Source organism: Eumetopias jubatus, unplaced genomic scaffold (assembly GCF_037043125.1).
Source record: "Eumetopias jubatus isolate StellerSeaLion01/CBP00866 unplaced genomic scaffold, mEumJub1_p1.0 scaffold_17, whole genome shotgun sequence".
Classification (NCBI taxonomy): domain Eukaryota; kingdom Metazoa; phylum Chordata; class Mammalia; order Carnivora; family Otariidae; genus Eumetopias; species Eumetopias jubatus.
This window is the reverse complement of record NW_028274823.1, coordinates 14,363,698-14,607,490: the sequence shown is the minus strand read 5'-3', so window position 1 is coordinate 14,607,490 and position 243,793 is coordinate 14,363,698. Positions and strand designations below refer to the sequence as shown.

Sequence of the window (243,793 nt, the reverse complement as noted above, 5' to 3'; positions counted from 1 at the left end):
AACATATATTCTTTCCGATTTTATTCTAAGCATATGTACACACACACATCTAACACAAAACTCTCTGCCTTAGACATCAGGATTGGGACTGTTTTCTTTCTTCCCAAAGCCCTTTTTGCTTATTGCCTATTATAGCACCTTACCCTCCTCCTATGTCCTAAATATATTCCTTCCTCAACATTTAGGTCCTTGCTTCAAGAGGATATTTTTTCCCCTTTTCCCTCCAGAGGATTCATCTATTCTTATTTCAACTCTAAGTTCCATGTGGATGGGTGATCGCTGTATCATCGGTCCTCCCTTTTCTCTGAGATACGAGTGCTCCACAAGTTCCACACATCTAAAACCAAATGCACCATGTCCCTTCCACCAAAACCACATCACTCACTCATCTATCCCATTTCTATCAACTGTAAAAGAACTCTACAAGCCATCCTCAATGGCATCATCTTTGGTCCCCCAATCACACATCCAATCACTCACAATGATTTCCATCCTTCTTCCTATTAAATGTCACCCATCTCTTGCCATTGCTAGCAGTGTGGTTCAGGCCCTTACATCAACATGATTTTCTACCTGTGTCTCCTGCCTTTCTCTACCACTAAACACCCACCAAGCTTACCCACTGCTGCCAGCTAACTTCCTAAAACACCACTTCCATCTTGGCCACCCTACTTTTCCATCCTGATGTCTCATTATTCCTGAAAACAAATCCTTTGCTCCAGCCAGCCTGGTGTATTCATTATTCATTCAAATCCAAATCATTTCGAGTTAAGTATTTATTAAGCATTCTTTATGTGTAAAATCCTTTCATTCATTCAACATATATTTATCGAGCAATGATTCTGTAAGGTAATATACTGGGGACACAATGGTGAACAAGACTGACCAAGTATCTCTCCTCAAGGAACCTGGAGGCCAGTGGGTTATAGATGGGAGACTCCAAAATGTGGTGGTCCCAGCCCAGGATACTTCCAACCTTCCATTAAAGTGTCAAATGAGTCAAGACATCCCTGAGGGCTGAGCTTTGTGGCCCAGGCTGCAAGCGGGGAAGGAGTTCTGAAGAAAGGAAGGGCTGAGTGAGGAGAGCTGGTGCAGAGCACAGCTTCTCTGCAGGTGTGGGACCCAGCCTGGCATTGAAGAATGGGCATCCCAGAGAAGGGGGTGCCTTCCATCCACCGGGACAGGAGGAAAGGCGCACACGTGGAATGGGCACAAGGGCAGCAACAGCCCTGGCTTATTTTGTATGAAGGTTCCTTCAACTAGTCAGCAGAGCACATGCCCTGTCCCTGCGGGCCCGGCCTGGACGGTTATGTGAAGGTGACTCAGCCTGGGCTCCTACCATGGAGGGATTTTCAGCTAGCAAGGAGGGTAAGGCAGGCCCATGAGGATCTGTCACACCCCAGAAAATGAGGTGTTCCATTAGAGATTCAGAGACAACACTGACGGAGTTCAGAAAGGGGTACGTGTCTGGGTTCCTATAAGAGTATTTATTGAATCACATATTGCTATACATCTACATGCATCTATTGAAAATAACCATCCTGTTTTAAAGTGTTTTCTCATTCACTTTCTCATCTTATCCTAAGTGACTTGTGAAGCAGGCAGAATAGATTGGATTGCTTTCCAGATGAGCAAAATACAGCACAGATGTTTTAAGTGATCTGCTTAAGTCAGGAACACAAACAGGCAAGAGTAGAACAAGAACACCCTGTCCATCTCGGCCCATTCCTGCAGAAGTATCTAGAGCAAAGGGCACAAGAAGCTCTATAATCGCGCATGACGCCTAACAGGTGTAATGAAGCCAAGTAGACAGCTGGATTTGAAAGGGTAGGACTGAGGCAGCCTCTGAAGGTACAAGAGAAGGGATATGACCCAATAAAGTCTTACATTCCCGCTTTTCCTTCTCAAGTCTTGCCTGTATCATTCCCCGCCCCTAGGCCTGTCCAAGCCATAACCATTCGTGGGGTTCACCCCGAATTTTTCGGGCCACACTGGTTTTCCCTCCCACTGATCGCCCAAGGTGGGGGTGGGGGGTCGCGTAGCCGGTTCTCTCCCGCACACCACAGTGTGCCCAGACAGCACACTGCTAGGCTCAGGGCAGGGGGCTAAATATAGGCGAATGAATGAATTCCTGGTACCTCCACGGCCCAGTGAGGGTATATCGGTCCCCATGAGTGGGCCAGCATGGGACACCCTCGCCACCCGGAAGAGCTCACCGACCGCGAGCAACGAGGGGGTTGGAGGGGAGGGGGAGGCAAGATGGCCCGGGGCCGTGGGGACCACGATGCGCCACCAGAGGTTCCGGTCCCCCGCTGGAGGCCGGGGCTAACGCTCCCACGCTTCCGCAGAAAGCATTTCCTGAGAGCGTGAATTCTATTGTCGGGGAAAGTGGTAGAAAATGACACCGGCAGAGCAAAAGCGTAGGGACTAAAGGAGCCCAAGCCCCGGGGCCATTCCCTCAAGCAGAGGAGGGAGGAGAGCCCAGGAGCCATGCGCAGCTCCGGCCACGGCAAGAACCCGGGCTGGAAGCCTCGCGAGATCGGGGGGGGGGGGGGGGTCGGGATTCTCGTTACGTTGCCTAGCGACGGGCAGGACGCTCGCAGGCCCCCAGGCTAACCCCAGCTGTAGCCTTAAATCTCCTACCATGGGAGAAGAAGGCGGCGGCCGTAGCTGTGGGACCACTAGGGAGCTGCAGAGGCTGAAGCAGCAGGCGATGGAGTACTACCGGGAGAACGACGTCCCACGCAGGCTGGAAGAGCTGCTCAACTCCACCTTCTACCTCCAGCCTGCCGACGTCTACGGGCACCTGGTAGGGACCTGGCACAAACACCCTCTTCCCTCCAGCCCCTCTCCCCCCGCCCCACGCTGCGGCAACGCCATGCGCCTGCGCCATAGAGTCGCGCACGCGCGCCGCCGCCGCGGGCTCGGGATCCGTGGTCTTGCGGGGAGGCGACCCTGAAGGAAGAAGCGGTGTGGAAACTTGGGCGGGAGGAATCGAGAGAGAGAGAGAGAGAGAGTGGTGGACAGGAAGCCGCTAGAGGAAAGCGGGGTCTAGGCGCGTTCGGGGCCGAGCAGGCTCCCTCGCTACCTCTGAGCCGGTCCGCCTGGTTGCCAGTTCTTCTTAAACACCTTAATACCGCGTAGCTCAGCTTACCAACCTGCAGCGGCCTCCGTTTGACCACGGATAAGTGCCCTGGCATTTGCCTCAGCTTGGCCTCAGCCCACCCTAGGCTTCATGCCCAGCCCGCTCTCATTGCTTCCAAGTCTCACTTTCAAGCCTATGCTCTCCTTGCAGTGTGCACCCATCTCATCCTGAATCCCTGTCCCCACCCGACCAGCTGCCACCCAAACTCCAAATTCACATCAGTCTTGCCCGTTTCGCCTGAACTATTTGTCCTCGAGTGTTCCTAAATCATTTCCTGCACGTGATGAGACCCTCCCTAGGCTTGCGAGCTTCATGGAGAGCAGGGGCCTTTTCCTACCACCTGCCTAGCCCCTGTGCTCCGCACAAGATCAGGCACATACTTTAGCCTTAGGCAGTGAGCAGTTGAAACAAACAAGCGTGTTCTCATTCCCAGATCCGTTAAGTACTAGCCAACACCTTCCTTCTGGAAGGCAGTGTGGTTGGGACAGCAGAGTATGTAAATGCAGTGAAGAAGCACGGTGTGTTTACAAGGGTCAAAACCAAGCCTTCTTGAGGCAGTTGATATGGAGAATGTTCCATGAATGTTTATTTTCCTTAGTCATGGCCTATAAGTGAAAGTTGTAGGTTGGGGCGGGGTGGGGAGGGATGTGCTGAGCTCCCAGTGCTATGTGATTTATGTTATTTCACTTAATCTTTAGGACCACTGGGAGGTAAAAATTATGATTTCCGTTTTACAAATAAGGAAACTGTGGCCCAGTGAATTTAGATGATTTTCCCAAGGGACACAGTGAATGACAGTGACAAATCAAACCAGGTCTGTGTCCCTAGTACCAAGGAGATTGCATGGTACATAGTGGACACTCAAGCACTTATTTGTGGTACAAATGAATGAATGCGACTCTGACTTCCATTCTCTTTCCACTGTCTCTTACTAGATGAATTCTTTTAAGTTAACTAGTCTAACTTCTTCATTTCACAAAGACACCAAGACCTTGTCTCACAGCTACCTAGTGCAAAAGTTAAGACTAGAAACTTGGACTCGGGTCCCTCAGTGTAATGTTCTTCCCAGTCTACTAGGCGGCCAGGACTTTGGTTTGTACAGCTCTCTGGGAGCTTGGTAAGGGACAAAAACCACTGTTACATAAAATAACTGGAGTAGTAGATAAGGTGATATGTGATTGTGCTAGACTGAGGGACAGATCACTGTATGCCTGTCAAAGGAATTCAGGGGTAGGGAAGATCCCTGTAGGCTGTAACATCTGAGAAAGTTTTGGCTTGGACTTTGAAAGATGTTCAGGAATTGGACTGGCAAAAAGACAATGTCCTTTTCATTTTGTCACTGTGTGGGTTTTGGCCATCAGTATTTTCATTTAGTTTCTCCCTCTATCAAGCCCAACCTGAATCGTGCTGCCAGAGCAGGATTCCTAATCTGACCATCATTCCTTTGCTCAGAAACCTCTTGTGGCTCCTTACTATTCCCTAAAGCCTGAAGTTCCTCCCTTCCCTCCCCCTGGCTTATCATATTCCTTTGTATCTGCCCTTGACTTCTCCCCCTTGTCTGCCCAGTGAAATACTACATATTCTCCAATGTTCAGCTCAAATGCCATTTCTTCTCTGCTTCTGTTACATACTAGAGGAACTGAGGTAATGAGGAAGATCCTTGGGGGCAGTAGCAATACGATTTAGTCCCTCATCATAGAAGTTATGGTTGAAAGAGTTTGAGATTGGGAGTCAGGCAGACCTGATTCTATTCTTAGCCCTGTCACTTAGTAGCTGTAGTAGACGATTATACTGATGTTCCCCAATGAACCACACCATCAGGGGGACTGGTCTTATGTAAATCTCTCCTACACTGACTTGGGACTTGGCCCTATGACTTGCTTTGATCAAGAGCACCTCTCCAAGCATGATGCAGACAAAGGCATGGTAAGTGCTGCCATATTGAGGTTTGTAGTATTGAAACACTCCCTCCTGGGAGCCAGTCGTCATGTTGCCAGGAAGTCCAATTACCCTACTGGAGAGAGAGATCAAGGTATAGAGGCTCTGGCAGATGTAACAGCTCCAGAAAATCCTGTGAGAAAGACATGCCCAGCCAGCCCCTAGAATGTTCTAACCTTCCTGGCTGAGACACTAAGACACATGAGTTAAGTCATCCTGGATACTCTGGACCCAGTCAAGTCTCCAGATCGCGGAGTCTGAATCAGAGACCCCAGGCAAGACCAGCCAAAAGAATTACTCAGTTGAGGCCAGATTGTAGAATCATGAGTGAATAAATGGCTTCAGCCACTAAGTTTTGGAGTGGTCTGTTACTAAGCAGTGAATAATTAAAACATTGGTTATTTTACCTTGTACAATTTTTCTGGAACTCAGTTTGCTCGTCTGTGGAATGGAGATGATACGATTTACCTTACAGAGTTGTTTTGAGAATTTTATGACATAATGTATACAAAGTTCCCAGGGATGTGTCTGACACATATTAGTTTATACAAGATTTAATTTATGGAATCCTAAATATGCCAGGCACTGTAGTCTGTGATACAGCGATAAACAAGACACAGTCACTCCTTCAAGGCACATATTAGACACTTAAAAAATGTTAGTTCCTTTCTCTTCCTAACATAATATTGTACATTGTGGATACTCATTGCTAGTTATTTCAAATTCACTATAATACACAGCATGTAAGCTAGATAATATTTTTCTCTCCTGATTCTATCTAAATTCATTGAGGTACTTACTCTGTAACATATAAACCATCATCCTTAAAATATATGGATGGTTTGTGGTGCCTGGGTGGCTCAGTGGTTGAGCCTCCCACTCTTGGTTTCAGCTACGGTCATGATTTCAAGGTGCTGGGATAGAGCCCAAGTCTGGGGGCCCTGCACTCAGCGGGGAGTCGGCTTCCCCTCTCCCTCTGCCCCTCCCCCTGCCCACACACACTCTAAAAAAAATAAATAAAATCTCCATATATATGTATGGATGGCTTGAAAATTGACTTTTGCTTTAGTTGTGCGAGGGCACCACCTGTGAGCTGATGAGTAGTAGATGACCTATTATGTAGGTTGAGGTCATTGGATTTTGAACTCAAAGATCAGAGACCTGGTCTGTAACGAATGCAGATAAAGAGCCCAATACAATCTGGCGATAAAAAGGTCAAGGGTGTGCCTTCACCTTCCCTTCCTCCGCCTACTCTCCCAGTTCCTGCTCCTCTGTGTAGAAACGCCATCTTGAATCTTTTTACCCAGGCTTTTTGAGTGGGCTTTGTGCTTCAGTTTCATTCTCTTCCCTCTCTTTCTTGGATCACTTCCAAATGGCTTCTGCTTTCCCACATCAGTGAAACTGCTATTACCAATGTTCCAACAACCCTCTTTGAACATGTTCTGGGAGTGAACTGCTGGTGAGTGAAATATGGCCTCTGCAGAAGCCTTCACCATTAAACTATCAGATGCCTTGCGGGGAGGACTAAAAACGGGCCCCCAGAAGGTTTCCAGAGTTTGCATCACAGCGTTCTAGAGACCAGCTGACTTCCGTATCTTGGACAGCAGAATGGGTTAGGGCCCGCTAAAAAGTGACATGGGGTCTCTAAGAAATGTATGTGAAAACATTCCCAAATGTGTCATGTTTGATGGACAGTTTGCTTCCAGATAGGAGTTTTTTCAGAGAAACTAAGTAATAATTTTCAAACAACTATGCTCCTCCATTGGGTAGCTGGAATCATCTAATTAAATCAAAGGTGTTTGTTTCAAAGTAAATTAATATGGCTAAGACTCCAATCCTGAGTTATTTTTGTTTGTTTGTTTCTCCTCCCTTAAATTCATATGTACTACAAATTTCACTCTGAGGCACCATCACCAAAACAGAAATGGAAGACAACATGGCAGATGGAAGATTATCTGCTTCTGGAATAGCCCAAGTTAGTGTGGGCCTCATATTCCTGACTTATAAAAACAGGGAGTATAACCACATTCCTCATGCTTATTTTTCTTCCTAAAATGCTATGGATTTGAAGGTAGACTTCATGCTATGAATGCTATGGATTTGAAGGTAGACTTCTCCCTTTCCCCCATCAATTGATAGCAGTTGACATGGGTTCTGGAGTCAGCCTGCCTAGAGGTGAATCCCAGCTCAGCCAGTTATCTTGCAATCTTGGACAAACTATTTCATCTCTCTATACTCAGTTTCCTCATTTGTAGAGTGGAGCTTTTTAAAAATACTACTGATCCCATAGGGTTGTTATAAGGCATAAATAATGTGGGTAATACACTTAAAACAGTGGCCAATATAATGATATATTCTTTAAAAAAAAACTTTAAATATATGTTTTAGATGCTTTACAGTTTTATATTTTGTTAGATACTATTCTGTAAAATGGAGAAGTTTATTTGATTTCTAAAATTATATTGTGGGTTTATGTCATTTAAAACTTTTTAAAATAAATCTATAAGAATAAAAGACTTTTGTTTTCCTTTTTTATAACTTCATTCAAATGTTTCATTTGGCTTATAAATAAATTCACATTTTATAATAATAAAAAGAAAGAAATGTATTTGAGTTTCTGCTGAGAGTTCAAAAGAGAACAGATTGTTCCATATCCTGGAGACTCCACATCAGGTTAATCCAAATCTCAGCATGTGAGGGCAGGACAGTTCCCACAGAGTTGCTAGCCTAAAGCACCCCTCCCTTCCCGCATGAGGAGGACACTCAGGGAGAGGTTTAGTAGAAACTAGAGTAAATGTGAATGACCTTTTAAAGATAAATTAGTCATGGTATTGTAATTTTTGTTTTTTTGTGCATGTTGAAGGCAAACTGCTTTTCTAAACTTGCAAAGCCTCCCACCATATGCAAAGTAGTGGGGAAAAACGTATTGGATGGACTGGGGCTTCCAACCCTACAAGTGGAAATATTCTGCACCATTCAAAATTTTCCCAAGGTACGAAGCAGCTTAAATGTGTTCTTTATTGTGTCCTGCTTCCATTGCATTTATTAGCATTTATTGTCTAAAGTGTAGAAAATTAATGTTTTGAAATTCAGCATTTGTGAAATATACACATACACACAAGTTGTAGGTAGTTGTGTACATAAAGCATGAACCATAGAAGCAAGCATATTGCTTTATTAGGTTTAAGTGCAATATTGGTAAGACATGACATGCCAGCCTGAAGATGATCCAAGATGGAGAAGTAGGGCAAAAATAGTTTTAAAACTCGGACATCATTAATGTGATGAGTTCTATAAATCTATAGGTATGTTTATAGATTCATATGTTTATATATAGACTTATATAGATTTATAGATATGTGGGCTGATCTACACAAAGAAAAATTCATTTTCATAATTGTAATAATTCACTTTAATTGCTACATATTTGTTAGAAATAATTTTGCTACAGTCTCTGAGAGGCAAATAATTATGATTAAGTCTGTATCCTTTTAGCTATTTATTGGAGAGGTAGTGATAAAAATGAAGTTCAATGTAAGATTTTTTTAAGTGTATTTTAACAAGGTGATAATTTTAAATGTTCCCTGAAGTTAGGTTCCATACAGTTTCAGCAGTTATAAAAATATCTCAAAGAAAATTATATATTCTCATTTTCCCTTTGAAATTGGTGATAAAATATCATGTGCCTTAAAAGCTGGATACATTCAATTTCTTCCTTTCTGTAAGAGGGAGGGGAAAATGCAGAACACGTTTATATTATTTTTAGAACATATGTTCAGTGGTGATCTCAACGCACTTTGAAGTCCACGAGAACACTCCGCCCGAGCTGGCGGACGCGGAGCAAGCAGAAAGGTCCAATGCGGTGAGCACGGCTGTGCAGTGGGTCAATGAAACCATCACCGAGGAGCTGCGGGGCCTGGCGCCCTCCAACCAGGCTGAGGTGGACCAGGTGCTCAGGTAGATCTTGAGCTTGCAAATGAGAGTGTCCAGTACAAATAGTAGCTCTTTTCTTTTTATTTCACCCACCAATAAAACAGGTCTGTCATATCTAGAAGTTACAGTCAGGAAGTTGAGTAAGAAGCCTATGTGAAAGCAGTAAAATGCACTCTTCTGAAAACCTTGTTTTTAAAATGTTCCTGTGTGAGGCCACGTCAGGCCCCTCCGCCTCTTTTCCATGCGTAGGATTCAGTAAATGTTTCAATAGTTTCTCAGGAAAAGCATTAAGTTACGAATCCAGATGGTGTCCTTTCTGTCCCCCAACTTCATATGCCACCTTTGAGGGCTTCATACTCTTTCACGAAGTCCCCGTAGGTGATGCTTATGGTCAGTCCTCCAACCACAAACTGGTTTTCCATGCTTTGCCCACAGGTTGACTTTAATACGTGAAAACCAAGGAAGTGGTTGCTAGGGCTGTGTCGGGACTGTTCAGCGCCCAGCCAAGGAAGGGTTAGCATTACTGTTCCTTTTGTGCAAGTCCAGTGCCACAAGCCTCTTGGCCAAACAAAAGTCAACTGGATTCTCTCTTTCCCTAAGCTCCACCACTTGCTTAATTATACAGAACATCACATTTTAGTTTGCTTCAGAGTTGGATCATAACCTTTATAAAAACACTTTTTCAAATTGTTTTTGGTTTTCTGGTTTTTTTTTTCTTCTCATCTGCTGTGATCATATTCCTAATTTTATTTCCCAACGTAGTTTTTCCAGACCTTCTATTTTATTATATTCCTTTTCTCCTGGAATTTCTCTTCCTCAAACCTCCCATCTGGACTGGTTCCTCCCTAGCCTACTACAGAGATGCTTTATTGCCCTCCTACTTCCTCAATCCTCTATCTTCCTCTTTCTTGACTTGCTGGATTACATCCTTTAATTATTTTTTAAATTTTTTCTTCAAATTCAATTTAGCTAACATACACTGTATTATTAGTTTCAGGGATAGAATTTAGTGATTCCTCAGTTGCATATAACACCCAGTGCTCATCACATCCCGTGCCCTCCTTAATGCCCATCACCCAGTTACCCCATCCCTGCATCCACCTCCCCTCTGGCAACCCTAAGTTTTTTTCTAGAGGTAAGAGTCTCTTATGGTTTGCCTCCCTCTCTATTTTCATCTTATTTTATTTTTCCTTCCCTTCCTCTATGCTCCTCTGTTTTGTTTTTTTAAATTCCACATGAGTGAAATCATATGGTATTTGTCTTTGTCTGACTCACTTATTTCACTTAACATAATACCCTCCTCTAGTTCTATCCATGTTGTAGCAAATGGCAGGATTTCATTCTTTCTGATGGCTGAGCAGTATTCCATTGTATATATAAACCACATCTTCATCCATTCATCTGTCGATGGACAACTGGGCTCTTTCCATAGTTTGGCTAGTGTGGACATGGCTGCTATAAACATCAGGGTGCAGGTGTCCCTTCAAATCACTATGTTTGTATCCTTTGGATAAACACCTAGTTGTGCGATTGCTGGGTCATAGGATACTTTTATTTTTAACTTTTTGGGGAACCTCTGTATTGTTTTCCAGAGGGGCTGCTCCAGTTTGCATTCCCACCAACAGTGTAGGAGGGTTCCCCTTTGTATCCTTGCCAAGACCTGTTGTTTCCTGAGTTGTTCATTTTAGCCATTCTGACTGGTGTGAGGTGGTATTTCGTTGAGGTTTTGATTGGTATTTCCCTGATGCCGAGTGATGTTGAGCACTTTTTCATGTGTCTGTTGGCCATTTGTATGCCTTCTTGGGAGAAATGTCTGTTCATGTCTTCTGCCCATTTCTATTAGATTATTTGTTCTTTGGGTGTTGAGTTTGATAAGTTCTTTGTAGATTGTGGATACTAGTCCTTTATCTGATAAGTCATTTGCAAATATCTTCTCCCATTCCAGGTTGCCTTTTAGTCTTGTTGACTGTTTCCTTTGCTGTGCAAACGTTTTTTATCTTGTTGAAGTCCCAATAGTTCATTTTTGCCTTTGTTTCCCTTGTCTTTGGCGATGTGTCTAGCAAGAAGTTGCTGCAGCCAAGGTCAAAGAGGTTGCTGCCTGTGTTCTCTAGGATTTGGATGGATTCCTATTTCACATTTAGGTCTTTCATCCATTTTGAGTTTATTTTTGTGTGTCCCTTTTGGGACTTCTCAAAGGTTTTTTTTTTTCTTTTTTTTTTTTTCAACTATGCATTTTAAGGCTTCCTTCCCACCAAAAAAAAAAAGGGAAAATGAATTCTTGCCCATTATACTATATATTTCACTGTCTATTCCTGACTCATTTTTCTTTTGATGGTCATTTATTCAAAAAGAAAATCCAGTAGCCCTTAATCAAATTATATATTCAAAGTTTCCTTTAAATATATAAACAAATAAGCTCAAATAATTAAAAAAAAAAAAACAAGCACCTAAAATCTTTAAAGCTTTATTTCCAGGCCAAAATTAATTTCAGCTCTTGAACACAGTTTTGTAACAGCATCATTATTTTGGGACCCTGGAAAGTTAAGCTGATTTGTTTTTAAGTAGCTAAAAAAGCAGAGTTAATTGTTGAAACATATTGAATGGAAGTCAGCACTGAAACTGACCAAAATTATGAGTGATATTCACTGTAAAGCCATTATTTTCTTGCCATGAAGGACATTCTTTGAAAATAAAGTACGAGAAGACAAAGAGAGGAGAGACCTGGAAAGGGGCCTGGAAGACCCAGCAGTGCTCACCCCTTCGCCTCTACCAGCGCCACCACCTCCTCCTCCCCCAGCCAGAAAAAGGGGACAAAAGCAAGGTCAGTGGCTCCTTGCAGAACTTTTGATAACCAGCGGGTAAGGAAGAAAGGCTGAAGCTCGGACTATCTTTCCAGTTAGAGTCTTTTTGCTGCAGACCTAGGTTAGGCTCCCCCCCCGCCCCGCCCACCCCACCCCCCCCCCCCCCCCCCCCCCGCCGCCCCGGGTACCGTCCACCCTCCAGGCCACTTCCTTGCTCGACGCTGCCATGTTGGGCAGGCAGGGTTTTACTCCATCCCACCCTCCCTTTTGTTTGTAAGGAAAAACTATTGCTTACCCAGAGGTGAGCACTTACTGAGCAAAGTGCACTGAACAGTGGCAATGCTGGGGACAGGGAAAAGGAAAGTGGCGTGGGGGACCTTTAACTGCCCCCCAAAATATTCATTAGCTCATCAAAAGCCACTCCATATTATAAAGATTAACGATATCCTTTGGTATGAATAACCAACCTTTTCTCAGTCCTATTAATAACATATTAATAAAAGTTTTCTTGGGGCGCCTAGGTGGCTCCGTCTGTTAAGCATCTGCCTCCGGCTCAGGTCAGGATTTCGGGGTCCTGGGATTGGAGCTGTGCATCAGCTCCCTGCTTCTCCCTCTGCCCCTCGCCCCTGCTCCTGCTCTCTCTCTCTCTCTCTCTCTCGCTCACTTTCTCTCTCTCAAATAAAATCTTTAAAAAAAAAAAGTTTTCATTGGAAGATTTTGCTCTTTTAAAGCAAATAATCAAAGTTATCGTGGCCCTTTGTTCCATGCTTTCCAACATATTGTGAACTTCAGCCCCTCTAGTATGTTAATTCTGGAGCTGCTGCTAGTATTGTAAATAGAGTTTTATGTCTTTCCAACAGGCTTCTTGAGGGCATGAATCATGTCTCATTCAATTTAGCGCCACCAGTGCCCAGCATGATGCCGAAGCACAAAGTAAACACCCAATAAATGTGGGTTCCCTTGAATAAGAAAGCACCAGAACCAGGAAGGGGATCAAAGAGACCATGGAGACATGGTTTCTTATTTCCTAGATTCAGATGCTGAGGCCCAGAAAGGGAAGGAGAGTCTCCCAAGGCAAAAGAATCGTGTAAGACCAATCTCCATGAACGGGGGGATAGCCACTGCTGAGTTACAGCTAGAGATCTGCAGAAGGTATCCGTTTGGCGGTGGCTGCTGCCTAACAGACCTTGGAGCGTAAGAGAAGGGACGAAGGAGGAGGGGACAGTTTACGACGTGTGATGGGGTTCCGTGCCTATTCCACTTGGCTTACCTGCCTGACGCAGGCCAGCAGCTGGGGGAGGGGCACTAGCCATTGACAATGGATGGCGTGGCACCTGAGCAGGCTGGGTGGCTGGGAACAAATGAGTGTGAAAGGTGGGTGAGGCTGAGGGTGGATGGCCGGATCTGGAAGCCATTTCTAATACAACGATGCATCTGTTTGGGGCTGGCCAGCAAGGTTACTAGTCAGACACACACGCATGAAGAGACGTGTTCAACAGAAAGCTGGGTACACAGGCGCTATGGTGGGTGTAGAAAACAAAGGACTTGGAATTCAGACTCCAGATCCTCTTCATTCACTTTCTGTTGGATATCGGGCAAGTCTTTTGATCCCTCTAAGCCCTAGTTTACTTCTATGTGAATGTGGGATAACAGTACCTGCCCTATATGATTGTCTAAGGAGTTAATATTGAATGTCTGAAAAGTTCTTGGAGTGGCAAAATCCATGGCTACAAATGATTTGAACATTTGGGAGTCGTAAGCGAGGTCACACAGAAACTTCTTCGGGGGTTGAGGTGGAGAACATGTTCTCCCCAGCCTCAGTTTCCCCCCTTTCTTTACTCTGGGCCTTCACATCTGTAAGCAAAGCATCAAAAAATATAGTTTTATCACAGTCAAACGTCCTCGAAAGGAATCTTTTATCCCTGTTTTTCCCTCCAGGGAGAAATGATACTTTTACAGAGAAACCCACTGTGCCTCCAGAATCCGATGAACCTGTACTGAATGGCAGCATGGCCATAGGGGCCGTGTCACTTGCCGTGGCCAAAACCAGTGCCATCCTGGACAATAACCCCCTCTACTTAAATATTGCATTACTGAAGCACCGTCAGGTCAGTATCCATTGCATTCCATTACAAGGATCCGTGAGTATCTCAACACCAATGAACTGTGTTTCTTGTTTGTCTTGCTTTTCCCTCTTCCAGGAACAGCCCACAAAGCTAACTGTACCTTTGCCCATGGTGTCTCTGGTCAGCTGCGGGAAGTCATCACCTGGGAAGCTGAATTTAATGAAAGAAGTGATTTGTATACCCCATCCTGGATTAACAGCTAAACAAGTACCTTCTATTATCTCACACCACTTTTTCTTTTCTTTTTTTTTAAGATTTTATTTATTTATTTAGAGAGAGAGCAGGAGCAGGGGGATGGGGAGAGGGAAAGAGAGAATCTCAAGCAGACTCCCGGCTGAGCATGGAGCCCAACGTGGGGCTCGATCCTAGGACCCTGAGATCACGACCTGAGCCGAAATCAAAAGTCAGACACCCAACCGACTGAGGCACCCGGGTGCCCCTCACACTATTTTTTCTAAAAAATAAAAAAGTTAATAATAATAATAATATTCCATCATCGAAGAGTCTTTAGTGTAGGTCCCCAAGGCTATGACACCAAGGGAGGGAGAATTAAACATAAAATGAAAAAAAATATTTTAGGAAATCAGAGAAGCAGGAAAAAAGCAAGACCTCAAATACAAGGGGCACATTTAAGCCACCTTCGATCTCTGGTTCCCTTCAGTACTGACTCGTGCCGGTGACTCACCAAGGGGCCCTGGGTGACTTGGCAGGCTTGATAGTGCTGGAAAGCTGTTATCTGGGGGAGTCGAGGCATCTTTATTTACTGGCCAAGACACTGTGGTGGCAGCAAGAGGAAGCTGGCTCTTTCCTAAAAGCCAGTTCTGTTCAGGAAGAGCTCCAGGACCAACCAGACTGCCTGGCACGGAAGAGAGGTTCAGCGCATGCTTCTAGAATGAAGGAATCCTAAGTTGCCTCTTTATACTTAGGGTGTGCTAGTGTGTATATTGTTCTTCACTGGCCTGAATGAGCCCATATGCCTCTTTAAATCTTCATGAAATATTCTACCAATTAGGCGTTAGGAAGAACTTATGTTCATGTTCTGTAGTGGATGTTTTCAGAAAAAAGTACAGGAAGTTCCATCCCCTCTGGTAATACATTGAGTGATATTTTTAACCTAAGCTAGAGAGAATCATTTTTTTTTCTTAAATCTCAAGATAATTTCTTCATGATAGGAATTCTTTTTTAAAGAAAATAACCATTCCCTCACGATGTACTGATTGTGGAACACTAGCAATTCATAGCCGGCTCACCATCTGTCAGATCATGTTCAGACCCTAGCACCGGCATCTTTCCTGCAGTTACTTTCTGTTGTGCTATTCGGGTACCAGAGTAGTTGGCATGCCATCCTTTATTTGTCTCCATATGCAGATCCCACAATCATCAGAATATACTTTCCTGTTTTTTTTAAGTGACAGCAGCTTTATACTGATTCAAACACTGTCATGCAGAATCCCTTGGTGACCGATGACATGTATTGCAAAAGGGTTGGTCAAGAGACTATGAAAGACAGTGAAGCTGACTTGATCCAACCAACTGAACCAGTCAGTCCTGAACAGTGAAGAAAGGATACTGAGAAGAGCCTCGTTCATATACAACCAAATAAAAATTGAGGGCTGAAGATTAACATTTAATCTTCTGATTTTGTAGACCACATCTAATCTACTAACCAGAATACCTTATCAGGGACCCTATAAATATTCAGTTAGAAATAGCCAGTGTGTGCTGTAAGTTTTTATATTTAAAGTTTCTAGACTACACTTGTGGAAGATCATCGTTATTTTACTAGATCACGGTTATTTTACTTACAGGGCGTGGAGATGCTTCTGGAAATTCAGAAACAAATTAACAGAACAATTGAAACGGTATGTAAAGGGAATCTATGGTATCTAATTGCTGATACTGACACCTCCTAGTATACAAATTATACTTCATTATGAAACTAACTCAATATTGTTGTTATTGATATGTAAAATGTATTCATTTGCCTTAGGTTTTTCATATGAGCTAAGCATATACGTTCCTTCATTGGCCATGGATCCAGTTTCTGATGGCACTTAACAATCTCATCAGCTGGCTCTATGCTAAGATCATCCCTTAGGATTTGCAAAGAAAGGATTCGGTCCCTAGGATGTGCGAGGCAGTTTAGTGTAATAGTTAAGGCACAGGCTCTGGTGTCTACTTAGAATCCCGGTCGGGCAAACGGGAGCCTTTGGCCAGGCAGCCCTCGATGGGGGAAGCCACAGCAGCAGGACGATGACAGTATGAGTCCCTGGTTGTGCCCGTGTTTGTCTTGTTCACCACTATATGTCTCCTGCCTTGCACATTGATTTGCTTCCCAAGCGTGATATTTTTACCAGGGGATAGAAAGTTCAGCTGACTCCACAGTGCAAAAAAGCAGGAGAACTGTATTTGCAGGTAGTCAAGTGTGAGCCCTGCTGATTCTTGACAAACATGCCCCAGTTTACAGAGCCAGGAAATGCTGGGTATTAAAATGCATCCTTTAAAGGCTGAATCTTTGCTCCAGAATGCTGTCAACACCCCACATTGTGGGTACTGAAAATGACCAATCATCTTTGGAAAGTATCTTTGCTTTTCATCTCAAATGACATTACACATACCAGATTCATCAGATTTAATGACCTTTGGTTGTTTTCAGAAGTCAAATCCACCCTGCGGAGAAAGTGTTTGTACCTTAACAATATTTAAAACAATATTCAAAACAGTCTAAAGGCAGATCCCACAGTGGTGTTGCTCCCTAAGGGCAAGGAGGGAATGTCATAGGAGTGAAAAATACTTTATTTATATGAGTAGAAATGCATTTATATGAATGGAGGCAGAATATAAGGATGAACTAAAGGGAACACGTACCTGAGTATGAGAAACAGTTTGGAGTTTTTCAAAATCGGGAGGGGCTGGTATGGTCCCTACGTGTTGGGGCGGGGGGGTTGGGGGGCGGTGTGTGGTGTGTGTGCGATTCACAGTGTGACTGGTCAGGCCCCAGAGCAGTGGACAGGCCCCAGGACCTGAAGCTCTGCTCGCTGCTGCAGGCATGTCTGAAAATGGCAAGTGATTTCTCTCTCTCTTTTCTGTCCTGCAGCCCCCTCCAAAAACAGAGACCAAAAAAGGGCATAATGGAAGCAAGAGAGGTCAAGTAAGTTTATGTATTTCTTGACCACACTTCAATATGACACAATTCATTTATGTACTCCCTGCCCCTGTTCCAACCCCAGTCACGGTGCTCCAGGAGCAGGGCTAATGCACTCGGAAACTACGCAGTGATGCTCCTCCAGGAACACTAAACCCGATGACCCCAGAGCTGGAATGTCATTCTGCGCCACCCCCCCCCTCCCCCGGCCACAGGTTGCTGGGCCAGCAGTTGTCTCTCCAACGGACAGCTCAGAGGGTGTGCAGAAGCATTTATGAATCCACTATAATAGATTATAGTTGAAACTTGATAGGTGAAGTGTTGGGGAAGGTGAATCTCTGCTAACCAGCTGAAAGTCATATTGATTTTAATCTTACCCCTACCAAGTAAGAGAGAAACAAAAGGCACAAAGTGATAGCCATTTCTTTCTTCGGGTCCTGAAAAGGCACCCAAGCACCATTTCAGATGAACCATTCCTGGAGCTCAGATTTGGTCGGTAGCCTCAGACAAACAGTTATTGTCCAAATTGGCCAGGGTGGCTTCAAGAGCCTTAGGAAACCACCTCTACCTGATCAGACAACAGCTTTGGTGACTGTGGGTGCTCAGGCAGATACACCTCTTAGATGCCTGAACTTTCAACAATATAGTTGGAATAACCAGTAAGAATCGTGGAGACAATGCAAGTGGCGACGGGGCTAGTAGAGATGAAAAGTTAAACTCCTCCTCAACACTGGGAGAGAGAAACGTGTGAAAAAATACACCAGAAAGTTAAGTACCTGACGGTTGTATCTGTTGGGATGAGCACAGGCTCTAAAGTTAGACCCTGCAAGAGAGTCAGGGCACGATGACCGAGCAACCAAGTGTCAGCGACGTCTGCCTCATTCCAGCAGGTTGTCCTGTGTGTTCTGAGAAACTCAGACCAGGATCAGCCCTTCCCATGATCAGCTTTCCTACTTTTTTTTTTTTTTTTTCCTGTTAGAAACAGGTTAAATGGTAGATTCTAGGGAGGCAGCCACTACCAGTTAAGAGGCATGAACTCTGGAGCTAAACTTCCTGGATTAAAATCTGTTCCAAGTTACTTACCGCTCTGTAAAGTGGGATAATAATAGTACCTGCTTCAGGGGGTTGATGTAAGGAGTAAATGTATTTATGGAAAGCGTTTAGAACAGTAACTGGCATTTAATAAGCTCTAAATAAGTGATGCTTTTATAGTTTAGAAGACTCTCACAAAACTCAATTGATACACAGCAGTTTCCCCACCTATTCCTTTGCCAAATAAAGGGTTCCTGTCTCTGACATTAAGAATGTCAGATGGTTCTTATAATTAACTAGTGTGATCAGCAGAGAAATGGGATATTTCTACCTAGGTTCGTGTTTGCCCTCAAGTTTGGCGTGCATGCACACACACACCCTTCAGAATCACTGATACTGCTTCAAATGTGTTATAATTCATAGTGGTAACTTATGAGGAGGGCACGTCAGGGCTGACCTTGCACCAGAAACACGTGGCTGCCTTTCCCTGGGCTGCTCTGGGTGCCAAACCTTCTTCCGCTGAAATCTATCCGCAGTGCTGCATTGTTTTAGCAGAGATCTTCTACCCTTATTCAAATAAAACCTTTCCTGAAGGAGGGTTCCCTGTTCACACTTAGATTCTTCAAAAGGAAAATAGAACACAGGAAAGAGCAGGTTTGGAAGTGGATGGAGGAGGACAGAGGTAAGGACAGGCCGGACAGACATTTACAAGGACAGCCTGGAGTTCCGCCCACTTCGGGGTTGCGGCTCAGGGCAGCCTGTGTACAGTGACACAGCTGACCAAGACATTATACAGCACACCAGAGAGACAAGAGTGTTCCCAGGTCAAGCCTGAAACCGTGGAGGTAGGAAAATTACTCCAGACACTTTGGGCAATCATATGCCCAAAGGTCATGCAGAGATGAGGGACACCTGGACATAAGGGTAAGGCAGACTCAGAGGACCACATGTTTAGAGCGCTGTGTCGGGTTATCAGCAGTGCCTAGTTTATAACCAGGAAGCTCCAAGACCTTCACTGCTCTATATTTATATGCATCATTTGCTTTCGGTCTTATAGCAGCCCATCATTGGCAAGATGTCCCATCTTGGCTGTTTGACCATTAATTACGACACCATAGAGCAGCCGCTGATCCTAATACAAGGCATCTGTGCGAACCTGGGGCTGGACATGGGCACAAACCTGCACCTAGCCATCAACTGTGCTGCACATGAGCTGATGGATTATGTAAGTTTCTGCTCCAGGACACTTACTTTTTTGTTCGGTCCTATCATTTTTAAATTAGAACTTGAAAGAAACATGTATCTGAATATTTTCCAAACAGATCCTATTGCTTTTATTAATATTGTGTGAGGGTTCCACATATAAATGGAGTCGAGAAAGCCCGGTTAGCTAATGACCAGAAAATAACATAACCATGTAAATTTTAAAAATTAACAGAAAATGTCAAAATAATTACATACAGAAATTCTGTAACAAAAATTGCTAAAATGGGTTGCTTACATTGCAACTGTGAGAGCGATTGAAAAATAACAAACTGGTATGTTCCGCTGAGTTCACTCATTTGGTTGGTAGATGCTGAATTTGTCAAGCATGGAAAATGGATCCGTTGTAACTGGAACTTGGTAAGCCCTTCTGGCCAAGTAAGTGGTTCTGAGTTTCTGCTGTGACTCACTTTTTAAATATAAAAATATTTCCAAGTTGTTGACATTTGTGGAGAATATATTTTTATCCAGTTAAGCCCATCCACAGTGTTAACCACAGCCTGGGTTAGGAGGACAGAGCTTTAGCGATTAAACTTCACCCAGAGACGACACCACGTGGGGGCAATTACTTAAAAAAGAATGGAAAACGGGTTCATTTCTTAAAAGCTGCAGTCCTCACCTCCTTAGGATAACAGAGCGGCAGTTAACCTTTCAACCTGGGAAGCTGGCATATTCGCAAAACTGATAAAAGTTGTCTGTCTTCTACACATACTTCCCTTTTTCGAATACACAAATGCGGAGCCTGTGTTGTATACAATGCCCAGCGTGTTGACAGACATTGTGGTGACTTGGTAATCAATGTCAAATTCAGGGGACATGGCCAAAGACAACTCCGCTTTAATTTGCAATTCTTTTAACTTCAAAGGAAAACTTGAACAGCATATAAGAACCCTAAGTTTCAGCTGACTTCTAAGCCCTTTTAACTTTTCTAAAGATACTACACGCATGAAGGCATGTTTAATGTAATTTCCTATTCTCCACATAATGATTGGTTCCTAGACATACTATTACGAAAAATAATTGCATGTTTTCATCAGCAACGTATACCAAGAACTATGAATATACTGACTGCTAGTGCTGGCTGGAATGGGTATTTTTTGCTTATATTCAGTGAAATGTATTAGCTTGATATCAGATAATTCTTACAATGTTAATTCAACGTCATTAGCATTTCTTTACTGACAAGATAGGATTTTCAAGGTTTTGCAGTAAAGAAACAAAGTTCTGGCTGCTTTTTAATCTGAGAAAAGTATAAAATCCTTTCAAGTATGGATTTCTTTGGAACCTGCTCAATTCCAATGGGATCCATTCCATTGGTAGCCATAGCAGGAAGGCGTTAGCAAACCAGTCGTTCTGTTCCCTCCTGCCTCCTTCCCGGTACCTGAATAACCCAGGGGCCATCCCCCGACACAGACTTGGAAATCCGTGCTAGGTTTTGCAGAGACGACACTCGATCCTTTAGCCCCGTTTACTTCCATTCTTGATGACGGGGGTGCTTTCCAGACTTCAAATGAATGGAGTTGAACTAGAACTCCTTCGGAACCACATGGGTGCTGGTAGAGCATGCACACTACCTGAGAAGGAGATGCCTTCACATGGGTCACCGGGCAGTTCAGAGTGGCTGTTCGTATCTCCAAAGCTTCGCCCTACTTTCAAATTTTAGGATATTCGCCGTACAGGAGACCAGCTGTTTGTTTACTGTGAGCGGAATGGTAGTGGGTTCTGGTGAGTGGGAAGCTAGGCACTGCTGTCCTGCTTTATAAATTCATGTTACTGCCCGAGGACCCCAGCAGCCAGGTAGCTGGCCCGTCGCAAGCCTAAGTAAGAAATTAGTGCCCCGCTACTGTGTACCTGGTCTTTTGCGTAGAAGGCTTCATCTGAAGTCCGTGGGAGGAGCTCCATGGGGCATGAAGAGGAATGGTGACTTCATTTCCCCAGGCTAATATTTAACAGATATTTAAACAAAAGTACACAGATGTCTCATAGGAATACGGCCCAAAAAGAACATGTACAATCTTTCGTAGGCAATGAATAAACACGAATGGGAATCCAGCCTTTCGCCTTTGAGGAATTCCTCATTTATCTTTATTTTGTTATTGTTGTATTGTTTGTATTCCGCTTGCCAGAGTAGAGGGAAGTATGAAGTGATGCTGGGAATACACAAAAACGCAGCGGAGATGGTTGACCTGTACATGGATCTGATCGACAGGTTCCCTTCAATTATCGCCTTAATCGATCCTTTCAGGAAGGAGGTAACGGGATTCACCTTGAATTTTATAACAGCACAGAGCAAAATCTCATTCTTTTGGCTTGGTCGCTCGAAACACTGCCATCTGGGCTGGGGCGGAGGGGCTTTTCTTCAGCATAGGTGAGGGCGGCACGCAGTAAGCAAACACAGAGCCCAAGCACGACGGCCTGGGAGTGTGCCTGTGTGCAGAATGAACAAGCTCTTCCCGGGCACTGGGGCGGGGCGGGGGGGGGGGGGGGCGGCCCCCGTGTTTTCACGAGCAGCCCGGGGACAGCCAGCCAGCCACTTGCCAGTGGGCCCGTCCCACACCTGTGCTAATACGACCAGAAACTTGACCTCGGCTAGGCCCCGTGTGCCCAACCTCCACCCACTTACCACATATGCAGGAAAGTTGCAAAGCCGGATTTTTAAAAAAGGTTCCAGATGGTGAGGTTCTTCCATCTCTTGGAGCTACAGCATCCCATGCTGTAGTTGTTCGCATGCCGCAGCAGGCCATCGCTCTCCCTAACGCACGGAGACTCCAAAACTTAAATTCTTGGCAGTACGGCGTGGAGAGAACCACTAGATACACTGAACAGACCCGCCCTCTCGGAGACCAGGCCCGGATTCGAGGGTGGGGCCCGAGAAGAGAGCTGCCGTGCTCGGGGTCCCAGCGCTTCGCTGCGCCGCGGCCCCGCCACCGCTGCGCCCCGGCCCCGCGCCCGCAGAGCCGCCGCCGAGCTCCTTATCCTGTCGGCCTCCGTCTTCCAGGCCTTGTCCCCGGGCTCTGGCCTCAGCTGGTTTTCCTTTGGCAAGATGGCCCGTGTTTGGGCTAGGCTCTAGTGGGATAGGTCCGAATCTGGTACAGAGGCGTGGGAGACTTCGTAGATCATCAGTTAAAAAACACTGAGTATTTCATTTCATGGGATGGTCTCACCAGGAAAAACGAGAGTGCTGAGAAGGAGAGCCCAGAGCCCTCCCAGGCTCATTTCCTTCTGTTGTCTGTTCACCAGAAAGAACAGTAGAATCTTCTGGCCCGCCAGTTGTTAGTGGTGTTATGGATAATTCAGTGGGTAGGAATAGCTTGGGTTCAAAGGACTTCCGAATCAATGTGGAGCATTTACTGTGTGTTAAACATTTTATCCATCAGATCTTTAAGCTCAAATTTAATCATTTGAAGTTTCTGTTGAATGAAGCTAGTTAATTCGTGTGGCTGTGGTTCAGGCATCATTCAGCCGCAGAAACAACAGAAAACTGTTTTGTGGATCTCAGAAAGGTGTTTAACTCCGAGGAGGAGCTGTAGGTTTCCTGTTGTTTTGTGACATGCTTAATCCATTGTAACGATCGGCTCTTAAATATTTACCCAGGACTCTGAACAGTGGGACAGCATCTGCAATGCTCTTGGTTCCAGGTGTTACATCATTGCAGGAGCTGCATCCAAAAGCATTTCGAAACTTCTAGAGGGTGGTGACATCAGCACCCCCAAATCCAGCGGGCTGATCATCAAACATACCAACCAAACTACGATGTCTGACTTGGTGGAAATAACCAATCTTCTTGACAGTGAGTAGAAGTATAGGTCTACAAGACTCATAAGGAACTTAGCTTGGTTACACAAGGAGCCAAAAAGATGCAGTTTGTCAGTTAATAAAAAGCATGGTGTGAATCTTGGAAGAAAAGCAGATTTCCAGCCGTTTGTGAGAGCTCTACTACTGGGAGACAATTTGCAGCTATAGCTCACCGATCGACTTCCCAGTGGTCCCAACAGCAGTCCCAGTCCGGGAGCGCCCCCCTCAGGGGGAGCTGCCTCACAGGTGTGGCTGAGGACAGTGCCCTATCAGCTTCACACCACAGGACAGCGACCCCACTCTCCCACCCTGAGCTTTTAAAAATTCCTCACAAGTTTCAAACTCTTTGCCAGTGTGAGGTCTGTGAACATGCTTTGCCCTGTACCATTTACTCAGCTAACTACTCCTGATCCTTCACGTCTTTCCTTAAAGGAAACCTTTTCAGATATATGTGACTTTCCTGGCTTCCCCCACCCCTACCTGCTTGCTCTGAAAAGCCCTCATAGCTCCCTGTACTTTCTCTTTGTAGTACTGGCCACAATTACATGTACGAATATTTAATGTCTGGTGCCCCCCCCCACTGGACTATAAAGTCCGAGTTCACAGGAGTCTTTTTCAGTGCCTGAAACGTGAGTAGGTCTCAGGAACTAGGCAGAAGGCTTGTCTAAGACCTGGAGCAGGGCTCAGAGCCAGGCTGGCGGCCAGGGGCCTGAGCTGGTGCCAGAGAATGTCATGGAGTGTGCCTGTGTCCCTTGTGCTGCAGACGGCCCAGGTGAGGGCCCAGGGAGGGCGTTCCTGTAGGTGATAGATGGGAGGCCCCAGCCCTGGCCTTTCCTCCAGGGGCCACCACTCAGCAGGCATGCTGTCACTCACCTTGGATTGCTACTATAGCCCCTGCCTCAAAAACACCAAACACCGTCTCTGGAGAAAGAACCTTGGGGCTGGCATTCTTTGTAGACGTGGCAAACTTCAAGGGGTTCTGAGCTCCTCAAATTTGGATTAAGGACCATCAACACTGCTCTTCTAATAAGTTAACATTCAGAACGACAGATTCTTTTGAATCTAATTCTACATGATGAATTGCGAAATCCAATAAGGCTTATCAGCTCCCCAAATGATGCCCTTGCACCTCTCATAGGTGCACACTTTTCTACAGTGAATATGGACAAGATGGAGTCATGTCTTACAGCTGTGGTCCTAGAAACAGGTCAATCTAATCTGAGCATTTTCCCCCTTTAGTGGTCCTAAAGGTCTTACAATTTCTGGTATCTTAAATTTGATGAAATTTGGCATTCGTGTAGTATTTAGCATCTGAGCTACTGGAAAGAGATAAACAGATAAAACCAGGGTAGTAAAAATACAAATGTTTAGGTCAGAATTCTCTGGTGGTCAAATCATTGACTCTTCACAGGAAAGTTATAAATCTTGGCAAGTTTTAAATTTTGGTTCCAGAGGCTCATATGTGTGTGTGTGTGTATTTGTATTTATATGCACATAAACACACACACATATATACGTGTGTGTGTGTGTGTGTGTGTATACATACATATGCCCTTATGCTCACTGTTTCTATGCCATCTAAATCTGAAAAGAATTCCTCTGCTCACAGGTAAGAAGCACATCGCCGTCTTTGGAAGTACAGAAGGAGAGTCGTCTGATGACAGCCTAGTCGATTTGGTAAGTACTGAAAGCTGGTCAATTGCAGAATTGCCAAAACACTGCTTTTATCATGAATTGGTATTTCAGAGAAATGCAGTCTTTGGTGGAGAAAGTCATGTAACCTTTTATGAAATAGACTTGCTTCCTCCCAGACAGCTACCTTTTGCAAAGAGCTAATCTTTGAACTTTTAAAAAGAAGAAAAATTGAAGTCCTGGGAAAATGATGAGCACACTTAAACGGCTGGGGTGTGCACTTGCAATCTTACCGCCTAAAATGAAGCAAGAAAGGCCAGACCATTCTCAGATAAAATCAGCATGCTCACATGACTAGTAAAGCATCTGATATGTAGTCATGCTGTTTACCTTTTGCCACTCTCAGTTTGCAAGCAGGCCACCTTACCTACATAAAGATAGAATACTAAGTTGTAAGAGAAAAACCAAAACAGCACAGTGCCAGTGCCCTTTCTCCCTAAAGAACTGTTTGTATTTTAGCAAAATGTTGAGTTCTTGTTTAATATCAATTTTGTCCCCCCACTCCTACCCCCCGAAGGCAATCGGACTTGGTGTCCAGTTTATCAAGTTGGGAGGTCTTTCTCGTGGCGAGCGGGTGACTAAGTACAACCGCCTTTTTACTATAGAGGAAGAACTTGTCCAGAATGGAACACTGGGTACGTGCTGCTTCCTTGTTTTGTTTTCACTTAGCCATGAATAAGAGAACAAAGATTGGAAGAAGGGGAATAGGAGACCCTCGGCAGGAGGGCAGGGGAATCCAAAGACCATAACTAAGTGCTGACAAAACTAGGCTGGCATTTGCCGCAATGTGCATTGTTTTCTTAATGGATTATCTATTTACCTGGATGTTTCAAACTCTCGCCCTTCTTCTTGATGAATAAGCTGCATGGTGCTTTTCAATAGAATTAATTGATTGGAATCTCCAAGCCTACCTTTTGTTATGGTCCAAATTATAGCTAAGGTCTCTCTGACAGCCCCTGAAAAGCTAAAGGCAGATGTTATCCTGACGATTCTTGAAAACAACTCCTTGTACTTAAGCAGACGGCATGTTAAGTTTAACGTCATAATAAGGCTGTGGTCTCAAGAGAAACGAACCAATCATTTAGGAAGTCAAACCTCTGCAAATTTGCATGCATAGAAGGCAACTTGTGTACTGGGTAATTGGAGAAAAATACCCCAAAGATGCATTTTTACCCTTCACAGTACTGTGATGGCCAAAGGCAGGTGCATAGCACACAGAGATATTTAAAGAGACCAAGTTATTGTCTTTGTAATTCTAAAAATAGTTTGCATTTTAGGATAAACAAATCACTACGCTGGGAAAAAAGTGTTTAAGTAGTGTTGGCAAAGTATGAAATTTTCTTGGATGCTATACATGAAATCTATTAAATGATAAACGTATTAGGGCCTGTAGTGTAGGGCAAACCCGTTCTTGCATATGACAGCAAGGAAGTAGTCCTGTGTTGGGCCTCAGGATATACATTGAAAAAATAAAGAAGCCAATAGAAATTGTAATTAGGAATTTGTCATGTTTAACGTATGTTATGACCTTGAAACACACCCTAAGCTTCATAGAAAATAAAAATATAATTGAGAGATCCTTCAGGAGCAATCAATAGTTAGTTTGTGTTGTTTAGTGTGTGACACAGGGCTTGTTTTTTCAAATAGGTAAAATCATATTGTTCCTACGTATTACCTGGTGGTTTTTTGTTTTTTTTTTTATGTCATCCTGACTTGTGAAAGCCTTAAATTCCTAAATGGCCCATCACATTTCCAGCCAGACTTCACCACAAGAGAAACAGCTGCTTCCACGCATGAGAAAGGACAGTGACCCGCAGGCCCAGACCCTCCCTCGGGGCCAGGGCCAAGCCTTGGGCATTCTGGACTAGATTAACAGATTACAGGCATGCCTCATTTTATTGCACTTTGCTTTACTACTCAGACACTGCATTTTTTACAGAATGAAGGTTTGTGACAACCCTGCGTCGAGCAAATTGCTGGGCACCATTTTTCCAACGCATTTGCTCATTCCACGTCTCTGTGTCTTGTTTTATTCATTCTTGCAAAAAATGATGATCAGTGGTTCGCTGAGAGCTCAGATGATGGTTAGCATTTTTTAGCAATAAAGTATTTTTATTTAAGGTAGGCACATTGGTTTTTTTAGACATAATGCTATTTACAGCACACTTCACAGACTACAGCATAGTGTGAACATAACTTTTATATACATTGGGAAACCAAAAAATTCTCAAGACTCACTTTACTGCAGTGGTCCAGAACCACACCGATGGGATCTCGGAGGTGTGCCTGTGATGAGAATTTCTCTGTCATTGGCCTGTGGTCAATACACCCTACTGACAGTGGTCGATAAATGGGAAGGGGACCAAGAACTGGAAAGACAGATCTCCCCACTGAGAGAAGTAGGAAATCCTGTAAAAGCTCAGCTATTAACTGAGCACTGTCACTGCCCACATGGACCCGACTGGAACTGAGTCTGCAGTCGTCTGCGTGGGAATGCTTAGTTGGCGATGGTTTGTACTCACGTAGTGGACTGGCCGCTCCTCTTCCGCTAAGCCTCTGCCCAAAGTCCACTGCACACCAAATGTTCCAGAAGGGCACCATGCAGACTGAGCAAAACAAGTGTACTGTACAGTTAACGTCTGAACAAAGTCAGGCCCAGTTTTAAATGGTCCCGGGACCTTTTCTAATGGTGAGGGGACGCCTCTGGGCAGTTCTGAAGATAGTCTCCTTTACATCACAGAACAAAAAACATCAAACTTCGCACCACTGGATTTTACACTAAACTTTATTGTTGTTGTTGTTGAGTAGGTTTCAATGGAGAACACACTTTTCCCTTGAATGACGAAGCTGAAAAGGGGACCAAGGCACCCGAGGCTGTGGCCACCGTGGCTGGTGAGCTGCCCGAGCTCCTGGAGCCCGTCTTCCCCACAGAAGTGATGGAGTCATCGGCCAAAGCATGAGCGTCTTCTGGACAGACCGGCTTTCGGCCACACCACTAACAGGAGACCCGCAGAACCCGTGTGTGTCCTCACGTTGGCTTTGCCCGACAACATCCCTAACCAATGTACTCTTTTTATTCTTGTGATTTCACTGTTTGGTAACATCGATATGTCGTATTTCTGCCCGAAATTACACCTGTGACCTGGGTCTTCCAGACATCCCATTTCCATGGGGATTTCGTTTGTGTACCAGCTCTCCTGTCCACTTGGGGGGCCACGACCTAGTAAAAGAGTCCAGTACCTCTGCTGCTGAGCGCACACTCGGCGCAGCTGAGTACTGGTGCCCGAAAGCACAGGCACATTTTTGTGGCCAGCCTCATACAGGAAGAAGTGTGAGAACTTCAGTTTTTTTAACAGCCAAACAGCTTCTTACTTCCTTACCCTTAATTCCCTTTTCCCTGATTCCCTCCTCTTTCTAAATTTTCATCTTTATTATATTACTTACATGCTTATGGGTGTCCTAAGATCCTTTTTGGAAAAAGAAGGTAGTATAAATGAATAAACCCATCAGTAAATGGATACATATTCTTAAGGTAATTAACTGCTCAATTATTTATGCAACAGCATCTAACAGGGGACTAAAAACGATCTATCATACAGGCTGACGAAGTGCCTCTCTTGTTAAGCCAGTATCAGGGTTATAGAAGAAAAGTACCAGAAATAAATTTATTCGAACACATACCTATAGATATAATAATGTCCTACCGCTTTATATATTTTAGCTTCTCTGTTTAAAAGTTACCATTTGCTTTCCTCCAGAATTATAAAAATTGTTATATACTGACCTGTAGGAGAGTTGCCTAAGTTGAGATTCCTGATATATTCTGTAAGTTTTTACTAAGTACACTGAGAACTTTTCCTTTTGAAGAGTACCCAGAGGGAAACTTAATGGCCTCATGGTAAAGCCAGGGCCTTATGCTCATAGCAGTGATTTGAAATTGGCTCAGGGGCACATTCTCTCACAGCCCAGGGCAGGAGGACTGGTTGGTATCTAAGTTGCGAGAACTGTGTCTCAGTTTGTGGTTGCTACTGCCTGTCCTGGTGCTTAGCAACATGTAATGGGGTATGAGAAACAGGAAGGATAATTCATTTGTTTTTGTTTTTGTTTTTAAGAGAGAGAAAGGGAAAGAGAGTGTGGGGGGAGGGACAGAAGAAGAGGGAGAGAGAGAATCTCAAGCAGATATGGGGCTCGATCTCACAACCCTGAGATCATGACCTGAGCCAAAATCAAGAGTCAGGTGCTTAACCGACTGAGCCACCCAGGCGCCCCTGGAAAATCCATTTTAAAGGCAGGAGGGACATGACTGGGTGTTCCCGTAGCCTTTGCACACGTCCACACACACACGGAACAGGGGAGATCATTGGAGAGTCTGCCCTGGAACCATAACATGAATTATAATTAAATGAATGGAACCAGAGCAAAAATATACAAACTAAGTCAGTAACAAAATTAATATTAACCAAAGAGGTCATTTATTATCTCAACCAGGTCAGGGCTTTCATTTCAACACAGGGCACAGCCCATCCACCTTTTCCTCACTCGAGGACTGGGGTCACCAACGGAGAGGGAACATTCTAATTTCTCAAAGTGATGAACACAGTTTCTACTTCTATCTTCTCTCTCTCTCTCCATACATGTATGTTAATACGTCATCGGTATAAAACATGTAACATACACTACATAGAAATTATTATCTATAAAAGAAGTAAAAGAGACTACTCATACCCCATGTACATCAATGACGGTAGGACTGGGGAATGTTAGTGCCAGGAAGAAACTTCCAAACCAATCGAATCTGTTACATAAAGGCTGTCTGATGATCCTTCTAAGGTTAGTGATGACGACGGACAGCTGTCCCCTCTCCACAGAGTACTGCCAAATAAGCTGACGTTGTTCCATGATGAAAGCAATTCAACACACACAGAAAAATCATCCAGGATTCTGTAATATGGACTAGCCTTCACCTAACCTACAACCTTACGGTGGTCTGGAAAGATAACGAACCACCATTTGTACCTACACTATTCCATTTCCAACACATCATGTGTTAACAAAGAAGGTGAGGAAAGAGGAGTTGCTGGTGAGTGACCAGAGCCACGCCACCCTTCCTTTTCACTCATTTACAATTTTTTTGTGCAAATAGCTAAGAATGTACCCTGCAGATACGAGCCCTAGTCTTCCTGTGTCTTCCCGTTCTGGACTGTTTGCTGACAAGGGCACCCCAGCAGGGGCAAAACCTCCTCAAAACTGATGTGAAAAGTAATACTGCTGGCAGAACAAGGGGAGTAAAATCCTCTACCAGATACCTTGCTGTCAAACTAATTCTCAACGCTTTGTGATCACCGTGAAGTAAGAAAGCAACTTGGAAAAGGCAAGCACACTTTCGAACACCAGGTACTAAGTGTTGCCTGGCCCAGCCAACACATCTCACCAAGCGGTTACCTCCTCACCCTGGAAACGACAGTGTTTTCATAAGTGCGTCATCCTGTTGACGTGTGGGATGAAATATGGAATGACGAGTCTGTGTGCGTCTTTATATTCCTAAGTGTATGTAAAACACGTTGCCAGCAGGCTCATGACAGACCCAGGAAGGAGAGCATGAAGAAACACGGGATAAAATTCCTCAGAATAAACCACGGTGCAAAGTACTAACAATTACTAAAATTATCGACTCTTAGGCAATTTTTTTTTTACTAAAGAGTGACCAGTTTGGGGAACTCAACCAAAACCGTCAATAACCACAGTGGACCTTTAGTGGGAAATTGTCAGTGCTTTTTAATAAGTGTGGCGAGGAGAGTTCAAATCACAGCCTAACAGAACTTGTTTAAGAGTTAATGCAGTCTGTAGTTAGTATATCATATAGCTGTATTATTCGATTAGGAAAATTACAATTGGAAAACATTACAGTTTAATTCCCCATGAGTAAACCGATAAGTAACTGTAAAATCATCACTGGAAGAACATGGAAACAGTCAAGCATAACAAACCTACGGAAGGATAATTATCTCCAAATTTAGGAAGTATACTGATTTACCTGCCTACCCGCCTCTTCAAGCCTACGCTTAGCACACGTGCAAAAAGAAAACAGAACTGCCGTTATTACTATCATTTTCTTTTGCCCTTAGGTGAGAAACACCTGACAGCTACATGCTGAGCCACGCTAACAAAACTAAACCTTTCACTTTCTTTAATAGTAAAATTACCATTACTGAATCATTGTCATAAAAAAATGCATTCAAGTACATTACTACTTATTTTAAATCAACACCAATTTGGAAACAATCAACTTGGAAAAAGCTGTGTAAGTTTTTTTTTTTTTTTTTAATCCCTGATTACATTTCTATTTATTCACTGTGGTAGACTGAAACACTGTATTTTTAGAGACTAACTACCACTTAATTTCTTTAAGAAAAAACACACACACAACAAACCTGTGTAATGTAGAACAGCAGTGAAGCAAGAAAACTGTGTGCTTGTCACTTCTTGTCACTGTACAGAAGAATCGCGATAAACCACGGTACTGGTGCTACTCAGTACGGGAGAAAACACAACAAGCTCGGAGCACAGAGCACATGTTTTACTAAGATAATACTCTATGAAACCCAAGGTTGGGACTTTCCCCTCCATTCTGCATTTGAGCCACCAGCGCATTCCCACTGGAGTCCTTGGGAGGCTTTGGACACAGTCACTGGTGCACATTCCCCGTTCCACAGCTGACAAAGCGTGCTATTAGCCTGGACTCTGGGAGGGCTGGTTTGATGTCCGCAGCTCCTGAATTTGAAGTTCAGCTCGGTATATCCTAGAGGAATCTGTACGCCACAGCGCCTCACCATTTCCACACTATTGTAGTTTCTCTCTCCAACAAAGATCAGACCTAAAACAGAAGCTGCTGTGGGGGGGGGGGGGCTCTTAAATCACCTTAAGTTGGTCAGTTCTGTTTATCCACTTATCCACAATGCTGCAAACTTTCAGCATTACACTTGATGAGTGGTATGCATGTTACCTAAAAAGATAAGACATCTGAATTTTCTGTAACCTTCTAAAAGAAGTCACAATACAGTAATTCGAGAAAAAACATCTTATCCCTAGGAAGAAAAACAAAACCTACATAGGATGTGTATTTTGCTGAACTTACTTATGTTTATAGGCAAATTACTTACAAAAGTGACACCAGAAAAGAGCCTGCATTCTGAGTACAGTGACAAGAACAGAATGTCTATGGCGCTTGCCAATACGCCAGAACTGATCGCGTACTCGTCGGAAAGGGCTTGTACACCTGTCAGCCTTCCAGTGTACGGATCAGCAGTGGGAGCTGTCTGTGTCTCTCATTTTGTCAATGCCGTCTTCTTTGTGTTCTGGTTTCATTTCATCTTCGCCATCCTTGCACTGAGTGGAATCTTTTTCAGTGACCTGGTCTTTGGTTTGGGGTTTGTGTGTGGAAACAGGATCTAAAACTACAACGGGTCCAGCTTGTTGCTCACGGCCAAAGCACTCGCTCCTGCATCCGGCGTTACTGAGAGGCCTGGAGGAAGAACAGTTACACAAAACAGTAAAAAGCAGAGACAGAAAATATTTGGCTTTCATATTCCTGGATTCAGACCAACAAAAAAACCCCAAATGCTCTAAGTCTAATTAACATGCACAAAGTGGTCTTTGAGGTGCCAGCCATTAAAAGAAAAAGGAGCTATTAGATGACATTAGGAGCACGAGGCCAGAAGAAAGAAGGCGGAAAAAGTCAGAGCAATTAGCTATGGAAGTGTTAAAAAGCCAAATGCACCTACCTGCTTAATTACACACTCTTCTCAAGAAGTGCAAAGCTCCTGGGTGCCGCGTGCAGGCCTCCCCGCCGCCTGCCGCCCAGACTCCTGTCCCACCTTCACTTCGCCAGAAGGAGCCATTTAACCCCCACCCCCACCCCACCTCCGCCTGTCCCTGGGGACATCTGAGGAGACCGCACTGCTGAGGGAAGCAAGCCACCCCCCATCACAGAGGGCCAGCTGCAAGGCGCGCCCGCTCCTGCCATTACTGACAAGAAGAAAGCTGGTCCGACCGGGGAGGGGTGAGGGAGGAGCTAGGGCAGACGGAAGAATCCAGAGAATAAGCTAAAACGCTGAGTGACCGTAAACTTTTTCTAAAACGGAGATTCACGTTTCTTGAGAAATTTCTTAAGGAATTTCAGAAGCAGTTTCTTTCTCCACGGATACCTCCTTTCTTTCTTTCTATTCTGATGCAAGAAGATACTGCTTCTCAAGCTACGTGACAGTCTCCTTGTAAAACACAGAGATGTCCATGTGTTCTCTTGCCATGTGTCAGGAAATTAGGCTGCTGGCACCTACTCCTCTCAGGAGTCCTGGTCAGAGGCCACCATCTGAAGGTACTGGGCTACTGACCTGGGGCCTGAAGGTTGAGGGGTGTGCAGCAAGCAGGACAAGGGCTCTTCAGATGCATCTGGTCTTCTTGGCAAATGCTAAAATGTTAAGCACGAACCAGCACACCCCCGTCCCACCTCTGGACATCAGGACATGTAGTGGGGAGCCCACTGCTCGACCCACCCCCTGCAGTTGGTGCTACTGTTCCCTGAGCCCTGGAGCAGGCCAGAACCGCCAGTCTGACACTCCCTTACCACCTGCTCTTTCTCCCTTCTTGGACTCAGCACAGTCATTAAGGAATACCGTGTAATTAGCTGTTTAACGTCTGTCTCTTCAAATAAAAGGTCAGCATCCACGAAACAGGGCCTGTGTAGCTTTGTTCACACTTCGACCCCAGCACCTAGCATGGATCCACTTGTGGCATAACCGAGTGGATACTAATCAAGTGTGAGAGGCTCGGAAACCCAGGCTTTGGTGTGAATAGGTCTGGAGGTCTCTCTTATGAGACAAAAACAGCAGAACAAATGTTCATCTACTGAGAAAAAGCAGCCTGCAGGATCCAGCCGCAGGTACCAAACACTCAAACCCCACCCACGACCAGGGTCTTCTCACTTTCTGACCAGCACTATGAAATGTGTCCAAAAGCCTAGAAACCACTCCCCCTGGCTGCCTGGTTATACTGTCACTTGTTGATGATGAGCAGGTCACAAACGCACAGCTGTCTTCTGTGGCAGTGGTGAAAGGGCTGGGATGGCCAGGAGCCCGAGAGGGAGGCCGGACCCATGCTCTGGGAACCAACAGGGGATGCGGTTTCCCCAGTGGTACCTGGTTTGGCCTTCTCGGACCCAGGCAATACCTGGAAGACAGTGTCCACTAGGGTACAGGCAGAGGAGCAGAACCACCGTGAGAGAGACATGGGCTCTACGGTTGGAATTAGTCATCAGGCAAGGGAGAGAGCTAATGAGGCAGTCAGGGAAGTCAGGGGCCTCTGCGTCAGAGGCTGGGCCTGAAGTCCACAGTTCTGGCAAGGAACAGGAAGATGGGCGAGAAGTGGCAAGAGATCGAAGACAAATCAGAGGTGCATCTGTCCTTCCCAGTCTCCAACCCCCACGATGAAGACAGCCTGCAGGACACACTGGAGCCCCTCACAGGGAACTGCACACGTCCCTGGTCTAAAATTTGGAAAAGCTGGAGTAGCTGGGGGGATCTGGGAAAACTGTGGGCCAACTAGGTGATACCTCCCATGAACCGTAGCAGCACCTGCCCTACCTGGACCTTCCAAGCCTTTAGAACAAAACAAAACAGAAATGACCACTATGTCACTTCTACCTTCTAAATCTCATGTAAAGTTCTCTTGTGGTCAACCCTAACCTGGAAACAAAGGGGCAAGGGGATTTTAGGAAATGAAGCGCCAGCCTAGTGAGTTGTTCCAGTCAAAGCCACAACCAGTGGCAGTTACCAGTCCGCCTCTACCATCTTGTGGTGGAGCCCACCGCTAACTAAGTCAGCTGGTCTGCTCTAAGCACACAGAGGAAGCTTCACCTCATTGAAGATGAGCAACTTCCATCAACCCATACTGACCTTCATCCCTTCTGCAGAACTACCACGGATGTTTTCATGCCCGTGTGTGTCTGCAAGTGAAGGGGGGATGAACATATCCTAAAAAAGCTTTCTGCCTCAGCTGGAGGTGAAAACTTCCAGGAGATGTTCTCAGGGCACAGGTACAAAAAGACAACTGGATATCGACTGAACTGAAAACTCAGAAACCTTGTGTAGTCAGGATGAAATTGGCCTCAAATTGTCTCTGTCCAGAGAATTGTTCTTCTTTCCTGAAGTAAGTTTCTCAACTGCAGATTAATCTATCATTAAGTCACCCATAGGCTACAATTTGAGAACTCCTTTGTTGATTATTGCTGAACTTGGCACGGTGGGCACTTTCTCTGAATCTCTGCGCTGAGAGTAAGAGGAACAGATTTCTCCAGGATAACAAACACTGACTTGGAATCCCAAAGGGTTAAGGCTAAAAGGGGCTACAGCAATGTTTGAGTCCAACTGGTCCTTTAACAGATGAGAAAAATGGGGTTTGGAGGGGAGAACCTGGCCTAGATCATGCAGCTCATCAGTGGCAGAATCAGAACAAGAATTAGGAGCCATCTCCTAATTCTTACCCAAAGTGGCTTCTTCTAGAAACAGGATAATGATGCCACAGGTTAATTTTGGCATGTTTGCTGATTTAGGTCTTTCTGAATCTGTTTTCAGATGCATCTTTCAGAGTCTGTCCCTTCAAGCTATCCCTTGCCCTTTTTCCCTCTGTGATTGGTAACTCCTCTGGATTTGACACATTAGGCCTATTCCTGGTTCCCATGGGGAGCTGCCCAGGACTCCTGGAACGAGAGACCTTCCTCTGCAGCCTCACTCTTGCTCCATCCCTATCTCACGGGAAGAGCCAGAGAGTGCCATCAGTGACGGTGCCAAGAACCCTTGCTTTGGGGAGCCACAGTGGTAGATTCTAGCAGGTTAAAGCTTCTCCCCCAACGTAAAGTCCCAGGTGCTCAAATGCAACAATTCAATAGGAATTATAGTAGACTATCATTCCGTTCCATTTTTCTGCTTTAATTCTTCATCTAAGGGCAGTGACCACAAATAAGGAATTAATATTTAGTACTCATGAAGAGTATGGCAGATCTTCTCCTGTGTGCTACAAAATCTCCAAGTAAAACTTAAATGTCATAGGTGTTACATAAAGTAAGACTAAACTCTTGTGTTATTCAGGTTGAAAGGCATTACGGACATGAACTAGTCCAACCTTCCCATCTGTCAGATGAAGACACCAAAGAATAGTGAGTTAACTGATCTGCCCAAGGGCACACACCTTGTTAAGAGCAGACACAGGACTAAAATCTTAGAGTCTGGATTTCCTGTTTTTTTTTTTTTTTCTTATCACAACATACTGGTAGTCATTTATGATCCATTCAAAATATTTTCATAGATCATTTTAGACGGTTTGCTCAAGAGCTATTTCAAGACAAAAAGAAAAACCAAAAAGCAAAATAAAAGCTAAGAGACAATGCAGCGATCTGTGCCACTTTAGGAAGCCAGATGGGTGCCCTTTTAGAAAGCAGCTACTCTTCCCCAGCTGCAAGGGAGTGGAATGTGGGGCTGGGGCATGTGGGGCCACTTGCCAGTGGGAGGAAGGACCTGACTCCAAAGAACAGGGGTACCAGAAGCTCCCGAACAACTGTAAACAGCACTGCCAAAGCCGAACTTTCAGAAAGGGACTCCGTGATTTCTCAGACTGTGTTACAAGAGACGGAAGAGCAGCATTCTAATTTTTGAAAAAGCACATCATTGTTTGCATTCAGTGAAACTCCTTTCAAAATCAACTTTCCACATTCCAATTATATTCAACAACATTCTAGCTAACATTTCGGCTGCAATTCAAATTAACTAATGCCCAAAAGAGCCCTAATAGACGTGGTTCTAAGCTCAATTGAATACAATCAAAGCTCATGAAATGAAGGGGGAAATGCTTATTTCATGCAAATTCTGCATATCACTCAAGCTTAATTTTACTGATAATATAAAGGTGGGACATTTTGAACATTACAGTGAATGAAACTTTTAAGCGGTGAGAGTTATTTTATAAAATGCTACCTCTGAAAAGCTGATTGCCCAACAGTATAAAAATGGTTTGAGGCATAAATGCCAAGTTCATTTCTACTTCACTTCTGAGGTAACTATCTTTCAAATCGCAACAGCTGGACTATTTAACACAATCTGGTGAATCAAAGTATAGTTCTTCTCCGGTCTCCCAGTGGGACGTCTGCATTAGTCGGTGGCAGCCATCCAGCAAATGACGCACAGCCGGACGGTCTGAACTCTGTTTCATTTACCATAAAAATGAATAAAGCCGCAATCATATTTACCACCTCCAAGGACAGAAAACGGAAAGATTTAAATTCGTCTTTATAAAATAGTTTCCTGGGAAAACTCCAAAGAGGAAGTCAGTTTTTATATTTTTCCCCCTGGTGTAAAAATAAGTCTGACTTTGTTTCCGAAGCCCTTTATGCAGTTGCTAGACAGCAGCTCTATAGCAGAGGTGGTGTTCATTGTTTCCCTCAGACACCCTCTTTTTCGGGAGATTTTAATACACTTGTCCAAAATCTCCCAGAAGAGTTTCAAATATAAGGTGCAACTGTCTGTATGATTTCCAATTCTTTCAAATATAATGAAGGTAGAACGAAGCTAGATTCTTTGGGCTTTGTGTATACTTTTCAAAACTCCACTTTAGGTCAAAGAATAGTTTTTCGATTTGGGTCAGCTTCCATCTGGTGAAAAAATAGATATAATTTTAAATTATGAAGAAAAAAAAAAACCCACCATTGTTAAAACAACAGATTAGCACCGTGGTTTGAAAATCTGACATCAGCTATCAGATGCTGCTTTGCCCTAAAGAATAATAACAAGAATTCCTTCTTAACGGGAGTAACAATGGCTGGGCAAAGATGTCTGGGTCCACATGGAGCCTTACTGTCTTTAGTGGAGTTACTGGAGCAAAGGGGTCTCGGTGCACGGGGTCCGGCTCAGACTGCTGTGCGCGCCCCGAAGACTTGTCCCACTTCCTGTGATCCTGGCGTGCGCTGGACCGTGGACATTCACAGATCCCGAAATCCCCTGGCCCCGGGGAGGCTCAGGAACCCAGGGCCGTTCTCACCAGCAAAATCAACACCGATAAAGCGGGAACTAAGATGGATTTCAGCTCAGGCAAAGATTCTGAAATGTGTGTGATACTCTCCTGGGCTACCTTTTAAGCTTTCTGTAATTTTCCACAACTTTAAGTCACCATGAAAAAAAATCCATCCAGATCACAGCTATTAAAAAGCGAATGTTATTTAAAAGAAGCATTTTAAGAGACATGGTCTTCTACAAAATTTACCATCCAAACCACTGGCTCCTCAAAAGAGCTGCCATGTGTAAAATGTTGCATTTTCATTTTTAGGCTTTCAGAACAATATAATTTTTAAAATACTTTTCTTTAAATTTATACTTTAAACTCTCTTTTTAAGACGGGAAGTCACAGAGAATTCAGTGTGCCACTTTTCATAGAGGGGACAAAGTATATTTCAAATGAAATGTGTTTATTGGCTTCTAGAAGTGAAGTCAATTTATTCTTAGCTCTGAAATTGCATTTAAGTTTTAGTCAGCGACTTCTCTTTGAATAAATTAAAAACCTCCCTTCGACACCACCATACACAACTAAAAGCAAACACAAACACTGCAGAGACTACTGAAAGATGCTAAAAAAAAAAAAAATTGCAAAGTAGCAAAGGCAATTTGGTTCTCTCTGCAGAAATGATACATTTTATGCTAAGCCTCTTAAAATCATAGGTGTTTGCAACTGGAGGCAAATGTTAGGAGGCAATTAATCCTTTGAGAGACTGGAGGATGACTCAGTAGCATTTTTCACAGTCGTTTTGGGATTTACTCAACAGAATGTTAACACTAGATGTCATACAGCCTCAACAATTAACCTGGAAGAAGGTGTCCGTACAGCGACTCAGAACACTTGTCAGACAATACTGACAGGCGGACCTCTTGGCCAGTCCCCAGGATAACTCCTGGGGTGGGGGTGGGGGGGAGAAAAAAAAAGACGAAGTGAGGGGATCTCAACTTCCAGAACATCCAGTTGTTCTGCTAATTTTGTTGTTAAGACTTAATTATCCATGGACAGGCACACAAGGAGAACCTTTGTAGCGGGGCTTTGCCGAGCAGAGCTGCTTCCTGCGGTGTGAGTACACAATTCGACAGCACTAAGATTACAGTGGAGGGCACAGCAAATCCTTTAATTGTATAAGAGCATCAGATTAAGCAGTAACTTCCATGCGGTTCATTCTGCTGGCTAGTAGTCTCTTCTCAGAAGCAAATGTTTACTAAGGACAGGGAAGGGGCCCTCCATTCTCCCTTCCACACCATGCGCGCGCGCGCGCGCGCGCGCACACACACACACACACACACACACACACACACACACAAAGAGAAGGAGGAGGGGTTGATGAGGCAATGGTGTGCGACGAAAGAACAGGAAGAAAACCCACCCCTCCCACCACAGGGACTAAAAGAACTCTGTTTTCCATTTGAACAAAATGTTGACCCCACCTCTCTCAAGGAATAGGTATATGACCAGCCAAATTCATTTCCAGCTGAGGTCAATGTTTGGGAGAAGAATTTTATGCCAAGTTTCCCTAAAAATAAGTTAAGAATTTCAATTTCTATTTGAAACCTATTTCAAAAGCTCAGATTCTCCAGCTCCCAACACAAAAAAAGCAGTACTTTTCAATTTCATTTTTCTACATTAGTTTTACACTGGAAATAATGACATAAAACTGAAGAGACCAGTTAGAGGTCAAACGATGATAAAATCAATCTTACTTTTAATTCAAAACCTGAAAGGCAATTAGGTTTTTTTCTTTCATAGAAATGTCTGACTGATCACAGTAACCGAGAGACATCTAAAATTTGTCTTTTATCAACTACCCTTTGCTATTCAGTTAATGGCTCAAACAAGATGAACTCTTACAAAAATAAATCTGTATGGGGACAAAAGACACACATATTTAGAGACACCATAGATCTAGAAATTAAGTGCAAATTATAATAAAAATGGTTTCATCAGAAATGGACATTTTTCTACTGAAACTGAATTCCGGTCAATGATACCTGGGCTTTTGTTTTTAAAATTCTCGTAGGGCACAGTGTGGCCTGTTTTGACCTCCCGAACAAAAAAAGGCAAGCTAGCTGCCTGTCTCATGGCTAAAAAGTACAAGTTTGATAAAGCTCAGAGTTCTGGGGGAGATCTGGGGTTGAAAAGAAGCATGAGTGAGAGAAGCATTCACTGGAAGAGACTCTGGCAAGTGCAGCTTTACCCTGTCTCTGAGAATGAGAGCCAAGAGATGAAGACCCAGCTGTGAAATCACTGAGAGGTACACCAGTGATGACGGAACCTGAGTCCACTTTCAAATGGGTTCTCTCCCCTCTTGAAGCAAGGTGTGATAGAAGTAACTAGATGAAATGAACATCATCTTTGAGGCTGACTGCCCTGTTTAGCTATGATTGTCAGGACATTTACCCTCCTGGAAGTGTTAATAGGAAAAGTGAGCACAGATGAATAAAGCTCAATAGGGATGAGTAAGACCCACCTGTTTGTACATGACACTCTTCAGAGACAGAGAAGCAAGAGGCAAGAGCACGAGGTCCCACCTTGGGCCTCTGCCCAACTGTGATGCCTGACTCTCTGAAGATCTGCTCACCTGTTTCTCTATGCTGAAGGCCCACCTGTCCTGCCTCTGTTTACAGCCTAAAAACATGATGACCAATGGACACGTATGCACAAACTCAAAGGAGCTAATGGGTGAATGACCCAAGATGGAGGTGTCTCAAAAAGTTACAGCATAGGGGCACTTGGGTGGCTCAGTCGTTAAGCGTCTGCCTTCGGCTTAGGTCACGATCCCAGGGTCCTGGGATCGAGCCCTGCGTCGGGCTCCCTGCTCTGCGGGGAGCCTGCTTCTCCCTCTCCTACTCCCCCTGCTTGTGTTCCCTCTCTTGCTGTGTCTCTGTCAAATAAATAAAATCTTTAAAAAAAAAAAAGAAGGTACAGCATAAAGTTGATATGACAAAATTATTTTGGGCTATAGAAGGTATGTTTTTGAAACAACTGGATTCACAGTGCTTCACCTCTCTATTATCATATTATATTACGATTTAGTAAAAAGCCCCTTTTGAACCCAACGATTAGTCAGATATTTTCAAGATTTTTGACTCCTGGGAAATAAATTCTTCTTCAAAATGTTGGAAAATGTCAAAAAAATAAAAAGTGTGTAAATGAAACGTATGCCCACAGATTCTAAAGTCACTGAGGCTGCTTTGGTGATACAGTAATTTGCAAAATTTGTGAGGCTTTTGCCTCTTTTACTGGACGTTTGACACAAAAAACACGAAAATGACTTCTTTTCGCCTACTCTTTAAGTCTTTGTGCTAATTCAGATTGGCTCCCCTTTTCAGAATTGTTTTACCGACTAACACTTTCTTCCCTTGGCAAGACATACTGCAACTGGTGAGGTCAGCCTCAGGAACGGGAGGGGCAAAGGGATGAACTACCTATGAGTGGACAAGGTCAGAGGAGCAGGGTGTGAGGATCACGGTGGGGGCGGGGGGGGGGCGCTGGAGGGATTTAACTGCAGCATCATTGCTTCTAACAGAAGACAATATTTCAGTCATTTTCTTCCCTCCATTCCTCAAGCTCTCAATATGCTCAACGCAGTAGGCTGTAGTTGAGAAGCATGGGCTCTGGAGGTAGAATGAAATAGGCTCAAATGAAATCTGACCCGACTCTTGATGAGGAATAGAATTGTGGGCTGAGTGTTTGCCTCACCAAGCCTCAGTTTTCACATCTGTAAAATGGAGCTTTGTCCAATCTGTACATTTAGAAGAATTAAATAACACATGAATGTACAGGGCTTAATAAATGTTAGTGAGATAGAGTAACAACAGTAAAACATTGTGGAAGCGAGTTCCAAGCCCAGAGCTTCCAAAGCAGAAAATGGTGCCATTACCCATCGTCTCATCTATAATCAACATATATATCCTGCCTGGAGCAATTAAAGTACTTCTCCTCTTGGACAGATATTGTTATAATATGAATATATTTTAACATATAATATAGGTTGTAAAGAATAAAAAATATTAACTAAAAAAAGAGAAAACCCAAATACAGTGGAATGTTGTAGGCTTTTTCCCCCAAAATGTTTTCTGTTTCCTTCACCTGTATCCACTGAGAACATCAGACTCCTGCATTCTGCTGATAACACAGCTAACATGTTTCAGGCTTAAATGGAAGACAACTTCACTTGTATCTACGTATACTATTCACATTAAAAAATCTGTATCTGCAATTGTGGCAAACTGATGGCTATTTTTAAAAACCGAATTCACTTTCAAAAGCCAAAGTCATTTGGAAATACACACTGAACATACAGGGGAGATCAAAATGGCCCATATCATTTTTTACCAAAATAAATGCTGACACACAGGACACCTGGGCGGCTCAGTTGGTTAAGCGTCTGACTTCAGCTCAGGTCATGATCTCAGGGTCCTGGGATCGAGCCCCGTGTGGGGCTCACCGCTCAGCAGGGAGTATGCTTCTTCTTCTCCCTCCTGTTCTGTCCCTCCCCCTGCCTGTGCTCTGACTCTCACATAAATAAAATGTAAATACATACATACATACATACTGGCACCAATTCTCCTGTAGGACCAGCTGTCCATCTGTGTGATCAGATACCTCTAATCCAGGCAGGTCTGAGAGCATTTGGAACAACAGTGACAGGGCTGGAATAAGTATCCTGACCACCAAGAGTACTTTTCTGAAGGATAACAATCATTTTGATTTGGATTTGTAAACTCTCGTAACGTAGTTTAAACATTATTTTACAATCCTGGGTTGGTTTGTGTGTGTTTTACCATCAATCTGCACTGAGAGGCACATTGCAGGCAGAAAATATGGGCCTGCCTTTTGTGGCTTAACTGTGAACTTCTTCACCAAGCAACTACGTTCGTGAGGAATTACTGAGGTTGTAGAGCTCTCGGGGGAGTCTGGACAGTGCCTCATCTACTTGCCCCGATCTTAGATAAGAAAAAAACACACAAAAAAGAAAACAGAACAGAGAGGTTGCATGACCTTCCCAAGGAAACCTGGCCCGGTCAATAACACAGGTGTCCAGTGTCTAAACTCTGAACTCAGCTCTGGCCCTGGATGAGGCAGCCATGGCCTCACATTACGATTTTAATGTAAGACGGGAAAGGAATTTACTGAAATACTTCTCGTATGTTCTCTAGCCCGCCTGGCGACTCTCCAAGGCAGGTGTTATCTCCCTCATTTTACACACGAGGAAAGAGAATCCGGGGCTCAGTAACTTGCCTAAGGGCATAATGGCCACAAACGGCAAACCCGAGATCAGGACGCTCGTTTACCCGATACAGGGTGAGCTCCCGTGCCGGCAGCAGCCCCATGCCCCAGCCGCCCTGTGCACACACGAGGAGGCTCAGGCCTGTCTCCCCACCACACCGCGCCCTGCTCTGCAGGCTTTTACAGGTGAATACACCAAACCATCCTCGTCCTTCTGACCCTGTGCTCTCCGAAAGTAATAAAACAACTATCTTTAAAAAAAAAATCTACAATTTGGAATTTTCTCTATTTTACATTGACCATCCCACCCATGGATTAACTTGGATCATTGAGTCTTCAATATTTTAACAAGGTCAGATTTTTTACTCTCAATCAACAGGAAAAAGCATGAAAGCAAAAATCAGGTTAGTTGGTTATGTGTGGGTATACGTATTCTTGATTTATTTATTTTGCTTGGCCGAACTCTTCATCTCTCATAGCATAGAAGGGACATTATTACTATCATTCCTGTCTGAATTATAACTAATTAGAATTAATGGAATTCAAGTTCGCTATTAGATTTAAGATATTATTACTAGATAATATACTTACTAGAAATAATTAACAGGACACAAATATTTCTAAAGCTATTATTAAAATGGAAATAACTGGGCTTCTCCAAGTCTTGATTACCTTTCCCTTTTTCTTAAGAAAAAGAAATAAATAAAACCCTTGCTTTGCTTAGGCTGGTGACAAGAATGTTAATTTTAATTAATCCTTACAATTAAGTATTAAAGATAACTCCTGCCATCTCATGAGTCCCTAGGAAATAAATCCATGTATTTCTGGCTCTATAATTTACCAGACTAGAGTTACTCAATTATTTGGAACACATATATATGCTGTTTTCTGGAATTTATTAAAAGGAAAAAAACTTTCCAGGAATAGCTTGGTGTTATAATTTTCTCATTAAGTGAAGATCTTATGCAGAAAACACCTTTGTTTCTACTCTTTTAAAACCCTTCTTAGTAGGTTTCCAATTTTTCCTATGTACCTGAGGCCATACAAGTGAGCAGAGCTGAATCTTTCCTTTAAAACTGGGCATGCTATTGTCTCTGATAACTTTATCTTGTGTTGGTACAAAGATGCAGAAGTTATACAAAACTGAACTGACTGGAAATGACCCCTGAGCATTAAAACAAAAAAAGTTACAAAACCAAAGAAGCCAACCATAGAACACAGGAAAACCTCCAATATTTAGCCTGTGCATATGTGGAACTGTTGAATAACAGGGGAAATGCAGGCTAACTGGGTATTCTAATACACTGACATTCTGCTGTTTTAGTGATACTGAAAATGTACTCATTCATTCATTTATTCACCAAGTATTTACAGAATTTCCAGGATTTTCCCAGGCATCTGAGATACACCAGTGGGCAGACAAAAAAAATCTCCTACCCTCATGGAGCTTACATTCTAGCAGGGGAAGAGGGTGAGGAGAATCAGAGCTTAGAGGAAGAGGAATTACAGCTTTAAACAGGGTGGTCAGGGAAGGCCTTATTGAAAAGATGACATTTGAGCAAAGAAAGGATGGAGATGAGATAAATCAGGGGGTCACCGGGGAGGACACAGGAGGCAGAAGTGACAGCAAAAGCAAAGGGCTAGGGTGGAGTGATACCTGGCCACGGGGGGCCAAAGTAGGAAGATGGAGGGTGGGTCAGGGTGGTAGGGACTGGGGTGTGTGTGTGTGTGTGTGTGTAGAGAGAGAGAGAGAGAGAGAGAGAGAAATGAATGTATGTACTAGAGGGTACTGTGACTGTTACCCTCCCTTGACCTTGATTTCCCGTCAAGAGCCAAAAATGCCACTGGGCTGAAACACCACGGTGGTGCAGCCACACATCAAAACAAGGATGAGATCATTAGAGTAGAGACGGTTTTAAAAAAGCAAAGGTAACCGCTTCTCGGCCTTTTGGCTAAGATCAAGTGTAAAAAGCAAAGGTAACATTTTGCTTTACGATCGCTGATCTGATTTCCAAGTGCTTTGACCATCCGGGTCTCTGAGATAAGACAATGTAGTTGCCTCCACCTTACGGCTGGTCTAACAGAGTGAACTTCTTAGAGCCAGCCAGAAACAGCCTCCAAAATAACCCTTCTTGTTCAGGGCAGCCAGACCAGTTTTCAGGGAATCCTGATACATCAGAGGATTTTTAATTTTCAAAGCTTTCATGTAACTATGTTAAGTTAAACTTCTTTTACTCATTAAAAAAAAACTAGGTTTAATCATAAATGAACGAAGTGTGGGTGCCTGTCTGGGAAGTGAATAATTACCAGGTACATACACAAAATAACGGGATTCATTTGGATAGTCTAATTATGCGTAAAAACAGATTTTTCAGAAAGGCACTCTTCTTTGCTAAATGACTGTCAATATGAAAATACATGGCATTAGTTATTTCAGCTAAAGAATGTCAAGAACCGAATAATCAAGCATTGGGTTACAAAGTTTAAAAGTTAATAAAGCGGCACCGAGTATTTGTATTAGTGCTTTAAGTAGCTAAATTAAACTGAAATGTGTCTCTTAAGCAGTCATTGAACAAGCAAGACGAGAAATAAATTGAGCTTCACTTAGGCCTTTATGGCATCTAACAACTGTGTCTGTCAACACACGGATCCTTTTCACTGTCAATTCAACACACATTTTGCAGACCTTGGGCCTGCAATTATTTCATTTCCTTTCTTGGAAATGTAATTTCCACTTACTTTTGGAGAATAAAAGACAGACAAAAGGAGGAAGGAGTTGCAGTATTTTCTGATTAAGATTATCTGTATAAAATGGTAAAGGGAAAAAAATCTATACGCGCACACTGAAGCATTTCTCAGCAACTAACCTGTCTCAGCCAAATTGCTTTTGTGTCTGGATATTGGTTCAGATGTAGCCAGACTGTTGATGTCAAATTAGGTGTTAAACAAATTTAATAGGAAAGATGAAGAATGAATATAGATCATCTTTCTGTTAGAATTGTTCAAATGACTCCAGTCAAAAGAAAGGAAACACATGACCACAGGGGAAGTGTGCTTTTAATTAAACACAATGAAATGAGATAAAACTGTAAATCAAGAAAGAAGGCCATTCATTCCAAAAGAGGGGGAGAAAAAGTTAATAGGGCCAGGGAGAGAAATGCAAGAGCGGAAGAAAATACCAGTTGGCAAAAATAGATCTAAATTGAATTGCAACTTCGTTTGTCCAGGCTTCACCTTTTAAACTAAGACAGATAGAGCTACAAAAAAAAAGGGGGGGGGTTCTTTCTCTCCTGAGAGAACAGGAAGTCAGAGGTTTTAATTAACCATGATTACAATATTCGGCTGACCTGATTTGTCTCACCTCTTCCTTTTCTTCAAGCGGCAAACCAGCTGACACCCTGGCAAGAGAACTTCAGTAAAACTAGACTAATTTCAAAAAGAGCTTGCCTCTGTTATAAAACAAATTGACCCTCCACCAGATCTGTCTGAAACACATTCAACAGCAAGATTAACTCTTGGACAAAGTGCCACTTTCCCAAAGCAAGTCTTCGACGAGAACTGTTTTTAAGTAGCATCTCTTCACTCTCAAGAGAGAGCAGTATTAAGGCACATCTTTCACTGAGGATCAGGAAGCAAGGTTCTAAAAATGTCCCCTTCAAAGTACGTTGGAAGATCTAGCATCTTCTGGAAGATCTGGCATCTTCCTTGACTGCTCATAAATCATTAAGAGGGATGATCCAAGCATTTAATCCTGAAAGAATGATTAAGTGTCTTGTGATGCTGAGTAATTATCATCCAGGTGAATTCTGTGTGTGGAAGAAGAACCTGATTACCAAACCAATTTAGGGGAAGGAATTCTCTTTACCTGTATCTGCTTTGGATCAGAATAAGACCTCTAAACTAGGAGCCCAGAATCACAAGTTGGCTCATAAAACAAAGGAAGAAGAATAGTTATTGGCTAACCCGATCAAAATCTCTCTAAAGAGGAATAAAGCAAAGCAACACACAGTTTAGTCATCACAGATTCTTCTACACACTTACTTAGTAAAGAGCATCATTACTTACTGAAATGTAACCTTGGAACTTGTGCATCCTTCCAATTTACACGACCCTTCACCTGGCTCAGGTGTTGGGGGGGACGGGCTGTTGAATTCTGCCTCCAGAGTTTTCTTGTTCAAGGCTGTTTTTGTTACACTGGATACAGAACCCAACACTGGCATGGATTTGGACTCTGAGGTGGCTAATATCCCGGTTGGACCTTAAAACCAAACACATACCTCAAGTTTAATAATTCTGTGCAATGCTTATTAATATGGTACTGAAAAACAGATTAGCCGAAAATCTCTCAGGAAGTGAGAAGGCCAGGTTTTGTTAAAATTTCGAGAGCATGCTAGAAAATGTTCCTGTTAGAAATATGCTCCGTTTGGGGGGTACTACTGCTTTTCAGTGCACCAGGACCAAGCTGAGAAATTATGTACAGACCTTTAAGAAAGCACAAAAACCCAAGCCATGGCTCCCTCGCTGACCAGAGTCCTTATTAATACCGGAATTGTGAAAACTTTTCTTCTCAGAGCATGGCTTTCTGACAGCCCTACTTAAACCATTTGGCCTCTCAAGAGTTAATTCTTCCCAAAACTCAGCTCTGCGTTTTAAACAGCAAATGGAACAATGTCAAAAGGCTCTTTTTAAAAAGGCTCCTGAAGGCTTCTTAAGCATTTAACGGCTTTTATGAACATTTTCATTTTAATGTGATTGAGAAGTAAGTGGATTTATTTCCTGTTAAAATACAGACACAGGATTCTAAAAATTAAGTGGCAAAGAGTTTGGCTGTTTATCTTTTGGACCTTTCTGCTCTTTGGGATCGGACTAAATGACTGTAATAGGGCTCATTACTGAAATTATTGGCGTACCAATCCAAAACTCCCAGGCCCTGAAGCAAAGTTCTTCCGTTACTTGTTTTCTATCTTTAGTCAGAAAGACCCTACCCTAGCCAGCTTTTTCCAAAGCAAGATTCCAATATGTCTTCCTTGAAACCTCAGAAGAAATTTTTGTAAAACGTATTTATGTACTAAGTCGTAAATGTGTATGGATAAAATTAAGCTGGAGAACAACCTTGAGAGGTACCACTGTAAAGAGGACATAACTTGGGAGTCTTATTCCTTCACAAGTGTCAGATCATCTCCTAAAACGGAGGGCAGTAGGGGGCACAATCCAAAATGCTAGCTGATCCTTGGTCGTTAATGTTAAACTCTGCCATGTTTTCCTCACATCTGCATGTGAATGTGTCTGACGTATCCCAACAGTATAACCTATCAGCTCCCAAACTGAAGTTCTGTGATGTTCAAAACCTCCGGAAAGAGGGGCTGGGCAACCGTTCTGCCGCTCTGTGTTCCCACCTCCCACGGCCTCCCTCCCTGGGGGAGACACAGACCCCCCGCCCCTCTGGATCCAGCGGGAAGCAACAGCTCCCAAAACGTCAGTCAGTTGCCTTCCTCCTTTATTTCACTTCTAGCAGCTGGGCGAGGAGCCTGTGACATCACTGAATATCCTGATGCAAAAGACCTTTCCCCTCCCACCTAGGACAAGCCTCCTGGTGCATGGGATGTGGGAGTGAAGAGAGAAGAGCTGGAAGATCAAGAAAGATCCTGAAAAAATACGAAGTTGAATTCAAGATTTGCTTCTGAGCCGCTCTATTCTGCCCTTGGGCAGTTGCTGACTACAAAGCTAGACAGCTTTATGCAATCTGTCCTTGTACGAAAGCAGATCTGCTTCTGAAAACACCAACGCCCACTTCCTCTTCTGTAAACGAGGCCCTCTACAAAGGACAGGGAGTGGGTGAGCTGAGCCGAGCTCTGATTTTTCTTACATACCAAAAGAAACAGGGGCGCCTGGGTGGCTCAGTCGTTAAGCGGCTGCCTTCCGCTCAGGCCATGATCCCAGGGTCCTGGGATCGAGCCCCGCATCGGGCTCCCTGCTCCGCAGGAAGCCTGCTTCTCCCTCTCCCACTCCCTCTGCTTGTGTTCCCTCTCTGGCTGTGTCTCTCTCTGTCAAATAAATAAATAAAAACTTTAAAAAATAAATAAATAAAAATACATAATATTTAAGATTATTATTATTATTGCATCCTGTTTAAGCTGTCCAGTGTTTTCCAAGAGGTACTTGCTGCTCTTTGAAATGTCAGCTCGGTAGGCCAGGAGCCCCAAGTATCAGATAGGTCTGATAAGAGAAACTAAAGAGAAAGGTACTTCACTGGCCCTGGAGGGAGATAGCAACTATCCTGGGATTGGCTGTCTGCAAAGCTTAGGCTGTCCCCACCTCTCTCACCATGCTTCCTTTCTCCACTCTTGTGACCTTCCATTAGCTTCCCCATAGGCCTTTGTGTGCAGAAGGAAAAAAATCTCAAGAGATTCAAGTGTACCTGAGGCCATAAACCTATCAAATTCATCTCTGTAATCTGCTCCCACCATGCAGGGTGCAGCTGTGCTAACTTTAGCTTCTTACTCCCTTCCCCCTACCCCACCCACCCCCCCACCTCTCCTGGATTTTCACTTTGTCATTCCATGACCCTTATAAAAAGGTTTATTTGGCAAATACCTCTAATAGTTCGATGCTAGAAAAACAGTGGTACCATCTAAAAAAAAAAAAAAGTATGATTTCTTTTTCTAGATGATAGAGTTTGTAAGTTTGTTTCCTCCTCTCACCCCCCCCCCTTTTTTTTTTTTGCTTTGGCTACTAGGGAGCTCAAAAGAAAATTTCTACTCAGTTACAAGTCACTCTCCCCAAGATGGTTCCTCTAAACTCTGTCAGAGTTCTTGTTTCTCTATCCAAATACCTATGATTCTATTGACTATATACCTTATTGTAATATCCCTCAAACGATACATTGAATATTTATATATTGTGAGGTATAATAAATAAAATGAAAGATTCTCAACCATGCCTGTACAGTGTGTTCCTTTCTTTCTCCATTCTCTGAAATATTCAAATTCCCATCTTGACTAAAATGAAAATGTTTCCTGGTTTCTCCCATTGAATACTAACTCTGAAATAGCGCTGTACATCTGACCGAGTTCACGAGTGAAGTCAGAATGCTTCCACAGGAACAAAATACAAAATGTAAATGACAGAGAACAAAAATGGGATCCACCAAGTCCTAAACAATAATGATGGCTATATGAATACTCCAAGGATGAAATGTTGCAAGAAGTGATTGTCACAACAGGAACAATGGCTCATTGTGGAGGCTGGTAAATGCTTATAAAGCAATTCTAAGAAAAAAAAAATCTCTTACAGCACAGCTTAATTTTCCTGAGAGGTGGTTATTTTTTGGGGGAAGGAATTCTTCTATGATACTAACAGCAGAATTTCCAGACCAAACTAAAACCTGAATGGCTGATTTTTTTTAAAGAAGAAAACAGAAGTTTCAACTTTTTATAATAAAGGTTTGGCTGCTATTCTGCTGCTTCCAGTACAAAGAACCAATTTACTAAATTGTCTCAGTAAAATCCCTACATGGAAACTAGAGCTTGATTAACAAAAACCCAAATCCCTCCTATTCTAGCAACTTAAACTTGGTAAACATGACTCAGTGCAAATTTAAACTGTTAAAACGGACCAACTGGAGTTGACTGAACCGAGTCTAAAAGATTCAGCTAAATCTAAAAGATTTAGCTACGGCTGCTGGTTAATTTTACTTTGGAGTAGTTTTTCAAAGCCAGCCTCCTGGCCACAAGGGAAAAAGCTCATATGGGTTTTTGCTAATTCCCGTGACCAAGCGGATGGGAAAAAAAAACAAAAAACAAAACGGAAGACATACAAAGTTAGTTCTGAGGTCTCATACCTGCACATCATGACCCAGTCTCTGAGCTCCAGACTTGCTCAGATAGTTGTTTCCAGCTGGTAACAGAGCTGCCATTTCTCGTATGCAGAGACAATGAACAGAGTACACATGAAGGATAAAGACGATGCCTCTGCATTCGTAAATGATACGTGATTCCCACTCTGACTACTAATCCCTGTGCACTGACTTGGTGCCATGCACACTACTAAGCACTTTCCATACACTGACTTACTCAATCTTTAGAATAATCTGATGAGCCAGTGCTTTTATTACCCTCATTTCACAGATAAAGACACTGAGGCACAGAGAGGTTGAGCAATTGAAGGGCAAGCCGCTCGTAAATGGCAGAGCAAGGATTCAAACTCACACGGTCTGGATCCAGAGCCTGTTCTCATTGCTACACTATTGTCAGAGCCCATTCTAAGTATCTGTACATGGGGGCATCTTGCCTCAAGCAAGCCCAATCTCTAAAACCTTGATTAACTGCAAATAAATAAACAAACATATGAATAAGCAAAAATACGTAATTTCTAATGAGATATCTATCCATAAGTGCCTTTGCTAATCCAATACTTCTCACTCACATTAAAAAAATTAATAATTATAAAAGATCACTTCATGTTAGAAAGGGACTTAAGGGCAGATGTTTCAGAGAGGAAGAGGAGAACCGCGGAGAATTCAAACCAGCTTACTACTGCTATCTGCTTCTGCTGTCACCTTTCTGCGACGCAAAATCCTTTCTAACTCAGTTTCACTGTTTTCAGTGTCAAGGGATTTTAAGCTTCTTGAACTAGTGGATTTGTTAAGTGTCCCCTAAAGTGAAAACAAAACAAAAACAAAAACAAAAAGGTTAATGTCTTAATACAATATACAAAAGAATATAAAAATCAAACCAGCAAAACATTACCAGAATTTGAATGGAATTAGGAAACAGAATGAATCTGCTGTGTATCTATATATAGATTATTTTTTAATGTGTGTACCTTCAACAACACAGTGTTGGATCTTTTAAGAAGATGCTACTGAGGGTGTCAGATGTTAGCTTTCACATCCAGAGAACAGTACAAGAACCCGTCTCGATGAGCTAACTGTGAAACTCAGTGGTGGGAAGGTACCTGCTAGTTGACGGTGAAGATTCGGATATATGTTGATCGATCGTGGGGAGAAGAGAAGCATACAGTGAACTCACCTTCGAAGGTTTTCTTGACACAGCAGCCAAGAGCTACTGAACCCAAATCCTCGCGGCACTGAAAGTGTGTGGCTGAGTCTTCAGAATGACCCTAGCTCCACACCTGGTGGCATGGTGTGGCAGGTGCCACAGGAGACACAGGACACTCTCCTGCAGCCTGGCCAAAGAAGGGCTGCCCTGAGCACCCCCTGACTTCATTGTGAAGGAGGAAGGGTTACAATGACCCAGGGCACCAAGGAAGGGCCGGCATCGTAATTCCATATTCCTAACAGAGGAGGCAGTGAATGTATTATCCAGGGCCCAGAAGATACTGATGGAAACAAGAGATGGCATACAGCCGTGCACCTGCTGAACTTGGTACTGACTTTCAAGACAACGGAGGAAGACCCAGGCGGTGGCTCCCGGCCCTGGCTCCTCTGGGAAGCCTGTTATGGAGGGAGAACTATGGCTTTCTATCTCCCAGGACCCGTCAAGTGCCTGTACAGAACGCTGGGTGACACACTTCTCATCCGGTATGTAAGGATTCAGCACTGCACCATTACCAGGGGTCCAGTTTTCTTTCATAAGAAATGCCCACTATTGGCGCCTGGGTGGCTCAGTTGGTTAAGCAACTGCCTTCGGCTCAGGTCATGATCCTGGAGTCCCAGGATCGAGTCCCACATCGGGCTCCCTGCTCAGCAGGGAGTCTGCTTCTCCCTCTGACCCTCTTCCCTCTCGTGCTCTCTGCCTCTCATTCTCTCTCTCTCTCAAATAAATAAATAAAAATCTTTAAAAAAAAAAAAAAAAGAAATGCCCACTATTTCTTTGAAATGGCCTTCCTTAGCTGGGCTACGTGCTTGGGGAGGGGGGAAGCCAGGAGATCCACAATCTCTGGATGTCAGCAAGTCAGAACCTCAAGTCTGGCATAACTTGCCAGACTTCATGCCACAATCAGAGGCAGCTTCTGTCCCCCAAGGCTAACAACCAGGCCAGCCTTCTCACCTCAGCTCCCTTTGGGTTTGCCTTAACCCTGCTCCTGCCTCCCCTGCCAACTTCCTGAAGGACTCTAAGAATTCTACTGGCTAAAAATGGTAACTCATGTTTCTTCTTTAGCCTATAAAACAAAAACAATAGCTTGTAATATTAGGTAGTTACAAATCTCACATGATACAGGTTATTATGTTTTGTTTAGAAAGGCTTCTTCCCTAACTGGGTAAAGGCTCTGAGAAACAGCCTGTGGGGATGGGGCAGGGGAGGGGGCTGACTAACAAGATGAGGAGATGGTACTCTTTTGCTATCAGCTGCCCAGCTAAGATCAGTGTGTAAATAAAACACGCAGATAGGGCTCATACTGTAACCAAGCATACGATATTCCACCCCCCAAGGATCTCTTCCTGCTTTTCATTTATTGCAAAAATTCATAAAATATATTCAAAGGAAAATCACATTACATGTAACATATGTAACAGCTTATTTTATAACTTAAAAAATGGGATGATGTGGTTTATGTGACAGTTAATGCAGATCCGTACCTGCTCATCAAGGACTTAAATACTAAAATAGGATCAAGACTGATAAGATAAAGAAAACAGAACTAAGCCAATTAAGACAAATTTGAAAAAATGTATTGGAAAAACTATCCCCAAATCATGTTTGCAATTTTTAAAACTTACCAGCTGTATCATTTGTAAACAGATATTTGAAAAATGTAAGGCCGTTGCTATTACAGGAAACTATTACACTGTTTGAATGTCAAGAACATTCTTTGATTTTTCCCAACAGCTGGAGTCAATTCAAGAAAGAGGTCTGTGTCTGTGTACACGAGCATACACATACGCCTTGCACCTTTTGAGGAAGAATTTCTCTCTCACCATAATCTCAACTTTTCACTTGAATAACAGCATTAATTCCCCCATATTCTGATGGTGCTGAGCCACCCTCTCATCACACCTGATACTGAAAGATTCCGTCTTCCAAGTTCTCATCTTTGAATCTCAAACTTTTTTTCTCCATCCATTGACTGATGTGACCGATTCAGCTAACACAGGAGTAAACTTTAAATATGCAGGCACTTACGGAGAAAAGAAAGATTTCTACATGACTCTCAGTTGAAATGATCAAGGAGCTCAGCTGATAAAGTACCAAGACTGTCTAAATTGTCTATTTATGTATTAGTCATAAGGTCTGAGAATCAGAAATTCACTTAGAAGGCATGCGGTACACAGAATTCCTTCACTTTACAGAGAAGAGAATTCAAACTCAGTGAGCCTTGGGGTTTCGGCTGGGCCCCACAGTAAGTCAGTGACAGGGCTGGACTTGAACGTAGCTCTTCTGATTCCCAAACCACTGTTCAATCTTAGTCCCCATGTTGGCTGAATGTTTGTAACACCAACTGATCTAATCGTCGGTGGCAAAACCAACTACTGGATGATTCCCTCTGAAAAACTGAGGATGTTCGGGAAAAACCTAAAGAGAATTTCTTAGAGGTTGTTTTTATTTGATTTAGAGGCAACTGAACTTTAAAGAGACTTTTAGATTAATTTGTATGGATTTATTCTTCAGAAATCGCTGTTCCCACTTAGAGTGACTTTTACATGACTGGGGTGATTGGGAAGTCTCCAAAACCTCCAAAAAAAACCTTGTGTGACCATGAGAAATAAACTGTAAGTTTGTTAAATCTACAAAACATACAGCTTCTAAAAATTCAGTGTACACAGGGTTGGAAAATTAAGTTCAGTTGACGCTGGAACTACAGCAATTGGCTTGGAAAGTGTCCACATCCAAACAGAGTGAGATTTTCCAAATCCCAAACCAGAGACGTGTTTCTACTTGTGGGCTAACTTTCAGCAAAAAGCCCAGTTTCTGCTGGTTTTCCTGGTTTCTGTTCTACAGTCGAACTGAACATGAGGTTTCTTAGGTTTCTTGGCCTCTCTCAGCGCAGGTGCTGGCTCTCGACCACAGTGCACCTCTGGGAGGCTTTCCACGCTCCTGTGCTTTGCTGGGACTAACTCTGACAACCCTAACAGTCTGCAGGACAGCAAGAAGCACCAATAAAGCCCCACCAAAGAGGGGCTTCCTTTCTCTCTCTCTCTTACAAGGAGTTGTATGGCTTCTTGGCCCCAAGTGACTGGGGGGTTCCAAATGACCCATCATCCCTCAAAGGGAACTTCTACGGGGGTACTGGAGAGTTGCCATTTGGCAAAGAAGAGTAGGGGACAGCACCCTCAGTTCCACTTTTTAAAAAACTTAATGCAAAGCTATAATATTGCCAGATTAATAGCTATTAGGAATACCTTAATGCCAGACAAGGCACAGAAATCTAATGATAAATCCAGAGGGAGGAGGATGGGGGCAATTTGCAGAAAAGAAAGAAATTCTGACAATTTTTTAAATTTGTAAATTATTTCCCAAAAATCTATGCTGCAAATTTCTCTCCTTGAAGTGGCACAAAATTATACTGAATATGACTGGATAGTGAACGTGATCTTTAAGAACAACACTATAATTCAGTAAACTTGTTACCACCCAGCATCATCAGGGAGTAGGATTATCTTGGCTAATCAAGTACCCTCTGTATCTCAGACAGACGTCCGACTGTTCAAGTAAACCTAATTTTTAAAGAGTCAACCTCAGTGTACTCTTTCACTAATGATCAGAACTCTACTCTGGGGCATCTTCATGAAGAGGAATTAGCATTCTGATGTGCAGACAACGAAAGAACCCCGCATAGGGAGTTCTCACTGGAGAACAAGGTTTTCTCTTCAAAGAATCCATTAGATAATAACCACATACTTTTTCAATGGTCATCATCCTTTATTCCATAGGTGGACCACCACTGTGAGCCAGGCTATATCTCTCTTTAGGACTAATTCCACTCACCTAAACCTAAAGCAAACTAATTAAGCCATTCTGAGTTCAGTCTGCTGTTCCATGCTTGATGAAAATAATTTTGTTTACCACAATTATGTGGATGTCTACATGCAATGCATAATTAGCACCGTTAACAACAAACACGAGGATACTAGTTCTGTACCTCCGCCCCCACATTTGGTGACTTACTGTGCATAATAACTGGTATTGAGACTGTAACAGGATCTAAGAATAGAGCTCTTAGTACCCGAAACATTTTATAAGTGAGGCACTTGTCTCTGATGGCAACTGTCGGACAGGCCAGGACTCACTCATTCTGTCGGCAAAAGCTCATAGTTTGCAAGAAGAAAAAATAGCTGGAGATGGGCATTAGGCCTGTTCTCCAATGGATAGGAGTTACCTTTAGAAAATGAAATGAGTAATGGGGTGCCTGGGTGGTGCCGTCAGCTGAGCACTCGACTCTTAGTTTTGGCTCTGGTCCGTGATCTCAGGGTCATGAGATGGAGCCCCACCTTGCGCTCCGTGCTCAGCAGGGAGCATGCTTGACATTCTCTCTCTCTCCTTCTCCCTCTGCTCCTCCCCCTCCCCATGCTCGCTCCCTCTCTCTAAAATAAATGAATAAATCTTAAAAAAAAAAGAAAGAAAATGAAATCAGTAACATAAGGACAGGGACTTTTATCTTATTCTCCAATTTATCATCAAATAATTTTTTAAACTACGAGGAAAAGCAGACTGTGACCTTGATTCCTGATACTAACATATCTGGGTAGGAGCTCAGATTGACATTTTGGCACCAAGAGTTCTACTTCTGCGCCCCCAAATCAAGCACTATCCCTATAATAGACTCTACTGTGTTTCCATTCTGGCCAAGCATGCCCTCATCCTCAGATCTGGTCACTCTGTCTTGAAGCTGTCAGGCAAGGACTGGAGGGCAAGAACAGGAAATAACAAATTTTGTGAAGATGTAACCATTCTTCTAGAATAGAAACAGCAGAGTATTGATGCATAACACATATTAACATGCCCGATGGAGGAGTCCATGGCACAATCAAGAGGAACTATCCTAAGAATTAAGGATTATTGTGAACAAAAATAAAACACATCAAAACCAATTATTCTTAAAATAGATTTAAAAATATTCTTTCAGTTTCCCATAAACTAAATAATAAAACCAAGATCCATTCTTACCAGTATGCCTTTGAGCTCATTCACGGCACTCTCAGAGCCTTTTGAAGATTCTGGCTACAATTTTAAAAAGAAAGCACAATTAATAATTCAGTTTAAAAATACCAAACAGAGATATTTACATGGCAAAGTACTGGCAGCTTCTATTGACTATTTTTTTTTAAAAATTAGGCCTATGTCTTACAGTTAGGAAAAAAGATTAGACAGGTTAGTGCTCCTAAGTAACGGCGAAACAGAAAATTAGGGGAAGTAGTCAAAGCAAGAGGAATCAAGCTCCCATCTTCTAAATGCCATTTTGTCACTTCTTGTCATCATCATACAGAGAAAAGGTTTGGTAAACACCAGACTTCAAGGATTCATCAAATATTCAGAACTTTTTACAATAAGCGTAGCTGGACGGGTGCCCACAAGCGAGGGGCAGGAGGGAAGGCAGCAGCGCAGGGCAGGCAGCAAGCGACCGGGAAGAAACGTCTCTCAGCTCCGGTAGCTCCAGGGGACTGGCATGTCTGGTTTCAGGCATTTCATAACAGCACTGAGTCAGGAGCAGGGGTCAGCAAAGAGCCTGGCTTCACAGGAGAATGTTAGCATCACTGGCCACCGAAGCAGTAAGAGAGGCCTTAGAGGGTGCACATGCAATCCCTCCGTCTTACTTGTGAGGAAAGGTGCACCTTGAGAAAGGTTGTATTTGAGTCTTGATGACAAGCCCAGTTGGAATCTGGCGTCTGGCTATGCCATGAACAAAATAACTTGAAATGAAGCTCTGGGGAACACTCGCCCACCCCACAATACCTGAGAGTCTCTGTGGATCCCTTGGCTAACTTAGTGAAGGGAAAATCTGGCACGAGGTTCTCAAAGACCTCTGATCTACCCTGTACCACCTCCTTTCACAAAGGACAGAGATGGAGAGAGACCCTACAGGGAACTCCCTGGCCTCTCATTCCTGGAAGAGGTAAAGCTAATTTCTCTCTCATCGAGATGGGAAGTGATCAATAGCGACCTATAACCCGTTCCTCTCAAAAGCTAATAAAAGAATAAGATCCTGTTCCCATTTTTTTTTTAATGGACGTGAGAGAAAGAGGGAGAAAGGGAGCAAGAGAGGGAGAGAGGCAGAGAGAGAGAGAGAGAGAGAGAGAGAGAGAGAGGGAGAGAGGTCTGCTGCTCAGGTACAAATTGGACGGAGACATTCCACTGTCATGGTCTACGCTTTCTGGGAAACACACGTGTCATCTGCGCCAGTCACAGGTGCCTGTCACAGGTGCCAGTCCAAAGCTCCAAGACACTAATCACAACCACAACAGTATCCACGACGACATCCAGGAATTTAGAAAATATGCGGTTAAATTAGTGTTCACCAGGCAGGCCTGACTTGTGCAAGTACGCTGTGCAGGGGACAAGCTGTGATGTTTGAGCAAGCGCCCAGGCTCCAGGCCACTCAGTGCTGCCACACCACCACCTCCGGACTGCAGGCGCCTCCTACAGGCCGGAGCCTGTGACCTGGGCAGGAAAGCACGGCCGTCCTGTGCCGGGGAGTCTGGTAGCGCATGCAGTGACCACTTGTTCCAAGGTTACTGAGCGGGTCATTCAGCACTACCTCTACATGGTTGCATGGTTACCCGTGAAACACCCAGTAGTCCAGTGCTCCTTGTTCAGCTGTTCTCCAGCTCTGAACTGACATTAAATAATGTGTAACTGTTGGAAGAGTCATGGCAAGAAGGAAGAAGGACAAAGTGATCCTCTGAAAAGGAAAGTACATACAGAACACTGATCGCTTAGGATTTAACAGGTTTTCAACACTTTTCTCTCTAAACTAATTTTGCTTCTCTGTGACATTGCATTTTTCTCTAGTCTGTTTGGTTTGGCTGATTCATTCCGAAACAGTTGTGACACGAAAGTCTTAAAAATGTATTTACGTCAAAGATTCCACTGAGATCCCCCGTTTTCAAGCGTTCTCACACTACTGTCCACTTGAACCTGACAACCCTGTGAGTGGGAGAGGGCCGGCACTCTGCCCATTCTTGGGAGAGAAGAGCCTGGGAAGCGGGGGAGTGGGGGGGTGGTAGCGTCTGGCCCCAGCTCCATCAGCCGTGAACTTCAGGCGCCAGACACCGGCAACACGTGGGCCGGACTGAGGGCACTCCGTCCCTCCCCTGGAAAACTGCTCTCCGAGCACTCGCGCCGACCAGCACTCCATGCAGCCGCGAGAGCTTCCATTTCACTGTACATCAATCTACTCTTGCAGCTGGGTATTCTTTCCCTCTTTCCAACCCCCTTTCCACGGGCAGCCCCCCAACACAACTCCTGCCCTGCCTGGCCACCTTGCCTGCTGGTGACCAAGTGGTGACTTCTAAAGTCCAGCAGAATTTGTACTTAATAGTCATGATACTTGGGGCCCCTGAAGCAGGTGAAGAGGAGCATCCATGAGTGTAAGAAAGAACATTAAAATTTGGTTCAGAAAAAGAAGAAGAAAGAGGACCCATCCGTTGACGCTTTATGACAGGGAGAAAACAAACAAAAAAAAAACATTTTTCAAGACAAATATCAAAAACCCTATTGTTGGTCTATTTCGATGCGACACACCTACGAGAGAAGGGAGAACTAGGCTCTAGGCGCTTTGCTAGATCTTGGCGCTCACTGCGGCAGCAGCTGATGTATATATATAAAACGTTCTCCTTGAAGCGGCCTGGACCAGGTTTGCAAAGATAATGAGATCATACGAACCTATTTTTCAAAAGTTGTCTTAAGTCTGTTCTGACACTATCATGCGATGCCACCTGCCCACCCGGCCCCCCTCCCCTCACACGGAAACAGAAGCCTCAGGAAGGGCAAGGATTTTTGTCTTTTTTGTTTCCTGCTTTATCCCCAGGGCCTAATACAGTACCAGGCACACAGGAGATACTCAATCCATACTTGTTGAATTACACAAAAGGAACTAAAGAAAAGAAAGGGTATGATCATTATTTGTTCGGTGTAGCAGTTCATATCAAGCAGAGGACAGCACCTGCAACAACAGGACTTTCTTTCTATAGGGATTTAGGTTAACTACGGCTCAAACAGGAGTCCTGAAACATGCCTGTATAAGAGTAGAGGCTTTTATGACACATTAGCCTTATCCTAAGATTTCACAGTCAGCCCTGATGTCGCTTTCATCAAATTTCAAACTTTTACACTTGAAAAAGGAAGCATCACAGGAGGGGGAACATTTAGTCATTCCATACCTTTGCCTTCGGTCTAGCTGTCTGATTAACGGGTCTAAGATGAACTCCCTTTTTAATTCTATCCATCATCTCTTCAACTGCTTGCCTCTTCAGATCCGTGACTTCTTCAGCTATCAAAGAACACACACAGAAATCATCTTATGTTACAAGAAAACAGCTACTTTCTATTCCGATGCACTTTGTAATTAAGCACAGCCGCTTTTCAGACAGAATCGTAAGACATCACAAAACAATTTCCTGAGGTTAACAGCTACCAGGTAGCCACAATTTTTTTTTATTAAAAGAATCTTTTAATAAAAGACCTGTTTTTTTAAAAACTTAGAGTTATAGGGGTGCCTAGGTGGCTCAGTCAGTGAAGTGTCCGACTCTCGATTTCAGCTCAGGTCCTGAGTTTAAGCTCCACGTTAGGCTCCACTTAAATAAAATAAAAATGAAAATAAAATAAAAATTAGAGTCATAAAATTTAAGGTCTAATAATTTGTAGCCTGGAAATCAATACTGGCTCATCTCTGTTAAACAATTAAAGTGGATTCGGTTCCATTTGTCGGCATAATGATAAGACCTGAATTTCTCCAGCTTTCTAGCTAACTCCAAATATTCATTCGTCTTTGCCTCAGAGATATTTTTATAACATCCTATGTCAAAGAAATCATCCCAAAGAAGGAATAACTATCAAAAAGCCCATTTGAAAGTAAAAGATAAAAAAGATCTGTTAACATGTTGGAAGAAATACACAGACAGAAGATGAACAGCAGATACGTAAAATCTATTTTTAAATTGCCATCCCTTGTTTAGGAATCACAATGGAAGGAAACATTTAAGCAAACCTTTTTCAAGTCTTTTTAAATTGTCAATGTTAAAAGAAAACATACACCCAGAAATGATTGCAATTAAGTAATTAAATTTGATTAAAAAATTTCAACTGTCTATTGTTTAACCTTTGCGCTATTTTGCCGCAAAACAATAATGCTGTTGAAATATACATGAATTAGATGAATGTAGCTGAGGTGGGCTTAAAGCTATTCATCATAATAATGAAATTTGTCTATTGCACAACAGCTTGACCAAAGGCCCTCAATCGTTTCTGGAACGTTTATCACCATTAATGCCATTCTAGATCTCATGTTTATATCCGTCTCATTCACTGCAACCAATATATTTAAGTTTAAATACCTCATGAAGACCTTCCTTTTAGGCCGTTTAGCCTAATTTAGCCTCTACAACATGGGGCATATGGTAGGCACTCAGCAAGTATCCACCTGCTGACTGACTTTTTAAACTTTTGGTTTTATATGGCTGTTAATATTTTTGCTATTTGAGCAGAAATAGCCAAAGTCCAAAAGGACAGTTTCTAAATGGAGGCCATCACAACAATGTCCCCAAGCCAAGGGACAGGAGTGTCAGGCTTTGCACTAATGAGGCTTATTACATCGTGGCTTCTTTTCTACGACGTGGACTTCACGCTAACACTGAGTAGCTATTCGTCTTACGTTACGCCTCAGGGAGCAACCAGAAGAATCCAGAAGGTTCCACCATCCTCACCTTGACAACACCACAGTGATGGGATCACTACTACACCCACCGTACAACCCAAGTCTTCCAATACAGTCCTAACTTCAGATAGAGTCCTGTCATCTTCATGGGCCATTAAAATGTGGGGAATGAAAAGTTCTCAATACCCAAACAGGATTTTTCAGATCCAGATGGCAAGAAAGCATCTTTTGCCAGGCAACATGGGAAACATGGCACTGAAGTCAGAACTCACCCACCAGTAAATGAAAGAAAGCAAAACTGTGGGTTGATCAACTCTGTGCCCTTAAGTAGCATTTTCTTGGGCAGCTTCTGCAGATGGCTCCCAAACATCAACAAGGAGACAGACAAGAAAATTACTATGGAGAGAAATTCATTCATTCATTCATTCACTCACTCACTCATTCAATTTATCTGAATACCTATTATGCACAACATGGTGCTTGTGCTGACCCTACTCAAAGTCAGGGGAGATAAAACCCAGATCTGCAATGTGCAGGTATGGTAAGGGTATGGAATTTATTCCTGAGAATTTTTTTTTTTTAAATCCTAAAAAAAAATTTGATTTTTCAGAAAGCCTGCCATTTTGAGTGAGACTTGAGAAGAGCTGCATGGCAACAGGAACAAGGCCGACAAACAGATTAGCGCTCTGTAAGGAAGGACTGAAACCCAATTAAATGCACCATACAAAAACTAATTAAGGCAGACAGATGGAGAATTATGGTCGACACTATTCAAATCTGCTGCAACATCTAACATAACAGGAATTTAAAGTAGTTTCTTATTTTTGCTTGCCAGAATCATAGTGATAATTCAGAGAAGTGCCACTATCTGTATTGTGTACAGATTATAAACCAGGCTTTAATTTCTTAGTCTTTTCCAAATGTAAAGGCTTAATTGGTCTTAAGGAAAAGAAATCACTCTTATCAGATTCCCTACGTGGGCACAATACAAGGGCAATGCTAGGTTAGCTACACAAGCTTTCGCTCTCACCGACCCTGTTTTTTAACTAGCAAAAAGCAATCTATGTGAACTTCTAAACTATTAAGTGGTTCTAATAAATCTGCAAGGATCACCTACAGAGAGCTCATGGCATGTTTTGTAATTCTTTTTGCGATCATGCAGTTAGTAATTGTCTCACAAAAGCCTGTAATCAGAAGGACAATGGAAATATGCAGGATACTGGAGATTAAAGAAAAGAGACAAATGAAGACAACAGGTCCAATGTCACTGAACTGCCACAGGAAAATCAAATCAAATGTTCTTTGAGTTAGTGCTTCAAGGTCAGTCTTAGATCAGAAAGCTACATGTAATTAATTGAGGCTTAAATTTTAAGACCCACTTGAAAAGTAAGTTCGTTCCTCAAAGAAAAGACCCACAGACAAAACCATCACCTTGTTGCTCAATAAAGCCTTTTTTTATTACCTAGAAGAAACGAAAATGAATTTCTAAGTTCCACAGGATTACTTTTCTCTTTCATTAACATTTTTAAAAAGGCGTTTAAAAAGAATCTTATGCCACCATGATGTACAAAAATTTCTAAAGAACACATCATGGTTGAATAAGTTTGAATTGGACCTAAGGTCATAAAGTTAAGGATATTTCCTTAACTACAATGATCACAAGAGCCTGCTGAATGAGGACTTCTGCCCCTCAAAGGGTGGTTGGAACCCTGTCTTTCTTTTTTTTAGCTAACATTTTGAGTATCTGAGTATATGCTGGCTACTAAGCTAAATACTTCACATGTTAGGAGACTCATTAATTCTCACAACCACCCTATGAAATACGGATTATGATTATCCCCACTCAGCAGGTTAGCAAACTGAGGTAAGAAAATGTCAACATATCAATGACCTAAATATTCGATAAACAGCAAGCATATCTCTAAAATCTCAGAACTTGTCCAATACATGCATGCTTATCAAAATTAGAGTTGTTAATTCAAAATTTGTCAATTATTTCTTACATTTAGACCTTAAAACTACGTCTAAAATATTCCACAGACCTTCCCCTACAATTACACTTTTTAAGAGCCATACCCTAGCAATAAAAGTTTCTTCATTCATCAGCTCTGAGAAGCATACCAACTAGCTAGTGAAAGCCATCATAAGATGCTAACAAAAAATAATACTGTGATAGCAAGACTGGTCCCTACTTATAAATGTGAAGTCTAAAGTGTCACAGACAACCCCAATGTTTGATGCTCTGCATTCATTCATCATGCATTTAATCATTGTTGATTTATTCATTCAACAACTATTTGTAGTGTGAACTGTTAATAAGACACTATAAATAACTACCCTGCCAGACAGAGAGAGGCTGCAACCATGTCTGTCTACGGTCCATATCATTTAAGGCGGTACAGTTTTAGGGTGGCTTCAGTTCGAAGTCTCATGAGTGACTTCTGTACCAGTAACTCTACTTAAATATCCCAGGTAACAACCCAACAGCTCAGGAATGAGGGAGAGAACACTGCCCCATATCATGAATCATAAATGAAACATCACTTTCATGAAGAAAACTATATGGTTTCTAACACTGGGGTTAATAAGCTTAGAATACTTTTTTTTTTTTAAACTTAAGGGTGCTGTTGAGGTTGACAAGCTAATAATGTCATTTACTTAGAAGGGGATATCATTTTATTCTGACTGCCCTCCTGACCCTCTAAGCTTTACCAATTGTCCCAAAACAAGATTGAAACAAACAAAACTTTAAGTTTAATTAGAGTGTCAGGAAGGCTTATAAGCCAGTAACACAGGCTCAGGGCTACCCTGCAAATCGCCAAAGACAAGACTTCTGAATCCTGCAATGCCTGTGGCAAGCAGAATGTCCCTTTCAGCAGGACTATGAGAGGAATAGGTTCCAAAGGGTTGTAGGAGGCAGGCACCAAAAGTCAATTTATACAGATGAAATCAACTAGCTTTCATCTGTAATGGTGCTGTGCGTTTTTGGCAAAGAAGGATAGGGCTAGGTCTAAACTTGGATTCATTGAAGGTGCATGCAAGCTGCAAGAGACTTGCAGGCAGGAGCAAGCCCTCAAAGAGCTCGCAATCAGTTCCAGGGGAGAGACGTGGAAATAACCCCAAACACATCAGAGGCTGGGGGTGGGGGGGAACATTAAAAAATCTGAAGCAAAATGCTACCGCAACGCACAGCAATGAGCCAATACTAAGGAGCTAACCCTCAGAAACAAGAGGAAGTGGAGGGCAGAGCCTGGAACCTACACAGGAGCCGTGGAATCAGAGCCCCCTGCCCGGAAAGCTCTGAACAGAGGAAAGGCAGCAGAGCAATTCTGGAATGAGGACACACAGAGCAAGGGCATAGGGGGCTTTGAGGTCACGGTCCAGCCACAAGGTAGAGCAGACGTACAGAACTGAGGCTGAAGTAACATCAGAAAACCACTGCTAAGCAGCCTACAGGGTTTGGACTCTACTGTGATGCAGTGAGAACACAGCAATGTCACAGGATGTGGGACATCGATCTGAGAACGTCACCCTGCCAATGGTAGGAAAGTGGCTGGACTGCATCGATGAACCTGGGGGCAGGAAAAGGGGGCCAAGAAGTCCACACCAGACTGGGCTTGAACCAGGCAAATCCGCCATGCTTTGTAACTAACAGGTGCTGAGCAAACATGCTGAGTTGAATGTGGGTTCTACTGGTCTACCCGCAGCTCTGTGAGCCAGCCCTACTCCTGGCTGCCAATGCCTCTGCTCAGCAGGAAGACCTTCTCCCTCCACTTCCATCAGTTCACGTTATCCTCGACTTCTCCCCTCTCCAGCGAGTCAGACTCCTGTGAATTGCACCTTCCGGAGCTGCTCCTGGATTTAAACACTTTTTTCTGTCTCCACCCTCGTCTGAGCCGTGTGCATCTGAATGACGGACAGCCACCCCCATCCTCTCTCATTCCTCTGCAGTCTGCTCCCTGTCCTCTCGCTGCAAACAGTGTGACTGCTTTAAAAAGACAAACCTCACCATGTCACACCCCTACTTAAAACTCCTCCTGTCCTTAGGATACATTTCAAAATCTTGACCACAGCCTTCAGAATCTGGCTCAGACTTCCTCTCTTGCACCCCATGTTCCAGTAAATACCAACCTTTGTTCCGTTTCCTAATGTGCCAAGCTCCTTCCCCACTCTGGACCTTTGATTCAGTTGCCCCACTATGGGAACTACTTTTATTCTGAATACCCCCATCCTGACTTCCTAAATCCAAACTACTCGGCTTAAGCATCTCTTCCTGATACCAGCAGTCCCTCTCCTTCCTCTCTTAGAAACATGTGCTCTTCCTCCAGGTAATCGTCCTTATTTACTTCCTGCCTCCCCCTCTCATGTCACTTCTATGTCTTCTGTCTCCAGCACGCAGCACGAGACCAGTACATAGCAGGTGCTTGATCAAGTCTCAGTTCACTTGCTATCAACTCTAAAAAGTCTTTCCCCAAACCCCTCACCTGGAATCACTCCCTCTCTTTCCTTTATACCTCCTCCTGGAGAGAACCTCATCCTGTAAAGAAGACATATCCCAGTAGATCGCACATTACAGGTGACCTGCTGTAGACAAGGAGCCACATGAAGGCAGGGACCATCACCTTGTTCCTTCTTATCAGCTGCTAGGTTCACATTTCTCCCCAGATAATCTGTTCACAGTCAAAGAACTCAAAGACTGTGTGTGTTGTTGAAAACCTGGGCTGAAACCACTGAAAGTAAACCAAAGGGGTTGAGAATTACTTGTTTCTGGTTGAGCTGCCTTTTCTTTCTTAGCACCACTGCCGCTGGGATGGGATCGCTTCCGGATCATGGACATGAGGGATCTTTGGGAGAAAGAAAAAGAACGACAGAAGATTACTGGACGCCTGACGATTCAAGAAATAAAATGTACTGATGCAAAATAATCAGTAAAAATCCAATTCTTCTCTAGGTGCATAAATGGATAGCTAGAATTTAGGAGTCTACTTTCCACTTTTAATAAATTACTGAACTTTTCAGCACTTTAAGGAAGAGAAAGAGGTCTCATCCCTTTCTGCGTGGAACCAAACTCATTACTCTAAGAAGGGAGCCACTATAATTACCATTACAATACTGGGCAAGGTAAAACAGAAAAAATAGCCAATATCCATACCTACAATTCAGAAAGAGCTATCTATGTAATACGTTTGAGGGAGAGGGAAAAATCAAAGAATTAGGGGATGTTTTCAGTAAACATTTACCTGTGAAATATGGGCATAAAACATCTGAATCTGAGTGACACAGAACAGATACTTAAGGGATAAAATACATTTAGACCACAGTCTCTCTGGTCCATGTTTACAAAATCTATATAAAATCCAAATCATGAAAAATTTGACCACATTAAAATTTTAAGACCTCCACATATTAAAAGACACCATAAAGAATAAAAAGAAGTCAGAGGAGCATGTGACTCTTGATCTCAGAGTTGTGATTTTGAGCCCCACGTTGGGTGTAGAAACTACTTAACTTAAAAAAAACTTTTTAAAAAAGAACTTAAAAAAAGAATAAAAAGAAACTCAAAGAACAACAAGAAAAAGCATACAACCAACAGAAAAAATGGACAAAAGCCTTGAAACTCCATAAAAGAGTAGTCCAAATCTCCAAAACATGTACCAAAAAGAGTGCTTGACTTCACTAGCTACTAGAAAAACACAAATGAAACCCACATTGAGATATTACTACACAGTCACCATCAAACAGGCAAGAAATTGCAAGTATGATAATATCAAGTGTCGGTAGGTCTGTAGAATAACAAGAAGACAATGGATGAACTTCAAACTGAAGACGGTAGATGAGCCGATGGTGCCACTTTGGAAAACCCGTCTGGCATTATCCAGTGGAGCTGAAGACAGACAGATCCTAGGAGCCAGGGATTTCACTTCTATCTTACAGAAATGCAAGCCCTTGTGCACCAGGATTCATTTGCCAGAATGTTTGTGTAGAATTTCCAGAACTTCCCTGAACTGGTAATAACTCAAATGTACAAGGGCCATAATGGATAAACACATTTTCAGATGTTTATAAAATAGATTATGGGGACGCCTGGGTGGCTCAGTTGGTTAAGCGGCTGCCTTCGGCTCAGGTCGTGATCCCAGGGTCCTGGGATCGAGTCCCGTCAGGGAGCCCGCTTCTCCCTCTCCCTCTGCCTGCCTCTCTGCCTACTTGTGCTCTCGCTCTCTCTAATAAATAAATAAAATCTTTAACAAATAGATTATGTATCCATGAATGTGGATGAATTTCAGCTACCCAACAGAACATGGATGAACCTTACAAAATAACGTAGAGTAAAAAGAACAAGACCCAAATGAATACAGTAAAATTCCAATTATATAGTTAGGGAAAAAAATGTATATTTATAGGAGTTCAGGGATATATATGTAGGAAAAATCTGTTTCTTTAAAAACAGGCTACCAGTATTTTTATTTCTTGATTTGGATGGCAAACACATGATGTTCACTTCATATTACTTTTAAACTGTATGTAAGTTGGTGTATGTTCCTACATATATGTTATCAGTCTCCCCTCAAAAAAGTTTACAAAAAAAACAAATGAACCAAGGATTCTTGAACTATATTATAAAAATGTTCATTATAAATATTCTCGGTGTGGTAAACCGGATTTGACAAAATTCAGTCATGAGGAAGCCAAGCTGGGAATGCTACGTCTAGAAAAAGGGGCACCTGGATGCACATGGCAATACCTGGCTGAGGACAGAACAACTCCGTGTTTCTTAATCACCATAATTTTTAGATTTTTTTTTAATTTCTTAGTTCTGCCTTGAGATCTATTATTAATCCCCTCTCTAACTACCTTTTCTTAAAATTCCCAAACACATTGAACAATCTCTTGCAAAGCACAGGGAAAAGAAAGCACTACACTCAGCTCTACCCTGTGAGGTTTCTAGAACTTACCAACAAGCATACTTTATTCCTGAAGTTGGGAGAAATGAAATCATGCAAACTTTATTTGTGCATGTTCCCCATTCCGTCACTGCAGGCAGGACTACTCAATGTCTACAGGCTAACATTCCATGGTAGCGTGGGGCTTGGAGAGGGTTCTCCCCAGGCAGGGCCTCATCTTATCCTCTCCCAACACTGCAGTGAACCCACCGCTGACTCTGAAATTTTCAAGATTACAAAGCAGGAAGATATTTGTACTGCTTAGACTATTTGTATATGTTGGGCGCCTGGGTGGCTCAGTCGTTAAGCGTCTGCCTTCGGCTCAGGTCATGATTCCAGGGTCCTGGGATCGAGCCCCGCATCGGGCTCCCTGCTCGGCGGGAAGCCTGCTTCTCCCTCTCCCACTCCCCCTGCTTGTGTTCCCTCTCTTGCTGTGTCTCTCTCTGTCAAATAAATAAATAAAATCTTTAAAAAAAAAAAAAAAGAGTATTTGTATATGTTTACATAAATGAAGTCAAAATCGATGTTCATCACTGTGAACCACCTAAATAGATGAGAGAAAGTGTTAACTTCCACTGTTCGGAATTAAAGTATAAGCTGGAACCTCCTACATGCCCAGAGGAGAATCATCTGTAATATTTTTAAAAAGAGCCCTCTGTCAAGATGGGGCTTAGATTACAATAAAGCAGGTCTCACAGGACAGATGAGAAGATCAGGATAAGACATCTGGGACCTAAAATCCAACCTCTGGCTAAAATTGCCCCATTTCACAGTCAGTTCAATTGAATGCATAAAAGCAAGAGCCCCCAAAGATGGCACAGTTTGGTGGAAAATATTTACTTTGAAATTCTTTAATCAGTGTTTCTCATGCCACTGTGATGGTTACCCCCCTGGCTGGGTCATGTGATACTCAGATATGTGGTCCAACATTATTCTGGGTATTTCTGTGAGGGTTTTGGATAAGATTAACATTTAAATTGGTAGCCTGAGTAAAGCAGACTACTCCCTAATGTGGGTGGGCCTCACACAATCAGTGGAAGGCCTGAATAAAACAAAAGGATGACCCTTCCCTAAGTAAAACAGAATTCCTCCTGCCTGACTACCCTGACATAAGGACATCTGCTTTCCCTGCTTCCAGACTTGAAACACTGCCTCTTCCTGGGTCTGGAGCCTGCTGACCTGCAGACTGAGACCACACCATAGGCTCTCCTTTGGCTCCAGGTTTTCGACTCACCCTGCAACTTGCCAGAGTCCATAATCATGGGAATTAATTCCTTAGAATAAACCTTGTATGTGAATGGACATGATGTATACACATGTATGTATACATGTACATACACACCCCTACTGGTTCTGTTTCTCTGGAGAACACTGACTAATACACCAATAAACCTACCCTTCCCCCTTAAGCCACACCTGCCCAGGACCTCTCCTGTGTTCACTACTGCTGGTACAACATGACCAAGGTCTACTTTCTTCCTCGACTTCCTCTCGCCCACCTGTCCCCTGGGTCAAATGAGCAGGCCCTAGTCTTTTTTTTTTTTTTTTTTTCCCCCGCTTTCATTTCTATCTATGATCTCTGTCAGGGTGAAATAAATGAGGCTCAGGAACAAAGTTAGAAAACCTTAACTGGTGGATTTAAAGTCCATTGAAACTCAATACATATGCAAATATATTTCTTTGACAAGAAAGTACTCCTTACCAAAAAAAAAAAAAAAAATCTTTCTACTGAGAAATTACATCTTCTACTACTTAAATTCATCTTAAAATAAAAATCATTCATGTTATTCAATGAAAATTTTCTTTAAAGGGCCTTATAAAAGAGTTCATGCTTTAGACATACATAGTCTGAATCCTACATTCATTTCTCAGTAAAACTGTAAAGTGCTCTTCGGGAAAATATTCTATTTAGGTTATACTTTACTTTTAATTCCAAGGGCTTCCAGATTTGTGAGACTAAAAATTAAAGGCCAACAAAGCAAGACTATAATCATGTTTTTAATATTCTCCCTCCTCATAGACAGAAGTGACCTTTCTTATCAGCTCAAAATTCTATACCTTAGAGAAAGATCAAAGTGATGAATCTCCTATTTTAAGTGTCAAATTCAGGATATCTCCAACAGATTTTAGCTACCCAGGACAGAAAGAATTTAAAATACCTGAAATTCTTTCAATGGACTCTTGGATCAATCATGTGTAAAAATTATTCTGCCTTGGCTACTTCACTGGCTCAAAGTAGATTATGTCATACCCTCCTCAGTAAGAAAAACTAATGAGAATCTTTTTAAAAGGCAGTTTCATTTTCATTGTCGTGTGGGGGGAACAGGCTACACATTCTATTCACACAGATCAGCAAAGGTGCAAAGTAGGAATAAATGGCCTCTCTGTGTGAAAGGATTAAACAAATCACATGAGTTAATGAAAGGTAAAAAATCTAGGAAAAGTTTAAATTCCATTTGTTCAAGAATAAGTTATACAGAAACAGCCATGACAAGGAAGTTGTGTCCTGAGTAACTTTGGGTGGTGGAATGAAGAACCACGAAGGAGGAAAACTTGCCTCTAGGTTTCCTGGGGTGTACCGTGCTTAATTCAGGCACTCAATACCACCAAGTCACCTCAGGCTCCAGAAAAAGTGAATTCTTGTCTGCATATATGATTCCCTGTCACAAGAACGTAAACCCAATTTCTTCTTCTTATGGAAGGTTCCTCTCTCGGTATTATTAAAGGTTTAAATATGAGGTTAGGGATAAAACATAATTAGCACTCCGAGCTTAATTACCAATGTGTAACAATTAGTACTGATAAGTTTTTGTTTTGTTTAGTACTTTTATTTTTTAAAGTAAATGAACAAACCAGAGCTTTTCAAATTCAAATTAGGGCAAGAAAAGATTAAAAAAAAAAAAAAAACATTTGGGGAAAAGCTCAAAATTCCTTGGTCTTCCAGTTAAAGGAAATCCTAACGTCATGGGCTGAAATCTTAACACTGAAGTATCAAACTTCTTAAATGAATGTCCAGCTCCGGGGTTTGGAACATCCACATGGGATCTGAACATCTATAGCAGAGGAAAGTGGCAGGCCACAAGAATGTTTCTGCCAGGTGTTTCTTAGGGCCCTTTCTATAAATACGACAAAAGAAGGGAGTGATAGTTTGGTCTTTAGAAAAATTTTCTGAGAGGGGCGCCTGGGTGGCTCGGTGAGCTGAGCGGCTGCCTTGGGCTCAGGTCATGATCTCAGGGTCCTGGGATGGAGCCCCACATCGGACTCCCTGCTCAGCAGGGAACCTGCTTCTCCCTCTCCTCCCTGCTTGTGCTGTCTCTCATGATCTTTCTCTCAAATAAGTAAAATCTTAGAAAAATAAAAATTTAAAATTTAAAAAAAAAAAAAAAAAAAAGAAAGAAAGAAAATTTTCTGAGAGAAATACCAGCCAGTTTGTTTCAGAGTTTCTAGCGCCCACCCCTCCGAGGACAAGGATGCAATCTAAGACAGTAGTCCTGGGTTCTGTTTTTAAGGAAGGGATCCCACTAGCACACACTTCAGGTTCTCTGACGAGGAACGACTCAATGCAGAGCAGTCTCCCTGCGCAGGCTTACCGGATGGGATTGGGGGGAGGCGGGGGGAGCGGCGGTGGAGGTGGAGGTGGTGGAGGTACGCAATTCTCAGACTGGTTCACCCGTTTCTGGAGTTCATCAACTGCACAGAGAACAAGCATTCAGAAAGGAGCCGAAACAAGCCACTAAGCACCTTTTACACACATAAAGGAAAAAAAAAAAGTAACCTCTCTCAAAATCAAATTCATGGTATTAAGGCAAAGTTAGAAATCTCAGGATGAAACTGCAAAACATCTTAGCCTTTTCATCATCCAGGCTGCGACCACTAATACAAGAGGGGCCTGACGTAGGTTACAAGAAAACATTACTGTCTTATGGCCGTATGTACAACTATGGAAAAGAAAAATAATTCAGGACAACGGCTGGATGGGTGGGAGGTAAGGACTGAGTAGGCTGAAGAAATATTTGTTAACAATGGCATGTATTACTCAAAACACTAAGAAATTGTGAATACTTGACTTTTAAAGGGTATAGACCAGGAACTAATTTTTAAAGATGACATTTAGTAATGAATTTTAATAACATACTTTCCTCCTCCACCTAATTTCCTTCCAAAGTTGCAAATCCTGGAGTTCTTGGTTTTAACCAGACTCAGACTCTCAAATGTCTGTAACTTCAGAAACTTTTTGCTCTTCTGAAGGAGCATTCTGGAAATAGAATTTATACACTCAATTCATTCACGTCCTTAATGAAGCAGGTATTTTGGCACCAATAATGTGAAAGGGTCTATGCTTGGTGCTGTTCAAGACACAGTTTATGAGTTCAAGGAGCTCGATTTCAATGTTCATTGCAGATGCGAATACCTCTAAGACGGGCTCCAGTAGGCTCTAGGTACAGAATACTGTGTGCACTCAGGAATGGCTCCCTCTGTCCGCAGCCATTCCTCTCTCCATGAACGACTGCACCCCCAATGATCTGCCTGTTTATTTCTACTCTCAACACTTAAATAAGCAGTGTGGGCTATCTCTCTGAGGGCTAAGAGTCCTCTAGTTATTCATATGCATGTGTCTGTCTCTCCAAAGAGAGTTTGAGTTCCTCAAGGACAAAAGGCATGGTTTCTTTTCTTCTAGATTTCTTATAGTATCCTAGGGTATGGCTGGCTATACACACAGCAGATACTAAATAAAACATACTCAACACTAAATCTCAGGTTCTCTTTTGTGTCTGCCCCCTCCATAAATAAAAAAGATGGCTTTGGCCACAGGCTGCCTGGATATTCACTTAAAAAGAATGGAACACTTCTTAATTTTAGATCAGTTTTTTAAAAAGTAAATTGCAAGTCATTTTCATTGTGGGTTAGAAAGCACTGGATGTTTTTTTAAAGGGGAAAAAAAGCCGACTTGGTTCTTCTATACGGATTTCAAAATTCTAGTATAAAATTAACCAAAAATACCTCAAGTGAATATTGAAGCTGTTATAAAAGGGAACAACCTGCCTCCTTAAATCACCTACCTTCCAACAGAAACTTATTACTTATCCCTGTGTAATAATCCAATTCACACATTCCTGTCAAGCCTTCTGGAACTGAATGAATAAATCCTTTGATTTAAATATCCCCTGGTGTTTTAAAAGTTTTTCCATTTAATATACATATTGTTGCCCATTTTATTGTTAGGTGTGACATTGAAAGTATTAGTTCATGGGTATAATTAGACCACAGATGAGGGTTGTATGAACCTTAAAAGTTTCTTTTTAAAAACGCACCCTAAGGGTCGCCTGGGTGGCTCAGTCGGGCAAGCATCGGACTCTTAATTTTGGCTCAGGTCATGATCTCAGGGTCATGAGATCGAGCCCCACATCAGGCTCAGCATTGGGTGTGGAGCCTGCTTGGGATTCTCTCTCTCTCCCTCTGCCCCTCCCCTACAACCCTGCTGGTTCCCATGCTCTCTCTAAAAAAGGAAAGGGGAAAAAAAAAAACCCTCCCTAAAATGAACAAAATAAATACTCAATGAATACACCTATCTGTCCTATCGGAAGCCCTGAGAAATGCTGAAATGTTGGTCTTCCCAGATTAGCTGTATCTTTGTCTCTTCATTCTGTATGGGAAGCTCACACATGCTCTGACTCCACAGAGAAGTCGAAGTGCTTGTGAATTCCTGGACTACGGTGGCCGTTCTACTGAACCAATCTTGCTATTTCTGTGTAGCATTCAGCAAGTGTTCTGGACTAGCTACGGGCCGGGGTTTGTGCTGGGCGCGCGGAATTCACAGACTACTCAGACACAGCAGCCCACTGGACACTTACTGGAATGCTTTAAATCTCTGGCTTTCTCCTCCGAATTCTGGTATTTCAATTCCAATTCTCTTTTATCCTCCTCCAGAAGCCCTAACTGCTGTTTGAGGCTGCGAATCTCTCTGTGGAGTGCTGCATTTTCTAGCTGCTCTTCTAAGTCTTTCACCTGTAATTCACAAACAGACTTTTGTAGCTCTTCCTTTGTCAAGAAAAAATAAAGCGGGGAAAATCAGTTTCCCTTTACTTTGCATTTCGTAGCAAAGAGACACCAATCCATCTTAAAAACCACACAAATTCTGGAGTATAGACGATACTAAAATACCAGCTATTGAAGTCAATATATATTGCAGACTTAATGTCTCAGATAATTAGGTGTTGAAACATGGGTCAAAAAGGTAAAATATCTAAGAAATTCATGTAAAACTGATTATTAGCTTCGTACCCGTTTTTTTAATTTTTTATTGTTATGTTAATCACCATACATTACATCATTAGTTTTTGATGTAGTGTTCCATGATTCATTGTTTGTGCATAACACCCAGTGCTCCACGCAGAATGTGCCCTCTTTAATACCCATCACCAGGCTAACCCGTCCCCCTACCCTCCTCCCCTCTAGAACCCTCAGTTTGCTTTTCAGAGTCCATCGTCTCTCATGGTTCGTCTCCCCCTAGGACTTACTCCCCTTCATTCTTCCCCTCCTGCTATCTTCTTCTTTTTCTTTTTTCTTAACATATGTTGCATTATTTGTTTCAGAAGTACAGATCTGTGATTCGACAGTCTTGCACAATTCACAGCGCTCACCATAGCACATACCCTCCCCAGTGTCTATCACCCAGCCACCCCATCCCTCCCTTCGTACCCGTTTTTAAGAGAAAATTCAGGTAGCATGATAAAGAACCCTTGGGGAGGGCAATTTGGTAACAAGTCAAAAACCTTAAAAACAGGAAAGAAGAAAGAAAAGGGAAAGAAAAAGGAAAGGAAAGACCGCTTGATTTAGAAATACTACTTTTAGAACTTGCTTTAAAGAAATAGTAAAGGGGTGCCTGGGTGGCTCAGTTAGTTAAGCAACCGATGCTTCTTGATTTCATCTCAGGGTCGTGAGATCGAGCCTGTATGGAGCCTGCTTAAGATTCTCGCTTTCCCTCACCCTCTGCCCCTCCTCCACTATGCTCAAACACTTGCTCTCTCAAAAAAAAGAAGGAAATAGTAAGACAAGTATTCACATGTGTTCATACAGTATTCTTCATAACAGGAAAGAACTGAAAATAACTTAAATATTCACCAATATTATGTATTTAATAAATCATGCTGTGTTCACTAACTGAAATACTATACAACCATTTAAAATCACATAGTTGGGATGCCTGGGTGGTGTAGTTGGTTGAGAATTCGACTCAGTTCATGATCTCAGGGTTGTGAGACTGAGCCCCACATAGGGCTTCAGGCTCAGCATGGAGTCTGCTTGAGATTCTCTCTCCCTCTGCTCCTCCACCCATGCTCTCTTCCTCTAAAATAAATAAGTCTTTAAAAAAAAAATAAAATCACAAAGCTTACTACATGCTGACATGGAACAAGATATTACCAACTGAAAACAAATCAGGCATGGTATGATCCCATTTAAACTACATTCATAAAATTATCCATTTGTGTGAAGTTTGCATAGGTACGAAGATACGGAATTCTTGGATAATCTTAATTTCTTCTTTAACTTGTACTGTATTTTAAACATTTGTTTATTAGAAGAAGCAAATGTTGCTTTTATCACCATGGAAACAACACAGTGTTTATTTATTTATTTTTTAAAGATTTTATTTACTTATTTGAGAGAGAGGTTGAGAGAAAGAGCACAAGAGGGGGTAGGGTCAGAGGGAGAAGCAGACTCCCTGCTGAGCAGGGAGCCCGATGCGGGACTCGATCCCGGGACTCCGGGATCATGACCTGAGCCGAAGGCAGTCGCTCAACCAACTCAGCCACCAGGTGCCCCCACGCAGTGTTTAAAAGACAGAGAATCTGCAGGGGAATTTACAGACAGGTAAGAACTATTTAGGACCATACACATGAAAGATTACACAGAACAACTGTATAGTACAGTAGAACAGTATTAGAAGTACTGAGTAGCAATTGGTGAATTTTAGCTAATCTTCAGTATCAGCTTCTCTCTCCTCCTACCCCAACAAGGTCCATATCCAATGACTGAGTCCCACACCTCAGTGCAATTCAGTAGGTTCTAGGCCTGTGTTATTTACTAAATGGGTTAACTACAACTAATAAGACTTTTCAGAACTGAAAAATTCTAGCACGAGCTAAATAAAAATAAATATTCCTTTATTCTCTTTTTTGAAATGGTAATTCAAAACGTACACCAGCATTTCTTACTGAGGGTAAAAAAAAAAAAAAAAAATCAGCTCTGCCTCAGGACCAACTTTGTAAAAACTTCAGAAACTTCCAAGGACTAAATGTCAATATTATTGTTTAAAGAGACTTTGACAGGTGATAATAAATAGCAGCTAACAGCTTTTTCTTCACAAATGAGGTACACTGTAAGCAGTATAAATATTGATGTAATTTTTCTTAAGTGGTTTCTTTACCTTCAAAGCCTTTGTTAAACGTCTTTGCCTCCCCTCCCCTCCCGCCTCCTCTCTCTCACCTACTGGGATGACTATCTTTTCTGCCTGGCACACAAAGGTGGGCTGTGTCAGCTGGAATAGCTCCACTCAAACAAAATAAAATAACCACGTGGGAAGTCTTTAAACACATACATTTGTGCCAGTTTACAAAATGAGAAATTTTCTCTAAGCAAACAATTACTACTAACATGGACTTTTCCTCCCTCTTTGAATAAAACTTGTGCCTTCCAGTAAGTTCTCCGAGACTAACGTACTCTCCCAGTGTATGCGGTCTCCAAAAATACAATCAATTCACAGGTGTTCCCCCTGCGCACTATGTGCACTATACAAGCTCTTTTTGAGTTCTTGCTCTTACCTTTGCTTTTTCAGACCTTTGGACAGGTTAAAGATCACTTCTACGATAGTGCGCTGTAAATTTTACTTGGGAACTAAATTAAGTTCATTCAGTAGTTACTTTTTACTAAAAAGTAGAAAGACAGGAAAGACTTACTAAGGCCAACTAGGGAGCTGTAAGTGACCGGATTGAGCCCTCTCATGTTTGTGCGTATGTATTAAGATGCCAGAAGAAAATCCGTTACCTTTTTCTGATGCTGAATTCTCTCTTCTTCAAGTTGCTGGATGAGTTTTGCATTTTCTTCTAAAGCTTTCAAAAGCTGCTGGTCAGGAGCAGAGCTCTGCAGCAGAAGGTGGCTTTGTCTCTTTAGCTTGTTCTGTTCAATGAACATCTGCAAGAGTTAATTACAAAAATGTACATACCAATCAATCTCACGTATCTCCTCAACTGAAAGTGGAGCAACAGGAAAGTACATGGAATTTTTATTGAAAAGTTAAGGGCAATTTCCGAATTGTACAGTATTACAGTTTTAGAAGTAATGATTGCTATGATTTCATCCGTAACTTTCATGCACTCTTCAAGAATCTTCACCCTTCCCCTAACGAGGTATATATGCAATAATTGAGTCCTATACCTCAGTTTTTAATGTTTTATTATTGTTTTAAAATACATGAATACTAATAGTACTAGATAATATTGATCAAGAACTTATCTTATGCCAGGTACTCTACTAAATATTTTATACGTATTATTTTAATCCATACATCAATCCTGTGAATTCTTCTGCTTTGAATAGCTAAAATTGACTAACACTATGTGATAAGATACGGTGATGATTTTCCATATATCACATCATCTAATCCCTAGAATAACACTGTCAAGTAGATATTATTATTATCCCATTTTTACTAATAAGGTAAGTGAGGTTCAAAGTGGCTCAACTTTCCCAAGAACACATGAAAGTGGCAAAACCAGGATTTAAACCAAGATCTGTCTGATTTAGAAGCCCAAGCTCTTAACCACCTGGCTAATCTCCTTCCTCTGGTATTTACTAAACCTAGTGTTTTGTTTTATACCAATTAGCTTTTCCCCAGTGATGAAAGCAGTTAACGGTCAGGAGGGTAAAGAAGAGATGGGAAAAGGTATATCAATATTTATTGGCCACTTTATTCAGCAACTTACATATATTATTCATTTAGTCTTTACAAGTTCACATTTTTTAATACAACATTATTTTCTATTAACCTATTACTTCTTTTCCTTAATACCCTACACAAGTTAGCCAGTGGGTGATTCTACACATGAAATGTTTTATAAACTCTGACATTAGGCCCATTTTATATTAGACCTTCACAGTTTCAGATTCTTAACAGCATTTTAAAGGAATATTTACATTCTTCGTCCACCTGACAGCTCATTTTGTATAAGAATGAAAGGTGCTGCGAAGGCACGAGGGAATGAGTGTGTGTGTGCGTGCATAGGTGCTGAGCTCGAGGACAGTGAGAATGCAAGCATCAACATGCTAGAGAAGAGTCATCCATATCTCACCCATATTTCATCTAGTCTCTGACATCTGAAACCAATGATATAACTGAAAGGAGCTATTTCGAGTTACTATTATTATTATTAGTCATTTTTTAAATACCTTTTCCCCCTCTTACAACTTAACTTGGTTGAGGTCCCTTGTCAGTGTCTTAGCAAATGCCTTAGGGAGCCAACAAGAAGAAGACCTGCAAATAGCAGCTGGACTCAGTGAGTCCTTTGGCTTCCTGGCAAGTGAGCCTTTCCCCAAGAGCGCTCGGAAGCCAGGAGCAGGGAGAGAGGCAGCCGTCGGTGTGGCCACCAGGCCAGACTGTGAATTCAGCGGTCAAACAGTGTGGGGCACAGGCCACCATCAGTCAGGGTGCGGCTGTGTCCCTCACTGCACTGCCTCTCCGAGCTTCGGTTCGCTCTTGGGAAAAAGCAACAGTTCTCCTTCTCTACAAAGCACTCGGGAAAACTTGTTCAAATTTACATGATTATGAATTATCTCAACTTGGTTATTTTATAAAGAAAAAGAGTGAAGATTATGTCTTGGGGATGTTAATCATGTGAATTTCTTTTGTAAAACCTTGTAACGATTCCTAAATAGTAATAGTATAAGATGAAAAGAACATATAGGAAAGGAATTCCTCTAGATAACCATGGTAACTTGAAAAACTTATTCATTAGACTACATTCTCTAGGCCTTAAGACACTAACATGAAATATTCTATATAGTGCCTTCTAAAGATGTGCTTAAAAGAAAATTTAGTGACCAAACACTGATGAATTTGGCTTTGAACTATGATAAGAACCTGACAGCTAGGGTTAGGGAGGTAGTCTCTTATCACACAAATGACATCATGGGTGTCAGAATTTCCAAGGATTATCATAAATCTTTTCAAAGAATGAAAAAGAGAAGAAAAGCTTATGTCACTTCTATAGGATTCATTCTTTCCAAAAGAATATTAAAATGTCATCTGTGTTGTCTGGGAAGAAAACAGAACTCATTACAAAACAGTCTCACAGTATATCCAGACTACACGTTGAATGAGGTAGCCACGCCTTTGAACAAAGAACTACACTGACCAACAAGAAAAATATATTCTAAAAGTACAGGAAAATTTGTCATTGAAAATTGAAGTTACATTGAAGAACTACAAGAACTTAACACAGGAAGACAACTGGCTGTTTCCTCCTTATTGAGGGGGGAGGGGCACAGTTTTTGTTTTGTTTTTCATGGTGCCTTTTTTTTCACCCGTATTTCCCATCCCCTTACCCTCCCCTCTACTCCCCTCTGGCAACCACCAGTTTGTTTTCCGTTTTGGTGGGTCTGTTTCTGCTTTTTATTTGTTTGATCTAGTTTGTTTTTTTAGATTCCACAGAAAGGCAAAATCATATGGTATTTGTCTTTCTCTGACTTATTTCACTTAGCCTAATACCCTCTAGGTCTACCCATGCTATCGCAAAAAGGAAAGGTCTCATTTTTCTTTATGGCTGAGTAATATTCCTGTGTGTGTGTGTGTGTGTGTGTGTGTGTATACTTGTGTATGCACATGTTTTTGCTTTTTATTTTTTTTTTTATTTATTTGACAGAGAGAGACACAGCAAGAGAGGGAACACAAGCAGGGGGAGTGGGAGAGGGAGAAGCAGGCTTCCCGCGCAGCAGGGAGCCCGATGCGGGGCTCGATCCCAGGACCCTGGGATCATGACCCGAGCCGAAGGCAGACGCTTAACGACTGAGCCACCCAGGCGCCCCACGTTTTTGCTTTTTAAATGGACAAGTGGAAGCAGGAGTGTGGGAGAAACTTTCCATGTTTCCCTTTACACATTTGAGAACTGTTTGTATTTTTTTACAAGGTATAAACATTCCTTTTGTAATTAAAAATATAAAGTAAATTAACTTTATTGAATTCTAAGGCTCCAGACTCTAAGCTCCAAAGAGGCAGGGATCATGGTTGCATTCTTCACCATTATATTCCCACCAAGAGCACAGTGTCTGGCTAACGAAGATGTTTGCTGAACACGTGAAAAACCAAAATGCAGAAGACTGGCACTTCTCTTGTTAAACCAAGACCTACACCTTCAAGCAGTAGTTATCTGTTGAAAAGCTGAGAGTCGGGGCACCTGGGCGGCTCAGACGGTTAAGCACCTGACTCTTCTTGGTTTCCACTCAGGTCATGATCGCATCTGCCCGGAGGCTGCGGGAGTTTCCCTGTGCCCCTGCCCCCACTCACGCGCATGCGCTCTCTCTCTCAAATAAATAAATCTTAAAAAGAAGCTAAGAATCTGTAAACCATGCAAAGGGGAAGGTATATGGGTTCTAATCTAATTTTATCCTCAAGAACAGTTTCTGGGGTGCCTGGCTGGCTCAGTCTGTAGAATATGCAACTCCAGATCTTGGGGTTGTAGGTTCAAGCTCCACATTGACTGTAGAGATTACTTAAAAAAAAAAAAAAAAAAAAAAAAAAATCTTAAAAAAAACCCAAGCCAACACTTTTCTTCTCACTATTGAGTATTTGGCCTCTAGATACTGTAAAACCATCCAGCACGGCTGCAAACCCCGATGCTCCCGGTAGGAGGAGTGCGAGCGGCTGCCCTGGCTTTCCCTCCTCACGCCTCTTCCGTCGCCTCAGGCGGGGTCACGTGTCTGCATCGCCGTTTCCGCCGAGCACTACCAGGTGGGTAGAGTAAGTCACTCATTTTCAGATTCTTAGCGGAATCCTGCTTCTTCGGTCAATCTTGTCTGCTACCGCATGGCCCTCCAAGTTTTCTTCCAGCTGTTTTGTATTCTAACATCATTCCACGAACAGATGGAAAACTGAAAATGTCTCTCAAAATAAGACCCTGGCATTCGAGTCAAAACAAGCCCACCTTTTCAGTTTTACAGCGGAAGCATCTTCACATTATCCCCAGTCTCCCTCCCCCTCGACTGTTTATATCGCTGCAGCTTTTCCAAGTGGCTGTGACACACTTCAATTGTTTTTCTTTCTTCCAAGTAATAAGATAACAATTTTTACTCACCTTTCATTAAAATCTCTGAATAAAATGAATCAGAATATTTCAAATCACATCTTCTTGGACTAAATCTTTCACAGAGTTCATTGCTAGCACAGTTACATTCACGCGCAGAAGGATTTCTGCACAAAACCGTAATCTGATTTTCAAATGTCATTCCCGTAACCCCATGCTTTGTCTTCCTTCAGCACCTTGGATACTTCTGCCTACGAATGTTCTACATTTCCTTAACTACTTTCCTTCACAACCTACAGTGTGCACCCAGATTCAAAATACTGAGACATGATGGAAATCTCAGGCAGACCAGCAGCCCGTCATGAGCTGTTAACAGCTTGGCCAACTGGTACCTCATCATTTTGCTGTAAACCAGCCCTGGGGCCACGGAATACCCAGCGACAACATGTCAGCAAAGGGAAGCCAGAACATGAGAAGCTCAAAGCTTATCTCTTGACATGTGATTTGGTGAAAGGCTACAATGATGGATGTACAACATGGCAATGTTCCACAGCTAGTGGAAAAATCAACTCACGTAATGAGATCACCGTCTAGCAGGTGAAGAGAAATACTAACAGCATGATACTGTTATTTGAGATGGTATTTGGAGATGTAACCTGGATTCCTAAGGCTACTGAAACAGAAATCCTGTACTTGAGCTGGACTTTCCATCACAAGTGACAGGTATCCCTAAATATAATTTGTTTTCCCTGTAACAGCATTTTATAGTACAAAATCCTTTTGCAGAATTGTGCCATTGGATTTCAAAATCTACTTGGTTGGGCTCGTAGTATCACCCATTTTACAGGTGGTGAAAGTGAAGCCCCAAGGAGGCTAAGGGGCTGCTCTCAGGTCATACAATGAGTGAGTAACTGACGGACATGGCCAAAATTTGAACCCAGATCTTTTAACACCTGTTTTAGTGAACTTGACACTATTCCATAGCTGGCCTCCCTTAATTCTAAGTGGTAAGTTCTTATTCAACTTCAAAACATATTTTGACATGTCATCTGTAAAGTTCTTTAAGAAATACAAATTTAAAACCAGGTCTCTGTGGATACTTACCTCTTGTGCAAATGACTCTGCCTTCTTTCGAAGGTCCTTCTCCAATTCCAAGTTTACCTGCATTTCCTCATACTCTTCTACCGCTAACATGGACACTTAGGAAGACAAGGAAAAGAAATGGACAAAGTGCCACACGGTCGGTCACGAATACGGATGAAAAACAGTGTTGAAAAGATTCTTTGTACCGGCATACAAGCACCCTCAGCCATTGCTGGTTGAAATATAAATGGATCGAACCTTTTTGGAGGGCAGCTCAGCAATGTGAATCAAAAATCTAAAACCATTCATACCCTCTGACTCCACAATTCTGCTTTTAGGAATGTACCGATTCCCCCAAGAGAATAAATCATGAACACATCCAGCAATAAAGCTGCAGAACACTCTCAGCATCACTGCTGAAAACAGTGAAATGATCCAGATGGTCTCACATGGCAGACCCAGGGAAGTACGGTATATACAAGAAACATGATTCTGCTGTCGAAATGACATTGTAGAAGCATATTTATGGAACCAAAAGATATATTTTTTAAACGACTTCATTTCTATTTTTTACAAGCTGCATACAAAACACATCACCGAGGTACTTCACAGAAGAGGAAACGTGTGAAAGGCCAGTGGATGTGTGGAAAGATACTCTTCTTCATTAGTAATCAGAGAAATGGAAAGTAAAAACACAGGCACCTTTTTAGACTCAGCAAAGAGGGAACTGGCAAAAATCAAGAAGCAGAGTTACACCAAGTGTGGAGAGGATACAGAACAATGGAACAAACACACTGCTAACAGGAGCTGAAATCTACCTAAAAAGTAATCTGGCATTATGTACTGACGTTGAAGATAAACTTTTACATTTGGCATGTTAACTTAGGGCACATGCACCAGGAGACGCATAATAACAATTTTCATAACTGCAGGACTTGGAAGAGCAAAAAACTGGAAAAAACTCAAACAGCCACCGACACCATACTGGATCAGTGAATTCTGGGACAGACACTGAATGACATACTACCCAGCGGTGAAAGTCAACATACCAGAGCAAAGCCCTTTAACAGGGATAGACCTCACAAACAAAAAATTGCACAGGGACATTATGCAAGGCTGATGGAATTAATATAAAGTTCAAAAACATACAAAATGAAACAACATGCTATTTAGAGATATATACATACTTGGTAGAACTAGAAATAAAAGCAATGATAAAAATCCAAGGGAGGGGATACAAGTGGAGACTGATATTCAGGGGCTTGTAAGGTATCAATGGGTAAAGAGGTATTTCTTTCGCTGATATTTTTTTAGCTTCCACAAATGTTATAAACACATTTAACAAACAATTTAATGTATATATATGGTTTTCTTAAGGTTGGAAGAATATACACGATGTTAATAGTGCTTATCTTTGGACTGTAAAGATTGAGATTTTTTTTTTCCTTTTCCTATTTGAATCTATGTGCTCCACCAAAAAAGTATATTACCTGAACAAAAAGAAAATATATATATACATACAAGCTGCATACAAAACACATCGACGAGGCATTTCACAGAAAAGGAAACATGTGAAAGGTTATATATAGATGTTATTTTTAGGCGTCCTCCACGTTTACAAAGAGAAATAGCCTTAGAGCCATTCAGGCCCAGACTCAGAGCTCTGAATTAAAGAATCAGGACAGAAATCTTTAAAGGGAAGGTCCTGTCAAATAGTAGCAACACAAAATCTTTGCTACTTTTTGACATTCTGTGGCCTGTTTTCTTAAATAATGATATAGACAGGACCAAGGGAGTGATGACGCCATTAGAAATTAGGCACAACATAGGTAGGTATCACACTGGTCTCTCCACCTGCTTCTACAGAAGCACTTTCAATCCTGAGCTGAGTCATATCAATAAAGTCTTTAAAAAGGCACTCTTAATGGCTGCTTTCACACAATGTTCCGCCAGGACACTTCAGTCCTAACTGACTAAGGACTGGTTTGCTGTGTAATGACATAGAATTTCAAGCTCTGTACTCTGTAAATCTACTGCCTTCTCAGAGGAAAGACGAATAGTCTTACTCCAGTAAAGCAATATAAGTGGTGGTTTGTGATGTGAATTATAGGTCCCTGAGAGCCAAATGATTTTCAAACCTATTTAAAAAAGAAATTTCGCGGAGAAAACAAAGACGACTATGACTCTCTGAAGGCCCTGGGCAACATAACTGACTCTCTTTTCTAAGTCCAGAACAGCATAATAAAAAGTGAGTTTTCACATGTCCTGGCCCTTTTGACTTGGATTCTGAAAGAAATTAGATTGGTCCTCATCATGCATTTATTTATATGATCTCCCTCTTCCTAGAGAGAGGGTTCTCTGAAGGCAAGATCCACGTGATTAACCTTTGTAGAACCCTCTGTTTCTAGCACAGTACATCAAGACCATTTCCATCTTCTTACATGTGGAAGGAGCTGAGAAATGTCACAATCTACCGTATCTCCCACACTGAACCACGAGGTCCTTTATTTATTCAAAAATCTCAATTTGTCACCCAAAGGTGGAGAACTACCACCAATGACAACAGGGAAGGCTTGGAGATTTCCTGCACTCTGGCATCACTCCCTTGTCCTGAACCAGGGGACGCAAAAACAGCCCCCATGGGACTTGATGCTGTGTTTTACAACAAGGATTCCATTTTCTCTAGAGGTAGCCTTTGGAGAAATTTCCTTCTCACCATGAGACCAGGTCTGCCTCTCGTGACCAAGAGGATCATTTTCATATGATTCATATAAATGATCGTGAATCTCTCATCACGCTGGCCGCTAGACAGCTCAGAGCCAGAACTTGACTGCACACGGACAGGAATGCACAAGACCTGACAGCAAGCATGCAACCTTGTATAGCAGTATTTAATTTTACTTTTGCTTTGCCCCATTTTCTATATTCTCTTAAAATTTTTTCATATCATGTTGCATGTATCTGTGTAGATATCCTCTCTTCTGGATTAAAAATAACCTACCAAATACACAAATACTGAGGGGAGAGCCAATATGACCTTTGTCCTAGGATATATGTAGTCAGAAAAGTGTTTTGGTTTGAAGTGGGTCAGAAGTTCCTCAAGTGAAAGCACTTTTAGAAGTCCCAAGACTCTAAGGTGAATGATAAAATAACCGGGAAGAGAGAGACTTGTGGTTAGAAATCAGGAAAACCAAGATAGGATATTCTTGCTTACAAGACTCTTTAGGCGCAGCTATAAAACAATACACAAAATGTATGCAAACCAAATAAATTACATATGTACCTGAGAAGAAAGACTGGAAACACCTACCTCTATTGCATTTTTCTAAGACTCTCCTCTGTTCAAGAACTTCTGAGTTTAAAAGATCTTTTTCTTGTTTAACTTTATTTACCTAAAAATGTGAGATTGTGAGAGAAGAAAACACACAACACTGTAAAACATGACATAAGGTGACGTGTGATACGCAAACTGCTGTTCAACATTCAACATGAAGTTATAATTTAAGCAGTAACTGGCTTTACTGTGTTGGGATTTTATTAAAGTCGTTCTTAAGGCCTCAAAGGTAGCTATTTAAGTTAGGATATACCTTTATAGAGAACTTCTTTACAAATTCCAAATAGCACTGGTCCCTACCCATGTAAATGATTGATATTTTTAAGGCAAAAATCCAACTAGAAAACACCCAGACAACAGACAAATCATATAGTCAGAGAACTTTGATGACATTTAAATTAAGGAAAAAATACTTGAATTTTTTAAATAAAAAATACTTTAAACTTTGATGACTTCTGCCTTAAATAAAACACACATGAAAATCTTCCCCAAAAACTTACATTTCTGAGATAATTTTGACATCAATCAATTGGAAGAGAGAGAGAACGCAAAGTTACATATATCAAAGTGGATAAATCTCAAATGCACTATGCTGAATTTTAAAAAGCAGGTACAGGGGTGCCTGGCTGGCTCAGTCAGTGGACTATGATCTCAGATTGTGAGTTCAAGCCCCATGTTGGGCACGGAGCCTACTTAAAAATTAAAAAAAAAAATAAAAGCAGGTACATTTACATCATTTAAAAACACTCAAAATACTATGTATTGTAGCAAAAAATATAAATACATGCATTGGAATGATAAAAGCCAAATTCAGAATAATGGTTGTGCAGGAAAATGGGGCAGAGAGTGAGGGGAATGCAGTTAGGGACACACTGGGGTTTTCAGGACTATGTATTAAGCCAGGTAGTAGACATATGGGTGTTTTTTTACTTTTCACATGTCTGAAATAGTCTAAAAGTAACTTCTGAAAGGGCTTCTAATACCACCTCTAAGTGGGAGGGGAACAGGATCATCAGTAAATAATCATAATGGAGGAAGAGAGTGCATCAAAATGTGCTTATCTCTCTACAACGGTTACAGTCAAGAAACAAACTAAGGGGCACCTGGGTGGCTCAGTTGGTTAAGCGACTGCCTTCGGCTCAGGTCATGATCCTGGAGTCCCTGGACTGAGTCCCCCATCAGGATCCCTGCTCAGCAGGGAGTCTGCTTCTCCCTCTGACCCTCTCCCCTCTCATGTGCTCTCTTTCATTCTCTCTCTCTCTCTCAAAATAAATAAATGAAATCTTAAAAAAAAAAAAAAGAAAAGAAACAAACTAAGATAATGGTCCTGGAAAAGGACTCTGAATCCATCGGCATGCCAGAGAGCCTGTGAACTGGATGCTTTTAGGATAAGCTCTATTTTTGGTTTCGGTTTGAATTAGTAACTGGTATTCACTCTCCAAAAGGAATGTCGCTTCCAAAATAGCATCATCCTTCTTCCCATTCATCAGTATGTTCTGCCACGGTAAGTAAATGTGAACAAGGCTGTAACTGGTGGACACCATAAGTAAATGTGAGCAAGGCTGTAACTGGTGAACACCATCTCCCAACCTTTTTCGCATTCTGGCCCTTATGAAAACTGTTAAGATAGGTATGCAAACTGAGGTAGCTGGGTAAGGCTGCCCACTGAAGGGACCAACGCCTTGATTCCTCAGCATTATTCGTAAGCCACCTGAGGGACGGGTCTAGAAGCTTGAGCTGCAGAATCTGGGAACCACTGACACAAGTTAAATCACGATTGCAAAGGCAGTTCCTCAAAGTGTCATGCACAGAAAGGCAATTATGTGCTCCTGTTCTTAAAGACCATTCAAAAGGAAAAATAAAAAGATTCTCGAAACACCCACTTGAACCCATTCTGCCATCTATCACATACACTTAGGTTGGAAGTATACAAGAGGACAGCCATTCCCAACTAAGCCAAACTGTCTGATAGAGAAGCCAAATACTTCTTCACCAGCAACAATAAAGCAGATGACTTAAACTGCAGATATCATTCTTACAAATCTGCCTCCCGTAGTGAAATATGGGAGACAACAGGGACACTTCATTGCTATTTTGGTGCTTTACTTAGTGAGCTAGGTATTGAGTATACAAATGTTCACGATCTTATGTTCTACACCTTTTTGTATATTTGAAACAGAGGGTAGAAGAGAAGATAAAAATTGGTACATGGTTCTCACGCCTGAAATCAACTTCCAACAGCAAGTTTTTAATGTAGCCAGTCTCCAAACACCCTGAAAACACCAGAAGTCTTGCCTTTCAGGCCTAAGATACATACTTCTTCAATTACTTCTGCAAGTTTGCTCTTGAGATTTTCCAATTCAATCGCTAATATCTTCTTCTCCTCCTGAACAGATACAATTTGATCTCGAAGTTCTGCATTTTTAAAGAAAAGATAAGGGGAGGGAAACAATCTAAACAAACATTTCTTTAATCTAAATTCAATTAGTGAACTTATAGTACATCATCAGTTTCACATGTAGTAACTTTTTTAAACTTATTTTTTTAAAAGAAGCAATCAATCTTGTCAAAAGAACTGAAATATGCCAGTCCATGTGTAGCTTACGGTCAAGATTATTTAACAGCTAAAATGAAAATAAAGAAGCAGAGAATGATGGAAATCTCACTTCTGTGCCCCTGTATACAGCCACAGTTATTAATAATTTTATATCATGCAATCTCACTGTGTTATTAAATGTACCAGATCATGTTTTCTTTGCACGCTATCAAACCCATATTTTAGAAAACTATCTGGGATTTTAGAAGTAAAATTTTTTAAGATTTCAGCAAAACAAATTAAGGCATAGTATCAATTTCCTCTTTCTTTTAAAATGACCATGGGCTCTTGTCACAATAAAATATAACAAACAAATGGGGCAGTTGATAATTTGCAGATTTTGCTTTGCAGAAAAAAAATCCTGACCTGCTGCCAACTTATAGCCCTCAAACATTATTTGAATGGACTCAAAATATAACCTATTTGAAAAAGGTTAATTCTAGTAATTTTCTCTACCGAGTTGTTGTTTTGTTTCTTAATTTATTTCATATTTCTTATTATCGGAATTTAATGAAAACTGTATTACCAAAATGAAAATATTAGCAACCATTAAATGCAAAAGCTTCTGGTGATAGATGAAAGTTACTTCCACCACTCAAACAGTAAAAAGAAATATATTTTTTTATAAAAATATATTTTTATATTTTAAATATAAAATATATTTTATATATTTTATATATATAAAGGGGCAACTGGGTGGCTCAGTCGGTGGACTGTCCAACTCTTGATTTCGCCTGGAGATCAGGTCATGATCTCAGGGTCCTGGGATTGCACCAAGTCAGGTTCCACACACAGCTAGGAGTCTGCTTAAGGATTCTCCCTCTCTCTCACCCTCTGCCTCTGCTCACTCTCTCTCCATCTCTCTCTCTCAAATAAATAAATAAATCTTTTTAAAAATATATATACGCAGATTAGCACAGAGTCCTAAAATTGATAACCAAGATCTCCAGTTTTGCTACTTAGGTTTTAATTGCATTTTTTTTTAAGATTTTATTTAATTAGTTGACACAGAGGGAGAGAGAGAGCGAGCACAAGCAGGGTGAGCGGCAGGCAGAAGGAGAGGGAGAAGCAGGCTCCCTGCCAAGCAAGGAGCCCGATGCGGGGCTCGATCCCAGGACCCTGGGATCATGACCTGAGCTGAAGGCAGATGCTTAACCGACTGCGCCACCCGGGAACCCCAGGTTTTTACTGCTTTTAATTAAAAACCTTCTCTGGAGTTATTTATAAATTGAATCAAGCTTTTACAGGAACCCAGCCTGGAAAAGTTCTCAGATGCTTATTTCAAAATCTCTTTCTCCACTGGCTGGCTAATCCTGAAGGAGGAACGAGAGACAATACCATCTGAACCTAAGAGGAGGGGAGAATCATGAACAAAAGAAAATCCTGTAAACTTCTTCTCCCTCCCCACCGACACAAATATTATTTTGTCTTAGGTCAAGGGGGTGGAGAGTCAGTTAACGATGGCTTTCTTTATACTTCCTTCCCTCTCCTTCCAACTGCAGTTTTATCCAAACCAACAGGCTAGCGAGTGTTGTTTCTGGCATGTGCCTAATGCTAAAATGCCCTAAAAGTTATTGAGCCCCTTTCCTCCATCTGTAACATAAACAATGTGTACATATAATCACGTGTATATATAATCGTGAATAAAATTAAAGTATATTTAACAGAGGTACCGTGCAATATTCCACTTCCCACTGACCCACACAGTGAGGTCTAACAGCGTTGAAGTTGAACACCCGCATATTGCTTACAGCTCAGTGCCTGAATCAGATGAGAAGTCCTTTGAGGGCAGAGACTTAAGCACTCTGGGGAGGAATCCTCCCCAAAGATTCCAAAAAAGAACCAGACAAACGAGAGGCATTGGCTAAATATATTTGTATACGTTCTTTCTTTTGCTTAACAAAAATATCTCAATGCATAGTCCACATTTTTAAGAATTTTTACACACTGGTTGTTTCCATCAAGACAACGCTTTCAAAAGTGCCTAATCCCAAATGAGAAAGTAATTCATAATGCACCAAAGTTACGTCCTATCGTGATTCTCAACCGGGCTACTCCCTGGGACATTTAAATTCGAAATTTTTTGAAGCAGGACCCAAGTTCTAAAGTTTTCAGGTCATTCCAATGGGCAACCAGGCCTGAGAAACATTATCCAAAATATGCTCAGTGACGAAGCCCAGAGTCCCACCTTTGATCTGCTTCTGACACTGCACAGAGACACAGGTCTCTGGGGTGCCTTCTGGGTCTGTGCTAACATCTTCGTCATCGATGTTGATCTCCTCTGTGATTACATCTGGTCCCAGCTTGGCCATGTACAACATGCTGATTCTTTTCAATGTTTTATTTTCTTTATTTAGCTAAGGCAAAATATAAAAACAGTTATTTTAACAGCAGTCAAATGAGTGTCTTGGATTTTTAAACAATAGACAGATTAAGTGTACTTCTGTCTTACATATTCATCAACACCCACAGCATGAACTAACAATTAGAAGATTCATGAAGTAAGGTTTTATTTACACTTTTTAGCATTAAACTTATTAAAGTAAGACCTGATGCCTGGATTACAGCCAGCAGCATGGGAAAATGCTAGTTATAACTGATAACATAAGAAGAATTAAGATAAGACACCAGTATAGATTAAATCAAATTTCAACTTATTCCATCCTTAATAGTCTTAATTAAGGCATTTTTAAGAAAGTGTTTTCTTTGCTGCTGGGCACACCCTTTAAATGTTTGTTAGCCCAGCCCTCCCTCTTCTCTGAACACCTGCTACTCTTCTTCATTGTTCCACAGGATTCCTGTGGAAACAACAGTGTTCCCCCAAAGCATACCCCATCCCTTTGACTGCAGCTAATCAGTCCAAGGAATCAGGCACATGAGCCCAAGCTTGGCCAGTCAAATCCCTTCTCTAGAAATTTGGAGGCTGAACAGAGAGATGAGGTTCCTTCCATGTGCCTAGATGTACAGAAGCTGTTGGCAACCACAATCCACTAGTGAATTGAGGAACAGAGGAAGGCAGTCTGTAGCAGAGCCCAAAATGGAGCTGACGTGTAGAGACAGGCAGAGAAAAATAATGGAGATGGATTTCCCAAAGGACTCTGGTCCATTCTCAAAATGCTCCTTGCCTATGGGTTCCATGGGATTCTCCAACATCCCTTACTAACAAATTCCTACTTTTTTTTTCTTTTGACAGTGGAAGAAAGTACAAGATATGTTTCTGTTCTCTCTATAAAAAGAGTTCTAGTTCATAGCAAAGAAAAGAAATACTAATACATTAATGTATTTGTTATTCCCTTTGCAGAAATGAATTGTTTAGTTTCAGTTACTCAACTGTCATTGCCTTCTTTGGTTCACGTGTTTGTGTGCCTATCAATATTAGTACAAAGCACACACAAAGACTAACTTGGTCCAAAGCCCATAGGAGGAAAAGTATGGTCTCCTTATGTTTTCTCTTCTCAAGACTAAAAAATAAAAGGTCTCCTCTGAACACATGCACATACAGAAATGCAACCTCTGGGGTGCCGGAGTGGCTCAGTCGGTTAAGCATCTGCCTTCGGCTCAGGTCATGATCCCGGGGTCCTGGAATCGAGCCCCACATCGGGCTCCCTGCTCCACGGGAAGCCTGCTTCTCTCTCTCCCTCTGCCTGCTGCTCTGCCTACTTGTGCCCTCTCTGTCAATAAATAAATAAAATCTTAAAAAAAAAGCAACTTTTTTTCTTTTACTAAGGGCTAATGGCCAGCAAGACAAGTTCTGAATTAAATAACTGACACTGGAAATAAATAGAAACAGAAACCTAATTCATTGGAAAGCTAACTACCTTCTCTACTATAAACCTTACATCAGAGTAAGACATGTTGGCAACCTGTCCGACTTTGGTCCTTCATTTGTGATAATTAGGACCCTAGAGGGTTTCCCTCAGGGAAAAGCCCAGGCCATTTCAAACTGGGAGATCTGACTCTCACCCCAGTAACACTGACTCTAACTATATCTAAAGTAGCCTGATCTGGAGCACAAGTGGTTTCCCTGACCTCTCTGGGGAATCAGGAAGAATCTATTAGAAATGGCTATGAACCCTTCCCCAGATTCCCCCTGGGAAGCCTCGTAAGCTCTACTCAGGGAATCCAACACAGCCCCTTTCTTCCCTGTCCCCAGCGCACAGCTCCAGCTTCTAGCTCCCCACAGTACATTAGAGGATCAGGGATGAGAGATAAGCCCATGATCCCCAAGCCCCTCTCCCTTAAGATGAAACATTCATGTAAAGCCTGTTGTGGGTTCTTGACACCATGGATGCTACAGTGGGGCACTGGAGGCTCAAGGATCCTGGCTGGTAAGATGCCACATCTTTTCTGAATGGCAGGAGAAAACCACAACTGACGGAAAAAGTAAAAACACTCAAGCCTTCATTTGTAATTCTGCTTCCTAATACTTAAACTAATGGTTTCCATCTTAGCACATTAGAATCTGTAGAGAGCTTTTAAAAAAATCCCAGTGCACAGGCTCTCACCAGATCCAAATCTCTGGCAGTGGAACCCAGCAGAGTACTCTCTCTGAGGTCCCAGGTGATTCTAATGCACATCAATACGAAGACTCTTTGATATAGAGAAAGGCAATGTTTCCGTATCCGTTTCTATAAAATCAGAGTTAAGAATCCTGCTCTATAATCCAACGACTCTGCCTCTAGAATAACCTCATCTTTCAGAGTGGTAGCCTCTTCATCAGCGAACTAAGGATAAAAATAGCCTCTGCCTGGGTGGCTCAGTTGGTTAAGCGACTGCCTTCAGCTCAGGTCATGATCCTGGAGTCCCGGGATCGAGTCCCACGGCGGGCTCCCTGCTCAGCAGGGAGTCTGCTTCTCCCTCTGACCTTCTTCCCTCCCATGCTCTCTCTCTACCATTCTCTCTCTCTCTCAATAAATAAATAAAAATCTTTAAAAAAAAAAAAAGCCTCTGCCCCATAACGTGAGGATTGAGTGAGATATTACACAGAAAGTATTCAATACAGTGACGGACATGCAGGAAAAATTCAGTGTCTGCTCCTAATAGTAACAAAAGAGGTTCAGGTTGTGCATTTGGGAATACTTTATCAGCTAGTTTTCTTCCATCAAGATATACATCCAATGCAACTTTTTCTTCCTCCAGGATATTCACAAAAGCACAAAAATACTAATTTTTGCCATCTGGTGCTTAATAGGCTCATCCCTGGGCCACTGTCACAATAATACTTAATAACTTGTTCATTAACAGTTCTACCCTCAAAAGAGTTTAATGCCTCTATCAAGCCAGGCACCAAAATCCACCAGCACTATCTGGCTATAATACAACTACTCTCATTAACAAAGTTACTAACTCAAGAAAAAAGCTACACATGGGGCGCCTGGCAGGCGGTAGAGCATGCGACTCTTGATCTCAGGGTCATGAGTTCAAGCCCCACAATGGGTGAGGAGCCTACTCTTAAAGAAAAAAAAAGCCACACGGCAATTTCTCTGAAACACCATTCTCACATTTTGAAGGAAGAAACATAAGATTTATGTACATAAAGATCTCATAACCATACTACCTGGATATTTTTGAAAACTCTGAATTCACAAATTTTGGCTAAGCAATTTCATTGAAGTTATTATTCATCAAGTGATATACGTTAATGGCATGCTAATTGTTTTTTGGAACCATTCTAAGTCACAAAGCAAAAATAAATCTTTTATAACCCTACAGTAACAGAATCTTCTACTACATTCAAATTTAAATAGTTTTTATATTGGGTGCAGCTTAATGAATATTTAAAGATACAAAATAAGCAAGTTTAAGCAGATCTGAACCATACGGTTTAAATAATTGGTCTACATTTATCAGTTCAACCTACACATTTTAGCAAAGTAGCCACCCTTGCTCTTAAGAAAATTATACAAATTGCATCTTAAGAATTAAACATTCCATTTGTCATTCACTTGAGAGCAAAGATTTAGAAAAATAAGAATAAATTTATAGAAACGTTGCTGCTTTAAAAATGGAGTCTACTTTCGAAAATGACAGTTGGGGTACCTAAATCAGGATGTGCTACTTATTGATCATGCATATAATGGAGCTTCCAAACTTTGCATTCAAAGCTGTAGTATCTTCCAAATCCAATGAGCACAACTATAGGCTTTCTGACCTGTTTTTATTCCAAGTCCCACGAGGTCACATTGTATCCTCAAAAACCCACCATACAGCCATTTCCGGAAGATTTCATGAATAGAAGACAAACCGTGTAAGTGAACGATCCCACTGTCAGACTAAATTATAAAACTGACCTTTTGAGATTAGTAACACAGTGGTTCATAACCAGGGATGAAGACAACGGTCCCCTGGCAGCTTTCTCAGCACACAGCTGGCCTGGGCTGCACTCCCAGCGCCAGTGGGTCTAGGATATTCTTAAGAAATCAATGCTGGTCCACCCTGACACTTAGGACAAGGCAACTGTAGCTCAGAGAGGTGCATTCTCTTGCTCCAAGTCACCTGTTAGCTAAAAAAAGGAAGGGGCGGGGATCAAATCTTTTTTTTAAAGGGGACTGTACAGACCCATGAGTGGAGTGCATCGTGAAAAAAGGAAAAGTCTGTCCCATTCTCCCTGCCGTCCTAACGCTAGTCCATCCTGACATTTGAGATGAGACTATGGCAGTCCGGAGACCAGAACTAATAACTTGCCCAAGGTCACATATAACCAAAATGACATGACTGGGAATAAAACCTGTATATACTGCCTCCCAAACTGTTGCTTTCCATTAACTCTGCCAGTCCTGCAAGGTAGTCCCTGTTCTCATTTTGCATGTACTATTGGCAACAGAGATACTTAACGATAGCAAGAGAAAATACAAGGACTGGACTTCGCCACTGCAAGATTCAGAGCAGCTAGTATGCTCCACAGATATTTTTTTCTACCTGTTGCCAAAGAAAGGATAAAGGATACGAAAAGAGAATTCACCCAGTTCTGTGAACCAGTGAACACTTAATGAAGGGTAGCGCAGGAGAAATGATGGGAAAGCACCCACACAATCACTGTTTTTAAAGCAACGGTCTGTATTGCTGTGTATTCTTCAAATGAATAACAGAAGAGGAGTTGCATGCACATGTTTATATTCTTAGGTTCTGACTGCATTATCTTATGAATTCTAATGTAGTGTCATTACCCAAACAATTAAGCAAATACCTCTAGCAAGCACACTGCTAATGCATCCAAATTAAATAGAGAGAGATACAGGCAGATTGGCTGATTGATTTGCAGACTTTCAGTCACATCCAAAGACATACTTTGGAGGGAGGTGATGGGGAAGAGAGAAAGACACACAACCGGCATTACTGATGATATTTGGTTAAAAACTGCTGTAATCCATTTTCTGATGAAGTGGTTCAGATGCGTTTTACCCAACCCAAAATACGTAAGACAGAGATAAAAACATTCTTTAATAATAATAATGTACTTCTGATGAGACAGAATATAGAAAATTACACTCTTGGTAAATTCATCAGCGAGAAGCAATCAGTGAAGCACTGGAGGTCACCTTCAGCATGCCCTCACTCTGCTTTCACAAATAATCACCTGAAATGTATGGCTGGAGGCTGACTTTTTCATCTAAATCAAACATGAAACACTCACTGCACCCCTTTATGTCACACCAGGTTCGTTTTAAGCTGTTCACCCAAGGCATAGACACTTAGAAAGTCCAGCTGGACGAACGACTCTGGGGCCATTTTCCAGAGGCAAAAGCACCAATGCTGAAATGCACACATACAAATGCCCCTTTTACAATGGAAAGAACCTAGGCATTAAGATATTTACATAATCCTATTCTAGAACTCTGAGAATTTGCAACACTTTAGACACTTTCCCTCCTCAGCAGAGCAGAGGCAATGGATTAGAAAAGCAAAAGCGGATAGGAGACCACTCTTCAGAAAAGCAAGTTGAAATTTTTTTAAAAAGCGCAGGTAGATTTCCCTTATTTGAAGAGTCTCACCTTTGTCGCCAGAGCTTCGGCACTTTCTCGACAAGTCTTCTCTATTTCAAGATGGTTCTGCATAAAATTGACTTCCTCTATAACCATGTGAGAAACTAGGAATGAGAGGGAAAAAGTCTCAGCATTCAGAAATTAGTCAGCGATTCCAGAAGCCCACACATTGTGTCCCATGATTCAGAATACTTCACTTCTTTAACTCGCCAGACCTTTAGCTAGCATGGAGCAAAAAGAAAAAAAAAGTCTTGGAAGACGCTGCCCTGATTAAATCTTAGCCAATATTTGGACGTGGGGGGGGGGGGGGAAGAACGCAACAAAGAGCCTTCACTGCTAGAGCACACAGTTTTAAGAAAGCTAGTTAGGATTTTTTTAAGTGTCTTTTCTATGCAGCTGTACACGGAGACATAGACACGTCCACTAACTTAGATGAAAGTATCTCTCCTAAATAAAAAGTGGCAAACATGATTTCCTTTTCTTAGGGGGACAGAACACATGGATCTAATAAGGAAAATTAGCGAGTGAGAAATTTTTAAAATTAAATCTCCACACGATCTCCTTAACCGGAATAACAATGTGGCAGTTTAGCTCAGGTCAGTAAGCAACAGCCCTCTTTATGAGTGATAAAGTAGTTACTGTGATTTAATAAACTCCAGGGCAGAAAAGTATAGCAATGAGAGTTATGGACTCTATGTGACAATGAAAGTGGATGCTTCTTGCATCACAGACTGTCAGGACGATTGGAAGAAAAATACAATTTTACTGGACACTTTACCAATGCTTGAAAAATAGTAATTTTCAGGTTCTTTTAGTAGCTGGTTTATACAAACTGAGATTCAGAGGTACAAAGTAATTTAGAACCTGAATTATACTTCGAAAATCAAGGAAGAGCAAAGTGCCAATTCCTTTCACCCACATTTCTAGTTAAAGGAAAATGCTCAGAATCTTAAACTTCACTGTAGACGTGTATGCTTATTGACATTTGTTTGGCTTAAAAAAAAAAATGAAGTACACCCAAGTGCGAAACCCAACAAAGTTAAGCAAAAAGCACTGGGCTCACGTAACACAAAGAGAGATTACTTTTGCTTCATTTAAGCTTAATTAACCTGCAATTATGATTAAACTCAGGGGAAAAAAATTTCTCTCCAAATTAAATACAAAAATGTATTACTTCCTAAGTCTGTCCAAAGTTCTTATTATGTTAATATTCAAATTCATAAAGCAGCACTCAATGGCCAGAAACATCTCTAACCTTGACATTTTTTCAGGGGTAATAATAATCTGCAGCAAATGCAGGCCAACCAAAAACCACTTAACTAATTAGTAGTTGCAGTCACCGAGAAAAACATGAATCAACACTGTTATTACAAGTGGCACATTTGAGTGGCATCTAATTATGACTTGATGAGCACGATACTTGCATTATCAACATTACTACTGCATCCCATCAGGGCCTAAAAGCTGCTGATGGCATTGACTTCGAGAAACTCCCACTCAATGGTACAGCAGCACCCAACAATCGGCTTGGCAGGGGCCCCCCTCACTAAATGACACGTTAAGCGTAATTACTGGTAGACATGGTAAATAAACAGGATTGGAAGTGAAAATTGTACCAAGTGCATAAGACACAATCTGACACATTGGAAGTGGCAGCCTTAATTGAGAGTTTCTTTGACTGCTCAAGATCATTTCAACTGCATTTCTCCGAGGACAGTGATTATAACTGTGGAGACAGACGGCATAATGGTATCAGCGGCGCTGACAGAGCTGTGAATTAAATTGTATCTGCTGTTGTGTGAGCCTTGATGAGAGGTACAGATGCCTTAGTGGTCTTATCATTATAACACAATGGTCATGTTGTCATCAACCTTTCTGGCTCCAATTGAAAAGAAATGATTGTGTGTGGAGGCTCTGCCCCCCCCTTCCACACCACCCCCCTCTCCTCTTCTATCTCTTGTTCTGAATAGAACCAATTTTCAGAGAGCTATGAAATCACGCAATAGGTCCTAAAATGCAGCTGCTTGGCATACAAACGGGTCCCCATTAAACTGGAATCACACACAATATGTGTTTATGCCAGAAGAACAAATAGAAGCTGAACACAGGCCAAGTTTATTCACACACACAAAGCCCATGTAGCTCTTCATCAATATAATTGCCTTTTATATTGTAGTTTAAATAATAGGCTCTATTATTTCCTTAAAATCCTAATATTCTTGGCATTTTATCACTATGTTTACAAGGTAGGTTCTTCAAAAATGTGAAGGAAAGAGAAAAGAAACCTATACAATTTTTACAACATCAAATATTACTTTGAATTTTTAGCCTTAACTACTTGACTTCTTCTGCCACAATCTGGTATTTCCACCATCATAACAAAAACATAAACACTCTGCATGTTTCATAGGAATTTGACTTTTTATTCAGTAACATTCTTGCTCAGGGAAGAGTAAGGAAAAATCATTCCACATAGCAAGGTTTAGGCCCAGCAAAAAGAAACACACACACACACACATTTATTTTCTGAATATTTTGTAAAAAGCTGCCCTGTAATTTAACTTGATAAAACTTACATAGGCAGCACTAGCCCACATTTTTCTCCAATTCTCATACAGCAGGCCCCATCTAATACGTTTTTTTTTAATCTCTTCCTCTAAGAGGGAACAGTAGAAATCAAAAGTTGTGCTTTGATTTCTAGTTTAAAAAAATTATCTCAACGCTAAATAGGGAGCAAGGAAACCTATCGACTTTCTAGATTTAAAAGAAAAGAACATGTTTCAGAAGGCATTTATATCTTTAAAAAGCACGACCCCATTGCTAAAACCACAAGTCAGGTTACATGACACAAAACAGAAATTTTTGTAACATATAATTTTATTTGCACCTTTCAAAGGATGAAAGTTTTTTTAAAAAACCTTTAATTTGTTCATTTAGTTTTTGGTCCTATGGTGCTAAATTCAGGCTTATCTCATAATATCCACAGACCATGAGTGATAACACCTAAAATATCTGTAATTTGGATGACATGGAGCCTTAAAACAGAAGAAAGATGAATCCTGGTCTTTTAGAAACACATATTGAAATATTTATATTCATTTATGATGAAATTATCATTAAATGATATGACAACTGGAATTCATTTCCAAATAATCTGAGGTCAGTGAGAATGGATGTATGGACAGAGATGAAAGTGGACTGGCCAGGAGCTGGTAACTGTTGAAGCTGAATGATGGATACATGGGGGTTCGTTGCATTATTTTCTCTTTTGTATAATAAGCTTGATATTTTCCGTAAGAGTTGTTTTTAATGACTCTGACAACTCAGAAGCATAAGCTAAAAGTACACCAATGATTGCTTCCACCAGTCTAGTTGAATCAGCAAAATTTTTTTATCCTCTTCATGACCCCAAAACACTCTAACATACTTGCCATCATGGAATGGAGGGCAACTGGGTTTTTCCTTTTTACTTGTTTTTGTCTTTTATTAACTACAAGCATTACAGCAGCGATTTTGCTTTACTCACATCTGACTCTCTTGCACCTGGCACACTGCTAGGTATAAACTAGGCAGTCACGTCTGTGTTTGCTTGAATGCCTGGAAAAATCTATCGGGCCTAGATCTGTCTGTGGACACCCCTTTATAAGAATGTTCTCTCTAGAACAGAACTACTTAGGACACAACCACCATCACCCACTATTGGGCCAACTGTGTGTTCAGCCTGTGCTAAACCCTTTCCACGTGCTCTGTGGTGAGTCCTCACAACAGGCTTAGGAGGTAGGTATCATCACAGCAATTTTCTATTTGAGAACATCAAAGCCCAGAAAAGTCAAGTAGCATATATCCCAAAATACAGTTCTAACTAGTAAAGCCCAGCTAAACTAATTTCTAGGCCATTCCAATTTTCTAGGCTTCTTTCTAACTTGTATTCAAATGTGACACCACCCATGGGACTGCCCTGAGCAAAACTCCTCTCCATCCAGCGAACCCTCAGCAAGGTGCAGGATGTCTCTGCAGCATACATGGTGAACACGCTGTACGTTCTCCTGCAACATCAGATCCCTTGAGAGGTCTTCACAGTGTGGAAACAGCGACGCGCTGGCAGGTGTGTGGGAAAACAGGTATGTCCTAACACACAGCAAAGGCTCTCATGTTCTGGCTGAAGGACATGAGAGGCCGTTAGTTACTTCTCACACATGAATCTGTCTCCCTAGGGAACGTGGCTTTGCTCTGCAGTGGTGCTCTTTGTGCAGGAAGACAGGAGAAGAGGCTCGGGAAGAGCTGGGGGAGGGCGGAAAATGGCAGGGAGATACGGACGAAACCAGCTAAGAAGAGCATGGTCACCTAGGTGAGTAGAGCCCGCCGACCTGAGGGAGCTCTTCCTGAGGCTCTTCCCTCACTGAGATCTGGGCCTAGTCGGTCAACATGACGGTCAGGCAGCATTCAACTTAGCGCCTGAAGATACTTTTCCCCCAGGGCTGTCCAAGTGTCAAGACCAGGGTCTGAAAACTCACTCGTGAACGGACTCGTGGACTCTTCACGCTGAAGGGCACTCAGGCTCGGGATGGGACAGTAAATGAGATGGTGGTAGCAGCAGCTAACATTTATCGAGCACTTAAACTATAATGCCAGGTACTGTGTTCAGCACTTTTTACATGAATTATCTCATTTATTCCTTGAACAGCCTATGAGGCAGGGTCATTTATCCCAATCTGACTAATGCAGAAATTGCTCAGGACTACGTGGGTGCACATCAAACGGTGCTTTTTACTGGTGGTAACCGCTGCAATCCCTTCCAAATCGGAAATTCTGCTCTCTGTTCAAAAGTCAGCAACATTTACCCCAGACACAATGTTTTAACAAATATTTCGAGTCTTCGTCGTCCCCATTTTCTGTTCTTTTGAGACGGAGTCAAGAGTCAGCATTCTGTACCCCTAAGTTAATACATTAACTTTAAATTAATCAAGCTGACTTAGAAAAGCCAAAAATTCAATGCATACAACAATAAGGGTCGTTGTACTAACCTTTCAATCGATTCTTTCACAGGCTTTGAGTTGCTCATAAGGAAAAATGTGAATTTTTATTAAACTATCAAAGATATTTAGAGGAAGAAACAAAGGGAAAAAGGAAGTGGGAGAAGAAAGCAGTTTACTTGTTACTCTAAAGGTAGGCTGATTTGGGGAGAAGCTCCTTCCATTTCTGCAGAACGCAAGAGGCAACATGCATACTACCTGCCCAACCAAAGCATTTTATAAGTCCGACCCTAAGAACTTGAACTACTCCTACTACACAAAGCATGCCAATCCACTATCAATAATTAATTTGAGAACATGAATTGGTAACAATGTCGATGGTATAACTCACTGTGACCCAGTGTCAGCAAAAGTGTAAGAACATCAAATTAATCCTGCATTAGAGAAGAAGAAAGTCCTACGCAATTGCAATTCATACATTCACAAATAAAAGATATTTCTGTCATAGCATATTGGCCTCCAAAGAAAAGTAACATCAACAATATTCCCCTGAGGTTTTGTTACAGCCAGACACCTGAAATAAACTGGCTATTGAAATGAACTATAATGTTCCATTTTCATGGCTGTTTAACCTTCAACAAGAATAAAATGTTCTGTTGTGTAGTTACCAAGTCAACACTTTACGATATAATCAAACAGCCTGATATAGCATCTGCAGAAAGCTGGAGAAAGACCCAGCTTCCAAGGGGGAGGGCCATCTTTTCCTGCTAAGGTCTGGTCCTTTTCCCATGACCTATTTCCTTCTGATCCTTCTGAGTGTGATCAGATACATTCTGTCTTAGGGAATAAGGTAATGACAGATTTGCATGACACACAAAAATACCACAGCAAAAATTTAGAAGATTATTACAGCTTTTGTGGGAATACAACATTCCTTGGTGAGAGGGCCATCTCAAACATTCAGACTCTTAAGAATATGTAAGTTCTGTTAACTAGAATTCCTTTTCTATGAATTAATGTAAGAAACAAATCAGACCACTGTAAAGATGTGTAAGAACACTTGACATGGCATTACTTAGAATATCTAAAACTCAGAAATAATCCATCTATCACTGAATGTTTAAATAAATTAGGGTATTGTCATGTAATAGGATACAGGAAAAAATATACATCCCTACTAACATGCAAAGATGACCATAATATAACACTCACTGAAAAAAAGCAGGCTGCAAAACCGAATGCAAAGCATGACTTTATTTTCTGTAGACATAAATATTGGCCACAGATAAAAGACCAAGAAAGAAAGACTATAAAATGCTAACACTGCCTTTTCTCAAAGAGTCAAGACAACAAGCAATTTTTGTTCTCCTTTAACTGTCCTGCATAGTAAAATTTTTTTATAACAAGTGTAAACTGTCTTTTATAATAACATACTCATGAAATAATAATGGTCATTCCATTTGTTTGAAAATCACAGTAATGTCAGGACATTTTTTGGGGGGCAAATGGGAAGACAATTCTTGCTTTCTCGGATGCCCAATGCAGCAGCAATTAAACATAGGGGACGTGTCTACCCACATAATTCCCAAACACAGTTATGTGTGTTATAATAATTCCAACGAAATGCTTACATACTTTTCTGAAATTCCTCCAGTTTTTTAACAGCTTCGTCTCGTTCTTGCCTAATTTTGTCACACTGAAAGGAGAAAACACAGAAATGTTAAATTTGTGTCACAAGTTTGGGAAGGCAAGAAAGAGCAAAAGTATAAACAGTAACAGTTTTATGAAAAGAAAACAAAAATTAAAAACCTTTAAAAAGCATTAATGGTCACATGGTACTTACACTACTCAACGAGCACGGTCTTTGTACCATCTGTGTCTGGCCACTTGCCTTGGACCTTCCAAGATAATGAGTCATCTTAGTGCTCATTATCTCCTCAGGAACAGACCAATTTAACATCCTTGAGTTCAAATTACTCATTCTTTTAAGAGAATATACGTGCCGATTTTTAAGTAGCTATTTTGCTAATACGGTGAACACCCCACGCATCTGCAGGTCAGATTCCCTGAAACTGGGTAGCGACGAACTCTCCAGAACTATCCAGAACACTGGTGCACAGCCGGAAGTGGCACCTACTTGAAGACAAACTGCTGCCGTGCGCCCCCTTGAAATCTTCAGTTAAGGAAAAATATCCTCATATCCTTAAAATTCCAAATAGAAGGTAGCAAATTAAGATAAGAAAAAAATAAAATATTCCCAAATAAGCATATATCATTTACATAAACTAATTTTTAGTTTTTAAAAGGTGGGCGGACTCACTGAAAACACGAGGAGGAGGTAAGACTATAAAAGCCAAAAGTAACTATTAAGGCATGAGGACCTTTCAGGGTATCTAGTATAGAAACAAGGATCCATTATTTTAACAGGTCCTCAAAGTATTAATGAATTTTATAAACACCTCATGTTCATTATGAGGACTGATTCAACTTATTGTGAATTTCACAAAACAGGTTAAGTGTAACACATTTTAGAAAGATTTTCATCAAAAAGGTCTAAAATTTCAAAAAGTGATTTTTAACTATTAAGAGCAATAATTAAAAACTGAATTTTCTGGGAATACTATAATACTGTAACAAGATGGTCATGTGAGCAAAACACAACTTTTTTTTTTTTTTAAAGATTTTATTTATTTGAGAGAAAGAGTGAGCAAGCGAGAAAGCATGAGCAGGGGCAGAGGGAGAAGCAGGCTCCCTGAAGAGCAAGGAACCCGACATGGGGCTCAATCCTGGGACTCCAGGATCATGACCTGAGCAAAAGGCAGATGCTTAACCGACTGAGCCACCCAGGAGCCTCAGTAAAACAAAACCTTAAATTATATTTTATTCCTACTGTGCCAGATAAATATATTGGGATTTCATGCTTTTGGATATTTATTTCAAATTTCAATGGCTAAAAAATTATGATACCACTGATAATTTGGAAAACCCAAATTAAGACAGTGAGACAGTCTCATCTAATAGACTGGCAAAAACTGAAAAAGTTTGCTATCAGGAGTTGAAAACTGTCATATACTGCTGGTGGGAATGTCAAGAGACATAACTAGTTTGGAAATAAACTATCAAAATTGAAAATGCATACGCCCTATGACTCAGCAATACCACTTCTACTTTTTTTTTTTGAATTTTTATTTTTAAGTAATCTCTATACCCAGCGTGGGGCCCAAACTCACCACCCCCGAGATCAAGGGTCACCTGCTCTTCTGACTGAGCCAGCCGGGCACCCCTGCAATTCCACTTCTAGAGTCTATTACTGGAATCTCTAGTAATGTTCCACATACACATTCAGCACATATCATGGTATATTCCTATAACACGTTAGAGAACAGTGAATGAATGAACATAAGCTGTATGTGTCAACCTATACCTCAAAAGCCATAATAGTGAATAAGAGGAGCTGGAGAATCCATGGTAATACATACCTTAAGCAAATAAAATCACTTTATAGACTTAGACTATAAATGTATGTTTCATGATACATATGGCATATATAAAAATATAAAAAGACAAAATAGAAGGATACATACAAAATTTATCACATTAGTTATCTCTTTTTAAAATAGAGGGAAGGGGACCAGGGCTGGGTGACACAGAGGATCTTCAATTATATCTGTAGCATTTTTTTAAGTTTAAAAAAAAATAAAAGTTAATTCTTTTTTTTTTAAGATTTATTTATTTATTTGAGAAAGAGGGAGAGAGGGCACGAGAGTGGGGTGAAGGGGACAGGGAGAGAGAATCTCAAGCAGACCCCCTGCTGAGCGTGGAGCCTGATGTGGGGCTCCATCTCAGGACCCTGAGATCATGACCTGAGCCAAAACCAAGACTCAGATGCTTAACTGACTGAGCCACCCAGCCACCCCAAAATAACAGTTAATTCTGTGGGTTACATATTTGTTGTTATTCTCTGCCCTTCTCTGTGCTTTAAAATATTTTTTTTAATTTAAAAAAATTAAGTCAACAGTTCGGTCTTCCCCTTTAATGTCTCAAGAACTGAAACCTGAAAAGTCTGTATCTTCATTTATATGGGTAAATCCATTCTGGCAAGAGTACATGAAACAAGTCCTAATGCTAAATGAGCAAGGCTGTTTACCAAACCCTGACTTAGGAGGGGTCAGGCTGGGCCATTTCCTTAAGGAGGATGCATATTTTTTCATTAAGGTTTTCTTGAGGAATCTCTCCTCTGTAAAAAAAAGTAATGCTGTCTAATACAGTTTCTACTTCCAACTTAACAAGTAAACTGTCTTTATTAATTTTTGGTGTTTAAAATTCTAAACACTAGAGTTCTGGATTCTCAAACAAGCTTTCTGAGATCCTTCCCCCACCAGACAGAGACTGCTGGCCTGCTGTTTCAGGAATGTTCTTGTTTTCTAGAAAGCGGCTTGTCTATGCGGTGCTTCCCCACCCCCCTGCCAGTCTGCACACTCACCTCCAACAATGCACAGTTTAGTCTAAAGCACAAAAGAAACAATTTCTGACTAGACTCACTCTCCTGAGTGATGACTGCCAAATCAAACAAATCTGCTGTTTTACCTTTTTTTTTTTTTTAAAGATTTTTATTATTTGTCAGAGAGAGAGAGAACAAGCAGGGGGAGCAGCAGAGGGAGAGGGAGAAGCAGGCTCCTCACTGAGCAAGGATCCCGATGTGGGACTTGATCCCAGGACCCTGGGATCATGACCTGAGCCGAAGGCAGACGCTTAATGACTGAGCCACCCAGGCGTCCCTCTGCTGTTTTACTTTCAAATTAACTTCATGTTTCTTCATCTGGCATTTCTGAAGGTGTAAGACGCCCTGTGAAGAACTGTCTTTACCTAAGATTTGGTGCTTGGGAGCGCTGCCCCTGACTTAATACCACTTGGATTCTTCTATATACCTCTCAAAGCTCCACTTGAATTGTTACTTAAATCAAAAGTCAGAGTTTTCACTGACATTTTGCATGACAAGAGCATTAAACTGGATGGCACTCTACCTACTCAGATCTGAAAAAGCCCGCCAACTGACATCACACAAGATCCACCATGCAGTTCCCGCGTACTGGTCATGAACAACACATGGCAATTTTACGGAGGCTTACACCAGCTTCCGAGAAGGAAAGCGTTATGCCCCTGCTCTCTGCTCCTAAGGCCCAGGTAGACGGGCTCTCGTTAATAACAGGTCTCAACATCACGGTCCTCTTCCATTATGCCAGTAGCCAGTTTCCAGCATCCAGCCGTATGTTTTTACAGGAACCCTACAGACATCACCAGAGAATTCAGACGCTGTCACCCAACCCCAGCTGTACTCTATCAGGGGTCTTCATTTTGCTTTGCTTTCTATTTTCTGCAACCACATTATGATAAAACTGGCAGCCACAGAATTTACCATCTGCTACGGATACTGAAAGGGGTGTGCGTTGGGGGGAGGGGGGACCTACACGTACGGCAAGTGCAGCTGACTTATCCCCAAACCAGAGCTGAACAAAATATGAAGGATGCACCCGTTTACTAAGCAGAAATCCAGGCATCCGCTTATTTCATCATTTTAGGTGAACCCAGCAAAATAGCTCGCAACCTTTCTCTCCTTCTACCAACAGGGAAGTCAGCAAGGATTCTGGGCCTCTACGGGAGAGGGTTATGTCTCTGTGTCCTGCAGAAGCCCCTCACCCATCCTGCCCCTTCCTCTACCCTGCCCAGGCAGCTGCAGCATTTGTAGAAACGGCCTCTTTTTGTGTGAGAATTGCTCATGAAGACTTTGCAATAGCAACAGATGTGAGGGCCCACATCACTGAATTAGGATGCCCAGCGACTCTCTGGAGAGCTTGTGGCCGGGGCAGAACCCGGCAGCTTGTGCATGGCTACTTTCCACAAGCTGGATAACATGAGGTCTCTTCTAGAGTCCAGGGTGGCTCATTATGAAGTGGTGCACTGACCAGAGGTTGGCCTTGCCGGTTTCGAACAGGAGAGGCCCTAGTCTCAATATGAAAAGCCCTGGCCATGTTCCGTATCTGTTCTGTGAGCTTCATCCAGGCAGATACCTGGCTTCCGAGACTCAACTGGCATTTCAAAGCACTGGCAGAATGATTGGCAGAGGTGAGTGTCTCCAGTGGGAACTGGCAGCATTGAACCTCCCCCACTGAAATGGGCAGCTCCCTTCCTTCTCCCCCACACATCAACTACCGTTTAGACCAAAGTGTCTGCCTCACAGGCTCAGCAGAGAGCCAGAGAAGTTGTAGATACTAAGATGTCTTTATATGCTGCCGGGCGTATAGTTAATGCAAGGAAAACCCCAATATTCTGAACTGTGTCTAGCCTCCACTAATATAAACATTCATTTTGATCTTTAAGGTGCACGAATGCAGTGGAGGGCTGCCAACCTATAAAAAGTCCTGTTTGGGGACCAAGAAGTGCACACATGGCTGCACACACACACCATCGACAAAGCAGACAATGTACACCAGGCAAGGGCCTTCGTCGAGGGAATCTACCATAATCACTGAATGCCTCGATCTCCTTCCTCCGAGCCCTGAACAACCTATTGACACAGCACCCACACAGACCAGGCACTGTGTTAAGTCCTGGGGTCGGGGGAGGCCAGGGGGAACCTAACATCGTGCTCTCACAAGGCTTATGATCTACCAAAAAGGTCAACAATGAAGCAAGCAATTTATAAGAACACTTGCTCTGAGGGGGGAAATGCTGCACTACAGGGACACGGTGCAGAGGCTCTAACACCAGATCTGAAAAGGTCTCAGCGTGCCACCATTTCTACTGCTTTTTCTTGAAGTTCACTCCCTTTGTGTCCAGTTACAAGATTTAAAAATGTAAACATGCACAGCATCAGATCTGCACATAGTTACCTATTTTAGGTTCTTTGGTGATGCATGTAGAGGACCATCAAAATCATTTCTAATAATACTGGACAATCCTATTGTTCCACCTATGGAAGTTTGGCTAGAACTCAACTGTGCTTGTCCTTAAAGAACACAATAAAAGAAATCATTCCCACTTAGATGGAATTCCTTTCACTCTCTTTCTCTTTTGGTAGTGTTCTTTCTTCCAATTCAAAGTTCTTTCCCTCCAATTTTCAGTAGCTGCCCCCTGAAGCTGTCTTGCAGCATTCTCCAAATTCTAGGTATTGTGTGTTAGATGGAAACACATGTCATCAGAACAGAGATCCTTGCTCTTTGTTTCTGGATAGATTGCTGTTAATAAGAGACTCATTTTCACTTTCAAACTGCTAAGTAATTACTTTTTCTCTGGCACAACCACTTGCCACTCTGTTCTAAAGAAACTGCATGTATGTGGATGTATTATGCATGAACAGTTAGCATAATGGATGCATATCTTGCTCTTTAAAGTAGCTTCTTTGCTGATTTTTTTTTTTAAATAAAATACTTTGCGACCTTCACCTCTGAAATTGACACAAGAGAAAGAAATCCTAACAATAGACAATGCAGCCAAGATGCAAACAGTATCATATATCTTGCTTCTTGAAACATAAGTCTTGGAAAGTGTCTGCCTCATTCCCTTTCATTCATTGTTCCTGGCAAGCTGACAGATCCGCCTGATGCACTGTTACAGTAGCTCATCCAAACGACTTCTAATCAGCCACTTAAACATGTATTCATTTCAAAACTCAATCTCAAGACATAATATTAAATATAAATACTTACTGTTTAAAGGCAGATATTCTTCTATTATACACATTCCCTTCTTTTTACGCACACTCCACACACACCCCAGCCACCCTGAGAAATGTGAAAGCTATTCCCTTAAAAGCTCAGTGAGGCTTTGCCCCCCATACAGGAAAAAGCCCCAAACAATTATGACAAAGACCCTGAGTGAGTCATAAGGGGAATGCCCTTCAATTGTAGGAGCATGACTAACGTATGAATATGGGGACTGCTTCACAAGCAATCACATTTTATTTGGTTGATTCCAAAATATACAGTCTTCTATTTTTCCATACCTCAAAAAACAGATTTGAAAGTCTTGTTGACTTTCATGTGATAGGCTTTCTTATTTTTTAACATACTGCTGATAATGTCACTTAGGAACTAGGCAAAAAATAACAAAAAGTAGCACCCTTTCCATAATCTCCACTTACCCTGACATTAAAAAAAAAAAAAACTGAACGTTTTACATTATAATCCAACCCCATACAATTTACTCGTACCCTATATAATATTTTGATAATAATTTTGGTTGATAAAAGGTGATAAGTAAATAAGAAATACACAGATGTTTTATGACAAAGAAGTAAACAATTCTGCTTGAGAAAAAGTTGGAGAAGACTTAAAAAAAAAAATAAGGGACATTTAAGCCAAGCATTAACAGCTAATAAGACTTTGTCACATGGTCTAGGGTAGGATCATTAGCTTTTTGTCCCTTTCCCATCCCACCTCCAAACCCCAGACATTCACTTACAATAGTATAATTTATCATTTGTCCACGTGCCTATGTCCCTCATTAGAGTGGTTTTACTCAAGAGTGGGACCTTCATCAATTTTTCTTTGTACTCCAGTACTCAAAAGGCATTCAGCAAATGGTCTTCCCTTCAAAAAAGCTTTCCTTATAAATTCAAACAGACTTTGATTCCATCCTCAAAGACAATGAGAAAAACCAGAAAATGATCAACATTACATTTTTCTTAAATAGGGATAACTGCAAAGGAAAAGATCATTGACACATTGGCCCACCCTTCCAAGTCTACTCCTCCCCCTGGCACACGTATATTAGAATCTGCATGCGCATGCACTCACACACGTGATGTTTCTGACATCAGACTGATTTCATATTTAAGTTTCGGTTTTTAAGTACAAACCTACAGATGGTCAAGACAAGTCCTGAGTCTGATAATCTGCTATGGAAAATTCATGAGCTAACAACAAAGAACGAAGAATAACACCAAGACCTTGGTGGAAAAAGTCAATCAGCTCCCATGAGTTTACCAGCTTCAAAAAGAACATCTGTGGTCAGAAGACCCGTGTATGAATCTCGACTCTGTGAAGCCCCGAGGTTCTGTTCTCTGTGCACTAGAGCCGACACGGGGCTATCTGGAGCATCAGAAGAGGAACATAAGTGAGTGTATGTGACCCATGGTAGCTTCTTAATAATAAACACAGCCCCTTAAGCATAAACTCATGTCCTACCACTTGTCTCACCAGAGGAGATTCCAAACAGAGCATCAAAAGCTCTTATCCAGAGAAATCAAACCCTTTGTCTCTTCTTATTGATCAGGTTCATCATCTAGCAACAAAGATAGACTTAATGTGGACGTGTAGAAGGGAGAGAGAACGTGCAGTGAATTTATTCTGGTCCCTTCCACTCATGCAAAATTCCCCCAGATCAAATTAACTATGGCAAAACGACCTCTACTTTAGATTCACTTTAGATCCTGACTAATTTTAAACTCTGGTTTCGGGCTACAAGGGAAGGATGGCCATGTATATTTGCAGATATGGCCTGGACAAAGCTCACTTGGCCAGGCACAAGGAAGTGCTTTGCCAGAGAAAATAGTGTTCTCCGTTTACTACCTCCAGAACTAAAGCTGCTTTTACTCATTCTATGCTGTATAAAAGGCTTTTATTATATACTTCCATCCTTTGTAATATAGCCGCCCCCTTTTTTGGGAAAAAATCTGCAATAGTAAGCCTGTTAGTCCTTTAACAGAAGATAAACAGAATGCAGTGAACTTAACACCACTCTATTTTGTTTTACCCAACCACAGCATTCCATACTGAATTCATTTCTTTTCTCCCCATTTCTGTTAACAGTTATTTTTAAAGAATTAGCATAGAAGAAGGTCAGTAATGCATACAGATGTTACAGAAGTATTAGGCCATATTCCATGTAGAGAAACATGTAAATAGTTAATGGGCAAAAGTAATTTATAGTCCTCCTTTTGCCAAATGCATTTTACCTATAATTCCACTTGTGTAACAGATGGTTCACTTAAGAACCTCACTGCAGAAAGTGGCTCTCAGTTTAATAACCATCAACACCACCAGCAACAGATGTTTATAGAACAAACATGACTCTGTGAAGCCCCGAGGTTCTGTTCGCTGTGCACTATTTTTAGGGCAATGTGAGGTCTATACGTAAGGAAGAATTAGAGGAGGGAAGAAAGAAAAAAAAATTTACTCTTCTGCCTCTCATGTTTCTCATATTCTTCTATATCCTTCCTTCATCACATGAAGACACTTGTTTGCTTTCTCCCCTTCTATCTTCTCCTTCTCGGTTAAGTCAAAGAGTTCTCCTGAATTAACCCTTCCAACTTGTCTCGCTCTTTCCTCCTAGGCCAGGACACCTACAGAAAAGACTCAACTGGTATCTTCTTGGCTCTCTTTCCTAGAGCTGGAAGATGGTTGTGCATCTGGGCAAAGAGGTTCAAGCTAACTGGCCTGAGCATCCCCCACTGGGTCCACTCTGAGGTTATGGGGCATCAGGGAACCAGGATCTAATCCCAAACTCCCCGCTTGTTGGCATCCTCAGGACATCTATGATTTGGGGTCATTACTGTGTTAGAATTAGGAATCTTGTCAAACTATTTTTCTGGGACTTTCTTACCACATTAGAGATGCATGTACCAACCACTTTTTATCACAGAGATCTTCATCATCCCCACCTACTTACCATTCCCTAAATCACCTGATGGAAAGAAGAGAAGAAACTGAAAGATTTCACAGAACATCAAGGATTTATTTGCAAATGAGCAAAGGAGCCTTAAAACTGGGTGAAAAAAGTCTGTTTGTGGGGGCGGACCAAGATGGCGGAGGAGTAGGAGACCTGGATTTTGTCTGGTCTCAGGAATTCAGCTGAATAGGAATCAAACCATTCTGAACACCTACAAACTCAGCAGGAGATCGAAGAGGAGAGTAGCAACAACTCTCTGAACAGAGAAGTGACCACTTTCTGGAAGGTAGGACGTGCGGAGAAGTGAATCCGAGGCGATATTCAGGAGGAGAGATGGCAGGGGAGGGGCCTCCGACGGCCGCTTCTGGCAAGTGCTAGAGCCGCGGAGCACAAAATCGGAATTTTTAGAAGTTGGCTCCGCGGAGAGGTGTCACTCCAGTGCCTAAGCTAGGGGTGGAAACCTCATGAGACAGTGTGGTCCCAGGACCCTCGGGGTCACAGAAAGACCGGGGGTGCCTGAGTTAGGCAGAGCTCCAGGGTATCAGAGCAGGGAAGCCAGTTGCAGAAACAGAGCCGAGGCACGGGCTCTCAGCTCGGGGTTGCCATAAACTGTGATCAGTGTGACAGTCGGGCCACTGCTCCTCCAGCAGGGACCCAATGAGTGGCAGATCCGGGGAGACTCCCCTTCCTCCCCCCGGGGAGGAGCGGTGCGGAGGGATCTGCTGGGTTTGGAGACTCTACACGGGGTCGGGTGCCAGAGACAGAAACGCTCGGTCACAGGCCGGGCGAGCACAGAGTGCGGCCGGAGACCGGGGAGGCGGGAGTGACTGCTTTTCTCTGGGGGCGCACTGAGGAGCGGGGCCCCGAGTTCTCAGCTCCTCCAAGTGGAGATTGGGAGGCCACCATTTTCACCCTGGTCCTCCAAAGCTGTACCAGAGCTTGCACAGAACAAAAGCTCCTGAGAGCAAAACCCAGCAGCTTGCTTAGCCCGGACCGACAAGGGCGGGGCAATTCCGCCTCCGGCAAAGACATTTGGGAACCACGGCAACAGGCCCCGCCCCCAGATCAGCACGACCAGCCAGCAAGCCAAGACCAAGTTTACCGATCAAGGAGAACGGGAGAACTCCAGCGCTAGGGGAATACTGCACATAGAATTCATGGCTTTTTTTTACCATGATTCATTAGTTTTTCAAAGTTAATTTTTTTAACTGTTTTTTTAATTTTTCGTTTTCCCTTTTTCAACCATCTTATGAATCCCTTTTTTTAAAAAAACATTTTTTATTTTTCATTTTTAGAGTCAAATTTTATCCCTTCATAGTACTTACCCTTATTTTTGGCATATATATATAAGTTGTTCTCTCTTTAAAATTTTGAGATACAGTTTCTTCTAAAAGATCAAAATATACCCTAAATCACTAGTGTATGGCTTTGTTCTAGTCTCCTGCCTGATCACATTCTCTCCTTTTTTTCTTTTTTAAATCTTCTTTCTTTTTTCAAACAACTTCTTATCAATTCCTTTTATAAAATCTTCTATAATTTTGAACTTTACAGTCATCTTCCATCCCTTCATTGTATCAACCATATATAAGTCTTTCTTCCTCTAAAATTTTAGGAGGCACTTTTTTCTAACAGACCAAAATACGCCCCAAATCTAGTGTGTGGCACTGATCTATGCACTAGCCTGATCATATTTGATCACATTCTGGTTTTCTTTTTTGTATTGTTCTGTTTTTGTTTTTATCTTTTTCTTTTTTTTTTCTTTTTCTTTCTTTTCTCTTTCTTTCCCTTTCTTTTCCCCTGGTTTCAGGTCTTTTCTGATTTGTATAGAGTATATTTGCTGGGGACGTTGTTATCCTGTTAGCATTTTGTTCTCTCATTCATCTATTCTCCTCTGGACAAAATGATAAAACGAAAAAAATCACCTCAGCAAAAAGAACAAGAGGTAGTACCGTCTGCCAGGGACCTACTCAATATGGACATTAGTATGATGTCGGACCTAGAGTTCAGAATCATGACTTTAAAGAAACTAGCTGGGCTTGAAAAAAGCATGGAAGTTATTAGAGAATCCCTTTCTGGAGAAATAAAAGAACTAAAATCTAACCAAGTCAAAATCAAAAAGGCTATTAATGAGGTGCAACCAAAAATGGGGGAACTAACTGGTAGGATAAATGAGGCAGAAGAGAGAATCAGCGATATAGAAGACCAAATGATGGAAAATAAAGAGGCTGAGAAAAAGAGAGAGAAACAACTACAGGATCACGAGGGCAGAATTCCAGAGATAAGCGATACCATAAGATGAAACAACATTAGAGTAACTGGGATCCCAGAAGAAGAAGAAAGAGAGAGAGGGGCAGAAGGTATACTGGAGCAAATTATAGCAGAGAACTTCCCTAACGTGGGGAAGGAAACAGGCATCAAAATCCAGGAGGCACAGAGAACCCACCTCAAAATCAATAAAAATAGGCCAACACCCCGACATCTAATAGTAAAACTTAAGAGTCTCAGAGACAAAGAGAAAATACTGAAAGCAGCTCGGGAGACGAGATCTGTAACCTACAATGGTAGAAATATTAGATTGGCAACAGACCTATCCACAGAGACCTGGCAGGCCAGAAAGGACTGCATGATATCTTCAGAGCACTAAACGAGAAAAATATGCAGCCAAGAAGACTATATCCAGCTAGGCTCTCATTGAAAATAGAATGAGATAAAAAGCTTCCAGGACAAACAAAAACTAAATGAATTTGCAAACACGAAACCAGCCCTACAAGAAATACTGAAAGGGGTCCTCTAAGCAAAGAAAGAGCCTAAAAGCAGCATAGACCAGAAAGGAACACAGACAATATACGGTAACAGTCACCTTCCAGGCAATACAATGGCACTAAATTCATATCTTTCAATAGTTACCCTGAATGTAAATGGGCTAAATGCCCCAATCAAAAGACACAGGCTATCAGATTGGTTTAAAAAACAAGACCCATCGATATGCTGTCTGCAAGAGACTCATTTTAGACCCAAAGACACCCCCACATTGAAAGTGAGGGGGTGGAAAACCATTTACCATGCTAATGGACACCAAAAGAAAGCTGGGGTGGCAATCCTTGTATCAGACAAATTAGATTTTAAAACAAGGACTGTAATAAGAGATGAGGAAGGAAACTATATCCTACTTAAAGGGTCTATCCAACAAGAAGATCTAACAATTGTAAATATCTATGCCCCTAACATGGGAGCAGCCAATTATATAAGGCAATTAATAACAAAAGCGAAGGAACACATTGACAACAATACAATAATGGGGGGGGGGCCTTTAACACCCCCCTGAGTGAAATGAACAGATCATCTAAGCAAAAGATCAACAAGGACATAAAGACTTTAAATGACACACTGGACCAAATGGACTTCACAGACATATTCAGAACATTCCATCCCAAAGCAACAGAATACACATTCTTCTCTAGTGCCCATGGAACATTCTCCAGAATCGATCACATCCTAGGTCACAAATCAGGTCTCAACTGGTACCAAAAGATTGGGATTATTCCCTGCATATTTTCAGACCACAATGCTTTGAAACTAAATTAGGTATTAGAAGTCCTAGCCACAGCAATCAGACAACCAAAAGAAATCAAAGGCATCCAAATTGGCAAAGAGGAAGTCAAACTCTCACTCTTTGCAGATGATATGATACTGTATGTGGAAAACCCAAAAGACTCCACCGCAAAACTGCTAGAACTCATACAGGAATTCAGTAAAGTGGCAGGATAGAAAATCAATGCACAGAAATCAGTGGCATTCCTATACACCAACAACAAGACAGAAGAGAGACAAATCAAGGAGTCGATCCCATTACAATTGCACCCAAAACCATAAGATACCTAGGAATAAATTTAACCAAAGAGGCAAAGGATCTGTACTCAGAAAACTATAAAATACTCATGAAAGAAATTGAAGAAGACACAAAGAAATGGAAAAACGTTCCATGCTCATGGATTGGAAGAACAAACATTGTGAAGATGTCAATGCTTCCTAGAGCAATCTACACATTCAATGCAATCCCCATCAAAATACTTTTTTCAAAGAAATGGAACAAATAATCCTAAAATTTGTATGGAACCAGAAGAGAACCCGAATAGCCAGAGGAATATTGAAAAAGAAAAGCAAAGCTGGCGGCATCACAATTCCAGACTTCCAGCTCTATTACAAAGCTGTCATCATCAAGACAGTATGGTACTGGCACAAAAACAGACACATAGATCAATGGAACAGAATAGAGAGCCCAGAAATGGACCCTCAACTCTATGGTCAACTAATCTCTGACAAAGCAGGAAAGAATGTCCACTGGAGAAAAGACAGTCTCTTCAACAAATGTGTTGGGAAAATTGGACAGCCACATGCAGAAGAATGAAACTGGACCATTTCCTTACACCACACACAAAAATGGACTCCAAATGGTTGAAAGACCTAAATGTGAGACAGGAGTCCATCCAAATCCTAAAGGAGAACACAGGTAGCAACCTCTTCAACCTCAGCCGCAGCAAGTTCTTCCTAGAAACATCGCCAAAGGCAAGGGAAGCAAGGGCAAAAATGAACTATTGGAATTTCATCAAGATAAAAAGCTTTTGCACAGCAAAAGAAACAGTCCACAAAACCAAAAGACAACCGACAGAATGGGAGAAAATATTTGCAAATGACATATCAGATAAAGGGCTAGTATCCAAAATCTATAAAGAACTTATCAAACTCAACACCCAAAGAACAAATAATCCAATCAAGAAATGGGCAGAAGACATGAACAGACATTTTTCCAAAGAAGACGTCCAAATGGCCAACAGACACATGAAAAAGTGCTCAACATCGCTCGGCATCAGGGAAATCCAAATCAAAACCTCAGTGAGATACCACCTCACACGAGTCAGAATGGCTAAAATTAACAAGTCAGGAAACGACAGATGTTGGCGAGGATGTGGAGAAAGGGGAACCCTCCTACACTGTCGGTGGGAATGCAAGCTGGTGCAACCACTCTGGAAAACAGTATGGAGGTTCCTCAAACAGTTGAAAATAGGGCTACCATACGATCCAGCAATTGCACTACTGGGTATTAACCCCAAAGATACAAATGTAGGGATCTGAAGGGGTACGTGCACCCCAATGTTTATAGCAGCAGTGTTCACAATAGCCAAACTGTGGAAAGAGCCAAGATGTCCATCGACAGATGAATGGGTAAAGAGGAGGTGGTATATATACACAATGGAATATTATGCAGCCATCAAAAGGAATGAGATCTTGCCATTTGCAACGACGTGGATGGAAGTGGAGGGTGTTATGCTGAGTGAAATAAGTCAATCAGAGAAAGACATGTATCATATGACCTCACTGATATGAGGAATTCTTAATCTCAGGAAACAAACTGAGGGTTGCTGGAGTGGTGGAGGGTGGGAGGGATGGGGTGGCTGGGTGATAGACATTGGGGAGGGTATGTGCTATGGTGAGCGCTGTGAATTGTGCAAGACTGTTGAATCACAGACCTGTACCTCTGAAACAAATAATGCAACATATGTTAAGAAAAAAGAAAAAGAAGAAGATAGCAGGAGGGGAAGAATGAAGGGGAGTAAGTCGGAGGGGGAGAGGAACCATGAGAGATGATGGACTCTGAAAAAGAAACTGAGGGTTCTAGAGGGGAGGGGGGAGGGGGGATGGCTTAGCCTGGTGATGGGTATTAAAGAGGGCACATTCTGTGTGGAGCACTGGGTGTTATGCACAAACAATGAATCATGGAACACTACAGCAAGAACTAATGATGTAATGTATGGTGATTAACATAACAATAAAAAATGTTTAAAAAACTGGGTGAAAAATAATAGTCTCAAAATCCATTTTTATATAACTAGAGTTCATACCATTAATATCACCAACCATGTTACAGCTAATATAGGCAGCCAATTAATATGAGTGAAAAACTTAAATATGATGTTCAAGAACCCAATAAATAGCCTCAAATATGCCAAAGGTTTTACAAATATTCGGCTCACTGCCCATTTTCATTATAGATCTTACTCTCAAATTTTAAATACAAGGTCTCATAATTTATAGCCATGATGACCATCTGCTTCAATAACTACAAAGGACATATTTTATTAATTTCCCACCATGGACATTACGTTTTGAAATATTTAGTCTATCAAGGTAATTTCTAAACACAAATTTTGTTTCTATCTAAAAGCAATAATGGACAGCTCTGCTCTCTCTCTCTCTGTCTCCTACTTTTCAGTTCAATTCAGCACTCTCTTCTTTTTTTAACTTAGAACCCCTTCTGCCCCTCCCTGAATTTGCAGGGGGGGGGAAGATACATAAACAAATATTCACAAATCTTAGATGGACATGTGCAGAGACAAAAAGGTAAGTAGTTTAAAAAGGTAAGTAGAATTCAATGATTTCAGTTTAAAAATAAAACTGCCAGGGCCCCTGAAAACATGCACCAGGCGTTACCATCTTCATAGTGGGTGATTTTCCAACCTCCAGTATATTATTCATATACTTAAGAGGATGTGAACATAAAAAAGGTTTATGAAAGAAGATGGGCTAGACACCAATGACTAATGGCAAAGAGTTCTCTCCAAAATCTACTCTGTCTTAAGCCCCAAAGATAAGTGTCTTCCCTTCAATTCCATCACTAGAATCCCAAATCTGGTTGTCAGGGAAAAAGTACAATTCTTGGGGGCCTGAGTTGCTTGGCCTGGTGCCTTGCTGCACATTTAGCTGAGTAGTTAATCTCCCAGAGCAGTGCCTACTGTGGCATTCCTGCTATTCTTTACCATCTGGAGCCTGGAGTTGATATTAGCTTGAACCACACATGGAGGAGAAAAGAAAAAAGAAAAAAACTCTCATTCGCATTTAACTGAAATTGGTGGCAGAACAATGCACCATGCCGTCCAGGCTTTCACACATGTAAGAAAGGAAAGAAAGCGTAAAGTACAAACCTTCTCCTTTGTTTTCTGGTTCTCTGCTCTGAGGTCTTCATATTCGCCTATGGCTAAAAGAAAAAAAAAAAAGGAAAGCAACGTTATAACACCATCAAAAGTTTACTGTAGGAAAACCCAGAATCCAACTACTCATCTCTATTGTCCCTTTGGTATGTTGGTGGTGGGGTAGAAAAGAGGCCACAGAAGAAGGGCTTCTGCTTTTAAGAGTAAGAAAGAAAAAGAGACCACCAAGCCAAATTTCCAATTCTCCCTGGGTCACAGAAAGACCTCAGAGCCATAAGTGACCTATGACAAGTCACTTCTCCTTGGTGCTCAGCACTTGGGTCCCGTGAAAGGAGACAGGTGGATGCTCCCTGACGTTCCTTCTAGCACCGTTAGTCTGTGGTGCTATAACCAGAGGTTTATTTTTAAATCAGCCTCCAGAAAATAATGTCAGCTTACACATTCAGTTCAGTGTCACACATCTGCTTTATCCACAGAGCAAAAAGTTTACACTATGAGCATTCAGCTAAGAACAACTACTTTCAGGCATTGCAAGATCATCCACCACCAAGCCACGACCGGATACCAGCCAGATTCATTTCACTAAGTTGGAAAAATATGTGAACTGTCTGGAAATATTTCCAACTATGTGAAAAAACAGCAACTTATTATTTAAAACCCTCTATTGCCAGAAAGTGTAGCCTGAACACCCACATTCATCTCTTAGCCAAAGCACCACTCTTAGATAGCCTCACCGTTGAGAATATGATGTTTACAGCATATGATGGGAAGAAAGAGCATGATCCAGCATTAAGAATGGAGCAGAATGTGTAAGGTGGGCCTACTCCCAGACCAGCACCTTGACTGGCACCATAGAGCCAGGCCATTATTAGATTGGATTTTTATACTTGTACCTATAAAAAAACGTAATTGGGATTTATCTACAAAAAGCTCAGTTTTTTTCTTAAAAAAAGAAAAGACAAATAGAGTTTCCTATTTCCATCAATAACTAGATGATAGAAAAAAAGAATCTAAAACCAGTGGCTTCAAGAACATCCCAGATAATCTGGTTATTAATTCTAGAAGTGTAGGATTCTAACCACTGGAACAGAGAAAAACCCAAAAACAAACAATGCACATGGTGAAGTATATCATTTGTGTCCTCCAACAGTGATCCAAAGGATTTAGAATAGCTACGGTGATTGTAGAACCACAACCTTTAAATCCAACCAAATGAACAAATATTTATGGGATTACACCACCAATGCCCATAGGTTTTACTGGCACTCTCTGACCATCTAAATAAGAGTTAATGGACAATTTTATTGAAGCCACACCCAAAAAGAATTCTTGAAAATGAGACAGCCAATAAAATAGCTGAATGTATACAGGTAAAGATAGAGCCTTTTTAAAAATAATTATATTTTCAACAGAAAACATTTGAGTGACCACACGATGAAGTCTTATGCACACCAGCTCCTCATCAGCCACCACCACACAAAGCCCAATCAATGGGTATAAAGCCAATTGTCCTTGGTTATGAAAAAAAAAAAATCAATAAAATGACCCCCTCCTTTTTTAACAGAAAGAAACAAAACTAAGAGATTCTAAAAATATACACTTATGCACTGGGTAGTCTATGGTCATGGTCCTAAGTCTTATTACTATATCTAATATTCTTTCAAAAAATAAATATATATTTTACTGAGAGACTTTAGTTTACTTGACATTTAAAAGTAAAAAAAATAAAAATAAAAAAATAAAAGTATCTGTAGATGAAGTTGAAAAATCAAGATTGACTTACCACTCTATTCTTGATGACCTATTTTACAGACGAACAAACAATAAAGGCTTATAAAACCACGATCTCATATTGACATTAAGAAAATGTTTTTCTATTTAAAACATTAGATAACACCTTTGAAGCTTTTTAAAAATACCGATACTATTCTTCCATTATATTGCCAATAAAATCCAGATGAAACATTGCAGACTCTGAACTATAGGGTCTTCATGAAAAGCATTAATTAAGAACCCTTCACCTATCATGCCTTAATGGAAACCACAGACAGTGTGCTTTCTTGTGACTCTGTGCAACTTAAAAAAATAAAGCCAGGTAAAGGGAACGGAGAGGAAAAGTATGGGCAGAATTCCCAGTGGGAATGTAGCACCTGGGGAACAGGGCATAAATGGAAAGAAAAACATATATTCATATTTTTTTCACTGAAGTTAGAAAACCAAACTCGCTGTCCTAAACAAGATTTACACACACACACACACACACACACACACACACACACACACACACACACACACCATAGTGAATAAACATGTAACCCCATCCTCAGGAAAACTGGCAAAAACTGAAGTGACCTATAGTATTCAGCTACTTCTTTTTTGGCAATGCTAAAGGGTCACAGAGAAAGCCTTCTTCTTGTTTCAGAAGTGGCTCAGAGTTTGGAAATTTTTTAAGTGAGTCACACAACTCAAGTGATTGGATGATACAGATCCTCCAAATCTTGAAGTAACCAATGCAAAAGTAAAGATGAACTGGACCAACGCTCTACCACATGAAAGATACCCACGGCTTGGGAAGACTTCATCTCCTGGGTTTCAGGTACAGAGGATTTCAATGTACGGTAAGGTCACATCGCACAGTAATTAAAAAGTGCAACCAAGGGACTTTGGTGTAGTTGGTTAACCTCTCTAAATCACAGATTCCTCCTCTGGAAAATAAGGACGAAAATTATACGTCTTTCACATGGTATGGTGATTAAGAGTAAGCTAACATGTAAGGTGTAAGAGTGCTTAGGTATGTTATGTGTTCAATACATGTTAGCCATGCTTGTTGTTACTGATACAGCAAAGTACATCAGATCTTGTGTGCATGGTAAGAGATCAGGCTGCTCCCTAATGCCCTCAGTACATGGCCTGAAAGCTGGTAGAGCAGAAAATCTCCGAAACCCTACTACTGCTACCCAAATAAAAGGAGAAAGAGGGCCAACAATCAGTTGTAGTGTGTTGTAGTTTAAAAAAAAAAAAAAAACAGCAAGGAAGTGGAAGCATATCTGGGAGCTGTACTTTTCAATCCTGGCTGCACATCGGAATCACCTGGGGAGCTTTTAAATTATACAGATGTCTAGCCCCCTCGCAGCCCACCCCACCCCAAGATTCTAATTTAACTAGTCTAGGGTGGACCTTGGGCACCATATTTGTTTGAGAAGTGAACACCCCAGGCGATTCTAATGTGCAGCCAGGGAGGGGAATCACTCCGTAAGGGTACAGAATGGAAGAAAAAGGGAGATGTGGAGAAAACAAGGAGAATATCAGGCAGAGCACGTGTTTCAAGAATCATGCTGGTTTTCCATTTTCCAACTCCCTAATGCCAAGAAAGGGAGCTTTCTTTCCAAGCTGCAAATCATGACATAGTCAGCCCAGAAATCAGATGAGTAGACTTGGTCGTTTCAGAAGCATGGCACTTAAAGTTCATCAACACAGGCAATAACACCTCTGGCTGGGATGAGTCACCATCACGGTTTGCCCGGGACTTTCCCAGTTACAGACTAAAGAAGAAGAGAGCCCAGTGCCCTTGGACACCTCTCAGTCCTGAGCAGGTTAATCGCCCTATCCCAAGGATAAGCACCACATCAGTACTTCCCAACTAATACCTTCTAGACCTGCACTGTCGAATACGGAGGCGCTAGCTACAGGTAGCTAACTTACATGTAAATTAATTAAAATTAAAGAAAATTTAAAATTTCGTTCTTCAGTTGCACTAGCCGTACTTCCAGTGTTCCACAGCTACGTGTGGCTAGGGACTCCCGGAGCAGACAGCGGACAAAGAACATTTCCATCACCGCGGGAAGTTCTGCTAGGCAGTACTATTCTGCACATCTCTATCCAGCCAGCCTCCAAGCACCTCAAACTCAACATGTTAGAAAGTGAACTCATCAAACTCCTTTCCACCCAAACCTCCTCCTTCCCATATGCATGATGTCCTTCTGGGGTCATCACCAACCTGGTCCTCAAGCTAGTACCTCAGGATCATCCTTGATTCCCCTCTTTCTCCCACCTTCCAAAGAACTATCAAACTGCTCCCATCTCTTAGAACGTCTCCCCAGTCTGCCCTTCCTCTACAGTATGTCTGCCCTAATTCTAATCTTCAATAATGGTAAAGTCCTCTCATGTAGCCTCTAGCCTCCCTCCATCCCAAGTTCACTCTTCACAAAAGAGATGGTTAGCACAGTAATAAGGCAGCCTGGTTACATCATTCTGGTAGCCCACCGAGATGTTACTTCACAACCTGGGACACCCATCCCCACCCCTGCCATTCAGCCTTAGAGACCATCACTCAGTCCATCATACCTCTAAGACCGTTCACACCCAGGTGCCTTTATAAACATTTTTCCCTTCACCTCCCCATCTTCCCTACCTCCTCCTTGACAATGCAATTCAACTGTCATTTCCTGTAAGAAACCTTCCCCACATACCTAAGGCAAAAATCAACATTTATATTTCTAATATACTACCAGAGTACCCTGTTCATCTATCTCTACTAGAGCATCAACGTGTAACATTATAAACTACCTGAGCACAAGTCTGTTTTCTCGTCTTCTCTCCCATCTGATTCACTGCTATAGATCTTATACCCGGCAGAATACGAAGCAGAGTTGGTACCTATGTTGACTGAATGGCTGATTCATATAAATCTGTGATGTGGAGCAATTAAGCCAAATATCAACAACCCCATTTTAAAAATGAAGATACAAATACATAGAGAAGTCAAATTCCACAGTAAGAAATATTGGAGGCAGGACCAGTCTACTGATTTCCAAAGTCATTCGTGTAAAAAAACATTACTGGGCATTACTGTGAGCAGTGTGCTAAAACACTGGACCAGAAACAATCCTCTAGGGTGAGGACTATGTCTTTATACATACAGCTACCAACATGTAGCACAATGCTTGACGTATAGCAGGCACTGGATAAATGTGTGTTAAATTAAGGAAGAAGGAAGAATGGATCTAGGTCTTCCCATGAACAAATCATGAAAGAGCATGTACTGTCCTCCCCATATTAAAAGGGTCTCTTACATCACGTGTTACAAGATACTTAATAAAAGTGAAGCTTTAAATAGCCATCAAATATAACCAGAAAAACACTGCCTCATAAGATCTTCTAATGTAGATTCTCATCCATTAAGTCTGCATCTTTGAGACTCATGTAGCCTTGAAACACCTCTTACTAATGGGGAACGAGGACATGAGTCATAAGAGATAATGTTCAATTAGGACATTATTCCCTTCTGCACATATGACAATGGGTCCTCTTTTAGAGCCAGAGCAGAAAGAGAAGTCATTTATACCTCCCTTGTTAATTAAAGCATTAGAAAAGCCAGAAAAAAAAAAACACTACTGGAAAACGTGATCAAAAAACAAAGATGACAGATTTCACATCTGAAAAGAAATGATGGCAAACCTGAAATTTACACATTACTTGGTAGAACACACAGTTCGGTGCTAATGAATTAATGATGCTTAAGAAGTACTCCCAACGAACTATAGGAATGACTTCAAATTAACCCACAGAAAGGAAGGAAATGGAGCATGTTGATAAAATTGTATAAGTCTGGTTTCCAGTCGGGCATGGAGCTTTTCTGTCACCACTCCTGTCCTCCTAACAACAGAAAAGTGGAACAAACTGAAAATCAACAATTCTTCTTCGATCCACCAGAGAACTGAGGTCACAGGGCAAACTGCTATTCCAGAATTAGAGAGACAAGCAAGATACAGACAATAATGACTTCCTGAAGCAGAAGGCAAGGTGTGGAACCCACTCGGCAACCAGCGCCAAGAGAGGGAAATCTAAACTGTCGATGGCGAATTGCTGAAGGCTCAGTTCTAACAAGTTTGAGAGTTAAAAACTCCAATGGGTGGGCCAGTCTTAGGAGGGTCCCAACCTTTAGGGAGTTTTATCTCCAGGAGCGCTACCACAGCCTCAGAGGAAGTATCAGAAGAAATTTCCCTACTGCTTCAGGCAGGGGAAGGGGGTGAGGAGCCATGCTGAAATATGCCCAGAGCTTCTGTTCTTCGTTGCAAGGCCGGCCCTCGGGAGAAATTATTTCTCTAGAGCCTGACAGACTTGGCAGAAGGTAATAGCCAACTCCAAGGCCCCTCTAGCCTTCCTGTCTCAACTAAGCAGGAAACACCAAAACAGAGAAGCACAGATGAAAGTCACAGCCCAGGGGCACAGGCTCACCAAGAGACAGAGATCACATCACAGGACCATGGGAGGCTTCCTCTCCCCCATACCTTACCCCCCATGGATGTTTATAGCAGCGTTATGCACCATTGCCAAAACCTGGAGGCAACCATCATGTTCATCAACAGGTGAATGGATAAACAAAATGTGGTACATACATGATACTGAGTATTCTTCAGTGATACAAAGAAATAAATGCACTATCAAGCCACAAAAAGACATGGGGGACCCATACGTGCATATTGCTAAGTGAAAGAAGTCAATATAAAAATGCTACATACCGAGTAATTCCAACTCTATGACACTGTGAAAAAAGCAAAACTACAGAGCCAGTAAAAAGATGAGTGATGCTGCCAGGAGTTCAGAGGTAAGGAGGGAGCAATGAACAAGTAGAGCAGAGGGAATTTTTGGAGCAGTGAAATTATTCTGTATGGTAATGTAATGGTGGGTACGAGTCATACATCTGTCAAAATCCATAGGATGTATATAACACAAAGAATGAGCCCCAATGTAAACTATGGACTTAATTAATAATAATGTATCAGTATGCCTCATCAATTCTAAGGAATGCACCACACTAACTCAAAGTGATAATAATAGAGAAAACAGAGAGTGGGGGAAGATGAGGGGCTATGTGGAAATTCTCTGTACTTTCTGCTCAGTTCTTCTGTAAACCTAAAACTGTGCCCCAAAAGTCTTATTTAAAACAAACGTATACACACACACACACACACACACACACACACACACACGTAACAGAATCATACTCTGATTTGTGCTACAGAGGATTTGAGATAGAATCAAGTAACTGAAAGGATCCTAATACATTACTGTTCTGTGGACATAAAAAAAATTTCAGAACTCATTTTAATATCTAATTTTTACCAGCATGGTAGACAGACAACAACAAAAGCCATGCTCCTTCTATGTTTTAAACCAAAACCTAGTTGTCTAAGAGAATAAAATCTACAGCCTGACCAAGTTTAGAATATTCCCGCTTTCTGGATCCACTTTTGAGAATTTTTCCCACAGCTGCACTTTCAGATAAACGTGTACAAGCATGTAAGCAACATTTTTATTTTAATAAACTTTAATTTTACAAACTTTAAATTTATAGCAAAATTGCAAGGATAATACAGACGGTTCCCATAAGCCCTGCACCCAGTTTCTTCTATTATTAACATCTTATATTAGTATGGTGCGTTTATTACAATCAATGGACCAATACTGACACATTATTATGAACTAAGGTCCACACTTTATTCATATCTCCTTAGTTTTTCCCTAATGTTCCGTTTTCCTTCCAGGATTCCACGCAGGTACCATGCTACATTTAGTTGTCAGGTCTCCTTAGACACCTCCTGGCTATGAGAGTTTCTCACTACATAGACATACATGTATCTATAAATATTTCTGTATGTAATCACCTGTATCTAAGCAAAACATGAATTCATACTGACGTCTCCAACTGTTATCTATTGCCCAAAGCATTATTTTTAATAGCAAAGACATAGAAACACAGAGGTGTCCATCCAGAGGACATTAACTACATTGTGGGAAAACTGTAGAGTAGAACACTATCCAACCAAGTTTTTTAAAGATTTTATTTATTTATTTATTTATCTGAGAGAGTATGTGAGCATGAGCAGGGGGGAGAGGCAGAGGGACAAGGAGACTCCCCTCTAAGTGGGAAGCGTGATGTGGGGCTTGATTGCAGGACCTGAGATCATGACCTGAGCAAAGTCAGACGCTTAACTGACTGAGCCACCCAAGTGCCCCTAACCAATCAATTTTTAAAGATTTAATTCTATATGTACTGATATGAATTCTGTAATATATATTCAGTGATAACTACATATGTACATACAAGTGCACAATTTTCTAAAGGAAATACAACAAAAAGTCAATTTTCTAAAGGAAATACAACAAAAAGTGTAACTCTGAGCAATGGAAAGGGGGTTAGAGCACGCATTATCAGTGGGTGACAATGCCTCAAAGAGGAATACAATCTCAGGTATTATAATGGTTTGCAACCTCCAAAGGATCACAGTATATAAAGGGATATACGGTATATCCGTGATATTAAAATTTCATGGGGAAGCCTGCTTCTCCCTCTCCCTCTGCCACTCCCCCTGCTTGTGCTTGCTCTCTGTCAAATAACTAAATAAAATCTTTAAAAAAAAATTTCATGGGGAGTAGGAACAATTAGGGGAAAAAATGTCTAAAAAGACTCCCTAAGAGAGTATAATGAAATAAAGATTAAGAAATGAGGGAACAGTTCATTGTACTTTTCACTTCCTATGCTTGTTTTCCTATGAGCATACGTTTATTTTTAAATTTAATTTAAAAAAGTCAGATTTATCTAGCCAATGGAAGTGTTAGATGAATCAGGAAATTCTGACTATCAGATGTAGTTCATCAGCCCATGCTGAGGGTCCATCTCATGGAGGGTTGCCCGGTTGGTGTCTCTTGGGCAGGAGCTCACAATCTTTAGGAGGAAGTTGCATTTTTAATCAGTATGTTGGTTTGCAACAAACACCAAGTGTCCCACAAAGCCTAAAATACTATCTGGCCATTTACAGGAAAAGTCAGCTGACTTCTAGTCTACAGTATATTCGCTTAAAAACATTTTTTGGCGTATTCATACAATGGAATACTGTTCAGCAATGCAAATAAATCAACTACAACTACACACAACAGTGCTGATAAATCTCACACATCATGAGTGAAAGAAGACAGAAACAAATACTGCATCCCGCACGATTCCATTTACTTATCTTTCAGAAACTGGCAAAACCTTGGTGACACAGATATTGGGGAAAGGCAGGCGATCGTGATTAGAGGGGTTATGAAGGGGTTTCTGGAGATGTTCTGATTCAAGTGTTGTTAGAAACATTTTTTTCAATAATTCCTTGAGATGTTCATTCACAGTTTGTACACTTTTCTCAACCTACAGTATACTTCGTTGTAAAAGCAAAACACTGCAAATGTCGATTTTACAAAAATATACCCAGATGAAGAAAGATATATTTACGAGGCTTCTTTTTATAAATAATAGGTAAGAAAGTGCATACGTACCCCGGTTTTTCAGAGATGGATGGCCCCCGAACCACACTTGGAAAAATAACGATGTAAAGCCAAGTTTGCACTTGACACCATGGCAACCATTTAATCCCAAACTGCTTTCTACTGACTGACTTTGTATGTATCCAAGACTGACAATGCTTCAGCTTTTCCTGACTGATAAGGTCACCAAGGTGGCCAATCATTTGGCCCCCTTTGTCAAAATAATGCTCTAGCTACTTTCTGGCCTCGCCGTCAAGGGAACACTGGGAGCCTCTTTAATTACTAACTCCGCTCTAAGAATAAGCCTGGCTAAACTTCCAAATGAACCTCAAGCACTATCTCTATAGTCTTGGGGAAAATGATAACCAACTCTAAAGATAAAAGGAGGTTACCTTGCTTCAAAACCCATCATCTCACCATAGGATAGTGTCTTCAGTGTGGTGGTTGTAGCTCTGGTCTCATGTGATAGCATCCTCACTGTTGGGTGGCAATCACTGCCTTCAAAACTTCCTCACCAAGTTCCAAATGACAGGCTATGACTACACTGACCAGTTCAGTGGACAGCTGTTGTCTGTGTCTGCCCAGCCTGCGTCCCCTCTTCTGGTAGTGGTGCGCCATGCTTTTTTGCACAACTATTCCAATCCATTGGTCTTTGTGGGAGCTGCCAATCAAGGTGCCCTGCCCTTCCTGGTCCAAAGGACTTAAACCCATGACCCAAACTAGGCCTCCTAGACACTCTTCCTGGAATTTACATGCCTACCACCATCTCTAGACTAGGAACTCCCCACCAGCAGGGACAAGGTTTTATTCATCACTCTATCTCTGATGCCTAGCACAGTGCCTGGCTATGAATATTCAATGCATGTGCAATGAATACATTACAAAGAAAATTATGTACCTTAAACAAATGCTGAGCTAAGTCGATCATTTCCCAGCAGCATTCTGGAGGGGGAGCAAATTGTATGATGTTTTGTAAGGGAAATGTCCACTTTAGTAGCTAGGAAATATGCATCGGAAATAGTACCCCAAGTTGCCATTTGTCAGTGCATTAAAGACATCAATCAGTCCAATAAAATAAAGCTCCGAAAAGGACAAAAAGAGAATTACCTCATTACCTCAACATCTGCTTGAACATAAGCAATCACACACTGGCTAATTTTTTTAAAGGGACATAATATAACTTTCTAGAAAGACATAATATAGCTAATTATACCATTCACGAGAAGGGAACATACAATGTTTTGAAGTAATTCAGATGTGGGTGTGATTTATAAGACATAGAGCTTAGGGAATGGTAAGTATAAATTAGAGATTGTTCATATTATGACAGACTCCGTCATTACATTTCACAACTTTTGTCAAAAGCAACCTTATTCACCACACCACTGAAGGCTTCACATTAGGGAAGGCTGCTGTCAGCTCTGCCATTCAGAGTAGATAGGAATCTTCTCTCTGAACACCCTCCTGGGGAATGGGTTCCAAGTTTTGACTGAAAATTCACTAAGGAAGAAATGAGATGAGGAAACCTCATGGCCAATAAACACACAGAAAGATTTCAAACCTCATGAGAACCAGGTAATACCATTTTTCTAAAGGTACTATTTTTGTTCATCGGACTGGCAAAAATTAAGAAACTTGTCAGACCGCCAAAATTAGTAAAGACTGCTGTTGGTCAACATTGACAAGTGTGGGGGAAAATGGGCACTGTGAGGGGAATGTGGACTGGTACAGCCATTTTGGGGGGCACTTTGGCGACGCCTGGCAAAACTTTATGGCTACTGGCCCTGTGATCCAACAATTACCTTTCTAAGAATCTAGCCTAAAAAAAAAAAAAAAAAAAAAATTGGTAATTGTACACATCTGTGTGACTATCTGATTCATGACTGTCTACTAGACAATAAACTTGGGGGGAGCACATACTGTCTGTCTGGTTTACTATCTCCACCCCTAGTGCCTACCACATGGGGTTCATGTATGGTAGATATCTGGCTAAGTATTTGTTAAAAGAATAAATGAATATGTTTTAGTCAGTGTTGAAAAAGGAAAAATAAAGTGTTCATCAATATTGGTTCTTCTTGTCCACATTTAACAGGAGTGGTGGAATTACTTTCAATGTTAACAGGTAGTATAAAAAATAAGTCATATACACCATCAGCTTACAAAATTAATTATCATACTGAGAGCCCAAACACCTAGTTGCCTGTCTTTCCACCTCAAATCCCTAGCTTCTGGGTTAGTCCCATGGGTCAAACAGCAATCAAATGCTCTTGAAATAAGTCAACTGTTATCACAGTCTATGATCCAATGACAAATAAATGCCCTGGTTTTGAGATGGGCTGAAAAAATCCCAACACTTGTGTAACCAGACTCAATACTTTAAAAAAGTGCACCTTTTAAGAAACACAAATTTCAAAGTCTGTTCTACTGCCTTTGATATGCCCATAATCAAGGAAATATATCCGCTAAAATTCCAATACCGTGGATAGTCTAGTTTAGGAAGGGAGTTGAAGGTACTGGGAAGGCAAAAGCCATTAACATTTATCCAACACTTTCTAAATGCTAGATACCACAAAGAAATGTGCTCTGTCCATTTCAGTGAGGTAATAATTTCCCCAAGGTAACAGGACTGGTAAACAATCGTGCTGAGATTTGTTTCCAGGAGTGTCAACTCCAGAGAAGTCCACACACCCCAGCAAATGGTATTTGTGGTTTCCAGGAGCAACAGGTCATAGTACCGGACAGGACCTTATAAAATCATCTGGTTCAGCCCGTCTTTAGTCAGGTAAGGCATGATAACCACAAGACCCATGGAAGGGAAGAGATTCTTCAAGGTCACCGAGTTGACAAGTTGAGCCAACAGAAGTGAAAGAGCAAGAGAACAGCAGGATTAGCCACAGAGCAGGACCTCTTCCACTCTGTGGCCATGTCACCAAGTGATTCAGAAAAGCACATGTTCCTACACATTTTTATTTCCTAATTCGGTGCAGTTCCCCTCTCTCTTGACCCATATTCTCAGGCCACCCTTGGCCAGGATAATAACAGTAATTTTAAATGGAAAGAGTGTCGAACTCACATTTGATCGCTAATTTGGCTTTGTTGAGAAGTGCAGTAAGAGATGAAAATGATTGATCAGAACAGTTCTTTAAGAGGAGGTAATCTCCAGTTACCTGGCAGCGTGGAAATGCAAGGACACGGCCTGGCAGTCCTGCAGGCCAGAGCCAAATCGGGTGTTGGCTCACTGACTAACAGACTGTTAAAAATGGTTAAGTGATAAAACACATCACGGCCTGGAATCTGGCTGGGGACGGAAAGAGGAACTAGACCCAAGCGGACTGAAAAGCAGGGAAGGCTGCGAAGCTGCGCGGCAGGCCTCCCGGCGCCACTGTCCAAGGGTGGGGCCGCGGCTGGCAAGCAGGGCCGGCGGGGCTGCCCAAATCGCCTCCTCCCGAGACATCTGGTGCACCCGCTTCTCCCGCGTGTGACGGGGTACCCTGGGCCCTCGTCCGCCCCAAATCTCGGTCCCTTCCCCCAGCCCGCGATCGCCAGCTCAAGCAACCTGCGGGGAGCGCTCCCCGCACTGCCGGGCCCCACGTCCCCGGCACCCGCACGTTACCCGCGGCCCCTGGCTCTCCGAGGCGCGCAGGGCGCGGAGGACGCTCCCACACCGGGGACGGGACTGCGGGGTGAGCTCGGCGGCCGCGACATGCCCCCGCCCCCGCCCGCCCGCCAGCCGCAGCCCAAACCCAGCGCGGGAGAGCCGTCCCCGCCCACGGGCCGCGGCGGCCCGCACCTGGCGGCCGCGCGCCCGCCTACCTTGCTCCTTCAGACTGGTGATGAGCTGCAGCTGCTTCTCCTCGTCCGAGCTGTTCATTTTGGCAGGTGGGGCCGGGAATAAAGGAAAGGAGGGAGAGGCGAGGGGTGCAGCGGGGGGAGGGGGACCAAAAGCAAGATGCCGATGGCGTGCGGCGGCACTACCCGGAAGTTGGGTCGGCTCCCGCTCCTCCTCCTCCTGGCGCCGAGCGCGCGAGTGAGATCATCCCCGCGCACCTACGCCGCGGCTGCACCTGCGGGCGACGCGGTGGCCGGGGGCGGGCCGCGCGGGCAGCCTGGGGCAGTAGGTGGGGCGGCGGGAGGAGCCGCAGCGGCCCGGGGGGTCCGCAGCCCGAGCCCCGCCTGCGGCGGCTGCAGTGCCTCGCCTTCCCCCTCCCCCGCGGAGGCCCGAGCCGAGGGATGCGCGAGGCGGCCTGGGGCGTGGGGCCCGCGGGTGTGCGCCCCGGCTCGCTTCTGCACCCCTCCTCCGCCCCACCCCCTGGCCCCCTGGACGAGCGATCCGGGGGTGGAAAGCCGGCGTTGGGGCTGCGGCGTCCCTGGCGACCGCACTTGGAGCGCTGCCGCGGGCCGCCCTTCGCGAGCCACCAAGGGAGAGCGGGGCGTGGTGGGCAGTAAACACCGAGGTTTTAACCCAGTTCTCAGGTGCCCTCAGGGGCAAGCTCAGTGCACACGTTTTGCGCCTTGGAAAGCCGGCAGGGACTGAAACGGGCCGGCCCGGTAAGTTAACGCCTCCAGAGCAAAGGAGGGCGTGGTAGTGAGTTGACAGTGCCCAGGGCCCCGGCGGCGCGGGGTTTGGAAGGTGGGAAGAACGTGGGCCCTGCAGCACGTGGGTCGCCGGGCCTAGCGGAGCGGCTGCTCTTCCCGGGCAGGACCTTGACCATGGGGCGGCTGCTCCTGCAGGCCGAATGTCCGAGGCAGCAGTGCTGGCGGAGGGAAACCCGCAATTTGTCCCACTTCACGGCCCTCTGCGCTGTTTAAATCCGGCTCTGGATTAGACCCTGACCAGAAGAGGTGTGGCAGGCCTGTCGGATTTCAAAATGGCTCTCCCCAAGCCCCAGTTGGCTGGTTAGTCTTTGGTCAAGCCTCCTGACGCCTTCAAACTTCATCTAAAGAATGGTAATAATACCATACCTACTCTCCAGGAAGATACAAAGCACCAAATCTAGAATTTGACATACTGTAGGTGTTCTTTTTTCTTTTTTACAATTAAGGTTACAGGTCAGGAAAAAGGGGTTGTGGATGCTAATTTTAGGCTAAAACAGGCACAGTTCTTTTGCCCTGATCATTAAGCATCCAAAATAAATCCAAAATGAATTAGACTCACCGCACATCTTGGTTTTTCTCACTAACAAGCCCCTACTGTGATTACTACATCAGCACAGGGCTTCTACTCAATACTCACTTGTAAATGTCCCCCTCCATTTACAAAGTGAGTCTCCTGTGAAAGGTGGGACAGGGGACTGGAATACCGGTAAATGCTGTAACTAGTATCTGTCTGATATTCCTACTAAATTCTAAGTCAAAACTAACTTTGAAAAAAATAATAGCTCTGCTTTCTCCTAAAAAGGTGATGTAATATTTTAGGATGGGTGATTTAGTGGCAGGATGATCTAAAAGAGCAGCACAGTATTTTTAAATTAGAGTGAATTAGAATTTTGAAAATTCAAAACTAGTTTTGATATGGGGTCTTATCCAAACCTTCCCCTAGTTTTTCATGAACTAGTTTAAGATTTGCGGATCAACTGTCATGAAGGTCCACAAGAGATTAACCAAAAGGCTTTTGCCCTGAGATTACCTCTGTTAATCCTCAGAGTTTAAAGAAGTGCCAGGAAACGTGAGACAATTCAGATTCAACTATGACAAAGTATGAATGATACGTGCTGCTGCCAGGGATTTTGTATAAAGAGAAATCATTTCTTTCCAGAAAAAAATCAAGAGATTTGGGCAACAAATCACAGCCACCTGGCTTTTTTGTAAGGCAGCCAGGAAACCTGTTAAACCTGACCAGTCACCCTGACTGCCAAAGGCCTCCTCCAAAACTAACTGATCAGAAATTTTTTCTCATACTCAACCAAATATCAGCACAGTGCCTATTAAATATTTGAGTTAGTTCGCAAAGTTCCATTATTTTAATGGCTGATTTAATCGTCTACTCCAATTATACAGTAATTAGGTATCGCTTTTGGAGTTTAAGAATGAATTAATTATCAAATCTATAATCAAATTGAGTGCTTTGGTCCCATGCTGAATCTGAAGCCCCTTGAAATCAATCCTGTTTACCTTCCTTGAAATTAAAATAGCCTCCTGAAATACAATATGTTATTATCTTCCGGACATGGAATGAATTATTAGGATGGCTGTTAGAGTCAATTATTGGGATTCAGATCTCCCATTACACTATGGTTTATTTATAGGATATGAATATTGATGGAAAAGATAGAAGTGATAATTAGTTTTTGTTCTGTTTAATAATGCACATAGGGATTTCTGTTACAGGCATCACAATGGAATTATTAATCTCCATATAACATGTAATTAAAAAGTATTTTTAAAATGTGCATACACACACACACACACACACACACACAGAGGGACAGAGAGAGGGAGAGGACAGACTTTAAAAAAAAAAATGAATTGGAAGGATATGTACCAAACTCAGGATAATGGCCCAAGCAGTGAGGAGTGGAGTGGGAGAGAGCAGTAGTCAAAAGGATATTCTCTTTAATGCTTATTTTCATTTTCAGAAAATTAAAGTAAATTCACATTATTTATGTAATCTTTTGAAGTATATAGATAAATCAGATGAAAATAGAACATGAAAAAAGGTTCATTTTCTTTGATCTACTAACTCCATTTTAGGAAATTATCTTCAAAGTCTTTATATATAAAGCTATTTATTTTAATATTAATTGATATAAAACTGATAACATTGAATATTATTTAATGATAAAAAGAAACAAAGTATCTATACATGCTACAACATGGATAAACATTGAAAACATTATGCTAAGCGTGAAAAAAGCCAGTAAGAAAACACCAGATACTATATGATTCCATTTACACAGAATGTCCAGAAGAGGCAAAAACCATTGAGAGAGAAAGCTGAACAGTGGTTATTGAAGACTGGGCGACATTGGGGAAAATAGGAAGTGGCTGCTTAAAAGGTATGGAGTTTCTTGTTGGGGTGATGACATTTTATTAAAATTAATTGTGATGTTTGCATAACTCTGAATATGTTAAAAACCATGAGAATTGTATACTTTAAGTGTACACTTTGCATGGGAGAATTTTATGATATGTGAATTACATCTCAAAAGCTATTATAAAAACAGATTTTCAGAGAAGAAATGTTTTACTTCAATACACAACTTACATAACTCTACCAAAGTTTCTTATACAAGTATTTTCCATTTTTCAAATCTCACTATATATAATGGTTTGTTCCAAGTTTTACTAAACATTATTTCAGATATACTTTATCTTATACCAACATAATCTACATATTTATTCAATGCCATTACATTATGTCAATGAACAATTAACCATTCTCAGATTCTTAGATATTTGAGGTGTTAACTAATTTTTGTCTCTTTATAAATAGTGCAGCAGGAATACAAGGGCTATGCCAAGGCATATCATAGTCAAACTGATAAAAAGTAAACATGACACTCAGGTCTTAAAAGCAGCCAAAGAAAAGTACATACTACATTCAGGAGAACAATAATAAGAGTGATGACAGACTTATTATTATTTAATGTTGTAATCATTAAAGGATTACAATAATGTTCAACACTCAACATTGTAAAATTCATAATATCCATCATCTAAAAATTACAGTAAGCAAAGAAGCAGAAAAATATCCACAATGAGAAGCTAGTGAACAGAAACAGTCTCATGTCTCATAGATGACAGAGATGATGAAATTAGTAGACAAGGACCTTATAAGCAATAGTATAAGTCTTATAAATATGTTTAAGATATATCAAAGATATAAAGGGAAACATAAACAAAATGAGGGAGGAAACCAGGAGTTATAGAAAAAAAATATTCTAACGGAACTACAAAAGATAAATACAATATCAGAAATGAAAAAATCCCTATACACATCAGGTAGGATTTACTGCAAATTAGATAATACAGAAGATCAGTGATCTTGAGACAGAACAATAGTAACAATCCAAAATGAAACATGCAGAACAAATTAAACAAGCAGCACAGATCTGAAATACAACATCAGGCAGTTGAGTGCACATGAAACTGATGACCCACAGGGAGATGAAAGAATGGTATATTTAAAAATGTGGTTTTTTGTTTCCTTTTAAAGATTTTATTTATTTATTTTAGAGAGAAAGGGAGAGAGCACAAGTGGGGGGGAAAGGGCAGAGGGAGAAACAGATTCCCACCCCCAGCTGAGTAGGAAGCCTGATGGGAACTCGATCTCAGAACCCTGAGATCATGACCTGAGCTAAAGGCAGACACTTAACCAACTGAGCTGTACAGGCACCCCTGAAAAAAATGTTTTTAAGTGACAAAATATGGCTACAAAGATCCCAAATTTGCTGAAAGATGAATTTATAGGTTCAAGTTCAGTGACTAATTCCATACAGGAATCTTCAGTATGACTAATAACAGAGTTCTCATCAGAAATTGTGGAAACCCAGAGCGCCTGCATGGTGCAGTTGGTTGAGCATCTGACTCTTGGTTTGGGCTTGGGTCCTGACCTCAGGGTCATGAGATGGAGCCCCGCATCAGGTTCTGCACTCAGCGTGGAATCTGCTCGAGATTCTCTCTCCCTCTCCCTTTTCCCCTCCCACTCATGTGTGCACTCTTTCTCTCACTCTCTCTCTCAAGTAAATAAAATCTAAAACAAAAAAGAAAAGAAACTGGAAAGCCAAGGCAATGGGAGGGCATATTTAAAGCCCTAAAACTAATAAAACTGTCAATCAAGAATTCTATATCCAGCAAAACTGTCCTTTAAAAAATGAGGGAGAAGTTAACAAAATTAACAAAAGTTAAAGGAAGTCATTACCACTAGACCTGTCCTACAAGGAATGCTAAAGGGAGTCCTTCAGGTTTAAATGAAAAGGCATTAGACAGTAACTCACACCTATATGAAGAAATAAACATCTCTGGTAAAGGTAAATATATGAACAAATATAAAAGTCATTATTATTATATTCTTGGTTGTAACCTCACTTTTTATTTCCTACATTATTTAAAAGACATATATTAAAAATAATTATAAATCTGTGTTATCAGACATACATTGTATAAAGATGTAATTTCTTTTTTTTATTAAATATTTTTATTTATTCGACAGAGAAAGAGAGTGAATGCACAAGCAGGGGACACAGCAGAGGGAAAGGGAAAAGCAGGCTTTCTGCTGAGCAGGGAGTCCGATGCAGGGCTCAATCCCAGGACCCTGGGATCATGACCTGGGCCAAAGGCAGACGCTTAACCAACTGAGCCACCCAGGTGCCCCTAAAGATGTAATTTCTGACAATAACATAACAGGGGCAGAGCTATATAGGAGCAGAGTTTTTGAAAGTTATTGAAGTTAAGACTGCATTAGTTCAGATTAGAATGTTATAAATTTAGGATGTGAAACATAATCCCCAAAGTAACCACAAAGGTTACTTATCCTATACTTATCCTATATCGATAGGATATATACAAAAGGCAATCAAAATGGTTAACTACACACACACAGAAACCCTAAACACAAAATAAGACAATAATGTAGGAAATGAGGGGCAAAAAAGATATAAGGCATATAAATAACAAGTAGCAAAATGATAGAAGTAAGTCATTTCTTATCAGTAATTACTTTAAATGTAAATGTATAACTTTTGAATCAAAAGTCAGAGATTGGCAGAGTGCAAATACCAAAAAAAAAAAAAAAAGTCCAAGTCTATGCTGTCTACAAGAGACTCACTTTAGATCTGAAGACACACAGGTTGAAAGTAAAATGGTGGGAAAAATATATTTCATGCAAACAGTAACCAAAAGAGAGCTGGGGTGGTTATACTAATATCAGACAAAACAGACTTTAAGTCAAGAACTGTTGCAAGAGACAGAAGAGGACATTTTATACTCACCAAGGGTCAATTCCTCAAGAATATGTAACAATTATAAACATATATGCAGCAAACAACAGACTCCCAAAATATATGAAGCAAACATTTACAGAATTAAAGGGAGAAATAGTTCAACTATAATAGTTGGAGACTACAATACCTCATTTTCAATAGTGAATGTAAAACCCAGATGGAAGATTAATAAGGATTGAGAGGGCTTAAACAACACTATAAACCAAATAAATATAACAGACATATACAGAACACTCCAGCCAACAAAAGCACAATTCACATTCTTCTCAAGTATACACGGCACATTTTCCAGGATAGATATTATGTTAAGCCAAAAATTTAGTCTTAATAAATTTTAAAAGACTGAAATCATAAAAATCATACAAAGTATCTTCTTCAGCCACACTGAAATATTAGAATTCAGTAATAGAAGGAAATCAGGAAAAGTCACATAGATATTAAACAATGCCCTCTTTAATAACCGAAGGTTCAAAGAAGAAATCACAAGGGAAATCAGAAAATACCTAGAGAGGATTAAAAACAAAAATACAACATACCAAAACTTAGGAGATCCATTGAAAGCAGTGCTCAGAGGGAAGTTTCTAGCTATAAATGGCTAACATTGCACCTTGAGAAAATAGAAAAAGAAGAGCAAAATAAACCCCAAGTTAGCAGAAGAAAGGAAATAATGAAGATTAGAGATAAAATAATAGACAAGAGAAAAATAGCAGAATCAATAAAATCAAAAGTTATTTCTTTGAAAATATCAACAAAATTGACAAACTTTAGCTAGAGTAACAAAAAAAGAGAGCCAATGCAAATAACTAAAATCAAAAATGAAATTGGAGACATACTACCAATAATACAAAAATAAAAAGGGTTATAAGAAAATTATATGAACATTTGTATACCAACAAATTAGACAACATAGATGAAATGGACAAATTCCTAGAAACACACAAATTACCTAAACTGACTCAAGAAGAAATGGAAAACTCAACAGACTCATAACAAGTAAAGAGATTGCAATAATTTAAAATGTTACAACAAAGAAAATTCCAGGACCAGATGCTTTCACTGATGAATTCTACCAAACATTTAAAGAACAATTAACACCAATATTTCTCAAACTGTTTCAAAAAATAGAAAGGAAGGAACACTTCCTAACTCATTCTATGGGACTAGCATTACTTGATATCAAAGCCAGATAAAGATATCACAGGAAAAGAAAATTATATACCAGTAACCCTTATGAATACAGATACAAAAATCTACAACAAAATACTAGCAAAGCTAATCCAACAGCGTTATACAACATTACCAGGTGGTTCAATATGAGAAAAAAATCAATGTGATACATCATTAATGAACAATAACAACAACAAAAAACATCCACAAGAAAGCTAATAAAATTAATAAATGAATTCAGCAAAGTTGCAAAGTACAATATCAATGTGCAAGAATCAACTGTGTTTCTGTATGCCATCAATGAACAATTTGAAAAGAAAATTAAAAAAACAATTCCATTTATAATAGCTTCTTAAAAATTAAATACTTAGTAATAACTAACCAAAGAAGTGAAAGATTTGTATGTTGAAAACTACAAACACTGCTAAAAGAAAATAAAGAAGACCTAAATAATGGAAAGATATCCCGTGTTCATGGATGGGAAGACTTAACATTGTTAAGACATCAGTAATTCCCAAAGCAATCTACAGATTCAGTGCAATTTCAACATCCCTTTTTGTAGCAATGGATGAGCTGATCCTGAAATTCATACATACATACATGAATAGCAAGGAGCCCCAAAAGCTAAAACAATCTTGAAAAATAAAAATAAAATTGGAACCTTCCCATTTCAAAATTTACTACAGAGCCAGAGTAAATAAAACAGTATGGAACTGTAATAATGACAAACATATCAACCAATGGGATAGAAAAGAGAGCCCCAAATAAATCCTCACATATGTGGTCAATTGATTTCAACAAGCATTTCAAGACCACTCACTGGGGAAAGGACAGTCTTTTCAACAGATGGTGCTAGGGAAACAATATCCACATGCAAAAGAATGATGTTAGACCCTTATTTTACAACATATAAAAATGAACTCGAAATGGATCAAATCCCGGGATGCCTGGGTGGCTCGGTCGGTTAAGCGTCTGCCTTCAGCTCGGGTCATGATCCCAGGGTCCTGGGATCGAGTCCCGCATTGAGCTCCTTGCTCAGTAGGGAGCCTGCTTCTCCCTCTGCCTTCTGCTCTCCCTGATTGTGCATGCTCTCTCTCTCTCTCTCTCTCTGACAAATAAATAAATAAAATCTTTTAAAAAATGGATCAAACCCAAAGTATAAGAGCTAAACAAGTGTAACTGTATTACTAATGTATGACATTATCTCACTAAAGGGGATGGAAGCAAAAGAAGCTGACCTAAGTACTTTGGATAACAGTATTTTTGACTGGCTTACCATATGCTAAAGATAAAATGAACTGTACACAAAAACTACCTAGTTGACAAATGTGCCTCCCACTGGAATATGGGTTACCAATTCTCAAACTCCTCAATACATATACTCGGGTTGAATAAATAAGTAAATAAATTGTACATAACAGGAGGTAGGTTTCTCACTGTCAGAGAAAGAATTTATAGTCAATTCTGCTACAACATGACATATGTGTTCTTAAAGATCATCACACTGCACAAAATTGCACAATAAAAACCATACATCTTCTGGGGGAAAAACGAGATTGGGCACAACATTCAAAAACTCACAGTGACACATTGTAAAAAAATAGAGGAACCTAACAAAAATGGAAGCATAGTTTTATGCATGTTAAACAATTAGGAAATACAGGATACTGAAATTGATATGATGTCATAAGGGCTGAACTTTGAGTTATTGTGAGTGAGAAAAGAATGATTATCTTAAATCTCCTTTAAACAGAGAAGTTTAGGGGCACCTGGGTGGCTCAGTCAGTTGAACGTCTGACTCTTGATTTTGGCTCAGGTTGTGGTCTCAGGGTCACCAGATCAAACCCCATGTCCGGCTCTGCACTCGGCAGGGAGTCTGCTTAGGATTCTCTCTCCCAATCCCTCTGCCTCTCCGTCCTCACTCTCTCTCTCTCTAAAATAGATGAATAAATCTTGTTTTAAAAAAAATCTGTTTAGGGGCACCTGGGTGGCTCAGTCGGTTGAGCGGCTGCCTTCGGCTCAGTTCATGATCCAGGGGTCTTGGAATTGAGCCCCACATCCGGCTCCCTGCTCAGTGGAGAGCCTGCTTCTCCCTCTCCATCTGCCTGCCACTCTGCCTACTTGTGCTCTCTCTCTCTCTCTCTCTCTCTCTCTCTGTCAAATAAATAAAATCTTTTAAAAAAATAAAAATAAAATATGTTTAAATGGACAAGTTTAAAACCATATATGGATGGATATGGCTTACTGTCCTTGATTCAATGGGTGGCCCTGAACATCACAGTTCTTTCACAGTCTTAAATCCTGGGCATGTTTTTCTTTTTTTTCTTTTTTATTTCAAGTTTTTATTTAAATTCTAGTTTGTTAACATACAGTGTAATACTAGTTTCAGGTATAGAATTTGGTGATTCATGACTTGCATACAACACCCAGTGCTCTTCACAGGTGCCCTCCTTAATGCCCACTGGGCACGTTCTTCTGATACTGAGAGGTAGGTCTTTTAAGGAAAGCATTTATAATAGATACCTGTTTTGTCACAATTAAAATTTTTGATCCAATACATAGCATTCTTCTTCAATTAACTTCTATATCACTGTTAGAAATTCCTTTGCTGGTCTCACCTGTACTTGTCTTTCTCAGCTGGACTCTTTGTAGACACCTGTTGGCTTTGAAAATTGTAAGAATGTTTAAAAGCATGAAAGCAGTTACTACCAGCACTAAAAGGAACCACTTTTACAGGATTTGGTAATTTCCACTTAAGATCTTTGTAAATAGGGCACCTGGGTGGCTCAGTTGGTTAAGCGACTGCCTTCCTTCGGCTCAGGTCATGATCCTGGAGTCCCGGGATTGAGTCCTGCATCGGGCTCCCTGCTCAGCAGGGAGTCTGCTTCTCCCTCTGACCCTCTTCCCTCTCGTGCTCTCTATCTCTCATTCTCTCTCTCAAATAAATAAATAAAAATCTTTTTTAAAAAGAGATCTTTGTAAATAGTGCTTTCTAACTCTGATTATGAGAATAGATGATCCTGAATTTTTCTGTTTGGTCTTCAATTCACACACCCAACAATCTTTCCATTTCTTTTAACTCTTTAGGCTTAGTTCTTATTGACTTCACATCACTTAAAATTGTTCCACCAGGGCGCCTGGGTGGCTCAGTTGGTTGAGCAACTGCCTTCAGCTCAAGTCATGATCCTGGAGTCCCTGGATCGAGTCCTGTATCGGACTCCCTGCTCGGCGGGGAGTCTGCTTCTCCCTCTGACCCTCCCCCGTCTCATGTGCTCTCTCTCTCTCTCATTCTCTCTCTCTCAAATAAATAAATAAATAAAATCTTTAAAAAAAAACTGTTCCACCAGAGAAGTTTCTTTTAACAACATTGTCTGAGATAATCCTCAATGTGGATTCCTTTATGCGTGTTGCTTGAGAGACATCACATGTTCTCTTGTTTCTTTCAAAATACTTCATTATTTCTAGCTTCTCCTCAATAGTTAAAGCTTTCCTTTTCCATTCATTGCTTGGTGTTTTTGAACCAGAACACTTAGATGTGTTTGTGAAATGAATGAATGGATGAATGAATGAATGAATGAATGAATCACAAATGTGAAAGAATAGCAAAACATAACGTTGTCGGATAATACATGCAATGAGTTAAAGTAGCTATAGAAATTTGAGGTGTATGTATGTGTGTGTTTTATGTACTCCAGCATGGCTTGATTCAGCTGGGCCCAGTTTTCTCTGTTCATCTAGTGTTCCTCAGGGATAAAATCATGCAAAAGAAAATGTGAAATGGGGGCGCCTGGGTGGCTCAGTCGTTAAGCATCTGCCTTCGGCTCAGGTCATGATCCCAGGGTCCTGGGATTGAGACCCACATCGGGCTCCCTGCTCAGCGGGGAGCCTGCTTCTCCCTCTCCCACTCCCCCTGCTTGTGTTCCCTCTTTCTGTGTGTCTCTGTCAAATAAATGAATAAAATCTTTTTAAAAAAGATTTTTAAATAAAAAAAGAAAAGAAAATGTGAAATGTACATCATGCTCAAATTATTCCTGAATATATCAGTTGCACTTGAATAAATTCATGTTCAAAAAACAAGCATTATATCAGAATTGACTATACCAATAAGCAAGAAAGGAAGGCTAGAGTGAACCTGTTGATGTTGTAATACAGAGCTCTTTTAATATATATACAGATAATTAGGTATATACATATAGATATGTTTATACCTATAGCTTATACCTATAGATAGGTTAATCTACATAATGTATTTCCTAGCTTTGTCCACTGAAAATCAGGCCTAGAAATCATGACATCCCTGTTATCAAGGAGAGCCAACACCCAAATCTTAGTTTCTAAATACCATTCTAAATACCATTCTCAGGAATTGGGGCTCCTTGGGGAAATGGCTGATTCTTTTTTTTTTTTAAAGATTTTTATTTATTTGACAGAGAGAGACACAGCAAGAGAGGGGACACAAGCAGGGAGAGTGGGAGAGGGAGAAGCAGGCCTCCCGCCGAGCAGGAAACCCAATGCGGGGCTAGATCCCAGGACCCTGGGATCATGACCTGAGCTGAAGGCAGACGCTTAACCATCTGAGCCACCCAGGTGCCCCGAAATGGCTGATTCTAAGACTGAAGCAGAGAGAATGCAAGATGAGCCTCAGGTATCTTGTAGAGTGCCAGGAGAGGGAAAGAAGAGAAGGGATGTGTCAAAAGGACTCAGGAGTCAGCCCAAAATAGCATTTAATGGATACAGCTGAAACTATTTGAGCAATAAGACAAATAATAACATGGGATTCTAACTCAAAGATTAAATAAATATCCATGAGACCATACTAACAAAAATAATTAACTAAATACGTTAATGGGGAATAAGGAAAAAAGACTTCCTTTTAGAATTTGAATTAATGCATGTAAATATTCCCCCCCCAGGAGGTGGAAGTTAATTCCCCTTGAGTGTGCACTGGTCTTAGAGAGTTTCATCTAAAGGATAGAGTATGGAAAAGAAAAAAATAGTAACTACAGAGGAAAAACCTAGTAGACAGCACTTTAACCAAGTGATCAAGGGTGATCAAGGTTAACATCAATAGTGATTAGTCATGTTGGTATCTTATGTCCAATGATAGGATACAATGAGAAAGGCACTTCACATCTGTGGTGTTCTTCATGAAACCCATAATTCCATTCTAATCATGAGACAATGTGAGGCAAACACAAACTGAAGGTCATTTTATTCATTCATTCATTCATTCATTCATTCATTCATTCATACAACATACTTGCCCAGCACTCTATAGTTACTGAAGTCATGGAAACCAAGGAAAGACAGATTGTCACAGATCAGAGAGGATTAAGCCATAAAGTAATGCAGTATCCTGGATTGGATCCTAATACAGAAAAAAAGCACCAGTGGAAAAGCTTGTGAAACCCAAATAAAGTCTGTAGTTCAGTTAAGGGTGTTGTGTCAGTGTTAATCTGTTAGTTTTGACAAATATACTGTGGTTATGTACCCAGCAGGCTATGAATATAAAGGAAAGATACATAGGAACTCTCAGGATACTTGGTACTATCTTTACAACTTTTCTCTAAATCTACAATTATTCCAGCATAAGAAGTTAAAAATCAGTTGGCATTTTAAAAATAAAATCCTGCATGGTCCTCTCAAATAAATTTAGAAAAATAGTATTCAAAACTATTCAGTACTAATTCATGATGACATCTCAGCAAACCAGAAATAGAAGAGAACTTCCTCAACTGAGAAAGGGTCTAGAAATCCTGTATCTAACAATAATGATGAAAGGCAAAATATTTTCACCCCTTAAGATCACATGTCTGCTCTCACCACTTTCATCAAACATCATACTGAATGTCCTAGCCAGTGCAGTAAGGAAAAAATAAATAAGTAAAATGCATACGATCCCGGAAAAAAAAGAAGCTAAACTGTCTTTATTCACAAATGACATGATTATATACACAGAAAAACTGAAGGAATTGTGATAAAAGCTCTTAAAACGAATAAATGAGCTTACCGAAGACATAAGATATGGAGCAATATATAAAATCAATTGTATGTCTATGTAATAGCAACAAACAACTAGGACCTGAAAGTTTAAAATGATTTCATTCACAATAACATTCAAAATAACAAATAATTGAGTAATAGCTTTAACCACCCCTCCAAAAAATGTTTAAGACCTATACACTGAAAAATTTTTTTAAATGCTTAAAAATCAAAAACATAAATAAAGAGACATACCAGGCTTAGGAAGTGGAAGATTTAATATGACTAAAATGTCAAATTTATCTATAGACGTAATTTAATTTGAATAAAAATTTCAGCAGGGTTTTTTGGTTAGAAAATGAAAATCGATTCTAAAATATATGGCAATGCAAAGGACCTAGAATAACCAAGGAAATCTTGAAATAAAACAGAAAATCAATAAGGAAACACTAGACTTGAACTATACTTTAGACCAAATGGACCTAAAAGACAATGTATAGAACATTCCATCCAAGAGCAGCAGAGTACACATTCTTCTCAGAATGTACACATGGAACATTCTCCAGGATAGATCATAGGTTAGCCACAGAACAAGTCTTAACAAATTTAAGATTGTAATCATATCAGGTATCTTTTCCAACTACAGTAGTAGCCATTTTGAAATATGCCCAGAGAATTCTATTGTCCTTAATTAGGCCTGTCTTCAAGAGAAACTATTTTACTAGAGCCTAACCTAATGAGAATTTACCAGAGCCTAACTAACCAGGAGAATGGAAATACCCAACTGTAGCCTTCTCCAATCTCCCACACAGAGGAGGAAAAATATCCAACACCAGTACTTTCTAGCCTTCAATGTGGAGTAAAGGAAATACCCAACCCCAGTTCCCTACAGCTTCCACATGTCTCCAGAGAGGCTCAATGAGAAGTAATTTTTAAGATCACAGCCCAGGGGTACAGGCTCACTACAAGACTGAGATCTAATCATAGGACTAGGGAATGCTTCCTTTCCCCTTTAGCCCTTACCACCACATCCATAGGATTTCTATAAAAACAGGGAAAATTATAATGGAAAGAATTTCACATTGCAGACTTTAAGAAGAAGTCTTTAGGGAAAGCCAAAGACACGGAGGAGACAAAAATAAAAACACCAGAGGAAAATTTAGTCTCTGACACCTACACCTACAGTCAAGAGTAAACACAGCCTAACTCCTAGTCAGATAAACATAACCTCACAGTAAAGGCCTATTTACCTCACTTCTTTTAACCCTGTGGATCTTGTCTAGGTTTAAACAAAAATTACAAAGCATATTAAAGGACAAAAAGCATAGCTTAAAGAAACAGGGTAAGCATCAGAACCAGACTCAAATATGGCAGAATGTTAGATATTTCACACTGGAAATTTACTGTGGTCAGTATGCTAAGGGATCTAATGAAGAGTGGACAACATGCAAGAACAGATGGGCAATGTAGCAGAGAGATAGAAACTGTAAAAAGAATCAAAAAGAAATGCTAGAAATAAAAAATATTGTAACATAAATTAAAAATGCCTTTGATGGACTCATGAACAAACTCAGTATGACTGGGGAAAGAATCAATGAACTTGAAGATACATCAATAGTAATTTCCCAAACTGAAAAGCAAAGGGGAAAGTATGAGAGAAAAAAAAAGAACACTAATATCCAAAAAATACAGGACAATTACAAAAGGTATAATATATATGTAATTGAAATACCAAAAGAGAAAAAAACAATATAAAAATGTTTGAAGTAATCATGACTGAGAATTTTCCAAAATTAATGACAGACATCAAATCATAGATGAGGATCCTGACAAATTACCAAGCAGAATAAATACCAAAAAGTCTATAATTAGGAATATCATATCAAAAATGTCAAGAAAAGAATGGCCAATAAGCACATGAAAAGGGGCACAAAATCATTAATCACTAGGTAAATACAAATCAAAATCACAATGAGAAACCACTTCACACCCTCTAAGATGGCTATACTCAATAAGTCAGATAATAACAAGTGTTGGGGAAAATGTGGAGAAATGGGAACTTTCATATATTCCTAATGGGAATGTAAAATAGTGTAGTCATTTTGGAAAACAATTTGGCAGCTCCTCAAAAAGTGAAACAGAGGGGCACCTGGCTCAGTTGTTAAGCGTCTGCCTTCAGCTCAGGTCATGGTCCGAGGGTCCTGGGATTGAGCCCCATGTAGGGCTCCCTGCTCCGTGGGAAGCCTGCTTCTCCCTCTCCCACTCCCCCTGCTTGTGTTCCCTCTCTCGCTGTCTCTCTCTGTCAAATAAATAAATAGAATCTTTAAATTAAAAAAAAAGTGAAACAGAGAGTTACCATGTAACCAAGAATTTCACTCCTACATATATCCCAAGATAACTGAAAACATTTTTCTAGATATGTTTCCTCAGGCAAGGGAAACAAAAGCAAAATCAAATTGCTGGGACCACACCAAAATAAAAATCTTTTGTACAGTGAAGGAAACCATCAATGAAACAAAAAGGCAACCTACTGAACCGGAGAAGATACTTGCAAATGACATATCCAATAAGGGGTTAATACCCAAAATAAAGAACTTACACAATTCAACACCCAAAAAATAATCCTGTTAAGAATGGGCAGAGAATGGGGCGCCTGGGTGGCTCAGTCATTAAGCGTCTGCCTTCGGCTCAGGTCATGATCCCAGGGTCCTGGGATCGAGCCCCACATCTGGCTACCTGCTCAGCAGGGAGTCTGCTTCTCCCTTTGCCACTCCCCCTGCTTGTGTTCCCTCTCTCGCTGTCTCTCTCTCTCTGTCAAATAAATAAATAAAATCTTTAAAAAAAAAAATAATTACATCTTAAAAAAAAAAAGAATGGGCAGAGAACCTGAATAGGCATTTTTCCAAAGAAAACATATGGCTGGCCAACACGTGAAAAGATGCTCAACATCATTAATCATCAGGGAAATGCAAATTAAAGCCATAATGAGATATATGATACACATGTCAGAATGGCTAAAATCAAAAACAAGAAATAACAAGTGTTGGTGAGGATATGAAAAAAAAAGGAACACTTGTGCACTGTTGGTGGAAATGCAAATTGGTGCAGCCACTGTAGAAGACAGTATGGAGATTCCTCAAAAAATTAAAAATAAAATTACCATATAATCTAGTAATTTCACTATTTACCCAAAGAAAATAAAAACACTAATTCTTCAAAAAGATTTATGCACCCCTATATCTATTGCAGCTTTTACAATAGCTAAGATAGGGAAGCATCCCAAGTGTCCATCCATAGATGAATGGATAAAGATGTGATGTATATATTTACACACACACACTGAAATATTACTTAGCCATAAAAAAGAATAAAATCTTGCCATTTGCAACAGCATGGGTGAAACTGAAGGGTCTAATGCTAAGTAAAATAAGTCAATCAGAGAAAGACAAATACCGTATGATTTCACTCATATGTGGAAATTTAAGAAACAAAACAAACAAAAAGACCAGAAAACAAACTCAAATACAGAGAACAAACTGATGGTTGCCAGAGGGGAGGTGGGTGGGGGGATGGATGAAATAGATAAAGGGAATGAAGAGTACACTCATCTTTTTTTTTTAAGATTTTATTTATTTGACAGAGAGAGACAGCGAGAGAGGGAATACAAGCAGGGCGAGTGGGAGAGGGAGAAGCAGGCTCCCCGCTGAGCAGGCAGCCCAATGCGGGACTCGATCCCAGGACCCCAGGATCATGACCTGAGCCGAAGGCAGAGGCTTAACGACTGAGCCACCCAGGCGTCTCTACACTTATCTTAATGAGCATAGAAATGTATAAAATTGTTGAATTATTATATTGTACACCTGAAACTAGTATAACCCTGTGTTAATTATACTTCAATAAAAATAATTACATAATTACATAAAAATTAAAAATAATAAAATAAAATTTTGTAACTATGTATAGTAATAGATGTTATCTAGATTTGTGGTGATCATTTTGTAACATACACAAATATCAAATCATTATGTTGTATACCTGAAACTAATTAATGTTATGTATGGGTGTGTGTGTGTGTGTGTGTGTGTCAATTATATCTCAATAAAAATAAATCTAGGGCAGGGGTGCCCTAGGGTGGCTCAGTCAGCTGAGCATCCAACTCTTGATTTCTGCTCAGGTCATGATCTCAGGGTTGTGGGATCGAACCCCACATCAGGTTCAATGCTCAGAAGAGTCAGCTTGTTCCTTTCCCTCTGCTCCTCCCCCTGCTCGCGTGCTCTCTCTCTCAAATAAATAAATAAATAAATAAATAAATAAATAAATAAATAAAATATTTTTTTAAAAATCTAGGGCAGTGAGTGATACTGTATGATACTATAATGATGGATACATGTCATTATACATTTGTCCAACCAAACCCATATAATGTACAACACCAAGAGTGAACCATTAAATAAACTATGGACTTTGGGTGATTACGATGCATCAATGTACATTTATCAGTTTTAACAAATATACCACTCTGGTGAAAGATGTTGACAATGAGATGGGGGCAGCTAAGCATGTATTGGGGCAGAGGGTACATGGGAAATCTTTGTAGCTTCTCTCCGTTTTGCTGTGAACCTGAAACTGTTTTTAAAAATAGTCTTTAAATATGAGAGTTTTTAAAAGATTGTGTTTATTTATTAATTTATTAATTTGTTCATTTATTTATTTATTTATTTATTTGAGAGAGAGAGAGAGAGCACAGAGGCAGAGGGAGAAGCAGACTCCCTGCTAAGCAGGGAGCCTGATGTAGGGCTCGATCCCAGGACCCCGGGATCATGACCTGAGCCGAAGGCAGACACTTAACCAACTGAGCCACCCAGGCATCCTGAGAAAGATTTTTTTAAGTATAACATACATCATTCAACACTGAGAAGTTGTTAGGCACTTACTATGTACCAGACACTATCAGGCTTCGGTGATAGGAGAGATGAATACAATTTGGCCTTCACACTCAAACAAACCAATCCATTAAGGAAAGAAAGCAAACAGATGAAAGAACAGTTGCAGTGCAGTGTGGTGGGGTTGTGATGGTATTAATGTTCAGATACAGTAGTGAATGAGATAAAGGAGGCCACGATTGACTCTCCTTGGTAGAATTAGGGTATGATTCCTTGAGGATTAGAAGTTCAAGGCAGGTCTTGAAGAATAAGTAGCGTTTTGCAGGGGATGTACAGAGAAAGAAAAACGCCAGACACTGAAAAAAAAAAATATGCAAACATGTGAAGGCTTATTTGCCTACCAAAAAAAACTACTAAAACTCAGCTCAATGGTATGACCTAAACCAACTCTCTGAAACAGAACTGAGTTGCGGTCCTTGAATTAGACGTCATCAGTGTGAACCAGCTACTGAAGTTCAGGTTTCTCTGATGGAACTGTAAAAGGGACATAGTCCAGAGAGAGAGAGGGGAGCCATATAATCACCACACGTACAAACAAATTCTAACAGTAAACACTGTAAATAAGGGCATGGCAGTAACTCTTGCAGTATATAATTAACATTATGAATAAGACTAAGTGGATCTATGTGCCGAGGTACTGTAAATATCCCCATCAACTCAATCAGACCCAAATAATGACTCTAGAATAACTTATCTGGGTAAATAAAAGCTCTTATTGTTTTCACATTCTGACAACTAACTAATCAACACTCATTCATAAAGAGCACATAACTATGATTAAATATAAATTCCAGACAGGAAAGATTCATTTTACAACTTTCCCAGTTGATTAGCCACATCAGCACAATCTTGTTACCTACCCCCTTCTCTGAGGCAGACTTCATCAATCTGGAAAATGAAGGCAGACCACTGATTGGAGGGCAAACCTGAAAAGGATTAAACACTTAGCATGGCATTCTAAAACACTGTAATTATGGTGCAATTAACCATACTGCATATTAAACGTGCAACTCTGAAATGTGTTCAGACTCCCCAATTATAACTAGTTATTCTTCAAAGAATTTTGCCGCCCACATTGAATTTTCTCTAGTGCTTCTTTGTTATAATTCAGGTGTGACAGTCGCTAATATATCTAAAAGGACAGTTAATAAAAAGTAGGTATTCTTTACTGTAAACCCAACGCATGCATGCCAGGTAATACCCAACCATTACCACTAATAATCATGTTTCAGACAGGCAGATCTATTATACAATTGGACTCTGCCCTCTTTAAAACATATTTAGTGGTCAGCTATGAAGAGGCAGTGAAATTGAGGCAAGAGTAAAAGCGTAGGTAGGAGTCTAGAAACCTGCGTTTGTTTTTTATTTTCCCAACTGAGCAAGTCACTTAAACCTCTCTAAATCTCAATTTCCTCATCTGTCATTTGGGGTTTAAATCTGCCCATGATTTTGATGAAGATCAAAGGCTCAACTAACAGGAGAACACTTAAAAAGTTGATCATTTCACCCAAATTTAAGTTGCTACTCTATTATGGACTCGGACTGTGTTCTAAAAGAATGGTCAATGAAAAGGGACCTATAGAGATGTCTGCAATTATAATTCAGCCAGGCATGATATTGAAAATATTTAACCACAGCCCTAATTAATTAATTGGAAAGAAATCAGCTTTAGGCAATTGGTACAACCTGCAGAGTACAGAGCAGTTTTAGATTATCCTAGATTAAAGACGAGCAGAGAATTTTGAAAATAGGGTAGAAAAGGATACAAAAATACTGATTCAAAGAGATACATGCACCCTGATGTTTTAGCAGCATTATCAACAATAGCCAAATTATGGAAAAAGCCCAAATGTCCATTGACTGATGAATGGATTAAGAAGATGTGGGGGACATATAGATACAGATATGTATATATATAATGGAATGTTACTCAGCCATGAAAAAGAATGAAATCTTGCCATTTGCAATGATATAGATGGAGCTAGATAAGCAAAATAATTCAGTCAGAAAAAGACAAATACCATATCATTTCACTCATGTGAAATTTAAGAAACCAATGAACATGGGGGTAATAAAAGGAGATGAAAACGGGGTAGAAGGGGTAGAAGAGCTAGGTGGCTCAGTCGATTGGGCATCTGCCTTTGGCTCAGGTCATGATCCCAGGGTCCTGGGACTTAGCCCTGCATTGGGCTCCCTGCTCCACGGGGAGCCTGCTTCTCCCTCTCCTTCTGCCTTGCACTCCCCCTGCCTGTGTGTGCGTGCACTCTCTCTCTGTCAAATACATACATACGTACATACATAAATACATAAAGGAAATAAAATGGGGTAGAAAATGATAAATTTCTGGCAGGGGGTAGCCAATGGCATTTCAACCTAGCTTTGTGTTAATGGCGGTAGAATTTCTACAATATAGGAGATAGTGGCAACCCTTGAAATTATTTGTTTTATTATTTGTCTTCTCTGACAGAGAGTAATGAAAAGAGGAAATATGTCTGTCTTAATCATCTCTATATTCCTAGTGAGCACAAAATCTGCTATAGGAATTCGCAAATGTTTGTTGACTGAAGAAATGAGCAAAGGAATGAACAGACATTTCTGCTCTATTCTTCAACGGCCAGACAGGTCCAGAATACTGTGTTCTCAGTGCCATGATTTAAGAGAGCTAGGGATAAAGGAGAGGGTCTACAGTTAAGGAAATGAGGGGCCATTAGATACTAAACATGTCATGATATATCTTAAAATATTTTAGTATAAAAATATAACATATCAAAATACATGGAACAAAGCTGTAATAGTACTAAGAGGGACATTTATACTGCTAAATGCTTACATTAGGAAAAATATCTCAAATCCATAATCTAAGTACCTCAAAAAACCATAAAAAGAAGAGCAAGATAAATCCAAAGCAAGCTGAAGGGAGGAAATAATGACATTAGGAGCAGAAATAAATGAAATTGAAAACAGAAAAGCAGAAGAGAATATCAACAAAACAAAAAGCTGCTTCATTAAAAAAAAACCAATAAGACTGATAAACTTCTAATATGCCCCTGAGAAAGATAAAGAGAGAGAAGACATAAATCACCATTATTAGGAATGAAACAGAGGATATCACTACAGCCATTAAAAATATAATATGGGATTAAACAGCCAATAAGTTAAAGAAGAAATCACAAAGGTAATTGGAAAACTTTGAGATGAATAGAAATGTATGAGATGTAGCAAAAGCAGTGCTCAGAGTGAAATTTAGAGCTATCAATGCCTACATTAGAAAAAGAAGATCTCAAATCAGAATCTTACTGTACATCTTAATGAACTAGAAAAGAAAAGCAAATGGAACCCCAGAACTAGCAAACAAAATAGTAAAGGTTATAGCAGAAAAACAATTAGAAAAACAATAGAAAGAAAAAATAAAACCAAAAGTTAATTCTTTGAAAAAAATCAACAAAATTGACCAACTTTCGCTAGAACAACTAAGAAAAGACGATTCCATGACTAACATCAAAAATTAAAGTGGAGACATTATTACTGAACTTACAGAAATAAAAAGGATTATTCAATGATCTATTTTATACCGAAAAATTAGGCAACCAGGATAAAATGGACAAATTCCTAGAAACACAAACTACCAAAATTAACATAAGAAGGAATAGAAAATCTTAATAAACCTCTAACAAGTAGAAAGATCAGATCAGGAATAAAAAATCATCCAACAAATAAATGCCAAGGATTAGATAACTTCACTGGTATATTCTACCAAACTTTTGAAGATGAATTAACACCGATTTTTTTCAAACTCTTAAAAGAAATAGAATGACCACCTCCTGACTCATTCCATGAGGCCAGTGTTAACTTGATACCAAGCCCTACAAAGACATCACAGGAAAACTATAGACCAATATCCTTTATGAATATAGAAGCAAAAATTCTCAACAAATACTAGGATACCAAATTCAGCAGCACATTAAAGGGACAATGCCTGATGATGTAATGAGATTTATCCCAGCAATGCAAGAGTGGTTCAACATGAAAATCCATCAATGTAAGACACCATATTAATAGACTGAAAGAGGAAAAAACAACCTAATCATTTTAATAGACACAGAAAAAACATCTGACAAAATCTGACATCCTTTCATGATAAAAACATTCAATACACTAAAGACAGAAGACAAACTTCCTCAATGGGTTAGAGAGCATTTATGGAAAAAAAACACAACTAACATCATACTCAATAGAAAAACACTGAAAGCTTTCCCTTAAGAACACAACAAAGATGATAACTCTCACTACTTACATTCAATGACGTTGCACTGAAGTCCTACCCAAAGTAATTCAGCAAGAAAAATAAATAAAAGACATCCAAATTAGAAGGGAAGAAATAAAATTATCTACTCCCAGATGACATGATCATAAATATAAAGGTTTTTTTTTATTTATTCATTTGAGACAAAAAGATACAGAGAGAGAGAGCGAGCATGAGCAGAGGGAGAAGCAGAGGGAAGGGGAGAAGCAGACTCCCTGCCGAGCAGGGAGCCTGATGTGGGGCTCGATCCCAGGACCCCAGGATCATGACCTGAGCCGAAGGCAGACGCTTAACCATCTGAGCCACCCAGGCGCCCCTGACATGATCATAAACATAGAAAACCCCTAGGGATCCACAAAAACCTACTAGAGCTAATAAACAAATTCAGCAAAATTGTATGATACAAAATCAGTTCTGCTGTATTTCTATACACTAGCAATAAACAATTGAAAAAGAAATACAGAAAACAATTCCTTTTATAATCGCATCAAAAAGAATGAAATATTTAGGTATAAATTTAACCAAGGAGACATAAGACTTGTACACTAAAAATGACAAAACATTGCTGAAAGAATTTAAAGAAGACCTAAATAAATAGAAAATTCCCATGATCATGGATTAGAAGATATAATATTGTTAGAATGGTAATGTTTCCCAAATATATCTACATATTCTATGCAACCCCTATCAAAATCTCAATGACCTTTTTTTTTTTTTTGGCAGAAACATAAACCTATCCTAAAATTCATATGAAATTGTAAGGGATCCTGAATAGCCAAAACAATCTTGAAAAAGAAAAATTAGAAAACTCACACTTCCCAATTTCCTAACTTTCTATAAAGCTAAAGTAATACAGTAATCAGTATGGTACTGGCATAAGGATAAACATATGGATCAATAAAGTAGAAATAAGAGCTGAGAAATAAAACCATTCATCTATAGTCATCCTGCATGCAGATGTTTATAGCAACTTTATTCATAATTGCCAAAACTTGAAAGCAACCAAGATATCATTCAGTAGGTGAATGGATAAATACTGAGGTATACCCAGACAATGGAATATTATTAAGCACTCAAAATAACTGAGTTATCAAGTCATGAAAAGACATAGAATGAACAAATGCATATTACTAAGTGAAAGAAGCTGATCTGAAAAGACTACATACTGTATGATTCCAACTCTATGATGTTCTGGAACAGGCAAAAATATGGAGACAGTAAAAAGAGCAGTAGTTGCCAGGGGTGGGGAGCAGGGAATTGAGTAGGTGGAGCACAGAGGATTTTTAGGGCAGTGCCTGCATCTGTAGGATACCATAATGATGAAGATAAGACATTATATATTTGTCCAAACCTATAGAATATACAATACCAAGAGTGAAAGATCATATAAACCATGGACTTTGGATAATTATGATGTATAATAAATGTCCCACTCTGGTGGGAGATATTGATAATGGGGAGGTTATGTAAGGGGACAAGGGGCATATGGGACCTCTCTGTATCTTCCCCTCAATTTTGCTGTGCACCTAAAACTGCTCTAAAGAAGTAAAGTCTTTTAAAAAAAAAAAAAAGATACAAAGAAGGAAACTACAGCCAAAAAGAGACTCAAGAGACATATCAATTAATCATACTATTCTATTTATTCAAATAAATGAGCTGTAAAAACAAAATAAACTAAAACAAAAAAGCATATGAAATAATTAGGGACATTCGTACAATGAATATTTGATGATATTACTGATAATACTGTTACATTTTTAGGTGTGAAAATGGCATTATGATCATGTATTTTAAGAGTTCTTATCTTTCAGAGGTATACACTGAAATATTTATGGGTAAAGGGGCACAGTGTCTGGGATTTGTTTCATGATAATTGAGGAAGGGAAGAGTATGGCCGTGTGTTGACATATGTTGAAGCTGGGTGATGGGTATATGGAATGTATTCAATATCCTGTTTGTGTAGATGTTTGAAATATTCCATGATATAAACCTTTTAGAAATCCAGTTAAAATAAATAAAATTTAAAGTAAAGAAAATGATCTGGCACAAAATCAAACTCCACCTGGCTTCACTATGAATACCCTTGCAGAGTTGATCAGCAAGGTTAGTCAAGCACTTTTCATTAAAAAAAAAAAAAAAAAAAAAAAATCCTACAGCTAATATTATTCTGAATGGTGAAAGACTGAATGCTTTCCTTCTAAATTTGAAAACAAAGTAAAGATTCTCAGTCTCACCAATGCAGTTAAATAAATACTGAAATGGAAGTTGCAGCCACTGCAGTGAGGCAGGAAAAAGAAAAAAGGCAAACCAATTGGAAAGGAAGAAATAAAACTTCAGAAAATAATCATGTTATCTGAAATAGGGAATCTACCAAAAAAAAGTCTAGAACTAATAAGTGGATTCAACAATGTAGCAGGAAATAAGATGAACACACAAAGATCAATTCCATATAACAAGAAACATGTAAAACCCAAATTCAAAGCACAACACAATCTATAAACACTCAAAAGAAAATGAAGTAGTTAGGTATAAATTTAATGAAACGTGTACATGATCTGTATCCTGAATATTACTAAATGCTGACAAAAGAAATCAAAAACCTAAATAAATGAAGACATTCCATGTCTATGGATTAGAAGACTTAACAGAGCAAACATATGAGTTCTCCCCACATTGATGTATAAGTTTAATGCAATTCCTATCAAAATCTCAGCAAGGCTTTTTGTAGCCATCAAAAATCTCACTGTAAAATTTAAATTTAAAATGGAAAAGGCACAAGCCCTAGATTAGCTAAAATAATATTTAAAATGAAGAATAAAGCAGAAGGAATCACTCTATCTTATATGAAGACCTATAATATGGATATGGTAATCAAGACAGGAGGTATTGACAGACGGATGGACACACAGATCAATGGAAAAGAACAGAGAACCCAGAAAAAAACCCACACATATATGTCCAACTGATATTTGACAAAGGTTCAAAAGCAATTCAATGGTGGAAAGATCACCTTTTCAACAGATGGGGCTAGAGCAACTGGGCATCCATAGGCAAAAAAACAAACAAAAAAAAACCTAAATCTAAACCTCACACCTTATGCAAAAATTAAATCAAAATGGATCATGGACTTCCATGTAAAACATAAAAATATAAAACATTTAGAAAAACATAGGTGAAAATCTTTGTGATTCTTCAACTTAACACCAAAAAGCAAGATTCATAAAAGGAAAAGTTGATAAATTCAGTCGCATCAAAATTTTCAAATTTCATTCTGCAAAAGTCCCTGTTAAGAGATGAAAAGACAAGCTGCAAACTTAGAGAAATATTGTAAACCATATGACTGACAAAGGACTAGTATCTAGACTATATAGTGAACTCTCACAACAGTAAAAATAAAAAGTCCAATTAAAAAATTGTCCAAAGAAATAAACAGACATCTCTACAAAGAGCAAATAGTCACATGAAAAGATGTTCAACATCATTAGCCATTAGAGGAAAATGCAAATCTAAGCTACTAGATAGCACTACACACCAATCAAAATGACCAAAAAAAAAAAAAAAAAAATGACAAGGCAGAGCACACAAAATTTTAGGTCAGTGAAACTCTTCTGCATGATACTATAATGGTGGATACATATCATTTGTCAAAACCCATAAAACGTACAACACCAAGAAGGAACCCCAATTTAAACTATGAACTTTGAGTAATAATGATGTGTCAAGGTAGGTACATAGATGGTAACAAATGTATTACTCTGGTATAGGATGTTGATAATAGGGGAGGCTATATATGTGTAGGCCAAGGAGTACATGGAAACTCTCTGTACTTCTTGCTTGCTCAGTTTTGTTGTGAACCTAAAACTGACCTTTTTAAAAAGTCTGTTAAAGAAAATATTCCCCAGGAGGAGGATTCTGGGAGAATGGTGGAGTAGGAAGCACCAAGAATCCATCTCCCCACCTAGACAATAATGACACTGGCAAAATCTAATGTAATTATTTTGGAACTCTGGTCTATTGAAGGCCTGCAACTTCCAAGGGAAGGTTTGAATGGTAAATTGAGGTTAAATTTAGTCAATTTCAGCTCTTAGCTCAGCAGCAGCAGCTTACCATCCTCTATCCCCAAACTCACAGCAGACAGCCATGCACCTGTTCCAGGAGCACTTTGCACACAACTTGTGAGGGTCAGAGTAGGTAAGTACCCTGTCCCCAAACATTGGGGAACTGTATTCTGATAACACTGATTGCTGCTTCTGATTACAGAGGTGCAGACACAGAGATGCAAGTCCCTTCCCCCTCTGGCTAATGTGACTTCCAGGGAGATTTAAAGGATTGGCATCTTTCCTCCTGTGCAAACAGTACAGGCACAGGCTTAGAAAAGACCTGAAAAGACTTTAATTTGACACCTCAGGCTGATCTCCAGCAGAGCCTACAAAAATCAGAAAACAAAACAGACAAAACCACAGCAGCAAACCCTGGGGAAGAGGGAGAATATGATTTCCAGATTATTCACTTAATTACCATTAACCTCAAATGTCTAGTAATCATCAAAAAAACCACAAGGCATAAAAAGAAACAGGATAGGAAGACCCATTCAAATGAAAAAAAACATCAACAGAAATCATCCCTAAGAAATACCAGTGGAGGACTTACTAGACAAAGACTTTAAAACAACTATCTTGGGGCACCTGGGTGGCTCAGTCAGTTAAGCATCTGATTCTTGATTTCGGCCCAGGTCATGATCACAGAGTCATGAGATCAAGCCCCTCATCAGGCTCTGCACTGAGCACAGAGTCTGCTTGAGGTTCTCTCTCTCCCTCTCCCTCTGCCCCTCCCTCCACTCACACTAAATAAATAAATACATAAATAAATAAAACATTTTAAAAAAAATAAATAAAACTATCTTAAAGACGCTCAAAGAACTAAAGGAAGACATGGATAAAGTCAAGATAATGATCTATAAATAAAACAGAAATATCAATAAAGAGACAGAAAACATACAAAGAAACCACAAAGAAGTTGTGGAGCCATTCTGTGTTTTCTACATGATTTAAAAGACTAAAACATTAAAAAAAATGTATATTAATCTAAAAGGTAATATTATTGTAACTTTGTCTTTTAACTTGACATTCTGTTTTCTTAATGATTTAAGAGTAATACATTTAAAAAACAATTATTATTTTTTGTTTTTGGACATACAATGTTTAAAGATGTAATTCTGTGATATCAAAAACTGAAAGGAGATGGGGATGAGCTACGTAGGAGAATTTTTGTATGTTACTGAAATTAAGCTGGTATCAATTCAAATTGATAATTTTAGGATGTTAAATGTAACTCTCATGGTAACTACACAAAGAATATAGCTATAGAATGTATATAAAAGAAAATGAAAAGAATTAAAAACACTTTACTATTAAAAAATCAACTAAACACAAAAGAAGACACTAACACAGGAAATGAGAGACAAAAAAGCTATAAGGCTTATGGAGAATAAACAGCAAAGTGAGAGAAGTAAGTCCTTCCTTAACAGTAATTACTTTGAATGTAAATGGATTAAACTGTCCAGTCAAAAGTCTATGCACTAAGAATGAACAATCCAAAAAGAAAATTAAGAAAACAATTCTGTTTACAATAGCATCAAAAAGGATAAAATATTTAGGAATGAACTTAACCAAGGAGGTGAAAGACTTGTACAATAAAAACTATAAAACATTGCTGAAAGAAATTAAATGACACGTAAATAAATGGAAAGACATTCCATGTTCATGGACTGGAAGACTTAATATAGTAAAATTTCATTACTACTCAAAGCAATAGAGATTTAATGCAATCTCTATTGAAATCCCCCCTTTTTTACAGAACTAAAAAAATCCACTGTAAAATTTATAAATATCTTAAGGGACCATGAATAGCCGATACAACTGTGAAAAAAAAGAATAAAACTGGAAGACTCACACTTCCCAATTTCAAAACTGACCACAAAGCTGTAGTAATCAGAACAATATGGTACTGGTGTAAAGACAGACATACAGACCAATGGAATATACTAGAGAACCCCAAATAAACACTTGCATATGTGGAAAATTATTTTTTGACAATGGAGCCAAGACCATTCAATGGAAAAAGGACAGTCTTTTCAACAAATGGCTCTAGAAAAACAGGATATCTACTTGCAAAAGAACAGAGTTGGACCCTTATCTAACATAATATACAAAAATCAACTCAAAATGGATGAAAGTCCTAAATGTAAGACATGCAACTATAAAACTCTTAGAAGAAAACATAGGGCACAAGCTTCATGTCATTGGATTTGGCAATGATTTCTTCCATAGGACACCAAAGGAACAGGCAACAAAAGTAAAAATAGACAAATTAGAATTATGAAAATTAGACATTTTTGTGCATCAAAAGACATTGTTAATAAAGTGGAAAGGTTACCCACAGAATGGGAGAAAATATGTGTAAATCATATGTCTAATAAGAGATTAATATCTAGAATATATAGAAAACTTCTAAAACTCAAAGACAACAACAACAAAAAAACACCCAATTTTAAAAATGGGCAAAGGATTTGAATAGGTATTTCTCCAAAGAAGATATGTAAATGGATGATAAGCACATGAAAAGAGGCCCAATCACTGTTAGGGAAATGCAAATCAAAACCACAATAAAGTATCACCTTGCATCCATTAGGACGGCTGCTTAAAAAAAAGTATTGGTGAAGAGGTGGATAAATTGGAACCGTGTGTACTGTTACTGATAATGTAAAATGGTGTAGCTGCTGTGGAAAACAGAATATTTGCCCCTCGAAAAAATTAAAAAGAATTACCATATTATCCAGCAATTCAACTTCTGAGTATGCCCAAAAGCAGCATCTTTCTGAGATCTTTGTACACCTATGTTCTCAGCAGCATTATTCACAATAGCTAAAAGGTAGAAGCAAACCCAGTGTCCACCAACTGGTGAATGGGTTAACAAAATGTGGTCTCCATATACAATGGAATATTATTCAACCTTAAAAAGGAAGAAAATCTGACAATGCTACAATATAGAAGAACCTTGGGGACATTATGCTAACTGAAATAAGCCAGTCACAAAAAGACAAATACCATATGATTCCAGGTACCTATATGAGGTACCTGGGTAATCAAATTCATAGAGACAGAAAGTGGAATGGTGCTTGCCAGAAGCTAGAGAAGGAAGGAATGAGGAGTTGCTGTTTAATGGGTATAGAGTTTCAGTTTTATTAGATAAAAAGAGTTCTGGGGATGGATAGTGCTAATTGTTGCAGAATAATATGAATGTTTTTAATACCACTGAACTGCACACATAAAAATTGTTAAGACAGTAAATTTTATGTGTATTTTTACAGAATTAAAAAATACCCACTGCCTCCCCAAATAAAAATAATAATGACAATGCTAAATGTTGGCAAAGATGCAAAGAAACCAGACCACTCATAAATGGCTGGAGGAAAGTAAAATGGAACAGTGACTCTGGAAAACAGTTTGGCCGTTTCTTAGACCACTTAACATGCGACTATCATACAACCAGCAATTACACTCTTGGGTATTTTTATCCCAGAGACATGAAAACTTATGTTCACACAAACACCTGTACACAAATGTTCACAGCAGCCACTGGAAACAATCCCCATGTCCTTCCACAAGTGAATGATGAAATACACTGTGGTACATGCACACAATGGGATATTGCTCAGCAATGAACACAAACCCTTGATATACACAACTTGGATGAATATGCAGGGAATTATGGTACATGAACAAATCATACATATGTATGATTCCATGTATGTAGCACCCTTGAAAGACAAAGTTATAGAAATGGAGAATAGATTAATGGTGGCCAGGGGTTGGTGGTTGGGGGAGGAGGGATATGGCTTATAGAAGGACAGCAGAAGAGGTCCTTGTGGTATTGGAACTGTCCTCTATCTTGACTGTAGGGATGACTATATGGATATTATACTATTGTTTTGCAAGATAGCACCATTGAGGGAAACTGGATAAAGGATCTCTCAGAATTATTTTTTGCAACTGCGTGTCAATCTACATTTATCCCAAAATAAAAAGTATAATTAAACATATATAGTTATTTTTATTTTAACATGTTATTCATATTAACATGTAGTGGTTTTGTATTGTTATTTTTAGTGAAGTAAAATAAATACATATTTTTTAAGATTTTATTTATTTGAGGGAGAGAGCGGAGAAGTGGGGAGAGAGAAGGTAGAAGCAGTAGGGAGGCACAGAGGGACAAGCAGACTCCCTGCTGAGCTCAGAGCCTGAAGCAGGGCTGGATCCCAGGACCCTGAGCCAAAGTCAGACACGTAACCTACTGCGCCACCCATGCACCCCAGTGAAATAAGTATTTTATTTTTTAAGAAATTTTTTAAGTAGGCTCCATACCCATCATGGAGCCCAATGTGGGGCTTGAACTCAGGACCCTGAGATCAATGAGGTAAGAACATGAGTCAGACACTTAACCAACTGAGCTATCCAGGCGCCCCTGAAATAAATCTTTTAAACTTCAGTTTTAATTTCTAATAGAGTAAATGTTAATAGACAGAACACACTTAGAGAAAAGCTTGGGGTGGGTCCTCAATAATTTTTAAAATGGGGTCTTTGGACTGAAGAGTTTGAGAACAGCTCCTCTGTCCAACGGCCTATATATTTAGAATTATCTCTCCATTCATAGTGAGGCATGAATCGTTGCATTTAACTTGGACCCTAGGTGACTCCAAAGAGCAAGAAACAGAGAGCAAGTGATATGCAAAGTCTTTCCAACTTTATCAAGGGAGGAGCTGCCTAGAGTAAGTCAACCAAGGCACCATGCCCGAAGTGTGTACGATACACAGGAACCTCACCTCGAGTAGATAACAAGGAATACAAAAGGTCATAAATTTCAACCAGAGGAGACAATTTTCATGATGACAATACTGCCTTGAAGTTTACTTCTTACCCTAACAGGTCTTTCAGTAGTAATTCATGTTAGGGAAAGCTCATGGTATTTTCAACAGTCTCTAGTATGAGAAATAAGAAGAAAGGAACCCTAGGAATAGTAGCAACTCTAACAAAAACCCAGTGTGGTGCATGCAGTGCCTAGAACAGAACATCTCTGCGTGGATGATTGGCTCCTAATTTTAAAAAAAGGAGAAAAGAAGAACAAATGTTGAACTAGCATAGGAATCTGATTTGGAAGAAATGAAAACACAGTTTTTATGCAAAATGGTCAAGGCCTACCTGCCATTGTTCAAATTATGTTAATACACTATTACCATGCATATTCAAAATGAAATCTATTGTTCTTTATTGATTTTTTTTTTTAATTTGACAGAGAGAGAGAGAGACAGTGAGAGAGGGAACACAAGCAGGGGGAGTGGGAGAGGGAGAAGCAGGCTCCCAGCTGAGCAGGGAGCCCAACGCAGGGCTCGATCCCCGGATCATGACCCGAGCCGAAGGCAGACGCTTAATGACTGAGCCACCCAGGAGCCCTGAAATCTATTCTTATGGCCCCGGAAACTTTGGTATATACCTAGATAACACTTACCTTTTCAATAGGTTTTGTACTGAAAGGGCAAGTGACTCTACTTAAGCTTCTGAGAAAGCTAACAATCCGTAGTAACCAATCAGCCTACTTCTACAAAACGTTCCATGCTCTTTTTTAAAGCAGTACTCTTGGGGCGCCTGTGTAGCTCAATCAGAAGAGTGTGTGATCTTGATCTTGTGGTTGTGAGTTTAAGCCCCAGACTGGGAATAGAGATTACCCAAATAAAATTTTTTCAAAATAAAAGTTAAATTAAAAATGTAATAAAATAGCACTCTTTTACTAATGTCTGCATGGCGTTTCTCTCAATAGAACTGTAGGTAAAGTATAATGGCATTTCATGGGTTTGGGTTTTTTTCAGGGTTTTTTTTTTAAGATTTTTTTATTTTTAGAAACAGAGAAAGAGAAAATCCTGAGCATGGAGCCCATCAGGGGGCTGGATCCCAGGGCCCTGAGATCATGACCTGAACCAAAATCAAGAGTCGAATGCTTAACCAACTGAGCTACCCAAGTGCCCCTCTTTTTTTTCCAGGCTTAAATGATCTTCAAACACTATTAGCTTCTGCATTGCCCCTAACCTCAAAAAGGGGTCAGATAGGTACTAATGACAAATTTCAGCTCTCCCTCCAAAACAATTCTTTTCCCTCTCAGTCACTGTGGCCCCAACAAATTATCCATGTAACGTTTCTCACTGGCCTATTTCTTAACTAAACTTTGTGTTCTCAACAAAATCAGCTGGTTAAAAATGAATCCACTTCTTGACTATCTCCTGTTGAATACCTGCTAGGTTATATCACATCACAGCATCTCATTTAATGCTCAGAACAAACCTGTAGAGTGAGGGGGGAAATAAATCTGACATTTCTGCTATGAATAAAACTATATGATTTTCCAGTAAAAGTGAGAACATTTATCCTATAGGAAAAACAAAACAAACCCCACAACTTTCTTGACCATACATTTTAAGTATCATTAGTAAAAAAAAAAAATCAACTCACTGAAGATCCTGAGTGCTGTGTTCCCTGCTCAACTAACACAGAAATCTCACCGAGGATCTTCTCACAAGTCAGAAGAAATCGAACATGAGAGAAATAACCTCCATTTGGAGGATCCTATTGAAGAGCTCATCCCAAGTTCCAGGCTGGATACTCTGCTGTAATGGACAGAACATGGCTTTGGGTCAGAAAGTCCTCCTTCAACTGTCAGCACTGTTACTTACTAGCCTACCTCCCTCAGTCACAATCACCTTCCTATAAAATGGAGATCATCATGTTTGTTGGAAGGATTAAATGAGACACTGTAAGTTGCTATAACTAAGGGTATTCAACAAATACTATCTATCCTTATCATATCCTCTTGAATAACTCATAGGTATCTATGAGAAAGAGAATATGTCAACAGGCTTTAAGTTAAGTAACTGGGGATGAATTCACTGGAAAGAATTACCCACAGAGGAAGATGACTTCGTGAACGCCAGGAGGGAAGTTGTCACTAACATTATATCAATTCTTCTGCAATTCAGAGATTCTTACCCACTTCTCATTTAAAACTTTTACTGACTCACACTCTGTTGTTGTCTCTAACCCGCCGTTGTCTGCTCTGTTCAACACCCACCCTTTCTACTGTGCTCTGTAATGTTGTGGCTAAGAGTCTATAAACTATATTTTTCTATTAGCTTCTACTACTACGAGGTATTGGCAGGAGAGCAGAAGGCAGAGGAGGGAGAAAAGCGCTCTCTCTCTCTCATTCTTCCATTCTCTCTCTTGCTGTTAATCTCTCTCTGCTTCTGACACCAGTTCTAGAAGTGGCTCTTTCCTTTGGCAATCCTAGCTCCTACACCAAGGCCCCTTCTCCATCTTATTCTGTGGTCCCACTACCTGCCACAGGGTCTTTCTGGGCACTCCTAGGTTCTACTAACACCACCAGTCCTATGGGGTGGAAATTGCTAGCTCCAGTACCAGTATCAGGTTATCTCAATGGATACCCATTGCTTTCTCAGCCCTCCGGTATGTGCGTAACCACTTTCCTGTATTAAACTCCTTCTGTTGAAATACACAGAGAGTGATCTGTAAAAGTCCTAACCCCTCAGGGTGGCCTCAAGATCCTGCATGATCTGATCCCTATCTACCTTCCAAGCCTCATCCAGTGACCCTAGTTCCCTGACTCTCCCAGGTGTTTTTACTTCCTCAAATACTCCAATCTCCATCTTGCCTCATTATCTTCATACCTGGCTCCTTCTACGTGACATTTTCTTCCTTACACCATTCCCTGGGCATTTTTTTCACCCCTTAGGTGTCCACTTCAATGTCTCAATTTCTCAAAGAGGTCTGTGTTGAGATCCCTAAATCAAGTTATATTTTACATTCTCATAGCACTCATGCTTTCCCTTCAGAAACTGTATTATCACAATTGTATCCATATAATCTTTTGTAGGCTTATTTGCTCAATATTTGTCTTCCCTTACCCAACTTTCCAGGACACAAGAACAGAGACCAGGTCTGTTCTCTGCTCTATCCTTAGTGTACATAAAACAAAATAAATGTTCAATAAGTATTTGTCAAATAATAATAAGCATCCTTTACTTATTCTTAGAAAGTGGTAAACAAAACATGTTCATAGCATTACTCCTTTGATCTTTACAAGAGCTTTGTGAAGTACATCAGGCAGGGATGAGAAAGGGATAAGCTCCAGTTTCCAGAACGTAGAAGCCAACTGGTAGCTCATTCGGCCTGCAATGACCCAGATCTGACCACATTGGGGCAAACAGGGCTGTGGTAAGTAGACTTCCAAATGAAATAAACACAGAGGCCACCGGCACAAGTTTAAACAAAAGGAAGGAAAGGGATAAATTTAAAAAGGAGGCCCATGAATACTGGAGAATCTAAAATGAAGTGGTAGCAACTGCCTGTTGCCTAGTCCTCTGTTCATCTACCTCAAATCCCAGGGGAAAAACTCCTGCAGCTAGACGGCTTGCAGTGGGCTATGTATGGATGGTGTGCTGTTATTGACTACGACTCTGCCTAAACCATGGCCTAGCTGCTGAGCACCTCCTCAGGCCTCTCCTGGGAAGAGCCAGAAAGGGGGCCCAGGCCCAGAGGTACTGCTGGGCCAGGATGCCTGTAACAGCAACCGCGGCAGCCCTGGGCTTAGTCCCCAGATCAGGCCTTTCACAGCAGAAAGGATCTTGACAATAGAGCTCTCATCCAGGTTCCTCTCTCCCAGAGTCCTTATAACAAAATCACAGGCTTATCTTTTATTGTCCTTTTTCCTTCTAAGATCCAGTCAGAAGAGCAGGAATCTAACCATTATTGCCTCAACTGCTTCATTTCACCGAGAGGAACAAATTTAATAACTCAAAACACACTTCTGGCCAAGTTTCACTGAGTGTAACAGAGTTATTTCTGATTCATTACATGTTTTCAACCACAACATGGAATGTCTGGTAGAATCTGTAAAACATCTACTGGGAAAAAAATGAGTGAGTTTAGCACAGGTGCAATACACAAGGTTGATATACAAAAGTCAACTGTATTTCTATACACTAGCAACAAATCATCAGAAGTTGAATTTTTTTTTGAGAAAGAGAAAGAGTATGAGAGAGCAAGCGGGGGAGGGGCAGAGAGAGAAAGAGAATCCCAAGACTCTGTGCTGAGTGCAGAGCCCGATATGAGGCTCCACCCCACAACCCCGAGATCATGACCTGAGCTGAAATCAAGAGTCCGATGCTTAACCGACTGGGCCACCCAGGCACCGCAAATTAAGTAAATTTTCGAAATTATGTTCACCTAGGGTTTTTTTCTTACTTTTTAAAATGTTGCTGGTAGAAAATTTTAAATTATATGTGTGGCTCACATTGGTGGGTCTCATTGTATTTCCGTTGCACAGCACTGCTAAAGGCTTAGAAGCCTAGAAGCTGCAGAGGGGAGGTGCTACAAGAATTCAGAAAGGAATGACCAATAGCATGTGATCTTCAGAAGAGGGTGAGCTCCCCCAAGTAAGAAATGTTAGGTCTTTGTCCAAGAGTTCCATATCCTCTTTTCATCCTTTCGATGTTGATATTCCCCTGGGATCTGTCCTAAGAAATCTCAGATCCATTCTAGATCCCTGAGCCTTTTGTTAACATCACGGACACCTCAATCTCAAATGTCTCAAATTAAACTCTCTGTCCTGCTCCCAGACCCACTTCAGTGAACACTGGCATCAAGGAAACCAGAAGGTCTCTGAGGACAGAGCTTCTGCCCAGTCACTAGCAATGCACTTTCACTTCCCACTGCCTTTCAAACCAAACCTCCCTTACCTCCCCCCCCTCCCGCCCCTTGTTGCCCAAAGTCCCACACAACTGCCAGGGATCCAAACTGAACCTCACTGGTTGGTCTTTGGGCTAAATCAGTTAGCCTTATAATTAGCCTCTGAAATGGGTTTTCAGACTGTTGCTTCCCTCATTTGTTAAAGTCTCTTTCAGAAGGGGCCCTGCTTACTTTTCTTATTCATTTTCACCTCTCCTAGAGCCACAAAGCTCTTTCTCTGCTAGTGTTAGCACATGCTTAGCACCTCACTTAAGCAAGGGGGTCCAATGGACAGCGTCCATCAAACAGCTCCCCACATACCCGCTAGAAAAGGAGACTCAGAAATAGCACAGAAAAAGGCTACACACAAGAACATGTGTCCAATAACAGGACCTACAGAGGATTTGTTTACTTCTGAAAAACATACCCCTTGGGAAATAAGCTTGCCATTTCCCCCTTATCTCTCCTAGATGTGTATCACCTCAGCTGCTATTGCAGTCATTCATTTTTCCACTAATTCAAGAGATATTTGTAGAATACCTACAAGACAGCCATGAACAGGATAGGTGAAGTCCCTTGTCTTCCTGGCAGGGGAAGCGGGGAGAGACAAGAGAACATCAAAGAAACAGCAGCAAGAATTGTGGAGAGACTCAAAAGTAGCACATGTGAAGGTAAGCATGTGATTGCATTAGACCGTGCCTTCAGGAAGGACCCTTCTGAGGGGGTGATGTCTACACCTAAGTCTAAATGACAAGGAACAAAATGGGTGAAGATCAAGGGAAATTATTTCAAGTTGAGTGAGTCATTAATATAAAGGCCCTAAGAGCAACGGGCTTACAATATTTACCCCACACTACCTTGCTTCCATGTTTCAACTGTTTTCCGAAAATTCAACTGAATTTTCTAAGGCCTGGAGGTTCCAGCAATGCCCATCACACACAATACCTACAACGGTTAAGAAATAGTGGTACATGGGAAAGAAGCTGGGACTTAGAAGAATCATGACTTCATCCTTTCACCTACTATTTATTGAGCATTTGCCTAATAACTGACACTATTCTTACTCAGATGACAAACAGAAATGAGACAGAAGACATCAAATAAGCAGTTGCAAATCCATGAAATTAATGTAACAGCAGGAGCTGAAACCGAGTACCTCCAGTTACCCTCAGCACCCAGAGCACAGGCACCTGATTCAGGTCTGGGGAATGTGGGAAGACTTCCCTAAATTGTTCACTGTTCAGCAAAGATGTAATGACAAGTAGGACTGAAATCAAGAAGGGGAAGCGGAAGGGTAGGGAGAGGAAACAAAAAAGCATTCTGGGTGGAAGGAACATCACAGGCACAGGCCCAAGGTGAGAAAGGGCAGAGAACAATGGAAGAATGTATGGCCAGAGTATGTGGCATCAGGAGCGAAAGGGGGAAGGGGGCTGGGGAGGGTAGTAAGCACTGGGTTTTGAAGATTTTATTAGATGTTAAAATTTATCCCAGAAACAATGGGGAGTTATGGAAGAGCTTTAAGGAGGGGAGGGATATGACAAGATTTACACTTTAGAAACATCTCTGGCTTTTGGAAACGCTATCTGGAAGATATCCTCCAGGGCTAGAAATAGGGGACCATTTAGGATTTGCAGCAATCCAGGGGGAAGATGATGACCTGAACTAAGATAATGGCAAGGAGGATGGAAAGATGGACTGAAAATATATGTAGGAGATAGAATTACTAGTATTTGGTGACACAGTACATATGAGAAGCGAGTAGAGATGGGGAGATCTGAGAAGAACCTCAGGTTTCTGGTGTGAACAGCCAGGTGGACCAGTAGTGCCATTTCCCGAGAGGAAAAGTACAAAATGAAAATAAACTTCTAGGGACAAAGGAAGTTAAATTAGAAACATGAAGAGTCTAAAGTACTGGGGCACCTAGGTGGCTTAGCAGGTTGAGCATCTGACTCTTGACCCCAGGTCTCCATCTCAGGGTCATGAGTTTAAACCCCAAGTTGGGCTCCACGAGTGGAGCCTACTTAAAAAAAAAAAAAAAAAAAAAAAGTCTGAAGTGCCTTTGAGGTCTCCAAATGAAGCTACCAGAGGTCGGCTGGACTCTTGGGCTTGGAACCTGAGAAAAAGGCCTGGCTTAGCAGAACAAGAAAGGGAGAGCCATTTAAGAGACATCAACTCATTTGAATGTGGATTCAAAGCACTGTGAAAAAATATCTTTGAGACAATCATAGAGATTTAGGAAGGATTAGATGACATTAAGTAATTACACTATTAATTCTGCTTAGGTATAAAAATGGCACGGTGGCTCTAATTTTCAAAAGCCCTTACGAGGTGTATATTGACGTATTTATAAGCGAAATGATAAGATGCGCAAAATGTCAGTGGCTGTTGCAGTGAGTGACGGGGTCCACGGGCATTAAACTATTATCTCCACTTTTGTTTGTGTTTGAAAACATCTGTAGTATCTTTTCTATGAAGTCACCTACCTATAGAGGCAACAGTGAGAAATGGATAGAATTGCTCTGGGATGAGAAGAAATGGGAAGAAAGAGGTAAGTGAGGTCAGGGGAGGCCAGCATTCTGAGGAATCTCATTATTTAAGGAAAAATGCAGGAAGAGGAGTCGCTGCAGAAGCTTGAAGACGCTTCTGGAGGGGAGTAGAAAACCCAAGAAGGGCATGTGCAGAAGCCAAAGGGAGAGCCACAGGAAGGCAGGAGTTGCCAGCAGTGTCCACAGTACAGAGACCTGAAGTAGAAACTCTGAACAGGACTCACAGCGTGTAGCAACCAGAAGGTACTGTGACTCTTCCTAAGTCAGCCCAGCACAGCGGTGGACCCAACCCTGGATTTCGGAGGGCTGAAGAATGAATGCGATGTGAGGAAATGGGAAACGGGGTACAGCCCACTCTCAAGTGGTTGAGCCCTGAAGGGCAAGAGAAAAGGGTCATAACTAAAACCCTCTGGGACTGGGGCATCTGGGTGGCCCAGTCAGTTAAGCGTCTGCCTTCGGCTCAGGTCGTGATCCCAGGGTCCTGGGATCGAGTCCTGCACTGGGCTCCCTGCTCAGTGGGGAGTTCGCTTCTCCTTCTCCCTCTGCCCCTCCCCCTGCTCGTTCTCTCTCGCTCTCTCAAATAAATAAAAAATCTTTTAAAAAAAAAACCCAAAACCTCTGGGACTGACAAAGGGCTTTTGGTTAAGATGGGAAAGATTGGAGCCTGGTTCAAGGAAGCAAGGGGTGGCCTCAGTCACTCACTAATCCTGAACTTGGGCAGGTCGCATTTATAAAACAGGATAATACTTAGGACAAACCTTCAGAATTCAAATGAAATAACCTACCGTGAAGGCCTTCAGTAAAGTGTCGAGTGTTATGTACATTACCGTTATTAACTAGGTAAATGATTACCCTGACATTTATAAAATCCAAGCAGCCTTACCCTTATGCTTGTTTCTTCTCCATAACCAGAGAACATTATATCTTCACTGGCAGAGAGGAAAAGAGAGAGATCAGAGCAAAATAGCTAGTGAGGATAATCAGAAGATATACCTGCCATTTTTCTATTGGGAACAGACGAGGTAGTGGTTTATTCTGCAAAGCAAATGAATCCCCAATCATTTTTTTATTCATGGTAAACAGGAAAAATATTTAAAGCCTAGCAATATGTAGCCAACAGATTGTACCTATTACAAAGGCAAATGTAATAATAAAAGAAGTAGAGTTCCATAAAAATTAAATAATGAAAATGGTATTCCAGAAAGCCATTAGTGAGGAACTATGATGCTAGGAACAGTAGCACTTTCAATGTAAGCAAAGACCTTTGCTTTTAAAATCCTTAATGAATATAAGTCCAAAAAACAGTACTAAAAGCTATGGGAAAGTCTTGAAAATCAAACTGTCAAAAAAATAAAAACCCACAAATCCAGGCTGTGTCGACGTCCATAATGGACCCTGAAGTCAATAGCGTGTTCATTAAATGGCTGCAAACCATCACTAAGTGGATATATACAGTCCATTTTATGTGTTTATTCTGGTGTGTGGGTTTTTTTTTTTTCTTGTTTAAATTAAAAGCCTATTGCTAGCACTAAAGAATTTCAAAATTTTAGATTCTGGCTTAAAACTACAGCCAATAGAGTTCCCGTGGAGCTCCCAACTGTCTCTTGCCCCGGGCTTTTCTCCTCTTGCTCTCCAGTCTCATCTCCCCCACCTCCTGGAACCCCCAGCACAGTGGCTGCCAAGAATGTAAGTATGTTCAGTTACTTAATTTTTCATCACCAGTTTTAGTTCCCTGAAAGGCATTTGTATTTTCAAAGCTATGTCATGGTAAAAAGGAAGTCTCCACGTTCTGGTAAGCAAATGAGACACCGATTCTCTTTTGGGGAAGGAACCCGAGGCTCACGTCTTTGAAATCACATCCCACTGGCTGCAGCACCCCTGCGTGGATGCAAGAGATCAGTCTGGAAATAAAACTTCCTCTCTTGGCTCTCAGCTCACTATTCCAGATTTACTGAAATTGAGTATCAGATCTTTTTTTTTCCTTTTCCTAAAAGCAGACTTCAGTGGAGATAAAGTGAGGGAGAATGCCATTCAGGGAGCATTAAGCCCAGGAGAGAAGAGTGTGTAATCTTCATCAGCCCGTAGGCAAAGGGCCCCGAAGCAGCTCCACAGATGTGGGTTTAATAAGGATACAAAATAGACTCAGGGATGTTTTTATCTCAGGAAAAAAAAAAAAAAAAAAGGTTTGGAGAAATCAGAACTGAAATATAATTTCGCTTTATTTTTTAAAACATTTTATTTATACTTTTCTACCTTCTTTAACAATAAAACAGTAATTATCTTACTAGAAATACAAATAAGATTTAATAAAATGGCATTTTCCAAGCCTTAAGCAAAATGAATGTTTGAATTATCTTTTAAAAGTAATTTGCTATGTTCTCCTGCTGTCAATTATCATGAAGTTTGTTCATAGTTGACACTTTGCATGGGTGAAGTACTTTATTAATTGGATCTGTAAGCGTATGCTCAGTACCTCCTGTATTAACTGTATTGTCAAAACAAGCTTAATTCTGGAGATACTCTCTGTTTTGTGGCCCTATAAATGGTAATTAGGTGGTGAATGGAATGAAATCTACTGCCTGCCAGGGATTATGCTAGGTTCTCCAACAGCATTACTCAATAATCCACCTCAGTGGCTACTATTATTCTCTTCATCCAGATGAGGAAACTGGAGAAAAGTGAAATTAAGAAACTGGCCCAAGGGTGTTATGCACAAACAATGAATCATGGAACACTACATCAAAAACTAATGATGTAATGTATGGTGATTAACATAACAATAAAAATTATTTTTAAAAAACTGGCCCAAGATCACACAGCTGATAAGTGACAGAGGTGAGAAGGACCTCTGCTCTGTCTATCACGAAGTTAGTCCATGATCCTTTCACATTTGTTGATGAACCAAAGAAGTAATTTAAATCATGCAATTGCTGGCCACTGATCAGCCATCAGAGCTGGGATTCCAGGGCCTCAAATAATATTAACAGGCAGCCCTCTTACTTTGTGATGAGGGTCCTCTGCATAGTCAGAAAACTATCGGAGCTATCCTGAAACCTAGAATCCTGCTGTAAATCCTACCATTACATATGTCACTGCAAATGTATTTGGGCTAACAGGGAGCATCTAATAGTACATAAACTCAAATCCCCTATGGTATTTCTTATAAAATAATTTATTAGCTTAAATAAGATGCAGCCCCTTTCTGAAACTGTCATTCTGTGAAAAAACATCTAAGACCTTTTTTCTGATAGAAAGTTTGTTATTTATACTTAACTATGAATATCAAGCCAGTATCTCTTACTTCCGGCCAACAATGACTACAACAAATGAAGCTTTTGTTCAAATATATAAATGATTTCACCTAGCAACAGAACCAAGACAGGATCCCAGTTAATGAGCTAATAGTACAAGCAATCATTCATCTAGTCATTCATTCAAAAATAACTAATCAAATAGCTATAATGCACTAGAGCCTGTGCTAAGCCAACTAAAGATATAATAATAGCTAATACTTATTGAGCACTTTACAGTATGTCAAGCATTCTCTAAAGGCTTTACATAGGGGCGCCTGGGTGGCTCAGTTGGTTAAACATCTGATTCTTGATTTCAGCTCAGGTCATGATCTTGGGGTTGTGAGATCGAGTCCTGTGTCGGGTTCCACACTCAGCAGGGAGTCTGCTTGAGATGTTCTCTCTCCCTCGCCCTCAGTCCCTCCCCCCACTCACACTCTGGATAAATACATACATACATATATACATACATACATACATACATAAAATCTTTATTAAAAAAAAAGAATGACATTCCTTGAGGCAGAAAGAATAAAATAAATAAAATAATAAAGGCTTTACATGTAATATCTCATGTAATCCTCCTAACAATCTATGAGGTACTGGCCTATCTCTAGCATGTGCCAGGTTAGAAGCAAGAATAAAATAGAGAACCCTGGCCTACCTCCCTCCTTTTCCCCGCTGCAACATATCTTGTACCAGAGAAGGAGCCTTGGGCCAATCGGTATGGACATCTCAGACAAAACATCCCAACCGTGTCCGCCTTCCCACACTGCAAACAGCAGGTCTTCAGTTACCATGAGGTTTCTGGGTATGCACACTGGGGACACTGTCTACCTCTGAAAGGATGGACCTGGGGCCAAAGCCCAGCTGGTTCGGGAAGCATGCTTAGAGCTATTTGGGTAGGGAGTCCTAGGATCTCAGGTATCACAAGTCTGGTCTAAAAGAAGCAGGTACAGGCATGTTCCTTTGGCCCTAGGGACTGCTTGCCTGTGGGGTGGGATATAGCCAGACTGGTTTAGAGCAGCATCCTCTAAAGCACCAGGTCCAGGAGCCCCAGGTGCCTGGGATGGAAGAGCAGTATCAGGGAGAAAGGTACTGTTACTCTCCCCAATTGGAAGATGAAAAAACTAAGATGAAAAAGTAAATAACTTGTTTTAGGTCACATAGCTAATAAGGGGCAGAGCCAGGGTTTGGATGTAGGTAATCTCTGGAATCAGACTGCATGGGTTCAAATCCCTAGCTCTACCCATTAGACTGTGTTGCCTCTCCCTGGGTTCATGAAGAAAGCAGTTCTCTGTTGTGATAGAACTTATTATGTAGTGGGAAAGGCAGACAATAAACAAGGTTAAAAAACCAAATAACTATATAACTACATGCTTTATAATATACAAATCATATAAATTTTAAGAGTTATAAGCAAAAGGTAGTGATAGATAATGTAACCAGTGGGGCCAGGGGCAAGGAAGATCATTTGGATAGGGGTCCTTATAGAAAGTCTTTCTAAAGAGCTTGCACTAAGGTGGTAGCTAAAAGGTAAGAAATAGTGGCCGTTCAAAGTCAAAGGGAAGGACAGTACAGTTAGAGGGTCTGGCATATAATATCTCTACTCTGCCCCTGCCAGATTGGGATACCTATCTGACTTTATTCAAAACTTCTATTTTTCCAACCCATATTCACTCATTCCCTCATTCACTAAAGCATTCATTCATTTATTCATTCAAAATATTTCTAAAAGCCTGTTTTAAGTTCTGTGGTAAAAACAGGAGGCATCAGGACAAATCCTGACATTTGGAAGTTTATAATCAGCCTAGGAGGGAAGCATAGATGCCCAAATAACTACAAAAATGGTGAACGCTGGGGGCACCTGGGTGGCTCAGTCAGTTCAGTGTCCGACTCTTGGTTTCAGCTCAGGTCATGATCTCGGGGTCATGAAATGGAGCCCCGCGTCAGGCTCCATGTTGAGCAGGGAGTCTGCTTAAGGCTTCCCTCTCCCTCTCCTTCTCTCTCTGCCTCTCCACCTGCTCGTGCGTGCGCTCTCTTGCAAATAAATAAATAATCTTTTAAAACAATGGTGACCGTTTATTAACTATTTACTAGGCAATAAGCACTGTATTAAATCCCTTACTTCCATGCATTATTTCATTTAATTTTCACAATAACCCTATGAAATACGTACTACTGTTGTGTCCGTTATTGAGATGAGAAGCTGAGCAGTGACATTAACTTGCAGTGGTTGCATGGCTGGGAAGAGGCTGAGCCATTTAGCGACCACATTAAAGTGGATTTCTCATATTCCCACAAATTAGAGGGGAGAAGAAAATTTGCAGATAAGGAGAAGAAAAGCTGCTCTGCTTGTGCATTTCATTGATTACCCTTCCATCTAGAACCTACTAACACCAAGAGAAGGGTGAGTCTGAGGTCTCTCTGGTCCTGCCGCTCCACGGGACCTGCTTTAAATGTTAGCTTCCTTCCTCAGGGCCTGACATGGCCTCTGGAAGAAAACTGAGTAAATCCTCTCAGACCCCAGTGGACATCCCCTAATCCTGTCTCCTGCAGGTGAGCATCAAGAAACCCACTCTGCCCCAGGCGTTTTAACGTGTGACTTCTGTACCTGGTCATGGCCCTTGGGACAATCATCAGCACTAGTACCCCGTAGGCACTGTCCCCCCTCCAGAGCTTCCTACAAAGAGAACTCCAGCTGTCCACAGCCCCAGATCCCGCCAGTCACTGCAGACTACATCCGAATTTTTGGAGTGCAGGGATGGGGGGGTGAGGGGGAGGCGTGAAGGCAGCACGTGGTGGGGGAGGGGTGGTGGTATATTTTTAAAATATAGTCATGGCACTTTGGAAATATCAGTTTAAAGCACATGGTTTCCCCCCTTTTAGCTAACTTCAGCTAATTCTCATTTTTCTAAGTGTACATCTACATATTTTCATTAGAAAGCCAATGACCTCAAACCACTCTCAGCAAATGCTGAATGATCCTAGCTTGCAATCCCACATAGCCTATGTGCTGACACGGTGTCCTCAACTAATAAAGTACACATCAAAGCATATAATCAAACTCTGTGATTGGGTGGAAACTTGTTTCATTTTTGGTAACAAATTCATAGGTGGGAGTGTCTCTAGTACTTCTCAACCCCCCCCCCCCCCCGACCCTCCAAATCTTGGGAGAGTTCTTCAATAAACATATTCCAGCAGAGGTCCTTAACTTGTAGTTACGAATGCTCTGAAATTGTATGCGGAATTGTGAGGGCGTATGTACATCTTTCTGGGGAAAGGATCCATAACCTTCATCAGATTCTCAAAGAACCTACAACTCCCCAAAGGTTGAGAATTACTGCATTTCAGTGATACTACCACAAATCTTAGTTCCTGTCTTGCACAACTTGGAGATGTATAAATTTATTTCTGTGTTGTTCTGGGGGAACTATAAGGATTTCAATTTTAGTAATTTTAGGCCCTTTCTATCAGGAGTGATTAAAAGAACAGGGAACTGACACCAGAAACAGGAAGAACCACAATCAGCAGGGCAGGAGTGGGAGTGTTTGTGACATCGTGGGAGAGATAAAGAAGTCCAGGGAAAATAAACCTGCTTTTGCAGTGCCCTCCCATGTCTGCAGGGAGCATGGGCAAACAGACAGCTGCAGCTTGGAGCCATCCTGGCCAAAGCTAAAGCTCTCAAAGGGAGGAATTAAGAAATACAGAAGCCCTCCATGGGTTCAGTTCCTCAACACCTCCAGGGAGTTTGAGGTTGAAAAAAATTAAGATCTTATGGGGAAAAAAAAAAAAAAGACCCATTTGTAGTTTCTAGAACACACTGATATAGACACAATTAACTGAATTATGTCTTATACATCTTAAATTAGCAGAAATGGGAACTGTTCTGTAATTTTCCACTTACCTTTTCTCTGATTGGTAGAAATGTTCTAGGATCTCCTTTCCTCAGAGGTTGGACACAATACTTAGAAATCTGCTTTGCTTCATTGTAGATAATCTGTATCCTGAGAGTCACTATTTCTCAAGCTACCTAGAGGCTTCCTAGGTTTCAGATTCAGGGAGCCAGAGCTGTCCGTTCTTGCCCAGAGTTCCATCTCCTGGGTCCTGAGTGAGCCCAGTATAAATCACAGAATACCTTGTCCATTTGAGCTGGTCACATAAGTCACAGGTCCTTGATTTGTTCAATTATTTATGAAATAAATTCTGGGCCTCTTCTTTATGCCAGGCATTCTACTAGGTATTGAAGAGGTGGCCGTGGCCAAGACAAGCATGGCCTGGGGCCTCGTGGGATTTCCAGTCTAGTGGGGGACACAAACTAATAATCAGAGGCAATTACCACACACTGTGATGTCCATTGTGACTGGAGTCCCATTAAAAGGGGACCTAAACTGGACTTGGTGGGGGATGGTTGGGGAAGACAGAAGGCAGTAATGGCTCAACTGGGACCTGAAGGAAGAATGAAAATTAATTAGAAAAGAAAAGAATGGGTCAAAGGAAGAATTGAAAGCACATATGACAAAACAACAACAATAATAAGTATGGCACTACCAGAACAATCGAGTAGCTGGAAATAAGGTAGACGGGGACCAGACCATGAAGCCTCCGTGAGCCATGTTAAAAAGACTTATCCCTGAGAGCAATGAAGAGACTTTGAAGGATTGGAGGATTCTAATCAAGAGACTGACAGGACGATTTGTATTTTAGAAAGATAACTTTGGGTGTTACATGAAAACTGATTGAATGGGCCACGATGAAGGAAGAGAAACCAGTTCCAAGGGGAGATACTGGCTATCTAATTTAGCAAAGTGACAGCAGGGGGAGAAAGAAGAGAAATGATTTGCAATATAGTTATGTCCTGAGAGCTTTCTGCTAGAGGGCTGGTCTAAGACCTAGAGTTTTCTTTGCTTCAACTTTCTCTGTTTTCCCAGGAGTTCCCTGGAAAGACCTCCACACCTCCTCCATCATTTGCTTCTCTCTCTGTTCCATTTCCAAACCCACTGCCTGAGCATACCAACACAAGTTACAAGATACTGGGACAGAAATCCTCAAGTTTGCCCCTAAAATAATATGCAGAAATAAATATATGTATCATATTTCATATAAGGTGAAAAATTACTAAGGATAAAGGAGAGTCACCAAGAGATTTCATCCTTTCAAGCATCCAAAGTAACTCTGAATCTCTGACTCGAAGTTGGGGTTCCTACAAGAAAGTCAGAATTGTGATTCCTAAGATCTGAAGAACATTTCATTTTTGCAAAGAGAGTAAGGGAACAAGTGCTTCCTGCTAACTTGTCCAAGGTCATATGAGGCCTGAGTTTGCATGTTACCTGCTTTAAAGTGAAACGGACTTACAAGTTTCTGGAAAAAGAAGTGGGAAATGGAAAGTAACTGCACGGTACTCATTATTATTCACGTAAGATGTATAAAATTTTGTTGGTGTTGTGTTGAGTGTGCTAACTAAAGTGTGTGTATTTTAGTGGAAGAAAGCTCTAGGTGCTTTCATTGGCATATTCATACCTCAGTACCTCTGCTTTTATTTTTTCATATCAGATTTTAAGCTCTTACAGCACAAAAGCCCTCACGACTAAAGAAGGAATGTGCAGTTGCAAAGATAAAAATGCCTCGCCTCTAGGAATAGCTTTCCTTAATTGGCAAAGTAAGTCATGAGTTTCATAAAGATTTCCCCAAGCAGAAGGTAGGGTGGTATGTCAGCTATTCCCAATGACTGATCAGAAAGAGATGTTGAAGGAATTTAGATTCTAAAGAGTTTGCATTTTGACAGAAGACAATGGGGCTAAGATGGAAAGACTCAGAATGACACGTAATCTCTGACTTGGTCAGTGGTATGTGTACAGAGAACAAGACTATCTGGTACTTAAGGAAAATGGGCTTTTCACTGGCAAGTTTGCCCCCCAGGAGAAAGAATAACTAGATATTTGGAGCAATCGGGTACTATGGAGCAATCATCATGGAAATCTTTAAAATTATGTTCTAGGTAGACAAAACTCCACTTTGGAGGAATCAACAGGTGTATCCATTTCGATCACTATCTCCACATGCCCCTAAGGAGAAAACAAATTGCAAAAGAATTAAGCTCCAAATCCTTTTTCCCTAAACTTAAAATACTTAAAAAAAACACTGTGCTAAAATAATACTAATACTATAGGAATTTACTTTTAACTAAATAAAAGTTAATGTTGTATAGAAGTTGTATATGGAAGAAGTACAGTTTGTAATATTAAACCAAAAGCCAGAATTTTAAGAGTAAATTTTTAAACATAAAATGGAGCTTTAAAAGATATGGGTCAGCAGGGGCCCCTGGATGGCTCAGTTGGTTAAATGCCCAGCTCTTGATTTTGGCTCAGGTCATGATCTCAGGGTTGTGAGATGGAGTCCCAAGTTGGACTCAGCACTGAGTGTGGTGTCTACTTAAGATTGTCTCTCTCCCTCTATCTCCGCCCCTCTGCCCCTACCCCCGCCAAAGGAAAAAAAAAAGGATATGGGTCAGCAATTTTATCCTCAATTTTATTTTTCTAAATTTGTATTTTATTATTTCCTTTAAACTCTCAGAAAGACCTATGTGATAGGCAAATATATATCCATTTTACAGATGAGGAAACAAGCTCCAAAGACTATGTAATTTACCAAAGTGATATAGCTAATAACTGCAGAGCAAAGACTTGAACTTAGTTCAGTCTGCCTCCAAAGTCTGTGTCCTTTTTTGTTTGTTTGTTTGTTTTTTAAAGATTTTATTCATTTATTTGACAGAGAGAGACAAAGCAAGAGAAGGAACACAAGCAGGGAGAAGCAGGCTTCCCGTCGAGCAGGGAGCCCAATGTGGGGCTCAATCCCAGGACCCCGGGATCATGACCCGAGCCAAAGGCAGACGACTAATGACTGAGCCATGCAGGTGCCCCCAAAGTCTGTATTCTTAACCACTAGTCTATACTTTGACATCTTAACTAAAGCAGCACATCTCTAGGGAAAACTGACAAGCGAGATAAAAGGACAGGCATCAGGTCCCTCATTAACCAGGTTGGGAGCCTTCTGTTGATCTTTGTTTAGACTCCAAGAAGTCTCCCAGCCCTTTAGCATCAGGTCCATATTCATGTAACACTATTTCTAAAGATAAGACTCTGAGAAACACAGTCCTGAAATGCTTCAAGAGATATATATTCTAAGACCCTTCTGGAAAACTCACAAGACACATTAGTATATTAAAAGACACCAGAAATTCCCCATTAAGGAAACCTGTTGCATATGTGTCCCAGCAGGAAGTAGATGTCACACCTAAAAAGAGTAACTGAATGAAATTTAATGAAAGACCACTTACAAAGTTTAGGCAGAGTTCAGGAAACCAATATGGGACAAGGAATCATCCTGGGACTTGCAACAGTGGAAAACCATTACAACCCATGGGTCTGAAAGGGCAAAAGTTAGAAACAAGGACTAAGGGACTAGATGCCAGCTAGGAGAGAACTGTGGAGAAGACAACTGATGTTCTACAGACTTTTCCCCCATGAGGTAGCTGCTATATCTGGGCACATGGGAAGAAGCTGTGAATCCACAGGGTGGGAGGCTTTGCCTGGGCAGAGAGCAAGTGCTGAAGGACTCAGATTCTCCACCAAAACAATGGAAGCCAGAAGACTATGGAATAAGTCTTTCCTTTTTAAGCACTTTTTAAAGTGCTGAAAGAAAGTAAGTACCATCCTAGAATTCTATACCCAGTCAGAATAGTCCTCAAAACCAAAGTTAAAATACAGATATTTTCAGACGAAATGTTGGGAGAAGCAGTCTGCCATGGGTCCTGAATATCTCATCACATCCTTGCTGTGTGTGCCAAACTGCAAAATCTAATCATCATCTGGTCCTGGGTTATTTTTGTAGCTAGTCACATAGGCAATTAGTTAAGTAGATCACATGACCACAACATGACTACCATGCAACTGATCACTTCCTGGGAGAGGACAGGCTGGCTTATTGCTTACTACAAAAGATGCTGAGCCTTTGGCCTTTGGTTCTTCCACTGCACAACCCACTGCATGTATAACCAGCATCTGGGTCCATGGAGTTGTCTCAGATGACTTGGGGGAAGAGAAACCAGAGCTGCTATGCTTATAATCCTGCCCTTTGCTCTGCTATGAGTAACAAATTGTCTTTCTCAAGTCCATTGGAACTTGTCACCTATTTTTGGCACTAGAAGGTTGAGACATGGGTCTTCCTTGAGGTTCTTCCTTGACAAAATGGGAGCAGCTAACAAGGTGTCAAGATAGACAATGACTTTGGGGAAGAGAAAAAGCAAGAATCCTATAGTCTTGGTTCAGGGATATGAGGAAACATTTTGGAAACCAGAAGCAAATATTCTCACACAAGTGGTGGGTAAAGGGGGGGGGGGGGCGGCGCCTGGCTGACTCAGTCGGAAGAACACATGACTCTTGATCTTGGGGTTGTGAGTTCGAGCCCCACATTGGGTATAGAGATTACTTAAAAATGGAATCTTAACAAAAAGTGGTGGGTAAAGGGAGGAATAAGTGGTGCCTCAACTGTAAATATATATGAATTGAGTCAATAGAAGAGGCTGAGCAGTGGAAAATACAACTGAAACAAGCTGCCCTGGGGTGCCTGGCTGGCTCAGTTGGAGGGGTGTGCAACTCTTGATCTCAGGGTCATGAGTTTGAGCCCCAGGATGGGTGTAGAGATTACTAAAAAAAAAAACTTTAAAAACAAACAAACAAAAGAAACAAGCTGCCCAAATGATGCCATGGCCATAGCTTGCTCTCCTACAGGACAGGAAACTAGGAGAGAGTATCTAGGGCACCCCTCAGAGAGGAAAGCATACTTGTACCCTGTTTTAACAACCACATTAAAACATGCTTGGAGGTTAACATATCCCTGTCCAGAGTACAGAGATGTAGAACCACAGTGAGGAGGAAAAGAGAGGGAAGTCTGGGACCCTTCTGGTCAGCACACTAGAGAGCTGTTAAAGATTGCCTGATGCATCTGTGTGACAAGGGAGTGAGAGGGTACAAAGGAGCAACTGGGTTGTCTCACATGTGACCCTATGCAGTCCATTCAGCTGGGACAGAATCATGCTCCACAATAATATTTGCTGCTTTGTATTCCTTTGTCAATGACTACATTAATAGCCAACCCAGAGAGACTTCCCATGGAAGAAACTATTCAAAACCTGAAGGCTGTAGCTGCTCCAGACTGGATGGACAGAATGACAGGCTCAATGATAGAGTCCTTCTCCAGAGAATGACTGATAAGTTTTTAGAACCCAGTCCCCAGGGTAGAAGATTTCCCGAACTTTGTTGTTAGTACCCTGAAGCCTATGCAAGAGGCTGTGATGATTTGGGACCGAAAGATGCCCAGGAAAAAGACAGATAGCCCCCAACCCAGCTGGAGTCTCTTCAGTCTGAGACAAAACCAAGAACAGGAATAACAAACCCCTCCAAAGGGACCTTCCTGTGTACAGAGCTGATAAAACAAGAATTCCCACCGAAGAGCCTAATGGGGTAAACACTGAAGAAATTCGAACCAGATATCAAGCCCTGGGAGTCTCAAGCCAGCAGCTGTCCTGGTTGAAAGGTGCCACTATACCACCAGTTTCTTCCATGGAGCTCCATCCCTCTCTACTACAGCAACTAAGGAACTAGGTGGCTACTCCTTAAACATCTGAGCCTGACCTTGCATCCCTATGTCCTGATTTAATAGCCTCTAACGATCAAGGGAGACTCTGGGTGAGGCCAAGATCCTTCTATCCCAGGGGGAAATGAAAGCCTTAGGCTCCACTGACAGAACAATGGGATGGGGGGAGAGACTATAAAGTTTATGTTATTACCTGACTCTCTTGAAGGGTGAGGTGTATGCACTCCAGTGGCCAGATATGAAAACAGTAAGTTGGCGGGGAAATGACCATCCAGGTGAGGCCGCTCAGATGACTACTGTTTACCACTGCTGTTGCTCCCCCTGCTGAATGTATAATTGGTGTTGACATTCTACATGATTGCACTGTGAAACCTCATCAAGTCCAAGAGTATTTTCTCAATCAAGAAGAGCCACTTGAGGGTGACAGTGGAACATGTGCACAAAAGACCAACAACCAGGCTTCCAGTTCCCTCCCATGCTATGTTAAGAAAAGAGACAGAGAGATGTTAAGGAAAAAGAAAGCAGAGGTTTGATGAAGGATGTCAAGCCAACAAGGGTATTAAAAGACTCAGGATCTCAAGACACCGGCCTTGTGTGCCAGTGAAAAGTCTAACAGGAGATAAAGGTTTACAGTGGATTGTTGCCAACTGAATTCACTTGAATACCTATGGGTATCCATAAGAATCCATATCCAGACAAAACTAAATAAAACAATGTGATCAATCAGACGAATATAGCCCAAGTGGCCAGCATCATTCTTGCATTTGTCATGAGATTAGGCACAGCAATCTTACCAACATAACCCAATGGGCTCAATATGCAGACTTCCATTTATAAGACAACGAAACCTAAATGGCTACAAAAATGGTGGCATCTGTTAGTAGCTGACTTGCCTTTCTAAAGGTATCTGCCTGTTCCTGGCACACAGACTGTATCAGGCCTCAAGAACAATCCTGTGGACACCACTGGTGTCTAACAGCCTTTGACATTTACGCTGGCTATGGAAATCCATACCTGTAAGAACAGCAGACTCTGGTGTGCTCGAGATCTGCTATGTTATGGGGAATAGGGGTACCAGGTTGATGTTCCTAACGTTTGCTGTGCTATGGGTAAAAAAACTGCCACGCTGTGATCCATTAAGTCTTGTCTATTATTGGTATCTGTAGAGTTTTGCTTGCTTGCCATCCTATAAAAGGCTGAGGTTCTTCACTGACATAAAAGTTAATAGAATTGCTTCCAGTACATGTGCACACACACCTCTAGTAGGAGTTCAATAGGGCACAAGGAAAATGACCCCAGACAGAAGCACAGAAACATGCGAAGAAATAACAAGAAGCAGAAGAGTAAAAATATGTAGCTACATATAAATGAATATTTCTTTAATAGATACAGGTCTGTTCAATATTTCTCCTTGTGTGACTTTTGGTGGACTGTAGCTTTCAAGGAATTGGTTCATTTCGCCTAAGTTATCAAATTGTTGAGTATAGAATTGTTAATAATATTCCTTAAGTATCCTTTTTTTTGAAGTGTAATACATAAATATATATTAGTTTCAGATGTACAACATAATGACTCAAGATTTATATACACTGTGAAATGATCACAATAGTCTAGTTCCCACCCATCACCATACAAAGTGACCAAAAAATTGTTTTTTCTTGTGATGAGTACTTTTAAGATTGGCTCTCTTGGCAACTTTTTTTTTTTTTTTAAGATTTTATGTATTTATTTGACAGAAAGAAACACAGCGAGAGCAGGAACACAAGCAGGGGGAGTGGAAGGAGAAGCAGGCTTCCCGCGGAGCAGGGAGCCCGATGTGGGACTCGATCCCAGGACCCTGGGATCATGACCTGAGCTGAAGGCAGACGCTTAACGACTGAGCCACCCAGGCGCCCTCTTGGCAACTTTCAAACGTGCACTACATAAGTATCCTTTTAATGTCCACAGGATCAGTAGTGAGGGCCCCTCTTTCATTGCTGGTATTGTGATTTGTATCTGGTTGGTTAACCTGGATAGAGATTTGTCAGGTTTAATAATAACAATATTTTTTTTAAAAAGAGCTTTTGGTTTTATTTTTTCTATTGATTTTCTGTTTTTAATTTCACTGATTTCTGCTCTAATTTTTATTATTTCCTTTCTTCTGCTTACATTGGATTTAATTTACTATTCTTTTTCTGGTTTCCCCAAGTAAAAGATGACATTACTAGGTTTAGGTCTTTCTTCTTTTCTTTTTTTAAATATTTAATTTATCTATTTGAGAGAGAGAGGGAGAAAGAGAGCACGAGCAGGGGAAGGGGTAGTGGGAGAGAGAGAAGCTGGCTCCTGCTGAGCAGGGTACCTGACGCAGGGCTCGATTCCAGGACCCTGGGATCATGACCTGAGTCAAGGCAGATGCTTAATTGACTGAGCCACCCAAGCACCCCTCTTATTTTCTAATATATGCATGCACTACTATAAATTTCCCTCAAGGCACTGTTTCTACTGTATCCCCCAAATTTTGTTAAATTATATTTTCATTTTCATTTAGCTAAAAATATTTTTAAATTTTGTCTGAGACTTCTTCTTTGACCCATGTGTTGTTTAGAATTGTGTTGTTTAATCACCAAATATTTCAAGGGTATTATATTGTTAACCTAGTTTTGTTTACTTAATGTCTAAATACAAAATTTTAGAAAAACATTTTATTTGATAAAGAAAACAGCATGTTTTAATGCTTCCCCATGTAATTAACATTTGTTTCTGCTTAACAATTATGAATAAAAGTACTTAAAAAGAATGAAAATTTCCTTTATCAGAGCAAAATGGCAGCACTAATTCATAGCTGATTTAAGTTTAGAAATGTTCCAATATGAGGCACTGACTAAATCTTAATATTGATAAGAGTTGCTTTGCATAAAAGTTATTTTTCAAATTACACTTTCCAACTTCCCTATTTCCTTTTAAAGACATTTTCAGTAGGACAGAAGGTTAGAAATAAGAACGAAAATATCAATATGTCCTTTAGAGAAAGAAACAAATTATAGCTTGAAGGAAAGAAAGAGCTGAGTCATTCCCAGGAGAATGATGGACTGGAAGCTTTCAGAGATGCAATTTCCTCCCCCCTAATTTGTCAATTTCATGGTCATCCATTAAGAAGTCAAAATGTCTGTGCTCAGCAAGTCCTCCAATACAGGTGTGCAGATGGCAGCACCTGTAATGTGGAGGTTGTTTGCTTTGCAAGAATTTTGTCCTTGGCATTGCTGCTTTTGCCTCCAGAAAGAGTCTTTGATCAAATTCATGCAGGTGCTGACTTGCCTTAAGTCTGTCACTAAAACACAGATGCCTAAGGTCTACTTTTAGGCATATTTCCTAGACCACACACACATCAAGAATCTTGTTTAGGGGCACTTTCAGTGAGACATACAAAAGCAGCTCCCAATAGACCACGAACACTTCACATGTAAGTACCATGTCCTATTCCTCTCTGTATCTCAATGGCCTGACACATTATTGATGAACCCTGGTGGTAAGGGTAAAATGAAGTCCTATCTCTGGCACATAAATAGAGCTCCACAGACCCACCAACCCAGGTAAGCCCAGTGCCTGATTTAGGAGTAGGTGGGTCAAAGACCTGAGTTCTGGTCCTGTCTCTGACTTACCATGTGCCCAATCTCTCTGGGTGTCAGTTGTATCATCTTTTTAATGAGATGGTTGGGTCCAATCTTCATCTTAGTGTCCCTGTGTGTTCTCTTTCAGCTCTAAGATTCTAAGATCCAGTGAGTTGAAACCTATTGATTCCATCAGTTCTCATTAACCGATCATCTACAAATATGGAAAAGTACCTTAGTAGGTACTGCATTAGGCACTGTGGGATAACACTAAAGATTGGACATTCTCCTGTATCCAAAGGGTTCAGAGTCCCAAAATTTATAGGGAAATACAAAGGATCTAAAATAGCCCATACAGTTTCGAAAAATAACAGTGGGAAGACTTAATGCTACCTGACTTCAAGACTTAGTACAAAGCTATATAGCTATGGGGATAGCATGGTAGTGGCTTAAGGACAGACGTACATATAGATGAATGAAACAGAAGGGAGTCCAGAAAAAGACTATATACATGTCAACTGATTTTCAACAAGGATTAAAAAAAAAAAAAAACTACCAAAGAAGGTAATTCAATGGGTAAAAGACAGTCTTTTTAAGAAATGCTGCTGGAACAACTGGATAATCATAATCATTGAAGAATATCTCAATCCTTACTTCCTACCATTTAACAAAATTCATTCAAAACGGATAACAGACCTAAATTTAAGAACTAAGTTAGAAGACTTCTAAAAGAAAACAACACAAAATGTTTGTGATCTTAAGATGGGCAAAAATCTTAGAACACAAAAGGCACAAAGCAAAAAAGAAAAAATTGATGAACTGGACATCATCAAAATTAAAAATGGCTCTGGGATGCCTGGCTGGCTAAGCTGAAAGAGAATGTGACCCTTTATCTCAGGGTTGTGAGTTTGAGCCCCACGTTGCGTGTAGAGATTACTCAAAAAATAAATATTAAAAAATTCAAAATGGTTCTTCCTTAAATGATACAACTAAGACAATAAGAATGACTCGGGGAAGATGGGGAATTAGGAAGCACCAGGAATCTGTTTCCACATCTAGACAATAATCACACTGGTGGAATCTATCTGATATAACTGTTTTGGAATCCTGGAGTCTATTGAAGGCTTGCAGCTCTTAGCACAATAGTAGCTACTCATTTCCCATCCCAGCCACATGGAAGGATCCCTGCCCCAAGAGCAGCTTGCACACAGCCTAACCCTCAGCACATAGATAATGACCATGTTGGATTTATTCTTGCAATGTAGGGATGTTTCAACACACAAAAATCAATCAGGGTGATACATCACATTAACAGAATGAAGGAAAAAAAATACGATCATCCCAATTGATGTAGAAAAAAACATTTGACAAAATTCAGCACCCTTTCACGATAAAAACAATTTAAAAAGCTAGGAATAGAAGGAAATTACGTCAACATAATAAAAGATATATATGAAATATCCGTAGCAAACATTATACTCAGTGGTAAAAGACAGACAGCTCTTCCTCTGAGATCAGGAACAAAGCAAAGATGCCTGACTTTCACCACTTCTGGTCAACACAGTACTGGGACTTCTAACCACAGCAATCAGGCAAGAAAAAGAAATAAAAGACATTCAAATAAGAAAGGAAGAAGTAAAATTATCACTGTTTCCTGATGATATGATCTTATATGTAAAAAACCCTAAAGATGTCACAAAAAGAGCTTAGAATAAATGAATTCAGCAAAGGAGCAAAATACAAAGTCAACACACAAACATCAATCGCCTTTCTAGACACTAACAATGAACAATCTGAAAAGGAAATTACAAAAACAATTCCATTTATAATAGTATCAAAAGAATAAAATACTTAAAAATTAATTTAACCAAGAAGGTTACAATGAAGATATAAAATATTGCTGAAAGAAATTAAATAAGACACATATAAATGGAAACATATCTCATTTTCATGATTGCAAGATTTAATACTTTTAAAACATCAATACTACCCAAAGCAATCTACAGATTCAGTGCGATTCCATCAAAATGCCAATGACTTTTTTTGCAAAATAGAAAAATCCATCATAAAATTCATATGGAATCTCAAGTGACCCAAATAGCCAAAACGATCTTGAACAAGAACAATAAAACTAGAAGATTCACACTTCCTGACTTCAAAATTTACTACAAAGCTACAGTGATCAAAATAGTGTGGTACAGGCATAAAGACAGACACGTAGACCAATGGAACAGAATAGAAAGCCCAGAAATAAATTCTTGCATATATTGTCAAGTGATTTTTGACAAGGGTGCCAAAACCATTAAATGGGAAAGAACAATGTTTCTAACAAATGATGCTGGGAAAATTGGATATCCACATGCAAAAGAGTGAAACTGAGCTCTTACCTAATATCATATACAAAAATTAACTCAAAATGGATCAAGGACCTAAATGTAAGACCTCAAACTATAAAACTTTTAAAAGAAAACATATAACAAAAGCTTCATTAAAAAAAAGCTTCATGACACTGGATTTGGTCATGATTTTTTGGATATGAAACCAAAGGCACAGGTAATAAAAGAAAAATAGACAACCTGGACTTCATGAAAATACTAAAATTTTGTGCATCAAAAGACAGTTTCAACAGTATAAAAAAACCAACCCACAGCATGGACGAAAGTATGTGTGAATCATGCATTTGATAAGGAATTCATATCTAGAATATATAGAGAATACCTAAAACTCAACAACAACAAAAAGAAAACAAGCAACCCAACTCAGAGATGGTTAAGGGACTTGAATAGACATTTCTCCAAAGAAGATATACATGGTCGGTAAGCACATGAAAAGATGCTCCATGTCACTAATCATTAGGTCGATATAAATCAAAACTACAATGAGATACCACCTCACAGCCATTAGGATGGTTACTATCAAAAAACCCAGAAAACAACAAGTGCTGGCAAAGATGTGAAGAAATTGGAACCTTTGTGTGCTGTTTGTTCATGGGAATGTAAATGACACATTTACAAATTTCCATTACAGACGGAAATAGAACAGCAGTTCCTCTAAAAGTTAAAAGTAGAATTACCACAGGATTCAACAATTCCAATTCTGGGTGAGTACCCAAAAGAATCGAAAGCAGGGTCTCAAAGAGATACCTGTACACCCATGTTCACAGTAGTGGTATTCACAATAACCAAAAGGTGGAAGTAACCCAAATGTTCTATCGAAGGATGAATGGATAAACAAAATGTGGTACACACACACACACACACACACACACACACACACACACACACACACAGGAATATTATTCAGTCTTAAAAGAGGAAGGAAATTCTGACACATGCTACAACACGGATGAACCCCGAGGACATTATGCTAGGTGAACTATACCAGTCACAAAAGGACAAATACTGTATGATACCACTTACGTGCAGTACCTGGAGTAGTCAAATTGCATTGAGAAGGAGAGTAGAACGGTAGTTGCCAGTGGCTGGGGGGAGGGGAGAATGAGGAGTTGTTTAATGCGCATGGAATTTCAGTTTTGCAAGATGAAGAAGTCCTGGAGATTGGCTGTCCAACCATATGAATATACTTAACACTACTGAATTGTACACTTAAAAACAGTTAAGCCGGGGGGGCACCCAGCTGTCTTGGTCGGTGGAGCATGCAAATCTTGAGCTCGGACCTGTGGGCTCGAGCCCCACGTTGGGTTTAGAGAGTACTTAAAAATAATAAAATCTTTTAAAGAAAATAGTTAAGATGGTAAATGTTCTGTTTTGTGTATTTTACTACAATAAAAAATAAAATAAAACAAAATGATCACCATTGGGTAGGCTCAAACAGGAGTCAAGAACTCCAAGGGGGATACGGGCTCTTTCACATGGCTGTGCAAGTTGCCTTGCACAAGGGCTCCTAGCCGTGGGTTTGAAATCCAGCCCACACTGTTCTCCAAGCCAAGCAAGCTGATTTGTAAAGAAGGAAGGTTAAAGGGTAGGAGGAGAAGAAGGGGAAGGGAGGAAGGTGGGGAGACATTAAGACAGTAGGAAGGGGGCAGAAGGGAGGAAGAGAGAAAGCGGAGACAGTAAGGCATGGGGGGAGGGGAGGAAGTTCTGCCCAGTGGGGTGAGTTTGTTCTCAGGGCCTTTGCTTTAAAAGTTTTTGACTTTGTGAGAGAATAGCACAAGGTGGCGTGGAAGCACTATTTAGAATCTGTTTCCCTTTCCATCTATAGTGTATATGCAGTAGCACTGCATTCTCCTCTCGAAGATAAAATCGAAAGAACTGAATCACCTTTTCAATTTCTCTCACTGACCTCTGTTTCCAAATAGCAAATGACATCATGCTGGAAAATTCCACCACTTCTCTCAGTTAAATCCTGCCTTCCTCTGAATGGAAATTCTCTGGGACTAGTTAACACTTGATAATGTTAACATTTATCGAGGCCTTTCCTGGTTTCAGGGACTGTTCCAAGCACTTTACATGTGTTATATCACTTAATCCTGAAGTATCCTGGATGAGGTAAATATTCTTATTAGGCAAACTTTTAATTTTATAGATGACGAATCTGAGACACAGGTTAAATAATAGTATAAGATCACACAGTTGGTAAGGAAAGCTCTGGAAATCCAGGTTTGACTTTTCCTCAAATAATAGACAAGATCTTTCCCCATAGATAACCCTTCCCTTCAGAATAAAAGTTAAACAAATTAAACAAGATCTGGCATTCTTTGGACCACAACACCTTCTAAAGGGAGCTGGAATCTACTAAGGTAGACTGAGGGGAGTAAAACAAAGGGAAGGCTAAACAGGGCCAGCTCACTTCCAAGCAGCCTCTCTTACAGATAAGTCCAACCCGAGGACTTTGTGATACTAATGACAATGAATTTCATGCAGTTCCTGGAATATACCATGTTTTCTTCCCTGTGTATTTACTCAGGCTGTCTCTTCCACTGGGAAAACACAGTCTCTTGCCCTACTTTACCTCAACGACTCTGCCTCATCCGTCAAGACTAAAGTTAGCTACCAGCCCTTCCAGGAAACCTTCCCTAAGTCTCCTTCTTCTCACCTGCCAGAATGAGTCTAGTACACTTACCACAGTCCATGGAAATTATCTTTCCTCTGTGTCTGCTTCCTCCAGTTAGGGAAGACTCTGTCTCATTAAGGACTACCATTTATTGAGTGATGACTGCTTCATATACATTATTTCATTTAATCCGAAAAACAATCCTGTGACATTGATATTCTCAACCCCTTTTTTTGCAAAGGAGGAAAAAGTCTTAGGGCCAGTATCTTCTGTAGGCTATTAAGGGATACATGAAAGATGTAAGCTAGATGTAATACCAGAGCCTGCACCTGCCATCACTAGAGCACACTGAACTTCCCACATTCAGATTTGTATTCCGCATGTGCAACACAGTAGCTTGCAAATGACTGCTTACGAAATGTTTGCTGAACTGATTTGAAGCTGTTGGCTTAAATGATAAACAAACCAATACACACAAATGAAGGCATGGTATTTAAAAACTAAAACTTTATCCCCTTTGGGGGCAAATTAAACCAATAAAAACAGAGGGGAAGAAGAGGGTATTTTCCACGTCCATCCCGCTGTACCCAATGCAGAAGGATCTGCCCACCATGAGGCAACAGTCCCCAGGTGGTGTAGGTCACTGACAGAAAAGCCGCAGGCAAAGAGCTTGTGTTCTGGAATAAATCAAGATGAGCAAATAGCATTTTATGGAGAAGCCTGGACTTATTTCACGCTGTCTTGCTGTCTTTAGAGAAGAGAATTTTTTAAAATGTTGGTGGGAGGGGCACATAAGGGAGGGACAGAAGCTAAAGGGTTTAAAAGAAAGGGGGACGATTCATGAGTAATACCTTCTTCACCTCATAGATACTAAATGCCTGGGTGAAGAACTGGTTCACCAGGGTCCCCGAAGAACATGTGAAGAATCTAGCAGAGCCAAAATTCCTCAGCGACTCTGAGAACTGCACAATGAACACAATAGCAGCACATATCGATAAAGTGTTTACCGTGTTCCAGACTCTGCGCAATGTGCATTAAATGAGATACTGTGCATTACAAAAACAAAGGGCACAGAGCCTGGCACTGAGCCCCCGTCAGTGTCGGTCGTAGTCATTGCGTCTATTATTACGAACATTACCATCTTCAGCTCACTCATTCCTCCCCACCACACCACACTGTCACCATCCCCAGGTTACCTACGGGGAACCAAGCGCAGACAGGTAAAGTAACAAGCTCAGGTGTACGCACCTAGAACACGGAGGGTGCACAGCCCAAGGCAGGCAAAGCCTAGAGCAGAGAAGGTGCTACTGTCAGAATAAAGTGGCCACCATTGACAGAACCGCTACCCCTGGACACCCTGTGCGGAGCACCTCACCATCACCTGTAAGTCTCACACCAACCCTGCAAGGCATTATTACCGCTTTTAAATATGAAGAAGTTGAGGCTCAGAAAGGTCACGTCTAAAGTCTCTAGTAAAGAAGAGGCCAGATTTAAACTCAGATCTACCTGACCCCCAAAGGCTATGCCCTTTTCGGGGACAGTAGACTCTGGGGCCATAAGTTGTGCTGTAGCACATTCCCTCTGAGACCACCGTGGACACTGTATGTTGCCCCATATACGGGGCATCCACTGTGTGGATTACACTTCACGGGGTTGTTGTGAAGAAGGTATACAGGAAGCCAGATACTCAGCAATATAATTTTCTACGCATGACTCCAGGTTCAAAAACTAATGCTTCCTGTTAAGAGTAGTTGTGTACTCAAGTAACAAACCTGGATCATAAAAGGTTCAGAGGAAAACATTGGGGCTTTTCTGGAAAAATGATTTTGAGGAGGCTCATTTTTCAAAGAGATTATTTTTGGGAATCAAGTTTGATACACTTTAACTCCAGGGGAAGCTCGAGATACCTGGGCTTCCCTGAGCTCAAAAGCTTCCCAGACAATAAATAAATCACAAGAGTAGCTCTTCCCCCCAGGGAACAGCCCTGTTCTACTGCCATTACATTGTTCAGATTTAAAAAAAAAAAAAAACTGCCTCAAAAATATCAAAAGGAGCAGAAACTACAGAATCTGCCTTATTTTGGTGTCCCAGATGTTGCTGCACAGTGCAAACGGTATGATAATATTTGCTGATTGCAATGACAAGAAATACACTTGAGTTTGGATGGATATATCATCAGCACTGTGGGAAACTACAGGTCTTACCTTGCAAAAAAAAAAAAAAGGTTTAATTTCAGTTCAATCTGTCCGTTCTTCCTAGGGTTTCATCTTCCCCAGGTATTCCCTCCTCCAGAAAAAAAAAAATCTTTAAAACCATTTTGTCGATAAAAATAGGTTTGGAGTTTCACAGGGGGTAACCTTGTCATTTTGTGCTTCTTGACTATTACTGTGTGCTTCTTTAGAGCCCTTGGGTCAGTTGTCTACTTTGCAAAGCTCTGCTGTCACCCCCAAAGTATTTGTCCTAATTATTGCTTAACGCACTCACAAGAAGCTTCCCAGGAGGCAAGCAAACTTTCATAGCCATTTCCCTGGTCTGAACTCAAAAAGAAATGTAAATATATATTATCATTCAATGAGTTGTGATTTGAATTACCAAAAAATGTTATTAATGCTGATAAGGATTATTCCAAAGGTAATAAAGATTAAAGCTGTCAAAATTAATTAAGCACATACTCATTAAATCCAAGGTAGCTTCTCTGTCTTTATTGCACAAATACAATTAACACTTAATCTGAATCTCGGTAAGTTACATAATCATGTGACTCAAAATAAAGGGAGGATACAACCTTGGCCTTCTCCGTTTTACATGGGAAAACATTAATGACGCTGACATCGGAGACAATTAGACAGTGTCAGCCAATTGTTTTTAGCCAGCTTTCTCTCACATCTGTGGTGTCTACAAGCAAGAAGGCTCATTGTTTCCACAGGCCTCCTTCGGGCCGTGGCTTTTTGTGTAAACCGTCAATCTTTTGGCGAATATCAAAGCCGTGAGGAAATTAGAACAGACCAGCTCTGCTGCCCCACACTAAAGCTTAGCAGGGTGCATCCACTATGCTACTAATTAGGCAGTGACCAACAAAATAACCTGTCAATGTCCGCTAGCCATTTCCCACACACCTGCATTTCATACCCTAATAAGCATACAGCAAGAGAGAAAAAGGGATAACTGCTGAAGTGTGAAAAATGAACAAATATAACAATGTTTCCATCCCCACCTATACTTCTGGCAATTACCATTTAACATTAGGGGGACTCAACATGTCTGAAGACTCACAATACAGTATCTGAAACTAAAACCCAGGGGGGGAAGCCACACATTGAGACTGTATTAAGGTTTGCTTCGAAAATATCATACTAAGAAGAATCTAGAGTTATGCATAAAACCCAGGAAACTGAAAATGACCATAATTTAGATTAGGGGCCAGGAGGCTGACTTTTTAAAAAACATTTTCCATTCAAGCCATTGAAAGAGAAATGCATACTATTCTCTTCCTCGTTTGCTTCCGTGAAACAAAAATATATCTCAGGGCAGGAAAAAGAGTATCAGATCGTCACATTTCCCCCTATACTCGGTGCCCAGATCTGGCAAATTTGTGATCACCATCATTCTTTTGCCCTACCACACGTTAATTAATTTCTTCCTCAGGCTTCTATTTTTCCCCCATGGGCTCCTACTATAAGTTCTGAATGCAGCATTTTATTTTCTCGTATTTTCACTCACTGAGAAAGCTGCAGGTACCTTGCAGATAAGGAAGCTGGACAGGCGCAATATTAAATGGACTGAAAACACTCCTACTTTGCTCTTGAGCTTTAGAATGTATCTGAAAACTCTCATCATCCAAGTGTCGAAACAGTTTCCATTGCACCTTTAACCACATTATTCTTAACAGATTCCAACCGGATCTCTATTTAAAACTCTTCCCAATGACCTGGATCACAAAATCTCTTTAACTCTAATCTTATTGATTCAAAAATAGGTACCACCTCAAAAAAAAAAATGTTTTTAAGGTACAAAATAAGAAGTGTAAGAATCCGATTAGTGTGACTAAAATGAAATCAAAAATTACTAGGCCTCTCTCAAATCGAAGGGTTAAGAAAACAAACAAACAAACTTTACACAATGCCTCTCTCCACTTTATTTTGCCCTAAACAAAGATTTTGTGGTACAGGTACATACAATAGATTTCTTACGAAAAGGCTACTGGCTTTTAAGACCATATATCCTTTGGAACAGCTCCTTTTTGTGCCGAGGGATCCAGCTGAACTTTTTTTAAACAGAGAACAAGAGAAATGTAAGGACAAAATTGCTCTGTGAAGAAACATCACTTCATCTCAATATGTGCCAAGGAACAGGCTATATTGAGAGAGCATCCTTGATAGAATCGCATACAATATAGACCAACATTCAAATGGTATTTGTTAGATACTTCTGAACACTACTTTTCTTTTCATTAGACTTTATCCAAAAACAGCATTTTCAATGATAAATAAAAACTTTCTCCACCTCTTCCTACTTGAACTCAAGTACAGAAGGCCCCTATTTAAAATGCAGCCCCGGAGCCGCCACCAGGCTGCCTGTCCAGCTGCCAGGAGCTTTTGTGTACAAGGATGTTAATTGGTCCTAATCCCCTTCTAGAAGCTGTTTTGGTAGCCTGACCTGGCACCCTGAAGAAGGACACCTTGGTGTGAAAAACTAAAGGGTCCATTGAGGAGGGAGTGAAAGGCAGCCAAGCATTCCAACACATTTTAATTTCAGGAATTAAAAAAGGGGAACATCATCACAGAGATCCTAGAGAAATCTTACAAAGCTTTAATAACAGTAAAGTAAGTCCTACAAACACCCAAGCTACACACACACACACACACACACGCACGCACACACACACACACGCACGCACACGCACGCACACACGCACGCACACAAAGGGAGAGAAGGAAGCCCCAGAATGGGGGCAAAGGGAAATTCAGATGCTCAAATTCGCCGTTCGATTACTTCGGCTCACAAACTGGTTTTCTGAAACTCAAAGACTGCATTTGACTAGTTGAGATATTTATTTTTTTTCCATCCTCATTTACCAAACTGATTTAAGTTTATGAAAATTGAATCGCTACTCTGTTCAATCCCCCAGAGATTCCACTAGACTATGTGGTCTTACTTGGTTGAAGTGTAGTATCTATCTCGTTGACTAGATTTAAATGTGTGTGACAACTCACAGTTTCTGGAAGAAAAAGTGAAGAGAAAAAGAGAACGAATTCTTCTGGAAAACTTCTAATTCACTCTACTACATGTCAAATAATCTTTTCTTAACGCACTGTAAAAGACTATCTGTACTATGTACCAATTTAGAGAACATACATTTACAGCCTGGGTGGCAAATTATGCTAATGGCATGCATGATCTACAACTGTGGGGTTTTGAATTTTTTGACAGAGTTCACAGATCAACTTCATGGGTCAAAGGAGTTTGCCTTTCGTCTGATAGAAGCAGAAAGATATGAAGGTTATGGATTACTAAAATTGCACCAAATGCCAAACTTTCAACCATAACCTAGCTTATATTTTAATCTCTCACACTGATTTTTGAAGGTTGGGGCTTTCTCCATTAGCACATCAGATACAGATTAGGGCAAGAGAGCGAGAGGACTGCCTCCAGTGAGGACATTTGCAAGGTGCATCATGTAAAATGGGGTAGAATATCCTCAAAGCAACTAAAGAGGCACAGAAAGGCAGTGGCAAGTTTTTCTGGCAATGGAGGATCATTCCAGGAGCAGAAGAAGGCATTGTGGTGTGCTTTTGAAGGTCTGAAATTTGAGATGATCTAGCCTATGGAATAAGAGATTCCAATCATCAAAATGAAGTTCATGTAATATAATCAGCTTAAAACAACCCTCTAAGAACAGCAGCTCTCTTTTGGTCATAAACATCTTTCTCACAAACCACTTAACTCCTCCCACTACATCTTCTTTAAATGTTTGCCAACTGTAATAACCCATCGACCATGCCAAACTCCACTCGGACTGAGTATCACACAGGATCATGATGTGGCCCGTACAAGTCACGCTCCCAGATGATTCTTTTGTCACTTAGCAAATAAGGAGAAAGAATGCAGGACTTGAAAAGTTACTCACTTTCAAACTCAGTATCTACGTTCCCTGAATCTCCTCCCAGTGCTACTGGTGGAAACAATTAATGCTTCATCACACAAGCCAGCTTCTTAGAGACAGACCAGCTCTGAAGGTAACATAATGAATGGATGCCTCCTTTATTTTTAAAAGTCTTAAAATCAAAAAGATCTTATCAGTACCTCATACAGAAAAAAACTCAAATGGTATAAGTAAAAAGTGCAATGTCCTTTCCAATATAAAATCTCATTTAAAAATTATTTCATAGAGGCCCACCATCTGCCAATACCACTTCATTTGTTTTTGGCCTCGGGATATATAGACCAGAACTTAAATAACTTACCCAAGTTCACAGAGTTGTTAAATAGTAGAGTTAAAAGTTGAGTCATATCTGATTCCAAAGCTCACTTTCTTTTTACCACACCATGATGCCTCCCAGATTATTTTAAAATTTTACTGCGTAATCAGGTAAAAGCAAAGTATAAACATGCTAGTCTAGGGTAGGTACTCAATAAATAACTGTTGAATTAACAATTATTGACCATTTCCTTTCTCCTCTATTCAAAAGCCTGGGTTAGAGTCCTGAATCTTTCTCATGCTAAGCTGGGTGGCTCTAGACAATTTATTTCACCTCTACGAGCCTGTAGAATGGATAAATAACTGCCTATCAGATTGTCATAAAGAGTACATACATGTAAAGCATCTGGCACACTCTAGACAGGGCCTGAGAAAGAGTGACCAGCAGTCTAAAGCACCTGTTTCTGTAACTAAAGATTTACTGGAACTCTGCCACACTCATTCAACTAGGTGCCATCTACAGTTGCTTTCAGGCTAGAACTGCCCGACCTGAGTACCAAACAGATTGCACACCCCACAGTGCCTAAAATATTTACTATCCAGCCTTTGACAGTAAAAGTTTGTCCAACCCCGAAGGAGGTAATCAATAAATGTGTGTTCCCTTGCCCTTTCTTCCCTTTCCTGAGCATGGTCACTTCAAGTTGAGGGAACTACATTTTTTTTTAAATGTTTTGAAGACCCACGTACCATCTTGTCACCATCCATCCCTACATACCCAGCCTGCAGAGAATACATACCAGTGGGGAGGACCACAAAATACTTGGGCACAACTCAGAAGCACAGGCTGAAGGCGTGGACTATGCTTAGCTCCGGGGACTAGGCTGCCAATCATTTAGCTAGAGCATTTCTTCCAGGTTACGGAAGAGCTGCTTGGAGCAACGATATGGGAGCTGAAATCTAGAGATTAAGAGTTAACTAGGCAAAAAATTGAAGGCAGACACATTTGAGGAAGGATTCTGAGGTGGGACAAATCTTATGAAAAGGCCGGTGAGGCTGGAGCATAATGAAAAACAAAGAAAGCAAAAAATGAGGCTGGGGAGGTGGTGGTCAGGATGGAGTCACACCACAGTGGACCTTTTTGGGCTCAGGGAAGATGTTGAACTTTCAGCTAAGACCTAAGTGGATTGAGAAACCATTGAGGGATTTTAAGGGACACAATCCAATGTATAATTTAAGATCACTTTGCTGCATAATGATTAAATGCACAGATGTGAAGGAGTTGAAACAGAGAGCGTCCATGACTGAGAAAAGGCTAAATCCAGGTCTCGTAATTCCCAATTAATTTTCTTTTCTCTACCCTGGACTCTGCTGGAGAAAGCAGCTCACATAGCACTGCATCTGGGTCTCCTCCAAGCTTTGATTAGTCCATCTGAAAGGAGCTTTGGGGACTGGCAGCCACATGGACCAGTAAACTGGGTGTGAAGATTTAAAGGACGAGGTGATAGACAAAAGGTCTTCTATCATAAGCCTCAAGAAATGAGCCAAATTGGAGAAATACGGTTGAGCTGGAGAATGCATAGCCAGAACCCTAGATGCAATCATATTTTGGCTTAAAAATGTGATTGCATCTAGGATGAGAAAGGAAGGTCAATAAAATGTGTCAATTCTTTTTTTTTTTAAAGATTTTATTTATTTATTCATGAGAGACGGAGAGAGAGAGGGAGGGAGAGCGAGCGAGAGAGAGAAGCAGAGGGAGAAGCAGGCTCCCAAGGAGCAGGGAGCCCGATGCGGGACTCGATCCCAGGACCCTGGGACCATGACCTAAGCCAAAGGCAGACGCTTAACCATCTGAGCCACCCAGGCGCCCCTAAAATGTGTCAATTCTTAATTCTAAGGACCAAGTATAGATTTTTCAAGTGGCAGAGACAGCTAAGTTATTCTCTATGGTTTTAAGAGGATAGAACAGGGACCAGTGGGTAAAAGAACAGAACAAGGTAGAAGGTGAAAGAAAACTAGTGGGGGAGATATTTTTTTTAGAGATTTTATTTATTTATTCATGAAAGACAGAGAGAGAGAGAGAGAGAGAGAGAGAGAGGCAGAGGGAGAAGCAGGCTCCCAAGGAGCAGGGAGCCCGATTCGGGGCTCGATATATTTTTATCTCACCATGAGGCAGAACTTTCTTATACAAAGTTGCCCAAAGAGAGAACAGCCTGTTCCTGACAGGTTGATTCAAATCACTTACTCAGCTGTTCTCCAGACACCAACCTAAGCACAAGATAAAGGTCCCTATCGCTCACTGAATGCTTTTGGACCACTTGGCTGAATTCTGTGACTACAAAAGTCCCTTCCAACATGAGATTGGATGGTTGCCACAAAACCTGAAAGTGTCCATGTGTCAAAGTATACCTTTCTTCTACTCCCAGCTACAAAAACCTCAACTATTTTTAAAACGATAGAAGTAGAGACCTCAGGAATGTTGAACTTTTCCTTTATTCACTGTGAAACCCTGTTTTGAAAAATGACTTATCTACGGAGCAAGACCAGGATGCTGACTTTCCCATCTCCAGGTAAGGAACAGGCACTGCTGGTCACCTAAGGAATGGGACGACCTGCTGTATGCTCTCATCAGAGTACCTGGTGTGACAAAGGATCCCCCAGGGGGCTTACATTTAATAGGATCCCAAAGGATCCCCCAGGGGGCTTACATTTAATACAGCTGTCCTCTTAGATTCCTCTAAACCAAACCTCAGATACGAAGGCATTTAAAATATTTTATTAAATCTTAGGCAGAGACCAAGATTAATTCTTTATTAGGCTCTTCGAGGACTTAGGCATCGCTCCTCAAATCTTAACATGCTAAAATTATTTCAGTCAAAATCTTCAGGGAGTTATTTTCCTCTCACTTCAAATACCTGAGGAAAAGGGCTGCCGGTGAAAAGCCCTGCATTGTTAGGAAATCCAAACCACGACATGCTTCCTGGGATCTGAAAATTAGCAGGAGCTCACCCTCCAGCTTCCTCTCCTAGTGTTTTCTCGCTTTTTTTTCCCCCTCAAACAAGTGGATCTAGTTACATGTGTTTCACCTCCCAGATATTTTGGCAATTTTCTTTTTTGAGCAGAAGAATTCAATTCCTTTCTTAAGAGTCCAAGCAGGAAAGGGAGGTGAGAAAGTTAACTGAAAAAACCAACAGTGCTGGTCCCATAATTACCCAAGGAATATAAAGCTCTATTCTCTCCGTGATGAAAAAGGGGAATTACACATGTAACTTCCATTAACATTAATGGGACTTACCTCTAAGCATCAATGGGAAGAATGGACTTGGCATAACTATCGGCCTGGCACCTTTACTCTCTCGGTCATTTCTATTACTTGGTTAAAAGGCAGAGAGCCGAGCGCGCTGCAAACCAGAGCCAGGTGAAGCTCCAGGTCACTGATGGGCTGTCCCCCTACCTCTGCAGAGCCGTGTGGGCAGAAGGATTATAAAAACTGAGGCCTTCATTTCTTTTTTTTTTTTCCTTCTTCATATTTTACCGGCTGGAAACAGAGCCTAATCAACCACACAGGTTTTTTTTACATGAGCTTTTCCTTAGTGGTTGTGGGTTTGAGAGCTCCCGGTCCTGCCCTGGAATGCAGTTATCAGCAAACCAATCCTGGGAAACAGTTCTTTTTTTTTTTTTTAAAGATTTTATTTATTTATTTGAGAGAGAGAATGAGAGAGAGAGCGCACATGAGAGGGGGGAGGGGTAGAGGGAGAAGCAGACTCCCCGCCCAGCCGGGAGCTCGATGCGGGAATCGATCCTGGGACTCCAGGATCATGACCCGAGCCGAAGGCAGCCGCTGAACCAACTGAGCCACCCAGGCGCCCTGGGAAACAGTTCTTAGCTAGGTGTATGGCTGAGGGACAGCCTGATGGGGGAAGACACTCTTGTACCCCAATAATTAAGACACAAAGCGGAAAGTGTGGAGTATTGCTGGTGCGAGTACAAACTAAAAATACTGAGAAAGAAGAAAACAAATCCTTACTGGGGATGAAGGAAAAATGTATGAAAGAGGTAGCATTGGAGCTGGACCTCGAAGGCCAAGTGAAATAACCATGAATACCATCTGAGGACCAGAGAAGAATACAGAAAACATTTCAAGAACAAAGGATGAGGCACAAAATAATGGGAAAGAGGGTGGATTTGGTGCCAGATAAACCTGGGTTTGCCTCCTGGTTCTGACCAGCTGTGTGACCACATCGACTTTCCTCATCTATAAAGTGGAGATAATAATGCCTACTTTGTGGGGCGCCTGGGTGGCCTGGTTGGGCAGAGACCCTTGGTTTCGGCTCAGGTCATGATCTCAGGGTCCTTGGATCCAGCCCCACGTCGGGCTCTGCACTCGGCAGGGAGTCTGCTTGAGAGTCTCTCTCTCCCCCTCCCCCTGCTCACGTGCACACAAGCGCAGGTGCGAGTTCTCTCTCTCTCTCTCTCTCTCTCTCGCAAATAAAATAAATCAATCTTTAAAAAAAATTAATTCACAGTAACACCTACTTTGTAAGGTTGTTGACAAAGTAAAAGAGGCAATTACGGAGTTTGCTGAAAGCCTCCACCCCAAGTCTGGTAATAGTAATTGACCACTAATTTGTTACTATTACTATTAAAATTATTTGTCTTGAATGGCCTCCAATTTATGTAGCATGAATAGCCTCCATAGACAAGTCTGATATGTCTGACTATCCCTGGGAATTATCCCTGGATAATTACGTGAGCTGGGTTCCATGCCAGCAAGGCTAATCTGCCCTCCGCTTAACACACACTCCTCCAGCACCCCCAGCCACCTTTGGTCACCACACGCCACTCTCCTTACTTCAGCTGTGTTCCCTCCTCACAAGCAATGCTCCTGTGGCTCCCAGCCTGGATCCAGAGCCCCTGCCCAGAAGCCTGTCCGAGACCACCTGAACCTAAGCTGATCTCCAAAACTGTAAGACTTATCTGATGAAAATCCTATTAGGTAAAGAGATCAGGAATTCTTATTCTTATTCATACATGAAGCCACTAAGGTCCAGAAAGGTCAAATGATTTGCCAAAAGTCGCATGGCTAGTATTTGGCAGAACTGGGGCTAGAATCCTAGTCTTTTCTTTTGAATTATTTATGTATTTATTTATTTTAGAAAGAGAGAGCAACGGGAAGGGCCGAGGGACAGGGACAAGACGACACCCCACTGAGCGGGGAGCCCGACACAAGGCTCTATCCCCGGACCCTGAGATCATGACCTGAGCTGAAATCAAGAGGCGGCTGCCCAGCCAACTGAGCCACCCAGGTGCCCCTTGAATTATTTTTTTTTAATTCAAGTATGATTAGTGTAATATTAGTAATATAATGATTCGACAGTTCTATATGTTCCTCAGTGCTCACCACGATCAGTGTGCTCTTAATCCCCTTCACCTATTCCCCCGTTCCCCACGCCCCAGGTAGCCACTAGTTTGTCCTCTATAGAATCCCGATTTTTTGATTCCTAGTCCCATTTCTCATAAGCACGGGACCTTAGCCCAACTTAGTCCAGTGATAAACCAGCCATGATTGTACCATAATGTGCAAACAAAGTGAGAACAGTTATACATGGGATTTGTTTTTCAGTCTTTTTGGCTTGGTGTTACCACGGAAAAATGACTGTGGTTTTAAAACACCAGGTCAGTTAACTAAATTAAATAACAGAACGGTTCCAATGATATTCTACACTGAGACCAGACCCCCTGAGGGACAACAGAAACACAGCCATCCCTAGGACTGCATCCAGGTGCAGGCTTCCCAGGCACAAACTTCAGGACCAGTGACCAGAGAGACAGCTGGGAGTAGAAACAGAAGAACCGGCTACTAGAGGATATAGTTTAGGCTCCCTGGCCTGACATTCAAAACCAAAGAAAAACAAGCTCCCAGCTACCTTTCAAACCTCACTACTACTCCCTTACTTACAATTCTGGGGCACAGGGGTGAGTCAGGAGGTTTAAAAAAATGATATATTATTGTGGATGCAATTTATTAAACTAGTGGACATTAGCTAAGTGATACTAACACAGGAGGGAAGTAGAGAGATAAGTTTGATCTTGTATAGAGCTGGGTTTATATCCTGGCTCTACAAATTTTTCTCTGTATACCTTGGGCAAATTATTTAATCAAGCATCCTTTCTCTCACCTGTAAAATGGGGTGTAGGTAATCTCCCTCACAGATTTCCAAAGGGGTCCTGGACCAGCAGCAGCATCAACTAGAAACCTGATAGAAATAGAAATTCTCAGGCCCCACAGCAGACCTATCAAATGACAACCCAGTACTCTGGTGGTGGGCCCAGCAATTTGTTTATACGTGATCCTGAGGCACACAAAAGTTTGAGAACCAATGGTCCACCTTATAGCCAACTTTTTAGTTTTGAATGTGCATTTCGTAATCAAAAAAAGGTACTGTCCCTTTGATCTACCCCCCCCCCAGAGATTTTGATATAATTAATCTGTGGCACGGGTGTCAGATTTCTAACCACCACCACAACCACTGCTCCAGGTGGTTCTAATATGTGGCCAAGGTGAAGAACTCTTGCTTTACACGGTTGTCATAAGGATTCCCTGATTTAAAATATCTTCAGCAATTAGCACATGCCTTACACAGAGCAGACACTCAATACATGCAAGTATCCGTTAAAAGAAAGTATCTTTTGATTTCATACTGGTTTTGTAAAAATTTCAAATCAGAAGGAAATACAGCAAAACATTAGCAGTTTTCCCCTGAGTGATGGGATTACAGGTGACTTTTAAACTTCCTTTTGTATACTTTGCCAAATTTTCCCAAGGCATTAATATGTATCACATTTATCATCACAAAATCAACGCAACTAAAACTGAAAAAAAAAAAAAGGCTTTCTTCTGAGGCTCTTATCTTATAAAACCAATCCTATCAATACCCTCTCTCTGTCAATTAATCAATAGGGACATCCCATTATTTTCACTTTATAGATGGGAAGACTGAACCATACAAGTAGAGTCTCCCTTGGGGATGCCTGGGTGGCTCTGTTGCTTAGGAGTCTGCCTTCGGCTCAGGTCATGATCTCAGGGTCCTGGGATCAAGTCCCTCATCGGGCTCCCTGCTCAGCGGGGGAGTCTGCTTCTCCCTCTGCCTCTCCCCTCGCTCGTGCTCACTCTCCCTTGCAAAAATAAATAAACTCTTTTTAAAAAACCCAAAAACAAGTAGAGTCTCCCTGAATTTATGCTGGACTCTGATGAGAGTTAAGGTCAGAATAGCGGATATCAATCAACACGACTAATTTCTCTCTTCTGGAACACCTCTCATACCCCTCAGGAATAGTATTTTCTCTTAGTATGATGCAGACAGGGAGCTGCGGACTTGGGTGCTGAAGCTATCAGAGTCCATTTGCTCCCAAGAACTACCTTGAGTCTCTACCACCACTTCCCATCTGATCCACGTAAACCCTCCCCCGCTTCAAAAACAATCCCATGGCAGGCCCGCATTCTGCCACCATCCACGAGGCAAGGCGGTCACTACTGTGCAATTTGAATTCATAAGGACCACTGCCAAATGCAGTGTCCCACAGAGAAAAGAGCAGGCAGGAAGACTGACTTTTGTTCTAGTCCCAGCTCTGCAGATAAGAACAGCAACGTAGCAACAGCTCCCATAGATGCTCTATTGACAATGTACCCGGCGCTAGGTTCGGCATTTCCACAAGCATAGACAACATGGGCTTAGTGTAGAGTGGTGGTTCTCAAACTTCAGAGCACATCAAAGTCATCTGGAGGGCTTGCTGAACGCGGCTTCACTAAACCTCAGCCCCAGGGCTTCTGATTTAGCTGGTTTGGGATGGGACCCCAGGATTTGCATTTCGAACAAGCTCCCTGGTGACGCTGAGGCCACAAATCACCCACACTTTGAGGACCACTGGATTAGATCTGCAGGATACTTTCCAGCTCTGATCTTCTCTCTGAACTCAAACCCCAACCTTATCTGATGTCTCCACACTGAGACTCAGAATGGAAGTCTGAAAACTCTCAGTGTCCTTGTCACAATCCCCCATGACCTCCACATGGTCCCAACGAGAGGTTTCTCTTTCAATATGAATCCGGTACAGTCAATGCCACAGCGCCTGAGGCATCCGAGGTGACCCTCAGCCCTTGGGGAGGCACCATCCAAGTCCCTGCTCCCCGGGCACATAGCAATTTTCTTAGTAATAAATTCCTGATCATCAGAAGCAGGGCCGCCAGTCAATCACAGCCACATTCAACAAAGCAGCCTACCCCTTCATTAATGTCTGTCTTTTCAGACGACACAAAGGCCGATATTGTACATTAAAGCCTTTTCCTCCCACCACCGACAGAGGGCCTGGCTCTGCTATGATAAGAAAGGGAAAGTGCCACACTAAAATGCATGAGGGCCTTACAGTCCCTGAAAACTGACAATGCGTTGCCCCACCCAGAGTTTCATAAAGGCTTCATAACAATCCTCTGCGGTAAGTAGTATTTTCCTGTTTTGAAGGATCACACAAGGGTTAGCAATGTGCCTAAAGCCCCACAGTTAATGCGAGCTAGACTGAGACTAGAACCCAGTTCTCCTGCCTCCCAGCCTAGGCGGACTTCCACTGCCTCTTGATCCAAATGGGGGAAAATTTCAAGTTAAAATTTCTCGTCCTGACTCCCCTCTTCTTCAGCATTCTTAGCAAGAATGAATCATTATGGGTAACTAGACGAAGAACTCTAATTGCAGGGCTCAGAAAATGGAGAAGTTTAATTACATAGTTACATATGTGATTTATCAACCAGTTTTGATCGTTGACAATTCTCTTTAAAGAATTCTTTTCCTCTAAAAATTAAAATAATATATTTTTTAATCTTCCCTGGAAGGCTTTGTTTTCATTCCAATAAAGAGATGACTATTTCTTATGAGTGTCATGATTTCTAGGCAATTGGTCTAATGTCAGACAGGCATTAATTCCAGGTAGATTTATCACGATTAGGTCTGAAACTACGGAGGCTTTATCTAGAAACAATAATCGTTTTCTGGACAAAGCTAAGTAACAGAAACCTGTCTGAAGTGGAAGGGGCTATTCTTCGAGAAACCCTAAACCTTCCATTCCTAACTCGCTTTGAGCAGGAATCTCCTCCGAATACCACCCATCTTGAAATGAGGCTGGCATAAATTTGGTTTTGCCCTGGAGAGAGAAAAGCTGAAGGGCCATCATGTCAAAAGAGGAGAAAATGTTCAAAGTTCCCCAGTGTTACCGAGGCAGGCCAAGAATGAGGAGGGAGCCGAATATTCACAAAAACTAAGTCGAGGCTCTGAATCAGGGTTGGATCTCAAGGACCCTGAGTAGCCTCTGAAGCAGGTAGGAGCAATACTGCCATCCTGCCTCTAAGTTTGTCAAAAGGGTCAGGGTCCTCCTACTCCTTGCCAAGAGGACCTGTCTTGACCATCGTTGAGACTTTCTATGTTTTCCACTTTACCATGTAACCATAGACATTACTGCTCAGAGAGGTTAACTTACTTGTTATAACACAGGTTATAAGTGGGAGAATCCAGATTCAAACCCAAGTAGAATCTCATTCATTTAGTCAATGAATACCGATGCAAAACTTGCAAAGTGCCATTTATTTTATTTTTTTTAAAGATTTTATTTATTTATTTGACAGAGAGAGACAAAGCGAGAGAAGGAAAACAAGCAGGGGGAGTGGGAGAGGGAGAAGCAGACTCCCTGCTGAGCAGGGCGCCCGTTGCGGGGCTCGATCCCAGGACCCTGAGATCATGACCTGAGCCGAAGGCAGATACTGAACAACTGAGCCACCCAGGCGCCCCAATTTATTTTTTTAAATATAGTGAGGAAATGGAAAAGGAGCTGTGGTTTCAGAAGAAGGTGGGGCTGCTCACAAGGCCTCACAGAAGATAGAACATGGAGCGGGTATGAACACGAATTGCATTTCTTTATGCTGTTTCTTTCTGCTAGTACAGAAAGCAGCTTGTCCTGCCCTTCTCCCTGCTACTACAGGCTCCTCAAAGGAAGCCTGATTTGCCAGAGCCCAGGCAGGGTTCCCTCTACCTGGCGAGAAAACGATATTCAAGGCAAAACGTAGGCCCTTGGATAGACGGGCTGCTCTTCTTCACTCCCGAGCTCGCTTTAGAGCAGACCCTGACTAGTGGTACCTTATAAAGTGGCAATTTACCAAATAGTACTAATTTAAAACCCGGTCCTTGAAGAGTTAGCACACCTCCCTACAGAGGTGCCTGATGCCTTGCAAGACAGTCTAGGAGGGGACCGGGTCCAGTGTGCTACCATTCCTCCAAGCTGCTCAAGGCTTCCGCTGCCCTGATGTAAGGTCTCAAGAGAGAGATGCAGTGGCCCAAAGGACAAGGGGTTGGGTTCTAGTGCCGACTTTGAAACTTGAATCACTGTAACAAATCCCTTCCCTTTCTGTGCCTCAGTTTCCGCAACTTTGAAATGAGGGCAGTCGGACAATAATTTCTGAGGATCCTTCCAATTCTGTAATTTAAGACAACAGTTCTCTTTTGCAGCCATAGATTCCTTTGAAAATCTTCTAAGTGACCACCTGCCCATAAAATTGTGCCCACAGTGTCAGAAGATTAGTGGAATTCCTAAAGCTCAAACTAGCATTGTTAGTCTGGTATGGGCCTTGAAGTCAGACACATCTGGGACTGAACCCTCAAAAGAGTTTTGTTTCTTTTTCCCTCCCTTCCTTCCTTCCTTCCTTCCTTCCTTCCTTCCTTCCTTCCTTCCTCCCTTCCTTCCTTCCTTCCTCCCTTCCTTCCCTCCTCTCCCTCTCTCTCCCTCCCTCCGCCCACCACCATGGGCAAGTCTCTTAAGCCTCATCTAGAAAAATGGTACCAATAACACCTACCTTGCAATATTGCTGTGAGAACGGGAAATGTTTACAGACAAGGGTCTGCCCATAGAAGGTGCTCAATAAATGGCAACTAAAGGGAAAAAAAGAAAGAAAGAAAAAGGTAATGGCACCTGTCACGCGTGTTCAGAGGCTGTTGGTTTTCTTTCTTTCCCACAGTAACCAGCAGTTATCTGTGCACTTCAGGTATTCCATAAATGTCGTTGCTTGACTCTCAATCCTATCTTAAAATTCTCTTCTCTGTCAAGCTGTTCTAATGATGGTGGATCTCTCCCCACACTCAACTGGACTATTTCAAGTCTCCAAACATCTCTTTGTGTCCAGATTCTCCTTCTGCGTCCCATCCTACTCAGTGCTGTCACATTAATCTTCCAGAAATCGATATAAATTGTGACAAGTTCCATAGCTCACAAACTTCTAATGATCTACCATGTTTTGAAGCATTTCACTAAGGATTTCTTCAAGTGAAGTAATAATGGTAGCTCACTTTATCAAGCTCTTCTATATGCCAAACATGGATCAAGTGAATATGGTATTTCATCTAATCCTCTCAACAACCCTATAGGCAATTTAGTGTATGAAAAGCTAAGGGTATAATCTCTAAAGTTTGCTGGACTCCAATTCCACCATTTACTAACTATAATCTTGAACAAATCATTTAACTTCTGTATCCATCAGTGTGCTCATCTGTAGAATGGAGATAATTATAGGTAGTAACTTATAGATATGAAGATCAAAGATCAATAGATCTCTCTCTCTCTCTCTCTCTCTCTCACTCTCTCTCTCTCTCTCTCTCTCTATATATATATATATATATATATGGAGTAGTGTATGCCAAATGGCAAGTGCCAAACAGATATGAGCTATTATTATTCTCATTTTAGGAATGAGAAACCTAAGGCTCACATAAGTTATAAGGCAACATTGCCCAAAGTCAAATAGTAACCCCTTTCAAACCCTGTCTATTAGAAAACCAATGCCTTCTCTGATGGTTTGAATTGTTGACCTTCATTCAAAGTCTTCCAGAATCTAACTCCAGCTTACATTGTTGGTCCTTAAACGAGTTCTTCCTTCCCACCTAAATTGATTCTCCAACTTCCAATGCTGTGGCATTTACTCCTCAAAGGCAGAGACTGGGTTGTCTAGATCAGATCATCAGTGTATTTCCAGTACCTAGCAGTGCCTACAGTACCTAGCTCAGAGCATATAGAAACAGCTCTGTTCAATAAAATTAAAGTATTTGTTAATTAAATTAAATTACAGCTCCACTCAGCAACTCATTTGACTCTTACCATTTATTGTCTTACAATGTCAATTATTTTTTAACATATTTCAGCAGCCAATAAATATTTATAGAGCCTCTATCATGTGCCAGGCACTAAGTTAAACATTATTTCTTTATATTCTCCCATTTCATCTAATGTAGTACATGCTACCCATGAGGATGTGTGATGATTGCAAAATGGACCCATTCTCCTCATCAGACCAAATGAGAAATTGCAAAAAAAACATTCCCTAGGAAGTATTCTAGCCAGATATATCTAATTTCCAGTTACCGGCAATATGGGGGACAGAGAAACAAGTTAAATGATACCACAAGGGAACAATCAGACAAATCCACAATGTATTTCATTCTATATCAACAGGCTTAGAGTTCCCAAAAGCCAGTATCATGAGGGAAAAAATGAAATCAGACAACTGCTCTAGATTAAAAGAAATAAAAATGATATAATAACCAATTGTAACATATAACCCTGATTTGACACTGAATTTTTAAAAACTATAAGACATTATTGGAACAATCAGGGAAATTTTACTACATAGTGGATATTGGGTAATGTTACAAAATTATTTTCTTAGATATGCTAATGGTATTGTAGTTGTAGAATGTCCTTAGGAGATACATTCTGAAATGTTTGGAGGACGAAGTGTCATGGTGTCTGTGACACAGTGTCAAATGGTTCAGGGGAGAGCAGCTGGCTAGTGGAATATATAGAAAAAGTGAGAGTGATGAAGTGTGTCAGAAAATGTTTTTTTAAAGGTAGATTTTTTTCATGAGTTTACTTATGAAATCAAAGGGACTCAAACACACTGTCTTCAGGAACCAACTTTGTGATTGCAGTCAACTAACCAGCAATTATTAAAGTGCCTACTAAGTATCAGCCTTAGGAACAGCAATGCAAACAGATAAACAACAAATTCAAAAGAACAATGAAAGCTCTCAACCTTCTTGTATATTGTTAAATTTAAGAACAATAACAACAGAAAAAAACAATAACAATTAAAGCACTTAATTACATTTTTTTTAATTTTTTATTGTTATGTTAATCACCATATATTACATCATTAGTTTTTGGTGCAGTGTTCCATGATTCATTGTTTGTTCATAACACCCAGTGCTCCATGCAGAACGTGTCCTCCTCAATACCCTTCACCAGGCTAACCCATCGCCCTACCCCCCTCCCCTCTAGAACCCTCAGTTTGTTTTTCAGAGTCCATCATCTCTCATGGTTCGTCTCCCCCTCTGACATACTCCCCTTTTCTTCCTCTCCTGTTATCTTCTTCTTTTTCTTTTTTCTTAAAATATGTTGTGTTATTTGTTTCAGAAGTACAGAACTGTGATTCAACAGTCTTGCACAATTGACAGCGCTCACCGTAGCACATACCCTCCCCAATGTCTATCACCCAGCCACCCCATCCCTCCCACCCCCAACCACTCCAGTAACACTCAGTTTGTTTCCTGAGATTAAGAATTCCTCATATCAGTGAGGTCATGTGATACATGTCTTTCTCTGATTGACTTATTTCACTCAGCATAACACCCTCCAGTTCCATCCACGTCGTTGCAAATGGCAAGATCTCATTCCTTTTGATGGCTGCATAATATTCCATTGTGTATATATACCACATCTTCTTTATCCATTCATCTGTCGATGGGCATCTTGGCTCTTTCCACAGTTTGGCTATGGTGGACATTGCCGCTATAAACATTGGGGTACACGTACCCCTTCGGGTCCCTACATTTGTGTCTTTGTGGTAAATACCCAGTAGTGCAATTGCTGGATCGAACGGTAGTTCTAATTTCAACTGTTTGAGGAACCTCCATACTGTTTTCCAGAGGGGTTGCACCAGCTTGCATTCCCACCGACAGTGTAGGAGGGTTCCCCTTTCTCCACATCCCCGCCAACATCTGTCGTTCCCTGACTTGTTAATTTTAGCCATTCTAACGGGTGTGAGGTGGTATCTCATTGAGGTTTTGATTTGGATTTCCCTGATGCCGAGCGATGTTGAGCACTTTTTCATGTGCCTGTTGGCCATTTGGATGTCTTCTTTGGAGAAATGTCTGTTCATGTCTTCTGCCCATTTCTTGATTGGATTATTTGTTCTTTGGGTGTTGAGTTTGATAAGTTCTTTATAGATTTTGGATACTAGCCCTTTATCTGATATGTCATTTGCAAATATTTTCTCCCATTCTGTCAGTTGTCTTTTGGTTTTGTGGACTGTTTCTTTTGCTGTGCAAAAGCTTTTTATCTTGATGAAATCCCAATAGTTCATTTTTGCCCTGGCTTCCCGTGCCTTTGGCGATGTTTCTAGGAAGAAGTTGCTGCGGCTAAGGTCGAAAAGGTTGCTACCTGTGTTCTCCTTTAGGATTTGGATGGACTCCTGTCTCACGTTTAGGTCTTTCAACCATTTGGAGTCTATTTTTGTGTGTGGTGTAAGGAAATGGTCCAGTTTCATTCTTCTGCATGTGGCTGTCCAATTTTCCCAACACCATTTGTTGAAGAGACTGTCTTTTTGCCATTGGACATTCTTTCCTGCTTTGTCAAAGATGAGTTGACCATAGAGTTGAGGGTCCATTTCTGGGCTCTCGATTCTGTTCCATTGATCGATGTGTCTGTTTTTGTGCCAGTACCATACTGTCTTGATGATGACAGCTTTGTAATAGAGCTGGAAGTCCGGAATTGTGATGCCGCCAGCTTTGCTTTTCTTTTTCAGTATTCCTCTGGCTATTCTGGGTCTCTTCTGGTTCCATACAAATTTTAGGATTATTTGTTCCATTTCTTTGAAAAAAGTGGATGGTATTTTGATGGGGATTGCATTGAATGTGTAGATTGCTCTAGGTAGCATTGACATCTTCACAATGTTGATTCTCCCAATCCATGAGCATGGAACGTTTTTCCATTTCTTTGTGTCTTCTTCAATTTCTTTCATGAGTATTTTATAATTTTCTGAGTACAGATCCTTTGCCTCTTTGGTTAGATTTATTCCTAGGTATCTAATGGTTTTGGGTGCAATTGTAAATGGGATAGACTCCTTGATTTGTCTCTCTTCTGACTTGTTGTTGGTGTATAGGAATGCCACTGATTTCTGTGCATTGATTTTATAGCCTGCTACTTGACTGAACTCCTGTATGAGTTCTAGCAGTTTTGGGGTGGAGTCTTTTGGGTTTTCCACATACAGTATCATATCATCTGCAAAGAGTGAGAGTTTGACTTCCTCTTTGCCGATTTGGATGCCTTTGATTTCTTTTTGTTGTCTGATTGCTGTGGCTAGGACTTCTAATACTATGTTGAATAGCAGTGGTGAGAGTGGACATCCCTGCCGCGTTCCTGACCTTAGGGGAAAAGCTCTCAGCCTTTCCCCATTGAGAATGATATTCGCTGTAGGTTTTTCATAGATGGCTTTTATGATATTGAGGTATGTACCCTCTATCCCTATACTCTGAAGAGTTTTGATCAAGAAAGGATGTTGTACTTTGTCAAATGCTTTTTCTGCATCTATTGAGAGGATCATATGATTCTTGCTCTTTCTTTTGTTAATGTATTGTATCACATTGATTGATTTGCGGATGTTGAACCAGCCTTGCAGCCCAGGAATAAATCCCACTTGGTCCTGGTGAATAATCCTTTTAATGTACTGTTGGATCCTATTGGCTAGTATTTTGGTGAAAATTTTTGCATCCATGTTCATCAAGGATATTGGTCTGTAATTCTCTTTTTTGATGGGGTCTTTGTCTGGTTTTGGGATCAATGTAATGCTGGCCTCATAAAATGAGTTTGGAAGTTTCCCTTCCATTTCTATTTTTTGGAACAGTTTCAGGAGAATAGGTATTAAATCTTCTTGAAATGTCTGATAGAATTCCCCTGGGAAGCCATCTGGCCCTGGGCTTTTGTTTCTTGGGAGATTTTTGATGACTGTTTCAATTTCCTTAGTGGTTATAGGTCTGTTCAGGTTTTCTATTTCTTCCTGGTTCAATTTTGGTAGTTGATACATCTCTAGGAATGCACCCATTTCTTCCAGGTTATCTAATTTGTTGGCATAGAGTTGCTCATAATCTGTTCTTATAATTGTTTGTATTTCTTTGGTGTTGGTTGTGATCTCTCCTCTTTCATTCATGATTTTCTTGATTTGGGTCATTTCTCTTTTCTTTTTGATCAGTCTGGCCAGGGGTTTATCAACCTTGTTAATTCTTTCAAAGAACCAGCTCCTAGTTTCGTTGATCTGTTCTACTGTTCTTTTGGTTTCTAGTTCATTGATTTCTGCTCTGATCTTTATGATTTCTCTTCTCCTGCTGGGTTTAGGCTTTATTTGCTGTTCTTTCTCCAGCTCCTTTAGGTGTAGGGTTAGGTTGTGTATTTGAGACCTCTCTTGTTTCTTGAGAAAGGCTTGTATTGCTATATACTTTCCTCTCAGGACTGCCTTTGCTGTATCCCAAAGATTTTGAACAGTTGTGTTTTCATTTTCATTGGTTTCCAGGAATTTTTTTAATTCTTCTTTGATTTCTTGGTTGACCCATTCATTCTTTAGTAGGATGCTCTTTAGCCTCCATGTATTTGAGTTATTTCCGACTTTCCTCCTGTGGTTGAGTTCTAGTTTCAAAGCATTGTGGTCTGAAAATATGCAGGGAATGATCCCAATCTTTTGGTACCGATTGAGACCTGATTTGTGACCTAGGATGTGATCAATTCTGGAGAATGTTCCATGGGCACTAGAGAAGAATGTGTATTCCTTTGCCTTGGGATGGAATGTTCTGAATATGTCTGTGAAGTCCATTTGGTCCAGTGTGTCATTTAAAGTCTTTATTTCCTTGTTGATGTTTTGCTTAGATGATCTGTCCATTTCAGTCAGGGGGGTGTTAAAGTCCCCCACTATTATTGTATTGTTGTCAATGTGTTTCTTTGCTTTTGTTATTAATTGCCTTATATAATTGGCTGCTCCCATGTTCGGGGCATAGATATTTACAATTGTTAGATCTTCTTGTTGGATAGACCCTTTAAGTAGGATATAGTGTCCTTCCTCATCTCTTATTACAGTCTTTGTTTTAAAATCTAGTTTGTCTGATATAAGGATTGCCACCCCAGCTTTCTTTTGGTGTCCATTAGCATGGTAAATGGTTTTCCACCCCCTCACTTTCAATCTGGGGGTGTCTTTGGGTGTAAAATGAGTCTCTTGCAGACAGCATATTGATGGGTCTTGTTTTTTAATCCAATCTGATAGCCTGTGTCTTTTGATTGGGGCATTTAGCCCATTTACATTCAGGGTAACTATTGAAAGGTATGAATTTAGTGTCATTGTATTACCTGTAAGGTGACTGTTAACTGTCTGTTGTCTGTGTTCGTTTCTGCTCTTTGCTGCTTTTAGGTTCTCTCTTTGCTTAGAGGACCCCTCTCAATATTTCTTGGAGGGCTGGTTTCGTGTTTGCAAATTCCTTTAGTTTTTGTTTGTTCTGGAAGCTTTTTATCTCTCCTTCTATTTTCAATGATAGCCTAGCTGGATATAGTATTCTTGGCTGCATATTTTTCTCGTTTAGTGCTCTGAAGATATCTTGCCAGTCCTTTCTGGCCTGCCAGGTCTCTGTGGATAGGTCTGTTGCCAATCTAATGTTTCTACCATGGTAGGTTACATATCTCTTCTCCCGAGCTGCTTTCAGGATTTTCTCTTTGTCTCTGAGACTCGTAAGTTTTACTATTAGATGTCGGGGTGTTGACCTATTATTATTGATTTTGAGAGGGGTTCTCTGTGCCTCCTGGATTTTAATGCCTGTTTCCTTCCTCACAATAGGGAAGTACTCTGCTATAATTTGCTCCAATATACCTTCTGCCCCTCTCTCTCTCTCTTCTTCTTCTGGGATCCCAATTATTCTAATGTTGTTTCGTCTTATCATATCACTTATCTCTCGAATTCTGCCCTCGTGATCCTGTAGTTGTTTCTCTCTCTTTTTCTCAGCCTCTTTATTTTCCATCATTTGGTCTTCTATATCGCTGATTCTCTCTTCTGCCTCATTTATCCTAGCATTTAGTGCCCCCATTTTTGATTGCACCTCATCAATAGCCTTTTTGATTTCGATTTGGTTAGATTTTAGTTCTTTTATTTCTCCAGAAAGGGTTTCTCTAATAACTTCCACACTTTTTTCAAGCCCAGCTAGTATCTTTAAAGTCATGATTCTGAACTCTAGGTCCGACATCGTACTAATGTCCGTATTGAGTAGGTCCCTGGCTGACGGTACTACCTCTTGTTCTTTTTGCTGAGGTGATTTCTTTCGTCTTGTCATTTTGTCCAGAGGAGAATAGATGAATGAGAGAACAAAATGCTAACAGGTTTACAACGTCCCCAGCAAATATACTGTATACAAATCAGAAAAGACCTGAAACCAGGGGGAAAGAAAGGGAAAGAAAGAAAAAAGAAAGAGAAAAAGAAAAAAAAAAGAAAAAAAAAGATAAAAACAAAAACAAAACAATACAAAAAAGGCAGAATATGATCAAATATGATCAGGCTAGTGCATAGATCAGTGCCACACACTAGATTTTGGGCGTATTTTGGTCTGTTAGATAAAAGTGCCTCCTAAAATTTTAAAGGAAGAAAGACATATATGTACAAAATAAGGGTTGATACAATGAAGGGATGGAAGATGAGTGTAAAGATGAAAATTATAAAAGATTTTATAAAAGGACTTGGTAAGATAAGTTGTTTGAAAAAAGAAAGAAGATTTAAGAAAAGAAAAAAGGAAAAAGGGAGAGAATGTGATCAGGCAGCAGACTAGAACAAAGCCATACACTAGTGATTTAGGGTATATTTTGATCTGTTAGAAGAAACTGTACCTCAAAATTTTAAAGAGAGAACAACTTATATATATATGCCAAAAATAAGGGTAACTACTATGAAGGGATAAAATATGACTCTAAAAATGAAAAATAAAAAATGTTTTTTTTTTAAAAAAGGGATTTATAAGATGTTGGTTGAAAAAGGGAAAAAGAAAAATAGAAAAAAACAGTCAACAAAAATTAACTTTGATGAAATAATGAATCATGGTAAAAAAAAAAAAAAAAGCCATGAATCTATGTGCAGTATTCCCCTAGCGCTGGAGTTCTCCTATTCTCCTTGATCGATCAACTTGGTCTTGGCTTGCTTGGTGTTTGTGCTGATCTTCTGGGGGAGGGGCCTGTTGCTGTGGTTTCCAAACGTCTTTGCCGGAGGCGGAATTGCCCCGCCCTTGTCGGTCCGGGCTAAGGAAGCTGCTCCGGTTTGCTCTCAGGAGCTTTTGTTCCCTGCAAGCTCTCGGTACAGCTTTGGAGGACCAGGGCAGAAATGGTGGCCTCCCAATCTCCACTTGGAGGAGCTGAGAACTCGGGGCCCCGCTCCTCAGTGAGACCCCAGAGAAAAGCAGTCACTTCCATGTCCCCGGTCTCCGGCCGCACTCCGTGCTCACCCGGCCTGTGATCGAGCGTTGCTATCTCTGGCACCTGACCCCGCGCGGAGTCTCCAAACCCAGCAGATCCCTGCAGTGTGTTCCCGCACCGCTCCTCCCCGGGAAGGAAGGGGAGTCTCCCCGGATCTGCTGCTTGTTGGGTCCCTGCTGGGGGAGCCGTGCCCCGACTGGGCCGCAGATCACAGTTTATGGCAACCCCGAGCTGAGAGCCCACGACTCTGCTCCGTATCTGCAGCCGGCTTCCCTGCTCTGATACCTGGGAGCTCTGCTGCACTCAGGCACCCCAGTCTCTCTGTGACCCCAAGGGTCCTGAGACCACACTGTCCTGGGAGGATTCCACCCCCCACTTAGCCACTGCAGCGACTTCCCTCCGCCAAGCCAACTTCTAAAAGGTCCGATTTTGTGCTCCGCGGCTCTATCACTTGCCAGAAGCGGCCGGCGGAGGCCCCTCCCCCGCCGTCTATCCTCCCGAATATCGCCTCGGATTCACTTCTCCGCACGCCCTACCTTCCAGTAAGTGGTCGCTTCTCTGTTCAGAGAGTTGTTGCTACTCTCCTGTTCGATCTCCTGTTGAGTTCGTAGGTGTTCAGAATGGTTTGATCCCTATTCAGCTGAATTCCTGAGACCAGACAAAATCTAGGTCTCCTACTCCTCCGCCATCTTGCTCCGCCTAATTACATTTTTTAAAAGGCAGTTCAGCTGACTGGGCAATTCTACCCACTTAGGGAAATGGGATGCTGGGAAAGGTGATTGTTCCTCTAATTCTCACAACTCAAGGGAAAAGTGAGAAACTAATCTGAGTGGTGAGCACTAATATTCATGGGACCACTGTTTAAAAAGTGGGACAACTATCCCTCTTGGGATGCCTGCATGGCTCAGTCAGTTAAGCGTCTGGCTCTTGATTTCAGCTCAGGTCATGATCATGGGGTTGTGAGACTGAGCCCTGCATCGGGCTCTGCGCTGAGCATAGAGTCTGCTTGGGATTCTCCCTCTCTCTCTCCCCCTGCCCCCACTGCTTGTGTGTGCATGCTCTCTCTCTCTCTAGAAAGCAAGCAAACAACAACAACAACAAAAATCAAAAACCACCTATCCCTCTCCACCTTTTACTCCCCTTCTCTGCCTGTGCCTGGATGGATGATTTCAATTCCAAGTGGGAAAGAGAAGACAATCTTGAGAATCACTTGCTGCCACTTAAATCTGAAACCCTATCTGGCGTCCAGTTTTCAGTTGATTCAAACAAGAAAGGAAGAGTAGTGGGTGATTAGCACCTCCAGTAATGCTATAAATGACTTCTGAACGTGGGGCCACTCAGAACCTTCCTATGTTCCAAATTCTCTCTACCCAGTTCTTCATGTCTGAGTGCTGCTCCAAATGTACCCACCACCAGAGTACTGACTTAAAAGAATCATTAAGCTTCCAATGCAGCCGTTATGGTCCTGGTTCCAACCTGGTGGTTAATGGGCCGCAGGCATTGAAAGGAAAGGACCCCAATTCAGGGAGAATGCTTGAGGGTAGAGCATGTTTGCCAATGAAACAAAACTCAAGAGTTAAACACAATATTCAGAGTGCTACTCCGGGACTCAGAATAATAAAGTTTAACTTATAGGCCTTTCACTGACACACATAGTCCCCATGCCTCAACTTCCACATCTTTGAAATGGGCTGCACTTTGTTTCCCTCATTGAATTTTCTCTTTCTCCTCATTTATTTATATATATTGTTAGATGAATAGAGTGGGGGGGGAATGAGTTAATAGTGAAACACACTGTAGACATACGGAGCAGTTTGTGCATAATCTGAAAATATTTTAAAGTACAGTAAGACTGAACCATAAAGTAAAAGGCACAGAAACAGTGAGAAAAGGCTAGGTTTGGTCATGAATGGCCTTGTAAGCAATGCTAAGGAAATTGAATTTGATCCTAGGGTCAGTGAGAAACCATTGGAGAGTTTCAAGCAGCTGAGTAACTTAGATTAGATCTGCATTTGAGGGGTGTCTGGCTGGTTCAGTTGGTAGAACATGGGACTTTTGATCTCAGGGTTGTGAGTTCAAGACCACATTGGGTGTAGAGATTACTTAAAAATAAAATCTTGGGGGGGGGCGCCTGGGCGGCTCAGTCGTTAAAGCGTCTGTCTTTGGCTCAGGTCATGATCCCAGGGTCCTAGGATCGAGCCCCACATCGGGCTCCCTGCTCCGTGGGAAGCCTGCTTCTCCCTCTCCCACTCCCCCTGCTTGTGTTCCCTCTCTGGCTGTGTCTCTCTTTGTCAAATAAATAAATAAAATCTTTAAAAAAATAAAAAATAAAATCTTAACAACAACAACAACAACAAAAGATCTGCCTTTGAGGAATACCACTGTAGCTACAATATGGAGCGGAGGTCATAGGGGAAACAACTAGAGATAAATTAGGAGATTCTTACATCGAGGCACTGAGTTGATGATGGCCTGCTCTAGAGTGGAAAGAATGGGAACAAGAAGTGAATATACTCTCCTAAGAGACTTGGAAGGTACATTGTGAAACCTATTGTCCCATTTTCACTGAGTTCTGTGCTGCTTTTTCTCATCCTACAGGGAGAATTTCCTTTAGTCATCCAACATGTGTCCCTTCCAAGAAACGGCTGGCTAACTGATCCAAGGGGAGACTGGTTCCTGGACCATAATCCCAATACCATAACCACAGAGCTATGGGCTCCCTGTCTCTAGCCCAAGTTTCCATGGTCCATGAGAAGCTAGGTCAGCAGCTTTAACTAAATAACTAGAAGAATGGAGCATTTCATATTAAAATTTAGTAGTTATTGCTCTATTTGAAAATAGTGTCGGGCGCCTGGGTGGCTCAGTTGGTTAAGCGACTGCCTTTGGCTCAGGTCATGATCCTGGAGTCCCGGGATCGAGTCCCGCATCGGGCTCCCTGCTCGGCAGGGAGTCTGCTTCTCCCTCCGACCCTCCCCCCTCTCATGCTCTCTCTCTCTCTCTCATTCTCTCTCTCAAATAAATAAATCTTAAAAAAAAAAAAGAAAATAGTGTCTCTACACTATAGAGAGGGGAAGAAAGCCCATTTCATTCGTCAATAAATCCCAATATGCTGTTTTTCATGAGGTGCCACAACTCATCTTGAAAAACTAGGAAATGACTTTCTAACCCACAAAAAAACTATCATAACTAATAAATGAGTTCATTGGGGTTACAGATTACAAGATCAATTTGCAAAAGAAGTAGCTGGACTCCCAGTTCAATCCCATCCCCCACCCTGAGTAGACAAGAGACCACATCTCTGCCTCCTTAGCAGAGAACTGGAGGTTTGGTTTTATGGGGTTTTTTTTCTGGATATAGTGAACCAGAAAGACTCTGAATTAGGAGACACAAGGTGCAACTAAAGGCAAAGAAAAACAAATGAAGGCCTACATATGGTCAGTGAGACTCCCACCTCTCTTCTCGTGTTTAACAGCCAAAATTATTGGCAGCTAGGCCTATACGCTCTAATTAGGAGACTGGAAAATTCTTCTCTGAAGAATCTGACATAAGAGAAGGGACCTAAGATGCTGATACTCAGTGATCTCTAACAAAACATCCCTACCAGATCACCATGTGGTGAATCTCAATAGTCAGTAAGCCCCAATGATGCACAAAAAGCTTCCAGTCAGGTTTTTTATGTCCTAATATTCAGTATGAACAACCTAACAGAATAAAGTTAAAAGTTTAGAAGAAATGTCAAACAACTTATCATTAATATCCTCATAGACAGGGGTGCCTGGGTGGCTCACTCAGTTAAGCGTCTGCCTTCGGCTCAGGTCATGATCTCAGGTGCTGGGATTGAGCCCCACATCGGTCTCCTTGCTCAGCGGAAAGTCTGCTTCTCCCTCTCCCTCTGCACCTCCCCTCCCCCACTTCTGCTCTCTCTGTCTCAAATAAATAAATAAAATATTTTTAAAAATATCCTCATCAACATGGACATTAGTAAGATGTCAGAACTAGAGTTCAGAATGACGATTATAAAGATACTAGCTGGGCTTGAAAAAAGCTTGGAAGATACTAGAGAAACCCTTTTCTGGAGAAATAAAAGAACTAAAATCTAACCAAGTCAAAATCAAAAGGCTATTAATGAGGTGCAATAAAAAATGCAGGCTCTAACTGCTACGATAAATGAGGCAGAAGAGAGAATTAGCAATACAGAAGGCCAAATGATGGAGAATAAAGAATCTGAGAAAAAGAGAGATAAACAACTACTGGATCACGAGGGCAGAATTCGAGAGATAAGTGATACCATAAGATGAAACAATATTAGAATAATTGGGATTCCAGAAGAAGAAGAAAGAGAGAGAGGGGCAGAAGGTATATTGGAGCAAATTATAGCAGAGAACTTCCCTAATGTGAGGAAGGAAACAGGCATCAAAATCCAGGAGGCACAGAGAACCCCCTCTCAAAATCAGTAAAAATAGGTCAACACCCCGACATCTAATAGTAAAACTTACAAGTCTCAGAGACAAAGAGAAAATCCTGAAAGCAGTTCGGGACAAGAGGTCTCCAACCTACAATGGTAGAAACATTAGATTGGTAACAGACCTATCCACAGAGACCTGGCAGGCCAGAAAGGACTGCATGATATATTCAGAGCACTAAATGAGAAAAATATGCAGCCAAGAATACTATATCCAGCTAGGCTGGCATTGAAAACAGAAGGAAAGATAAAAAGCTTCTAGAACAAACAAAAACTAAAAGAATTTGCAAACACCAAACCAGCCCTCCAAGAAATATTGAAAGGGGTCCTCTAAGCAAAGAGAGAGCCTAAAAGTAACATAGAGCAGAAAGGAACAGAGACAATATACAGTAACAGTCACCTTACAGGCAATACAATGGCACTGAATTCATATCTTTCAATAGTTACCCTGAATGTAAATGGGCTCAATGCCCCAATCAAAAGACACAGGCTATCAGATTGGACAAAAAAACAAGACCCATCGATATGCTGTCTGCAAGAGACTCATTTTAGACTCAAAGACACCTCCAGATTGAAAGTGAGGGGGTGGAAAACAATTTACCATGCTAATGCACATCAAAAGAAAGCTGCGGTGGCAATCCTTATATCAGACAAATTAGATTTTTAAACCAAAGACTATAATAAGAGATGAGGAAGGACACTATACCCTAAAGGGTCTATCCAACAAGAAGATCTAACAATTGTAAATATCTATGCCCCTAACATGGGAGCAGCCAATTATATAAGGCAATTAATAACAAAATCAAAGAAACACATTGACAACAATACAATAATAGTAGAGGACTTTAACACCCCCATCACTGAAATGGACAGATCATCTAAGAAAAAAATCAACAAAGAAATAAAGACTTTAAATGACACACTGGACCAAATGGACTTCACAGATATATTCAGAACATTCCATCCCAAAGCAACAGAATATACATTCTTTTCTAGTGCCCATGGAACATTCTCCAGAATAGATCACATCCTAGGTCACAAATCAGGTCTCAACCGGTACCAAAAGATCGGGATCATTCCCTGCATAGTTTCAGAGCACAATGCTTTGAAACTAGAACTCAATCACAAGAGGAAAGTCGGAAAGAACTCAAATACATGGAGGCTAAAGAGCATCCTACTAAAGAATGAATGAGTCAACCAGGAAATTAAAGAAGAATTAAAAAAAAATTCATGGAAACCAATGAAAATGAAAACACAACTGTTCAAAATCTTTGGGATGCAGCAAAGGCAGTCCTAAGAGGAAAGTATATAGCAATACAAGCCATTCTCAAGAAACAAGAAAGGCCTCAAAACACAACCTAACCCTACACCTAAAGGAGCTGGAGAAAGAACAGCAAATAAAGCCTAAACCCAGCAGGAGAAGAGAAATAATAAAGATCAGAGCAGAAATCAATGAAATAGAAACGAAAAGAACAGTAGAACAGATCAACAAAAGTAGGAGCTGGTTCTTTGAAAGAATTAATAAGATTGATAAACCCCTGGCCAGACTTACCAAAAGAAAAGAGAAATGACCCAAATAAATAAAATCATGAATGAAAGAGGAGAGATCACAACCAACACCAAGGAAATACAAACAATTATAAAAACATATTATGAGCAACTATACGCCAGCAAATTAGGTAATCTGGAAGAAATGAATGCACTCCTAGAGATGTATAAACTGCCAAAACTGAACCAGGAAGAAATAGAAAACCTGAACAGACCCATAACCACTAAGGAAATTGAAGTAGTAATCAAAAATCTCCCAACAAACAAGAACCCAGGGCCAAATGGCTTTCCAGGGGAATTCTACCAAACATTTAAAGAAGAATTAATACCTATTCTTCTGAAACTGTTCCAAAAAATAGAAATGGAAGGAAAACTTCCAAACTCATTTTATGAGGCCAGCATTACCTTGATCCCAAAACCAGACAAACACCCCATCAAAAAGGAGAATTACAGACCAATACCTCTGATGAACATGGATGCAAAAATTCTCACAAAATACTAGCCAATAGGATCCAACAGTACATTAAAAGGATTATTCACCATGACCAAGCAGGATTTATTCCTGGGCTGCAAGGTTGGTTCAACATCCACAAATCAATCAATGTGATACAATACATTAAGAATAAAAGAAAGAACAAGAACCATATGATCCTCTCAATAGATGCAGAAAAAGCATTTGATAAAGTACAGCATCCTTTCTTGATTAAAACTCTTCAGAGTGTAGGGATAGAGGGTATATACCTCAATATCATAAAAGCCATCTATGAAAAACCCACAGCGAATATCATTCTCGGTGGGGAAAAACTGAGAGCTTTCCCCCTAAGGTCAGGAACGCGGCAGAGAGGTCCACTATCACCACTGCTATTCAGCATAGTACTAGAAGTCCTAGACTCAGCAATCAGACAACAAAAAGAAATAAAAGGCATCCGAATCAGCAAAGAAGCAGTCAAACTCTCACTCTTTGCAGATGATATGATACTTTATGTGGAAAAACCCAAAGACTCCACCTCAAAACTGCTAGAATTCATACAGAAATTCAGTAAAGTGGCAGGATATAAAATCAATGCACAGAAATCAGTGGCATTCCTATACACCAACAAGACAGAAGAAAGAGAAATTAAGTAGTCGATCCCATTTACAATTGCACCCAAAACCATAAGATACCTAGGAATAAATCTAACCAAGGAGGCAAAGAATCTATACTCAGAAAACTATAAAATACTCATGAAAGAAATTGAGGAAGGCACAAAGAAATGGAAAAATATTCCATGCTCATGGATTGGAAGAACAAATATTGTGAAGATGTCAATGCTACCTAGAGCAGTCTACACATTCAATGCAATCCCCATCAAAATACCATCCCCTTTTTTCAAAGAAATGGAACAAATAATCCTAAAATTTGTATGGAACCAGAAAAGACCCTGAATAGCCAGAGCAATGTTGAAAAAGAAAAGCAAAGCTGGTAGCATCACAATTCCGGACTTCCAGCTCTATTACGAAGCTGTCATCATCAAGACAGTATGGGACTGGCACAAAAACAGACACATAGATCAATGGAACAGAATAGAGAGCCCAGAAATGGACCCTCAACTCTGTGGTCAACTCATCTTCGACAAAGCAGGAAAGAATGTCCACTGGAGAAAAGACAGTCTCTTCAACAAATGTGTTGGGAAAATTGGACAGCCACATACAGAAGAATGAAACTGGGCCATTTCCTTACACCACACATAAAAATAGACTCAAAATAGATTAAAGACCTAAATGTGAGACAGGAGTCCATCAAAATCCTAGAGGAGAACACAGCCAGCAATCTCTTCAACCTCAGCCACTGCAACTTCTTCCTAGAAACATCACCAAAGGCAAGGGAAGCAAGGGCAAAAATGAACTACTGGGACTTCATCAAGATAAAAAGCTTTTGCACAGCAAAGGAAACAGTCAAACAAACCAAAAGACAACCGACAGAATGGGAGAAGATATTTCCAAATGACATATCAGATAAAGGACTAGTATCCAAAATCTATAAAGAACTTACTAAACTCAACACCCAAAGAACAAATAATCCAATCAAGAAATGGGCAGAAGACATGAACAGACATTTTTCCAAAGTAGACATCCAAATGGCCAACAGACACATGAAAAAGTGCTCAACATCGCTCGGCATCAGGGAAATCCAAATCAAAACCTCAGTGAGATACCACCTCACACCAGTCAGAATGGCTAAAATTAACAAGTCAGGAAACAACAGATGTTGGCAGGGATGCGGAGAAAGGGGAACCCTCCTACACTGTCGGTGGGAATGCAAGCTGGTGCAACCACTCTGGAAAACAGTACAGAGGTTCCTCAAAAAGTTGAAAATAGAGTTACCATACAACCCAGCAATTGCACTACTGGGTATTTACCCCAAAGATACAAATGGAGTGATCCGAAGGGGTACGTGCACCCCAATGTTTATAGCAGCAATGTCCAAAATAGCCAAACTATGGAAAGAGCTAAGATGCATATCAACAGATGAATGGATAAAGAAGATGTGGTGTGTATACACACACACACACACACACACACACACACACACACACACACACACACGCAATGGAATATTATGCAGCCATCAAAAAAAATCTTGCCATTTGCAATGACATGGATGGAACTAGAGGGTATTATGCTAAGTGAAATAAGTCAATCAGAGAAAGACATGTATCATATGATCTCACTGATATGAGGAATTCTTAATCTCAGGAAACAAACTGAGGGTTGATGGAGTGGTGGGGGGTGAGAGGGATGGGGTGGTTGGGTAATAGACATTGGGGAGGGTATGTGCTATGGTGAGTGCTGTGAATTGTGTAAGACTGATGAATCACAGACCTGTACCTCTGAAACAAATAATACATTATATGTTAAAAAAAAAAAAAGAAGAAGAAGAAGAAGAAGGTAGTAAGAAGGGAAAAATGAAGGGGTGGAAATCGGAGGGGGACACAAACCATGAGAGACTGTGGACTCTGAGAAACAAACTGAGGGTTCTAGAGGGGAGGGGGGTGGGGGATAGGTTAGCCTGGTGATGGGTATTAAAGAGGGCACGTATTGCATGGAGCACTGGTTGTTATACGCAAACAATGAATCATGGAATACTACATCAAAAAAAATTAATTTTAAAAAATTTAAAAAATATATCCTCACAGAGAAAAGAGAAGACAGTGCATTCTTGAAACAATAACAGGTTATTATGAAGAAAAAAAATATTTAGAGCAACACTGTCCAATAGAACTTTCTGTCATGATGGAAATGCTCTATATCTGCACTGTCCAATATGGTAGCCACTAGCCACATTTGGTCATAGAGCACTTGAAATGTAGCAAATACAACTAAGAACTGACTTTTAATTATATTTAATTTTAATTCAAACAGCCACATGTGACTAATGGCTACCATATGAAACAGCACAGATTTGGAAAATCAACACAACTCTTTGATATTTAAAATGTGACAGCCAAAATGAAAATTTTAGTAGTTATATTAGAAGATGAAGTTGGCCAGGTACTGTCCTAAGTGCTTTGTAACATATTAACTCATCCAAAGCACCAATTGATAGAAAATAGGAAAGGAAAGAAAAGAAAATTAGATCAATCTAGGAGATCCGATATCCAAATAATAGGAGTTCTAGAAAAAAGACCAGAGGAAAGGAGGAAAAGAAATTATCGAAGAAATAATTCAAGATAATTTGCCAATGAAGGATGTAAGTTTCCAGATTGAAAAGGCCCATTAAGTGCCAGCACAATGGATATAAAAAGATCTACTCCAAATACATTTTTGTGAAATTTCAGGAATATCAGGACAGAGAGAAGTAATAGTCTCATATAAAGGATCACAAATCAGAAGAGCGTTGGATTTAGCAGTGATACTGGGGTCTAGAAGACAATAAAGCAATGTCTTCAAATTTCTGAGGAAAGTATTTCTGACCTGTAATTTCTTTTATTATGTTTAGTTAGCCACTGTATAGTACATCATTAGTTTTTGATGTAGTGTTCAATAATTCATTAGTTGCATATAACACCCAATACTTATCGACATGGAGAGAACTGGAGGGGATTATGCTAAGTGAAGTAAGTCTAACCTGTAATTTTAAAATATTCAGGTAAATAATCACGTAAGTGTAAGAATACAGTAGGGGCACCTTCAGACATCCAAACTCTCAAAAACAAACAAACAAACCTCCATGCACCATGTCTCAAGAAGCCACTGAAGGAAGTGTTCCATCAAAACAAGGAGGTAAATCATCAAAGAGAAAGACACAGAATCTAGGAAACAGCTTCCAACTCAAGAAAGGATAATGATCCCAAGAATAATAGTGAAGAAAGATACCAGAAAAACAGCTGTGTCACAGGCCTAGAGAGCCAACAGTCTCCATTTGAGCAGGACAGAAATACCAAGACAGATGTCTCCAAAAAGAAGAAATTGAGAGAATATATGACACATAGGAACTAACTGAAAGATTCACACTCACAGTGCAGTTTGAAATGAATTAGTGATCACTACACAGAGAACCAATTAAACAAAAAAAATAAGAAAACTATTAACTCCAGGGGAAACAAAAGTTGTACAATAAATGGATTCATAACATACAAAGTACACAGCTCAACTGTGAGTAGAATTTATATTGCCATAATAATGTAAATGCTCAGTGTTGATCTACCCCCCCCCCAAAGAATGTTAAAACTAAACCGTGAATATTGGAGGAGAGGAACTATGGATGGTAAAGGAAATGAGTGAGAGGAATTAAGAAGTAAGGAAAACATTCAAAGAATTTAGGGTGGTCACTGCTTGAGAATGAGGGCAGGGGACTGCTCTTTTATGAAATAAGACTTGAAATTTTAACTTTTTATCACTTTGAAACTATATCTGTTTAATCTTAAAGGAGGTCCTAAATTATCTACAAGATTAATAATCAATCCAGGACAGAGAATAAACGAACTGTTTTTGCAGGAACTTCAGGGAATTTATGGCGTACGCATTTTCAACACCAATTATTTGAGAAGTTGGCATATAGAAAAGCCTCAGGTGAATTATATCCAGTAGCAAACATTAAATTATCCAGCCTAACTTTCAAAAACTGTGAGTATGAATATAAATTCATTCAATCTTTGGCAGTACCTGTTAAAATTTAAAATATACATATTGTTTGACTCAGTAATTCCACTTCTAGGAATATTAGTAGAGGTGCAGAAGGCAAAGAGTGTTCTCAGTAATATATTTGTAAAGGCAAAAAAAAAGAAGCAATACATGTTTCCATCAATAAGTGAATGGCTAAACAAATCATGATACATTAATACTATGAAATATGTAGAGTTTAACAAAATAGGTAGACCTGTGTGCAGTGACATAATGGGATGTCTAAGATATATTGTTAAATGAAAAAGAAATCACAAAATAATATGTATAATATGAACCTCTTTATGTCAAGGAAAAACAGGGACATTAAGATGTATGACTGAGTGTGTGTGTTTGCATAATTGCACCAAAAAATGCTCTGGAGACACCAGACTGTTGAAAGTGTGTCTCCTTCATTCTACCAACTTGTAAAGAGGACTCTCTTTTCCTATTCTAGGTTATACACTCCACATGCAATGTCTCGATGAATCTTCACAAAAAGCACTGTAATATAATTTTGCCCAGGTGAAAACCTAGTCAGAAGTTGATGGTTATAGCCTTAAAGACAAGGTTTAGTTCAAATGGAAAGTAAAGGGCTAACATTTGCTACGTTCATAGTTGGGCACCAGTAAGCACTTTACAACTTGGTTGATAAAGTAATATTTTACATATTACCAAATAATGTTTTACAGAATAGTATTTGGATTGAAAGGCATGGTTTGTCTATGTTCTCATGGCTAATAAAAGGCAGAGATGGAATTCAAAGCCCAAGTTTTCTAACTATGGCCTATCCTGGGGATCTACATAATGACAGGGATACCAGCTGCAAGAAACTTGCCCTAAGTTGCTTGGAAACAGCTTCCTATCTGCCACAACCTTTCCAGGCTAAGAAAACCTGCTGAGCCAAAACTGGAGCCAGCTCCTCACTCAGAACCTAAAGCAGCAACCTGACCACAAGATCACTTATAGTTCCCTCAGAACTGCAAAAACCTCTCTTACAGCTATGGCAGACATCACTAATGATCAGCACACTCCTCCACAGAGCTTAGATGAGGCCTCAGAATCCTCTACAACTTGGTACCCTAGGCAGCCACCACGAATCAATCCAATTTAGCATGAGAGTTGAACATATCTGCCACCCTCCCATGTATCTCTGAAGCTCAGGAAGAGATTATTAAAATGAAATAATGCTAATGTTTAGAAAGGAGTATTGGTATCAGTGCGTTAAGCCACCTTACCCTCCATCACTGACAAGATGACAAAGACAGACTTTGTACCTACTTTCCATTTTTTTCACCTACAACCTGATTTCAAACCTCATACACCTAACCTCAAGGTTCATTAACTTTTTCCCCCTTCTACACCTGTCTGATCGAGTAAGTCAGCTTTCCTCCCATCCCTGCCCTACCAAAAACCTCCCCTTCACCTACAGAATAAAGATCTTTAGCTTGGTATTTAAGACCTTTTTTTTTTTTTTTTTTTTTAAGATCTGTATTTTATTTTAGGGAGAGAGCAGGTGCTGTGCCCACGCAAGGGAGGGAGGCACTGAGGGAGACAGAATCTTCAAGCTGACTCCCGCTGAGGGTGGAGCCAGAGGGAGGCTCAATTCTGACACATGAGATCATGACCTGGCAGCAAACCAAGAGTCTGATGCTCAACCAACTGAGCCACCCAGGCACCCCTAGAGCTTTCTTGATCAGGCTACTTTTCCAGCTTTATCTTTCACCTCTGCTCCACATGTAACCCCACCTCCTCTCACTCCATTTCGTTTTCTTTTCCCTCTTTCCTCCCACTCCTCCCCGGGCTGCCTTTGCTAAGACCTGAAATACCTTTCTGATCATCTCCGAACCTACAGTCCTTCCCTCCAGGCTGTCTGTCTGTCCCAGCCAACAGTGCCCTCTCAACCCTCTGTGCTTGCTCTCCATAGCACCAACTGACATCTGGGATGTAAAATGAAACTTGTCTCTAGCTCTTCTCTGGAATAGACTAAGCCTGACACTCAGTAAAATGGGCATGAAGATAAACTTCCTTACTGACCCCTACCTAACAGATAGCAATCTTACCTAACAAATAAGAAGAAAGGAAAACAAAACGTGGACGCTCGCTATTGGGCCTCCTTAGCATATCCCTCATCCCTCTTTCTCTCCTTCCAAGAGCTAGCCCCAGCCTGGCTTGCTTTCCAGAGCCCAGAGCGCGGGTCTGGAGGATAGAGAGGCAGCCTCTGGCCTACCTCCCTCTCCTTTCTCTCAAGCCAAGCAGCTGGGATGAGAACCCCGGCAGAGCAGGGGCGGGTAAAGAAAGGGGCTTCCAGGGGTCTTGGCCGTACCTCCTGAGGTCCGGTGGGCTGCTCCACAGACCTGGGTCACCGCTGACATCTTCAGAGCCCGACCTGCGAGGAGGCATTTCTAGCACTAACTTCTGGTCGTGCTGGGCAAGAGGGCGCCCTGGCCACAGGCGCCGCTGAGCTGGAGGCCCCGAGAGGATCACATGCGGCCCAGCTGTCCACCTTCCTGGGGGTGGTCGCGGCTGGCCACACTAAGGCGCTTCCCCCCCACCTCCGCCAGCCCCAGGGGAGCACCGGGTGGGGTGAGCCTCGCCTCCTGAGGCGTGAGGTACCAGCGCCGGGGATGCAAAGCCCAGTGACTCCCGCAGCAGGAGCGCAACGTCCTTTGGGCACTCACCGCCAGACTCCGCCCACTGAGAAGGGACGCCCAGTGCACGCGCTCACGAGGAGGGCCTAGGGCGCATGCTCCGGCATCTTCCCCACCCTTGCGACCTCCTACCTTCTGGTCTGAGGTCCCTGCGGGAACTTTCCTCTCCCTCCCCAGCCTTGGTGCCACCTTGGCCCCCGCCGCTTCTTGGGCAGGATCTGCAACTGATTCCCTCTCTGGCTCAAAGGAAATGGTTGCGAAGTTCCACTTGGACCCAGTCTTGAAATCAGTGCCACCACCAGTCACCCACCCTTGGTACTAAGATCTGTTGATTTTTATCTCAGAAAATGCCTTGAACCCATCCCCTCTCCTCCATTTCTGCTGCTTCTGCACCGATGGATGACACCACCCTCCCCACCACCGTCAGTCACCCTTTCTTGTCCCTACTGGAGTGAACTTGCCAACTGTTCTCTGCCCCAGAACGTTTGTGCTCCTGTTTCCACACCACCTCCCGTGGGATTCTCCCCTACTGTCAAAAAGATATTTCAAAATACAGATCTGCAATGATTTCATGATCTCCTTGGGAGAATCTTTCAGTGACTCCCCATCACCTTGACGGTAAAGTGCAAATGTCATGAATATGGCATACCAGGTCCTGCCTGCATTCTTGCCTCTTCTCCCATGATTTGCCCTCAGTCATTCTATGCTCTAAGTCCTCAATGCTTCCTCTCCATTTCTATCACTTTTCAAGCTCTTTCCCATAACATTTGATGCAAGCTGGGTTCCCTAAGAAGCAGAGAGGTTAGCATGTAAGAGGTATATTAGCCAGTGCTCCAAGTTCAACAAGTGTGAAAGGGAAAAGTAAGAATCAGTACTGAGCAGAAGAAGTGCAGCAGCATTGGAGTCTTGACAGAACTGCAGCCAACAATTCGGGAAGTTTGGAAGATGGAGTGGTCCTTCAAAGCTACCCAAAGCTGGGGGTGTGAGCACCAGGCTTATCCCCATGTCTCTCAATCACTGGAAAATGGGGTGTGACCCTGGGCAAGGTGGCTCTCTCAGCTAAGGTAATTCCCAAAGGAAACAGACATCTAAGGGCTGTCTGCCACATCATCAAAATAATAATTTATCATTTATGGTAAAAATGGTGTGCTTACTGGTGACTGTGGTATCCAGTCCAAAGGCAGGGAGAGTAAATTCCATTATGACTGGCTCAACCACAATTCAAGTTCTTCCTCATGAAAGGACTTTAGGCCAATCCCCCTGCTCTACAGATGGGGAAACTGAGGCCTAGAGTTTCAGATTATCACCTACCACCATGACACAGCCTTATAATAAAGAGCTAATATTTGAATGTTTATCTTGGGTTATACCAGATGCTTCACATGCCTTATCTAATTAACTACTCATGAAAATTCTATAAGTAGCTATCATTATTATGGAAACAAGCTTAGAGAAGCTGGCTCAGTAGTTTGTCTGAGATTACCCAGCTATTACGTGGTGGCTCTAGGATTCAAACCCAAGTCACTCTGATTCTAGAGCCCATTACTAGTAACCACTAAGAAGAATTACTCTTTCTTAGTGCAGCAAACCATCATTGTGGGCATTATGAGATACCAAGGAATGGGCGTGTGTGTGTGGGCGTGTGTGTGTGTTTCTGTGTGTTGCTATTATTTATAAGAATGGATACAACATTGCCATGTGAAGCACACATTTATTTTCTGTTTTCAGAGTAAGAAGATAAGCAAATGTGTTTCTCAATAGAATATAAATTTCAAGCATAAATCAGAGAATACAGAAGTAATTTTCAGCTTCCATGTCCATTTCATGCCAGTTTCTCTGGCCCTGGTGACCTTGCTCCTTTCCATTTCTCTACTCTCTCTCCAACAGAATCCTCAGTTCCAACCCAGAAAGGTAGAGGGCTATCAGCAAATCTGGAGGGCTGTCCTCCCCCCATCCCTGAACTCCCAGGTCTGAAGGGGAGCAGCATGTCCTGTGAGGTGGTCCCAATTGGGTTTATAAAAAAAACCATCTCTGAGATCTGAGAAACTACCAAAGTCTATCCCTCTTTCCTCCCCTGCTTCATCAAAAGGAAACCTATTCTAGTAAAAAGACTCTGAAATGTAAAGATTTCCTGATGTAGAAATGGTGTTAAATTACAATGGTATGATATGGGATCCAAGAAACTCTAAACTGTGTCAGAAAATGTGGATTAATCTGTTTAACAAACATTCATTGTTTTCCCACCAAATGCCAGGCCCTGGGCCAGATGCTAGAGGTTGCAGTGTTTTGAGAGTTTGCCATTTCATACAGTTCTCAAATGTTAGCATGGATACAAATCACTTGGGAAACTATTAGTAATGCACATTCCTGAGCCCCACCCCCAGAGTTCCTGATTCATATGGGGCAGGGCAGTGGGGCTAGATTTAGGAATCTGCATTTTAACCAGTCTCCAGGTGATTCAGAGGCAGGGGGTCTTCCCTTGTTTCTTGAGAAACCCTGACTTAGCACATTTTAAGTTCTGATCAGATGTTTGACGTAAGTCACTTAAACTCAGAACTGCAGGAGATTGGAAGAAATACGTGATTTCTAATTCTTTCAAGAAGCCTTAGAAAGACTTCCTGGAAAGGTTTTCTGTGCAATAACAGCACACTGATATGACACCATTTCTTTTCAAACAGGAGAAAGACATCGTATCATCATATGACCTAAAAGGAGAGGTTGAAAGAATATCCCTGAAACAATTCAAGAAGTGTGTGTGTGTGTGTGTGTGTGTGTGTGTGTGTGTGTGTGTGTAAAGATTCATCAACTGTATGCTTAAGGTTTGTGTACTTTACCATATAGATGTTTATAGTATGAATATTAGATCTCAATTTAAAGAAATTGTTTTACAGAAGTATGAGGTAGAGATGGTAAAGGTAGAGATGGGTTTAAAGGTGTCACTCTAGAGAGAAGTATGGGGAAGGAGTTGGATACTGGCAAGAAAGAAAACAGGAAGAAGGGAAAAATTTAAACCTCCTGATGAAGGTACCAAGTAAATCCTTAGCAGCTGGTGTGGCAAAGAGAGGGCTGGAATTAGGAGTCTGCAGATGTGGGTGTAAACAGGCTGAAGAATTCAGGTACCATGAGCCAGAGACTTTGGGCACAAAAGGAAGGAAGGAAAAAAGGGAAGAGAAGAACGAAGAGAGGGAGGGAAGGAGAGAGCCAGGAGAGGGAGGGAATGAAGGAAAGAAGGAGAAAAACAACAACAAACAGGAAAAAGAGGGTCCTGGCCCTGTGGGCAGCTGTCAGTCTTGTGGCTCTGACTAGCTATGTGGTCTTCACTTGACTGCTCCAAGCCTGATGTGGCCCTTTAAATTGAGGCTGGACCTCTGAACATAAGGAGTCAGTATATGTGGTATTTGTGAAAGGCAATTTGCAAACTATAAAGGGCTGCTAAATGCTATTTATTACGAAGACACTGTGCTCTGGGGTAGGCCAACTGCTAGTATGGATGTGAGCATGCGTCCCCGTTCCATTCCCCATGTGACTTTCCACATCATCCCCACACCTGTCCACCAGAGTCATAGGAGTTTGGTGAGAGGTTTTCTCTTTTTCTCTTCCGCTCTGAGCAGACTTGGATGTCGCTTTGTGCAGGCCTGCGCGTGAGATGCCTTTCAGCGCCCCCACCTCCAGCTGTTCTCCTTGACCCCCAGGAGTCCCTTCCACCTTCTTGCAGGCAGGGCCAGCTGCTGTCACAGAAGCCACCTGCCTCCTCCCTGGCCTGTGAGTCACTAGTTGGAGGCTAGAGTTCTCCCCAGAGGCCTCCAGGGACCCAGGCAGCTTGCTGGAGGCCCTTGGGGGAGGAGGGGAAACAAGACAGACACTAAAATTAAATGAATTGTCTATAAACGTTTTTTAATTAAAATTGTGATTCATGTTCTATGCAGAAGAGTCTTGTTAAGAACAATTGCACTCCCTGAGTGGCAGGAGAAGAGCTCGGCAGCTCTTCCCAAAGCCAGGGAAGGGAGGCGAGAGCAGAGAAATGGGGTAAGTGACTCTTTTCCCTTTTAGGGATAAGCAAGCAGAAAGAGAAAGGAGGGAAAGTGGCTAAGGGATCTGCTTGGTGACTCCCCAGGCTGAGGCTCCTAGGCGAGGGGGCTCAGCTTGTCGGGGACCCTGAAGCTAGGATTTTGTGTTTTCTTTTGTTCCATAAAATTATGCCACCTTCTCACTCCCTTCTCTGGCCCCAAGCCACCAGCCAGGAAACCGCAGCAGAGCCACCCACGCCTTGGCCTTGGGGCCACCCGGGCAGACGGAAGAATCAGAGGGAGAGAGAGAGAATGACTATGAGAGAGAAGCAGAGACAGAGACTGACTGGGGGGAAGTGAGGGAAGAGAGGAGAGACTAGGGGACAGAGACCCAGGGCACCAGGGGAGAGAGATCCTTAGAGGGGTAGAAAACAGAAAGCAGCCTCCCAGAGAAAGTAAGCAGGGGAGGACAGGGAGGCGAGGAGTCCACAGGTAGCCAGCTAAGGGGTGTGTAGCGATTTTGAGAAACAAAAGTGGACTGTCTGGGGGGTTGTGGTTGCTCCCAGCAAAACACCCAGCTCTGGAGGAAGGCCCTAAACCTCTCAGAGATCCGACCCACGCTCAGCTCAGGAACTCAGCCTCCCACACCGTGCCCCCACCTCATTTCCGGTGCCTCAAACTTGTGGTTCAGGCACAGTACCCTCGTGAGGGGCCCGGCCTGTGCAGGTGCCCCAAGGGAACTCCCACCCCCCCATCACCCAGGTATATGGGTGCCAAGAAGAGGCCGCTGGGGCCGCTGTGTCTGTGACCCCAGGCCGCTGGCTTTAGGAGAGTGTCTAGGAGCACCCCCTCAACCTTCCTAGCTTTCTGGAGTTCTGTCTGCAACATCTACATCCGTCACCACCACATACAGACTGGGGTGGGATGAGAGGAGGGGTCTGTGCAGGAATTAATATCTATTCCATTCTCTTGCTCCCTCAAGTTTCTTTTTGACAGCAGAGAGACTTCCTCTAAATGAGAAGAAAGGAAAATCTTGCCTGTTCCGGGCCCTGTGATTGCACAAATCCAAAATACTGCCGGCCGGCATGGAGCTGTGGCCAGAAAACTCTAGTAACTAGGAGTGTTAGGAGGTAGGAACTTTAGGGTGTCCTGAGACAAGTTCCAAAACAAACCAAGAAACAGGAAGTGGGAGATCCTGGGGGGGGGGGGAGGGCCTGAAGGTCCAACACCATTGGGATAGAGAACCAGAGAGGGAGACAGACTCAAAGAAGTGAAACAAACATTGTAGCCAAGGGGCTGCGTCTCTGGGGACCAAGGTCCGCCCCCAAACCTCCTCCCAGGAGCTCACGGTACCAGCGGCTGGGCCCCCGCGCGCTCCCGGGGCTGCCACCCTCCGCCCCAGGAGTCCCCGCGCCGAAACTCGTCATTTGCTGGGTCTTTCTTCCTTTTCTTCTTCTTCCTTTTTGTTTTTGTTTTTGTATTTATCCTTCAAACACAAGACAAAAAATGCACCTCATTTATCATCTTAGATATATATATATATTTCACTCTCACCACATAAATACAAAACATCCAAATATCCAAAACATTCAGAACAGAGTTAGTAGCCAGAATTCAGTGACACCTACCCGCGTTTGAATCGTTCATTATTTTCTTCACTATTTCCTAAAAGAAAAAAAGGGGGAAAAAAAGCTTCCGACGTAAATAATTTACAATAAAATTACTATTATAAAAAATGCTCTGCGCTCGCTTCGGATGAAGGAATACATTCTAGACACCACGGCACTTCGCCGTCTAGGTCTGTGGTTTTGGTTAAAATGCAGGTGGCCGTGGCTGCGGGGACAGTGGTTGTTGCTCCGATAAGGGATGAGGCTGTGATGGTGTCGCAGTCCGGGTTTCTGACTTGGGACCGTGGAAACCCTGGGGTTTTTGAGGGGAAGGGTGTTGGGAGCGATGTCTTTCCTATCCACGCAAGGAGCTGATCTTAATACGGAGACCACGGCGCAGGAGGCCAGGCAGCCCTGCTGTCCAGGGCTTGGTCCCTGCCGCCCGGTCCTCGAAGAAATCCAGGCGTTTCCAGCGTGCTGGGAAGGGTTTGGTGAATCCGGGTGTGGGGAAGAGGAGGCAAAGGGCACTGATTCCTTTCCAAACCCAGCAATTCTGCCCAGAGGCCACCGGTCAGGGAGATGGTGGGGGGAAGCGTCCGCAGCCGTCCTGCGCTCGCTCCCAGAGGAGCGTGAAGCTGTGGGCCACCGCCCCGAACAGCCTTGGAGAAAAGATTATGAATTTTCTTTCTTTAGCGGTGTTGGCTTTTTTTTTCTTTTGCTTTTTCCTTTTAAATTCCTGTTTAAAGTCGTAACACCCAGAACTTGAGTTTTTCATCGCCCTGTGGAGCAATCTCTATCCTGAATTCTCTTAAACCTTCCAAACTCGGTTGTTCGGAGTATTTAAGCACTGGTTTCACTTCATCTGGTTTTATGTGGTAGTTATGACTCTTGCTTTATTGCTGATTAGATCAAATGTATTACCACCGATGCCTACCGCGATGTTTGGTTTATCTCCTAGGGTCCAGGGTGGTGGTGACTGTTGTTTCTCTAAAGGGGGAAAAAAATCGGCAGGATTTGTCCAGCCAGAAAGCTGCGTGTGCACCGGCTCTCCCAAGCAGTCCGCAAAGTGGGGCCCAGGGGTCCCCGAAGCCCTGGTTTCTCTGGCGAGAGGAAGGAGCGTCTTCCTTTTTGGTCTAACGAAACCTACCAGCCTTTTCAGGCCCTGAGGTCTGCGTGCAGCTTTGCCCTTTCAATATTCATAAGAATAATCAAAGGCAGCAGCGGCCCGATCTAGAGCAGGTGTCCTGGGCTTTGACTTAGAACCAGTCTTTGCCCTCCAGGGCCAGGCATTTGTTGGGGCATCAGTTGTCTAATTCGGATATTTCCCCCAATTCTTTGGATTCTCCTGGATTCAGAAGGAAGTTGGGGGGCGGGGGGAGCACGGAGGAAAGGTAGAAAAAAGTAGCCCAAAACATGATTGGTAGCAGAGACTAGTGGGGAAGGAGAGCTGTCAAGAGGCCTCGTGGGGGCCGGAAGCCCAGCACAGGAGCCTCGGGCGCCGAATACGCGAGTCCATAAATATCACCACAATAGATACTATAAATATAAATACAGGCAAACACTTAAAATCAGTCCAGCGCTTTTTTCTCGGCCCCTTCTTTATTGTTGGTCCGGGAGTAAGGCTCGAAGGCCGAGGAGCTCAGGTATCTGGCGGAGAGTTCTTGCAAATTCCCGGCCAGCGAACCGGCCATTGTCAATGGGGCGGAGGATAGGCGGCTGGCGACCGAGCCGAGCAGCGATGGTACCGGTAGGCTGAAGAGGCCGTGGCCGGCAGCCGGCGCGCCCGCATGCAGTCCCCCTGGCCCAGCGGGCCCGGGGCCCGGAGCGCCGCCCACGGCCGGCGGGTGCGGGGACGCAGCGCCGGTCGGACCCGGGGCGGCGGCCGCTGCGGCCGCGGCCGAGCCCGCAGCGGCTCCCGCGCCCAGGGCCGGCAGGCTGGGCCCGCGTAGCGCGGAGCCGAGCGCGCCGGTGGCGCAAGGCGGCAGCAGCGCGGGCAGGCCGGGCGGCGACAACAGGCGGCCCTGCTCCAGCAGCCGCAGCACGCTGCACGTGGCCGCCGTCTCCGACACCACCGAGCGCAGCTCCGAGTCCTTGCCCTGGTCCTTCTTCTGCTTCGTGCGCCGGTTCTGGAACCAGACTTTCACCTGGGCGCAGGGGCGCGGGGAGGGCGGGAAAGAGGAGCAGGGAGAGACGGGGCCGTCAAGGGGGAGCGGGCTCCCAGGACGCGAGGGCTCGGTTCGGGGCCCTCTCCAACCCCACCCTAGCCCCAGTACCAGCCCCCTCCTGCACCCGGAGAGGTGCGAGCCCGGGAGCTGCCTGGGCCACCTTGAGTTGGACACAGCTCCAGTAGGCTGCGCTTCCGGGTCATGGAAGCAGGCCCTGGCTGTGGGAGATTATAACTAGAGCAATAAAGATGTCCATGACCCTAACTCCAAGGAAGACCAGAAGGGATTTCACTGGGCTGCCTCACTACCTGCAGCCAGACGTGGATCATCCTGGCTTGTGGGCTCACATTTCCGGAAGAGGGGTAAGACCTGAAGGCTGCTGTGTAGGAAGTAGGAGTGGGTGGGGAGGAGTGTTGCTCTACCTTTCTGGACCCAGGCCCATTGCCCAACAAACAAGCTCGAATTTAGCCTCTGCAGCATTAGTCCTGTCCAAGGCTTCAAAAAGCTGTTTCCTGCTTTTTAGGCTCATACTTGACCATCAACTAGCAGCAAGCAGGAAAGGTGGCTGTAGAAGGAATAATTTGTGCGGAACGGTCTATGGGCCAAGCTTTCTCCACCTCCTCTCTCTGCCAGCTGGATTGGAGGCTCTGAGTGATGGTCTTAATTTATCACTCCCCTGCTCTCCATCATGAACTTTGGAATCATGGGAGGAAATCAAGAGGCTGGGGTGAACTAAATGCTCTCTACCAACCTCCCTCTCATTTTCTCATCTCCTTTTGCCCCTCTTGAAGCCTAGCTGGTGGCCCAGAATGGAGTTTAGCAGCTATATGGAAAGGTCTAGATTTTGTAAACTAAGAGGGGTGGTAGTAGAGAGAATAGGAAAAAGCTATCATGCCAACTCAAACTCAAAAATAACATCCAATATGATCTGTCTTCAGTTCTCAGCTTTCTGCCCAGATCCCAGACCTAACATGCTCCCTACCCTGCTTCAGGGCTGGGCACAGGGAAGGAGACTGGCCCTTAGAAAGAAGTCTGCCTTACCTAGGCCAAGCTGGTGCCATGCCCTCACTAGGCCCCAAAGGGCCTCCCTCCATAAGGCAAAGCTCCCAGGCCCTGAAAAGCCTGGGCCCAGAGTCTACGTGGCTAATTCCAGTAACATCATGTGGATTTCATGTAAAGGAAAAGACCTAAAGCACAGCTGGCCGTGCTGGCTCCCAGGGCCCCAGATCTGCCGCTGATCCCATACTTCACATATCACTGGCACTGAAGACGGGGCCTAATAGGTGCCCAGTGGGTGCTCAGGGCTAGGAATGGGTCTGGGTCCAGCTCAGAGCCAGGGGAAGCCTTAAGGGGCAGGGTTGCCTGGCCTGCACGGGGTAATCTCAGGAATGTGCACCTTTCCAATCTAGTTGTTACCCTCAGCACAACTAGAGGGTGGCTTTGGCCCCAGCCCCATTCTTGCAGAACAGGCCTGGGTGTTGTATAAGGCTGGGGTCCCTAAAGGGGGTGGTGCCTGGAAATCTGGCCAAAATGGGGTGACCAAGACAGGAGCAAACATTGGTTCCTTATAGAACAGAGGCAAGCAAGGAATTCTCAAGACTGTGATCCAAAAAGGTATTCCAAAGGACAGAATTTTGGGCCTCCTGGGCTAGGTGCCTCCTGCCAGGGCCTCCTGCCAAGGTGGGCAGAGCATGGGCCCTGGAAGATTTGGGGGCATAGAGGGAAAGGAATGTTTTATGGAAGGGAAGAAATCGTGGGTCCTTCACCCCATCCTCCCAGTCTCCTCCACCTCCCCTGGGAGTCTCTGTCCAGAGCCAGGCTAAGTACTGGGAAGAGCCAGAGCCGGCTAGAGTGGTGGGGGGTGGGGGGCGCCGGGGAGGCAGGCTTGTGCAGAGCTGTGCAGGCCTGGCCACCTGGTACCTGGGTCTCGGAGAGGTTAAGCTGCCGGGCGAGCTCGGTCCTCTCTCGGCCCACCACATACTGACAGCGCTGGAACTCCATCTCCAGCCGGTAGAGCTGCTCGGCGGTGAAGGACGTTCGCGTCCTCTTGGGCCGGTCCAGGTCCAGGCCCTTGGGCAGGATGATCTCTCGGATGGAACCCTTGGCATCTGAGGGAGGGGAGATGTCAGTCGCCGCAACCCTCCCGTCTCCCTCCACCTCCCTGGCAGGAGCTGGCTGGAGGACAGGGTTGCCAGCTGCCTGCGGTTGGGAGTGGGGGTCGGGGTCGGGGAGCTGCGGCCACAGCCGGGGGGGCAAAGACACGGTGTGTTCTGGGGAGCGAGGGGGCTAACTCCACACCGCTGACGGAAAGGGGAACCAGACTTTGCCTTTATAGAGCCCTCTGGACATGGGAGGAAAAGAAAAAAAATCCAAATCAGCTGATGTTCCTTCCGGCCTGGGAGCCTCGGCTGCGCGGTCTGGGTCCCCTGTAGCCTGAGGGTCTCCCAGCTGACCAGGCCGGGTCGCGTCGGCCCCAGCTCTGGAGCGCGTTGACCAGACCCCGCTCCGGCGGTCTCAACGCCCCACCCCAGGGTCTCCTTCTCTCCCGAGCCCGGGCGGCGGAAGGAGGAGGGACAGAGTGGGGGCCGGCGGGGCCTGGCGATCTGCTAGCGGGGGCGGCGCCGGGCCAGGGCCGGGCCTCTAGACAGCCAACGCCAGAGCCCCCCGCACAACGCGCAGCAACAACGGGGCCGAGCCGAGCACCAAGGCGACATCCGCGGCCCGGCAACCCAGCCCAGCCGCTTCTTCTGGCGGCGGCGGCCAGCCCCGAGCGCGGCGCGGGGGCCCTTGGCCCAGCGCGCCAACTGGCCTGGCCGTAG

At 41.5% G+C, this 243,793-nt stretch overlaps 3 protein-coding genes and 1 pseudogene across 3 annotated transcripts in view; 2 read left to right on the top strand and 2 right to left on the bottom strand.

Moving 5' to 3' along the window:
* Positions 1-2,644: 2,644 nt before the first annotated feature.
* Positions 2,645-28,321, top strand: ENO4 (enolase 4). Its single transcript, XM_028121773.2, has 14 exons — positions 2,645-2,809; positions 7,947-8,075; positions 8,850-9,040; positions 11,692-11,837; positions 13,756-13,925; positions 14,019-14,150; positions 15,752-15,805; positions 17,041-17,094; positions 19,178-19,345; positions 21,510-21,635; positions 22,978-23,173; positions 24,788-24,855; positions 25,388-25,505; positions 27,679-28,321. Exons 1-14 carry the CDS (start codon positions 2,645-2,647, stop codon positions 27,828-27,830), a joined length of 1,869 nt encoding a protein of 622 aa, XP_027977574.2. The 3' UTR covers positions 27,831-28,321.
* Positions 28,322-30,620: 2,299 nt separating this feature from the next.
* SHTN1 (shootin 1) lies at positions 30,621-133,133 on the bottom strand. The gene is made up of 17 exons (XM_028121747.2): positions 132,946-133,133; positions 119,821-119,873; positions 103,808-103,868; positions 97,209-97,303; positions 91,406-91,574; positions 88,939-89,036; positions 86,598-86,679; positions 83,309-83,403; positions 77,955-78,101; positions 74,762-74,915; positions 72,500-72,599; positions 66,730-66,812; positions 60,476-60,585; positions 57,264-57,317; positions 51,730-51,850; positions 47,263-47,455; positions 30,621-32,392 (listed from the first exon to the last, which is right to left on the bottom strand). The coding sequence occupies exons 1-17, from the start codon at positions 133,001-133,003 to the stop codon at positions 32,170-32,172; spliced, it is 1,896 nt and encodes a 631-aa protein (XP_027977548.1). The 5' UTR covers positions 133,004-133,133; the 3' UTR covers positions 30,621-32,169.
* LOC114223108 (U2 spliceosomal RNA) lies at positions 45,130-45,227 on the top strand (annotated as a pseudogene).
* A 107,244-nt stretch (positions 133,134-240,377) lies between the features above and the next one.
* VAX1 (ventral anterior homeobox 1) overlaps positions 240,378-243,793 on the bottom strand; it is a 4,107-nt gene continuing 691 nt past the window's right edge. The window contains exons 2-3 of the mRNA XM_028121720.1: positions 242,895-243,082; positions 240,378-240,953 (exon numbers count right to left, since the gene is read on the bottom strand). Of these exons, the coding sequence (XP_027977521.1) occupies positions 240,378-240,953; positions 242,895-243,082 (764 nt within the window). The remainder of the gene's footprint in view (positions 240,954-242,894; positions 243,083-243,793) is intronic.

Bases quoted from the DNA above. Each gene is read 5' to 3' on its own strand.
- SHTN1 (XM_028121747.2), bottom strand. From the start codon at position 133,003: ATGAACAGCTCGGACGAGGAGAAGCAGCTGCAGCTCATCACCAGTCTG. The intron at 91,575-97,208 runs GTGAGACTCTTC...ATTTTGCCTTAG, and splicing joins CCGAAGCTCTGGCGACAAAG to CTAAATAAAGAAAATAAAAC. The intron at 78,102-83,308 runs GTAAGTATCCAC...TAACTCTTGCAG, and splicing joins CAGAGTCATTTGCACAAGAG to ATGTTCATTGAACAGAACAA.
- ENO4 (XM_028121773.2), top strand. From the start codon at position 2,645: ATGGGAGAAGAAGGCGGCGGCCGTAGCTGTGGGACCACTAGGGAGCTG. The intron at 11,838-13,755 runs GTCAGTGGCTCC...TTTTCCCTCCAG, and splicing joins AAAAAGGGGACAAAAGCAAG to GGAGAAATGATACTTTTACA. The intron at 21,636-22,977 runs GTAACGGGATTC...ATATTTACCCAG, and splicing joins TCGATCCTTTCAGGAAGGAG to GACTCTGAACAGTGGGACAG.